A 288358-nucleotide genomic window follows, 5' to 3' on the forward strand; every position below is an offset into this window, starting at 1 on the left:
GGTCCAAGGTGTAAAAGGTCCAAAGGCGTGACCTAGGCTTTAGATGACCTCGACTACACACACCAAGTAAGGGACAAGACGTACAAACAATACTCAAGCCAATATACATAGGTACAAAACAAGATGAAAACCTTGCTTTAGGCAAAACAAGTCAAAACCACAAGTGCAAGCTTAACAAAACAAAACATGCAGATGCACATGAACATGACTAAGACGAGGATGAGGGTCACTACATTAATTGTGCCTCTTATTGCATTCATTATGTATCCAAAAGAGAGAATCCTCATTTACTTATCCTTGATCCTTGTTACTGTATAGAACTTTCATTCGTTATCTCTAAAATTGTATTATACTAATGGTTTTGATAAAGTTATTCGAAGTGGGGCGTTACAAGATCCAAATAAAATAATAGATTATATCTCAAGATATGAGATAATCTTGATATGGATAATTATCAATATATAAATATATATTAAATGATAAGTATTAATTAGATATTGTTGATATGGGATTGACATTATCTGGAATAATGGATCTATCATATAGGTCTCCTAGCTCTCCTATATAAATAAAACTTGGTTCCTGTATTTCACAGAACAAAAACTAAATAAATAAAAATAAAAATATATGTTTTGTCTTCCCAAGAACCATACCGCCTTTATACTGTGATTGGTGTGGGTAAAACTCTAGTAGTTTTACTGCATTGCTGTGGCCATTATTCAAGAGTTTTAAGCTGGATTCATTGTGTAATTTGTTTACTCACAAAATATGCTGAATCCATATAATTTTTTGTTGTGTATACTATTATATTTCCTTCGTAAAATATTTGAGGCAGTGAAAGTATATGTCAGATTAACAATCTGAATTGAACTGAGCCAAACAAATGTCGACTGGAAAAGATTAGAGAAGACAATGTGAACAGTGGATCCCACTTGTTCTGTAATCCAATTTGGACAACTCCTAGTCCTCCGACCAACCAGATTCAATAAACCAAGTAAGTAAAATGCAATTATTTTAAATTTTATTAAACAATATCTCTATTTGTTAATAAAATCCATTCATTTATTGAATATATCCTGTCTACAACACATTCACATTGGGGAGGCACTACTGTACACACCCTCAGTAGGGGCAATAGCAAAATTAAATTGATTGATAAGAAAAACAACGCAAAGTCTCGTAATAAAAATAACTTTGATTTATAATAAAACATTACAAAATCTCATAACCAATGCTACTTTAATATATAACTAAACATCACAAAATTTCATAAGTAAAATTAACTTAGATCATAACTGCAAATAGTACAAACGTTTTATAACTAACTACTATAAAATGTCATAACTAAATTACCACAAATTTAATCACAACAAAATCTATAACTAAACACTAACATAATTTAAAACAAAAACCATACTGTTTACCCCATGTCCAACAATTAATAATAAGAAATTGTTGAACACGTAGCCATTACCTTTTAAAAATATGTGAAGAAATGGTCACTCTTCCTCAAGATGGAACTTTCCAACTTCCAATTACCAATTACTTTCCATTTGATAATGTTGATATTTACAATATATATACAAAAATTAAAAACTTGTTTAATATCTATTTTATTTCCAACAAATAAAAATAATTTATAAAATTTACTAGTAAAGAAATTCTAATTTGCAAAAGAGAAAATTCATATGGACATTCAGTCCAAAAGTCCATTTTATAAAATTGTATGATCATAGATCGAAGCGCTAAAATATTTTATCCGTAAGGACATGAGTCAAAAAGACCAAAATACCTAGGGTATAAATGCATGTTTTCCCAAACCCTTCTCTCTCCAATTTTTTTTTTTTTGAACAATCTCTCTCTCTCTCTCTCTCTCTCACTAGCACATACACATCTCTCTAGAAATTTCTCTCTCTATCTCTCTCTCTTCAGCATAAAAAGTATCCAAATTTGTGTTTTTTTTAATTTTTGTTGGTGCTGTTTGGTTGGTAAGAAAACCTCATGTGGTAGATATAGATATGAGATTATTTATTTTATTTTGTAGTTGCTAATAATTGTTGTTATTGTTATTGTTGTTGATGAACAGATAAAATAAATAGATATGCTTTGAATTTTTTTTCCTTTTTTCTCTTTATTATATTATGTTCTTGTTGTTGTTGTTGTTGGACGTTCATGATTATGATGATAAGGAAACAGATTGCAACAAATAGGGAGATTGCGACTGATAGAGAGAGAGGTAAAGAGAAGAAAAGATTTGAACAAATATAAAAAAAAAAAAATTGAACAGATAGGTTGAGTTGTTGAACAGATTTTTCAGAAGATCAAATAATAATAATAATGGCGGAAGCAGCAGGTAGATGAAGAACATGGATTACAAAATCAAATATGATTAAAATTGATCAACAGAATTGGAATGCACTAATTAACCAACATCATCATTTAAATAAAACTTTAATTGAAATACACAAAATAACTTACAATTACAATTGTAGCAACTGCAAGGATCTTAATTGGGTTACAAAGGGGAAGAGGTAATTTTCACTCAGAACACTCTGGTTTTCTTTTAACAATAGAAGGAAAGAAAATTGAAGAATGCCTGAATGCCTATAATTGATTACAATATATATGAAAACAAAGCAGCAGGTGAGCATGTGACTGATGAAGGCAGCTGGCAGCACATGAGATAAAGCAGATGCTGTCGGTTGCTTTCGGTTGATTGATTGAACAGTTGAGCAGCTTTAGCAACAGTTGATTGAGTGAATAGTGATAGTGAACAGTAACTTTTACTATTTATCACTTTCGGTGGAACATGTGAATAAAGGAATCAATATAAATACAAATTGGCAGCTTTTCTCAAAAGAGTATTGACTGAAGCTAATTTGTATTTATAGGGAATCCTATGTTGATCAGGCATATGCGTCTTGAGCATCTTGGAACTCAGATCTTCCATATGAGATGGGTTGAGTAGTTGAACCTTCAGAAGATTGTGACTGGTCTGAACTGTCTTCTAAATTTTCTGAACTGGTTGACTGGGCTTCTCCTTGATCCATAATTTTTTGGACTAACTGGAGCACTTCATCTTTGGATAATTTGGATTTGCTTGTGGATTTGACTTTGGGCTGAGCAGGAGGTGAAATGGGCTTTGACTGAGCCTTGGATTTAGATTTTGATTTGGGCTTTGATTGAGTCTTGGGCTGAGCTGGTACTGCAGGAGCTTTGGACTTAGCCTTGGACTTTAATTTATAAGTTGTGGGCTGAATTTTGGACTTGGATGAATTGGGCTTGGATCCACTTGATGAGGGGCTTCCAAGGTTGATTGGAGGAAGACTGGGCTGACTTTCTTGGCTGATTGCAGCAGTTGGGTTCTGCTGGGCTTTAGCAAGTGCAAGTGCAGAAATAGGAGCACATTGATCAATAGGAAATTCTTCTTGAACTATTTCAATTATGCGAGGCACATTGAATTTAACCCACCATTTGACTGAATGTTGGCGAATGATTATTTTATCGTCAATTCCATAATGCCATTTAAATTTCCAAGGGATTTTATATTGGGATATAAAAATTAACAATGATGGAAATGATCGCTGATGAGTAGTGAATGGGTAAACAAAAGTAAAGTAATTAATTAGTTCAATAAGATCACCAGGAAGAATATCTGAAATGGCGCCATAATGAGTCCACCGTCGCAGAAACCAGAAAGGTAATTCAGACTTGAATTTTTGATCAAAAGAAATGAACCAAGAGTGATTGAAAGTTTCATTTTGGTACAAGAAGATCCTGAACCAAGCATCAATGTAATCATGGTAATTGTATTGAACAGAATGACCAGGTAAATCACGAAGCTGATAAAGAGGACCCCATTCAGCTAAGAAAACAATGTTATGAATGTAAATAGAATGATACAGAACCTTGCTAGCATAGGTTCGATCATAAATGGGTTTTATTAAAACTGATTGGTGATGAATTAGAATATCCTTGTAATAGGTGAGTGTTTTCTCTGGATGTGAGAGGATGAAATGGCATCCAGAGCCAAAATAGGATTTAGCAATTTCATGGATAACTTGGCCTTTGGGGTGACTGCGTTCTTTGTAGAACAGGTTAGTGGTGTGTGATTTGGTATAATCAGATCGAGATGACCTAACTGGCTTAGGAGGGAGTGGAGTAACTAAAACTGCTTGACTGGAAGAAGCAAAAGGATCTGAGGCCAAAACAGATGTGTAATTGGGTCGATAAATGTTAACAAGGACTTGGTAGCGGTTAACCATTTCAAAAGGGTGAAACTGGGTTATTGGCTCCGAGGAAGGAGGAACAAGGAGTTGATTAGGTTTACTAGAAGATGGGACCAAAGCCTTGGAAGGAGGCCTTGGACGAGACATCTGTTGAACAAGAAACAATGATTAGCAACCAGAAAGAAGATCTAAATAATTCTGGTAATAGTTCAAACAGTTAATGTAATCAGCAAGTAAATGGTGACGAGCTTGAATCTGGTGGTAATTAATGTATTGGGCTCTTTTAGTAGTTTTTCTGGCTGATTTGAGGTGGTGAATGCGGTAGGATAACTGGTTAATCAGGGTTTGGTAATGAGTAATTTGGGTTTTAAGGTATGGAATATGCGGAGTAGCACTCATCCCTTACCCCCTTATAAAAATTCCCGGGTAAGAAAATCAGGAAGGGAATTTTGACAACCAGGTATATAGGTAATATCAAAATCAAAAATACTTAAAATAGATTGCCAACGGGAAAAAATTTGCTTACTAGCAAGATTTTGAACATCTTTTTCTAAAACATATTTAGCAGATTTGCAATCAACATGAAGTAAAAATTTTTGATTTAAAATATCATCTTGAAATTTTTGAATACATAAAACAGTAGATAAAATTTCTTTTCTAATAGTACTATAATTTAATTGTGCTTTATTCCAGATACGAGAATGATAACGAACAATTTGTTCAGAGGATTGAGGAGTGACTTTTTGGAGAAGAATGCCATCATAACCAATATCAGAAGCATCAGTTTGAATAATTTTGAAAGAATTTTCAGTAGGAATGCCAAGACAAGGACGAGACTTAACATATTGTTTGACTTGTTGGACAACAGAAGTGTGAACAGACGACCAAGGAGGAGGATTATCCTTTAACCTATCAAATAGAGGTTGACAGACTTTCCTAAGGTCTTTGTAGAATTCAGCAATGTAATTGAGAGAACCTAAAAACCTTTGTAATTGAGTTTTATCAAGAATTTCATCAGGAAACTTAGACGCAAACTCGATAAAGCGACTAATGGGCAGAATAGTATTGTGATGAATATCATAACCTAAAAATCTAACTTTAGTTTGAAACAATTTAATTTTAGGAGCAGAAATGACTAAACCATGACTTTTAATTGTGTAAAAGAACACAGTTAAATGTTTCCAATGTTCATTAATGGATTTGGAAAAAATTAATATGTCATCAATATAAACAATAGAAAAATGACTAAATGGGTTGAATATGTCATTCATTATGTTTTGAAATTCACTAGGGGCATTCTTTAATCCAAAGGGCATGACATTCCATTCATATTGACCAAAAGGAGTATTAAAAACAGTTTTATATCTATCTTTAGGGTGAATTTGAATTTGCTAGAAACCACTTTTTAAATCAAATTTACTAAAAATAACAACTTGACTAAGTCTTTTAATCAAATCTTTTTTATTAGGAATAGGATATCGAATCCATTCTAAAACAGCATTTAATGGTTTATAATTGATAACTAAGCGAGTGACACCTCGTTCTAATTCAGCATTTTTATTAGCATAAAAGGCAGGGCAAGACCATGGTGATTTACTAGGACTAATGATCCGATTTTTCAATAATTCATTAATTTCTTTTTTACACATTTCAAGTAAATCATGATTCATTTGAATAGATCTAGATTTAGTAGGAATTTGTCGTTCATTAAAATTTTTAATATAAGGTAAAGTAACCACATGCTTTTTCCTATGCCAAAATGCAGTAGGTAAAGTTGAACAAACAATTGATTCTAATTTTAATTTAAAATCATTAAGTCGAGAAATAATAACTGGATCAGTTAATTGTTGGTCAATACGTTTATAATTAATTTCTTCTTTAAGAAAGTTCAAATGTCGAGTTAATCTGTTAATAGTATGAGAAATAGAGCAATCTTTTAATTGATTTAATTCTAACATTTCAGGTGGAGATAAAAATTTAAATGTAACAGGTTGTTCTAAAACATGAGTTATTATGCCTTCACTAGATGTAGTAAATGGATATAATAAATAAATAAATGGTGTACCTAAAATGATTTTATCAGTCATATTTTTAACTAAAACAAATGAGGTTTTAAAACATACATTATCTTGACAAACATGAACTTTAGGTAATTTATATCTAATATACATTTGACTACCATTAGCAGAAGTTAATTTCTCATGACATTTTTCATAATATTTAGTAGGAAGTAATCCTTTTTGTATGCAATTTAAATCAGCACCAGTATCAATTAAAGCAATTAAATCTAATTCAAAATCTTCAACAACGATTTTAATTCTGGAATACCATTTTTGAATATAAATTTTATTGATGAGATTTAATTATTTTTCTTCAAGATTATTAGTTGATGAGATCGATTATCAAATAAGAGTTCATCTGGATTAGTGTGATCAGAATCATGTTCAGAATTATTCTTAGATGTATGTGGATTAGGTTGGAAATTATCTAGACTTTGATTAAGTTTTAGAGTAATAATTTCATCTTCTAATTTTTTATCTTTATTCTGTAAATCTCGAATAGGTTGTTTAATTTGGTTGATTTTAGATTGTAAATCTTGAAGTGTAATTTCTTTATTTTTATTTTTAAATCTTTCTAAATCTGGGATAAACTAATAATAGGTTTATCAAACTTAGGTTTATTATCTGAATGAATTAATAAAGATTTTAATTTATCAATATATTTTTGTTTTAACTTAGGATCATCTAATTTACTATTTAAATCAATTAGAGCAGATTCTTCTTGAGTGTGTTTGGTTGGGACAGTAATTTGTTTAACCGATTTACAACAGACATCATTACATCCTAATGTAATATTATTATTATCAGAATCAGAATAAGTATTGGTTGAATGAACACTAGAGGAAGTATCTGGATTATCGGAAAAAGAATTACTAACAGATTGGTTTAATTGAAAATTTTCAAATATTTGATTCTTAGATTCATTAGTTATTTGTAATTGATTAACCTTGTCTTTTAATTTTTGTTTTTCTTTACATTTATTAGAATAATGACCTTTTTGTCCACAATTATAACATGTAATATCCTTATTAGATTTAGATTTCGAATGTGATTTTTTGTAATATTTCTTTTTGGGCTTAGTATAAAATTTATCATTGGATTTGGAAGGTGAATAATTCTTTTTGTATTTATTAGAATATTTGGATTTATATTTGTGCTTAGAATATTTATGTGATTTCCTACGAGAGGGTGCTACAAGAGGTAAACCATATTGTTCACAGAAATTTCCTAATTCATATTTAACTTTATGTTTATCTTTAGTGGCTTTTTGACTAAGTATAAGATCAATGCACATTTTTAATCCTTCTTTTTGAATAGTGCTAATTATATCACCATAGGTTAAATTATCGTATTCAATAACACCAGTAGGTTGACTAATAACATCTCTAATTTTGTGAGCAAATAAACTAGGTAATCCATTAATAAATTTTTCTTTTCAGAATGATTTAGTACAGTCTTCTCTTAACATAACTCATGAGGTAAATACACATTTATACCATCTAAAATCACTTAAGGTTGGACAGGTAAGATTACTAAGTTGATCATGTATACGAGAATAGATATTAGTAGGAGTTCTAATAAAATGTCTAACAATAGTGTAAATTAATGCATTAATACCATCAGGGTGGCAACATCCAATGGTTTCATCAAAGATAAGTAGTCCATTATCATCAGTTTGATTAGCATAAATTATGGGTTCTCTTTGATCTTCAGTTAAATATTTTTCTCACCAAGATTTGAGCATACCAGTGAAACCAGAGGTAATTAAAGTAACAATTTTAGGTTGAGAATATTGGGAAAAATTGGAGAGATAACTATTGGAAACCATAGATAAATGGTTTAATTTTTGGAGAATTTGATCTTCACTAAGACCGTCGATATTCCATTCGTACAATCTTTTAGCAGAAACAGAAAATTGATTATTAAAATTAGTTTCTTCGAATTGGAGATCAGGAGGAGTGGGTCGAGAATACCAATTTTTGGTAGTTTGTGGATTAACTTTGGGATAATGGATTTTATTTAGCTGAGTAGAAGATTGAAATTGTTGAGCTAGTTGATTTATTTCATTATCTGTAGTATCAGTGTCAGATTGAGTAGAAACAATTTCAGTATTAGGTTGTTGATTTAAAACAGTAAGACCTTTATCTTTAAAGGGTGAAGCATTATCAGAGGTAAATAATATAGTAAACAATTTTTCAATAACTTTGACAGTGGATTGATCATTGGTTACTAGGCTGGTTCGTTTGGAACAATTACTAGGTAGATTAAGTAAAGGTGGATCTAAAGATTATTTAGTGGATGTAACTTGAACAGACTCTAAATTGGTTTCTATCTTGTCTAATTGTTTACCAATGGTGTTTAAACATTGATTAGTATAATTATTTTGTTCAATAACCTTTTTAATTTCAGTATCATTACCAGGTAGTTTGAAAGGTGAAGCAGGGATTTCAGAACCTTGTTGAGTAAGAAGTATTTTCTCTAAAGGAGGATGACTAGAACTAACAGAAGTAGTGTTAGAAGTTTTCCATTTATGTTTGGTGATTGTATTAATCTTTTTGTAATATTTGTCAACATATTCTAATAGAGGTATTTCAAAACCATATTCAATCATAAAATCATATCATTGTTTAGTAATGTTGGACATTTGAGCAGAATTATATTTGGCATAATAAGCATGTCGTTGCGTTTTATTTGCCTTAGATTTGAAGTCAATAAGTAATTTATCTAGATCAGGTTTAAAATCTTTTTTGATGGTCATTAATTGAGGATTGACTGGAGGGATAAATTCTTCAAAATCAGTTTGAGTTGGAGAATTATTAGAAGCAATTTCTTCTTCAGGTAAATGTGTGTGCATAGAATAAACAGGTTTATTAATTTGGGAGGAAGTAGTATTATCAATACCTTTTAATTTATTAATAGAAGGTTGACCAGTTTGACCAAGATGGATTTGACTATTTTTTCGAAATAATGGAGTATTAAATATTTCATCTTCAGTTTCAATTTCAGTCGGAACACTAGATGCACTATGTCGAGAGGATTGATTGCGATTAAATTTAATTCGGCCAGTACCATCATTGTATTGTTGAATATCTGGAATATCTTGAATTGAAGATTGTTGTTGATTAAGTTTGTAATTTTCATTTATAGTAACCCATTGATCAGGTAAATCAATATTTTTCCATTCAATCATTTGAGGAACATTGATATTGGATTCATGATTACTACTGCTTTAGATTAATAGAGTTTTCTCTTTGGGACTCTTGTGTAAAGCATGAACATTTAAATTAGTTTGCATACATTTATAATGAACACGATATATTAATGCAATAGTATGAACTTTTTCTTTCATGTTAGTAAATGAACCATGTAATTGAATGTTTAGTGTTATGGCATCTAAAATATGTGGATCACGTAAACTAAGTGTAAAATCAGGAAAACAATTAAAATGTACTGAACCTTTATGAAGACCAGTTTCTATCATACCCATTATTATTATTATTATTATTATTATTATTATTATTATTATTATTATTATTATTATTATTATTGTTGTTGTTATTATTATTGTTATTTGGTAATTTTGGTTGTTTGTTGTTGAATTTGAATTTTATTTGTATATCTGTGAGTGTGTGAGTGTGTGTATGTATGTATATCTTGAGTGTATATATATATATATTTGGTGAGTGTATGTATGTATATTTGTGAGTGTGTATATGTATGAGACAGATCTGGAAAAAAATTGATGTTGATGATAATGATTGCAACAGATAAACAAAAAAATTGACATAGATTTTCAACATATAGAAGGAAAAAATTGAACAAATAGATAAAATTTAGGAAAACATTGAACAAATGATCAAAAATTTTGAACAAATATATAGAATTTCGAGGAAAAAAATTGAACAGATAATAGAACTGAGAGAAAAATTGAACAGATGAATAGAATTTATGAGAAAAATTGAACAGATAGGAAAAAAAATTGAACAAGTAGTTAAAAAATTTGAACAGATAGATATAAATTTGAATATGTAGACAAAATTTAAACAAATAGATATAAATTTGAACAGATAATCAATAAAAAGTCAAAACATATCAAAGAAAAAAAATGAAGTCGAGGTAAAATTGAAAACAAAATGTCTTCCAAGACTGGTCACCAAATTATTTCACAAGCGTAAATTTCTCACTAACAAAAAATATTCATTAGACTTAATATCTTACACCCTCCTTAAATTAGATTTATCACCAATTTTCTCAGTTCATATTTGCTGGTAAATTATTTTATTTATAATTTATAATCTTTACTAGTAAATTTTTATAAACTATTTTGTCATATCCAATAAAGATAATTTACTATTATAATTGCTTTACTAGTAAATGTGAATTTCTTATGCTTTAGACATCAATAAAAATAAATAAAAAACCAAGTGTTTAAATTTTTTTGGATAGAAAATGTTTAAATCAAATACGAGTATTGAATACATATTTTAGATTATTACCCTTATCATATACAGTAAACAAGAATTCTTCATGAAAAATAAAAATTCCATATAAAACACTTGAGCAACAAATCCACTCCGGTTTCGTCTCGGGAAATGCAAGACGTCTAAATCATACAATGTAAAGAGATGCAGTCAATGCCAGGCATAATGACTAATAAGGACCTCAAAATCATTCGACTCTCATTCTCTATTATACTTAAATTACTTAGTAGATGAACCGTTAGTGTCGGTTAAAAGAGACAGACAGATTGAGATGGGAAAAAAATTGAATGAGAAAGAAGCAATAAAAAAACATGGGCAGTGAAATCACCAAACTGTTCATGAAGCAGGCCGAAGGGTGGCAGCTTCAACTAACCTCTTAAGATTTTCTCACAATTCACTAAAGAAACATTTGCCTAGTTTCATTGAATTGTTCTGTATTTTCATCAGCAGCTGAACAGACACTTATGTTTATGTACTTTAAGTACTTGTGAATTTACATTACAATGTTCCATTTAAGCATATAATCATTTCATATGCATTACACATCATGCTTGGACTCACAGAAAAGCACATTAGACCAAGTCATCAAACACTAAGTTTGGGGCGGAAATCTGAGTTGACAAATCGTGTGGTAAATTCATCAGTACAAGCCATCCGAATCCGTTCAGGCGTTGCAGGATTATCAAAGAGGAAACCAGTCGTCGTAACCTGCTTCTGCTCTTGCGGCTATAATGGCATCTTTGATGGCAAAGAAGACGGATGAAGCAAGAAAGAGGGGAGGCTCACCCACAGCTTTCGATGAATGGACGGCCGTTACATTTGGAGCATCCTGTCAGATCGCCAAAAAAAAAATATAAGCAATAGAACTTCCAGTTTGACTTCAGAAATAGGCAAAGCAAAGAACGAGGTCAATGAAATAATCCCAGATGTACTCAAACAAAACTCAACACCCTCCTCCCTTCCCAATAAGAAAAGAAAGAAAAACAAACGAAACCCAAAAAAAAAAAAAAAAAAAAAATCATTTATTTGCAAAAATCAAGCCCACGAGATGGATTGGGAGGCCAAAATCCTTTTGCAAAATCCAAAAGCACAGTCTGTCATTGGATATTTCGTTTCTATACATCTTCTCCTTGTTTCCCAAGCCTCTAGTGAGTCACAAATTGAGTTTGGAAAGGTGATGACGCCATTATCAATGATTGATATATCAATCTCAGATCTCTCAATTTCTCTCTCTAGAATTTTGGCTCTCTTAATTTATTTAGCGAACTTTTCTCTCTCCACAATAAAAATTCACTTTACTCCCAACATATTTTTGGTATTAGAGTCAAACCACAGTTGTTTCTACTCTTTATTCTAAACTGTCCATGGCAACAATTTCTAACACCACCACTTTCAAACTATACTCCAAATCTAATACCCATATTTGATGGAGAAATTTATGATTATTGGTGCATTCAAATGAAGACCATCGTTATTTCTCCAGATCTATCAAAGATAGTGGAGGTTGGTTTCCTCGTTCATGGCGATCACGAAACATTAGCATCATTGATACAAGGCAAATAAAAGAAGTACAACGAGAGGAGGGGGAGGGGGGAAAGGCTTCACTCAACGTATAACAAGGGTAAGCGAATCATTTTTCCTAGAATAGTAGGTGCAAAATATTCTAGAGATGCTTGGGAAATCTTGAAATAAAAATTTTAAGAATCTAAAAAAGTCATCTCTAGAAAACTTTAGTCTTTATGGCATAATTTTGATAATCTGACCATGAAAGAAAAAGAGACCATTCAATATTTTTCCATAAGAATTGCATAAATTATAAATCAAATAAGAAGTTATGGCTGCTCAAAAAAATAAAAAAAAATAAGAAGTTATGGAGGCATTATCCAAGAGAGAAATTGTTGAAAAAGTATAACCACATTTTTTTTTATCAGCAAAAGAATCTTTATTGATGGAATCATATAAAAAGATACAGTACATCAATAAAGAGGAGTTCGGAGCTACATTAAGCTCGGAGTTCCAGTTGGAGAGAATCCAACACAAAGAAAAACCAAAGAAAACAAAAAGTATAACCACATAACAGAGAACCAAAAATGTTTTGTCCAAATGGACAATTTCAATCTCGTCCCAAGTCAAATTGGGAAATGGAAAGCGACAACCTATGAAAGGCGAAGGGACTATTGTTGATGCAACATCTATTGCATGGTTAAACAAGTATGATAGGCTGTGGAAGCCCAACACAAAGTCCAGTGGTCCTATAGAAGTGTCCATGGTAGTTTAGTAGTTAAGGATATTATGATAATTTCAGTTCTGTTGGACATGGGTTGTAGGGTTGCCCAGGGATTTTATTTTGGGTCAAGTAATTAAATGGGTCATTTTATATGTGTTTTATTGTATCTAGAATAATCTTAGTAGTCAAAAGTCCAAGTTTTCTATTTTGATACTGAAGTAGAATTAGAAAGTCATTAAAGTTCTCTATAATGATTGATGTAGAATTGGAAATCATAATTAGTCTAGAATATTAGCAATTGCTAAATATTTCTGAGGTTTTGAGTCATGATTTTGATGATTACAAAGAATTCTTCATTTCACCTATATCCATCCGTGTGCACTAATGTAAAACACAAAAGAAACAATTTCTTTTCTATGGCACATCGGAAACACTTTTAGGGGACTATTGTGTTTACCTTTAGAAGTGAAACGCTGAATTTGAAAGGAACATCATTCAAGGAAGGAATTTTGTAACTTCTAGGCCCACACGTATATAAAGAGCCAAGTCGAATCCACCTATGCGCAGTATCACCCCATTTTAGCTCTTCCAAGGCTACCCATCCCAAGCCTTGTATAAATGCTCCTTCAATTTGTGCCAAAATTACCATATTAACAGAAGATACAACTTCCCTATTTAAACAATAACGCAACAGCACAGTTTTGGGGTCATCCAAAGTTTGCTTAACAAATCATTCTATGTCATTTGCACATGCAAAGAAAACAACCTATAACATGTCAACACAATTTCAGGTGCAAATTCCAAATTGTAATGAAAAGCCCTCATCGGAATGACTACTTTGTTTAATACAAAGATACTTAATAGATAATAATAATTAATACTAATTATCCGGTCATGTCAGGCAGAAGAACAAATATACATTCTTGAAGTTTACGAGACGAGACACTAAATCAGGTGGGATTGTCATTCACCCAAAATATCAGGTCCTGATATAGCTTATTTATTGGATTTGAACATTGAATAACACCAGCATACATTAAATAAATGTGAACTAAATAGATTGCAAATTTCTTTAATTTATCCAAAATGCAACAATAGCATGTTTGACCAAGCCAACCATGTGTTTGTTATGTATATGCTAGGAGGGTAGTTTTGTAATCACCTATATAAGTATAAATATAAGGGATTAAGGGAGGGAACCCTATTCTCTATTTTCTTATAACTTTTTTTTGGTACTGAAATATGCAATTTGGTTTGTCGACAGAGACGCTGACATGGCCAAAGCCTGTTTGTTTTGATGATTGGAAATGGAAGGATGCAAGGTTGACAGGTGTTTCGATGCAAGGATTGCATTTAGAGCATGTGACCAGATAAAGCAAAGCATGTGAAGGAAGAGCAGTTACAGACGGTTGAAGCAAGTGGGCAGTTATTCTAGGCAGTGGAAGGAGAACATTTGCAGAGATCAAGGGGGACACGTGGCTGCAGCAGTTGTGGCCAAAGCAAATGATCAAAAGTAGGGATTTCGAAGAAGAAAGCATCATTCAATCCCATTCACAATACTTGAGAAATTTAGGAGTAGAGTCGGTTAGTCATTAGGAGTAGTTTTCTTGCAACTTAGTGTAGCGGTTAGATCGTAGATTGTAACCTGTAACTTTGTTCTTGTTTCTGGTTCTTGTAATTCAGTGACAGGTTCAATTTTATCTTTAATTCCAGTTCTAGTTTGTGTTTGTTTCCTTCCATCAATTGCGTCCAAAGAAGTCCTTGAATTTTGTCAAGGCATAGGACTCAACCGCATTGCTTGATTATACATTTCAGTTTTGTTGAATACCTGTCAATCTCAGCCAAACCATAATTTCACTAAGGCGTTCTCACCTCTCTCTTCTTTCCCTCTTCTCTATTCCATTCTTATTTTATTTTTCTTATTGTTCTTCAAGTCGACTGTATTAAAATATGATGCTAGCGAATACCAAATGCTTACATCACATACACGCCAGATTTGAGCACAAATACTCATGCGTATCAAGTTTGTTAGTATTTCTCTACTCATTAAATTTGATTGGAAAAATTTTGATTGCGCATCCCAGTTTCTATGGGTATCAACCTCAATAAACTCAGCATGAATTTTTACTATGGACCACATAAACAGTTCCACACTATGCCAGTGGGAATGATGCCTACAAACAACTATGAACCAAACTTTGTAAGTTTAGAGACTTGAACTACACAACCAGTCTGACACCACAATCTTTCCACCATTGGGGCAAAGAAAGTCCATGCCAAGCACAAAAACTACACCCTTGTTAAGTTGGTTCAGCATCCCAGAAAAAAATTCGCAGAATATAAAATTTCACCCCCAAAAAAGATGAAATAACTCTGATCTATAAATCAAAAATTCTTAATGGATAAATCAAGGCTGAAAGTTAACAATAGTGGCATTAATTCCTTGACAAAACTCTTTTCACGGATATTTGGGAGTTTTCATTGATATCCAGCCACTACAAGAATTTACACATTTTGCGACCACTTTTGCCGACCAAAAAAATTTTAGTCGCAAAAAAATGACCTTTGGCGACCAAATATTAATTAGTCGCGAATGATCATTATTTTTGGCGACCAAATATTATTGGTCGCAGAAAGTTATATTTTGGCGACCAAAAAATGAGTTGGTCGCAGAAAGTGGTATACTTTTGCCGACCAACTACAAATTTGGTCGCGGAATGTCACATATTTTTTGGCGACCAAAAATTTGGTCGCCAAAAACTTATTTTCAGCAACCAAAAAAAATTAGTCGCCAAATTAGTACTTTTAGCGACTAATATTTTAGCCGACGTTGATTGAGATTTGGCGACTAAAAAGTTTGTCGGCGAAGGTACCTTTTTTTGCGACTAATCTAGTCATTTGGTCGCGAAAAATTTGGGAGGGAAATTTGAAACATGGAGGGGGGAAATAAATACCAATTCGTAAGAAATGAGATTATCCATTAAAGTAACATGCTTTAGCACTATCCTTAGCCTTCACTTTTTTGTTAATTATCATTTTCAAACTTGGCTTATGTTTTAGCAACACAATGAGCGTTGCTATTAGTGTGCATACTTTTGGCGATGACAAGTTGGCGTGGACAAAGAGTTAACCATTTAGCAATGATAACACTATTTATCGGTAAAAGTTTTGCTAGTGGAATTATGTAATTTAGTGATTTGTATTTTTTATTACAAGTTTTCAAAGAGTTTTAAATATTCTAATTACTGAATTGTAAAATTAAAATGATCATTGAATTAGATCACAAAATGGACCCATTAACACTACAACAAAACTGAGTTTTTACGGTTTCACATCAACGACATACCGTAAATGCAAGCCGTGGTTTCTCATTTTTACGACTTGCTTTTTTGCATGTCGTAAATAATTTTCCAACCACGACATGTCTATTGCGTAGGTCGTGAATGTTAATAATGATGATTTTTTTATGACTTGCAATGTTAGTCGTAAATAATAAAGTTTTTTATGACATGCATATACCATGCCGTTAATATATTAACTATACACGACACACGTATGCTAGCCGTTAAATATATTTCACTTTTTACGGTGCACAAATAGTATGAAAAAAAAATAGACGCCAAAGTAAAAAAAAAAAAATTAGGCGCCAAACACTAAAACATATATTAAAAAAAAATTTCAAATACATTTAACTCTTGAGCTTTTTATAATCAAAAGAACTAGGGTTCGTCAAAAGGCACATAAGAGAGAGAGAGAGAGAGAGAGAGAGAGAGAGAGAGAGGGGTGGAGGGGAGAGGGAGAGTGACTGACCATAACCCTTGCTCCACCATTATTGCTCTTTCTGTAGTAAGAAACAAAGGCAAAGGCAAAATCAAAAGCCCCATCACTATTTTGAACCATTGAATTGCCTTCCTCTAAATCCCTCAAATGCGTCCATCAATCACTTACTCTGCAATTTTTCCAGTCGACAAGACGACCGAATTGACATGTCGAAGTACCGAGAAGCTTTCGCGAAGAGGATAGCCACGGCTGGTCTCAAACCTCATCCCCGTATCGGTCTCTTTCACCATACTCTCCTCTATTCGTTTGAGTCTTTTTTTTTTCCACAAATATTTGGATTTGTTGAGTTTATTTGTTTTCATTTTCATGGATGAATTGGATTCTGGACTGTTAAATTTCACCAATCGTTGGGCTTAGGGCTACGGCTACAGTTTCTCTGTTGTTGTATCTATGTTGTCTAGGCTGTCTCCGCATTGTGCTGCCTCTGTGTTTGTTGAATTGGCCTTTTGTGGCTTGTTTCTCTCATTTGCTGGTTGCAGTTTTCTTTTTGTTGTTGGCTTTTTTGTGTAAGACCCCTATCCTCTACTGGACATGGTTCTTGAACAATATTTTGTTCGGTTTGCTCTGTGTGGTGCCTATGCTCAATGAAGATGGTTGAAGGCAGGTTTTGTTAGTTAGTTTGTTAATTTTTTTTCCTTCTTTTAGATGTTTTTTTTGTTGGCTGTTGTTGTGTGGCTTTGCTTCAGTGGTTTCATTACATGTGGCTTCTTAGCTGTTGTGTTGTGTGGGTAGGGCCTAGGGCATGTCCCCTATAAACTTGTAAATTTTTTTGTTCTATTTTATGTCTTATTCACCCAAAAAAAAAAAATTCACCAACCGAAGCCAATTAGTTGTTCGCATTAAGCAATACCAGTGAGATTTTACTTCATTCTTTCCAAATGACCTAAATTTGAGCAAATATCAAAATGAGGAATCATTAAAAATTGAGTATTTTCCTCAGCTACTTTATTTGGTAATTGGGAAACAGAGGATAGTCTATAAAAACCAAATCTTGAATCTTTTTTTTCTTCTATATTTTCTGAAATAATTTTTAGCTTTCACTGTGAATATTTCTTCTCCTCCTACGTAGTTGCAACCTGCAAGGCAGTTCTATTATATTGAACAATTCTTAACCAAGATGAAATCATATTTTCAAATTCTAACTGCTCTAAATTTTTCTTGTTAGGTGAATATGAGCATTGCAATGCTTCCATTTTCACAAGAGTTTAACTGGAACGGTGCAACAGCTGGTCTCATTCAGTCTTCCTTTTTCTGGGGCTATCTCCCCACTCAGCTTGACTCAAACATTGGCAGTTTTACTGCAATACTTCCAATGTCACAAGAGTTTAACTAGAACAGTGCAACAGTTGGTCTCATTCACTTTTCCTTTTTCTGGGGCTATCTCCTCACTCAGGTTGACTCGAACATTGGCAGTTTTTGCATTTTAGAAAAGGCAATTTTAGAATTTATGTAAAACTCCATAAAAGTGCTTTTTCTAACTTCCACCACCCACATATATGGTTCTAAGGGGTTTAAAATTGTTTTTTTTTTTTCACTAACTCAGAACTAGCAATTGGTTCTAATCTTCAAATGTCATTTATATGTTGTATCAACCCTGATACTTGGACTTTTAGAATTGTAATGCAGATATATCTAGCGTGCACACACATACTCACACAACCCTTCTTGTTTATCACCTATAGTGGGTCTTGGTCCTTTTATCTGGAAACAATTAATAGTCACGATTTTGAATCTGTATGTCTCTGGCTATCATCATCTAAGCCAGTGGTTGAAATTGTAATCCACATACTTTGGTGATTGTACATTTGAAATAGTGATCAACTCTTCATTGCTCTTGATGAGATATTGTCCTTCCATGTAATTTATTTATTTTTATTGAATAATTCTTGCCATCCTTCTTTACTAACTAGATTTTTTTTATATTTCTTTGGCAAATAGATTCTTGGAGGTATCTGGGCAAATAAAATTAGTGGGAAACTAGTATTGGGTTTTGGAGTGATCTGGTCGTCAGCTACAACAATTTTGACACCTATTGCTGCTAGAGTTGGGCTTCCTTTCTTGATTATCATGTGTGCCTTTATGGGGATTGGTGAGGTTAGCCTATTCTTATGCTCCTTTGAGGTGCTTTTATGGTTTACTGAACTAGATGGATTTACCTTCTGAAATTATTTGATGATTCATTTTTTTCTTTATTTTTTGAAATTCAGAAATAATATTGCCCATATCCAATTTGAATCTAGTCTACCTTTAGAGGGTGTTAATTGTTGTAGTTTGTCTTCTAAAATGAATAATGAAAACTACACTTGGTTTCCCTATGAAATGGGGCATCCAAATGATGAAACACCAGCGAGGTATACATAAAAGGTTTGCGCATATTATATTGAGGACTATTAAGTTTGATTGTGTTAAGTAGCACATTGTTTTCAGTGGTCACACCAATCCCTTGAACCTAGACAAGAAACAAAGAAAATTAAAATTTTGATAAAATGAAAACCAATTTAAAATAAATAAATAAATAACAATCATAAAATGCACCTTTTATTAATTGAGAATCAAATTATAGAATTTGATGCGGAGGATCCCAATATGTAAGCTTTATTTAGTTCACCATCTACCAAGAGCTGCTCAAGAATTGAACCCTTTGCTGAAAGTAGACATGTATAATTTCCTACTCTGAATTTGAGAATAGCTTCGTAAATACATTACTTCCAATTAAGTCTTAAGTACAATAGAAAGATGCATTAATGCATTCATATGGAGATCTAATTTCTAGTTAAATTACTTGCAACCAACTTCAAATACTTGTGTGATTTCTAGAAGTAGATATGACCTACTTCTTCAAATGATTTAGGATGTCCAACTAAGAAAATGAAAAAAAAAGTGTGTTTCATTAAAGTAACATGCTTTAGCACTATCCTTAGCCTTCACTTTTTTGTTCCCTAATTCTAACTAAGAGACAACATAAACAAATAACCAAAAAGCATCATGCTTTATATGTTAATTGATTCCTCATTCTAAGGCAACTTCCAAACACCACTTTAGAACATTATAATTACATAAAGCAATGTAAAACGCCTTCACTCACTAGGGAATGATAATTGTAACTCCTTGTTGAATGGGAAACTTATCCATTTTGGGCCAGTGGAATAGAAAATTGTCGCTTCACAATCAAGCTAAAGTACCCACCTGAAAAAGAAACTGAGATATTGGAATAACCATCCCTAGAAAAAATTTTGATAGAAAATAGTAATTACGGTACCAACATTTATACCATGAAACAACAGCACGAACTGTACCATCATTAGTTGCCTTTATGTGCAACTTGGCTTTACCTTGGCTTTCTGGCCTTTTCCAAAAGTTAAATTCAAAAATTTTGAAAGGTTCTAACAGCTGGATGAATGCTAAACTAAGTACGAATAGAAAACTAACCTCGATTTTCATAGTAAGTTTTTCAAAAGATGAATTTCATCCGACACTTTTGCTCCATTATTGTGAAATCATGGAGCTTCCACAAATATTTGCTTTCAACCAACTGTGATGAAAAATTGAGAGGGAGACAAATTATTTTAATGTCAGCACTAAGAGCACTAAGTGATTATAGAAATCCTTTGTCAACCTTATGATGATAATGAATTAAATGATCGAAGGATTGATTTTGATCAGTTATAGTTTGAGCAACCTGGAAACCTGCTTGGATTATAGCCTATTCTTATTCTTCCCTTTTATGTATATTAGGAGAGTGAGGAAGAAGTCACTAACACTGAGCAAGCTGAAAACTGGTTTTCATTGACGTATGCCCAACGCATATGTGGTGGGTACTTTGAATTTATCAAGTTTTGATACATGTTGAGTTCCTGGTATCTTTTTTCTTATTCTCATATTGTTCTTTAAATTGATCTTATTCTGCACCTGATAACTTTGTGATACACTACTAGTATTGAAGTGCGACACCCATACTTTATGGTTTGTATCATATGCTAGAGCATGTGAGTAATACTGTTGAAATGTGAAAAGGGATTTGAAATTGACTATCTGACACCACGTGATATAAAAATTAATTGGCGAGTAAGGTACAAATGTGTAGATTGGAAGGGCCAAATGGTTATCACCTCTAATTGTTGATATTTGTAGATGAAATGATTTAATTTGTCATGTTTGCACTTTTCAGGCCAAATGGTTTCCACAACAGCTGATATTCACACACTTTTCACGTAAAATTTCTTTGTTCAGCTTTCCATTTTTTTAATTGGGGAGAACTTTTTTTTCTTCAATTATTCTTTTGTGCTTAGTTTGGTTGCTGAGAATGTATGTTAGAATTTTGGAATTCTCTTTTTCTCTTCGGAAACTAAATAGAGTGAAATCCTAGCATGGAAGAAAAGGGAGAGAAGCATCACCAAGTTGAGATGTTTCTTGATTCAATCTTCCTACATACTGCATATAGGAACCATAGTCGAAAGTCAATATGGTTACTCTGTCTTGCCTTGAACCTATTGGTGGAATACTTAAATAATGGTATCATTAAAATCAAATGGTTCTTGTTGTCATCCCAAGAGTTGGACTCAACTCAAGTAGGCATGGTATCGTTTGCCTATTCAGAATTTCATTATTGGTTTTCTCTTTCTCTCTCACACACGGGCGTGCGTGTGCAAAAATAGAATAAAATAAAAATAAAGCTGCACATGCACATAAGTAGACAAAACTGTGTTAAGACTCTTATTAGGGCATGAATCCAAATATGAAATGAGATGTTTATTAATTAATTCATATTTGGGGAAGGTGGTGTGGTCGTGATGTTCATTCATTAACAATGAGATGTTTTGGCAATATTTTGTCCTGTACGATAAATGGATAGATGTTGATTAAAATGTATTTGTATTCATGGGCTCCAATATATTTTTGCCCTCTAGCCCTTCTTGACAGAGGTTGGAGAAGATTTGGCTGTTTCCTTTACAAACCTGAGATGGAAAGCATATGCTGCCCTTCTTATACTATCCGTCTGAAGCCGAGTGATCTGGCTGTTTTCACCCTTGATTTCTCAGGGTCTGGACCATCTGGAGGAGAGCATGTCACATTAGGGTGGAATGAAGTAAATGGCTGAGCAAACTTAGAATAGTTAGAATGAAGTAAATGGCTGAGCATGTAACAAGTTATGTTTCAAATTGTTATGCTAGATGGATGTGACTTGTGAATGAAAATTTAGAATAGTTGTATTGTGTCGAATATTAATGAATTATGTATTGTGTCGAATGTTAATGATTCAGTTAATTTGAATGATGCTTTAAAATTATAGGTTTATTATGGATTGAATGAATTATTAGGAATTACAGGTGTATTGTTTTCTTGCTTTGGCGACCAATTTAGTAGTCGTGACAAATAAATTATATTTTTTTTTGCAAAAATTAACAATTGCCGACCAAGAGTTTTGGTCGCAAAAAATACATCTATTGCCGACCAAAACAGCTCTTGGTCGTGGAAACTCACTTTGGCCGACCAAAAGTTTTGGTCGCGAAAATTAACAAATGGCGACCAAAACCTTTTTTGGTCGCGGAATGTCACGATTGGCGACCAAAATTTTTTGGTCGCGGAATGTCACGATTGGCGACCAAAAATTTTGGTGGCGGAATGTCACCATTAGCGACCAAACTTTTTGGTCGTTGAATGTGATAATTGGCAACCAAACTTTTTGGTCGGGAAAATTTCACTTTTTGCGACCAAAGTGTTTTGGCGACAAAATAAATTAGTCGCGGTAATTAAATATTTAGCGACCAAAAATTTAGTCGCGAAATCCAACTTTTGCCGACCAAGCACAATTTTGGTCGCGAATTACTTTTGCCGACCCTCAATTGGCGACCAAAGTAGCGACCAAAAAAATTGGTCGCGGATAACTTTTGCTGACCAGAAATTGACTTTTAGCGACCAATTTTTTTGTTGCCAAAAGTGGTAATTCTTGTAGTGAGCCCAATTTTAATCAGTCGTGTATAACTAGATAGGTAGTAAGTTCTATTGGCTTATTTTTCCTACGAAGGAAAATATCATAAATGCGAGCGTGCCAGCAATGATTGAAAAATCATTACAGATTAATTTCAAGCCAATTATCAAGCGATTGTGTTGACGGTTCTTTTGCCTCAATAAAGAGGACTTCAAAATTGCCAAGTGTAGAGAAAAGAAAAATTAAAAGAAGAAATAGGGAGACGAAAAAAGATAATTGAGTGAACAATCAATAGTGAAAATTACTTACTTCTACTCCTATGCTTCGAAAAAGAAGTGCATAAAATGCTTTGAATATGAAATGCTGAAAATAAATGCTTCGAAATATAAATATATGTTAAACTACTCCTAAGATAAGGAAAATGACAAGAAATATTCAAATCAATTATCTTTGATTATGAATTCTGGATCCTTTACAATGTAACCATGAATGGCTATTTATAGAAAAATATTTGTAGGAAAAAACTTCTAGCAATAACTACCCAATAACCACCTAAAACTACCCACTCTTCCATCTTCATTCCCATGATGCCACATAACCCTCCATGCCTTCATAACTTCTCATAACCTCCAAATGAGTAGGAGGATGCCACATGTCCTGCAATTATATAAATAATAAATAATAACAAAAATTGCAGATTTATGGTGCTAACATTTCCCCCTGCGGCCCTTAAAAATGATGTTTATTTGAATTTTTGAAGGGCCGAATCAAGCACATGACTAATCTAAGCAATAAAGTACTTCGAATAATATCAACAAAGTGCTTCGAATGAGCATGAAATTATGACTAGATGTTGCGAATTATATATATACGCATTGAAGGGATATTATTGCAGAAAAGTTTTGAAGGATAACCACATATTTTCAAGACAAAGCCAATGATTCACCTTAGCAAACTGTTACACATGCTAAATAACCAGCTTCGAAGGTGGTATAGAGGACTACAATTATCATTCGAAGGTCGAAAACGCCAACAAAGGACGAATTACATCCTTGGAAATACTCGGCAAAGCTTCGAAGGTTCACAACTATCACTATTTTTTCTTCAAAGCTGTTGTTGATGCAAGATAGAGTGCTTCGAACCTTACAAAATTATGGCAAAATGGCTTTCGAAGCAACTTTTGGCCAACATTGTGGTTATTCAAATTTTGTATGTTTTGGTTCACACATAATTAATGAAAATATTAATTTTATGCTTTAAACCAATTATTAATTCTCCGAAGACACCAAAACCGTTGTTCTTCGAACCAACTTTTATAGAATACTAGTTACATTTTCATGTAACAAATGGCTACAAAAATGGTTATCAGTAAAGCCACTAATTATCATGCCAAAAATAGGCATTATTCGATAATTAATTAATTGCCAATTTACATATATTTGAAGGGAGGTACACATTTCGAAAGCTTTCTTGTCCCATGTTACATTTCGAAGGTGTTTATTGATGACAAAACCACCCTTCGAAAGTCACATATGTTACTAAAGGATTAAAGTCATCCTTCGAAAGTGCTCACGACATCTCTTCGAACTAAATCTAAAGAGTTGGATTATTATGAAATTAGTTTGGCATTTTAACTAGCCATTAATGGCTATAAAATGATATTTCAATGAATAATCTACTTCGAAGTGTCTTGAGACATGCTTCGAAAGTAACCACAAAACAAAATGGTGATGGTTTTATGGATCAACTAATAACAACTTTTTTTGCTCAATATATTGCAATAACGAAATATTATTGGTTAGTCATTCCATCAAAGTCAACGTTTGATGTGATCCACAAATCCAAAATGGATTTCGAACAACAAAAGTCGTGGTATAGTGTGACCATGAAAATTCATACTTTTTGACATTTTGAAAAATGTCAAAAAAATTGAATACATGAACAGTGGCTTGTTCATTATTTTTGACCATGTTTGTTTTAAAAACATGACTTTTGCCGAATAGATTTTCATAATTATTTGGCAAAGTGGGTTGTTTTTCCATGTTAGCCATTAATGGCTTATGAAAATCACTCATAGATATGTTATTTTCATGACTTGACTCTCTAAAAATTGGTTTTGAGACCTCCCAACCCATGCATGGAACATCATTCTTGGCCAAATTTGGCTCAAGAACTTGCTCTTTCGTTATGTTAATCTCATAATTTGGCTCTTTAAAAACGGACTCTTGAACCCCCTGAGCCATTGATGAAATCAACTCTTTGTTTTTGCTATTTTTAACCATGGAAAAAATCTGAAAAAATTCACCAATTCTGGCCATTAAGGCCTCAGTTAAAGACTTGGTAGTGAGAGTTGATAACTCATCATTCCATTGGCGAATTTCCATATCAAGTTGATGAATTTCTCCAATTAAATGGTGTCTTTTTTCTTCCACCAAATAATATTGCAAGGGATGAAATTTTATTTCATCAAAAAAATGGATCTCTTCTTGAAGATCCAAAATTTCTTGTTTACGCCAATAAATTTCATCTAGGCTATTTGAAATGGACAAATCCAATTCATTTTCCAATTATTACACTTGACGTCCCACTGGGCGTGCCAAAAATTGTTGGCTTATTTTTCCTACGAAGGAAAATATCATAAATGTGAGCGTGCCGGCAAGGATTGAAAAATCCTTACAAATTAATTTCAAGCCAATTATCAACCGATTGCGTTGACAGTTCTTTTGCCTCAATAAAAAGGACTTCAAAATTGCCAAGTGTAGAGAAAAGAAAAATTAAAAGAAGAAATAGGGAGACGAAAAAAGATAATTGAGTGAACAATCAATAGTAAAAATTACTTACTTCTACTCCTATGCTTCGAAAAGGAAGTGCATAAAATGTTTTGAAAATGAAATGCTTAAAATAAATGTTTCGAAATATAAATCTATGTGAAACTACTCCTAAGATAAGGAAAATGACAAGAAATATTAAAATCAATTGTCTTTGATTATGAATTCTGGATCCTTTACAATGTAGCCATGAATGGCTATTTATAGACAAATATTTGTAAGTAAAAACTTCCAGCAATAACTACCCAATAACTACCTAAAACTACCCACTCTTCCATCTTCATTCCCATAATGCCACATAACCCTCCATGCCTTCATAACTTCTCATAACCTCGAAATGAGTAGGAGGATGCCACATGTCCTGCAATTATATAAATAATAAATAATAATAAAAATTGCTGATTTATGGTGCTAACAAGTTCATTCATAATTCTTGGAAAATTATAACAAAAAAGACCACCACTGACTTCCCAGTTGAATCTAATTGACAATATATTAGAAGACAGCAAATGACTAACAGTCATATATTATGCCAGTATGGAGAAAACAAGCCCTTTGTCAAAGTAATAGGAAAAGGTTCGTTGGCAAATTAGATTCTCTCATAGATAGCCCTTTATCTGTTTGTATGATTAATTACATGATCTATTTTTTCTAATAATTTTTCTATCCTTGGGAATTGAGGGTTTCTACTGGGACAAACAAGAGTGTGCACTGAAAACACTTTGCAGTTCTCTGAACCCAAAAATAATAAGCATAATCAATATTCTTTATACTCCATAATCTTCCAACATGAAAGTTCGTAGATATAAAGGAATAAAGGGTGTGTTTGATTAGACGGACTAAATAAGGGAGGATTAGAATCCATCGGACTTAAACCCTGAGACTGTGAATCCCCGGATTATTTGGTTGGATTGGATGTGTATCCCGTGTTTGTTTTCTCATGGGATTAGGTGTAGATGTTTAGAAATGACTATTTTTAGTGAATTCAATGTTTAGTTGGACGGACTAGATAAAGATAAATGTTTAAAATACTATTTTACCATTGTAATTTATAATTTATATTTTTTATTTAATATATAATTTTAAATTAACAACACCAAAAAAAATAATTTTATTTAATATATAAATTTAATTTTTTCACAACACTAAAAAAATTTAATTTATAAGGCCATAATTTTTAATTTAATTTAATTTATATTTTTTATTTTTTATTTAATATATAATTTTAAATTAACAATACTAAAAAAATAATTTATAAATGTTCAAAAGACTGTTTTACCTTTTTTCAATTGTTTACTAAGTAATAGCATGAGAGTAAAATGGACATTTCGTACATTAGTCCCGTGAGATACTAATCCCATGGAAAAAATCCACCCCCTCCCCCCTCCCAAAAAAAAAAAAAAAAAAAAGCGGATTGTTTAGTCCCTCATATGAGGGATATGGAGTCCGGCCGGACTCCATGTTCGACAGACTAAAAATCCAATCCTCACAGTAAATAATCCCCCTCCCCCCCCCCCCCAATCAAACACACTTTGCAGATGGGATTAGAAGGGATTGGATTTGGATGTCTAGAGACTAATAGTCCTAGGACCATTTTAGACTTTAACACAACAATTATTTGGTGTTTTGGGGTGGGATAGGATAACATATTTACACATTTATCAGTGTTGGATTTCATGCCAAGCCTTATCCCACCATTCACCTAATCCTAGGACAAACTTATGTGGGACATTGTCTTATCCCACATACATGCGACAACTTATCCAAACCAAATAACTTATCTGCCCCCTTTTTGGTGACACAAAGATGAAATAAATGGTCCACGAGGAATATAGCCAATCTCGCCCGTTTAGTCCCACAAACCAATGAAGCCTTGGTCACCAATTATGTTACATGGACTCGTCAAAATAAATCAAGTATGTCGGACACTTGACACTTAGATAAAGATATAGGGTATGTGTCCAATACTTCCCATCAGATATGCACTTAGCAAACCTGTTGATCAGTTGTTTTGTTACATATTTGTATTTGACACTGTCATTGCATTTATTTTTTGTTGTACAATTGCTATATAGTTAGTTTTTGACATGTTACAAGAAACATTTTTGTATCCCACAAAATAGATTAAAGATATAAAAAAAGAATCTTAATTTGAAAAAAAAGACGACCCTTTTTTTTGTTAAGTCCACATATACTTCAACTAGAGGTTTGACGGGTTCAACCCCTAGGTACACACTTGCACCTGACACTCATACCTGAGTCTACATCTCATTCCCAATTGATTCCACATGTGTAGAAACGAAGCGGCATCCATGTATCACCATCTCATTGTGTGGTGATTCATGATGTATGGAACTTTCTTTTTTCTACATCCAGTGTACAATGGATCATGCATAGGTCAATCCTTGGGTTAGTTACTACTGCATAGTTTTTATTTTCAAATTAGAGAATTTTTTTTCCTTTTTTTTTTTCAATATTCCTTATAGATTCTATAGCAGAGCTTAACTTTGTTAGTACTTTATACTGACCTTGTATACTCATGTATAGAGGTTGCACCCCTTTTGGTGTTTTTGATGATTTTTTTTCTTTACCAACAGAAAAAAGAACTTAATGAAAAATCTTATGTGAAAATTGTTCCAGTCCAACTTTTCCAGCATAAAGAAAGCATATGCCTCACTGCAATAATTACTACTTGAGCCTATTTACATGTAATTTGTTGCCAGTAAAATGGTCTAGACTTCTCCATACATGCTGTTCTTTGTAATCCAAAGCAAAATTTTATATATAACAAAATTGAGAAGTTGGATCCACCGCTTCTATTTTGCATGAAGAGGAAAACAGGCATTGAAAACAGTGCTTGTCATTTCTATCCAAAAAAAAAATAATCCCCATCATGATGAATAAACGCTCAATTTGCAACACTAACATTTTCACAAAAAAAGAACAAGATAAAAGCAAGAGAAGGGGGAAAGCTGTCCAACATCAATTGCTGGATTGATAGAATATCCAAGATCAAGGAAAATGTTTGTTGTCCTTGTGTGGAAATCCCCAGTCAATGTGTCAATTTCGACCTTTGCAAATGCAGCCCCATAGGTGAAGTACCTGAAGGGATTTCCTTTACCAGTTTTCCAGTCAAATCCAATATCAGGTGTAATGTAAAATCCATGAGCAGAGAGATCAATTCGCTCCATATAACATGCAGTTGCCAACTGAAAATAATTGAAACACAAGCCAGTTTCTCAGTGATAAAAAATTAGTATATCCCTGATCATTAACTGAACAACCTTAAAATGAACATGTGAACTAGTCCATTGAGAAAAGGAGCATGTTAAGAAATGTATGTACATCATATTGTGATGCTTTTGTGCTCGCTTTTCTTTATTGATGTATTTTATCTTGTACTTTGTACTATACTTTCATCAATAAAGCTTCTTTGTTTTGCCGATCAAAAAAAAAAAAACAATAAGCACCCAGTCTTTCAGAGTGATGTCAACCTATTTTCTTCCCAAAATAAGGTTATTTGGTTGTCAAATTACTTTCAACTTTTCCTCAAGTAATTATGGATACCAAAATACTGGCTTGTCAACCTGACGTAGGATTTTGATCCTTGTGTCACCAAATTACTTTCATTAAAAAATTACCAGCTTGGTTAACATGGATGCACTCCTTCCATTCCATCCACCATCCACAGGATCTAGAGGAGAGTCTATCATGAGCTCTCGTAGGAGTTGAAGTCCAATCCGTCTATACTGTTACAATGGGAGCCTACAAGTGACTATTACAATAGCATATAGATGCAACAAATTTTAATATCAAATAATCACACAAAAAAGGAGTAATCACGGTTGCTTGAATCATACGATTCAATACGATTTTTGTATATAACGATTCGAATCGCACACTAGAATTGTAAATTCAAAAGAATTGTCTAATTCCAAGTCAGAATCATTGGAATCATTTTTATTTTTTTGAAAAAAATTTTATTGATTAATAAAAAAAAAATAAAAACAAAAACAAAAACAAAAACAAGAGAGAGAGAGAGAGAGAGAGAGAGAGAGAGAGAGAGAGAGACGAGGATGAGGCATCCTCAATAGAATGGAAAGAAAGTGTTTAGCTTACCTATGAATGAGGTAGAGGCCATGTATATATAATACATTCATGATGCAATTTAGGAAACAATATAAACAAGGCACTAAATTCGTGATTTATAAAATCACGGATTTTATACAATATACTAAAAATAAAAATATTCTAATTTATATATTCAACACCCTCAACAAAAGAGAAACAAAGAAAAGAAAAGAAAATACGTAGACATCACAAAGACTTTATCTATAAAAAAACTCCTACATGGAACACACCGACATTCAATCTCTCGCTAACAAAAATATCGGAACTTCCTTCAAATCATCAAAGCCTAAAAGGAAGCTAAGTGACAAACTTTATCCAGCTGAAAATTCACATCTTGAGATTTATCTTCAAAAACCTATGCATTCCTCTCTAACCATAACACCAAAAGATTGCAAAGACGGCAGAAGACCATAACACCTCTGTCCTCTTCAATCTTCCCAAATCATGAAAATCAATTAGTAGCATTTGTGCACTGCCTCTTGGTGCCACCCACAAAACATCCTTCAAAAGAAACGGCCTGCATCATAAGCTCAAAGCAACTGGATAATGCAAAAATAAATGATCCATAGATTCACTGTCCTTACAACACATAATGCACCATTGAGGACTTAGACAACGATTAGGTCTCCTTTTTGCAATGTATCACTTTTCAAAATGCCTCCATGAACCAAGGACCACATGAACACCTTCACCTTAAGAGGCACACAAGCTTTCCAAATTCTTTTACGAAAAGGAAAGTGATGGACATGAGGAATATCAATGATTTTGTTGAAAAAGGACTTGCAAGAAAAAATAACCGATGAACGAAGAGCCTAAACTCTCTTATCTACCACAAGAGGAGACAACGAAAAGTGGTCAAGTCTTGAGAACAAAGATGTCAACTGTGCAGTCTCTCTGTCATTGAGATTTCTAGAAAAATTAAAATTCCAAGAGATAGGAACCAAAAAAGTGCAAGCGATGGAAGCGACAGAACAATTATGAGACCAAGCCACCCTATATAGATGTGGAAAATCTGAAGTAAAAGAGGAAGAGCCCACCCAAACATCCTTCCAAAAATGAACAAGTTCCTCATTCCCCACCCTTACAGAAACAAAATGAGACCAAAGTGAATAGATTTGAGAAATTGACTTCCAAGGAGGCCAAGAATTGCCCCTCAAAACCACTTGTGAACCCTTCCATTATCCTGAGTCCCATACTTGCTTCTAATTACAAAATGCCAGAGTGAATCACTCTCAACTAGAAATCTCCATAACCATTTTCCAAGTAGAGCCATGTTCCTAACCATAATGTTACCAATGGCCAAACCTCCTTTGTCCTTTGGGAATGAAACTATCTCCAAATTCACCAAGTAATCCTTCTTCCCCTCATCCTTACCTTCCCATAGAAAATCCCTCATCATCTTTTCTAATGGCCTCACTACCTTCACAGGAATTTTGAACAAGGATAAAAAAATAATAAAATAATAAAAAAAAATGGAAACATCACTTAAAACTGTCTTAACTGAAGTATATCTTCCCCCGTGCGTGAGCAAAGCCTTACTCCACTCTTCCAACCTTTTGGCAATCTTTTCCAAAACTGGACTCCAAAATGATTCACTTCTAGGATTACCCCCTAGTGGAAGTCCCAAGTATTTGAAAGGAAATGCCTCAATCCTACATTCAAGAAGTGTAGCCTTCCTCTGAAGCTGATTATGTTGCATATTAATACCCACCACACTATTTTTTCCAAATTAACCTTAAGCTTTGAGAGTACCTGTAGACACCCCATTTTTGACCGCCCTTAAGACTTGGGCACTACTAATGGTTTGCTCGGTGTTGAGAGATGTGCAGGGCAAAGAATCAGTTTCTTCGGCAAGAAGAGAGGCAAATCTTTCAAAACACTTTGTTTAGGGTTTTGGAGTTGAAGAAAAGAGGAAAGGAGAGGAGAAAACTAGCTTGGGAGAAGTTCGGCATGAATCCGGATAGAAGCGAGTCGAGCAGTCCTCGCTGAATCGGGCTTATCTGTCTGTACACTTGGAGTTTAGCTATGGGGCCACCACCGTCGGAAAGCTTACTTCCGGGGCTTCATTTTGCACTCAAGAATCTCCTAGGGCCAAGTCCGGGTGGGGGAGATATGATTGGTTGAAGTTGGGTATCATCCCGGTTGGATCGAATCTGCGCGGCTTCACGGAAAAGGGCATAACTTTTTGCACAGAAGGAATTTTAATGCAAGGTTTGCGCCATTGGAAAGCTAACTTCCGGGGCTTCAATCTGGACATCCACCGGCACTTTTTTGACCTCACCGGCCACCCATCGGCACTCTGTTTGTGCCGGCCGGCAATTTATTGTGCCGACCGGCCATTTATTGTGCCGACCGGCAGGTTAAAGTAGCCGACCGGCCTTTTTTGCTAGCCGATGACCTTCCGGAGTATTCTACAGATTGAATGGATGCCAGCTGTGGCAGCTGGAATGCACAGACCCTGCTCCCCATGCAAGTGTGTGGCTGTTTTGCACCATTTGCACACCTTTTGACCCTTTTTTTGCACCCTTTGCTCAAAGCTTCTTGAGGAAGCTTTGACCCCTTGTCTTGGCTTCCTCAAGAAGCTTGCACCTTTGCATTAGCTTCTCTTAGAAGCTTGGTCCCTTTGACCCTTTTGTATAGCTTCTTTGAGAAGCTTTATGTCATTTTCCTTGCCTATATAAAGAAGCCATCCTCCTCCATTGTTTTGGTTCAGCAAAACCAGACCTAATACATACATATAACATATATATCACCCTCTCTCTCTATATCTCCCTCTCTCTCTACATTTGGGAGTGTTATAGTGATCAAACACCCTTGTTCTTGGGCCATTTCTTCATCAACTCATAGCACAAGGCATCCAACGCCCATTCCAGCAGCTTGAGGCTGTCCTCCAGAGGTTAAAGGCTCCCAAACTCAGTCCAAAGGTTGCTAAAGTTTGGTTCTACAAGGGTGAGTCTCATTTTCCCTCTTTTGCGCATTTTTTTGGCCTATATCTAAGCCATAGTTGCTTGCACTTTTGGGCTCCGACCTAAACTTAAAATCATCATATTTTGAGGTCCTCTTTACGTTTGATTGAGGACCTCTTGCTGTTTGAGGATAGTAGCTAGCACTTCCTTCTTTATCTCTCATTTAGGCCCTAATCTTGCATGTTATTTTTGGCCTATGTGTAATCTGGTTTTGAGCCTGATGTAAACTGAAGATAGGCTTATTTTGAGCCCTTCTTCAACATTGAAGAAGGGCTCAACACTGTTTGGGACTTCCATGTTGTACTCCCCTTTATATCCTCTTTTTGGTCCCATTTTTGCATGTCTTGGCAGCCCCTGATGTTGCTGTTTTTGGACCTTGGTCCGAACTAAAAGTGGCTTTATTTTGACCTCCTGAACATGTTTTATTTAGGGTCTTTGGCTGTTTGATGAATATTTTGTGTACTTCATGTTATAGCCCTCTTGTGGCCTTAATCTTGCATAAATTGTTTGCCATGCTTGTTTCTGTTTTTGAGCCTTGCCATGAACTGTAAATGTGCATATTTTGGGCCCCTATTCAATGTTGTTGAAGGGCCCTAACATGTTTGGGGACAGCAGCTGTGAGTTGCTTCATAATCGCATGTTTAGGGCCGTTTTTGTATGCCATTTTAGCCCCATCTTTGCTTGCTGATTGGCCATGTCATAAACTGTAAAAATTCTTGTCTCAGAGCTGTCTTGCTTCTGTCTTCATGCTCCATGTCCATATTATGCATGCTTTGTATAGCTGTAAGCCATTTCGGGTGCCTAATTTCGCATTTCGGGAGGAATTCCATGCATCGGGCATACTTTCGCCTCATTTCGGGGCTGTTTTGCCCCTCATTTTGCTGCTGAAATCCCATTGGCATGTTTTCATATCATTTCCATGCCATTGCATTGCGTATGCCATTGCCTCGGTTTGCGTGCCCGTGCGCACGCATTTCGAGGCACTTCATTTTCATTCATCGGCCTCTTATGTGAGTGTGGCTGAGGCTCTCTCATGTTAGTATAAGTCCATGTTGCATTCTATATGCCATTTTAGCCATTGCATTGCATATGCCTTTGCCTCGGTTTGCGTGCCCGTGCGCATGCATTTCGAGGCACTTCATTTTCTTCCATTGGCCACTGTTTTGGGCCTAACTAGAGCTGCCTAATTCATGTATAAGTCCATCTTTCATCTATTTGCATTGCCATATGTATGCTTGTATGCTTGCATAAGTGCCTTGCCATGCCATGTTGCATTCTTAGCTTGTATGCCTAGGTTGCATTGCATCTTGCATGCATTCCTTGTCCCTTGACTTGGGTGATAGGGATTGGGAGTTTTGTTTGATTGGTTTGCATACATTTGAAATCAAAGTTGCATACTTGGTTCTTTGGGCCATCATGCATGGAAATGCGTGATTGGTGGCCCGGGAACCGAGGCACATGTCCCTTTGAGTCGTTACAATGATAAGGGATATGGTCGATGCATACATGCCTTGAATTGCGCTGCCATGCCTCGTTTTGCCCTCTGTAGCTGTGAATTGCAGGTCCAGCAGACTTTCTTTGCCGACCGGCAGTGTAAGGTGCCGGCCGGCAACCTTTTCTCTGCCGACAGATTCAATTTTGTGCCGATGGACATATACCAGTGCCGGTGGTGATTCCACTCAGCCGGTGGTACTCCCCAGTGCCTAAGGAAGCAGTCCTGAAATTTTGGCAGCCTCCAGAGGAGCACAGGAAAGAAAACAGAGGCAGTCTACGCATGGTGGCGCGCTTCCCGAGGCGGTTTACTGTTTTCTTAGAATAATTAAATTAGTTAATTTGTAATATTAATTAGCTTGCGTAGTTAGTTAATTTGTAATATTTATTTGGTCCCTCCGAGCGAGGGCAAACTTGTAATAAGTGTGGGTGTGTGTGTGCATGTCTTCCAACCCCCACTTCTTTCTCCCTTTTATTTACCTGCTTATGATGGTAGATTAGGGCACATTTATTTTAGCATACCTTATGCTATGCATGCGTGCATTCATGCATTTGTTGACATGCATCAGGCTCGGAACATCACGCTAACTGCATTTATATTTCAAATTCTAAACCGAATATGTGATAATTGTGCATTTTCACATGCCATGTTTAGGGTTAGCCGAGCCCGCCTAGATTGCATTTTTGCATGTGATGCATTAGCCATTTTTAACATGAACTAGGGCATGCATGTTTGCTAACTAGTTTTCTGTTTTGGCTCGGAGTACAATGTAAGTGTTTTCGCTTTAGCATCTCGCATGCGTGTGAATGTTAACATGACAGTATGCTTGCCATGCGGCTAAATGCTTATGTGATATAACTGCTTGAATGCCTGTGGATGGAGGTTGAATTACCTAAATTGGAAGAATGCATTAAAACTGCGATTTTTAAGCCCACTAGATAGTGGCAAAACCATCTTTTCCAAAAGCCCACTTGAAGGTGGCAAAACCTGCATTTTAGCCTACTTACGAGTAGCAAACCATTTTCAAAACAAACATGAAATGTTTTGTTCCAATTTGGGCGATTTGGTCTATACTTGTTTGCTGCGCGCATAACATAGTAATTCTAGGCTAATAACCGGTTTAAGAACACATAAAGTTTTCAAAAACGGATATCACGGTTAGTAGAGGCCGGTCTTCGGACCGGGCGAAAGGGGGTGCTCATAGCTGACCTTCCCCGATCGTACCCAAGCTCCCGAGCCGAGACAACTCCGGTGATGACGGACATGTGGCCTTCGGCACCGAGTCAGGGTTTCCTAAATTTCCCCATTTTAAAAATATTTAGGTGGCGACTCTGTATCTGGCAAAGCAGTCCATGTTTGGCACTACTTTCTCAAAAATCTGTTTCTCAAAACGATTTGCCAGATTTGGACTCTTTGGTTCAGATTAAGAACCGTGACACAAATCGAGTCCGAACTGTAGCACGAGGCCCACGCGGGCGCTGTTACAGTACCCCAAAAAGTCTCAATACCGCAAAAAGATTACCTATCTGACTCTCATCCCCCAAAGAAAAAAAAGGTTATATCATTAGCACATACTGCAAGTGAGTCACCCTAACTCTATCCCTTCCAACCTCTAACCCCTCAAAAAGACCTACCTCTTTAGCTCTATCAACCATCCTTCGTAACACATCAACCACCAAAATAAATATAAAAAAAATTAAAAAAAAAGGATAATGGATCCCCCTGATGTAGTCCTCTCGAAGCCTTGAAACTTTCCCCTTGTTTACCATTGACTAAAACTGACATATTACACGTCAACAAACATCCCCTAATCCAAGATCTCCATCGTTCACCATAACCTTTCCTATCCATTACAAAATCCAAAAACTGCCAATCCACGTGATCATATGCTTTATCAAAATCAACCTTGAAAATAAGACCCTCCTTCCTAAGACTTCTACATTTTCCCCCCACCTCATTTGCCACCAAAGCCACATCTAGAATCTATCTACCCTTTACAAAAGCTCCTTGTGCCACGGACATCGTATCCCCCAGAAATGGCCTAAGCCTTTTCGATAAAACTGTGATAACCCCATCACGTATTATACTTATTTTTGTTTAATTTTGAATGTCAATTATATGTTTGATGTGTAATTTGTATACATATTTGTTCATTGATGAATTATCTGTCGTGATTTCTGCTTTAAATTTAAAATTGAAAGCCTTAATGATTTTAGAAACTGAAATTTACGAGTTTAATTAGGATGGCATAATTTTTGGGACCCATTGAGAAGTTTGATTAAAATTTGATTCAGTTCAGAAAAATTAAGTTTAATTAATTAAACTTTAGCCTTGATTAGTTAACTTAATCCTTAATTAGTGAACTAATCTAATATCACCTATATATATAATAATAGAAGAGAGTTAACTTATTCTTGAGCTCAAATTCTGCTAAGAAAGAATTCTAGAGAGAGACTTCATTTTAGAGAGAGAGGAAACTTAATCTTGGAGATTTTGCAACGAGATTGAAGAACTAAGGAGAGGAACTCAAGTTTTGCTAAAGCAAGTGTAATTCAAGGCTCTAGGTATGAAATTCAACCTCAATTCTTGATGATAACTCACCTAACATATGAATTCAAGAAGTTTATAAGATTAAACACAAGAATTGAGCTAAAGATGATGAATTTGAAAGCTAGGCATACATGCATGCATGATTTTGAGTAGTTCCATAATGTTTTAGCATGATTTTGTTATCTATGTTTGAATTGAGAGTTGAACCATACATGCATCCATGATTTAAAGAGCTTTGAAGTTCAATTTCATGTTTTGAAAGTTGTAAAAGAAGAATTGGAAACAAGTTCATACATGCATGAAGATTAAAATTCCATTTATGAAGAATTTTTGAAGTTCAAGCTTCAATTTGATGAAATCATGGAGTTTTGAGCTAAGGGTTTGAATTGGTTACATATTCATGATTTTCTAAGTGTTTGCAAGATTATGTACAAGCCATGCAAGTTTTTGACTTAAAGACTCAAGTTTTGAAACGTAAAATTATGTTTTGGAAACCCCAAATTCTGCCTCATCGCTCAAGTGATGAAGTCACTGCTTGAATGCACAATGAGAGTTACCAGTATTTTTGCAGAGTATTGCACTCAAGTGACCACTCGTAGAGTATTGCACTCAAGAGACTGCTCGAGCGACCTCAACTTTCTTCACACCTTAGCTTGAGCGACCATCAGTACTATTGTAGACTAAAGGACCGCTTGAGCAAACTATCTTGTTTTAGCACATTTTGAAAAGTTGTATTCTGTTTATATCTTCATTCTCATTTCTTTCAGAATGTCCGTAGGCATGAATTAAGCCTCATAAATAAAGTAATAAGTAATAATTGGACTTTAAGGAATTCGATAAGTTAAGAATGATCAAGCAATGTGTTCCACTGTGTGTATGTGTTTACGTATTGTGTAGGTTCATCCACGAAGCCATGCCAACAAACAAATTGTTGTGAGTAATATCTAGTAAAGATATTTTCTTATGTTCTATTTTCTATTTTCTGAAGTTGTAATTTGGAAAGTATGAATGTGCCTTCTATCTATCCGATCAACATAATATCTAAATATGTGAATGACGAAGTATGAATGTATATGGTGAACCTAAGGTCGTTCTATATATCTGATAAGATGCACCTAAGGTTATTTTGATTATCTAACAAATTTGAAATATCTGTTATGTGTTGACAAAATGGTCATTCTACAACTATATTCAATTGGACCCAAGGGCATTCTGCCAAGTTATGATCTCTTATGTTCTTTATTTTTGCTATATGTTGAACCAGATGTCATTATGTCAATTTTTGGAAGCGAGGTCGTTCTACTATGTCAAGAATTTTAATATGAGAATAATTATATTAAATAATAAAAGCTCATTCATGTAACATCTTTACTTTGATATTATTCACTAGGTTTTAGCTCACTCCGTTATACATATGTATATAGGTGAGTAGCAAGATGTCCAGCCTTAGTGAACCTATAGGAGATTATCGTGTTTTGTGAAATCAGCCAAGGATGCCTCTAGGATGAGGCTTTTGTCATTCGTTTTGTTTTTATTGGTCATGTTTGACCATTTTTTGTTTTTAAGAAGTTTAAGTTTTGTAAGTTTGTGAATAATACTCTTATGTATAAGTCTTTGTACATGTAGTCTAAAATGAATGTATAATTAGTGTGTGTTTGTATGATTGTAAGTTATTAACGTATAAGATGTTTTTGTTATGTCATATATACATAGCTCATTGGAGAATTTTATTATTTTGCTTCCGCTTCTGGCCCCATATATTTAATTATGTTCTGAATTTCTGTCTGAGGCCATAGGTAAGCTCATAATTACTGGCCAGTTATGACCCAAACCTCTAGCGGTGGGTTCGGGTCATGACAAAAATCTTCCCCAAAATCTTGTAAAGTGGTGTAACCAAACGAATGGGACTAAAATCTCCAATTCTAACTGCATTCACTTTCTTAGAAATTAAACAGATAAATGTGGCATTTGAACTCAGATTAACCATCCTCGACTCGTAAAATTCTGCAAAAACTCTCAGCACTTTCTCTTTTTCATCTAATAGTGCATCCGCTTATGTAAAAACTGGATCAATGTTGATGAAAAAGAGAAATCAATTGTTTTGATCTCTTGTGTTGCGTACTGTGTGGATCTAATTCTGACTGATATAAGGATACTACGTAAAAGGTAAGAAAGATTGCAGTTTACATCTATAGGTAACTTATTTCCATATTTGTAATTGTTTATTTTATTATATGAGTTATTTAAGTTTGTTTTATAGTTTCACTTTACTAACAAAATTATTTTTAATTTTAGACATGCCTGGGTCTTGAACTTGATGAGGACGTACACAAAAAAAGAGTTGACAAGACTTGTTGTCACTAGATTTACCGTCCTATTTAACTTTGAGGCGTCTACATGAGTCGAAGATTGAATTGAGGGCAATGTTTGCTTCTGAAGAATGGCGAAGAAGTCCTTATTCAAAGAAAGCTGATGGGTTAATACTAAGAGATGTCCTTTTAGCTAACAAGAATTTTTGGTCCTCGATCCAATATTGTCTTAAGTGTACACTCCCATTAGTAAAGGTTTTGAGACTTGTTGACGGGGATGCCAAGCCTGCAATGCGATACATCTACGAAGCAATGGATAAGGCAAAGGAGCAAATAGCAAACAATTTTGGAGTACAAATAAGGTATAAACTGATTTGGGATATCATCGATTTGATATGGGGCATGCAGCTGCAGAGGCCTCTTCATGCAGCTGCATATTATCTGCATAATCCAAGGTAATAACTAATATTTATTTATTTGTATATTATTTTACTAGTTAATTATTAGTGAATTACAATTCTTTTACTTAAATCCCAATAAAGGTTTCATTATGCTCTTGCTTTTAATGTGGATTATGAGATAAAGAAGGGACTTTATGAGACAATTGAAAGGATGTGGCCCACTTGTCAATTGCGAGAAAAGGTGAACATGCAAATAGATTAGTTTCACCATGCGGAAAACATGTTTAGGATGGAGATGGCCATTCAAATGCGAAGCAAGAAACAACTTGGAATAACATTAACTTTACATTTATTTAAGATTCCCATTTGTTTTACTAAAGTTGTGATTAATTTTTGTTAATACTTGATAGCCTTGTGGTGGGCCTCTTTTGGAGGAGGCTGTAAAGAACTTCAAACTCTTGTCATTCATGTTCTTAGCTTGACTTGTAATGCAACTGGTTGTGAAAGAAACTGGAGTACATTTGATCGGGTATAAAAAAAATATAAATTAATTTCAATAAATATTTTAGTTTTCAAATAAATAATAAATCCTAATTCAACCCTTCTCCTTTAATAGGTACGTACTAAGAGAAGGAATCGATTGGAACAATAAAGGCTTAATGCACTAGTGTTCACAAAGTATAATCTCCGATTAGAAGCAAGACACTAAAAAAGGGTAGAACAAGGGGATGCCTATGATCCTATTTCTCTATTGGATGTGGAATCCGATGATGAGTGGAAAATTGAAAAATAAGATCCTACCTCACCTGAGGACACCACCTGGCTAGATATTGATGAATGTTTTCAAGTTCAAGCGGGATCAAGTAGCAAAAAGAGGAAGAGAGGTAAAATACTTTTATGCATTCAAAGTTCATGGGTCTACTTCCTTAATGTTTAAAATGATGACACAAAACTTCTTACTCTTATTTGTAGGGCCTAGAAATCTCAACAAGACAAGTAAATGGAAACAATTGGTTGAAGTAGATGATGATGATAATGATGATGAGTTAGAAAATATTGAGCAAGTAGACGTTGGAAATGAAGATGATGAATTGATCGATGTTCTTGATGATGACATGACTGAAATTTAGAAATTAGAAGTTCAATAGTCTGTTGTGTTGTATGCCACTATGCCTAAGCCTAATGATGTCATTTTGGATTTTGAATTTTGTCAAGAGCTAGTTTTTGAAGTTTGAACATTGATCTATAAACTTTTGGAGCTTCCTCTTAAATCAATGAAACAATGATGCAAGAAATTTATATTTGATTGTTATTTTTTTTCATTTTAAGCACTATATTTGCGATTTTATATGTATATAAATATGTATATTTTTATGAAATTATATGTATATATATATATATGATTCGACTTGATTCACGATTCAGTTTTTTAGAAATTCAATTCATGATTCAATTTGAGATTTGACAATCATGGGGGTAATGCATGCCAATAAATTTATATATGTTGTCAAGTCAAAAATTGTCCCAAAAGCTTAAGCTATTAGGAAATGGCCCAACAATGCATGTCAAACTATCTGACAAACACACACCCCCCAACCTAAAAAAAACAAACAAAAAAACAAAAACAAAAAAAAAAAAAATTGAATTTGGAAAATGAAACTAAATTGTTTTGAATATGACAACTACTTTCTTCAACCTTGCATCAATTAATTTCAAGAGACTAAAAAATGAATATCTTCTCCAACATGGGAGAAAAATGGCATCTTGTAAGAGTGGTTTACAGGTATCATAAGAAGAGTACCTCCGCAAAAGAATTAAATTTCTGCTGTGAGGTGACAAGCTCTATCCGTGCTTTTATTTGCTCACAAGCATCTAATACTGCAGCATCGTACATATTAGAGCTAGCAGAAGCTGCTGTTGGTGATGCATTTGGAACCTAATTTGACAGCAAATACAAACCAAAACAGAAACGAGGAATTGGCATCAGGAATCCAATTATGAAAGTATAAACAGTATACAAGTATACGCAAATGTAACATATTGGAAGATAATAAAAAGGGGAAATTGCAAATCAGTGGAGCAGTAAAAAAGTAATTGCACTATAGACGGAATTGCACCATGCACAAGAATGATTTGCACCATGCACATAGAAAACTTGCACCACCATGAAAATGAAAATATTTTTTCACTGCACCACTTAAATGCAATTTCCCTAATGAAAACAGGTGGATAATCTCAATCAACTTATAACGGTTGCTTTAGATATTGACTTTGTGGTATTTATTAAATTTCATGCACAACATTAAGACCTATGATGCACGAACACTCTGATACGCAAATTTTTAAAAAATGGGGGACACGATACGCTAGGGACACGTTTAATATATATAATTTTATTTGTTTATTATATATCTAAAATTTATAAACAAAAAAAAATCATTAGTTCCTATAAAATTATATTAATAATAAAATTATTAAACACATTACCTAAATTTTTTAATAAAAATTGATTTTTTTTCAAATAAAAATAATTTGTTTTATAAATTTTAATAAAAACATGGATATAAATAAATAAATAAATAAAAAAGAAATTAAAGGAAGGAAAAGACACAGAAAATGGGGGAGAGAGACACAAAATAAACAAAATCAGAGAAAAGAAGAAGAAGAAGACAAAAGATGAAAAGAAGAAGACAAAGAGAAGAAGAAGAAGACCGAGAAGAAGAACACAGAAGACCAAGTCAAAATAGGTTAGGATTTTTTCTCTCTTTCCTCGGTCTATCTCTCTCTTTCCCTCGATCTCTTCCCTTGATCCCTCGATCTATCTCCCTCTCTCTCTCATCGATCTGTCTCAGGCTCTCTCTCTCTTTCTCCTCTCCAACAGGTCATGGGCTTCTTTGATCCACACCTGCGTGTCTAAAACGTGTCACTGCGTGTCTGACTGGAAAATTTTCGAAAAAAAAAAAAAAATGAAACACGTAAGGGAGAGTGTTGGAAAAGTGTCCACAACGTGTCCAACACTCGTACGCAGGCCTAAGGGACGTGTCCGTGCTACATAGATTAAGACATTAGTTGAAAAGTTCATTTTTCTCTTTATATCAACTAATAATTTGATTCCCTTCCGTTGATATAACATGATACTCTACATAAGGTTATCTCTAATTGCATGATACCAACCAAGAACCCCCAAAACAAATAAAATACTCTTCGGCAGGAATATCATGATGCTGAGAGCTTAAAGTCCATTGGAACAACAACAATGACTTCTTTCAAGCATTTCAAGAAAGCGATGATGTAGCCAAAGTCCTCAGTTATGATAAAAGCCAACTCAATTATTAAAGACGATGCTGGCACACGTGTGATGGTTGCTATAATGTTTTTGGAAAGAAACAATCTTTAGTTCTTTATGGTCTAACTTTCTAAAGTTCTATTGGTAAAAATCAATCTCAGTCATCTTTGATGCATGTTGCAATATCCCTTTTTTGTCGAGTTGAGAATTTTGATCCCTCCCTAGGAGCAACATATCTTTCACCCACCCCACCCATTTCACTTCTCCACCCTTATTGAAAAAGAGTCCATAATAAAAGTTAACCTCTATAACGAGTTGAAACCAAAAAAACTTCAAGTATATAAAATTAAAACAACATAAAGACCAGTAATCTAAACCAAGTTCATTACCTTATCAGTACTTGTCTCTGATATAAACACAGAACTGAGAGGAATATTGAATGAAGAAGCAGCAACCTGAGCAACTTTTGTATGTAAACCTTGCCCCATCTCAACACCCCCATGTGTAACTAACATTGTTCCACCAGTGTAAACTTGTACAAGAGTGCCTGCCTACAGTCAACAAGATGCAGTAATAAGAATATGAAAAATAAAAACCAATAACCATCAAGAAACATGGAGTTTTCTTTTCTTGTAAGACAACTTCTAGAAGATTATAAAAATAAAATTAAAAAAAAAAAGAAAAGAGAAAAAAGAAAAAAGAAGAAAAAGAAAAAAAAAGAAAAGAAAAAAAAGAGGGCACATGCTTCTGGGATATCTCCATAAAGGCCAGTAACATCAAGTTCCATATGTAAGACAGTCTTACAAGAAGATACTTCATTCTCATCACTTAGTATATAACTACATCAGCTAAGCAATGAACTACCCTATCAACGTCCCTAACAGAGACCTGAGCCCTAACGAAGTATCAACCACTAAAAGGTAAGCAAAGTAATTGCAAAATCCACATGTACATAATCAGTAAAGATATATATATATATATATATATATATGATAGCCTATATTACATGAATTCAAGAACACATCAGACTTCAAACTGTTGGTAAGTTTCAAGCTACGTTACACGGACTCGAGTGTGGGTGCGTATCTAGGGGATAGACACTTCAAAACTAAAAAATTAAGGATACGTGGATATGGATCCAAATTTGGATATGGATACGGCGATACGTTAAATAGTTATTTCCTAAATATATTTATTACATGAAGATGAGTTTAAAATAGTTAAGAAGTAAAAGATTTTGTTAAAAAAATAACAAATAAAAATTATATTAGGCATAAAAATTATATTATTCATGATATATTATATATGATAAATTATATTATATATGATATAATTTATATTATATATGATAAAAATTATAAATTATAAATTATATTATATATTATTTATGATAAATTATTATCACAGAGACTAGGGAGATTGAATCAGATGTGGTCCATAAAATTAAGGCAAGGAAGCTTAAGTGGAGGAGTGCATCTGGGATACTGTGTGATGAACGAGTAACTACTAAACTAAAAGAGAAATTCTATAGAATGGCTATTAGACCAGCAATTTTGTATGGGACGGAATGTTGGGCAACTAAGAAACAACATGTGATAAGATGAGTGTCGCTAAGATGAGGATGCTAAGGTAGATGTGTGGCAAGACTAGAAAAGACAGAGTTAGGAATAAATATATTCGAGAGTGGATAGGAGCAGTACCGATAGAAGATAAGTTCAGAAAGAATAGATTGAGATGATGTGGTCATATACAATGGAGATCAATAGAGGCAATAGAGAAAAGATTCAATACAGTGATGGTAGATGATAGTGTTAGGAGAAATAACATATCTAGATTAACGTGGACTAGTGTAGTAAATAGAGATATGACTCTCCTTAATTTGACTAACAAAAGTCAAATGGAGAATAATGATTCATGCAGCCGACCCCATTTCATGGGACTTAAGGCTTGATTTCATTTGGTTTGGTTTGGTTATTATTTATGATAAATTATACTATATATTTTTTATGATAAATTATTTAATTAGGGTGAGAAAAGAGGAGATTGAGAGTGAGAGGTGAGAGACAAAAATATATTGAAGAGAGAGAGAGAGAGAGAGAGAGAGGAGAGAGAGACAAAAGAGATCGAGAGTGAGAGAAGAGTGAAGACGATTGAGAGACAAAGACGCTCGAGAGTGAGAGAAGAGAGAAGACAATCGAGACACAAAGATGATTGCAGCCTGAGATGAAGATCGAAGCCCCAATCATAGGTATGTGTAGACACCCCATTTTTGACCGACCTTAAGACTCAGACGTCACCGATTGAGCGGTCGGTGATGGTGCATATTGTGCTCGTTCAGAAGTTTTAGAGTCTCGGCTACGAGCCTTGCCTCCGGACTTCCGGGTTCTTTCGTGTCTTGCTTCGGTTTGCGAACCAGGCTCCGTTTTCTCTGTTTTCTCTTCCTGAAGGAAGGGAGAGGTCTCGTAGATCATCTCTCAGTGGCCGTAGGCTACGTTTCTTGGTCGTAAGCCATTTTTCCCGTTTGGAGCCTGGCTTCCGATTTTTCGGAGCCGACGGCCGTGTGCCTCGGTTCAGGACTGCTTAACCACCTCCGTTTGCCCCGGTTTTTGGTATACGCCCCACCACCATCCATTCCAACAAATTGGAGCTATTTTTCAGAGCTTAGGAGCACCATTTCTCAGACCAAGAGCTGCTGGTCCATTGGTCTTCAAGGGTAAGTCTTCTTTTCCTCTTTTCTTGCTTTATTTTGATCTATATTCTAGCCCCTTGTGCTCACATATTTGGGCTCCGACCCTAACTGAAAATAGTCTTATTTTAAGCTCTATTTCATGTTTGATTAAGGGATTCTCCCTGTTTGAGACTTCTTTTTTACACTTTGTGTTAAAAGCCTCTTTTAGGCCTCTTTCTTGCATAGTATTTTAGGCCTATTTGTAAACTGTTTCGAGCTTTGCTATAAACTGTGAGTTGACTTCTTTTGAGCTCCTCTTCAACTTTGTTGAAGGGCTCTTCAGTTTTTGGGACTTCCTTCTATCACTTGCCTCTTTAATTCTCTTTTAGGCCTATTTTTGCATGGTATTTTAGGCTTATTTGTGAGCTGTTTCGGACTTGGTCATAAACTGTAAAATGTCTTGTTTTGAGCCCCTCTTCAACTTTGTTGAGGGCTCTCTTCAGTTTGAGGCCGGCAGCTACCACTTGCCTCTTTATCTCTCTTTTAGGCCTATTTTTTGGGGGAAATTTGAATTTCATTTCCCCCCCTTTTCCTCCACTCCTTTGCCTATATAACCAGCACCCCCAGCTGTGTTTTCAGGGGTTACAAAATTTTCTTTAAGGCTCTTGCATTATATATATATCTCTCTCTCTCTATTCCAAGCTCCAAAACCCCAAGTTTCCTACACCATTTCTACACTACCTCATAGCACAAAGCCTCCATACTCCATTCCAAACCTTTGAAGCTGATTTCCATAGGTGAAGAGCTTCTAAACTTGGTCCAAAAGTCATTGAAGCTTGGTTTTACAAGGGTGAGTCCCATTTTCCCTTTTTCTTGCCTTGTTTTGTTCCATATCTAAGCCATACTTGCTTACACTTTTGGGCTCCGACCCTAACTGTAAATAGTCATAATTTGAGCCTCTTTTCAAGTCTTATTAAGGACCTCCTACTGTTTGAGGTCTCCTACTACCACTTTCTTCTTTATCTCTCTCTTAGGGCCTAATCTTGCATGATATATTAGCCTTGTTTTTGATTATTTCTGGGCTCCAAACCAAACTGTAAATAGTCTTATTTTGAGCCCGTCTTCAATATTGTTGAAGGACTCTTCTTTGTTTGAGGTCCCCTACTACCACTTGCCTCTTTATCTCTCTTTTGGGCCAATTTTTGCATGGTAGTTTAGGCTCATTTGTAAGCTGTTTTGGACTCTTCCATAAACTGTGAAATATCTTTTTTTGAGCCCCTCTTCAACTTTTTTTAAGGGCTCTCCTCTTTTTGAGAACAGAAGCTGCTACTTGTCTCTTTACCCCTCTTTTAGGCCTTTTCTTGCATGATAGTTTGGCCTTATTTTTGATTATTTTCATGGCTTAATGTAAACTGTAAAATACCTTGTTTCGAGCCCCTCTTCAACTTCGTTGAAGGGCTCTTTGCCATTTGGGGCCAGCTGCTGTCCCTTTGTGTTTAATCTCTATTTTGGGGCCATTTTTGCATGATAGATTAGCCCTATTTGTGTTCATATTTGAGACTTGTTATAAACTGGAAATATGCATATTTTGGGACTCTCTTTCTTCTGTATTCATACTTCATGATCAAATAATGCATGTTTTGTATAGCTATAGGCCAATGCATATGCCTAGTTTTGTGTTTCGGGTTCATTCCATGCATCGGGTGCCATGTTTCCATGTTTCGGGGCTGTTTTGCATCATATTTCAGCACTAAAATTTGCATGTTTGCATACCATGTTTCATGCCTTGCCATGCCTTGTTAGTGTTGCATGCTATGCCATGGGTTCGGTCCTCGGTTTGCGTGCATGCGTGCACGCATCTCGAGTGTCTCATTTTCATCTAATGGCTACTGATGTGAGTGTGGCTGAGGTCCACTCATGTTGGTGTAAGTCCATTGTGCATTGTGTATGCCATTTCATTTCATAGCATTGTGTATGTTAGGTTGTATGTTAGCGCATTGTGTATGCCATGTTACCTCGTGCATAGTGTATGCCATTTCATAGCATCATGCATGCTAGGTTGTATATTAGCTACATTCATGCATGTCATGCATATTGCATTGTGTTTGGGATAGGAGTTAGCCCAAGCACGGGAAACGAGGGATGTTTCGTACTCCGAGTGATGAAACGTGTCTCAATTCCAGGTTGCCAACACTCTAGATTATCCATGATGGAGTTTAGGTCTTGTCGTGTTTTCATGTGCATTCCTTTCATATTGAGTCGTGCAATTCGACTCCTCGGCCATCATGCATCGAGATGTGTGATTGGTGGCACGAGGATCGAGGACTACACTCCTTGAAGAGTAGTCATGCATACATATGTGAAAATAGTTTGCCATGCCCCTTTGTTGCTCTCTGTTGCAGCAAATCAGAAATTAGCAGCCTTCCGAAGCTTGGCACTGTAGACACCCCATTTTTGACCGTCCTCAAGACTTGGACGTCACCGTTGGAACACTCGATGATCCTCCTTGTTGGTGTTTCGTCTTGAGTTCTCGAAAGTCTTGGTTGTGCGCCTTCCCTCAGGATCTCTCGACCTGATGGTTCCGTGTTTGGCTTTGGCACCAAACACTTGTGTTTTTGCCTTGAAGGGAGAGGAATGGCTTGTTGGCCATCCCCACATTCCACCGGCCTTCCCCTAGCATCACCGGCTGTTTAGGGGTGCCACCGGCCATGGTTTCTCAAAATCAATGGCCGGTCGGCACTATATTTGGCCGGCCGGCACTTTATTTTGCCGGTGACCTCTTTTGCTGGCTGGTGTGACTCCTTTGCACCCTTGAGGCATGGTGCATGCCAGCTGTGCCAGCTGGAATGCACCATCACTCCTCCCCGTGCAGTTTTTGGCTGGTGTGAGCCTTTGACCCCCCTTTCTTTCTAGAAGCTTGAACCCTTTGGCCAAGCTTCTTGGGGAAGCTTGGCCAGCTGTTTTAGCTTTTCCAAGAAGCCAAGACTCCTTTGCACCCTTTGCCCCTTTCATTTAGCTTCCCTGAGAAGCTTAAGACTTAGCCCTTTGCCTATTTAAGCAATCATCCTCTCCCTTTGTTAGAGGTTAGAGCTTTTGAACCAAAAAAACCATAGTTTTTATATCTATATATCTGATATATTATCCTCTCTCTCTATATCTCCCTCTCTCTCATCCTTAAGGTGTGTTTGGAAGCCTAAAAGTGCATTTTGACCTTACTTTTGCACTAAAACACACACCATTACACCTTGCTCCGAGATTGAGAGGCATTGAGGGTTGTTTGTTGAGGTTTTGGACTGATTTTGATCAGTAGAGAGTGGCTAGATCATTTGTTCTTCAAGGTTTCTTCAAGGGTGAGACACTTGCTTTAGTTTTCCCAATTTTGCACTAGTTTTCTACCTGTCTTGCATGCTGATTTAGGCTTTGTGTTTAACATGAACAATTCTTGTATTTTTGTGCTTAACATCTTTCATTAAGGGTGTTTTGGCATTAGGGGTCGAACTCCTCCCCTTAGGCCTCTTTTGGCCTATTTTGGTGCCCTTTTCTTTAAGCTTTGTTTGCTTTGTTGTGTTGGTCTTCTCACCACTGAAATCCAGTGGATTTTCAGTGGTGATGGAGTGATTTTGAAGTCTTGTGTAGGGGAGGGACACCCCTCTCCCCTTTGTCATTCTTTTACCTTTGTTTTGGCTTAAAAGGGCAACATGTATGCTTGATCATTTTTGGTCCCATTTCAGAAGTTTTTTGGGTGTTTTGGGTCATATTATATCTCTATCCAATGGTGGTTTGTTGGCCCTTAGCATGCATTTTATACTTGCTTTGTAATTCTCCATCTTGCCTAGAAGTGTTCTATGTGTTTAGCCTAGCATATCCTCTTGTTTTGACTTAACCTTGTGAAGTATTTGGCCATGTTTTGTCATGCTTAAAGTCTGTTGGCCACTGATTTTGTCATGTTTGGCATGCTTGATATAGTTGCTTTGCATTTCGGCTTGTAAGCCTTGGTTGTATGGGTCATCAACATGCTTAGCATAAGCTTGTTATCATCATTCGGCATCATTTAATATCATGTTTCAGTCCATGTAATGTGATCTTACATTATCATTTGCGTCTCATTCATTGCCTTGAAGTGTTGTAGTCTTGCGCCTAAAGGGTTGGTCATTGTGTATGCTACCATGCTTAAGCATTTAGGCTGCCATATCAGTGGGTTTTGAGGGCCCTTTTGCATTCTAGAACTCTGTTTTGCATTGAAAATTTGTACCATGATTGCTTGGGATGGGTATTGAGTGATTCTCCCTTTTGGTGGCCTTGAATGCCCTTGTTTTGGACTCATTCCTTGGCATGTTTGTCCATGTTTGCATTACATTTGCATCTCATATGATTAGTACCTTGCATACTTAACATGATAGGTTGCATCACGTTTGGTATGTTTTGCATCTTAGCCTAATGTTGCATAACTTGGATCACAAGTGCATACATGCATTACATTGTTTGGTTTGGGGTGTCAAACCAAACTTGAAGGATGAGGGGTGTTTGTACTCCGAGTGACAAAACACACCTCAACCCTCGGTCACCGAGGCCCTTGACTTTGGCATGATAGGCTCTTGGTCCTCATTTGTGTGTTGCATGCATTTTTACATTGAATTGCAACCTTGGCTCCTTAGGCTATCATGCATCAAATGCACGATTGATAGCCCGAGGGTTAAGGGCCGTACTCCCTTGAGTCCGTTACATGATTGGGAGAGTAGCCATGCATACACTTGCTTGAAATTCCATGCCATACACTGTCTGTCCTTGTTGCTGTCAAAAACCAGATTCGGCAGGAACTTTCTGCCGACCGGCAGTGTTCAGTGCCGATCGGCAATCCTTCCTGGGCCGATAGCTTCATCAACAGCCGATGGATATTTTCAATGGCCGGTGGACATTTCCTTCAGCCGATGGTGTTCCACGGTGTTCAGGGGACCTGCCCCAGAACTTTGGCAATTTTCAGAGAAGCAGGGCAGTGTAAACCGAGGCGGCAGTGGTATGGTGCGGACTTTCCGGGGGAGACGGGTTCGAGCATGCATCATTCACGCATCCCGAGGCGGGGGCCGTGGCCACCTTTCTTTTTGCATTCATTCTGTTAATTAATTAGAAATTCTGTAATAATTTATTTGTTTATTATTCGAATTGTATTATTCTTTTGGTCCCTCCGAGCGAGGGCGAATCTGTAATAAGTGTGGGTGAGTGTGTGCATGTCTTCCAACCCCCACTTCTTTCTCCCTTTTACTTACCTGCTTTGATGGTTAGTAATAGGTCATGTTTAAATTAGCATACCTTACGCTATGCATGCGTGCATCCATACATTTGTCTCGCATGCACCAGGCTTGGTGCATCATGCTAACTGCATTTGTACTTCAATTCCAAATTGAATACGTGCATCAATTGATCGTATTTCACATGCCATGTTTAGGTTAGCCGAGCCTACCCTAATTGCATCATGTATGTGTTGCATTAGTCAATTTGACATGAACTAGGACCATGCATGTTGGCTAACTAGTTTATTGTTTTGGCTCGGAGTACTCGGTAAGCATTTATGCTTTAGCATATCGCATGCGTGTGAATGCTATCATGACAGCATGCTTACCATGTGGCTAGATGCTTATGTGATAAACTGTTTGGATGCCTGTGGGTGAAGGTTGGATTGTCTGAGTTGGAAAAACTCGTTGAAATCCGTATTTTAGCCTACTTGCGAGTAGCAAATTCCAAAGTGTTTTTCAAGACAAACGGATATGCAATGCTTATTTCCAAATTAGGCAATCTAGTCTATACTTGTATGATGTGCGCATAACATAGTAATTCTAGGCTAATAAATGGAATAAGAACACATAACGTTTTCAAAAACGGATATCATGGTTAGTAGAGTCCGATCTTCGGATTGGACGAGAGGGGGTGCTCATAGCTGACCTTCCCCGATCGTACCCAAGTTCCCGAGCCGAGGTAACTTTGGTGATGACGGACACGTGGCCTGTGGCACCGAGTCAGGGTTTCCTAAATTCCCCCAAAATATAATATTTAGGTGGCGACTCTGTATCTGGCAAAGCAGTCCGTGTTTGGTACTTCTTTTCAAAAATCTGTTTCTCAAAACGATTTGTCGAATTTGGACTCTTTGGTTCAGATTAAGAACCGTGACACAAATCGAGTCTGAACTGTAGCGGGGCCCCACGCGGGGGCGTCTACAGTTTCTGGCGACTCTGCTGGGGATTTTAGAGAGCTTGACTCGAACTCGTGATATCCTGTTTTGATTTCATTTATGTGTCTCTTTGCATTGCATGTGTATTGGTGCGCCTAGGACACCGTGTTTGCCATCTGCCATTCCTGAACGGTTTGTCGGAGGCTTGTCTTGTCAAGGCATGACCATAAGGCTGACCGGTTATGGGCTCTGACAGCATGGGAACACAAACCCCGGTTTTACCGGGGCACCCTTTTCGACCATTCGACCTAGTGCATATTCGGATCCATAGTGACCATTCCAAGTTATGACAGGCTGCTTACCCGATTATAGGTTGTTTGAAACTGCTGCGTGCATAGTGGAACCCTAGCTCCTGACAAAATAGGACAGGGAAACCCTACCCCAACATAAAGGTGTTTTGGCTCTTTTTACTTGCTATGTGCTTTTAGAGTGTATCTCTATAGGAACGTACATGACAGTTTGCAAGATTGAGTATTAGACCTGAGGGCATCAGTATCAGTTTATGAGAATCAGTTATCTGCGGGTATCAGGTTCAGTTTTGGGAACAGTGATTCTGGGGAACAGTGATCAGTATCGAGGAACAGTGTGTTTGGCTTACCAACTGTGTATTATGAATACCCAACTGTGCGTTGTATGTGTTTATTTTACGCCGTTGTGCTGTCCGATTGTTTGTTTATTTACCGCTTTATTTATCTTTTTGCTAGGTAGTTTAGCACCATTGCTTCCAACCCGGTAGATATTCCCCAAGCACTCTGGATTAGAGGTCGTCGGCTCCATCGATCTGAGCATCTGGTAGACGGACAACCAGTGTACCACTCTCTACCCCCAGTTACTAGACGGAGGACAGCTAGGCAGAGGGCATCAGTTCGACAGTCAGTACAGAGGGCTTTACCTACCCCACCTGTGTACAGTAGGGATCAGGGTTCTGTTTCACCCACAGAGAGGGAACATATACCGATAATTTAGTTAGAACAAAACAGTATGGCTAGTTTAGAGGAGATGGTGCGCCAACTCCAAGAGAGCATGAAAATAATGCAGCAGGATGCTGTCCGGCAGGCAGAGTTCGCCAAGCAGCAGGCCACGGTTATGAATGAACAAGCAGAGTTAATCGTAAGGTTACAACAGCAAAACGGAGCATCTGCTTCGCAACAAGTTCCTCCCCCGCCAGGAATTCCTACCCTCGGGGAGACAGCTAATGTTCAGAATGACACGGACATTCCCATTGGACCACCTCCACCCCCGACCCTACCTCAAATCCAACCCCAGTTATCCAAAACACCCACCAACCCACCGGACTCTCCTTTCGAGTTCGAGACAGATCCCACAGCATTAAAGCTAAGCAAGCTCGAAAGCTATTCAAAAGATCCCAGGGAGTCAAGACCATCCCTGACATCGAAGATGGGTATACCGACGCAGCCATGACGTTGCCTGACAGATTCAAGATGCCGCACATCAATCGATTTGATGAGTCTGGAGACCCCATGGTGCACCTAAGATTGTTTTCAGACATCCTAAGGCCAATGGGCCTCACTAGACTGCAGAAGCTGTCTCTATTTGGTCAGACCATGTCGGGTGTAGCGGCCATATGGTATGCCAAATTGGAGGATGACGTCAAGAGAAGTTCGGATGAGATGGCTGAGGCCTTCATCTTGCAGTACTCATACAATACACAAATCTAGATTACGACCCGGGATCTCGAGACAACGAGGCAAGAACCCAAAGAGGGCTTCTCAGAATTCGTAACCTGATGGCGGGCTAAGGCTTCGATGATGACCTTAAGGCCCACAGACAAAGACCAGATTCGGATGATTGTGTGCAATCTTCAGCTGAAGTTGATGCAAAAGATGATTGTACTCCCCTTCCCTACCTTTTCTGATCTACATGAAATGGGGGTGCAGATTGAGGATGCCTTAAAGCAAGGATTGATTGATAATAACCGGGAGCAACCCCGCAGAACTTTCAATCGTAACACTAATGCAAGCCCGAGTGGCGCTACAACCACCAGGACCTCTGAAGTGAGTATGGTCACCACCAACCCTCCCTTAAGAACTATGGCAGCCGCACCATTCTCCGGTGCGTCCGGAAGCAACCCACAAACAGTCAAATACCCATGCAAAAACACCAGAACCTTCGCTCCACTTTATATGCCCCTGTCCAAAGCTTTGGGGGTCTTAATCAGAAAGGGGCATCTGAAGCCCCTAGAGCCGCGACCCTTACCAGAAAGACTCCCCGCTGCCCACAACCCAGCCAAATATTGTACATTTCACCAACAGCACGGTCATGACACCAACCTGTGCTTCCGATTGCGTCATGAGATTCAAGATCTCATCGATAACGGGGTGATTTTGCCTCCCAAGAAACCCAACGTTACTACAAACCCCCTCCCCACACATAACCAAACTCCACCACCCAAAAGAGTCAACTTCATCCAAGCTGGGGTCGTGCCTTACGACCCTAGCATCTATATCACTCCTTCCCACCTGCCTAAGCCGGAAGTGTTCCTTCCCGATTGCACCGATTTGTGCATGATGGACATCTCCATAACCCAACCTAAAACAACGGTGGTGACTATCGAGAACAGGAGAGAGAAGACTCCAAAGGAGAAGGGGGTTGTTGAGCCAGAGTCTGTGGAATCTGTGAGTGGTGTTGGGAATGTTTATAGTCCGAGTGACTACATTTTGTCAATAGGCCAGGACAGGCCAGATATCGAACTACCAACAGAGGGGGAGCTGTGTGTGATCCAAGGGGACAGTCTGGGACAGGGAACGGATGATGTAACGGCTGTGGAAGAGGACCTTGCCAAGCTCCAGTTTTACAGTAACCAAGATCCAGGGGACTTAGCCGTCAACTGGTTCCATTATGAGGAACCAACAGAGGCTACGGGATGGTTGGATGATCAACCAGATGTGGTGGAAGAGTCTCAGCCACAACAAGGCCAGACAGGGGCAAGAATATCAGTGACAGTCGGAAGGGTTGAAGAACAGAGTGCATCGCCAGAGAGCACCGGTGTCAAGAATCTCGCTCGGGATTGGAGCATTTCGAGTACGGGGATTATTGAACAGTCGGCTACATTGACACAGTCGGGACAGGAAAGATTCGAAGATTCCGAGAGAATCAGGAAGGCAAAAGCCCATGTGGGGACTGAGACTGCTATAAACACAGAAATGGAAAATGCTGCAAGCATAGGGATAGAAGGTACTGCGAGTATGAGAACAGTCATGCCAGAACCGGACAGGTGCCTGTCAGCAGCAGATGGAATGTGGTGGGAGGAAGATGATCTATGTCTTGCCCACACAAACGAAGATTGGGGGAGTAACCAACCAGATGATACCTGGTATATCGGCGAAGTCGATCACATGACTAGGAGTGGACGGTATTTCAAGCCTCCACACCTAGATCAACTAGAGGCGTCCAGAAAAGATAGGGAGGCAGAGAAGCAAAAAGAAAAGCAACTCGAGGATGAGGCCATATTGAGACAATTGAAAAAGATACAAGCAGACATCTCCATCTGGGGGCTACTTATGGCTTCTCGAGTACATAGACAGGCTGTCCTTTCAGCCATGGACAAAGCCAAGCTTTCTATAGACACCACGCCCGAACAGCTGGTGGGCCTAGTCTTTTCGCGAGGAGCTACCCTGATATTGACCTTTTCTGACAAAGAACTACCACCTGAGGGTGCGAACCATAACAAGCCACTCTACATCTCCGTGGAGTGCAGAGATAAATGAATACCCGTGGTGCTTGTCGACCCAGGGTCCGCCATCAATGTCTGTCCGGCGAGGACAGCCTACGCGATCGGTTTGAAAATCGCGGACTTTGTGCCAACGGCCCAGGTGATTCGGGCGTATGATAACACGAGCCGGGAAGTAATGGGAACAGTTAAGATTCAAACAAAGGTCGGGCCAGGACAGCATGAGATAGATTTCCATGTCTTGGAGGTTCCTGCAACTTTCAACCTGCTTTTGGGGCGGCCGTGGCTGCATCAGGTAAAGGCGGTCTCCTCCACCCTACATCAAGTGGTGAAATACCCCTATGGGAAGGGAGTAGCCATTGTTTTCGAAAATTCATCAATTCATCCGCCGCCGGAGGTATCTACGCCTGTTCTAGAAATCGAGCACGGTATGGAAGATGTGTTCATATCAGGTTTTACCTTGGCTGAGGTTCGGGTTGTACAGGACATCATGGCAGCTAATGAAGGGGTATATGTCAGCGCTCAAGCAGTCTACCTCATGAACAAGCTCCAACACATCCCCAGGATGGGATTGGGAAAGAGCGGCCGGAAGGGCGTCGCAGCATTGGCTGAAGTGCCACACAACCCTCATACCTTTGGATTGGGTTATCTACCCACCAAAGAGGACTGGATAAGGAAAGGAAAGGAAATGGCCGGAAGAGCCAAAGCGAAACAGATGGGGAAGCCTTTTGACTTAATGCACCGACCCATTCAGGGTACCCTAAACGGATGCTTCGTCCGGGAGGGGGAGGACTTTCCGTTCTGTGGCTTCCCAGAGCCGTGGCTAAACGCGGAGAGGAAGCGCGTGCCGGGGTTTGAGATTTTCTTTGATCTACAGTTACCTGGGGATGACATTGCCGAAGAGCAGACATACCCATTAGCTGAGGATGAGCAAAGTAAGGAAGTGCAGTCTGAGGACGCTGAAAATGAAATGGGGGTAGCACTGGCATGTCTACTTTCAGATCCTCCGATCGAACAGAAGTGCTTGGGGGACAACTTCTCGGTATGCATGATCGGGAATGAAACGGCTGCGGGCCTACCATCAACTATTTTGGATGCATCCATCGCACCCTCTCTCGTCTGGCAATATGAAGAGGGATTTTTATCAAGCAGCACCGAGTCAGGTAGTGAGCCAGAATCTGATTCCACCGAGTCTTGTCAGTCGGAATCAGGTTCCAGCTCAACTGAGTCTGAGTCCGGTATTCCTGGGGGTGATAACCTGGATGCCACAGTCCTGTCTAGGTCGTCATTTTCTTTCTCTTTTGAGTCTGTTGTAACAGAAGAATCGGACGGCTTGGAAGTATTTAATGAGAATGATGTGGATGTGGTTTCTGAGTATTTTTCTGTGCCTTTGATTTATTGCTTAAATCAAGATTTTCAAAATTTTGATGAAAACGACGAGGAAGAAATTCCTCCAGTCTTGCAATGATTACTTGATCAAGAACAGGAAAGATTTGTTAAACCCTTAATGGATGAAATCACTACTGTGAATGTTGGTACTGAGAAGGACCCGCAGCTGGTCCAGATCGGGTCCACGTTGTCTTCGGAGGAACGCGAGTGCTTAGTCGCTTTATTAAAAGATTTCAAAGACGTTTTCGCGTGGTCCTACGAAGACATGCCTGGAATCGATCTTGAGATTGTACAGCACCGGATCCCTCTCGACCCCGAGGCCCGACCCATCAAACAGAAGCTCAGAAGGATTCGTCCAGACTGGGCCATCAAAATTAGGAAAGAGGTCACCAAGCAAATCGATCCAGGCTTCCTGTTGGCATCCATATACCCGACTTGGTTGGCCAACATTGTTCCAGTGCCGAAGAAGGATGGCAAGATCCGAGTATGCGTGGATTTCAGGGATTTGAATAGAGCTAGTCCGAAGGACGACTTTCCCTTGCCACATATTGATGAGTTGGTGGATTTTACAGCGGGGCATGCTTTGCTCTCGTTTATGGATGGTTTCTCAGGCTACAATCAGATAGTAATGGCACTCGAAGACCGGGAGAAGACTGCTTTCACCACCCCGTGGGGGACGTACTGTTACAGAGTGATGCCGTTTGGGTTGAAGAATGTTGGGGCCACATATCAACGGGCTGCAACCACAATATTGCATGATATGATCCACAAAGAGGTTGTGGTGTACGTGGATGACATGATTGTCAAATCCAAAGAAAGAGAAGGCCACTACACCGCCTTACAAAAGTTCTTCCAAAGGATCAGAGAATTTCGGTTACGGCTAAATCCTCAGAAGTGTACATTCGGTGTTACATCAAGAAAAATGCTGGGATTTCTGATTACACAAAGGGGCATCGAAGTCGACCCTTCCAAAATCAAGGCCATCTTAGAAATGCCACCACCAAGGACTGAAAAGGAGGTGCGAGGCTTTCTAGGTAAAGTACAATTCATAAGACGGTTTATTTCAAAACTAACCTTGACTTGTGAACCACTTTTTGGTCTCCTGAAGAAAGGAAATAAATTCCAATGGGACGGCCGATGTCAAGCAGCTTTTGAACAGATCAAAGAATATTTACAGAACCCACCCGTGTTGTCACCACCAGAGCCGGGAAAATCGTTGATATTGTACCTTTCAGTAACTGAGACTACCATGGGCTGCATGCTCGCACAAGAGTCAGAGAACAAAGTGGAAAGGGCCGTCTACTATCTGAGCAAGAAGATGCTGGATTACGAGACCCGCTACACTCCGCTGGAGAAGGGTTGTTTGGCCTTGGTATGGGCTACCAGGAAACTGCGGCACTACCTGTTAGCTCACTCTGTAATGTTGGTTTCACGCTTGGATCCCATCAAATATCTTTTCGAGAAACCGGCACTTACGGGTAGGCTAGCTCGTTGGCTGCTGTTGCTTTTTGAATTTGATCTGAAGTATGTGACACGCAAGTCAGTAAAAGGAAGAGCGGTAGCGGAGTTCCTTGCTGACCACCCGGTTGAAGGGGATGAGGCGGTTAAGTACCTATTCCCAGATGAAGCCATTCTGCACATCGAAGATGAAACTTGGACGATGTACTTTGACGGAGCGTCAAACCAGTACGGGTATGGGATAGGAGTGTTGTTGATAGCGCCTGACGATTCCTGTATCCCTTTAGCATTCAAGCTCCGGTTCAAAGTCTCGAACAATGAAGCAGAATATGAGGCATGTATTGCCGGCCTAGAAGCAGCCCTAGAACTAGGGGCAAGGCGGTTGGACGTCATTGAGGACTCGAACCTTGTTGTGTCTCAAGCAAAAGGAGACTGGAAAGTCAAAGAGGAGAAGATGATAATTTACCACTAGACCTTGGATTTGTTAATTCCTCGGTTTGAGAAGCTAAATTTCACCCACCTAGTGAGAGAGAACAACAGGTTCGCAGATTCACTAGCAACTCTATCTTCCATGATAGACATCCCGTCCGGAGTCCGGATGCGTCCAGTCATTATTGACCAGAAGTTTGCGCCAGCATATGAGTCAATTTCCGCCATAGATGAGGCTTAGGACGACAACCCCTAGTATTACGACATTTGGAACTTCTTGGAGAAAGAGATGTATCCACCAGGGGCAAATGCCAAGGATAAAAGGGCGATCAGAATAATGGTCGTTCAGTTCATCATCTGTGGGGGTAAGCTGTATAAGAGAGGTCATCTGGGAATGCACAACCTCTGCGTCGAAGCCAAAGAATCGAAGCACCTGATGAAGGCCATCCATGGAGGAGAGTGCGGTGCACACATGAACGGAGTAATGCTAGCACGGAAGATCCTTCGACAGGGTTACTACTGGTCCACCATGGAGGAGGATTGTATCAGCTTTGTTCGGCGATGCCACAAGTGTCAGATCCATGCGAACCGCATGAACATCCCGCCGTCAAAACTATATAACATGACTTCGCCATGGCCATTTTCAGTTTAGGGAATTGATGTGATCGGGGCTGTCACTCCGAAGGGATCGAATGGGCATGAGTTCATCCTAGTCGCGATAGATTACTTTACAAAGTGGGTCGAGGCCCAATCATATGCCGTGTTGAAGGCGTCGCACATTGCGAAGTTTATCAGAAACAACATCATTTGTCGCTACGGGGTCCCAAACGAGATTATTTCGGATAATGGTTCCCACTTTAAGAAGGAAGTAATTGACTCGTTGGAGAAATATAACGTGGCTTTTCATAAGTCATCCACATACCGCCCACAAACCAACGGAGCAGTCGAGGCCGCCAACAAGAACATCAAGCATATACTGCGGAAGATGGTGGAAACCTACCGGGATTGGCCAGATAAGCTGCCGTTTGCTCTGTGGGGCTACAGGACTTCAATTAGAACTTCTACCAGAGCGACTCCGTATTCATTGGTTTATGGGATGGAGGCCGTTCTACCTATCGAAATTGAGGTTCCGTCATTACGAGTATTGGCTAAGTGTCAAATAACCAAAGCAGATTGGCAGCAGAGCAGGTTTGAGGAACTCATGCTCTTTGATGAGAGAAGACTGAAAGCACTGTACCATGTTCAAAGTTATCAGCGCAGAATTGCCCGGGCTTTCAACAAGAAAGTTAAGTCCAGGAATCTAAAGGAAGGAGATTTGGAGCTCAAAGATAACCGAGCTCCTATCCACGACCCAATGGGCAAGTTCAGACCTAATTAGACTGGTCCCTACATCATCAAAGCTATCTGGTCAGGTGGAGCTGTGGTTCTGATGGACCTAGATGGCCTGGAATTTTCCCAACCGATCAACATGGACAAGTTGAAGAAATATTACCCTTGAGAGGCTCGCTAGGCCAAAAACCCGAAAGGGCGACCTAGGCAAAAGTTAGAGCATAGAAAATTGGAAAATATAAAAACTGAGCTCGCAAGGTTGAAAACCCGCAAAGGGCGACCTTGGCAAAAGTTAGAGCGTAAAAGGGGAGTGAAAATACTCGAGTGAACCTAAGCCTAAACTACGTAAGGCTTTATTCCCATCTTTGGGATACGTAGGCAACTTCATCCTGGAGTTCAGCCATAACCCTTTTCCCCGATCAACTTTGTCCATTTGATCATCTCGGTCATCTTTGTCTATTCAGCATTCAAGGGTTCGGTTATGATCTCCGGTGCAGTGCTCTTCAGACTAGGGGCAACTTTCCGTTGCTGCGCAGTGCTGCAGTGCTCTTCAGACTAGGGGCCACTTTCCAGTTGCAGGGATCCGGGGCTGTGCATCTCGGTGACAGATCTCAGGCGTGTCCAGTTCTGATCCACATCGAAAATGATTTTGAGAAGTTTTAATAAAAGCTGACTTTGTTCAAAATAATCTTTTTACAACTTTGACCATTTTTGGACCAAAGCGGAAAATTTTCAGTACCACAACCTTCAATTTCATTGATTTCAAAACAGAGTCCTCCTGCTCTTGCATACAATCGAAGTGGCTTTTTATTACATTCATAAAGAAAACTTGAAAGTACTAATAAAGCAATAAATTTGGGGCATAGTCAAGTCAGGTGCTCCTGGGCCCCCTCCCAGAGCTGGTCGAAGCCTTTGATGCCAAGATGGGCCCGACCTGTGCCTCCTCATTAAGCCAATCCAAGCACTCATCAGACAAAGTGTAACTGAAAGTAGGAGCGGGGGCCAGGAGTTCTCTCGTCCTCCACGTAGTGGCCTGCCAAGCAAGCTGTGCGCCTCGGGCCGGGAATGCAGCAGGATACTCTATCACCTCTGGCGGGCAGGTCTGATCATGGCCAAATTGGCGTCGAATCCGGAATGGGAAGTAGAATGCACAGTGAGTGAGACCAACCAATTGAATCCCAGTCTGCCGGGGCATATTGTAACTCATTGCCGGAAGGCTCAGCCAAGGGCACCACCAAGCAATACGGTCTGCGGACAAGTGGCACATCCAAGCGAACCAGCATCCCTCATCTAGGGCATTGACTAGACGGTGTCGGAAAAAGTAGCTGCGAGCTGAATATGCTGGGCAAGAGTCCACAACCTGCAGTTTGTCCATCAACCATACCTGGGAAGGGATGAAAAATGAGAGAATAAAGAATAAAGAGATGTACGAGGAGAGAAAAGTGAGAATAGGGTTTTGTGCGATAAGACCGAGCTTGAGGGCCGAGTGATGTGAGCAATGCATACGTGAGATTGGGTGGGAAACATTACCTGTAGTAATATTGGACTCCCTGCTAATCTGGTCGTCTCATGACGATAAAAGGCGTCTAAGCCCATCAACGTCTCAGCCAGAGTCATGACAATACAGCCCTTGCCCTCCTTCAAGCCTTGGGCAATCTCGATCAGCCGGACACTAGACCCTCCGGAGCCTGAGACAAATAGAAAATGAGATAGCAGGCACAAACAGAGGGCGTGTCGCCGGAAGCCTTGCCAACGATGGTTGTTGCGATCACCGGCATTTGAAAACCGATCGATCAAACTCGGAATATCCAGCATCCCGTCACAAATCAGAGACCGAGCGTCACGCATACTGAGTCCACACATTTTCCCTAAGCATTGGGCATGGCCAAAACTAAGTTGGGGCAGGAGCTCCTCGTAGCGCTCGGACTCCATTAAGGCTCGAAAATCTTCGAAGGTAGGACATATCTCTTGCCCAGCGAAGCTAAAGACATGCGTCACCGGATTCCAAAACCTCGTCGCGGCATGAAGAAACGGAAGGTGCAACGGGGTACGACCCAGAGTGAATAGTGCATTTATGCCAAAACCCCGGAAATTCAACTTTTCCGAGCCATCCAAGCTAGCAATCCAAGCAGTGAGATTTTGAGCAAGAAACTCTTCCATTAGAGCAAATCAGTGTGGAATTGAGAAAAACTACGAAGCTAGGGTCTTTTGTAGGAGATAAGGTTGGGTGGAGGACAGGTGTCAACATTCTAGTGATTCCCTCATTCATAGCCGGCCGACCAAATATTCTGCCGACCGGCCATTTCCTTTTGCCGGTGGCCATTCCTTGCGGCCGATGGCCTCTACCCCTGGCCGATGGGCTTCCTCCTGGTTCCCTGAGCTGTTTATGCTAGGGATTGGGGAACTCCACCACCTCCGATCCCTTCCCCGGTGATCGATTCTTGCAAAGTCACACCTGTCTGCTTATCAAGTTGTTGTACATTTGCTTATCGGGTTGTAATTCACTCTCTTTGAGCTTTTGATTTGCTTATAGAGTTGTACTCGCACTTGTTGGGTTATATCATGCCTTTGTTTTGCTTATTGAGTTGTAAGTCGGTTCACTACCTGATTATTACGATGCAAATACTCAGTGTTCAAAATAGGTCCAATTTCGTTCACATTGTGGTGTGATACCTTGCGATGCGATGCATAGAAAGTTTACAAATGCAACATCTTTTGAACAAAATGGTTGTTTCATTCCCATCACGTGTTTTGCAAAATGTGTAATTTTGAGAAAGAGTAAAACCTGCCCGAGGCAGTGCAATGTGCTTAAACTACCAGTAAAAAGGAAAGTAAAACATAGAATGGCAGGGTAGCAAAGTGTCGGAATTGATACCAATAAAACTCCCCTTGCGATCAACGCGCCTTCCGCACCTTTGTTCGGGTCAACTACATGGTTTGGTACCTTCGTCACTCGAGACAATGCGGGAAAGCACACTTTTGAAACACGGACCTTCGAGTTGACCTCAGGCCACAACTTCTGCGGGCGATGCTCGATACATACGAAGAACGTCCCGTCCCGTATCCTTTTCATATCTTGTGAATTCCACAAAATCGTTTCAATTATGCTGTGTTACAGCACTTTACATTCCAGCATCGTGAATAACATGTTTCTACTTTTATGTGTATATTCAACTCTTCTTATACACACTACTTGCGTAGACCGCATGTTTTGCTTGCGTAGACCGCATGTTTGTTCAAATTCATTACTTGCGTAGACAACATGTTTTGCCTGCGTAGACCGCATGGTTGTTCAAATTCATTACTTGCGTAGACCGCATGTTTTGCCTGCGTAGACCGCATGGTTGTTCAAATTCATTACTTGGGTAGACTGCATGTTTTGCCTGCGTAGACCGCATGATTGTTCAATTTCATTACTTGCGTAGACCGCATGTTTTGCTTACGTAGACCGCATGTTTGTTCAATTTCATTACTTGCGTAGACCGCATGTCTTGCTTGCGTAGACCGCATGTTTTACTTGTGTAGACCGCATGTTTTACTGGCGTAGACCGCATGTTTTCCTTGCGTAGACCGCATGTTTTGCCTGCGTAGACCTCATGATTGTTCAATTTCATTACTTGCGTAGACCGCATGTTTTGCTTGCGTAGACCGCATGTTTGTTCAATTTCATTACTTGCGTAGACTGCATGTCTTGCTTGCGTAGACCGCATGTTTTACTTGCGTAGACCGCATGTTTTACTGGCGTAGACCGCATGTTTTCCTTGCGTAGACTGCATGTTTTACTTGCGTAGACCGTATGTTTGTAATCAATTTCATTACTCGCGTAGACCGCATGTCTTGCTTGCGTAGACCGCATGTTTTCCTTGCGTAGACCGCATGTCTTGCTTGCGTAGACCACATGCTTATGTTCAATTTCATTACCTGCGTAGACCGCATGTTGTACTTGCGTAGACCGTATTCTTATGCTCAATTTCAATACTTGCGTAGACCGCATGCTCATGATCAATTTCGTTGCCTGCGTAGACCGCGTGCTGCACTTACATATCTGTGCCTTCACAGCATTGTTATGCTTCCCACTTGCTTTGTGTTGTCACGCATTTTGAGTACACTATTATGCATATTGCTAACGATGTTGTACCTGTTAAGTTTGTTTTCTTTGCAGGCACGATATTGTATGTACGGTTCATTTGAGGTTGGTGCAACCAGACGAGCCGCGCAGGTATTTGTATCCTCCGAGTGAGACGTATCGAGAATTGCATAATTCTCTTACATCCTTTCTGCATTGTAGTGTAGTTTGGTGTATGCTAGCTTAAAACTGTCGCATGTATGCTTCGTTACAGCTTTCTTTGCATGGTCATAAGCTATGTCCGGCTTTGTGCATTGTCTTGTATTTTGCCCCTGCCTTCGGGCGCATATCTTGCTTGTCTTGCATGTTTGTCTAAGTCTTCGGCCTTGTCAAAAATGGGTCGCCTCTGGACTTTGACATTCACTCCCGTCATTGTTATGACTTTCGAGTTCTGTCAAAGAGGGGCAACTGTAGACACCCCATTTTTGACCGTCCTCAAGACTTGGACGTCACCATTGGAACACTCGGTGATCCTCCTTGTTGGTGTTTCGTCTTGAGTTCCCGAAAGTCTTGGCTGCGCGGCTTGCCTCAGGATCTCACGACCTGACGGTTCCGTGTTTGGCTTTGGCACCAAACACTTGTGTTTTTGCCTTGAAGGGAGGGGAATGGCTTGTTGGCCATCCCCACATTCCACCGGCCTTCCCCTAGCATCATCGGCTGTTTAGGGGTGCCACCGGCCATGGTTTCTCAAAATCAATGGCCGGTCGGCACTATATTTGGCCGGCCGACACTTTATTTTGCCGGTGACCTCTTTTGCTGGCCGGTGTGACTCCTTTGCACCCTTGAGGCATGGTGCATGCCAGCTGTGCCAGCTGGAATGCACCATCACTCCTCCCTGTGCAGTTTTTGGCTGGTGTGAGCCTTTGACCCCCCTTTCTTTCTAGAAGCTTGAACCCTTTGGCCAAGCTTCTTGGGGAAGCTTGGCCAGCTGTTTTAGCTTCTCCGAGAAGCCAAGACTCCTCTGCACCCTTTGCCCATTTCATTTAGCTTCCTTGAGAAGCTTAAGACTTAGCCCTTTGCCTATTTAAGCAATCATCCTCTCCCTTTGTTAGAGGTTAGAGCTTTTGAACCAAAAAAACCAGAGTTTTTATATCTATATATATGATATATTATCCTCTCTCTCTCTATATCTCCCTCTCTCTCATCCTTAGGGTGTGTTTAGAAGCCTAAAAGTGCATTTTGACCTTACTTTTGCACTAAAAGACACACCATTACACCTTGCTCCGAGATTGAGAGCCATTGAGGGTTGTTTGTTGAGGTTTTGGACTGATTTTGATCAGTAGAGAGTGGCTGGATCATCTGTTCTTCAAGGCTTCTTCAAGGGTGAGACACTTGCTTTAGTTTTCCCAATTTTGCACTAGTTTTCTACCTATCTTGCACGCTGATTTAGACTTTGTGTTTAACATGAAAAATTCTTTTATTTTTGTGCTTAACATCTTTCATTAATGGTGTTTTGGCATTAGGGGTCGAACTCCTCCCCTTAGGCCTCTTTTGGCCTATTTTGGTGCCCTTTTCTTTAAGCTTTGTTTGCTTTGTTGTGTTGGTCTTCTCACCACTGAAATCTAGTGGATTTTCAGTGGTGATGGAGTGATTTTGAAGTCTTGTGTAGGGGAGGGACACCCCTCTCCCCTTTGTCCTTCTTTTACCTTTGTTTTGGCATAAAAGGGCAACATGCATGCTTGATAATTTTTGGTCCCATTTCAGAAGTTTTTTGGGTGTTTTGGGTCATATTATATCTTTGTCCAATGGTGGTTTGTTGGCCCTTAGCATGCATTTTATACTTGCTTTGTAATTCTCCATCTTGCCTAGAAGTGTGCTATGTGTTTAGCCTAGCATATCCTCTTGTTTTGACTTAACCTTGTGAAGTATTTGGCCATGTTTTGTCATGCTTAAAGTCTGTTGGCCACTGATTTTGTCATGTTTGGCATGCTTGATATAGTTGCTTTGCATTTCGGCTTGTAAGCCTTAGTTGTATGGGTCATCAACATGCTTAGCATAAGCTTGTTATCATCATTCGGCATCATTTAATATCATGTTTCAGTCCATGTAATGTGATCTTACATTATCATTTGCGTCTCATTCATTGCCTTGAAGTGTTGTAGTCTTGCGCCTAAAGGGTTGGTCATTGTGTATGCTACCATGCTTAAGCATTTAGGCTGCCATATCAATGGGTTTTGAGGGCCCTTTTGCATTCTAGAACTCTGTTTTGCATTGAAAATTTGTGCCATGATTGCTTGGGATGGGTATTGAGTGATGCTCCCTTTTGGTGGCCTTGAATGCCCTTGTTTTGGACTCATTCCTTGGCATGTTTGTCCATGTTTGCATTACATTTGCATCACATATGATTAGTACCTTGCATACTTAACATGATAGGTTGCATCACGTTTGGCATGTTTTGCATCTTAGCCTCATGTTGCATAACTTGGATCACAAGTGCATAGATGCATTACATTGTTTGGTTTGGGGTGTCAAACCAAACTTGAAGGGTGAGGGGTGTTTGTACTCCGAGTGACAAAACACACCTCAACCCTCGGTCACCGAGGCCCTTGACTTTGGCATGATAGGCTCTTGGTCCTCATTTGTGTGTTGCATGCATTTTTACATTGAATTGCAACCTTGGCTCCTTAGGCTATCATGCATCAAATGCACGATTGATAGCCCGAGGGTTAAGGGCCGTACTCCCTTGAGTCCGTTACATGATTGGGAGAGTAGCCATGCATACACTTGCTTGAAATTCCATGCCATGCACTATCTGTCCTTATTGCTGTCAAAAACCAGATTCTGCAGGAACTTTCTGCCGACCGGTAGTGTTCAGTGCCGATCGACAATCCTTCCTAGGCCGATAGCTTCATCAACAGCCGATGGATATTTTTAATGGCCGGTGGACATTTCCTTCAGTCGATGGTGTTCCACGGTGTTCAGGGGACCTGTCCCAGAACTTTGGCAATTTTCAGAGAAGCAGGGCAGTGTAAACCGAGGCGGCAGTGGTATGGTACGGACTTTCCGGGCGAGACGGGTTCAAGCATGCATCATTCGCGCATCCCAAGGCGGGGGCCGTGGCCACCTTTCTTTTTGCATTCATTCTGTTAATTAATTAGAAATTCTATAATAATTTATTTGTTTATTATTCGAATTGTATTATTCTTTTGGTCCCTCCGAGCGAGGGCGAATCTGTAATAAGTGTGGGTGAGTGTGTGCATGTCTTCCAACCCCCACTTCTTTCTCCCTTTTACTTACCTGCTTTGATGGTTAGTAATAGGTCATGTTTAAATTAGCATACCTTACGCTATGCATGCGTGCATCCATACATTTGTCTCGCATGCACCAGGCTTGGTGCATCATGCTAACTGCATTTGCACTTCAATTCCAAATTGAATACGTGCATTAATTGATCGCATTTCACATGCCATGTTTAGGTTAGCCGAGCCTACCCTAATTGCATCCTGTATGTGTTGCATTAGTCAATTTGACATGAACTAGGACCATGCATGTTGGCTAACTAGTTTATTGTTTTGGCTCGGAGTACTCGGTAAGCATTTATGCTTTAGCATATCGCATGCGTGTGAATGCTATCATGACAGCATGCTTACCATGTGGCTAGATGCTTATGTGATAAACTGTTTGGATGCCTGTGGGTGAAGGTTGGATTGTCTGAGTTGGAAAAACTCGTTGAAATCCGTATTTTAGCCTACTTGCGAGTAGCAAATTCCAAAGTGTATTTCAAGACAAACGGATATGCAATGCTTATTTCCAAATTAGGCAATCTAGTCTATACTTGTGTGCTGTGCGCATAACATAGTAATTCTAGGCTAATAGATGGAATAAGAACACATAACGTTTTCAAAAACGGATATCATGGTTAGTAGAGGCCGATCTTCGGATCGGGCAAGAGGGGTGCTCATAGCTGACCTTCCCCGATCGTACCCAAGTTCCCGAGCCGAGGCAACTTTGGTGATGATGGACATGTAGCCTCTGGCACCGAGTCAGGGTTTCCTAAATTCCCCCAAAATAAAATATTTAGGTGGCGACTCTGTATCTGGCAAAGCAGTCCATGTTTGGCACTTATTTTCAAAAATCAGTTTCTCAAAACAATTTGCCAGATTTGGACTCTTTGGTTCAGATTAAGAACCGTGACACAAATCGAGTCCGAACTGTAGCGGGGCCCCACGCGGGCGCGTCTATAGGCACGCATCCCGAGAATAATTGCAAACAGAGGCTAATTGGGGCATCGCAGTGGATTTCCGCACAAGGCAACTCAAGCATGCATCATCCATCATCTAGAGCAGAATTGAGGCAGTCCCTGGCTTGCATGCCAATTTATTGCTTTCCTAATTTAATTTGTTAATTAATTAGGGTTTTGTACATATTTGGATTGTAATATTCATTCGGGACTGTATATTCTTTATTCGGACCCTTCGCGCGAGGGCAATATTGTAATAAGTGTGCGTGTGTGTGATGTATGTCTTCCAACCCCACGTCTTTCTCCCTTTTATTTACCAGCTTATGATGGTTAGATTAGGGCATATTTCAATTAGCATATAGTATGATAGCATGTTTGCATTCATTCATCTGTTTTGCATGCACTGGGCTCGGCGCATCATACTAACTGCATTGTATTTTCAATTTCAAGTTGAATACATGTTAGTTGTAGCATTTCATATGCCATGTTTAGAATAGCCGAGCCTGCTATAGTTGCATTTTTGCATGTGTTGCATTCGACATTTCTGTATAGTTAGGATCATGCATGGATTTCTAACCTAGCTTTTGTTTTGGCTTGGAGTACTCGGTAAGTTTTACACTTTAGCATCCTTGCATGCGTGTGAGTGAATACCATGATAGCATGCTTACCATGAGGCTATGTGCTTATGTGATATAAACTGCCTAAATGCCTGTGGGTGAAGGTTAGGTTATTTGAATTGGAACAATTCATTAATTGTGAGTTTTAAGCCCACTAGATAGTGGCAAAATCATGTTTTCTAAAGCCCACCTGAGGGTGGCAAATCCACGTCTTAGCCTACTTGCGGGTAGCACCATCAAACCATTTTCAAATAAACAAACATGAGATGTTTTGCTCCAATTCAGGCGACCCAGTCTATACTTGTATGCTGTGCGCATCACATAGTAAATCTAGGCTAATAATCGGAATAAGAACGCATAATGTTTTCAAAAATAGATATCATGGTTAGTAGAGGCCGATCTTTGATCGGGCGAGCGGGGGTGCTCACGAAGTGACCTTCCCCAATCGTACCCAAGTTCCCGAGCCGAGGCAGCTTTGGTGATGACGGACACGTGGCCTTAGGCAACGAGTCAGGGTTTCCTAAATTCCCCCAAAATAAAATATTTAGGTGGCGACTCTGTATCTGGTAAAGCAGTCCATGTTTGGCACTTCTTTCAAAAATCTGTTTTCTCAAAACGATTTGCCGAATTTGGACTCTTTGGTTCAGACTTAGAACCGTGACAATTTGAGAGTCCGAACTGTAGTGAGCCCAATATCGAACGGAACGGGAGGGACTCGTCCTCCCGGGGCGTTCAGGGACGTCTACAGTTTCTGGCGACTCTGCTGGGGACTTAGAGAACTTGACTCGAACTCATGATATCTGTTTTTTACTACACTTATGTGTTTTTTGCATTGCATTTGCATTGGTGCGCCTAGGACACTGTGTTTGCCATCTGCTATTATTGAACGGCTTGCCGGAGGCTTGTCTTGTCAAGGCATGACCATAAGGCTGACCGGTTATGGGCTCTGCCAGTATGGGAACACAAACCCCAGTTTTACCGGGGCACCCTTTTTGACCATTCGACCTAGTGCATATTCGGAATCTATAATGACCATTCCAAACTAGGACAGGTTGCTTACCCGATTGTAGGTTGTTTGAAACCGCTGCGTGCGTAATGAAACCCTAGCTCCTGACAAAATAGGACAGGGAAACCCTACCCCAACATAGGGGTGTTTTGGCTCTCACTTGTCTGCTATGTGCTTTTAGAGTGCGTCTCTATAGGAATGCATGTATCAGTCTACAAGTTTGGGTATCAGGCCTGCGAGGACTAGTTTAGTAGTTTGGGCATCAGGCCTGCGGGCATCAGTATCTGGGAATCAGTTTTACCTGAGGGTATCAGTTCACCGGTAGAATTTTGGGCAGAATTCAGTAGAGAGCACACTCATTCAACTATGGTCATATCTGTTCAGGTGAAATCAGGCTGAGATGCTGCATGTTTTCTCTTTTGCTAGGGGGTAGTCTTGGAACCATAGCTTCAGAAGGCTCCGATATCCCCCGAGGTTCATCGGACTTCTACTGATAGACTTTGTCAGGTCAGAGATTCAGTTCAAGGACAAATCAGTGTTCTTCCGCCAGAGGCAGGGTAAAAAGGGTCAGTTAGGCACAGATCACCGGTTCAGCAGTTACCAGATCGGTGGCCCTTATCCACCCTACCAGTGAATAGTTAGGCTAAGGCCTCAGTTTTTATTAGTTTTTAGTCACCTCACCAGTCAGTCAGCCGGAACAGCAGAACATGGCAGGGATGGAGGAAATGATGCGTCAACTCCAAGAAAGTATGAAACTCAAGCAGCAAGACGCTACCCGGTAGACGGAATTTGCCAAACAGCAGGCTGCGATCATGGCCCAGCAGGCTGAGCTAATCACCAGGCTACAACAGCAAAATGGAGCATCTGCTTCGCACCAAGCCCCTCCCCCACTAGGAGTTCTAGCACCCAAGGAGGCACCAAATGTCCAGGGAGATACGAACATTCCGACAGGACCGGCTCCGCCCCCAATCTTACCCCGGCTGTCTAAAGCACCGATCAACCTACCGGATTCACCCTTTGAGCTCAAGTTAGACCCTACAGAGCTGAAGGTGAGCAAGCTGGAAAAGATGTTCAAGAAATCTCGGGGAGTAAATCCATTCCGGACATTGAGGACGGGTATACCGACGCAGCTGTGACGCTGTCAGACAGATTTAAGATGCCACACATCGACCGATTTGATGGATCTGGCGATCCCATAGTGCACCTCCGGCTGTTTTCGAACATACTAAGGCCGATGGGCCTCACCAGGCTGCAGAAACTTTCATTATTCGGTCGGACCCTGTCAGGTGTGGCCGCTATCTGGTATGCAAAATTAGAAGACGATGTCAAACGGAACTGGAATGAGATGGTCGAGGCCTTCGTTGCGCAGTACTCCTATAACACGCAAATCGAGATCACAACCCGTGATCTTGAGACAACAAGGCAAGAGCCTAAGGAGAGTTTTTCTGATTTCGTAGCCCACTGGAGGGCCAAGGCCTCGATGATGACCCTTAGGCCCACTGACAAAGATCAAATTCGGATGATTGTGGGCAATCTCCTGCCCAAGCTTATGCAAAAAATGATCGTTCTCCCCTTCCCCACCTTTTCAGACTTACATGAGATGGGAGTACAGATCGAGGACGCTATGAAGCAGGGCCTTCTTGACCAGGAGAAGGAGCAGCCCAGGAGGGCGTTTTCCCGCAGTTCGAATGCGACCACCAGTGGTGATACAGCTGCAAGATCTTCTGAAGTGGGCATGGTTACCACCACTATATCAAAAGCAGCTACCCCATTCATCGGTGCGTCCGGAAGTAGCTCACAAAAAACCAAATATCCGCCTCGAGTCAAGAGGGTTTTTACCCCACTTTATATGCCTTTGTCAAAGGCTCTAGAGGCCTTACTTCGAAAGGGATATCTGAAACCATTGGAACAATGGCCTCTACCCGATCCTCTCCCTCTAAAGCATGACCAGACTAAATATTGTGCGTACCATCAACAAACCGATCATGACACTGACAGTTGCTTTCGTCTTCGCCACGATGTACAAGATCTGTTTGACAACAAGGTCATCGCCGCACCAGCTCAGCAAAGTCTATCGGCACTTGATTAGTGAACTTGTGGGGGATAATGTGATGTGATCAAGGGATGAACCACCTGCGGGCGGCACTCAGTTTACTCCAGATGTGGCGTGTGGCACGCACTGTTTTGAGCATTTGTGAATACTAGTTTTTGTAGCTTCTGACTTGGGTGTTGAGTCAGTTCTGTGGTTTTGTTTTGAGTCTGTCTCTTTGTTTTGAGTCGGTCTTTTTGATTAAGGGTCTGTCTTGTTATATCGAGTTAGTCCTGTTTTGTTAGAGTCGGGTGATTCCGGGGGTGTTACTTCGGATATTACTATTTTGTTTTGTGTTTGTCCTTTTGTTTTCCTTTGAGTCTGTTTCTGTCGGGGAGCCAGTTGTGCCAACAGATTTGAATGAAACAGTAGTGATTTTCACACTCTTGTGTTTGTTTCTGCCTTGCGCCAGTTGTGCTAGAAAGTTTGAACGAAACAGCAGTACCTTTTGCCTGCTCTTCTGTGCCTTGAATCGTTGTATTGACCTAAGCTTTTCAAAACTTTTTCTAACACTGTGGTGAAAACAAAGAGGAAGGAATTCCTCGGGATTTGCAAAAATTTGATCAACTAAGAGAAAGAGAGACGTGCTAAGCCCTTAATGAATGAGATCATGCTTGTTAATGTGAGTACTGAGAAGGATCCTGGCTTGATCCGGATTGGTTCTACATTGTCTTCAGCGCAAGCGACTAGTCGCTTTCTTAAAAGATTTCAAAAAATGTTTTGCGCGGTCCTGCGAAGACCTGTATGGAATCGCTCTTGAGATTGTGCAGCCTAGGATCGCTCTCAACCTCGAGACTCGACCCCTTGCTTTCAAACCTCGAACTCGGACTCAGAAAGTTCAAAGGTCAACCATAATGTGAGGCCTGCGTGGCCTGATTCGAAGCAGCCCTCGAACTAGGGGCAAGAAAAGTCAGATCAAGGAGATCAATTGTTTTCAAAGAAAGCTTGCGAAGCTAGATCAAAAGCCCTCAAACTAGGGGCAAAACTGTCAGATGTGCTCGAAGAGTAAAAAAAATTGGGATGTTTCTCAAGCTAACGAAGATCGGCAAGAATGCCAAACCCCAGAAGGGAGGAAAGAAGAAGACATTGCTGAAGGACAACCGAGTTCCTATCCACAACACTAGGGGCAAATTCACCTTCCATTGGGTGGACTTCTACATCGTCAGTGAACAACAACCATTCTCCTGGATTCATATGACTTCAGGATCTTGAAACCATTTGACATGGACAAAGCTGCACTTTTACCCCTTGAGAGGCTCGCTGGGCCGAAAACCTGGAAGGGCGACCCGGACAAAAGTTAGAGCAAGAAAAAGAACAAAAAAAAAAAGAAGAAAAGAAGAAAAATGCAAAGAACAAAAAAAGAAATGAAGAAAAAGAAATGAAAAATTCTGAAAAAGAATGAACAAAGTAGAAAAGAAATGAAAAGAATTGAAAAGGAAAGAAGAACGTAGCTCGCAAGGTTGAAAACCCGGAAGGGCGGCCTTGGCAAAAGTTAGAGCGCAAAAGGAGAGGTTAAATACCCGAGTGTACCTTAACCCTGAACTACGTATGGCTTGATTCCCATGTTTGGGATACGTAGGCAACTTCATCTTGAAGTCCAGCCACATACACTTCCAATTCGATTATGTCCATGTGATGGTTCTGGTCATCTTTGTCTTCTCTGTATCCGAGAATTTGGTTGTAGTCGTCACTCTGAGGACTGACTACAATGTGCTGCGGTGCCATTCGAACAAGGGGAAACTTTTCGTTTCCATTCAATACGCTGCGGTGCTATTCAAACAAGGGGTAACTTTCCGTTGCCATGCAGTGTCCTTCAGACAAGGGGCAATTTTCCATTGCCTCTGATCCAAGGTCGTGCACCTCAAGAGTAGGTTCTGCGCTCGTTGAGCAGTGGCCGTTTGCAAAAACAATTTTTGAGAATTTTTATTGAGGTTGACTGATCCCTCGAAAATTATTCCATCTTTTCCAAAACTGGACCATTTCTTGGACCCAAAAAGGGAAAATTTTCAGTGCTCATCACCTAACTTGCATGATTTTCAAATAAAAAATCGAACAAGTATGTTAATCTAACTCTCATATTGGTCAAAATTGTTTTAGTAGAAAACAAAAAAACAAAAAATGGTTAAAATATTGAACTAGGGGCACAGTTGAGTCAGGCTTCCTGTCTTTCCCCCGTTGTCAATGCATCTGCCAGAAAGGGCACTCTACCTGCCAGAAAAGGGCACCACTGAAGCTGGCCGCAAAAGGGCAGAAAGCTCTCTCATCCTCCAAGCAACGAGGTATCAAGCCAAGTGCGAAGCACAAACTGGAATGGATCAAGATATCCCACTCCCTCATCTGGACAGATCTAACCACGTCCAAACTCCCCGGCAGAGCATCGACAGCCGATGTCAGCTGCAGATTCGCTACACGCCTAGCTGCAGCACAACCCCTCTGTGGGAGGAACTCACTAGCTGCGCGCAAAAAATGAAGAATCTAGCTGAGTGCTAGGAGCAAGAGCCCATAACTTTTTGTTCATCCATCAACCACCCTGGGGGGGGGGATAAAAATGAGAGAATAAAGAATAAAGAGATGTACGATGAGAGAAAGTGAGAAAAGGGTTTTGTGAGAAAAACCGAGCTTGAAGGCCGAGTGATTTGAGAATCACAAATGAGAAAGGGCGGGAAACAATACCTAGAGAAACAGGCTCCCTGTGTACGTTTGTATGTCGTGTCTTTTGTTTCGTTTGTCTCAAATCTTGTTTTGAGTCGTTCCGAGCGTGTCTCGTTGTGTTTAGGTCATTTTACATTTGTTTTCTTTTTTTTTTTGAGTCGTTTTGGTTGTGGTCAGTTGTAGGCTCAATGCCCGGTCGAGAACTCATTCTCAAATTCAAAAATAAATCGTTTTGTGCTCAGAGTGCCGTGCCGTTCTCCACATCTATGCAAAACAAGATTTGTTCTTTCATAAAAACCACAGGGTTCAACCCAGGTCATGTGGGAACAATAAAACCAGGACCTATTTGAAGCTATATGGGTTCCAGACTGCAAAGCAAAAGAAAAGAGGAAATGTCGGGTATCTGAGTTTGTTTCAACTTCAGCAAGTTCCGAGAGTACATTCCGTGTGTACCTCTTCAAGTCTTGCCAAAGCTCCGAAGTATGAGTGTGCCTCTACCTCAAGCTCAAGATCAAGTCTGCTTCAAGCCAAAATGGCAATCAGAAGTGCTCTTCTCGAGTACCATTCCCTGCCAGAGGCATCGTGGCCATGTTTGCAATGAGTTCCTAGGAGACCAACTGCGACGGTGCAAACTAGAGTTCGAATGGATGTTGCCTAGAATGCAAAGGTTCGGGATTTTCGAGACTAAAGTCTGGTTTAAATACCCAGAGGCGTGTCCTCGGCTTGAAATCTGTATGGAAGCCCCATAGGTTGAGATAGCGTGTATGCACCTCAATTCTGGATACCGAACCAACCTAGTCTGTCACCCCGTTGGAGAATAGGGAAAGTTGTGAATATGATCAGGAAGAAAGGCAACGTCCAAAGTGTTCTACATGAAGAACCCTTGTCAGTATTTCGGAGCCTTTGTACTGTAAGTTGAAGGTAAGTGTTCGACGAGCACAATGGGAGATCCCCGTCGGAGAAGAGCGGTTCACCGCCACTCACCTCATGAGGTGCTTTCTAAAGCGCCGCTACGCTTGTTTATTGCGTTCCTTAAACATCATGCATTGTATTGCATTGTACCTATCTAGTTTCTTTCTCATTCATGCACGATATTGTATGTACGGTTCATTCAAAGAAGTTCTGTTTAAGATCATTTATTTAGTGTATCAATCACACCTCATTTTGTGTATCTATCACACACATCCTCATTTTGTGTATCTATCACACACATTCTCATTTTCTGTATCTATCACATACATTCTCATTTTCTGTATCTATCACATACATTCTCATTTTCTGTATCTATCACACACATCCACTTTTAGTGTATCCATCACGCTCGTTCACTAAGTGCATCTATCACACTTCGTGTTCACATTTAGTATATCAATCATACTCTGTTCACTAAGTGCATCTATCACACTTCATGTTCACATTTAGTATATCAATCATACTCTGCTCACATTGTGCATCTATCACACTTTGTGTTCAGTTTCAGTATATCAATCATACTCTGCTCACATTGTGCATCTATCACACTTTGTGTTCATTTTTAGTATATCTATCATACTTTATTCACTAAGTGCATCTGTCACACTTCGTGTTCACATTTAGTGTATCAATCACACTTCATTCATTTAGTATATCAATCATACTCTATTCACATAGTGCATCTATCACACTTTGTGTTCACCTTTAGTGTATCCATCACACTCGTTCGCATAGTGCATCTATCACACTTTGTGTTAACCTTTTGTGTATCCATCACACTTGTTCACATAGTGCATCTATCACACTTTGTGTTCACCTTTAGTGTATCCATCACACTCGTTCGCATAGTGCATCTATCACACTTTGTGTTAACCTTTTGTGTATCCATCACACTTGTTCACTAAGTGCATCTATCACACTTCATGTTCACCTTTTGTGTATCCATCACACTTTGTTCACTAAGTGCATCTATCACACTTTGTGTTCACCTTTTGTGTATCCATCACACTTGTTCATTAAGTGCATCTATCACACTTCGTGTTCACATTTAGTATATCAATCATACTCTGCTCACATTGTGCATCTATCACACTTTGTGTTCGCTTTTAATGTATCTATCATACTCTGTTCACATAGTGCATCTATCACACTTTGTGTTCACTTTTAGTGTATCAATCACACTTTGTTCACATAGTGCATCTATCACACTTTGTGTTCACCTTCATTGTATCAATCACACTCTGTTCACTTAGTGCATCTATCACACTTTGCGTATATCCATCATGCTTTGCTTCACATAGTGCATCTATCACACTTTGTATTCACTTTGTGTATCTATCACACTTTGCTTCACTTAGTGTATCAATCACACTTTATTGATATAGTGTATTCAGCACACTCTCTTCACTTTTGTGTATCTATCACACATGCTCGCTAAGATTGCATCATAACTGCATGAAATGTAGTTTGATTTGCCTTCCCGCTTAAAACTGTCGCATTTATTATGAATATTTGCTTCGTTACAGCTTTATTTACATTATCCTTACTGCATGAAATGTAGTTAGATTTGTATATGCTTGCTGCTTTGCATAATCATGAGTTACGTCCGGCTCTGTGCATATCATTTTGCATCTTGCCCCTTGCCTGCGAGCATGCCTGCGGGCACATCTTTGTTATCTTGCCTGTTTGTCTAAGTCTTCGGCCTTGTCAAAAATGGGTCGTCTCTAGGTTTTGACATTCACTCCCGTCACGTGTGACTTTCGAGTTCTGTCAAAGAGGGGCAACTGTAGATACCCCATTTTTGACCGACCTTAAGACTCAGACGTCACCGATTGAGCACTCGGTAATGGTGCATATTGTGCTCGTTCAGAAGTTTCAGAGTCTCGGCTGCGAGCCTTGCCTCCGGACTTCCGGTCTCTTTCGTGTCTTGCCTCGATTTGCGAACCAGGCTCCATTTTTTCTGTTTTCTCTTCCCGAAGAAAGGGAGGGGTCTCGTAGATCATCTCTCAATGGCCGTAGGCTACGTTTTGTGGCCGTAGGCCATTTTTCCCGTTTCGAGCCCGGTTTCCAATTTTTCAGAGCCGACAGCCGTGTGCCTCGGTTCGGGACCGCTTAACCACCTCCGTTTGCCCCGGTTTTTGGTATACACCCCACCACCATCCATTCCAACAACTTGGAGCTGTTTTTCAGAGCTTAGGAGCACCATTTCTCAGACCAAGAGCTGCTGGTCCATTGGTCTTCAAGAGTAAGTCTTCTTTTCCTCTTTTCTTGCTTTATTTTGATCTATATTCTAGCCCCTTGTGCTCGCATATTTGGGCTCCGACCCTAACTAAAAATTGTCTTATTTTAAGCTCTATTTCATGTTTGATTAGGGACTTCTCCCTGTTTGAGGCTTCTTTTTTACACTATGTGTTAAAAGCTTCTTTTAGGCCTCTTTCTTGCATAGTATTTTAGGCTTATTTGTAAATTGTTTCAAGCTTTGCTATAAACTGTGAGTTTCCATATTTTGAGTCCGTCTTCAACTTTGTTGAAGGGCTCTTCACTTTTTGGGACTTCCTTCTATCACTTGCCTCTATAATTCTCTTTTAGGCCTATTTTTGCATGGTATTTTAGGCTTATTTTTGAGTTGTTTCGGACTTGGTCATAAACTGTAAAATGTCTTGTTTTGAGCCCCTCTTCAACTTTTTTGAATGACTCTCTTCAGTTTGAGGCCGGAAGCTACCACTTGCCTCTCTATCTCTCTTTTAGGCCTATTTTTGAGGGGAAATTTGAATTTCATTTCCCCCCTTTTTCCTTCACTCCTTTGCCTATATAACCAGCACCCCCAGCTGTGTTTTCAGGGGTTACAAAATTTGCTTTAAGGCTCTTGCATTATATATATATATATATATATATATCTCTCTCTCTCTCTCTCTCTCTCTCTCTCTCTATTCCAAGCTCCAAAACCCCAAGTTTCCTACACCATTTCTACACTACCTCATAGCACAAAGCCTCCATACTCCATTCCAGACCTTTGAAGCTGATTTCCAGAGGTGAAAAGCTTCTAAACTTGGTCCAAAAGTCGTTGAAGCTTGGTTCTACAAGGGTGAGTCCCATTTTCCCTCTTTCTTGCCTTGTTTTGTTTCATATCTAAGCGATACTTGCTTACACTTTTGGGCTCCGACCCTAACTGTAAATAGTCATATTTTGAGCTTCTTTTCATGTCTTATTAAGGACCTCCTACTGTTTGAGGTCTCCTACTACCACTTGCTTCTTTATCTCTCTCTTAGGGCCTAATCTTACATGATATATTAGCCTTGTTTTTTATCATTTCTGGGCTCCAAGACAAACCGTAAATAGTCTTATTTTGAACTCCTCTTCAACATTTTTGAAGGGCTCTTCTCTGTTTGAGGTCCCCTACTGCCACTTGCCTCTTTATCTCTCTTTTGGGCCAATTTTTGCATGGTAGTTTAGGCTCATTTGTAAGCTGTTTTGGACTCTTCTATAAACTGTGAAATGTCTTGTTTTAAGTCCCTCTTCAACTTTGTTGAAGGGCTCTCCTCTGTTTGAGAACAGAAGCTGCTACTTGTCTCTTTACCCCTCTTTTAGGCCTTTTCTTGCATGATAGTTTGGCCTTACTTGTGATTATTTTCGTGGCTTGATGTAATCTGTAAAATACCTCATTTTGAGCCCCTCTTCAACTTCGTTGAAGGGCTCTTTTCCATTTGGGGCCAGCTGCTATCCCTTTGTGTTTAATCTCTATTTTGGGGCCATTTTTGCATGATAGATTAGTCCTATTTGTGTTCATATTTGAGACTTGTTATAAACTAGAAATATTCATGTTTTGGGACTTTCTTTCTTCTGTATTCATACTTCATGATCAAATAATGCATGTTTTGTATAGCTATAGGCCAATGCATATGCCTAGTTTTGTGTTTCGGGTTCATTCCATGCATCGGGTGCCATGTTTCCATGTTTCGGGGCTGTTTTGTATCACATTTCAGCACTGAAATTTTCATGTTTGCATACCATGTTTCATGCCTTGCCATGCCTTGTTAGTGTTGCATGCTATGCCTTGGGTTCGGTCCTCGGTTTGCGTGCATGCGTGCACGCATTTCGAGTGTCTCATTTTCATCTAATGGCTACTGATGTGAGTGTGGCTGAGGTCCACTCATGTTGGTGTAAGTCTATTTTGCATTGTGTATGCCATTTCATTTCATAGCATTGTGTATGTTAGGTTGTATGTTAGCGCATTGTGTATGCCATGTGTACCTCGTGCATCGTGTATGCCATTTCATAGCATCATGCATGCTAGGTTGTATATTAGCTGCATTCATGCATGTCATGCATATTGCATTGTGTTTGGGATAGGAGTTAGCCCAAGCATGGGAAACGAGGGACGTTTCGTACTCCGAGTGACGAAACGTGTCTCAATTCCCAGTTGCCGACACTCCGGATTATCCATGATGGAGTTTAGGTCTTGTCGTGTTTTCATGTGCATTCATTTCATATTGAGTCGTGCAATTCGACTCCTCAGCCATCATGCATCGAGATACATGATTGGTGGCACGAGGATCGAGGACTACACTCCCTGAAGAGTAGTCATGCATACATATGTGAAAATACTTTGCCATGTCCCTTTGTTGCTCTCTGTTGCAGCAAATCAGAAATTAGCCGCCTTCCGAAGCTTGGCACGCATCCCGAGAATAATTGCAAACAGAGGCTAATTGGGGCATCGCAGTGGATTTCCGCACAAGGCAACTCAAGTATGCATCATCCATCATCCGGAGCAGAGTTGAGGCAGTCCCTGGCTTGCATGCCAATTTATTGCTTTCCTAATTTAATTTGTTAATTAATTAGGGTTTTGTACATATTTGCACTGTAATATTCATTCGGGACTGTATATTATTTATTCGGACCCTCCGTGCGAGGGCAATATTGTAATAAGTGTGCGTGTGTGTGATGTATGTCTTCCAACCCCACGTCTTTCTCCCTTTTATTTACCAGCTTATGATGGTTAGATTAGGGCATATTTCAATTAGTATACAGTATGATAGCATGTTTGCATTCATTCATCTGTTTTGCATGCACCGGGCTCGGTGCATCATACTAACTGCATTGTATTTTCAATTTCAAGTTGAATACATGTTAGCTGTAGCATTTCATATGCCATGTTTAGAATAGCCGAGCTTGCTATAGTTGCATTTTTGCATGTGTTGCATTCGACATTTCTGTATAGTTAGGATCATGCATGGATTTCTAACCTAGCTTCTGTTTTGGCTTGGAGTATTCGGTAAGTTTTACGCTTTAGCATCCTTGCATACGTGTGAGTGAATGCCATGATAGCATGCTTATCATGAGGCTATGTGCTTATGTGACATAAACTGCCTGAATGCCTGTGGGTGAAGGTTGGGTTATTTGAATTGGAACAATTCATTAATTGTGAGTTTTAAGCCCACTAGATAGTGGCAAAATCATGTTTTCTAAAGCCCACCTGAGGGTGGCAAATCCACATCTTAGCCTACTTGCGGGTAGCACCATCAAACCATTTTCAAATAAACAAACATGAGATGTTTTGCTCCAATTCAGGCGACCCAGTCTATACTTGTATGTTGTGCGCATCACATAGTAAATCTAGGCTAATAATCGGAAAAAGAACGCATAATGTTTTCAAAAATAGATATCATGGTTAGTAGAGGCCGATCTTTGATCGGGCGAGCGGGGGTGCTCACAAAGTGACCTTCCCCAATCGTACCCAAGTTCCCGAGCCGAGGCAACTTTGGTGATGACGGACACGTGGCCTTAGGCAACGAGTCAGGGTTTCCTAAATTCCCCCAAAATAAAATATTTAGGTGGCGACTCTGTATCTGGCAAAACAGTCCATGTTTGGCACTTCTTTCAAAAATCTGTTTTCTCAAAACGATTTGCCGGATTTGGACTCTTTGGTTCAAACTTAGAACCGTGACAATTTGAGAGTCTAAACTGTAGTGAGCCCAATATCGAACGAAACGGGGGGGACTCGTCCTCCCGGGGCGTTCGGGAACGTCTACAGTATGACACTGTATCCATCTTCTCCATGCCCTATCCCCTCTGGATTCCATACTCATACACATACCCGTGTCGTGTCGTGTCAACACAGGTACTTCACCAAAACTAATGAGTCTGTGTAACGTAGGTTTCAAGGTCATGCATTCATCGGCTCCACAAATTTTAAGGCAAATGACACAATCAAATTCATAAGGTTTCAGCTTCATAGCATAAAGAGTCTACTATTATATATGGACTTTAGTTTTTATTTTATAATAGATAATTGAATAGATGAAAGCTTGCTGTAAAACTTCCAGAATATGAGGAACATCGTTCTCCAGCTTTATTAAGTAATAAAACTCATCTCCCAAGAAGAAACCTAGAGGAGAATCAATTTGTCTCTTATTGTTGTTCCCTAGGGAATCCATAACTTGGTATCTAGGTCTATTTAGTGAGCACAAAGTAAGGGTTGTTTGCGATGATCTAAATACGTGTACTTTTTATCTTTTTATAAAAAGATGTGCAGAAAAGTAGAGAGGTGATGTAATGAAAAAAAGATAAAAAGATTGATTATATAGGGGATGCCAAACCACCCCTTAGTATTAATATTTCTTGAGGCCAACTACGTGATGTTTTTCTATCAAAGCTAGGATCCGTGCTCTTTAGAAGTGATTAAGACAAGAAATTTGGGTTGGTTTGTCTTACATCTTCCATGTTGACAAGGTAACTATAGTGGAGGCTTGCCTAAATGCTCGATAGCCACTGAGCCACTCAAAGGATAACTAGTCACCTCACGACAAGCAGAACAAGAACCAGCCAAATTGATCAAAGAAAACTTGGGCTCTTTTTGATTGACTTCTCAGAATTTGTTTTTTGAATTTTTTTTGTTTTTTTTATTGTTATTTTTTTGTTCTGGAAAAATAAAAATTAGAAATTAGTTTGACAAAAATAAACACTAAAAAGGATACTTTTTGAATTTTTAAAAATTATTTCACCCCCCCTCAAAAAAAAAAAGACAGAAAACCATATATAAATAATGACTTCCGATTTTTGCATATTTTTTGGCTTTTTTCTTTTTTTTCTTTCTTTTTTCTTTTTTTTTAGGGGGGGGGGGGGGGCTTATTTTCATCCTCAGTGACCTTTTTTAAGAATTTTTCAAAAAACTTTAAGCTTCTAGATTTAGCTCGACAAGACGAACCGAAAAATTATAATTTTTTTTAAAAATTCCAAAAAAAAAATATCTAGAAAAGATAAAACTAAGCAAAAAATATGTTTTTTTTTTTTTTGGCTTATTTTGGGTTTTTCAATTTTTTTTGGAATTTTTCCAAAAAAACTATACTTTTTATATTCATCTCGACAAAATGGATTAGAAAAGTAAAAATGTTTGACATAATTTTTTTTAAAAAGTCACTAAAGACCAAAAAAATTGGAAAAAGATGTGGCTTTTTTCTATGTTCCCAAACCTAGTTACATTTTTTTTTACCAACCTAGTTTGAAACTTTTTAAAAAAACAGATTCTGAAAAATGAACCAAACAAAGCCTTGAATTTGGAGGAGTTTCGATAGTGTTTGAACGCCTTTGTTAGTTGGTACTTAATATTTACTTTCTTGATTGAGGGGCACACTTCTGTGGTCATCAGCAGAATTAGTTTGGAGAGCTTGGATTCTTGGAAGCAGGGAAATCTTATGAAAGATGTATTATAGATTTTTTATCTGTCAAGTGGGGTGGGAATATTGGTGGATAACAAGATCAGACGAGGGAGAGGCAAATGAGAACATTTGTATCCACCATGAACTTTGAGATACAAAATTTATGGGATTTTCAGTCTTAAGATTATTATTTATGGTTTCTTGATCGAGCAGAAGGAAGAACCATTCTTCAAGTAATTAGTTTCAATTAGTTGAAGCTAGGCCTTGGTAACAGATGTTCCATCCTCTGTATTTCAAGTCCCCTTTCATAAAATAATTGATAGATTATCAGTAAGAGTTCATTCAAGGTATCAAATTTGAAATCAATCAGGAAAAATAATAGTGCAACCAAGCAGTTAAGATAATTCTGTTAAAGTCAAAACATCCTAGACTTTTCAGCTCACAGGGTTCCCACATGATGCAAAGGGAAAACTTCAGAAATCCTAGACCTTTTCTGTTGTCCATTAGCAACACAAATAATCAGTACATCCAAACCTTTTATACTGTCCATTAGCAACACAAATAATCAGTACATATAATGGAGTATTAGGCTAATCAGTTGAAACTTAAATGATGTGCGAGTATGCTGTTAGCACATCTTTTGTTCTTTTCCCTATCAAATTATTTGCAATGATTTTAAACTCCTTTAATGCTACCACCAGCCATGGACAGATGGTAATTGTTCTTTTTAAGCTCCTTTTCATTGTTTTTCTTCTTCTGAGATTTGATCAAAGTTGGAACATTGACGTTGTATTTAGTTGGGGGATTTGAGAAGAGAAAGGCAAAAGATAGGTGAAATGTGAATAAAACATACCTACATTTCACCTAGTTTCATACACCTTTTTCTTTTTATTTTCCAAATCGCTTCCCAAATCTCCCAACCAAACACGGCGTAAAGTTTGCAAAGTGCAAATGTGATGAATTTCATAGAGAGATCCTTGATTGTGATGAATTGGATAATTGAGTGAATTCAACAGACACATTTGAAATACTACTCTAACCAGTGATGTTTCAGTTCAGACATCACAAGAAGAATACTTGGCTCCACCCCCAAACCCAGAAAAGGAAGCATCAAATATTCATAGCCTCGTCAATTTAAAAGCATTGATATACAGTCATTAAAACACCACCCTACTTGAGAAACCAAATATACTAATATAATTTCAAAGGTTACCTGGTTCATGAATTTGGTTGTAAACGAAATGCCAAATTTTGTTGGTACCATAGCAACCCCACGCTTCTTCCATCGATTATGAAAATTAAACTTTTCAACTTCTTTTCGAGCCTTCAGAAAGTCACATGATGACTTCAGTTCATTCCAAAGCCGCTGCAGGGTACAGTGTTGAATTTGTTGACCAAAATGTAATACCCATCCTTCATTCAAAAAATTTATTTCCTGATTGGAAAGCCATTTTATGAAAGTTATTAACATATGCAAACAACGGCTACAAATCTGATCTATTACGTAAAACACAATGACAACAAAATGTCATCAAGAGCAATGACTTACCCTAATCTCTTCGGGACTTTTCTTGAGTTCCAGGGCTATTCTTTGAATCCAATTTTCAGTAATAAGCATACCTTGAGGACCACCGAATCCTCGGAAAGCAGTATTGCTAGGAAAATTAGTGAAGCAAACCCTTCCATTTATCTTGGCATTTGGGATCTCATAGACATTATCAGAATGAAACAGAGCACGTTCAAGTATAGCAAGAGACAAATCAAGTGAATTTCCAGCATTATTGTATATTTCAAGATCAAGAGCAAGAACCTTTCCATCATTTTTAAATCCAACCTGCATCAAAAAATTTACCTTTATTATTGACATGCTCCATCATATTTAAAATTTAGAGTTAACAAGAAGCACAAGAAAGTGCAATAACAAGCTTAAGGAGGTCTCATTAAAAAAGTTGCAAGAGAAAATTTCCTCCTTTCTCCCTCACTACTTTTACCTTAAATGCAGAATCTATTTTGTAGGAAACAGCTAACCATGCGTTAAAAAAAAAAAAAAAAAGGAAACAGACAAAGTATTGCAGCATATGGGACAGCTCCATAATTCCATATCTTCAGTTGGTCTCCGGTTATATATACTGCTTACATGCCAAAGTATTGCAGTATATGGGACAGCTCCATAAGTCAGTAAGATTATTTTGTTTTGACAAGTATTGTCCAACAAGACAAATAAAAATAGTACCTTGTACTTTCCAAGAAAGCTATGTCTCTGCCCAGTTGTCTTCATATCTATATCCCTGTCTAAAGTTTGTTTGACAGGTCAGTTGTAATTTATCTTCAGTTGTCATCATATCTATATCCCTGTCTAAAATTGGTGAAAAAAAAAAAGGAAACAGAAGCCACAGCAGTCAGAAAAGCTGATCTTGCCACTTTTGACATGGGAAGGCCAAGGACATGGGAAACATACTTTTGGTGTTTCTGAGGGGTCTACACAAAAAGAATGGAAATGTTAACTGACAATAGAAGTTAAACCGCCAGAAAAGAAAATAAAAAAGGAAAATACTAGAGGTCCCAAATTTTCTACCAAATAAATGACCAAATGTCTCACATGGGTGTGGGGCCCACAAAATTGCGGACCCCACACCCATGTGAGACATTTGGTCATTTGTTTGGTAGAAAATTTGGTGTCCCTAGCATTACTCAATAAAAAATGAGGCCAAAGACAAGCATCACACACACTGAACTGAACTCAGTAATTCATGAAACTTGCAACGATGGTGGAGGAAACAATCATGCATTATTATCCATATAAATTAGGGGTGTGCAACAAACCGATTCACCCAATGTACCCAACCAACCCGACTCGAAAAATGATGCTGCAGACAGTTTTGTCCGACCAAACTAATTAAATACATTAAATTTTATACGTGGCATGCTCGTTTGTTAGCTATTGCATCTTTTTCTCTTCTAAAAAATTTGTGTACAAGCTGTGTCCGTAAAGTTGTTGGAAACATCAGAAGTCATTAATACAACATCAAAAAGCCTGCAAGTCTTTGAAAAGAAAAGAAGTCATTATTATATTTTATAGGAAAACAGCTACCTAATGCCTATCCCAAAGCCTAAAATTCTTCTTTTAATTGATGAAGATTACTGTAAGGGAGATTTCATAATCTGGCTTTGGGTCGTGGTAATGATCGGGCTAAAAACAGGTCCGAGCGTGTTTGGGCCGAGCTAATGTTGGCTGATCCAAAGTGGTTTGCTCAGTTGAGGTCTAGGGCCCATTCGGTCAAGATGATCGTCTGTCAACCCAGGCTTATTGTTTGCGCATGTAGTTCGGCAGAAAGGTCTTTCACGGACCGGCCTAACCTGTCTGGAGTTCGGCCGTACTGGAATGCTACCAAGCTCGGTTGTGATAGAGCTCAGCGAGTGGAGCACTCAGACTCATTACATAGCACGGTCGTGGAAGGCCGAGGAGGATCCCGCCGGGCTGCCGAGTTCCCGCTAATGTTGTCTGGCGGTTTGGTTAGGTGGTGTTCTCTAGATTTGTGCTGACAGATGGGAGAACAGTTCCACGTGTCAAGAGAGTAATGGGTACAGAGTTGAGCGCTGAAAGTATATATAACCATGACTGCCCCCCCATGCGGAGGATGGAGCATCATTTGGTAAGAAACACCCATTGTGCTATATCTCTCTCCTCCTCTCTCTCCCTGAGGATGTGCTAACTTGACCGTCGGAGGGATTTTCTGGCAACACACCGCCGGGCAGCTCACCGCCATTGTATTCTCAGGTTGATCAGATAGACAAGGAGCTTGGAAGAAAGGAGTACGGACGGGGACGAACATTTCCTCCCCGTACAATTACAATATCCTTATTCTTTATTTTGTTATTTGGAAACAAGCTTCTCTCACCTCTTAGCATTCCCTTTAATTCTCATACTCTCTCTCTCTCTCTCTCTCTCTCTGTCACACCCCAAATCCGAGCATGATCGGCCGTGGCCCACAGGGACTTAGCCCAAGGCACACGTAAGCCTAAACATGAACCCAAAACCATAAAGAATAAATGTGATGATAGCCCAGAAATAAATAAATCAACACGCAATCCAGTGACATACCACAAGTGAAAAACAAGTCATAACCAACTTCCTAAAAATATATATATACTAAATGGGACACAAACCACCCACAAAAATAAAATAATTCTAAATAAAACCCAACCACAATGTATGCACAAAACTCGACAAAGCAACCAAAAATAAATTAAATAAATGCCCTAGAGGTCCATGCAATTGAGTCCCCGCTACGCCATGAGTCCACTCTAAGTCCTTCTAACACCTGAAAATTGTAAACAACTAAGTCAGCTGATAGCTCAGTGAGTAGCAACATGGATAGTAATTACAGTTTTGAAAACAGGGTTCAATTCCAAAATAAGATATATATCACATAAACTAGATTGGCATACAGTTTGGTAAAGAGAATCTGTTTCAAAAAGAAGGTTCTACAGTTCGACACTTAAAATACTCATGTCTCCCAAGAACATGATAAACGACATTTTCCACTTAAAACAGATTATAACATGAACACCAATAATTTTCTAGGTACCAAGAAAAACAAATAATATGCCACACAGTTCTCAAGGCTATAAGCCCCGTTGGATCTAATACCAAACTAAGAGTCATCCTCAGGGTGGCACTTGGGCCTTTTCTCAAAGACGATCCAATTGAAGGTCACCTAGTTGTTTTTAAACATCTTTTCCTCACAATCGTTGAGCGCTAGTGTCACACCCCAAATCCAGGAATGACCGGCCGTGGCCCACAGGGACTTAGCCCAAGGCACACGTAAGCCTAAACATGAACCCAAAATCATAAAGAATAAATGTGATGATAGCCCAGAAATAAATAAATCAACACTCAATCTAGTGACATACCACAAGTGAAAATCAAGTCATAACCAACTTCCTAAAAACATATATATACTAAATGGAACACAAACCGTCCACAAAATAAAATAATTCTAAATAAAACCCAACCACAATGTATGCACAAAACTCGACAAAGCAACCTAAAACAAATTAAATAAATGCCCCAGAGGTTCATGCAATTGAGTCCCCGCTACGCCATGAGTCCACTCTAAGTCCTTCTAACACCTGGAAATGGTAAACAACTAAGTCAGGTGATAGCTCAGTGAGTAGCAACATGGATAGTAAATACAGTTTTGAAAACACGGTTCAATTTCAAAATAAGATATATATATCACAGAAACTAGATTGGCATACAGTTTGGTAAAGAGAATCTGTTTCAAAAAGAAGGTTCCACAATTCAACGCTTAAAATACCCATGTCTCGCAAGAACATGATAAATGACATTTTCCACTTAAAACAGATTATAACATGAACACCAATAATTTTCTGGGTACCAAGAAAACAAATAATATGCTACACAGTTCTCAAGGCTATAAGCCCCATTGAATCCAATAACGAACTAAGAGTCATCCTCAGGGTGGCACCTGGGACTTTTCTCAAAGACGATCCGATTGAAGGTCACCTAGTTGTTTTTAAAGGTCTGTTTCTTACAATCGTTGAGCACTAGAGTCATCACGGCCCAACCCGAATTTGTTCCCTAGTGGCCAAAGTCACCACACACAGTGGAATAATTTCCCTAGACTAAATACACACATGGTCCCAATAATCAATACACATCAGTTTTGCAAAACATGGTAGTTCATCATTATAAACATGAGACCAAAACAAATAGTTTACAGTATGCCAAGCTCACACATGTTTCAGAAATAATTTGATTCCATTAATAATATAATAATTTATCAAAACAGTTTAATCATGAAACAACAATTTAATTTTCCAACAGTTCAGGGTAGGGGAACATTTACAAAAATATGTAGCATGAAACTACTCTCCTGGAAACGAAATAATATAATCCTCGAATAGAGTGTAAAAGTCCAACTAGTGCCCTGAACCAAGTATAAAAACTACACGTCACTACTAATATAAAAATATTAAAGAATACGAACTAAGTAACCCCAAACTAAAGCGCACTAACACGGCTCAACCCAACTCACCGTTACTCTTAAATATTATCTAAGTTCATGTTCTTCAAGGTCTAAAATCACCCAAGACATAGGTTCCGATCGAAACTTAACTAAAAATAACTTTAAGATAAAACAGTGTTTTAAACAAATTTTCCCAATCTATTCGCCAACTTTGAAAATTACAAAACTCACTCCACGCTATTCGAAAAATTCTAAAACCCTCCAGATATCAACTAATATATCCTAAGTTTCAAACCCAATTGGTTTCACTTGATTTTCTTATCAAAATAATTATCTACAATTTATTATATCCAAACAGGTTGTTTTCTGCAGCACTTTAAAGAAATTGACGGTTCTCTTAATATACATGAGAAATCAATGCAAGGCCAAAACCGTACAAAACTAGACTCGTAACCGGTTCTAATGACACTAATTTGATAATTTTTGGATTTATACCCAAAGAGAACAACACTCCCGAATTTACTGTTTCGGACCGGTTTCCTGGACAGATTTGAATACCTCAATTTATATGGATTTTGACTCCCAAAAATTATGAAAAAAATCAAATGAAATCGATTGTAAGGGCGCATCTGAACTGTAGATTGAAATATTGTTACTAGTAAAATAATTTCTTCTTATTACAAATATTGGTTACAAATTATTTTACAGTTGCCTCCGTTGTACATTTGCTTTCTGGGCTGATGTAGATCCTTCCACTGCGGCTTTTACAGCTTCTCCTAATAATTTGGACACCTCGTCCATAGTGAGTCTTGATGATTCTGAGTTATTGGATCCGGCCTCGCTTACTGATGGACCTATGTCAACTGGGCCGCTAGGCTGATTATTTGGGCCAGTGTTGATTAATGATGGGCCGTGGGTCGGCAAAATTATGTCCCGCCGACTGAATGATTGAGGCCCATCCCGAATTGAACTTGTTGACATTCGTGCCGCCATTATGCTTTGGGCCGATGAACCGTAACGGCCCATCGGTGCTGACAATGTCATTGTGGATCGAAAATGTGATTCGGAATTGCTGCGTGTTAGTCTTGCCTTCGTCACTTTGCGCTCCATGTGCCAAATATCCATGTGGCTGTTGTTGAATACTTTGGACACAACAGTCATTAATGGCGGCCAATATGTAATTTCATCTGGAAACGACGATGTTTGGAAAGCCAATGTTGCTTTCAGCTTGCAGTATTTGACACCGTCGTTGATGTTTGTCTGTAGCAATTTGTATGACCCTGTCCATGGGCATCCTTTCTTATCTGCGGCAGCATAGGCGTTTCCAAAATATGTTATGTCTACTGGGCATGTAACTGGAAACGTAAAGCGGGCCTGTAATTGATCATCCGCTCGTAGCCGTGTGTCTCGTATTTCGACATCGACGCGGCCGGTGGAATTAAACGGACACTGTGGCTTGTAACTTAGCTTGCATTTGTCAATCATCATAGACTTAAACGTGAGTTTTTGCCACATTGTATCGCCTATCTTTGGATTGTAGATTGGTATATTGGATACCGGTACGTTTGATGTGGCATCTATGATTTGGGTTTCCAAATCGCCCTCATCATTTTCTTGGAGATTATCTGTAAGATCGGCCTGTTGGATTTCTTCCGACATTATGATAGCGTAGCGATCTGTTAGAATTGTCAGGCACACAATTCTCGTATGGGACATCAATGGCTAATGCATGTTCTTATATATCCTATTTCATGGAGTTGGGAGAATAATTAATTTAAAATGCGTTCTCTAAAACGACGTCGCATTGATGCCATAACTCACTCTCAAATGACATCACTTACTCTCTTGGATGACGCAAGTCACTCTCTGGAAAATTATAATGGTGGAAGAGAGTTAGGGAGTCAGTTATATAGGTGCCCCGGAGCGTCCCACTAATATTACCTGGGACGCTCCCCCCACGCCACGTGTCGTCCCCCGATTGGTGCTCCCTTCCGCAATTCGCGGCGTGTTGTCGTCTAGGGCTTCCTCTCCGTGCCCAGATCTATGGTCAGGATTAAATATCTAAAAAGGCAAGCGCAAGCGGGAAATTTGAATTTAAAGGCAAGCGCAAGCTGATTGTGTAAACAGTTAACCTACGTATGGCCCACGCTTTGATTTTTCTGCATCGTGGGTGATCTGTTATTATTCTGTGCCATACGTTATACAGGAACCTGATTTAAATATGGTTAACTGTTCATGTTGACCCATGCCACGGTCAACATATTACGCCTATAAAATATAAGCGATGCGATGCATTTAATGCTGGGTTCCTGACCATCGATTATGGCGACTACTTTCCGATTTTCGCAACGGCGTCCATATACCCCCAGAACTAAATTAAATTTTAGTCGCCGTTGGACAACCTCCAGCAGATCTGGTGTTTCCGGTCGAAGTTATTTTAAACTACGGAAGCATAGTTATTACAAAAAAAAAGCGATTCACGTCTAAATCGTTGTGTGATTCCATCTGGAGGATTGACGATTTCCTTCCGTATGATGAGCCTCATTTTTTCCATTTCGATTTGCCGGAGGTTGGTACTGAAAGGGATGAACGGCTATCCCGAAAATTGAAACTGTTAGGACTCTACATCCAGGGTGTAGTTTTGCGTCAAACTGGTGGACTCTCCGAAACTGCTGCTGATACGCCTGGCCTCGAAAGCAATATGCGTGACACCCTTACTCAGGCTGCGGAACAAACTGTGGTCATTGATCCATCTGGTATACTCGACAATGGCCAATGTGAATTTGTCGTTGTGTTAGACCGGTTTCCTAATCCTGCATATACGCCAAAGTTTGAAGATGTTTTCCTGTGGTCCAATGGTGACCCACGAACTGGTTGTATGGTCAGGGACACGGAAATAGACCGTTTTGTTGTATTGCGGCGTGTCCCCGTTCTAATGCCTCCGTAATCAAATGATGAATATCCAGTTGTTAGCCGTCAAGGCGTTAAAACATTTATCAGCATCGGAAAAAATGTTGTATCCGAATTCCACGATAGTTTAGGTCAATTTAGTGGCGCCTACAATAATATTGTAAAAAACGCAATTATTTGTTATTTTGTGTGGGAATGTCGCACAAAATCGATTGTAAGGGCGCATCTGAACTATAGATTGAAATATTGTTACTAGTAAAATAATTTCTTCTTATTACAAATATTGGTTACAAATTATTTTACAGTTGCCTTCGTTGTACATTTGCTTTCTGGGCTGATATGGATCCTTCCACTGCGGCTTTTACAGCTTCTCCAAATAATTTGGACACCTCGTCCGTAGTGAGTCTTGATGATTCTGAGTTATTGGATCCTAAGTTTAAAACCCAATTGGTTTCACTTGATTTTCTTATCAAAATAATTATCTACAATTTATTATATCCAAACAGGTTGTTTTCTGCAGCACTTTAAATAAATTGACGGTTCTCTTAATATACACAAGAAATCAATGCAAGGCAAAAAACGTACGAAACTAGACTCGTAACTGGTTCTAATGACACTAACTTGATAATTTTTGGATTTATACCCAAAGAGAACAACACTCCTGAATTTACTGTTTCGGACTGGTTTCCTAGACAGATTTGAATACCTCAATTTATATGGATTTTGACTCCCAAAAATTATGAAAACAATGAGATATGCAATTCAATATATAATTAATCTACTGTAAAAATTTCAGTTGGAAATTCATCCGTTTGATATGGTTTCTTGATTTTTAAAGTTTGCGATTCTATGCAGAATTTTTGAACTAAGAATTACACTCATTCTTTATACATCAATTTAACTCCTCAGATTTCTTAACAGCATATATATATATACACAAAATACATACACCTACAATCTCTCCATCAATGAATTAAATAACAATATTATTAGGATAAAGAACAAAGAAAGAAGAGAAGAAAACCTAGGAGGCCACACAACACAACACACCCAAAGCTCTCCTTCTTGGCTACGACAATAATCTTGATGATTGAAAAACCCCTCTCTTTCCTTCATAAACCCACGACTGCTAGGGCTGCTAGGGCTGTGGAAAACAATTATAACAAGAGTTAGGGTTTGTGTTTATTTTATTTTATACTAGTTGTGGGCATACTTAGGTCAAATAGATTGATAAATATACAAAATACATATATATGTTACATACAATCCAAATGGTAAGAGCCTAACTTATTAATTTTGTGGTCTAGAGTTCAAGTCACACCCTCTTCTCCAATTTTTTTTTTTAATAATAAATCTTGCTTCTAAATCAATGACTTTCACCATAAATTTATTTTATGTTTAAAATTAATTAAAAGATCCTCAAATAATATTTAATTTGCACTTAAAGATTCATAATAAAATATTTGAGATTTGTAAAATTATTATTATCTAATTATTTACTTAATTTTTATATTCGGGTTCTCACATTCTCCCCCCCTAAAAGAAAAGTTTCGTCCTCGAAACTAACCCGAGTAAATCATGAGAATAGATGTGGGTACTTCTTGCGTATCTCATCCTCGCGTTCCCAAGTCGCCTTTTCAACTAGATGATTACGCCATAGTACCTTAACCAATTTAATGACCTTTGTATGCTACCTTTTCTCTTTCGAATCCAAAATCTGAATAGGTATCTCCTCATACGAAAAATCCTCTCTAATCTGAAGCGGCTCATAATCTATCACATGCAACGGACTGTGCACATATTTCCTCAACATAGACACGTGAAACACATTATGCACTCCTGCCAACCTAGGGGGTAGAGCAACACGGTACGCAACCTCACCAACCTTTTCCAATACCTCAAATGGACCAATGTATCTAGGACTCAACTTTCCTTTCCTTCCAAACCTGATGACTCCTTTCCATAGTGATACTTTCAAGAATACCATATCCCCCACATGAAACTCTAAGTCTCTCCTACGATGATCAGCATAACTTTTTTGTCTACTCTAAGCAGTCAATAATCTCTCTCTGATGGTGATAATTTTCCGTGTAGCATCCTCCACCAAATCAGGTCCCAACATTTGCCTTTCACCAACCTCATACCAACACAAAGGAGACCTACACATCCTCCCATACAAAGCCTCATAAGGAGCTACTCCCAAACTAGAATGATAACTATTATTATAGGCAAACTCCATGAGTAGCAAATAATCATCCCAATTACCTCTCCACACCAAAGCACAAGCCCTTAACATATCCTCAAGGGTTTGAATAGTCCTCTCTGATTGCCCATCTGTCTGAGGGTGATAAGCTGAACTAAAATTTAACCGAGCACCCATAGCTGACTATAATGCACCCCAAAACTTAGACACAAAATGAGGGCCCCAATCTGACACTATTGACGCTGGTGCACCATGCAATCTAATAATCTCCTTCACATACAACTGTGCAAATCAAGCTAGAGAATAGGTCATCTGTACTGCAATAAAATGTGCTGACTTGGTTAATCTATCAACATCTACCCAAACTGCATCGTGATTACTACTAGTACGAGGTAATCTGCACACGAAGTTCATGGTAACATGATCCCACTTCCCCTCTGGTATAGGTAAGGGTTGTAGTTTCCCCGCGGGTTTCTGATGTTCTACCTTAACCTGTTGACACACTAAACACTGAGCCACAAATTCTGCAATATCTCCCTTCATACCATTCCACCAAAAATGTTCATGAAGATCCCCATACATCTTAGTGCTTCCAGGATAAATGCTGTAACTAGAACTATGTGCCTCCGTCATAATCTCCTTCCTCAAATCACCACTAGTAGGAACACAAATTCGGCTACGAAATCTAAGCAACCCATCATCACTAACCACAAAGTCTATGTGCTTACCCTCTGCCATCTCTCCTTTAATACGCTCACACTGGGGGTCAATCTCCTGTGCTAAACGAATCCGTTCTCTCAAGGTCGGCTGAACTGTCAATTGACTACAATAAGCCCTATTACCAGGTGTAATAACCTCAAGCCTCAAACATCTCATGTCTTCCACCAAACAACTCTCAATAGACAAAGCAGCTATATCTCCAACTGCGACCTTCCTACTCAAGGCATCTGCAACCACATTTGCCTTCCCCCGGATGATATAAAATATTCACATCATAATCTTTTAGTAACTCAAGCCATCTTCTTTGCCTCAAATTTAGTTCCTTCTGTGTGAAAATATACTTCAAACTCTTATGATCAGTGAAAATCTTACATGACTCTCCATACAAATAATGCCGCCAGATGGAGCGAAAATCACTGCTGCTAACTCTAAGTCGTGCGTAGGATAGTTTCTCTCATATACTTTCAACTGTCATGACGCATAAGCAATCACCTTCCCATGCTGCATGAGCACACATCCTAAACCCTGTCGTGAAGCATTACTATAAATCACAAAACCACCTCCATCTGTGGGTAAGGCAAGGATTGGAGCTGATGTCAATCTCTATTTAAACTTTTGCAAACTACGCTCACAATCATCATTCCACTCTTTACTAGTGAGATTTATAAATGGCAAAGCAATACGGGAGAATCCTTCCACAAACTGTCTATAATATCCAGCAAGCCCTAGAAAGCTACGTACCTCTGTCACAGAAGTAGGTCGCGGCCAATCAATAATTTTCTACCACCTTTGTGCTATCCACAGATACCCTATCTTTACTCACCACATGACCCAAAAAGAACACACTACGCAACCAGAATTCACACTTCTTAAATTTTGCATACAGTCTCCTCTCCCTAAGGATCTAAAATACTACCCTCAAATACTGCTCATGCTCCTCTTTACTCCTCGAATAAATTAGGATGTTGTAGACACCCCATTTTTGACCGACCTTAAGACTCAGAAATCACCGATTGAGCGCTCGGTGACGTTGCATATCGTGCTCGTTCAGAAGTTTCAGAGTCGCGGCCGTGAGCCCTGCCTCCGGACATCCGAACCCTCTTCTGTGCCTTGCCTCGGTTTGCGAACCAGACTCAATTTTCTCTGTTTCTTTTCCCGAGGGGAGGGAGAGGTCCCGTAGACCATCTCTCAGTGCCCGTAGGCTACATTGTGTGGCCGTAGGCCATTTTGCCCATTTCGGAGTCCGGTTTCTGATTTTTCGGGACCGTTGGCCGTGTGCCTCGGTTCGGGACCGCCTAACCATCTCCGTTTGTTCTGATTTTTGGCATACTTCCTTTTTACTCCCTTTTGAGAGACACTGGGGTCTAAGAAACCCACTTCGTGGCCGAACGCCACTTTCGATGCTTAGCAACCCATTTTCGGGATCTCGAACTGCGTGTTTTGGCCCCAGAGCATTCGTTTTGCATCGGTTTTCGTTCATTTTTGGCAGGTGCCTCTGTTTCATTACCAGGAAGGTCACTGGAGGGTGGGAGGCCAGCAATTATCTAAGCAACCAATTATATTCCATTTTCGCCCTCCGGCACCCGTTTTTCTCACTTCCGAGCCAATGTTGAACACCTTGGGGGCACTTTCTTCAACCCCAAACCACATATTTGTGTTGTACACACATGGGAGGACCCTAAAAGTTTATGGCCGGCCAGAAATTCCATTTGACCCTTTTGAACCCTTCTTAAAAATGGCTTGTTCTCTCTCCTGTTTTAGAGTTTCCAAATTCGAACCACAGGGTTGTGATGAGGGGACCTGGAAGGCCACCTTTTTGTGGTGGCCGGCCACTAAATGAACTTGACCCTTTTGACCCCTAGCATGCCGGCTAGGGGGGGTGGCCGGCCAGCCACCTGCAACACCAAAAGGTGGCCGGCCATGTTCCTTGCGAGTGGCACTTTACAGCTGTATAGTTGTTTCCCCCAGAAAATATCTCAATCCGGGGGATATTTTGTGGGGGAAAGCCTTGGTCCTTTTCCCCCCACCCTTTCTCTCCATACTCCCCCTCCTTTTGGTCCTTATAACCAGCTGCCAACCTTTGTTTTAGGGGTTAGAAGAATTGCTTCAAGGATATACATACATATCTCCATCCATCTCTCTCATTTTCCTTAAAAAAACCCCTAAGTTCTACCTCATTTCTTCATCACCACCAAGCACCACCACCATCACTCCATTCCAGCAGCAAGGGGAGGAATTCCAGCAGCTTAGAGTCATCAAAGTTGGTCCAAAAAGCAACAAAAGCATTGGTCTTCAAGGGTAAGTCCACTTTCCCTCTTTTCTAGCTCATTTTTGCACCATTTCTTAGCCATGTATGCTTTTTGATTTGAGCTCCGGCCATGACTGAAAGTGGCCTTATTTTGAGCTCTTTTTCACTTTTTCTTAAGGGCTCAACCCTGTTTGAGCTCCCCATCTTGCACTTGCTTCAATATCTTCCTTGAATGCTATTTTCTTGCATGCTTTGGCAGCCTATTATGCTTCGGTTTTTGGTCATTTTACAGAACTAAAAATAGTCTTATTTTGGCCCATTGTTCATGTTTCATTAAGGGTCTTTGGCTGTTTGATGAATATTTTGTATACTTTGTGTTATAGCCACTTTTGAGCCTCATTTTGCATCGCATTTCTAGCATGTTTGTATACTGTTTTGGGGTTTTTACAGTTCTGTAAATATGTATATTTTTGGTCCCTCTTCAATGTTGTAGAAGGGAATTTTTCAGTTTGGGATTTTCATATACCACTTGCCTCTTTGGCCACCTTTTGGCCCTTTTTCTTGCATAAGAGCTTAGCTATATCTATGTTTGTTTTTAGGGTTTTTACAGTTCCGTAAAGTGGCTTATTTTTGGCCCCTCTTCAATGTTGTTGAAGGGCCCTAACCTATTTGGAGTTAGCAGCTGTGAGTTGCTTCATAATCTCATGTTTTGGGCCATTTTTGCATGCCATTGTTGCCCTATCTTTGCTTGCTGTTTGGCCATGATTTGTACAGTAAAAATGCTTATTTTGAGGCTGCCTTGCTTCTGTATTTTCATCTCGTGTACCAATTATGCATGCTTTGTATAGCTGTAGTTCATTCTATGCGCCTATTTTGCATTTCGGGAGAGATTCCACGCATCGGGTGTGTTTTCGCCTCATTTCGGGGCTGTTTTCCCCCACATTTCATTGCCGAAAGTCCATTAGCATGTTTGCATATCATTTTCCATGCCATTGCATTGCGTATGCCATTGCCTCGGTTTGCGTGCCCGTGTGCACGCATTTCGAGGCACTTCATTTTCACTCATCGGCCTCTTATGTGAGTGTGGCTGAGGCTATCTCATGTTAGTATAAGTCCATGTTGCATTCTATATGCCATTTCCATGCCATTGCATTGCGTATGCCATTGCCTCGGTTTGCGTGCCCGTGTGCACGCATTTCGAGGCACTTCATTTTCATTCATCGGCCTCTTATGTGAGTGTGGCTGAGGCTCTCTCATGTTAGTATAAGTCCATGTTGCATTCTATATTTCATTTCCATGCCATTGCATTGCGTATGCCAGTGCCTCGGTTTGCGTGCCCGTGTGCATGCATTTCGAGGCACTTCATTTTCATTCATCAGCCTCTTATGTGAGTGTGGCTGAGGCTCTCTCATGTTAGTATAAGTCCATGTTGCATTCTATATGCCATTTCTATGCCATTGCATTGCGTATGCCATTGCCTCGGTTTGCGTGCCCGTATGCACGTATTTCGAGGCACTTCATTTTCATTCATCGGCCTCTTATGTGAGTGTGGCTAAGGCTCTCTCATGTTGGTATAAGCCCATTATTGCATTGCGTATGCCATTGCCTCGGTTTGCGTGCCCGTGTGCACGCATTTCGAGGCACTTCATTTTCATTCATCGACCTCTTATGTGACCGTGGCTGAGGCTCTCTCATGTTAGTGTAAGCCCATATCACATTTCCATGTCATTTACATTGCGTATGTCATTGCCTCGGTTTGCGTGCCCGTGTGCACGCATTTTGAGGCACTTCATTTTCATTCATCGGCCTCTTATGTGAGCGTGGCTGAGGCTCTCTCATGTTAGTGTAAGCCTATATCACATTTTCATGTCATTTACATTGCGTATGTCATTGCCTCGGTTTGCGTGCCCGTGTGCACGCATTTCGAGGCACCTCTTTTTTACAGCATAGTGCATACTAGGTTGTATCTTAGATTGCATTCTGTCATTGTCTCGGTTTGTGTGCCCATGTGCACGTATTTCGAGGCACCTTTTTTTTACAGCATAGCGCATACTAGGCTGTATCATATTTGCATTCATGCATATCATGCATATTGCATCGTGTTTGGGATAGGAGTTAGCCCGGACGCAAGAAACGAGGTGCATTTCGTACTCCGAGTGACGGAATGTGTCTCAATTCCCCAGTCACCGACAATCCGGATCATCCATGATGGAGTTAGGTCTTGTTGTGTTTTCATGTGCATTCATCCCATATTAAATTGTGCAATTCGACTCCTCGGCCATCATGCCTCGGTATGCGTAATTGGTGGCACGAGGATCGAGGCATGCATATATTTGTGAAAATACATTGCCATGCCCCTTTCCTGCTCTCTGTTGCAACAAAATCAGGAATCAGCAGTCTTCCGGGGCTCGGTGAGCTTTCCAAGAATAAACTGCTAAACAGAGGCTAATTGGGGCATCCCGGTGGATTTCCGCGCAAGACAACCCGGACATGCATCATCCATCAGAAGCAAGGCAGTCCCTGGCTTGCATGCCAGTTTTATTTATTTTCTTAGTTGATTTGTTAATTAATTAGGAATTTGTATATTATTTGGACTGTAATATTCGTTTATTCGGAACTGTATTATTTATTCGGACCCTCTGCGCGAGGGCACAAACTGTAATAAGTGTGCGTGTGTGTGTTGTATGTCTTCCAACCCCACGTCTTTCTCCCTTTTATTTACCTGCTTATGATGGTTAGATTAGGGCATATTTCAATTAGCATACAGTATGATAGCATGTTTGCATCATTCATCTGTTTTGCATGCACCGGGCTCGGCGCATCATACTAACTGCATTTGTATTTCAATTCCAAATTGAATACATGTTAGTTGTAGCATTCCATATGCCATGTTTAGAATAGCCGAGCCTGCTATAGTTGCATTTTGCATGTGTTACATTAGGCATTTTTGTATACTTAGGATTCATGCATAGATTTCTAATGAATGTCTGTTTTGGCTTGGATTACTCGGTAAGTTTTATGCTTCAGCATCCTTGCATGCGTGTGAGTGAATGCCATGAATAGCATGCTTACCATGAGGCTAATTGCTTATGTGATATAACTGCCTGAATGCCTGTGGGTGAAGGTTGGGTTATTTGGATTGGAACAAATCATCAAATGTTTGTTTTAAGCCCACTAGATAGTGGCAAAACCATCTTTTCTAAGCCCACCTAAGGGTGGCAAAATCTGCATTTTAAGCCTACTTGCGAGTAGCAAACCATCTTTCAAAAATAAACATTAAATGTTTTGTTCCAATTCGGGCGACCCAGTCTATACTTATATGCTGTGTGCATCACATAGTAACCTAGGCTAATAACCGGAATAAGAACACACAAAGTTTTCAAAAATAGATATCACAGTTAGTAGAGGCCGATCTTTGATCGGGCGAGCGGGGGTGCTCACGAAGTGACCTTCCCCAATCGTATCCAAGTTCCCGAGCCGAGGCAACTTTGGTGATGACGGACACGTGGCCTTTGGCACCGAGTCAGGGTTTCCTAAATTTCCCATTAAAAAACATTTAGGTGGCGACTCTGTATCTGGCAAAGCAGTCCATGTTTGGCACTTCTTTCAAAAATCTGTTTTTCTCAAACGATTTGTCGGATTTGGGCTCTTTGGTTCAGACTTAGAACCGTGACAAATTTGAGAGTCCTGAGCTGTAGTGACCCCAATATGAACAGAATGGGAGCTCGTTCCTCCCAGTGGCGTTCGGGGACGTCTACAGTTTCTGGCGACTCTGCTGGGGACTTAGAGAACTTGACTCAAACTCGTGATATCTGTTTTTGACTACACTTGTGTGTTTCTTTGCATTGCATTTGCATTGGTGCACCTAGGACACCGTGTTTGCCGTCTGCTATTCCTGAACGGTTTGCCGAAGGCTTGTCTTGTCAAGGCATGACCATAAGGCTGACCGGTTGTGGGCTCTGCCAGTATGGGAACACGAACCCCGGTTTTTCCGGGGCACCCTCTTTGACCATTCGACCTAGTGCATATTCGGATTCATAGTGACCATTCCAAACTAGGACAGGTTGCTTACCCGTTTATAGGTTGTTTGAAACCGCTGCGTGCGTAGTGAAACCCTAGCTCCTGACAGAATAGGACAGGGAAACCCTACCCCACCATAGGGGTGTTTTAGCTCTCACTTGCTTGCTATGTGCTTTTAGGGTGAGTTCCTACTGGAATGCATGTATCAGTTTGCAAGTCTGGGCATCAGGCCTGCGGGCATTACTATCAGTATTCGGGAGTCAGCTTTACCTGTGGGTATCAGACTCAGATTTTGAGGCCGAATTTTGGGGCAGAATTCAGTAGAGGCCACACTCATTCAACTATGCTCGTATCTGTTCAGATGGAATCAGGCTAAGATGCTGTCTGTTTTCTCTTTTGCAAGGTAGTCTGGGAACCATAGCTTCAGAAGGCTCCGATATCCCCCGAGGTTCATCAAACTTGTGCGGATAGACTTTGCTAGGTCAGAGATTCAGTTCAAGGGCAATCAGTGTTCCTTTACTAGAGGCAGGGTAAAAAGGGCTAGTCGGGCACAAATCACCGGTTCAGCAGTTACCAGATCAGTGGCCCTTATCCACCCCACCAGTGAACAGTCAGGCTGAGGTCTCAGTTTCTACTGTAGGGATAGATACCAATCAGTCAGATGGAACAGCAGAACATGTCAGGGATGGAGGCAATGATGCGCCAGATGCAAGAAAGTATGAGACTCATGCAGCAGGATGCTGCCCGTCAGGAGGAATTTGCCAAACAGCAGGCTGTGATCATGGCTCAGCAGGCCGAGCTCATCACCAACCTACAACAGCAAAGCGGTGCGTCCGCTTCACAACAAGTTCCTCCCCCAGCAGGAGCTCCAGCACTTGGGGAGACGCCAAACGTCCAGGATGATACGGACATTCCAGGCGGGCCGGCTCCGCCCCCAATTTTACCTCAACTATCCAAAACACCTACCAATCTACCGGACTCTCCCTCCGAGTTCGAGGTCGACCCCACAGCGTTGAAGTTGAGAAAGCTCGAAAAGCTGTTCAAGAAATCCCAAGGGGTAAAGTCCATCCCAGGCATTGAGGACGGGTACACCGACGCAGCTGTAACTCTGCCGGACAGGTTCAAGATGCCTCACATCGACCGTTTTGACGGGTCAGGGGATCCCATTGTCCACTTGAGCTTGTTTTCAGATGTTTTGCGCCCGATGGGCTTGACAAGATTACAGAAGCTCTCCCTTTTTGGCAGGACCCTATCGGGTATTGCAGTCACCTGCTATGCCAAAATGGAGGATTCAGTGAAACAAAGCTGGGAGGAGATGGCCGAGGCCTTCGTCACACAATATTCACACAATACCCAAATCGAGATTACGACCCGTGATCTTGAGACGATGAGGCAGGAGCCGAAGGAGAGCTTCTCAGAATTCGTGACCCGCTGGAGAGCCAAAGCCTCAATGATGACCATTAGGCCAACGGATAAGGATCAAATACGGATGATTGTGCGCAATCTCCAGCCCAAGCTAATGCAGAAATGATTGTGATCCCCTTCCCTACCTTTTCAGATTTGCATGAGATAGGAGTACAGATCGAGGACGCTATGAAGCAGGGCCTTTTTTACCAGGAGAAGGAGCAGCCCAGGAGGGCGTTTACCCGCAGTTCGAATGCGACCACCAGCGGTGACGCAGCTGCAAGATCTTCCGAAGTGGGCATGGTCACCGCCACCGCACCAAAAACAACCACCCCATTCACTGGTGCATCCGGAAGTTGCCCACAAGGAACCAAATATCCACCCCAAGCCAAGAAGGTTTTCACCCCACTTTATATGCCTTTGTCAAAGGCTCTAGGGGCTTTGATCAAGAAAGGGCATCTGAAGCCCCTGGAGCCGTAGCCATTACCAAAGAACCTCCCTCTCACGCACAACCCAGCCGACTACTGTGCCTTCCATCAGCGAGCTGGTCATGACATTGACATGTGCTTTCGCCTCCGCCACGAAATACAAGATCTGATCGACAACGGGGTCATTCCCGCGCCAGTCCAGCAAAGTCTATCGGCACTCGATCAGTGAATTTATGGGGGGATAATGTGATCTGATCAGAGATTGAACCGGCTACGGGTGGCACTCGATTTACTCCAGATGGGGGAAGGACAGACACTGTTTTGAGCATTTGCGAATGCCAGTTTCTGACTTGGGTATTGGGTAAGTCTTGTTGTTTTATTTTGAGTCTGTCTTTTTACTTTGAGTCTGTTTCTGCCAGGGAACCAGTCGTGCCAACAGATTTGAATAAAACAGCAGTGATCTTCATGCTCTCGCATTTGCCTCGGCCGTGTGCCAATTGTGCCAGAAAGTTTGAATGAAACGGCAGTACTTTTCGCCTACTCTTCTGCATCCCAAAATCATTGCATTGACCTAAGTTTTTCAAAACTTTTTTAAACACTACGGTGAAAACGAAGAGGAAGGAATTCCTCGGGATTTGCAAAACTTTGATCAATTGAGAGAAAGAGAGGCGTGCTAAGCCCTTAATGAATGGAATCATGCTTGTTAGCGTGAGTACTGAGAAGGATCCTGGCTCGATCCAGATTGGTTCTACACTGTCTTCAGCGCGAACGACTGGTCGCTTTCTTAAAAGATTTCAAAAAATGTTTTGCGCGGTCCTGCAAGGACCTGTGTGGAATTGCTCCTGAGATTGTGCAGCCTAGGATCGCTCTCAGCCTCGAGACTCAACCCCTTTGCTTCCAAACCTTGAAACTTGAATTCAGAAGGTTCAACGGTCAACTATGATGTGAGGCCCGTGTGGCCGGATTTGAAGCAGCCCTCGAACAAGAGGCAAGAAAGTCAGATCAAGAAGATCAGATATCATCAAAAGAAGCTTGCAAAGCAAAACAGCAGGCATTCTCCTGGATTCAGATGACTTCAGGATCACAAAACCATTTGGCATGGACAAAGCTACACTTTTACGCTTGAGAGGCTCGCTGGGCCGAAAACCCGGAAGGGCGACCCAGGCAAAAGTTAGAGCAAGAGAAAAATACAAAAAAGAAGCAATACAAAAAATGCAAAAAGAACAAAAAAAGAAAATCAAAAAAAGGAAAAAGAAATGAAAAGAATTGAAAAGAAAAGAAGAACAAAGCTCGCAAGGTCGAAAACCCGCAACGGGCGCCTTGGCAAAAGTTAGAGCCTAAAAAGGAGAGGTTAATACCCGAGTGTACCTTAACCCCGAACTACGTGAGGCTTGATTCCCATCTTTCGGATACGTAGGCAACTTCATTCTGAAGTCCAGCCGTAAAACAATTCGATTGTGTCCATGTAATGGTTTTGATCATCTTTGCCTTCTCTGTATCTGAGGATTTGGTTGCGTTCGTCGCTCTGAGGACTGCCCACAAAGCGCTGCGGTGCCATCCAAACAAGGGGCAACTTTCCGTTGCCATTCAATGCGCCACAGTGCCGTTCAAACAAGGGGCAACTTTCCGTTGCCATGCAGTTCCCCTCAAGCAAGGGGCAATCTTCCTTCAAATTCGAGGTTGCGCATCTCAAGAGTAGGTTCCGTGCTCGTTGAGCACTGGTCGTTTGCAAAAATAGTTTTTGAGAATTTTTAATGAAGTTGATTAATCTTCTCGAAAAGTATTCCATTTTCAAAACTGGACCATTTCTTGGACCCAAAAGAGGAAAATTTTCAGTGCTCATAGCCTGACTTGCATGATTTTAAATCAGAAATTTGAACAAGCATGTTAATCTAACTCTCATTTTGGTCAAATTTTTTTTGGGAGAAAACTAAAACAAAAAATGGTCAAAATGATGAACTAGGGGCACAGTTGAGTCAGGCTTCCTGTCTTTCCCATTGCCAACATACTTGCCAAGAAGGGCACTCTACCTGCCAGAATAGGGCACAACTGAAGTTAACAGCAAAATGGCTGAAAGCTCTCACATCCTCCAACCAACGAGGTATCAAGCCAAGTGCGAAGCACGAACTAGAATGGGGCAAGATATTCCACTCCATCATCTGGACAGATCTTATCATGTCCAAACTCCCCAGCAAAGCATCATCAACTGATGTTAGCTGCAGACTTGCTACACACCCAGTTGTAGCGCAACCTTTCCGTGGGAGGAATTCACTAGCTGTGAGTGGAAGAAATAGAATCTAGCAGAATGCTAGGGGCACGAGCCCACAATTTGCTGTTTATCCATCAACCACCCAGGGGAGCGATGAAAAATGAGAGATTGAAGAATAGAGAGATGTGCAATGAGAGGAAAAGTGAGAAGAGGGCTTTTTCAGAAAAATAGAGCTTGAGGGCCGAGTGATGTGAGAACCACACATAAAAGAGGGGTGGGAAACACTACCCGGTGAAACAGGCTCCCTGTGCACGTCTGAGTGTCGTGTCTTTTTGTTTTATCTCGATTCTTGTTTTGAGTCGTTTCGAGTGTTACTCGATGTGTCTAGGTTGTGTGCCTTTTATTTCCTTGTTTAGTCGTTTTTCTGTGTTCAGTCATAGGCTCAATACTTGGTCAAAAGCTCATCTCTGAATTTCAAAAATAAAATCGTTTTGCGCTCCGAGTGCCGTGCCGTTCTCCACATTTGTACAAAACAAAATTTGTTCTTTCATAAAATCGCAGGATTCAACCCAGGTCATGAGAGAACAGTAGAACTAGGACCTATCTGAAGCTATATATGGTTTCGGACTGCAAAGCAAAAGCAAAAGAGGAAAATGTCGGGTATCTGAGTTTGTTTCAACTTCAGTAAGTTCCGAGACTACATTCTGTGTGTACCTCTTCAAGTCTTGCCAAAGCTCCGAAGTATGAGTGTGCCTCTACCTCAAGCTCAAGATCAAGTCTGCTTCAAGCCAAAATGGCAATCGAAGTGCTCCCTCAGAAAACCAGCCCCTGCCAGATGCATCTTGGCTGTGTTTGCAATGAGTTCCTAGGAGACCAACTGCGACGGTGGAAACTAGAGTTCGGACGGCTATTGCCTAGAATGCAAAGGTTCGGAATTTCCAAGACTAAAGTCTGGTTTAAATACCCAGGGGTCTATCCTCGGCTTGAAATCTGTATGGCAGCCCCATAGATTGAGATAGCATGTGAATGCGCCTCAATTCTGGATACTGAATCAACCTAGTCTGTCACCCCGTTGGAGAATAGGGAAAGTTGTGAACATGGCCAGGAAGGAAAGGTAGTAACTGCGGTTTGGAAGTACAATCAAGAAAGTGCAAGGAGAACCCACTCTTTTCAGCTCAAAATGTTTCTGCGGAATTTTCAACTCATGTCTTCAATGTGTAGCTCATCGTCAGTTGGCATGCACGAGGTGTATCCTTTTTGGAATGTATGGTGACCCCTTCGAGAGGTAAATCGGAGGTTGCGTTTGGAATTTGGTCTACTTAAGGCTTGCATGCCCTTATTCGGTATTTTTGTTTCAAACGGGTGTTGTCATGCGCGTTCCACTAGCATTGTTATGCTCATTCGTTGCATTGTTATGCACATCTATCTTGCATTGTTATGCTCATTCGTTGCATTGTTATGCACATCTATCTAGCATTGTTATGCTCATTGCTTGCATTGTTACGCACATCTATCTAGCATTGTTATGCTCATTACTTGCATTGTTATGTACACTTCACCTGCATCGTTATGCACCTTTTCATTTGCAATTGTCATCTTTTCTCCTCTCGCATGCGATGCGTTAGGGCATCTTTGGTTTCGAACATTCGGATGAGTTCCGACGTTCATCCACCCCTTTTCTCTCTTGCATGTGATATGCTGAGAGATTTTCTCTTACGTGTGATACGCTAAGAAATTTCCCTTCTCTCTCTCTTGCATGTGATATGCTGAGAGGTTTTCTCTTGCGCGTGATACGTTGAGAAATTTATCTTTTCTCTCTTGCATGTGATATGCTGAGAGATTTTCTCTTGCGTGTGATACGCTGAGAAATTTCCCTTCTCTCTCTTGCATGTGATATGCTGAGAGGTTTTCTCTTGCGTGTGATACGTTGAGAAATTTATCTTTTCTCTCTTGCATGTGATATGCTGAGAGATTTTCTCTTGCGTGTGATACGCTGAGAAATTCCTCTTTTCTCTCTTGCATATGATATGCTGAGAGATTTTCTCTTGCGTGTGATACGCTGAGAAATTCCCCTTTTCTCTCTTGCATGTGATATGCTGAGAGATTTTCTCTTGCGTGTGATACGGTGAGAAATTCCCCTTTTCTCTCTTGCATGTGATATGCTGAGAGATTTTCTCTTGCGTGTGATACGCTGAGAAATTCCTCTTTTCTCTCTTGCATGTGATATGCTAAGAGGTTTTCTCTTGCGTGTGATACGCTGAGAAATTTCCCTTCTCTCTCTTGCGTGTGATACGCTGAGAAATTTCCCTTTTCTCTCTTGCGTGTGATACGCTGAGAAATTTCCCTTTTCTCTCTTGCATGTGATATGCTGAGAGGTTTTCTCTTGCGTGTGATACGTTGAGAAATTTATCTTTTCTCTCTTGCATGTGATATGCTAAGAGGTTTTCTCTTGCGTGTGATACGTTGAGAAATTTATCTTTCCTCCCTTGCATGTGATATGCTGAGAGGTTTTCTCTTGCATGTGATACGCTGAGAAATTTGCCTTTCCTCTTTTGCGTGTGATACGCTGAGAGGTTTACCTTCTTCCTCTCCTATGTGTGATACGCAGAGAGATGTTGTGTGTAAGACTCCGGGTATTCTCGGTAGTCAATTTTAGCCTTCTCCGCGTGAGACGCAGTGAGAATTGCACGATTTTCTTACATCCTTCTGCATGAAATGTAGTTAGATTTGTATTCACTTGCTTAAAACTGTTGCATGGTATGCTTCATTACAGTTTTCTTTGCATGATCATAAGTTATGATCAGCTGCTTGCATTGTCGGTTGCATTTTGCCCCTGCCTGCGGGCATGCCTGCGGGCACATTTCTTCGCTATTTTGTATGTTAGTCTAAGTCTTCGGCCTTGTCAAAAATGGGTCGTCTCTGGGCTTTGACATTCACTCCCGTCACTTGTGACTTCCGAGTTCTGTCAAAAAGAGGCAACTATAGACACCCCATTTTTGACCGACCTTAAGACTCAGACATCACCGATTGAGCGCTCGGTGACGTTGCATATCGTGCTCGTTCAGAAGTTTCAGAGTCGCGGCCGTGAGCCCTGCCTCCGGACTTCCGAACCCTCTTCTGTGCCTTGCCTCGGTTTGCGAACCAGACTCGGTTTTCTCTGTTTCTTTTCCCGAGGGGAGGGAGAGGTCCCGTAGACCATCTCTCAGTGGCCGTAGGCTACATTTTGTGGCCGCAGGCCATTTTGCCCATTTCGGAGTCCGGTTTCCTGTTTTTCGGGACCGTTGGCCGTGTGCCTCGGCTCGGGACCGCCTAACCATCTCCGTTTGTTCTGATTTTTGGCATACTTTCTTTTTACTCCCTTTTGAGGGAAACTGGGGTCTGAGAAACCCACTTCGTGGCCGAACGCCACTTTCGATGCTTAGCAGCCCATTTTCGGGATCCCGAACTGCGTGTTTTGGCCCCCGAGCATTCGTTTTGCATCGGTTTTCGTTCATTTTTGGCAGGTGCCTCTGTTTCATCACCAGGAAGGTCACTGGAGGGTGGGAGGCCAGCAATTATCTTAGCAACCAGTTATATTCCATTTTTGCCCTCCGACACCCGTTTTTCTCACTTCCGAGCCAATGTTGAACACCTTGGGGGCACTTTCTTCAACCCCAAACCACGTATTTGTGTTGTACACACATGGGAGGACCCTAAAAGTTTATGGCCGGCCAGAAATTTCATTTGACCCTTTTGAACCCCTCCTAAAAATGGCTTGTTCTCTCTCCTATTTTAGAGTTTCCAAATTCGAACCACAGGGTTGTGATGAGGGGACCTGGGAGGCCACCTTTTTGTGGTGGCCGGCCACTAAATGAACTTGACCCTTTTGACCCCTAGCCGGCCGGCTAGGGGGGGTGGCCGGCCGGCCACCTGCAACACCAAAAGGTGGCCGGCCATGTTCCTTGCGAGTGGCACTTTACAGCTGTATAGCTGTTTCCCCCAGAAAATATCTCAATCCGGAGAATATTTTGTGAGGGAAAGCCTTGGTCCTTTTTCCCCCACCTTTTCTCTCCATACTCCCCCTCCTTTTGGTCCTTTTAACCAGCTGCCAACCTTTGTTTTAGGGGTTAGAAGAATTGCTTCAAGGATATACATACATATCTCCATCCATCTCTCTCATTTTCCTTAAAAAAACCCCTAAGTTCTACCTCATTTCTTCATCACCACCAAGCACCACCAGCATCACTCCATTACAGAAGCAAGGGGAGGAATTCCAGCAGCTTAGAGTCATCAAAGTTGGTCCAAGAAGCAACAAAAGCATTGGTCTTCAAGGGTAAGTCCACTTTCCCTCTTTTCTAGCTCATTTTTGCACCATTTCTTAGCCATGTATGCTTTTTGATTTGAGCTCCGGCCATAACTGAAAGTGGCCTTATTTTGAGCTCTTTTTCACTTTTTCTTAAGGGCTCAACCCTGTTTGAGCCCCCCATCTTGCACTTGCTTCAATATCTTCCTTGAATGCTATTTTCTTGCATGCTTTGGCAGCCTATTATGCTTCGGTTTTTGGTCAATTTACAGAACTAAAAATAGTCTTATTTTGGCCCATTATTCCTGTTTCATTAAGGGTCTTTGGCTGTTTGATGAATATTTTGTATACTTTGTGTTATAGCCACTTTTGAGCCTCATTTTGCATCGCATTTCTAGCAAGTTTGTATACTGTTTTGGGGTTTTTATAGTTCTGTAAATATGTATATTTTTGGTCCCTCTTCAATGTTGTAGAATGGAATTTTTCAGTTTGGGCTTTGCATATACCACTTGCCTCTTTGGCCACCTTTTGGCCCTTTTTCTTGCATAAGAGCTTAGCTACATCTATGTTTGTTTTTAGGGTTTTTACAGTTCTGTAAAGTGGCTTATTTTTGGCCCCTCTTCAATGTTGTTGAAGGGCCCTAACCTATTTGGAGTTACCAGCTGTGAGTTACTTCATAATCTCATGTTTAGGGCCATTTTTGCATGCCATTGTTGCCCTATCTTTGTTTGCTGTTTGGCCATGATTTGTACTGTAAAAATGCTTATTTTCAGGCTGCCTTGCTTCTGTCTTTTCATCTCGTGTACCAATTATGCCTGCTTTGTATAGCTGTAGTTCATTCTATGCGCCTAATTTGCATTTCGGGAGAGATTCCACGCATCGAGTGTGTTTTCGCCTCATTTCGGGGCTGTTTTCCCCCACATTTCAATGCTGAAAATCCATTAGCATGTTTGCATATCATTTTCCATGCCATTGCATTGCGTATGCCATTGCCTCGGTTTGCGTGCCCGTGTGCACGCATTTCGAGGCACTTCATTTTCATTCATCGGCCTCTTATGTGAGTGTGGCTGAGGCTCTCTCATGTTAGTATAAGTCCATGTTGCATTCTATATGCCATTTCCATGCCATTGCATTGCGTATGCCATTGCCTCGGTTTGCGTGCCCGTGTGCACGCATTTCGAGGCACTTCATTTTCATTCATCGGCCTCTTATGTGAGTGTGGCTGAGGCTCTCTCATGTTAGTATAAGTCCATGTTGCATTCTATATGCCATTTCCATGCCATTGCATTGCGTATGCCATTGCCTCGGTTTGCGTGCCCGTGTGCACGCATTTCGAGGCACTTCATTTTCATTCATCGGCCTCTTATGTGAGTGTGGCTGAGGCTCTCTCATGTTAGTATAAGTCCATGTTGCATTCTATATGCCATTTCCATGCCATTGCATTTCGAGGCACTTAATTTTCATTCATCGGCCTCTTATGTGAGTGTGGCTGAGGCTCTCTCATGTTAGTGTAAGTCCATGTTGCATTCTATATGCCATTTCCATGCCATTGCATTGCGTATGCTAGTGCCTCGGTTTGCGTGCCCGTGTGCACGCATTTCTAGGCACTTCATTTTCATTCATCGGCCTCTTATGTGAGTGTGGCTGAGGCTCTCTCATGTTAGTATAAGTCCATGTTGCATTCTATATGCCATTTCCATGCCATTGCATTGCGTATGCCATTGCCTCGGTTTGCGTGCCCGTGTGTACGCATTTCCAAGCACTTCATTTTCATTCATCGGCCTCTTATGTGAGTGTGGCTGAGGCTCTCTCATGTTGGTATAAGCCCATTATTGCATTGCGTATGCCATTGCCTCGATTTGCGTGCCCGTGTGCACGCATTTCGAGGCACTTCATTTTCATTCATCAGCCTCTTATGTGAGCGTGGCTGAGGCTCTCTCATGTTAGTGTAAGCCCATATCACATTTCCATGTCATTTACATTGCGTATGTCATTGTCTCGGTTTGCGTGCCCGTGTGCACGCATTTCGAGGCACTTCATTTTCATTCATCGGCCTCTTATGTGAGCGTGGCTGAGGCTCTCTCATGTTAGTGTAAGCCCATATCACATTTCCATGTCATTTACATTGCGTATATCATTGCCTCGGTTTGCGTGCCCGTGTGCACGCATTTCGAGGCACCTCTTTTTTACAGCATAGTGCATACTAGGTTGTATCTTAGATCGCGTTCTGTCATTGTCTCGGTTTGCGTGCCCGTGTGCATGCATTTCGAGGCACCTTTTTTTTTACATCATAGCGCATACTAGGCTGTATCTTATTTGCATTCATGCATATCATGCATATTGCATCGTGTTCGGGATTGGAGTTAGCCCGGGCGCAGGAAACGAGGTGCATTTCGTACTCCGAGTGACGGAATGTGTCTCAATTCCCCAGTCACCGACACTCCGGATCACCCATGATGGAGTTAGGTCTTGTTGTGTTTTCATGTGCATTCATCCCATATTAAATTGTGCAATTCGACTCCTCGGCCATCATGCCTCGGTATGCGTAATTGGTGGCACGAGGATCGAGGCATGCATATATTTGTGAAAATACATTGTCATGCCCCTTTCCTGCTCTCTGTTGCAGCAAAATCAGGAATCAGCAGTCTTCCGGGGCTCGGCGCGCTTTCCAAGAATAAACTGCTAAACAGAGGCTAATTGGGGCATCCCGGTGGATTTCCGCGTAAGACAACCCGAACATACATCATCCATCAGAAGCAAGGCAGTCCCTGGCTTGCATGCCAGTTTTATTTATTTTCTTAGTTGATTTGTTAATTAATTAGGAATTTGTATATTATTTGGACTGTAATATTCGTTTATTCGGAACTGTACTATTTATTCAGACCCTCTGCGCGAGGGCACAAACTGTAATAAGTGTGCGTGTGTGTGTTGTATGTCTTCCAACCCCACGTCTTTCTCCCTTTTATTTACCTGCTTATGATGGTTAGATTAGGGCATATTTCAATTAGCATACAGTATGACAGCATGTTTGCATCATTCATCTGTTTTGCATGCACCGGGCTCGGCGCATCATACTAACTGCATTTGTATTTCAATTCCAAATTGAATACATGTTAGTTGTAGCATTCCATATGCCATGTTTAGAATAGCCGAGCCTGCTATAGTTGCATTTTGCATGTGTTGCATTAGGCATTTCTGTATACTTAGGATTCATGCATAGATTTCTAATGAATGTCTGTTTTGGCTTGGAGTACTCGGTAAGTTTTATGCTTCAGTATCCTTGCATGCGTGTGAGTGAATGCCATGAATAGCATGCTTACCATGAGGCTAATTGCTTATGTGATATAACTGCCTGAATGCCTGTGGGTGAAGGTTGGGTTATTTGGATTGGAACAAATCATCAAATGTTTGTTTTAAGCCCACTAGATAGTGGCAAAACCATCTTTTCTAAGCCCACCTAAGGGTGGCAAAATCTGCATTTTAAGCCTACTTGCGAGTAGCAAACCATCTTTCAAAAATTAACATTAAATGTTTTGTTCCAATTCGGGCGACCCAGTCTATACTTATATGCTGTGTGCATCACATAGTAACCTAGGCTAATAACCGGAATAAGAACACACAAAGTTTTCAAAAATAGATATCACGGTTAGTAGAGGCCGATCTTTGATCGGGCGAGCGGGGGTGCTCACGAAGTGACCTTCCCCAATCGTACCCAAGTTCCCGAGCCGAGGCAACTTTGGTGATGACGGACACGTGGCCTTTGGCACCGAGTCAGGGTTTCCTAAATTTCCCATTAAAAAACATTTAGGTGGCGACTCTGTATCTGGCAAAGCAGTCCATGTTTGGCACTTCTTTCAAAAATCTGTTTTTCTCAAAACGATTTGCCGGATTTGGACTCTTTGGTTCAGACTTAGAACCGTGACAAATTTGAGAGTCCTGAGCTGTAGTGACCCCAATATGAACAGAACGGGAGCTCGTTCCTCCCAGGGGCGTTCGGGGACGTCTACAGATGTCATCAATAAACACTACCACAAATTTATCCAGTTGGGGCTTAAATACTCTGTTCATTAAATCCATGAATGCGGCTGGTGCATTTGTGAGACCAAAAGGCATCACCAAAAACTCATAATGCCCATAGCGGGTTCTAAAAGCAGTCTTAGGAACATCCTCATCCCTTACCTTCAACTGGTGATAGCCTGACCTCAAGTCAATTTTAGAGAATACTTGAGCTCCCTGCAACTGGTCAAATAGATCATCAATGCATGGCAAAGGACACCTATTCTTCACTGTTACTTTGTTCAGTTCTCTATAATCAATACACAATCTCATAGACCCATCCTTCTTCTTCACAAACAACACAGGTGCTCCCCAAGGTGAAACACTAGGCCTAATAAAACCTTTGTCTAGCAACTCCTGTAACTGAGTTTGTAACTCCCTTAACTCCAACGGTGCCATTCTATAGGGTGCTTTAGAGATAGGTGTTGCATTAGGGATTAAGTCAACGGAAAATTTGACCTCACGGTCTGGAGGAAGACCAGGTAGATCCTTTGGAAAAACATCAACAAATTCCCTCACTACAGGCAACTCCTCTAACCTCTGCTCTGGTTGTTCAGTACTCACCACACAAGCTAAATAACCATGACACTCTTTACTTAACATTCGATTAGCCTAAAAGGAAGAAGTAAAACAGATAGAAGACCCTTTCCTATCCCCCTGAAAGAAAAACTCAAGTTGTCCAAGCATAGCAAAAACTACCCCCATTCTAAAACAATCAATAGAAGCATGATGCTTCGTCAACAATTCCATCTCTAAAATCACATCAAAATCCTTCATCTCTAAAGAAATCAAATCCACTAGAAAAATCCTACCATCCATCTTTATCTGACAAGATCTACAGACATCTCTCAACACTCCTGTTTCTCCTAATGGATTACACACGGTAATACAAACATCAAAGGCTCACAAAGAATCGAAAATCTGTGTAAATATCTGTGTACCAACTCTTAACCTTCAAAATGAAATCAAGAAAGATTCAACATAAGCTTAAAAAAAACTAACTTAACCATACAATACTAAGGACTATAGGGACTCGGACATCGTCTAAATGATGAAATGCAAGGTATGTAACTTGATAAATCTACAACTTTGATACCACAATTGTCACACCCCAAATCCAGGCATGACCGGCCGTGGCCCACAGGGACTTAGCCCACGGCACACGTAAGCCTAAACATGAACCCAAAACCATAAAGAATAAATGTGATGATAGCCTAGAAATAAATAAATCAACACTCAATCCAATGACATACCACAAGTGAAAATCAAGTCATACCCAACTTCCTAAAAACATATATATACTAAATGGAACACAAACCGTCCACAAAATAAAATAATTCTAAATAAAACCCGACCACAATGTATGCACGAAACTCGACAAAGCAACCTAAAACAAATTAAATAAATGCCCTAGAGGTCCATGCAATTGAGTCCCCGCTACGCCATGAGTCCACTCTAAGTCCTTCTAACACCTAGAAATGGTAAACAACTAAGTCAGCTGATAGCTTAGTGAGTAGCAACATGGATAGTAAATACAGTTTAGAAAATAGGGTTCAATTCCAAAATAAGATATATATCGCAGAAACTAGATTGGCATACAATTTGGTAAAGAGAATCTGTTTTAAAAAGAAGGTTCCACAATTCAACGCTTAAAATACTCATGTCTCGCAAGAACATGATAAATGACATTTTCCACTTAAAACAGATTATAACATGAACACCAATAATTTTCTGGGTACCAAGAAAACAAATAATATGCCACACAGTTCTCAAGGCTATAAGCCCCGTTGGATCCAATACCGAACTAAGAGTCATCCTCAGGATGGCACCTGGGCCTTTTCTCAAAGACGATCCGATTGAAGGTCACCTAGTTGTTTTTAAAGGTCTGTTTCTTATAATCGTTGAGCACTAGAGTCATCACGGCCCAACCCGGATCTGTTCCCTAGTGGCCAGAGTCACCACACACAGTGGAATAATTTTCCTGGACTAAATACACACAGGGTCCCAATAATCAATACACATCAGTTTCGCAAAACATGGTAGTTCATCATTATAAGCATGAGACCAAAACAATTAGTTTACAGTATGCCAAGCTCACACATGTTTCAGAAATAATTTGATTCCATTAATAATATAATAATTTATCAAAACAGTTTAATCATGGAACAACAATTTAATTTTCCAACAGTTCAGGGTAGGGGAACATTTATAAAAATATGTAGCATGAAACCACTCACCTGGAAATGAAATAATATAATCCTCGAATAGAGTGTAAAAGTCCAACTTGTGCCCTGAACCAAGTATAAAAACTACACGTCACTACTAATTTAAAAATACTAAAGAATGCGAACTAAGTAACCCCAAACTAAACCGCACTAACATGGCTCAACCCAACTCACCGTTACTCTTAAATATTATCTAAGTTCATGTTCTTCAAGGTCTAAAATCACCCAAGACATAGGTTCCGATCGAAACTTAACTAAAAATAACTTTAAGATAAAACAGTGTTTTAAACAAGTTTTCCCAATCTATTCGCCAACTTTGAAAATTACAAAACCCACTCCACGCTATTCGAAAAATTCTAAAACCCTCCAGATATCAACTAATATATCCTAAGTTTCAAGCCCAGTTGGTTTCACTTGATTTTCTTATCAAAATAATTATCTACAATTTATTATATCCAAAAGGCTGTTTTCTGCAGCACTTTAAAGAAATTGACAGTTCTCTTAATATACATGAGAAATCAATGCAACGCCAAAAAACGTACGAAACTAGACTCGTAACCGGTTCTAATGACACTAATTTGATAATTTTTGGATTTATACCCAAAGAGAACCACACTCCCGAATTTACTATTTCGGACTGGTTTCCTGGACAGATTTGAATACCTCAACTTATATGGATTTTGACTCCCAAAAATTATGAAAAAAATCAGATATGCAATTCAATATGTAATTGATCTATTTTAAAAAATTTAGTTCGAAATTCATCCGTTTGATATGGTTTCTTGATTTTTAAAGTTTGCAATTCTGTGCAGAATTTTTGAACTAAGAATTACACTCATTCTTTATACATCAATTTAACTCCTCAGATTTCTTAACAGCATATATATATACACAAAATACATACACCTACAATCTCTCCATCAATGAATTAAATAACACTATTATTAGGATAAAGAACAAAGTAAGAAGAGAAGAAAACCTAGGAGGCCATACAGCACAACACACCCAAAGCTCTCCTTCTTGGCTACAACAATAATCTTGATGATTGAAAAACCCCTCTCTTTCCTTCATAAACCCACGGCTGCTTGGGCTGCTAGTGTTGTGGAAAACAATTACAACAAGAGTTAGGGTTTGTGTTTATTTTATTTTATACTAGTGGTGGGCACACTTAGGTCAAATAGATAGATAAATATACAAAATACATATATAAGTTACATGCAATTCAAATGGTAAGAGCCTAACTTATTAATTTTGTGGTCTAGAGTTCAAGTCACACCCTCTTCTCCATTTTTTTTTTTTAATAATAAATCTTGCTTCTAAATCAATGACTTTCACCATAAATTTATTTTAGGTTTAAAATTAATTAAAAGATCCTCAAATAATATTTAATTTGCACTTAAAGATTCATAATAAAATATTTGAGATTTGTAAAATTATTATTATCTAATTATTTACTTAATTTTTATATTCAGGTTCTCACAACTAGAGTCATCACGGCCCAACCCGGATCTGTTCCCTAGTGGCCAGAGTCAGCACACACAGTGGAATAATTTCCCTGGACTAAATACACTCATGGTCCCAATAATCAATACACATAAGTTTCGCAAAACATGGTAGTTCATCATTATAAACATGAGACCAAAACAAATAGTTTACAGTATGCCAAGTTCACACATGTTTCAGAAATAATTTGATTCAATTGATAATATAATAATTTATCAAAACAGTTTAATTATGAAACAACAATTTAATTTTCCAACAGTTCAGGGTAGGAGAACATTTATAAAAATATGTAGCATGAAACTACTCACCTAAAATCGAAATAATATAATCCTCGAATAGAGTGGAAAAGTCCAACTAGTGCCCTGAACCAAGTATAAAAACTACACGTCACTACTAATTTAAAAATACTAAAGAATACGAACTAAGTAACCCCAAACTAAAGCGCACTAACATGGCTCAACCCAACTCACCGTTACTCTTAAATATTATCTAAGTTCATGTTCTTCAAGGTCTAAAATCACCCAAGACATGGGTTCCGGTCGAAACTTAACTATAAGTAACTTTAAGATAAAACAGAGTTTTAAACAAGTTTTCCTAATCTATTCGCTAACTTTGAAAATTACAAAACTAACTCCACGCTGTTCGAAAAATTCCAAAAACCTCCAGATATCAACTAATATATCCTAAGTTTCAAACCCAATTGGTTTCACTTGATTTTCTTATCAAAATAATTATCTACAATTTATTATATCCAAACAGGTTGTTTTCTGCAGCACTTTAAATAAATTGGTGGTTCTCTTAATATACACGAGAAATCAGTGCAAGGCCAAAAACGCACGAAACTAGACTCGTAACCGGTTCTAATGACACTAATTTGATAATTTTTGGATTTATACCCAAAGAGAACAACACTTCCAAATTTACTGTTTCGGACTGGTTTCCTGGACAGATTTGAATACCTCAATTTATATGGATTTTGACTCCCAAAAATTATGGAAAAATTGAGATATGCAATTAAATATGTAATTGATCTACTGTAAAAATTTCAGTTCAAAATTTATCCGTTTGATATGGTTTCTTGATTTTTAAAGTTTGCAATTCTGTGCAGAATTTTTAAACTAAGAATTACACTCATTCTTTATACATCAATTTAACTCCCCAGATTTCTTAACAGCATATATATATATACCCAAAATACATACACCTACAATCTCTCCATCAATGAACTAAATAATCATAGAGTAAGGATAAAGAACAAAACCTTAAGAAAGAAGAAAGATAAAGACCTACTACACACCCAAAAATCTATCCTTCTTTGCTACCCCTTTTTTTTCTTCTTCTTTTCTCTCAATCTCTCTTTCTCCTCGTGGCTGCCTCCTGCTGCTGCTATAGAATGTATTAGGCAACCTAGGGTTATGTATCTAAACAAAAGGCTCTAGTTTATTATCTCTTTATATTATTTTATTTTCTAACCCATTAATTTAAATAAAATATAACTATTAATATAACAAAATATACTTACAAACTTACCCTTTATTTTTTTTAAATAATAAATCTTGCCTCTAAATTAAATACTTTCACCATAAATTTATTTTAGGTTTAAAAATTAATTAAAAGACCTTACAAATATTTAATTTGCACTTTAGAATTTACCACCAAAATATTTGGGATTGTAATATTATTATTATTTAATTATTTACTTGATTTGTATATTCGGGTTCACACTCTCTCTCTCTCTCTCTCTCTCTCTCTCTCTCTCTCTCTCACACACATTGAACTTCTTTCAAATCTTTCTTAAACTTTCACCTCTGAGGCCTCATATCTCTCCTTCTATTTCTCATATCCATCTCTTAGTATTCCTCAACACCTCACCTCTAAAACTCCCTCCTCTCCCTCTTACCCTCTCCCATAACCAGAGGGTTATTGTACTAGTTATTTTGCAGTGGATGACAACTAAGGCTGCTTTGGTCGGAAATCAGTGGCCAACAAATAAACCCAATAAATCTCTCTTCCATTTTTTTTTTCTTTTTCTTCAGTCTCAGATTTGTACATATGGATTAGGAATTGAAGAGAAAAGTGTAACTCATTGGCTTTGTTTCTTCCCAATTGAAATCCGACTGCCAAAGTTGGTTTCGAAGTGAGTGGTTTCAAACAATAGCACGGTTGGAATCGGACCAAGAAAAGTGTAACCCGATAGGGTCTATTCAAGTAATGCGTCAATTTCAAACTCGAACCGACTCGACCCATGCACACCCCTAATATAAATCAACTACATATGGCACTTTTTGGAATCAAGAAAGCATGACACACATAGAAAAGAAAATGCAGGTCAGGTATATGGAGTTAAGCAATTAAAAAAAGCCAAAAACAGTGCACTTCTGAGAATATATATATATTTTTTTTGATCGGCAAAAGAAATCTATATTGATGAACCACATATAAATTACATATGATAGGCAAAACATCAATAAAGAGGAGTGAGGAGCTTGGAGCTAGAGAAAGCTCCAACCTACAAGTTGGTGAGAAACCAACAACACAAAACAAAGCAAGAGCAACACCTAAATGACAGATAGACAAACAGCTGCGACAGATTGACAAACATATGCAAAATCAGCAACAGATAGAGGAGCTTCGATCAATTTCCACACTTCATAATTGATTTCAAAAATCAGCAGCAGGTAGACATGCTCCAACCTCCTAGCTACTAAAAAAGACCAACCGGATGCAAATCAGCCACTAATGGCAATCCACGAGACAAACCAGATACAAATCTAGAATGAACCAGAACAAAACAGATGCAAATCCAGGACAAACTAGCAACAAAACCAGCAAGAACCCAGAGCAAGCGAACTAGTAAGAGCCTAGGGCAGACCAGAAGCAAAAGCCAGAGCAAAAACCATGCAAAAACCGTAGCAAACAATAGCAGCAATAACAGTCCAGAAAAAGAAATTGTGCAGCCTCAGCCTTTGCTATTCCAACCCAGAACAGATTAGTAGTCCAAATTGCAATTGAAAGATGATAAAGCTTTGGAGACAAAATGGCACACAACCAGCCCATCTAATGATTTGTAAACCCAGCTTTCACTACAACAAAAATAGTCTTTAGAGACGAAAACTAATGACGAAATTTTTTTTTGTCACGAAATATGTATCTTTTAATGACGAAAATCATATTTCGTCTCCAAATGTATCATTTTTAGAGACAAAAATAAAATTTCGTCACTAATCTAAATCATAATAAAAAAAATAGGTGTCGAAATTATATTTTGTCATTATTTATATTTTTTTTTCACCAAATATTTTCCCGCTAATATTTTCGGAGTGCGCCAAAATTAATAAACCTTTGGTGACGAAAAAATTTGTCACCAATTATAAAATTATTAATGACAAATATATTTTTGTCACCAATAATTTGATGATATTTTAATATCATTTAGTGACAAAACTATTTTTGTGGCCAATATTTTTATCTTTGGTGAAGAAATAATTTTGTCACCAAAATATAATTTAGTCACTAAATATTTTAGGGGGGAATAAAAATGTTTTGTTACAATCGGTTCCTCTTCTCAATCACGCACAATCATTTCTCGGCTCAAACCTATTTCTCACACACACACACACAGACGTTATACTACACAGGGCCATCACCGCCGCTGCTCACATTGGATCAACCCACTACCGCTCTACCATTTCCGACAGCCCTCACCACCGCCGCCGTTAGCCTCTCCTTTCCTCACCGCCGCTGTTGTGCCGATCGGAGAACACCGCTATTAGTCTCTCTCTCTCTCTCGATGCTTAAAGGCTGTGGGTGATTTTGGTTGTTGATTACTTTTTAATTTACTTAAAATGGAAATTTTATGAGTGTTTTGATTAATTTGATGTAAAAAGAAAATGAAATTTTGGTTGATTTTTTGTGTTAGTTTTGATTTGATCCCTTCTGGCATTAGGGTTTAGTTGGAATGTCATCAATTTTTTGCAAATTTATTTACTTTAGAGGTTATCTCTACTGATATCTGAGGCTGTGGGTGATTTTGGTTCTTAATTACAATTTAATTTACAGGAAATTGGGGTTATGATTATGGGTGCTTCGATGGATTTGACGGGACTGATCAGTGTAAAAGAAAATGAAAAATTGGTTTAATTATGTGTTAGTTTTGATTTTATCCCCCTTCTGGCATTAGGGTTTAATTGGAATGTACTCAGATTTTTGCAAATTTATTTACTTGAGATTTTGTTATATTGATGGGACTTTAGTTTTGATTTAATCGTTTATCTCTTTATTTAGAGTTTGTAAGTTTTAGAACTTTATAGGATATAAATCATAAAATGAAAAGAATGTTGTTACGGATCTATAGTCCTGCCCTATATATTATAGGTTGTTTGTCGCACTCCATTTTTGACTTAAAATGATGTTCTTTTGCCCTAGAAGTCTCATCTCGGCAGACCTTGGGGCTAACTTTTCCTTCTCTCATCATATAACTCAAATCGCCTTAGTTTGCATACATTCTTACATATATACATGCCCTTAGTGGTTGCATTGTAGCTTCAAAAGTTTGATACTGATAGACATATCTCATGTCCGAGCTCTATAGGACTTGAATGGAAAATTTAATACCCAGAATAGAGGGAAAATAATGCAGCTGTTATGATCTACTGTTCTATTCCAAGAATCAAAATGTTATGCTGTCATCTGTTGAGCAAAGTAATGACAGTTTAATGTTTGCTTTTGCGCAAGTATGACTATTCTGGGTATGGACAGTCTTTTGGAAAGGTGTGTGGCAATCGAAAACTTTTCTAGATGAAAGTGAATTGTTAAGTTATGTTTGCTTTTGCGCAAGTATGACTATTCTGGGTATGGCACATAGCTTCCGTGTTTTGTAGCCAAGTGAGCATAATACATACGCAGATATTGAAGCTGTGTATAAGTGTCTTGAGGAGAGCTATGGTGCTAAGCAGGAGAATATTATCCTTTACGACCAATCTGTTGGCAGTGGCCCCACGTTGGATCTTGCAGCTCGTCTTCCTCATTTGAGAGCTGTGGTTCTGCATAGTCCTATACTTTCAGGCTTAAGAGTCATGTATCCTGTGAAGCGTACATGTTGGTTCAACATCTATAAGGTAACATTGATCTTCTTCAGGTCATCTGTTTATCTATACTATTATTTTGATTGAAAGATTATGCATTTTTTTTTTGGGTCTAATTAAATGGTGTTTGTGTTGACTGTGTGCAGAACATTAATGAAATCCCATATGTTAATTGTCCTGTGCTGATTATTCATGTAAGTATGCAATTTTCAACATTTTACCGCTTAGAATTACTTATGGTAATTGAAGAACCATTCTAATACAGTTTTTAGACAATTAAGCCATTGTATAAGCTAGCATGAAACTCTTACCTTCTTTATCTGCCTTGCTTCTTTGTTTCTGTGTTTTTGTGGGTACATGTATATGATCATAACCACGAACTTGGATGACTAAGATCTTATGACTTGATGGCTATAGTTGAGAGTTTTCCATGGTATTTGTCACATCCTCTCTAAGATACTTAATTGGTTTAAGAGAGAGATCCTCAGAAGAAGACAAATCCAAACTATAATCAAGACACATGATGGCCAAATTAGTTCTTAGTATTGTGACTCTTATTTAATTGCTGGTTTCTGAACTTCGGCTTAGGTTAGGACACTTTTAAACTTCACTATTTCATCATAAAATGTTTGCCGATTATAAATAGAACCTTGACTGTACTATCATCTATTATCAGTTTCCATACTTGCTTTCGCACTAGTAAATATTTTCTAGTTGTACTGGATGTGGCATTGATAATAAATACCTGGCAATGCCTTACAGTTAGCATTACTGGTGGTACACTGGATGTTCCTTAGTGTGTGGGAGGCAATATTTCTGTGGTGGGTTTCCTTTTAAGTTTGGGTTGTATCATATCTTCCAATGCAAGGAGTACTTGTTAGTGGACCTTCCTGTGGGCCAGTCTTTATACCCAGTCTAATAACCAAGAGTTGCATTCAATTAGTAGGTTTGAAGAGATTTTATTTTCCCATGATAAGTGGATTTTTTCCTTTAGCAGGAATCACTTATATAGTGGATATGTTTGATTTCTTATTGTAGGCTTTTTTTATATTGAGTTAAAGTTATTTGCTATTTTTTTTTTTGGTATGATGCTTCAGGTTGAATCCTCCAAATATTATTACAATAAGTAGGTTTACAATTCATTGATTTAAAAGTTCATATATAAGGTATATATATTGAATTTACCCTCCTCTACTTTTATATTGTGTTTTCATGTTTCAGTATAATTTGAAAATCAAACCAAATATGAAATTTGAAAATCAAATTTGAACACTAGAGGTAAGTAGTGTTTTGTTCTTTCTAACACTTAAGCTTGAAAATATGCCATCGGGCTCCAAAATCGTGAAACAGCCATGAGAAGGCTCGGGAACACCTCGAAAGGGACCGATGTAAGTTGTGTAAACTCACGGAACTAGCACGGGATTCTTTGTTTGAAAACTATTTAGAAAAATGTACTTTTCCAACACTTAGGCTTGAAAATAGGCCATCGGGGGCCAAAATCGTGTAACAACCACGAGCTGGCCTAGGAAACACCTCAAACACCTCGGGAGGGATCAAAGTAGGTTGTGAAAACTTACGGAACTAGCACGGGACTCCCGGTTTGACAACTAAGTCAAAAAATGCACTTTTTTACACTTAAGCTTGAAAACAGGCCTTCGGGGGCCAAAATCGTGCAACAGCCATGAGACGGCTCGGGAAACACCTCAAACACCTCGGGATGGACCAATGTGATTTGTGGAAACTTACGGAACTAGCACGGGACTCCCAGTTTGAAAAATAAGTCCAAAAATGCACTTTTCCACACTTAAGCTTGAAAATAGGCCTTCGGGGGCCAAAATCGTGCAACAGCCACAAGACAGCCCGGGAAACACCTCAAACACCTCAGGACGGACCAATGTGAGTTGTGAAAACTTACGGAACTAACACGGGACTTCCAGTTTGAAAACTAAGTCCAAAAATGTGCTTTTCCACACTTAAGCTTGAAAATAGGCCTTCGGGGGCCAAAATCGTCCAACAGCCACGAGACGGCCCAGGAAACACCTCGGGATGGACCAATGTGAGTTGTGGAAACTTACAGAACTAGCACGGGACTCCCGGTTTGAAAACTAAGTCCAAAAATGTACTTTTCCACACTTAAGCTTGAAAATAATCTTCAGGGGCCAAAATCATGCAACAATCACGAGACGGCCCGAGAAACATCTCAAACACCTCGGGATGGACAAATGTGAGTCGTGGAAACTTACGGAACTAGCACGGGACTCTCGGTTTGAAAACTAAGTCCAAAAATGCACTTTTTCACAGTTAACTTGAAAATAGGCTTTCGGGGGCCAAAATCGTACAACAGCCACGAGACGGCCTGGGAAATACCTCAAACACCTCGGGATGGACCAATGTGAGTTGTGGAAACTTGTGGAACTAGCACGGGACTCCCGGTTTGAAAACTAAGTCCAAAAATGCACTTTTTCATACTTAAGCTTGAAAATAGGCCTTCGGGAGCCAAAATCGTGCAACAACCATGAGATGGCCCGGGAAACACCTCAAACACCTCGGGATGGACCAATGTGAGTTACGGAAACTTACGGAACTAGCACGGGACTCCTGGTTTGAAAACTAAGTCCAAAAATGCATTTTTTCACACTTCAGCTTGAAAATAGGCCTTCGGGCCCAAAATCGTGCAACAGCCATGAGACAGCTTGGGAAACACCTCAAACACCTCGGGACGGACCAATGTGAGTTGTGAAAACTTACGGAACAAGCACGAGACTCCTGGTTTGAAAACTAAGTCCAAAAATGCGCTTTTCCATACTTAAGCTTGAAAATAGGCCTTTGGGAGCCAAAATCGTGCAACAGCCATGAGATGGCCCGGGAAACACCTCCAACACCTCTGGCCAGACCAATGTGAGTTATGGAAACTTACGGAACTAGCACGGGACTCCTGGTTTGAAAACTAAGTCCAAAAATGCACTTTTTCACACTTTAGCTTGAAAATAGGCCTTCGGGGGCCAAAATCATGCAACAGCCACGAGACGGCCTAGGAAACACCTCAAACACCTCGGGACGGACCAATGTGAGTTGTGAAAACTTACGGAACTAGCACGGGACTTCCGGTTTGAAAACTAAGTCCAAAAATGCACTTTTCCACACTTAAGCTTGAAAATAAGCCTTCGGGGGCCAAAATCGTGCAACGGCCACGAAATGGCCCAGGGAACACCGCAAACACCTCGAGAGGGACCAATGTGAGTTATGAAAACTAACGGAACTAGCACGTGACTCCCAGTTTGAAAACTAAGTCCAAAAATGTACTTTTTTACTCTTAAGCTTGAAAATAGTCCTTCGGGGGCCAAAATCGTGCAACAGCCACGAGACGGCCTGGGAAACACCTCAAACAGCTCGGGATGGACCAATGTGAGTTGTGGAAACTTACGGAACTAGCACGTGACTCCCGGTTTGAAAACTAAGTCCAAAATTGCACTTTTTTCACACTTAAGCTTGAAAATAGACCTTCGGGGCCAAAATCGTGCAACAGCCACGGGACAGCTCGGGAAACACCTCAAACACCTCGGGATGGACCAATGCGAGTTGTGGAAACTTACAGAACTAGCACAGGACTCCCGATTTGAAAACTAAGTCCAAAAATGCATGTTAAATTGTATATGTTATGGATAAGATAATAATTGTCTAACTGACATTGTTTTTTTTTTTTTGTGTTTCATTTTTTTGCAGATTCGAGATTTGATATGGACGTGTTTGGTAATTTGGATGGCCGATGGTAGCTCATTTTATGTTTTTGTTCATATTACCTTACATGTATTTTGGTTGTGTTGTAAATTTTATATTTTTGTTAGTATTACGGGGCATGTTTGGTAATCCGCCCATGATGTTTTATTCTTGTTGATATTAGTAGACATGTTTTTTGTTGGATATTAGCAGATGTGTTTGGTAATCTGCATACGGTTGATATTATATATTTGTGGATATTAGTAGACATTTTTTGTGGATATTAGGAGACATGTTTATAATCCGCATGCAGTTCATATTGTATTTTTGTAGATAGTACTAAAATTCGATTGTGATGTTTATGAAAATGAACAGATTTTTGTATTGATTTGTAATAGATATTTTATTGAACATGTTATTGAAATGCACAGGGAATTGTTATTGAAAAGAAAAAATTTCAGAAGAAAATAGTATTCCCATTTTCAAAATTTTTAATTTTTATTAGTGACGAAATAAAAAATGTCGCTATTAGTTTTCAAAAACATGGCGAGTAATTTTGTCACTAATGATATAGTACGAAACAAATAATTTCGTCACATTTGCTGAATATTTGTAGACACCCCATTTTTGACCGTCCTCAAGACTTGGACGTCACCGTTTGAACACTCGGTGATTATCGATGTTTGTGTTCGTTTGGAGTTCCCGGAAGCCTCGGCTCGCGTGCCTTGCCTCAGGATCTCCGAACTCGACCGTTTAGTGTCTGGTTTTGCACCAAACACTTGTGTTTTGCCTTGGAAAGGCAGGGTGAGGCTTGTAGACCATCCCCACCCACCACCGGCATTGGCTAGATGCCACCGGCTGGTTTTTGCTGCCACCGGCAATATAGTTTGCTGGCCGGCACTCTTTGTTGCCGGTCAGCACTATTTTTTGCCGACTGGCACTCTTTTTGGCCAAGATGGCATTTTTTGCAGGCCGATTGCTGTTCAGCTGCTTTTGCAGATATTTTTGGACAACTGTATTGCTTTTGCTCCCCTCCATACACGTGTATGGAGGGATCTCCCTCTTGCAAAGCTTGTCTTGTAAGCTTTACAAGAGGCATATAGGGAGAAGCCCTCTCTAAGGCAAGGAGAAGACGCTTTAGACATTTTTGAGGAGTGAAGACAGAGGAGAGCTCTGGTTTTCTAGGGTTAGGGTTAGACATACACAACCTATCTCTCTTTCCCTCTCATTTTGCACACTAGGTGTTTTGTGTCTCACTATTGCACACAAACACCTAGTGTTTCACCTTCCTCTTGGAGCTGAGGTTCTAAAGAGTGTGTTTTGAAGTTTTGGTGTTGGATTCAAGCTCGAGGAGGCCATTGGAGCACCATTGTTGAAGAGGACTACAAGGGTAAGAAACTAGTCCCTTTTTCCCCCATTTTTGCATCAATTTTCTACTAGTCTTAGAGCTGTTTTTGTGATTATTGTATAACATAAAAAAGTTCTATTTTTAAGCCCTCTTTATTGTTTATTAAGAGTGTTTTGTTGTTTGAGGGTTGTTGACCACCCTTAGGCCTCAAAAGGCCTCATTTTGAGCCATTTTGTGCTAGCTCCGGGATTTTGGTGTTGAGGTCTCTTCACCACTGAAATCTTGAGGGATTTCAGTGGTGAAGACGATGCTTTGAAGTCCCAAGAAGGAGAGGGCCACCCCTCTCCTTGTTGTCCTTGAAAAGGACATATTTTGGCCTCTTAAGGAAGCCTATGTTTGAGTGTGTGTTGAGCATGTTTGGTTTGTTTTTCATGCTTATATATCCATGATATAACATGATTTCAAGTTGGTTTTGGAACTTCATGCATGTTTAGCATAGTTGCCATGTAATGCCTTATTTGTGCCTTAACATGTTCTTGGTTGTTAACCTTTGTTGGAGCATGTTTTAGGCTTGCATTTGTGAAGTTTATGTGCTTATTTTGCCATGTTTTAGCTCTGTCCATAGTCGTTTGGGTTTCTTTTGGCATGCTTGATATAGCTCCTTTGTATTTGGGCTTGTTGGCCTTGAGTATATGCATGTGTAGCATGCCATCTTTGCATTGTTTTGAGGATTTGGAATCATCCTACATGCTATTTCAGTCCCATTTCCATGCTCGTTGGATTGCCTTGCATGTCTCTTTAATGCTTTGAAAGCATGTGTTGCAATGCTCCATGTTTTGGCCATGGTGTATGCCTTTGTTTTTTGGGTCATTTAGATGCCATCTAAGTGGTCCTTAGGCCTTGTATTGATGCCCCAAAACTCTGTTTTTGGTTGATGATTGCATGCCTTGTTTGGTCTTGTAAAAGTATAGCTCAATGCCTCATTGATTTGCTTTGAACATTTAGGCCTTTTGGTGCATGCTTGGTTTGATTTGTTGCTTGGTTTGGCACCATGTGTTAGCATGATTTTAGAGCTTATAATGCATGCTAATTTGTCCATGTTTCCTTCTTTCAAGTGTGCTTGAATGTTGTTTGATTTATGCTTAAGTGTTGGTCCTTATGTGCATGTGTGTGTGCATGCCATTTAGCCCTCACCTTTTAGTACAATGGCTACTGTTTTAGGCCTATTTTAGAGTCGCCTAATTCATGTTTAAGTCCATCTTTGCCATCCATTTGCATTGCCATATGTATGCTTGCATGATTGCATAAGGGCTTTGCCATGCCATGTTGCATCCTTAGCTTTTATGCCTAGGTTGCATTGCATCTTGCATGCATTCCTTGTCCCTTGACTTGGGTGATAGGGATTGGGAGTTTTGTTTGATTGGTTTGCATTGCATTTGAAACCAAAGTTGCATACTTGGTTCTTTGGGCCATCATGCATAGAAATGCGTGATTGGTGGTCCGAGAACCGAGGCACATGTCCCTTTGAGTTATCACAATGATAAGAGACATGGTTGATGCATACATGCCTTGAAATATGCTGCCATGCCTTGTTTTGCCCTCTGTTGCTGTGAGTTGCAGGTTCTGCAGGAATACTCTGCCGACCGGCAGTGTAATGTGCCGACCGGCACAATTTTCTCTGCCGACAGACCCTATTTTGTGCCGATGGCCATACAACACTGCCGGTGGAAATTTCATCTAGCCGGTGATGATCCCCTCTGTCCAAGGATGTAGTCCTGAGGTTTTGACAACCTCCAGAGGAGGAAAGGGAGGAAAACAGAGGCAGCCTACGCATGGCGGCGCGCTTCCCGAGGCGGTTTACTGTTTTCTTAGAATAATTAATTTGTTAATTAATTTGTAATATTTAATTAGCTTGCGTAGTTAATTAATTTGTAATATTTATTTGGTCCCTCCAAGTGAGGGCATATTTGTAATAAGTGTGCGTGCGTGTGGTGTATGTCTTCCAACCCCCACTTCTTTCTCCCTTTTATTTACCTGCTTATGATGGTAGATTAGGGCATATTTATTTTAGCATACCTTATGCTATGCATGTGTCATCCGTGCATTTGTATTGCATGCATTGGGCTCGGTACATCACGCTAACTGCATTTGTACTTCAATTCAAAAATTGACTATGTGATAGTTGATTGCATTTCACATGCCATGTTTAAGATTAGCCAAGCCCATCTAATTGCATCCTGTATGTGTTGCATTAGACAATTTAGCATGAACTAGGACACGCATGTTTTGCTAACTAGTTTACTGTTTTGGCACGAAGTACGATGTAAGTATTTATGCTTTAGCATCTCGCATGCGTGTGAGTGTTGCCATGACAGTATGCTTGCCATGAGGCTAGCTGCTTATGTGATATAACTGCTTGAATGCCTGTGGATGGAGGTTGAATTACCTAAATTGGAATAATGCATTAAAACTGTGAGTTTTAAGCCCACTAGATAGTGGCAAAATCATCTTCTCTAAAAGCCCACTTGAAGGTGGCAAAACCTGCATTTTAGCCTACTTACGAGTAGCAAACCATTTTCAAAACGAACATAAAATGTTTTATTTCCAATTTGGGCGATTCGGTCTATACTTGTTTGCCGCGCGCATAACATAGTAATTCTAGGCTAACAATTGGTTTAAGAACACATAAAGTTTTCAAAAACGGATATCACGGTTAGTAGAGGCCGGTCTTCGGACCGGGCGAAAGGGGGTGCTCATAGCTGACCTTCCCCGATCGTACCCAAGCTCCCGAGCCGAGACAACTCCGGTGATGACGGACATGTGGCCTTCGGCACCGAGTCAGGGTTTCCTAAATTCTCCCATAAAAAATATTTAGGTGGCGACTCTGTATCTGGCAAAGCAGTCCATGTTTGGCACTACTTTTTCAAAAATCTGTTTCTCAAAACGATTTGCCAGATTTGGACTCTTTGGTTCAGATTAAGAACCGTGACACAAATTGAGTCCGAACTGTAGCATGAGGCCTCCACGGCGCGTCTACAATATTTCGTCACTAAATTGAAATATTTGGTGACAAAATGTTTTTTGTCATTGAATAATTTTCTTTTTTGCTCATTTTAGTGACGAATTTTTTTGTCACCTTAATCCATATCATTGGTGAGAAAAACTTTCGTCACTAAAATATATTTGGTGAAGAAATATTTCGTCGCAAAAAATAATTAAAATAAAATATTATTTAGTTTTGGTGACGAAATTGGCGTTTTAGAGGACGAAAAATTCGACATTTGGAGACGAAACATTTCGTCGCCAAAAATGAAAAATAGGTGACGAAACTGTTTTTCGTTACCAGGTACTTTTTGTGACGACGTATAGGCCACAAACGTGGTGACAAATTTTTTTCGTCACAGATCACTTTAGTGATGACATTTTGATGTTTGGAGACAAAATCAATCTGTCACCAAAGGCCTTTTCTGTTGTAGTGTCTGATTTGTCTCCAATTGAAGGTTAAATCATCAACTGTGAAGGGAAGGTCCTTAATGGTTGCTTTTAGCCATAGTGTTGCTCTGATTTTGATAGGTTGACTCATATCTGAAAAGTTTGGTTGAGCCTTTTCGAAAATACATTCGTTCCTACATTTCCACAGCAACCAAAGAACAATGAGTGGGATAGCTCTCCAAATTAATCTATCAAAGTGCATGAAGTTTATAGCGACCCCGGTCTTTTCCCATTTGATTATTGTATCCGGACTTAGGTTCCGTTTATTCTGTCATTGTATAATTGTTGTTGTCGTCCTTTATTTTCTCATTTGGAGTTATAGGATGTGTTGGGCAGGTTTGTTTCAGGTTGGTTGGGTTCGTAAACCAAGTGTTGCTGTCCAGTTTTTGGGTTGGTCGCTCGAGCCAGGGCTTGGTCGCTCGAGCGAGGGTTGTATTTTGTGTCTTCTGGCTCGATCCAGCTTTGCATCGCTCGAGCGAGCGATTGCGTCTAGTATAGACCTGAGGGCAGTGCTTATTCGCTCGAGCGAGATTTTCTTCGCTCGAGCGAGCGAGGTGTATGCTTTCGAGTTCCTCGCTCGAGCGAGCATTCTGTCGCTCGAGCGTGATGCTGGGTTGCAGACCTGAAGCATTGCATATTTGGCTCGAGCGAGCTTTTCTTTGCTTGAGCGAGGTTTTCGTGTGTCTGGTCGCTCGAGCGACCAAGTCTTCGCTCGAGCGAGCCTGACGGGTTTAAATACGCAGCAGCGGTTTTTAAAACGTTTTTTCACATTCTTTTTGATTCCAAAACCCTAGGTCCGACTTTTCTCTCCCTCTACTCACCTTCTCTCTTAGGTTTGATCTATTTAGAGTGTGTTTCTACCCTAGTTGCTTTATTAAAAAGATAGAGTGAGTCGAGGGCTTCCATTTAATCTGAACGTTTGGTGATTTGGAGCACATTGGAATTTAGGTCTTCGTCTCTGTCTTCTCCATTCGGGTTATTTTCTTCGAGGTAGGGATTTCCTACTCCAATGTATACGTTTTGTTCTAAGTTCTGGCATTTTAATAGGTTGGGGGTATTTTGGTAATTTTGGGAAAAACCCTAGTTGTTTAAATAAATTGAATTGTATATTTAATTTATGGAACATTGGGGAAACTAGTTAAATTCATGAGGTTGAGCAATTTATTGATTAAATGGGGTAGTTGGTTAATTTAAATCACCCGTCCATTTAATTGTTGAGTTATTTATTTCCAAGTCTAGAAATAACTGTTTTGGGCTATCGGTGGAGGATAGTCGTGATTGTTGTAGACACTGCATGTGGATTAGGGATAACTGAAACTAATCATTGATTAAGTCATCAATTTTGACTGTTGAATTAATACAGACATTATGTGTGTTGATTGTGTGTTGTATATGTTATGTGTTTACATACATTGTTTTGTGTGGCAGGAGATAGGGGATGCACTCCACGATTTAGGGGAAGATAGGGGAGGGACCTCTAAATCGGATTTTGTTTGGGAGGAGATAGGGGATGGACTCCATTAGCATCACTTTTATGTGTGCTTATTTATATTGAACTGTTTTTATTGATACAACACTAAAATGTGTATCAAACTGGAAGTATGAAGTGCTTTGATTTGAGCCTGAGTCTCATTTGTTTGTTGACATTGGAAGAATGTGAATATGATATATATAGTTCACTGTTGTAAGTTTGGCCAGGTTCTGAGCCATATTGATAATGTTGGAAAGTAAAACGTGTCTTAGACATTAGTGTCATGAGACAGTTTAATGATGTAATTGATTATCTAGGTTAATCATCTATTGAATGCTATCGCTTTATTCATTGCTTCTATTTGGTTTAGTATATTTCTACTGGGCTGTGGCTCACCCTATATGGGAACATCATTTTCAGGTTCAGGTGATAAGCTACCTCCAAGGACTTAGCTTGGAAGGACTTGGACTTTGAAGACTATTTTCAGTTATTTATTTTTATTTGTTAGTACATGTAAACACTCAAGCCTAGGGCTTTATTTGTATTTGAGTTAGAACTCATACTTTTGTGTCCAAGTGTTGGCTTGGAAAGATGTAAGCCTGTAGGGCATTTAATTTGATGTTACATGCAATGCATTTATTTAGTAAGACTCTGATGAATGTTATAATGAATTGTTTCCTTTTTAACATTGCATGTTGATGTTATATATATTTAATGGGTTTATTTTTGAGGGCGTTACAACTTGGTATCAGAGCGTACCGGGTTTGAATACTTTGGGTACGTGGGAAGTGATTAGTATCACAATGGGTTTGTCTCGTTTGATAGAGACTTAGTGTAATGTTATATGCTTACATGATAACATGTTTACGTGACTATGTGGGTATGGAATGTAGTTCCTAGGATGTTGATTGGACCCTTGAGTTTCTAGTAGTCTTGTTGGAAAGGCACTTGATCAATGCTGCTTCCAACCGGAACTATAGTAACGCTTCGGGACCATCATCATCCAGGAATGAAATTCGTAGGTGCTTATGTGATTATGTGCTTACGTGGAATGAATTATTGTTGTCCAATGCATTAGGACGCGAGTGTTTAGCTTCGGCTAATTTATTAATGTGCTAACGTCTTTGTTTCCTTTATTAGGATGTCAGGACGAGGACGAGGACGCGGTAGGCGTGGTAGGCCGGGTAGGCAGGAGGTGCCTGTGCCAGAGGAGATTCCGGCAGTTCAGGAGGGAATTGGCCAGGCCAATGTGGCCGAGCCAGTAGGCCAGCAGGCTACGGGCGCTCTAGCCCGAGAGATAGCAGGGGCATTCAGGGAGTCAGTAGGCATTCTCAGAGCTAAGAATCAAGCTCGGGTTATTGTTGCGGATGCAGGACCTTCTTTTCTGAAGAGGGAGTTCTTTCGGTCTAATCCGGATGAATTTGTTGGTGATCCTAAAGAGCCGCTTAAGGCAGATGAATGGCTCGAACAGACAACGAAGACGTTTGAGATGCTTGGCATCGAAGACGAGGGGTTGAAAGTGACCTTGGCATCTTTCCAGCTGAAGGGGGATGCAGGTCAGTGGTGGAAGTTCATTAAGGGTGGTATAGGAGGTACATGGGAGGCTTTTGTGAATGCTTTCCAGGAGAGGTTCTTATCTCCAGCAATTACGGAGAAGCTGAGAGACCAGTTCTGCCAGCTTAAGCAGTCGAGTTCTTCTGTGGCCGAGTTTGAGGCTGCATTTACTAGCTTGTCCAGGTTTGCACCTGAGTTGGTGGCGTCTGAGGAACGCCGTTGTATCGAGTTTGAGAAGAAGTTGAGGCGTGGCCTCAAGCTGAGAGTTGGGGGAACTATGATTCGGGATTATGGGCGTATGGTTGATGCTGCAGCCCACATGGAAATCATGATACAAGAGGAGGAGGAAGGACAGAAGGGCTCCATGAGGAGTCAGGATGGTCAGAGTGATGATAGGAGACAGAAGGGTTTTAATTCTCAGCAGTCTCAGGGTAGCTTTTCTAGATCGACTTTTCCTGTGCCGAGTGCTAGTTCGGGGAAAGGCAGTCAGGGAGACATCACCTGTTTCAAGTGTGGCCAGCTGGGCCACAAGTCTCCAGTTTGTCCTCAGAGGGGAGGAGTGCAGAGAGCAGCATCATCTTCGGCTTGATCTCTGAGCCAGAGTCAGGGTAGAGGCCAGCCACTCTCGTGTTATCAGTGTGGTCAGCCAGGGCATATGAAGAGGTATTGCCCGCAGTTGGGTGGCACACCTGGTGCATCTGGTTTGAGGCAGATTCAGGGTCAGCAGCCAGCTCAGTCGGGTCAGGCCTCGAGGGCCAATCAGGGGGCTTCATCGTCCCAGTCGGTGCAACAATCTTATGCTCCTAGGGGTGAGCAGGTTGATCAGAGGTCGTCTGGGCGCGTGTACGCTGTTACCGCGCAGGATCTTGTGCCGGCACCATCAGTTATGAGAGGTACCTTCTTGTTTTGCAACTCGGTTGCTAGTGTTTTTATTGATACGGGTGCATCTCATTCCTTTGTGTTTGCTGCAGTTGCATCTATTTTAGAGTTGGAGTTAGCACAGTTAGCATCTCCTATTTGTGTAGTGTCACCTCTTGGGGGTGAATTGATCTTGAAACAAGGTGTTAGGGGTTGTGATATAGAGGTCGACTATCATAGACTTCCGTTTCCTTTTGTAGTTATGCCCATGAAGGGCTTCGATGTTATTTTGGGTATGGACTGGTTATCGTCATACCGGGCAGTTATTGATTGCTACCGCCAGAGGGTCACTTGTTGTACCGTGAGCGGGGAGTGTTTCCATTTTCTGGGCGACCGGGTTGGTAGTGTTTTACCACCGGGGTATGATTCGCGAGGGCGGAGTGAGCTTAGTGGTCTACTTGCTAGCTTTTTGAGTAGTGAGTGTGATGAGACCCAGATTGTGTTGCCACGGGTGGTTTGTGAGTACTCGGACGTCTTTCCCGAGGATCTTGTTGGTTTGCCACTGCATCGGGAGATTGAGTTCTCTATTGACCTAGTGCCCGGCACGGCGCCGAATTCTATGGCACCTTATCGTTTTGCCCCAGCTGAGTTAGTTGAGTTGAAGATTCAGCTCCAGGAGTTACTAGACAAGGGTTTTATACGTCCTAGTGTTTCGCCGTGGGGAGCACCGACCCTCTTTGTTAAAAAGAAAGGTGGTGCTTTGAGACTTTGTATAGATTACCGGAAATTGAATCGGGCTACGGTTAAGAATAAGTACCCTATGCCTCGTATAGATGATTTGTTCGATCAGTTGAAGGGTTCCCGTTGTTTCTCAAAGATAGACTTGAGATCAGGTTATCATCAGTTGAGAGTCAGAGAGGAGGATATTCCGAAGACGGCATTCCGTACACGGTATGGCCACTATGAGTTTCTGGTGATGCCATTTGGGCTCACCAATGCACCAGCAGTGTTTATGGATTTGATGAACCGAATTTTCCGGGAATTTTTAGATCGTTTTGTAGTCGTATTCATGGACGACATCCTTATCTATTCACCTTCTGAGGAGAAGCACAAGGAACATTTGAGAGTGGTGCTTGAGTTACTTAGAGCCCATAAGCTTTATGCTAAGTTTGGGAAGTGTGAGTTCTGGCTAGAAGAGGTCAAGTTCATAGGCCATGTAGTTTCTGGCGAAGGAGTGTCTGTTGATACATCCAAGATTGAGGCAGTGCAAGATTGGGCACAGCCTAAGAGTGTGTTTGAGATCCGCAGTTTTCTGGGGTTAGCTGGGTATTATCGCCGGTTTGTGAAAGATTTCTCCAGATTAGCTTCGCTTTTGACTAGATTGACTCGGAAGGGAGTCAAATTTGTATGGAGTGAGACTTGTGAAAAGTCGTTCTAGGAGTTGAAAGTTAGACTGACCACCGCTCCAGTATTGATTATTCCAGAGAGAGGGTTGGGTTATGCAGTCTATTGTGACGCCTCACGAGAGGGTCTGGGTTGTGTGTTGATGCATGAGGGGAAAGTGATTGCCTATGGCTCACGTCAGTTGAAAACTCACGAGCAGAATTACCCTACGCATGATCTAGAGTTAGCAGCTGTGATATTTGCCTTGAAGATTTGGAGGCATTATCTTTATGGTGAGAGATTTGAGGTATTCTCGGATCATAAGAGTCTGAAATATTTGTTTACACAGAAAGACTTGAACTTGAGGCAGAGGAAGTGGATGGAGTTCATAGAGGATTATGACTTTGAGTTGCATTATCATCCGGGAAAGGCCAATGTGGTGGCCGATGCCCTTAGCAGGAAACCTGTTGGTGACAAAGCTAGTGTAGCCATCCGAGAATGGGAGATGTTGGGTGCACTTGGGGAGTTTGATTTACTTCTGGGCGAATCCGTTGAGGCTGCGACCTTGTTTTCTATTGTTGCACAGCCAACACTTGTGACTCGAGTGTTAGAGGCTCAGAGGGGTGACCTTGAGGTAGAATCACTCCGTGAGAAGATTTCCGGTGGGAAGGTTGAAAAGGGTTTGACGGTGTATTCCGACCTGAGTGTGAGATACCGAGACCGTCTGTTTGTGCCGGAGTCTTGCCGAGAGGAGGTACTCCGAGAGTTTCATCATTCACGCCTTGCGGTGCATCCGGGAGGCACTAAGATGTATCGGGATTTGGGTCGCCAGTTCTGGTGGCGGGGTATGAAGAGAGATGTGGCAGCTTTCGTATCTAAGTGCCTTATTTGTCAGCAAGTGAAGGCCGAACATCAGAGGCCAGCGGGTTTGTTGCAACCCTTGCCTATTGCCGAGTGGAAGTGGGAACACGTCACTATGGACTTCGTTGTAGGTCTTCCGAGGACTCTGCGGGGTAGTGATGCTGTTTGGGTGGTTGTAGATCGATTGACTAAGTCGGCGCACTTTATTCCTATGCGTGTTAGAGATTCAGTAGATCATCTGGCCGACTTATATATTTGGGACATAGTGAGGTTGCACGGGGTTCCAGTGACGATCATCTCAGATAGAGATCCTTATTTTACTGCCAGGTTGTGGCAGAGTTTGCAGAGTGCCTTAGGCACTAAGTTGACCTTTAGCACGGCTTATCATCCTCAGACTGACGGCCAGTCCGAGCGTACTATTCAGATCCTTGAGGATATGCTTCGAGGTTGTGTTCTAGACTTTAGTGGGTCGTGGGAGAGGCAATTACTGCTGGTGGAGTTTGCCTATAACAACAGTTTCCAGTCTAGTATCGGTATGGCACCGTTTGAGGCCTTGTATGGCCGACCGTGTAAATCTCCTGTTTGTTGGGCCGAGGTTGGTGATGCACCTCTGTTGGGCCCGGAGTTGGTGAGGGAAACGACGGAGAAAGTTAAGCTGATCCGTAAGAGGCTTGTTACAACACAGAGTCGTCAGAAATCTTATGCCAACCGTAGGAGGAGACCTTTGGTGTTTGACATGGGAGATCATGTCTTTCTGAAGATAACACCTAGACGGGGATTGATGAGGTTTGAGAAGAGCGGGAAGTTGTCCCCTCGATTCATTGGTCCTTTTGAGAACCTTGAGAGGATTGGCGAGGCTGCCTATCGTTTAGCTTTGCCACCGCAGTTGTCCGGAGTACATGATGTGTTTCATGTGAGTATGCTTCGGAAGTATGAGCCGGATCCATCACATGTGTTGGATTGGACTGATTTAGTGGTTGACAAGGATGTCTCGTACGAGGAGAGACCGGTTCGGGTCTTGGATAGGTGGGATCAAGTTTTGCGAGGCAAGACCATCCCCTTGGTAAAAGTTTTGTGGAAACATCACGGAGTGGAGGAGGCCACTTGGGAACGTGAATTGGAAGTCCGCGAAAAATACCCGGACATGTTTGTCGATTTGTAATCTTGTATTTAGATTTTGTAATATTGTTGAACTTAAGAGCTTTACATATGTCTTAAGCTGTAAAACATTGAGTATGTTTTGGTAAATGGGTGTATCTTGAAACTTGCTTCATTATAGAAGTTTAGTGTAACATTGCATATGTTGATTACATTGTTGAATGTGTTGTATATATCATGCAATTGAATATGACATGGGAATTGCTAACATTGAAAGGAATAATGCATAATAGTGATGCAGGTTGAAATATATGTTGTTTTATATATATATATTGTGAGATGCCTCTTGATAAAGAGATGAAATGACCAGTATTGGGTCAAGTTGTGTACTATTGGATTGATATATATAAAAAAAAAAAAAAACTTATGCTTAATTTCGGGGACGAAATTCTTTTAAGGGGGGGAGGTTATAGCGACCCCGGTCTTTTTCCATTTGATTATTGTATCCGGACTTAGGTTCCGTTTATTCTGTCATTGTATAATTGTTGTTGTCGTCCTTTATTTTCTCATTTGGAGTTATAGGATGTGTTGGGCAGGTTTGTTTCAGGTTGGTTGGGTTCGTAAACCAAGTGTTGCTGTCCAGTTTTTGGGTTGGTCGCTCGAGCCAAGGCTTGGTCGCTCGAGCGAGGGTTGTATTTTGTGTCTTCTGGCTCGATCCAGCTTTGCATCGCTCGAGCGAGCGATTGCGTCTAGTATAGACCTGAGGGCAGTGCTTATTCGCTCGAGCGAGATTTTCTTCGCTCGAGCGAGCGAGGTGTATGTTTTCGAGTTCCTCGCTCGAGCGAGCATTCTATCGCTCGAGCGTGATGCTGGGTTGCAAACCTGAAGCATTGCATTTTTGGCTCGAGCGAGCTTTTCTTTGCTCGAGCGAGGTTTTCGTGTGTCTGGTCGCTCGAGCGACCAAGTCTTCGCTCGAGCGAGCCTGACGGGTTTAAATACGCAGCAGCGGTTTTTAAAACGTTTTTTCACATTCTTTTTTATTCCAAAACCCTAGGTCCGACTTTTCTCTCCCTCTACTCACCTTCTCTCTTAGGTTTGATCTATTTAGAGTGTGTTTCTACCCTAGTTGCTTTATTAAAAAGATAGAGTGAGTCGAGGGCTTCCATTTAATCTGAACGTTTGGTGATTTGGAGCACATTGGAATTTGGGACTTCATCTCTGTCTTCTCCATTCGGGTTATTTTCTTCGAGGTAGGGATTTCCTACTCCAATGTATACGTTTTGTTCTAAGTTCTGGCATTTTAATAGGTTGGGGGTATTTTGGTAATTTTGGGAAAAACCCTAGTTGTTTAAATAAATTGAATTGTATATTTAATTTATGGAACATTGGGGAAACTAGTTAAATTCATGAGGTTGAGCAATTTATTGATTAAATGGGGTAGTTGGTTAATTTAAATCACCCGTCCATTTAATTGTTGAGTTATTTATTTTCAAGTCTAGAAATAACTGTTTTGGGCTATCAGTGGAGGATAGTCGTGATTGTTGTAGACACTGCATGTGGATTAGGGATAACTGAAACTAATCATTGATTAAGTCATCAATTTTGACTGTTGAATTAATACAGACATTATGTGTGTTGATTGTGTGTTGTATATGTTATGTGTTTACATACATCGTTTTGTGTGGGAGGAGATAGGGGATGCACTCCACGATTTAGGGGAAGATAGGGGAGGGACCTCTAAACCGGATTTTGTTTGGGAGGAGATAGGGGATGGACTCCATTAGCATCACTTTTATGTGTGCTTATTTATATTGAACTGTTTTTATTGATACAGCACTAAAATGTGTATCAAACTGGAAGTATGAAGTGTTTTGATTTGAGCCTGAGTCTCATTTGTTTGTTGACATTGGAAGAATGTGAATATGATATATATAGTTCACTGTTGTAAGTTTGGCCAGGTTCTGAGCCATATTGATAATGTTGGAAAGTAAAACGTGTCTTAGACATTAGTGTCATGAGACAGTTTAATGATGTAATTGATTATCTAGGTTAATCATCTATTGAATGCTATCGCTTTATTCATTGCTTATATTTGGTTTAGTATATTTCTACTGGGCTGTGGCTCACCCTATATGGGAACATCATTTTCAGGTTCAGGTGATAAGCTACCTCCAAGGACTTAGCTTGGAAGGACTTGGACTTTGAAGACTATTTTCAGTTATTTGTTTTTATTTGTTAGTACATGTAAACACTCAAGCCTAGGGCTTTATTTGTATTTGAGTTAGAACTCATACTTTTGTGTCCAAGTGTTGGCTTGGAAAGATGTAAGCCTGTAGGGCATTTAATTTGATGTTATATGCAATGCATTTATTTAGTAAGACTCTGATGAATGTTATAATGAATTGTTTCCTTTTTAACATTGCATGTTGATGTTATATATATTTAATGGGTTTATTTTTGAGGGCGTTACAACTTGGTATCAGAGCGTACCGGGTTTGAATACTTTGGGTACGTGGGAAGTGATTAGTATCACAATGGGTTTGTCTCGTTTGATAAAGACTTAGTGTAATGTTATATGCTTACATGATAACATGTTTACGTGACTATGTGGGTATGGAATGTAGTTCCTAGGATGTTGATTGGACCCTTGAGTTTCTAGTAGTCTTGTTGGAAAGGCACTTGATCAATGCTGCTTCCAACCGGAACTATAGTAACGCTTCAGGACCATCATCATCCAGGAATGAAATTCGTAGGTGCTTATGTGATTATGTGCTTACGTGGAATGAATTATTGTTGTCCAATGCATTAGGACGCGAGTGTTTAGATTCGACACATTTATTAATGTGCTAACGTCTTTGTTTCCTTTATTAGGATGTCAGGACGAGGACGAGGACGCGGTAGGCGTGGTAGGCCGGGTAGGCAGGAGGTGCCTGTGCCAGAGGAGATTCCGGCAGTTCAGGAGGGAATTGGCCAGGCCAATGTGGCCGAGCCAGTAGGCCAGCAGGCTATGGGCGCTCTAGCCCGAGAGATAGCAGGGGCATTCAGGGAGTCAGTAGGCATTCTCAGAGCTAAGAATCAAGCTCGGGTTATTGTTGCGGATGCAGGACCTTCTTTTCTGAAGAGGGAGTTCTTTCGGTCTAATCCGGATGAATTTGTTGGTGATCCTAAAGAGCCGCTTAAGGCAGATGAATGGCTCGAACAGACAACGAAGACGTTTGAGATGCTTGGCATCGAAGACGAGGGGTTGAAAGTGACCTTGGCATCTTTCCAGCTGAAGGGGGATGCAGGTCAGTGGTGGAAGTTCATTAAGGGTCGTATAGGAGGTACATGGGAGGCTTTTGTGAATGCTTTCCAGGAGAGGTTCTTATCTCCAGCAGTTAGGGAGAAGCTGAGAGACCAGTTCTGCCAGCTTAAGCAGTCGAGTTCTTCTGTGGCCGAGTTTGAGGCTGCATTTACTAGCTTGTCCAGGTTTGCACCTGAGTTGGTGGTGTCTGAGGAACGCCGTTGTATCGAGTTTGAGAAGAAGTTGAGGCGTGGCCTCAAGCTGAGAGTTGGGGGAACTATGATTCGGAATTATGGGCGTATGGTTGATGCTGCAGCCCACATGGAAATCATGATGCAAGAGGAGGAGGAAGGACAGAAGGGCTCCATGAGGAGTCAGGATGGTCAGAGTGATGGTAGGAGACAGAAGGGTTTTAATTCTCAGCAGTCTCAGGGTAGCTTTTCTAGATCGACTTTTCCTGTGCCGAGTGCTAGTTCGGGGAAAGGCAGTCAGGGAGACATCACCTGTTTCAAGTGTGGCCAGCTGGGCCACAAGTCTCCAGTTTGTCCTCAGAGGGGAGGAGTGCAGAGAGCAGCATCATCTTCGGCTTGATCTCTGAGCCAGAGTCAGGGTAGAGGCCAGCCACTCTCGTGTTATCAGTGTGGTCAGCCAGGGCATATGAAGAGGTATTGCCCGCAGTTGGGTGGCACACCTGGTGCATCTGGTTTGAGGCAGATTCAGGGTCAGCAGCCAGCTCAGTCGGGTCAGGCCTCGAGGGCCAATCAGGGGGCTTCATCGTCCCAGTCGGTGCAGCAATCTTATGCTCCTAGGGGTGAGCAGGTTGATCAGAGGTCGTCTGGGCGCGTGTACGCTGTTACCGCGCAGGATCTTGTGCCGGCACCATCAGTTGTGAGAGGTACCTTCTTGTTTTGCAACTCGGTTGCTAGTGTTTTGATTGATACGGGTGCATCTCATTCCTTTGTGTCTGCTGCATTTGCATCTGTTTTAGAGTTGGAGTTAGCACAATTAGCATCTCCTATTTGTGTAGTGTCACCTCTTGGGGGTGAATTGATCTTGAAACAATTATCCACATAAAAATTGAAAACATTACTGCTATGATTCCCAATAGATAAGATGTCTTTCCAAAATCTAGAATGTTTGTAAGAGAATCTTATTGGTGGATTCCAACAAGCTTCATCTATCTTGTATTTGCTACATATAGCCCTCCTCCAAAAAGAGTTAATTTTAGTTCCAAATTTCCACCACCATTTAAGCAATAGACATGCATTGACATCTCTGATTCTTCTAATGCCCAGACCCCCTTGATTAATGCTTTTTACGGCCTTCCCTCATTTCACTAAATGAACTTTTCTTTTCAGGTCATTACCACCCCATAAAAAAGCTGATTCAATCCTCTTGATTTCTTTGGCTACACCTTCTGGAATCTTAAATAAAGAGAGAAAATAACTTGGTAAACTAGATAAGGTGGACTTGATTAGAATTAATCTACCTGCAAAAGACAACAGTTTTCTCTTCCACCCCGAGAGTTTGGATCAGGTTTTGTCAAGCACAGGTTTCCATGTAGATTTTCTGCCGGGGTTGGCTCCAAGAGGTAGACCCAGAAATCTCAGAGGTAGGTTATGAACTTGACAGTTGAGGAGCTTGGCAAGGGAGAGCAAGAGAGCATCATCCACACCAATACCATACACCACACTTTTGTGATAATTTATTCTAAGACCAGATAAAACTTCAAAGCATCTTAGAATTCTTTTAATAAGCACCATCTGATCCCAATCTGCTTTAGAAAAGATAATTGAATCATCCGCAAATTGTAGATGAGACAAAATGACATCCTTAGACCCAACGGGCACTCCTCTAAGAATGCCAAGATTAATTGCTCTAACCAAAAGAATGTTAAGACCTTCAAACATAGTATCGAACAGAAAATGTGAGAATAGGTTGCCCTGTCTAAGACCTCTTTGTGGTGAGAATTCGCTAGTTGGTGAACCGTTCACAAGAATGGAGATTCTAACTGAAGAAACATAGTTTTCATCCAAGAAATCCATTTATTCCCAAACCCAAAATTGGACAGCATAGAGAATAGGAATTCCCAGTTCATAGAATCAAAGGCTTTCTCGAAGTCTAGCTTTAAGATCAAACCAAGCTACTTTGACTTTTCCCACCCTTCCACCACTTTGTAGACGTCCCTGAACACCCTGGGAGGGAAATCCCGTTCTGTTCATTTGGGTTCACTACAGTTCGGACTCAAATTGTCACGGTTCTTAATCTGATCTTGCAAAGTGCAATGCAAGACTGATAAATCACCAAAGAGTCCAAATCCGGCAAATCGTTTTTGGAAAACAGATTTTTTAGAAAGAAGTGCCAAACATGGACTGCTTTGCCAGATAAAGAGTCACCACCAAAATATTTATTTTGGGAGAATTTAGGAAATCCTGACTCGTTTGCCTAAGGCCACGTGTCCGTCATCACCAAAGTTGCCTCGGCTCGGGAACTTGGGTACGATTGGGTAAGGTCACTTCGTGAGCACCCCCGCTCGCCCGATCAAAGATCGGCCTCTACTAACCATGATATCTAGTTTTGAAAACGTTATGTGCTCTTATTCTGGTTATTAGCCTAGATTTACTATGTGATACGCACAGCATACAAAAATAGACCGGATCGCCTGAATTGGAACAACACATCTCATGTTTGTTTTGAAAATGGTTTGCTACTCGCAAGTAGGCTTAAAATGCTGATTTTGCCACCCTCGGGTGGGCTTAAAAAACAAGATGATTTGCCACTCTCAAGTGGGCTTAAAACTCACAATTGATGAATTGTTCCAATCCAAATAACCCAACCTTCACCCACAGGCATTCAGGCAGGTATACCACGTAAGCATGTAGCCTCATGGTAAGCATGCTATCATGGCAGTCACTCACACACATGCAAGGATGCTAAAGCATAAACGCTTACCGAGTACTCCAAGTCAAAACAGAAGCTATGTTAGAAATCCATGCATGATCCTAACTATACAGAAATGCCTAATGCAACACATCCAGGAATGCAATTACAATAGGCTCAGCTATTCTAAAGATGGCATGTGATGATGCTATAACTAACACGTATTCAATTTGGAATTGAAATACAAATGCAGTTAGTATGATGCGCCGAGCCCGGTGCAAGCAAGACAGATGAATGATGCAAACATGCAAACATAAGTATGCTAATTGAAACATGCCCTAATCTAACCATCATAAGCTGGTAAATAAAAGAAAGAAAGACGTGGGGTTGGAAGACATACATCACATGCACGCACACTTATTACAATTGTGCCCTCGCTCGGAGGGTCCAAATAAATAATACAGTCCGAATAATAATTATAGTCCAAATAAGTACAAAACCCTAATTAATTGACAATTTAACTAGGAAGGCAAGTAAATTAGCATGCAAATCCATGGACCGCCTCAGCTCTGTTTCGAATGATGAAAGATGCATGCTCAAGTTGCGTTGCGCGGAAATCCATTGCTATGCCCCGATTTGACTCTGTTTGCAATTAATGTCGGAATGCTGTGCAAGGCTTTAGAAATCTGTTGATTTCTGATTTGCTACAACAGAGAGCAAGAAAGGGGCACAGCAAAGTATTTTCACATATGTATGCATGACTACTCTTTAGGGAGTGTAGTCCTCGATCCTTTTGCCACCAATCACGTATCTCGATGCATGATGGCCGAGGAGTCGAATTGCACGACTCGATTTGAAATGAATGCATATATAAACACAACAAGACCTAAACTCCATCATGGGTAATCCGGAGTGTCGGCGACCGAGAATTGAGACACGTTCCGTCACTCAGAGTACGAAACGTCCCTCGTTTCCCGTGCTTAGGCTAACTCCTATCCCAAACACAATGCAAATGAGATGGCATACACAATGCGACTAACATACAACCTAGCATACACAATGCTATGAAATGGCATACACAACGCTCGATGTGACATGGCATACACAATGCTCTAACATCCAACTCAGCATACACAATGCTATGGACCGAAATGGCATACACAATGCACGATGGACTTACACCAACATGAGTGGACCTCAGCCACACTCACATCAGTGGCCATTAGATGAAAATGAGACAACCGAAATGCGTGCACACATGCACAAATACCACGGACCAAACCTAAGGCATCAAATGCCACTCCACCAAAGCATGGCAAGGGATGAAAGATGGCATGGAATAGCATAAATTACAGCTCTGAAACAGCATGAAATATGGTCCCGAAGCATGCAAATATGGCACACAATGCAAGCTAGGGGGCCCGGGTACCGAAACTAGTGAAGTGCGTTACACTAGAGGTACCCAAAGCAATGCACCAAAGGCAAAACCAACCCCAAAAAGACCCTAGGCAGGTCTGAAATAGTGGGAAATTGACCTAAAATGATGACTCGGAATGCAACGAAATGGAGCTCATTCAATGGTCGGTAAATGGGATATACAAGCCCGACTCTCAAACGCATTTAAAGAGATGAAAACATGGCAACATGGCATTCAAACAAGCTCTGAAATGTGATGAATAATAGGCTCAAAACATGAACACACCTCAGTATATGCATGGAATGGATCTCAAAACTCAAAGCTAAGCATGGACCTTGAACTACAAGCATGCAAAACTAACATCATTCGACCACAAGACCCAAAAACAGAGCTAGGGCGGTCCAAAATAAGCACATTATCAGTTTAAGGCATAGCCAAAATATGCTAGAATCAATGGCCTATAAAGCATGCAAAGAAAGCTAGTGAACCATGAGTTGTTCTACAACTATATGAAGCATACGAGGGCTCACCCAACCAGCCAAAAACAGAAGTATTTCATACCAAAATATGCCCAAATAACCACTGAAACTCAGTCAACACATGCAAGAATGATGAGCCCCTTTGGAAAGCCATGCAAGGGGTTGTTCTACACATACATGATAGACAAACAAAAGTGCGAAACCACCTCTGGAAATAAGTTATGACAGCCCTAAAACTCACCAAAAAGGCACAAAAATTAGTCTAGGAAGCATGCAATGAAAGGCCCCTTTGAAAGGCCTTGAATGAGATTATTCTACACATGCATCATAGACATAAAATATGGCCAAAGGGGCTCCGGACAAAGCTAAGGAAGACCTCAGAGCTAAGGCCTGAAACAAGACTTCAAAACATGCAAGATGGGGCCCCTTTGGAAGGCCAAAAGGACCAACAAACAAGACAAGGAGAGAGGGGGTCACCCCCCTCTGATTTTAGTGCTCAAAGACACATCTATGCCACTGAAAATCCACTAGATTTCAGTGGCTAAAAGGGCAAACCAAGGCCAACACAAATGCTCTAATGCATAGCCTTAAACATGAGGGAATAAAGCATGCAAAGGGGAAGGTGACCCCAAACAGAAAAGTGACCTGAATCAAACATCAAGAGGGGCTCAAAATAAGACTCTTTTCAGTTTATGACCAATCTCGAAAATGCTCACAAGCAAGGCTAAGATATGATGCAAAATAAGCCTACAAAGAGGGATAGAGCATACAAGGAGGTAGATGGCCTCAAACAGAAAAGTGCCCTGAATCAAACTTCAAGAGGAGCTCAAAACAAGATACTTTTCAGTTTATGGAAAAGTCCATAAAAGCTTGAAAATAAGGCTAATCAATGGAGCAAAATAATGCAAGAAAAGGGAAAATAGAGACTCACCCTTGAAGAGCAGATTTCTAGCAACTTCTGGACCAAGATGGGAGTTCTTTAACCTCTGAAAATCAGCTCCAAGATGCTTGAATGGATGGTGGAGGTGGTACGTTATGAGGTGTAGTGCAAATGGTGCAAGAATATTAGGGTTTGGAGCTTGGAATAGTGGGCTATGGAAGGAAGTGTGTGTATGCCTTAAACAAAATTGTTGAACCCTTGCAAATGAAGACAAGCCTCTCCTTTATAGAGGAGAGGCTCTAAAGATTCTCTTGGAAGCTTCAAATATCCTCCATACACGTGTATGGAGGATGGTCCAAATGCCTCCCAGCTGGCACAGCTGTGATGCATTCAGAGAGAGCAAAAAGCAAGAAGCAGGCCGACCAGTTCAAGTGGTCGGCCAGCCACTCCCCCTGGTCGGCCGACCAGGGGTCCAAAGGTTCAAGGAGAAATGCTGGCTGGCCACCCCAGAAAGGTGGCCTCCCATATGAGTACAACACAGTTGTATGGTGGAAAACTAGAAAATGTGACCCAGGAGGGAGAAAAACTAGCTTTTTAGAAAGGTTCAAAAGGGTCAAGAAGAATTACTGGTTGGCGTACCCATATTGGTGGCCTCCCAGATGAGCACAACACAATGGTGCTATGAAAAACCAGAAATTGTGGCTCACAAGTGACAAAAACCAGCTTTCTGTTAGAAAAATCGGCTGGAGGAGAGAGAAAAAGAGAAAGCTGGTTTCCAAGAGGAAAAGGTGGCCTCCCACCATATTACCACCTCCCTGGCAATGAAAATAGGGTCCCTACCAAAAATGGACCAAGACGGATGCAAAACGAAGGTTCGGGGGCCAAAACACGCAGTTGGGACCCCGAAAATAGGCTGTTATGCACCGAAAGTGGCATATGACCACGAAGGTGGTCTCCCAGGCTACAGTGTCCCTCCAAAGGGAGGAAATAAGGTGTGTGCCAAAAATCGGAGCAAACGGAGGTAGATAAGCAGTCCCGAACCGAGGCACACGACCGACAGCTCTGAAAATCGAAAATTGGGCTCCAAACGGGAAAACTGGCCTATGACCACGAAACATAGCCTACGGCCATTGAGAGATGGTCTACGAGACTTCTCCCGAGAAAACAGAGAAAACAAGACCTAATTCGCAAACCGAGGCAAAGCACAAAAGAGCCCCGAAGTCCGGGGGCAAGGCTCGCAGTCGAGACTTCGCAACCTCAGAATGAGCACAATATGCAACATCACCGAGCGCTCAGTTGGTGACGTCTGAGTCTTAAGGTCGGTCAAAAATGGGGTGTCTACAGTTGCCCCTCTTTGACAGAACTCGAAAGTCGTAATTGACGGGAGTGAATGTCAAAGCCCAGAGACGACCCATTTTTGACAAGGCTGAAGACTTAGACAAACAGGCAAGATAACAAAGATGTGCCCGCAGGCATGCCCGCAGGCAGGGGGCAAGAGGCAAAATGATATGCACAAAGCCAGATGTAACTCATGATCATGCAAAGCAGCAAGCTGTAATGAAGTGCACACGCAACAGTTTTAAGCAAGAATGCAAAGCAACAACTACATTTCATGCAGTTTAAGAATGCGGAGAATTTTTCAATTCCCGCCACGTTTCAAACGGAGAAGATACAATACCTGCGCGATTCGTCTGGTTGCACCAGCTTCAAATGAACCATACATACAATATCATGCCTGCAAAAGAGAGAAACTTAACAAGCACGACATAGTTAGCAACACATGTTCAACGCTATATCGAACGTAGACAAACAGGGTGCCGATGGGAAAGTGCATCGCAATGCGAGAGACACGCGCGTGTCAACGCAAGTTAAGCATGAGGGTATGACAATACCCATGAAACGTGCACAACAATGCAAGTGGTATGCATGAGAATGCAAGTGACGTGCATAACAATGCAAGATAAGTGCAAACTCGAATGCATGTTTGACACGAAACAACGAACAAAGAAATGTAAGTTTTGACGAGTGCGACTCAATCGCGACCTCTGGTTTACCTCCCGGAAGGGTCACAACGTGCTAAAAAGGATACATTTTGCTCTTGATGAGTGACGATGAAACGCGCATTGAAAGTTGGAGTTGAAGTTCCCGCGGAGGGATTTCACGACGAAAAGTGCACTTTTTCTTGTACTTTCTCGGGTGCCGGGGACTCCGATCACTACCAAAATTTGTAGAGACCTTGGAGACCATCTTGGGAACACCACCGACTAGGTTTGGAGTTCACTGGAGGCCACCGACCAGGTTTGAGTGCAGGGGGTGGTCGGCCTACCAGAAAAGGTGGCCGGCCGACCACCTAGCCCAAATCCGGGGCAATTTTGTCCTTTCACACTCATTTCTTTAAATATACAAGGCCAAACACTTTTTGCTCACAAATCTAAGTCTGAAATCAGTCCCTCTCCCTTCCTAGAGCATTTTTCCTCTCAGATCTGTGCTCTATATGCATTTTCCAATGCCCCACGCAAAGTTGTTTCGCGAAAACTTTCAGTTCTCTTCACTTTGAACCGATTAAATTTTGATTTCGGAGCTTCTTTTCTCATTTTCACCACTTAAGGTAAGTTTGTCTCAACATTTGGAAGATTTTCTCGGGAGTTGACTTTTGTTGACTTTTTCATTTCCCAAGAGTTGACTTTTGTTGACTTTTTTTCAATTTTGGCTCATTTTGCTCATTTTTGCAGATTTCTTGAGATGGCGGGTCATTTCCCCATGACAAAGGTTCTCCAGGTGCCGGAGGTGAGCTTGACATCATGTCTTTACCTCCGAGGGTTCGGCCATTCATTCCTGAGAGGTATGACCCTTTGACACACATCCTCCCTCGGGCGATTTTTTATCATTTTACCGACTTTGATGCTCGAGCACCTGTGGACCTGCTATTGCGGGAGCCGGAGTCCCATCTCTCTCATCAAGCACGAGAGGTATGTACTTCACTTTTTTCCATTTCCTGCGTTAATTCTGCATTTTTCGTGCATTTTATGCTACGCATGCTTATTTGCTCGCTCTGAACACATTCGCATGCCATACTTCTGCTCATTCTAGCACACATCTTGTTCTGAATGCTTAGTCTACAACACGGTACTCTGTTTGCATCTTGAACATACAGCTCAATCACTTGAATTTCTGAACACGCAGCTCATATTTGATGGTGAACACGCAGCACACACTATCTCTGAAATCTAAACACACAGCTCATATTTGTTTGTGAACACGCAGCACACATTTCAATTCTGAACACACAACCCATATTTGATTGTGAACACGCAACACACATTTGTTGAAAGTTGAACACGCAGCCCAAACTTTGAATTTCTGAACACGCAACCCATATCTTGATTGTGAACACGCAACACACACTTGTTAAGAGTTGAACTCGCTGCCCAAACTTTGAATTTCTGAACACGCAACCCATATTTGTTGAAAGTTGAACACTCAGCCCAAACTTTGAATTTCTGAACACGCAGCCCATATTTGTTGAAAGTTAAACACTCAGCCCAAACTTTGTTTGTGAATACGCAGCACACATTTGTTGAAAGTTGAACACGCAGCCCAAACTTTGAATTTTTGAACACGCAGCTCATATTTTGAAGGTGAACACGCAGCACACACTTGTTGAGAGTTGAACACGCAGCCCAAACTGTTGAATTTCTGAACACGCAGCCCAAATTTGTTGAAAGTTGAACACTCAGCCCAAACTTTGAATTTCTGAACACGCAGCCCATATTTGATTGCGAACACGCAGCACATACTTGTTGAGAGTTGAACACGCAGCCCATATTTGATTGTGAACACGCAGCACACACTTCAATTCTGAACGCAAAGCTCATATTGAACATGTAGTTCACAGCATTGTATGTGATTTGATTTGCACATAACTCATACATTTCATTTGCACGCAGCTTATTCATTTCATTCTGAAACTGAATACATGTGTTCATTGTGAATGCAGGTGCCCTCCCGTGTTACACGGGGATATGGCTCTATTGCTATGAGGGAGTGGTATGCAGAGCTCCCAGAGGTCGTCCGTGATTGGGTTGATCAGGTAGGGTTCGGGCCCTTCTGTACTGGGATATCTCGCTATCCCGCTAGCAGGACGTTGATGGGCGCCCTTGTGGAGAGGTGGTGGGACACCACCAATTCCTTTCATTTCTCAGCTGTCGGGGACATGACTATGACCCCATTCCACTTTGCTATGTTGACAAGCCTTGACGTGGGAGGCTGGGCGATCCCTTATGATGAGGACATGGGTGAGTGGGAGGCCGCCTGGATTTATCTATTGGGAGCTCGCCCACCGGTCGACCGATCCTCGGGCCGAGTCCAGTACACCTGGTTTTCTTCATATTTCAGACAGAGGGAGCCTGAGACTCCCGAGGAGATAGCACAGTACACCCGAGGGTTTTTGATGTTCCTCTTCAGGACCACTCTGTTCGCTAATAGGGGGAACACCGTTGGGCTATATCTACTGAGTGCCCTGGTAGACCTCTCGCAGGTCAGTCAGTATGACTGGGGTGGCACCGGCTTGGCTACCCTCTATTGCTACATGGGCGCGACCGCCCGCGGACAGGGGAACATAGTTGGCGGCTACTGGAGAGCCTAGGAGGTACCTTCTGCCCTCTTGATTTACATTTCTGCTTTTCATTATCTGTACATTGCATGCATGGCACACTTTACATTCTGTACTCACATTCTGCACTCAGCATTCTGTATTCAGATTCTGCACTCACCATTCTGTATTCTGATGGCTTTTGCCCTGTTTTCCACAGTTATGGGTTTTTACGTACTTCCCGACACTAGCCCCAGAGCTCGAGGTGGAGGCGCCCCTCATGATCGCCTACTCGCTCGTTTTCGAGGGCCAGTACCGGCCGTGGGCCCGGGAGACTCTCCCCTACCTACAGCAGTTTTTCGACACAGTGCGGCCGACAGAGGTAATTTAGAACTCTCAGTCCTCTATGTTTTCATCTTTGAATTATTTTGCACATCTACGATTTCTAATCGGCTCATGCATTGGTCATCTGCAGATCACATGGCAGCCTTGGGTGCCTTTGGGTGGGGACCTCTGATTTCAGCTTGCCGGAGGATGGGCTGCCTATCGGTACAGGATCCTGTTTGAGGGGCCGGTTGGTAGGGCCTGGTTTTTGGGGGAACACTTCCTTCGCCAGACTATGGGCTTTCCTGAGCAGAGTGTCCCTTCAATACCCCCGGACGATATGCGGTCCGCTGATAGGCTCACTTCCCAGGGTGTCATTGACGCCGGGTTAGGCACCGATGTATTACTACACTTGGAGGACGGGGAGTACGCGACCTACCATCATACATACTTGATGCCTCCATTGGCAGGTGTCCGTACTCCCACGAGGAGGTCTACTAGCATGCCATCCTCGAGTCGCACCCGAGCTGGAGACATTCCTTCGACCAGTAGGGCTGGTACATCTAGAGGTGGGACTGGACTAGTCCCCCCAATTCCCCCGACTTATCATCACGCTGGATGGCCAGATATCCCGATTGAGTTGACGGGATGGCGATATGGGACTTCCTACCCGATTTTGATAGTGCCTCCTATGTCAGATCACCCATACATCAGGGACCCTGACTCACCACCGGTATGCTTTACAGCTTTGATTTATCACTCAGATACTTGGACATTCATTCATTCACTGATGACTTGCACTTGCATCTGCAGCCTACCACGGAGTATACTGAGGGGTTGCTTGGGTTAGTGGCCTCGCTCGAGGGCATGGTCTTGCGGAGAGAGGCGTAGCTGTCCATCATGGGTGTCTCGGTACTCATTAGTTTTCTTGCATTTATTATACTTCGGATGACATACTGAACTTGAACATTTCACTGCATTGATTGACCGACTGTATGCGTAGAGCACATCTGACATACGCCACATTGTAAACACCCCATTTTTGACTGACCTTAAGACTCAGACGTCACTGATTGAGCGCTCGGTGATGTTGCATATCGTGCTCGTTCGGAAGTCGCAGAGTCTTGGCTGCGAGCCTTGCCTTCGGACTTTCGGACTCTTTCATACCTTGCCTTGGTTTGCGAACCAGGCTCGATTTTCTCTGTTTCTCTTCTTGAAGGGAGGGAGAGGTCTCGTAGATCATCTTTCAGTGGCCGTAGGCTACGTTTTGTGGTCATAGGCCATTTTGCCCGTTTGGAGTCCGGTTTCCGGTTTTTCAGAGCCGACGGTCGTGTGCCTCGGTTCGGGACCACTTAACCACCTCCGTTTGCTCCGGTATTTGGCACACACCTTATTTCCTCCCTTTTGAGGGACACTGTGGTCCGAGAGACCAACTTCGTGGTCGGACACCACTTCCGGTGCCTAACAGCCCACTTTCGGGGCCCCGAACTGCGTGTTTTGGCTCCCGAACCTTCATTCTGCATTTTTGGGCTCCGACCCGAACTTGAGATAGTCATATTTTGAGGTCCTTTTCATGTTTGATTAAGGACCTTTTGCTATTTGAGATCTCCTCCTATCACTTGCTTCTTTAACGCTCTTTTAGGCCTATTTTTGCACGGTATTTTAGGCTTACTTGTGAGCTGTTTCGGACTTGGTCATAAACTACAAAGTGTCTTTTCTTGAGCCTCTCTTCAACTTTGTTGCAGGGCTCTCGGCCATTTGGGTCCAGCAGCTACCACTGGCCTTTATATCCCACTTTTTGGCCTTTTTGGGGGGAAACTTGAATTCTTTCCCCCCCCCATTTTTCCCCCTCTTTTCCATCTCTTTTGCTTATAAAACCAGCAGCTCCCAGCTGTGTTGGGGGGTTAGAAAATTTTGGTTTAGAGCTCTCACATAAAATCTCTCTCTCTCTCTACTCTAAGCCTTAAAAAAACCCTTTGATTCTTACACCATTTCCTCACCATCACCTAGCACCACACCACCACTCCATTCCAGCCGCTTGGAGGGTCTTCTCAGAGCTTAGGAGGTAGCATTTCTTGGTCCAAAAGTCATCAAAGGCATAGTCTTCAAGGGTGAGCTTCCTTTTTCCCTTTTTCTAGCCTTTTCTTGATTTATTTATAAGCCATACTTGCTTACATTTCTGGGATCCGACCCTAATTGGAGCTAGGCTTATTTTGATCTATTTTTCATGTTTGTTTAAGGGCCTCTCACTGTTTGAGGCCTCCTTGTTGCACTTGCTTCATTACCTCCCTTGTATGCCATTTTCTTGTGTAGTATTTTTGGCCTATGTATAAATTGTTTTGAGGCATGTCATAAACTGTGAAGTGGCTTATTTTGAGCCCTTCTTCAATATTTTTGAAGGGTTCATCGCTATTTGAGGCTTCTATCTTCCACTTGCCTTTGTATCCCTCTTTTGGCCTCATATTTGTATGTTTTGTTAGCCCTTTGTGCTTATATTTTTGGGCTCAGGTACGAACTTTAAATAGCCTTATTTTGACCCCCTCTTCATGTTTGATCAAGGGTATTTTTCTGTTTGAGGTTCCCTTCTTGCTCTTTCTGTTTAGACCTCTTTTTAGGCCTTATTTTGTATAGTATTTTGAGCATGCTTGTGTACTGTTTTTGGCTCGTCCACCAACTGTAGAATACCATATTTTGGGCCCCTCTTTAACATTGTAGAAGGACCCTCTTTTTTTTTAGGCCAGCAACCATGACTTGCTTCTTTATCTCACATTTAGGGCCATTTTTGCATATTGATTTAGCCCTATTTATGTTCATTGTTTGGCCTTGCTCAAAACTTTAAATATGCTTGTTTTGGGACTTCCTTGAATCTTTATTCACACTTCATATTCAAATAATGCATGCTTTGTATAGCTATAGGTCATTGCGTATGCCTAATTTTGCATTTCGGGTACCATTTCATGCATCGGGTGCCATGTTTCCATGATTCGGGGCTGTTTTGCATCATATTTCGCTTCTGAAATTTGCATGTTTGCATATCATATTCCATGCCTTGCCATGTCTTGTTATAGTGGCATTTGGTGCCTTAGGGTCGGTCCTCGGTTTGCGTGCATGCGTGCACACATCTCGAGTTGTCTCATTTTCATCTAATGGCCTCTTATGTGAGTGTGGCTGAGGTCCACTTGTGTTAGTGTAAGTCCATTTATGCATTGTGTATGCCATTTCATTTCATAGCATTGCGTATGCTAGGTTGTATGTTAGCGCATTGTGTATGCCATGTTATCTCGTGCATTGTGTATGCCATTTCATAGCATTGTGCATGCTAGGTTATATATTAGTTGCATTCATGCATGTCATGCATATTGCATTGTGTTCGGGATAGGAGTTAGCCTGAGCACGGGAAACGAGGGACGTTTCGTACTCCGAGTGACGGAACGTGTCTCAATTCCCCAGTCACCGACACTCCGGATTATCCATGATGGAGTTAAGTTTTAGTTGAGTTTTCATGTGCATTCATTCTATAGTGAGTAATGCAATTCGACTCCTCGGCCATCATGCATCGGGATGCGTAATTGGTGGCACGAGGATCGAGGCATGCATACATCTGTGAAAATACATTGCTATGCCCCTCTCCTGCTCTCTGTTACAGCAAATCAAGAATCAGCAGTCTTCCGGAGCTTGGCGCGCTTTCCAAGAATAATTACAAAACAGAGGCTAATTGGGACATCCCAGTGGATTTCTGTGCAAGGCAGCCCAAACATACATCATTCATCAGAGTCGAGGCAGTCCCTGGCTTGCATGCCAGTTTATAGCTTTCTTAGATTAATTTGTAAATTAATTAGGATTTTTGTATTTATTCGGGACTGTATTATTCATTCATTTGGGACTGTATATTATTTATTCGGACCCTCTGTGCGAGGGCATAATTGTAATAAGTGTGCGTGTGTGTGATGCATGTCTTCCAACCCCACGTCTTTCTCCCTTTTATTTACCAGCTTATGATGGTTAGATTAGGGCATGTTTCAATTAGCATACAGTATGATAGCATGTTTGCATTCATTTATCTGTTTTGCCTGCACCGGGCTCGGCGCATCATACTAACTGCATCGTATTTTCAATTCCAAGTTGAATACATGTTAGCTGTAGCATTTCATATGCCATGTCTAGAATAGTTGAGCCTGCTATAGTTGCATTTTTGCATGTGTTGCATTAGGCATTTCTGTATAGTTAGGATCATGCATGGATTTCTAACTTAGTTTCTGTTTTGGCTTGGAGTACTCGGTAAGTTTTATGCTTTAGCATCCTTGCATGCGTGTGAGTGACTGCCATGATAGCATGCTTACCATGAGGCTAATTGCTTATGTGATATAACTGCCTGAATGCCTGTGGGTGAAGGTTGGGTTATTTGGATTGGAACAATTCATTAAATGCGAGTTTTAAGCCCACTAGATAGTGGCAAAATCATGTTTTCTAAGCCCACCTGAGGGTGGCAAATCCACGTCTTAGCCTACTTGCGGGTAGCACCATCAAACCGTTTTCAAATAAACAAACATGAAATGTTTTGTTCCAATTCAGGCGACCCAGTCTATACTTGTATGCTGTGCGCATCACATAGTAAATCTAGGATAATAACCGGAATAAGAACACATAATGTTTTCAAAAATAGATATCATGGTTAGTAGAGGCCGATCTTTGATTGGGCGAGCGGGGGTGCTCACGAAGTGACCTTTCCCAATCGTACCCAAGTTCCCGAGTCGAGGAAACTTTGGTGATGACGGACACATGGCCTTAGGCAAACGAGTCAGGGTTTCCTAAATTTCTCAAAAATAAAATATTTAGGTGGCGACTCTATATCTGGCAAAGCAGTCCATGTTTGGCACTTCTTTCAAAAATCTGTTTTCTCAAAACGATTTGCCGGATTTGGACTCTTTGGTTCAGACTTAGAACCGTGACATTTGAGTCCTGAACTGTAGTGAGCCCAATATCAAACGGAACGGGGGAGCTCGTTCCTCCCCGGGGGCGTTCGGGGACGTCTACACACATCCATGTACTATATTTGCATATATCCACTCCATGTAGCTTTTTTATCTGTCCATCTGATATACTTATTTTGCCTGATGCATTCAAATTGCACTCTTTCTTTTCAGATGCCTCCGATATATACCGGGCCACAGGCCGGGCCATCTGGGCCTTCCCGAGGAACTGGGCCATATAGGCCTTCTCGAGGAGCTGGGAGAGGGGAGTCGTCTCGCAGACAAGGTGGGCGCATAGCACATATCATAGAGGAGGAGTCCAGCGAGGAGGAGGAGTCCGCGCATCCTCAGTCAGAGACATCTGCCGGTAGAGAGGATGACTCTGAGTCCGGTTCCGAGGGCGGAGCTGATGCCGAGGTGGGTTCCGAGGACAGCAGCTCTGATTTAGATAGTGGTGCTAATGGTGATGACGCAGGGGCTGTTCCGCAGAAGAGGACGAAGAGGGCCTGTTTTTCTTGCGCTTGAAAGCACAGATGTTCCTGCTTTATTTGCCTTTTTTACTAGTAGTTGTAGCACATTATACATTATTAGGTAGTTTTATTTTCTGTAAAACTTGTACCCTTGTTGTAAAATGTTGTAACAAAGGAAGCATGATGGAATGAAACAAATTTTGTTCAAAAAGTGTTGCATTTTATGTTCTTGCACCGCATCGCATCATTTTGCACAAAATGAGATTGAATGGAATTGCGCATTTGAAAATTGCCAAGTCAGGTAGTGAATCGACGCAACAAACAAAGCAACTTAACTTACTAAGAAAGAACAGAACCTTAGCAAGTTTACAACTCGATAAGCAAGACACAACAATGTTGATTAAACAAAGGGTAACAACTCGATATACACAACTCGTCAACTCGACAAAACTTAATAACTCGATAAACTAAACAACTCGATAAACAAAACAACAACTCAATAAGCAAAATAACAACTTGATAAGTAGGATTTAACAACAACTCGATAAACAAATGCATTTCGGATGATCTAGATGACGGAACACATCCGAAACAGAGGAAAACTCGCACCTTCAACACCCTCAATGCATGGAAATGCTAGGAACTTTCTTCTAGAAGCTAGAACAAGACCAAAGCCACCTTCCTCTCTTTGGCTGACCACCTAAGGGAGCTGGCCGACCAGAGCTGGCCGACCAGCTTTTTGCATTGGAGGGGAGAGGGGTGGTTGGCCTGCTAGAAAAGGTGGCCGGCCGACCACCTAGCCTGGCAGCAACCAAATTTTCGACACGTGTCTCCCGAACAGTGCCTTATCCTCTTTAAAAGCTCCAACCTTGTGGCTCTTTCATTTCATCTTAGTTTTGCATCAAAATGGAGGCGTTCCTCACCCAAAATCTCATAGCTTAGATTGCTTCTCCAGATGGCTCGAAAAAGTTGAACTTCCCGGGCTTCGGCTCGAGTGCACTATTCACGCTAGGCCGTACTCCGCTGCATCTTCCTTTCCTCTATGCCGCGGCAAGGTTTTGGAATCCAGTAACAAATGTCTTTAGCTTTAGCGGGCAAGAGACGTGTCCTACTTTCGAGGATTTCCAAGTTTTGATGGAGTCCGAGTGCAACGAGGAAATCTTGCCTCAACTCTGATTCGGCCACGTCCAAGCCTTAGGACAAATGTGCGGCCTCACTTTGCATGATGCTCGATCATTGATTCATGATGGGGAGCTGGACATCCCAAGCTTGGTTTGCCGATTTTCTGATGCTGGTGACCGTGGCGACCATCATTGGCAGGGCTATCGGCAACACGCGCTTTGCCTATGCTTGCTATCTCATTTCTTACTTGCCTCAGGTTCTGGAGGATCCAGTGTCCGGTTGATCGATTTTGCCCATGGTTTGAAAGAGGGCAAGAGTTGCATTGCTATGACATTGTTTGAGACATTGATGGGCTTAGACGCTTTTCATCGCCGGGAGACAGCTAGGCTTTGCAGGGAGCCCACTACTATTGCAGGTAATGTTTCCCACCCAATCTCACATATGTATTGCTCACATCACTCGGCCCTCAGGCTCGGTTTTTCTCGCAAAGACCTTTTCTTACTTTTCTCTCATCGTACATCTCTCTATTCTTTATTCTCTCATTTTTCAATCCCTCCCCAGGTATGGTTGATGGACAAGTTACAGATTGTGGAGTCTTGCCCCGCATACTCAGCTCGCTGCTACTTTTTCCGACAACGCCTGGTCAATGCCCTTGATGAGCGGTGGTGGTACAACTGGATGTGCAATTTGTCTGCAAACCGCATCGCTTGGCGTTGCCCTTGGCTCAATCTGCCAGCGATAAGTTACAACATGACCCGTCAACCTGGGATTCAATTGATTGGCATGACACACTGTGTCTTCTATTTTCCGTTCCGGTTCTAGCGCCAATTCGGACATGATCAGACTTGCTCGCCAGAGGGGATAGAGTATCCTGCTGCATTCCCGGTTCGAGGCGCACAGCTTGCCCAGTATGCCACAGCATGGAGGACTAGAGAGCTCCTGACCCCTGCTCCCACTTTCAGTTGCACTTTGTCTGATCAGTGCTTGGATTGGCTCAATGAAGAGGCACAGGAAGGGCCCACTTTGGTATTAGAGGTTTCGACCAGCTCTAGGAGGGGGCGCAGGAACACCTAACTTAGCTATGCCCCGGATTTATTACTTTATTCGTACTTTCAAGTTTTCTTTATGATTGTAATAAAAAGCAACTTCAATTTGTATGCAAGAGCAGGAGAACTCTGTATTGAAATCAATGAAATTGAAGGTTGTGGGTATTGAAAATTTTCCGCTTTGGTCCAAAAATGGTCTAAGTTGTAAAAAGATTAATTTTGAACAAAGTCAACTTCTATTAAAACTTTTCAAAACCATTTTCGATATGGATCAAAATTGGGCACGCCTGAAATTTGTCACTGAGATGCACAACCCCGGATCCCAGCAACTGGAAAGTTGCCCCTAGTCTGAATAGTACCGCAGCATTGCGCAGCAACGGAAAGTTGCCCCTAGTCTGAAGAGCACTGCACCGGAGATCATAACCGAACTCTTGAATGCTGAATAAACAAAGATGGCCGAGATGATCAAATGGACAAAGTTGATCGGGGAAAAGTTTATGGCTGAATTCAGGATGAAGTTGCCTACGTATCCCAAAGATGATAATCAAGCCTTACGTAGTTCAGGCTGGGGTTCACTCGAGTATTTTCACTCTCCTTTTATGCTCTAACTTTTTCCAAGGCCGCCCTTTGCGGGTTTTCAACCTTGCGAGCTTAATTTTTATAGTTTCAAATTTTTCACGCTCTAACTTTTGCCTAGGTCGCCCTTTCGGGTTTTCGGCCTAGCGAGCTTCTTAGGGGTAATATTTCTTCAACTTGTCCATATTGATCAGTTGGGAGAACTCTAGGCCACCTAGGTCCATCAGAACCACAGCTCCACCTGACCAAATAGACTTAATGATGTAGGGACCAGTCCAATTGGGTCTGAACTTGCCCTTTGGGTCGTGGATGGGAGCTCGGTTGTCCTTGAGCACCAAATCCCCTTCTTTTAGATTCCTGGGCTTAACTTTCTTGTTAAATGCCCTGGCAATTCTGCGCTGATAGCCTTCAACATGGTCCAGTGCTTTCAGTCTGCACTCGTCAAAAAGCATGAGTTCTTCAAATCTGCTCTGTTGCCAATCTGCTTTGGCTATCTGATACTCAGCCAGCACTCGCAAAGACGGAACCTCAATTTTAATAGGTAGAACGGCCTCCATCCCATAAACTAATGAATACGGAGTCGCCCCAGTAGAAGTTCTAATTGAAGTCCGGTACCCCCACAGAGCAAACGGCAGCTTGTTTGGCCAATCCCGGTAGGTTTCCACCATCTTCTGCAATATGGGTTTGATATTCTTGTTGGCGGCCTCGACCGCTCCATTGGTTTGCGGCCGGTATGTAGACGGCTTATGAAAAGCCACATTGTATTTTTTCCACAAATCAATTACTTCCTTTTTGAAGTGGGAACCATTATCTGATATGACCTCGTTTGGGACCCCATAACGATAGATGATGTTGTTTCTGATGAATTTTACAACATGTGACGCCTTCAACACCGCATAAGATTGGCCCTTAACCCACTTCGTGAAATAATCTATCGCGACCAGGATGAACTCATGCCCATTAGACCCCTTTGGGGTAACAGCCCCCGATCACATCGATTCCCCAAACTGAAAATGGCCATGGTGAAGTCATATTGTACAGCTTCGATGGCGGGATGTTCATGCGGTTTGCATGGATCTGACATTTGTGGCACTGCCGAACAAAGCCGATACAATCCTCCTCCATGGTGGACCAGTAGTAACCCTGTCTGAGGATTTTTCGTGCCAGCATTACCCCGTTCATATGCGCACCGCATTCCCCTCCATGGATGGCCTCCATCAGGCGTTTTGATTCTTCAGCTTCAACGCACAGCTTATGCATTCCCAGATGACCTCTCTTATACAATTTACCTCCACAGATGATGAACTAAATGGCCATTCTTCTGATTGCCCTTTTATCCTTGGCATTTGCCCCTGGTGGATACACCTCTTTCTCTAAGAAATTCCAAATAATGTAATACCAGGGGTTCTCATCTTGAACCTCATCTATGGCAACAATTGACTCGTAAGCCGGCACAAATTTCTGGTCGATAATGACTGGACGCATCCAGACTCCAAACGGGATGTCTATCATGGAAGATAGAGTTGCTAGTGAATCTGCGAACCTGTTGTTTTCTCTTAACAGATGAGCGAAGTTTAACTTCTCAAATCGAGGAATTAACAAATCCAAGATCTGGTGATACATAATCATCTTTTCTTCTTTGACTTTCCAATCTCCTTTCGCTTGAGATACAACAAGGTTCGAGTCCCCGATGACGTCCAACTGTTTTGCTCCTAGTTCCAAGGTTGCTTCTAGACCGGCAATGCATGCCTCATATTCTGCTTCGTTGTTCGAGACTTTGAACCGAAGTTTGAAGGCTAGAGGGATATGGGAATTGTCGGGTGCTATCAGCAACACTCCTATCCCATACCCGTACTGGTTGGACGCTCCGTCAAAATACATCGTCCAAAACTCGTCATCGATATGAAAAATGGCCTCATCTGGGAATAAGTACTCAACTGCTTCACCTCCTTCCACTGGATGATCGGTTAAGAACTCTACTACTGCTCTTCCCTTGACTGACTTGCGCGTCACATATTTTAGATCGAATTCGAAAAGCAACAGTAACCAACAAGCTAGCCTACCCGTAAGTGCCGGTTTCTTGAAGAGATATTTGATGGGATCTAATCTCGAAACCAACATTACAGAGTGAGCTAACAGGTAGTGCCTCAGCTTCTTGGTAGCCCATACCAAGGCTAAACAAGCCTTCTCCAATGGTGTGTAGCGAGTCTCATACTCTAGCATCTTCTTGCTTAGATAGTAGATGGCCCTCTCCACTTTGTCCTCTGATTCCTGCGTGAGCATGCAGCCCATTGTGGTCTCGTTACTGAAAGGTACAATATCAACGGTCTCCCCGGCTCTGGCGGTGACAACACGGGTGGGTTCTGTAAATATTCCTTGATCTGTTCAAAAACAGCTTGGCATCGGCCGTCCCACTGGAATTTCTTTCCTTTCTTCAGGAGACCAAAAAGTGGTTCACAAGTCAAGGTTAATTTTGAGATAAACCATCTTATGAATTGCACTTTACCCAGAAAGCCTCGCACCTCCTTTTCAGTCCTTGGTGGTGGCATTTCTAAGATGGCCTTGATTTTGGAAGGGTCGACTTCGATACCTCTCTGTGTAATTAGAAACCCCAGCATTTTCCCTGCTGTAACACCGAACGTACACTTCTGAGGATTCAACCGCAACCGAAATTCTCTGATCCTTTGAAAGAATTTTTGCAAGGTGGTGTAGTGGCCATCTCTTTCTTTGGACTTGACAATCATGTCGTCCACATACACCTCAACCTCTTTGTGGATCATGTCGTGCAATATTGTGGTTGCGGCCCGTTGATATGTAGCTCCAGCGTTCTTTAGCCCAAATGGCATCACTCTGTAGCAGTAGGTCCCCCACGGGGTGGTGAATGCAGTCTTTTCCCGGTCTTCAGGTGCCATCACTATCTGATTATAGCCTGAGAAGCCATCCATGAATGAAAGCAAAGCATGCCCCACTGTGAAGTCCACCAACTTATCAATATGGGGCAAAGGAAAGTTGTCCTTCAGACTGGCTCTGTTCAAGTCCCTGAAATCCACGCATACCCGGATCTTGCCATCCTTCTTCGGCACTGGAACAATGTTAGCCAACCAAGTTGGGTATTCGGATACCAGTAGGAAACCTGCGTCAATTTTCTTGGTGACTTCTTCCTTAATCTTGAGGGCCCAGTCTGGGCGGATCCTTCTGAGTTTTTGTTTAACGGGTCGGGCCTCGGGGTCAAGAGGGATCCGGTGCTGTACGATCTCAGGATCGATTCCAGGCATGTCTTCGTAGGACCACGCGAAAACGTCTTTGAAATCTTTTAATAAAGCGACTAAGCGCTCGCGTTCCTCCGAAGACAATGTGGACCCGATCTGGACCAGCCGCGGGTCCTCCTCAGTACCAATATTCACAGTAGTGATTTCATCCATTAAGGGTTTAACGAATCTTTCCTGCTCTTGTTCAATTAAGCGTTGCAAAACCGGAGGAATTTCTTCCTCGTCGTTTTCATCAAAATTTTAAAAGTCTGAGTTAATGCAATAAATCAAGGGCACAGAAAAGTACTCAGAAACCACAGCCACATCATTCTCATTAAGCACATCCAAATCGTCCGATTCTTCGGTTACAACAGACTCAAAAGAGAAAGAAAAAGACGACTTGGACAGGACTGTGGTATCTGGGTTATCATCCCCAGGAATACCGGACTCAGGCTCAGTCGAGCTGGAACCTGATTCCGACTCAACAGATTTGGAGGAATCAGATTCCGGCTCACTACCTGACTCGGTGCTGCTTGACAAAAATCCCTCTTTATACTGCCAAATGAGAGAGGGTGCGATAAATGCATCCAAAATGTTTGCTGGTAGGCCCGCAGCCGTTCCATTCTGATCACGTATACCGAGAAGTTATCCCCCAAGCATTTCTGTTCGATCGAAGGATCTAAAAGTAGACACGCCAGCGCTACCCCCATTTCACTTTCGGCGTCCTCAGACTCCACTTTCTTGCTCTGCTCAACCTTAGCTAATGGGTCTATCTACTCTTCGGCAACATCATCCCCGGATAACTGTAGGTCAAAGAAAATCTCAAAACCTGGCACGCGCTTCCTCTCCGCGTTCAGCCACGGCTCTGGGAAGCCACAAAATAGAAAGTCCTCCCCCTCCCGGACGAAGCGTCCGTTTAAGGTACCCTGAATGGGCTGGTGCATTAAGTCAAAAGGCTTCCCCGCCTTCTTCGCTCTCGCTCTCCCAGCCATCTCCTTACCCTTCCTTATCCAATCCTCTTTGGTGGGCAGATATCCCAAGCCAAAAGTATGTGGGTTGTGTGGCACCTCGGCCAATGCTGCGACGCCCTTCCGGCCGCTCTTTCCCAATCCCATCCCGGGGATGTATTGAAGCTTGTTCATGAGGTATACTGATTGAGCACTGACATACACCCCTTCATTAACAGCTAAGATGTTCTGCACGACCCGGGCCTCAGCTAGGGTAAAACTGGATAGGAACACATCCTCCATACCGTGCTCAATTTCCAAAACTGGCGTAGATACTTCCGGCGGTGGATGGATCGATGAATTCCCAAAAACGATGGCTACCCCCGTCCCATGGGGGTATTTCACCATCTGATGCAAAGTGGACAAAACTGCCTTCAGCTGGTGCAGCCACGGTCGGCCCAAGAGCATATTGAAAGTTGCAGGAACTTCTAAGACATAGAAGTCTACCTCGTGCTGTCCCGGCCCAACCTTGGTCTGAATTCTCACTGTCCCCATTACTTCTCTGCTGGTGTTGTCATATGCCTGAATCACCTGGGCTGTTGGCACAAAATCTGTGGTCTTTAAACCAATTGCATATGCAGTCCTTGCTGGGCACACATTGATGGCGGACCCTGTGTCGACAAGCACCACGGGTATCCATTTGTTTCTGCACTCTACAGAAATGTAGAGTGGCTTGTTATGATTTGCACCCTCAAGTGGCAATTCTTTGTCGGAGAAAGTCAACATCGGGGTAGCCCCTCCCGGAAAAACTAAGCCCACCAGCTGCTCGGGCATGGTGTCTATTGAGAGCTTGGCCTTGTCCATGGCCGATAAGACAACTTGTCGATGCACTTGCGATGCCATAAGCAGTCCCCAGATGGAGATGTCTGCCTGTATCTTTTTCAACTGCTTCAGTATAGCCTCTTCTTCGAGTCGCTTCTCTTTCTACTTCTCCGCCTCCTTATCTTTCCCAGATGCCTCTGGCTAGTCTAGGTGCGGGGGCTTGAAATACCGCCCTCTCCTGGTCATATGATCGACTTGGCCGATATACCAGGTATCATCTGGCTGATTGCTCCCCCAATCCACATCCATGTGGGCAAGACATAAATCATCGTCCTCCCACCACATTCTGTCGGCAGCCAACAGACACCTGTCTGGCTCTGGTATAATTGCACCCGCAGTACTCTCCGTCCACATGCTCGCAGCATTCTCTATCCTCGTGCACATAGCACTTTTAGTCCCCTCAGGGCCCTTAGCTTTCCTAATTCTCTCAGAATCCTCAAACCTTTCTTGTTCCAACTGCGTCAGTACAGCTGGCTATTCAACAATTCCCGCATTCACAATGCCCAAGTCTTGAGCGAAATTCTTAACACCGGCGCTCTCCGACGATTCATTCTGATTTTCGGCCCTTCCGGCCACAACTGATATTCTTGCCCCTGCCGGGCCCCGTTCCAACTGAGCTTCGTTGACAACGTCTGGCAGGTCATCAAGCCACCCGGTGACCTCTACTGACTCCTCAAAATTTGACCAGTTGACTACCATGCCCTCTGGCTCTTGTTCATTGAAAAATTGGAGGTTAGCAAAGTCCTCTTCCATAGCTACTAGGTCATCTATCCTCTGACTAGATTCATCCCCCTGTATCATACAAAGCTCTGCCCCTGCCAGTAATTCAAAGTTCGGCCCAACCTGGCCCACTGATAGAATGTAGTCACTCGGACTGTATACTTCCTCAGCAAAACTCCTAGTTTCCTCAGATCCTGGCTCGACAATCCCATTCTCCCCTAGAATCTCCCATGTTTTGTCTTCGACGGTCACCACCAATGGTTCGGGTTGGGCTCTGGAGATGTCCAACATGCACAAGTCAGTGCAGTCAGGAAGGAGCACCTCCAGCTTGGGTAGGTGGGTTGGGGTAATATATATGCTGGGATAGTAAGACATGACCCCAGTCTAGATAAAGTTGATTCTTTTGGGAGGTGGAGCTTGGTTGTGCGGTGGGAGAGGGTTTGTTGTGACATTGGGTTTTTCTGGAGGCACAATCACCTGCTTGTCAACGAGATCTTGAATCTCATGACGCAATCTAAAACATTGGTCAGTGTCGTGACCATCTTGTTGGTGATATGCGCAGTATTTTGTTGGGTTGTGAGAGGGAGGGAGTGGATTTGGCAATGGCCTCGGCTCCAGGGGCTTTCAGTGCCCTTTCCTGATTAATACCCCTAGAGCCTTGGACAGGGGCATATACAGTGGGGTGACGGCTCTCTGGCCTCGAGGTTGGAATTTGGTGGTTTGTGTGTTGCTTCCGGACGCGCCGGAGAAAGGTGTAGATGCCATGGGTCTTGGAGGGGGGATGGTGGTGACCATGCTTACCTCCAACGCTCTAGCATTTGCGGCATTACTGGTGCCTGTGTTGTTTTTGCGGTTGAAGGTTCTTCGGGGTTGCTCTCTATCTTGGTCAATCAGACCTTGTTTCATAGCATCCTCTATTTGTACCCCCATATCGTTCAAATCTGAAAAGGTAGGGAAGGGGAGCACAATCATTTTCTGCATCAGTTTTGGTTGGAGATTGCGCACAATCATCTGGATTTGATCTTTATCTGTAGGCCTTAGGGTCATCATTGAGGCCTTCGCCCTCCACCGGGCCACAAAATTCGAAAAGCTCTCTTTAGGCTCCTGCCTTGTTGTCTCAAGATCACGGGTTGTAATCTCGATTTGAGTGTTATAGGAGTACTGTGCAATGAAAGCCTCGGCCATCTCGTCTCAGTTCCGCTTAACATCATCTTCTAATTTTGCATACCAGATAGCGGCCACACCTGACAAGGTCCGGCCGAATAGTGAAAGCTTCTGTGGTCTGGTGAGGCCCATCGGTCGCAGTATATCTGAGAACAACCGAAGATGGACCATGGGATCCCCGGATTCGTCAAAGCGGTCGATTTGTGGCATCTTGAACCTATCTGGCAGCATCACAGCCACATCGATATATCTGTCCTCGATGTCTGGGATGGACTTCACCCCCTGGTATTTCTTGAACAACTTCTCGGGCTTGCTCAATTTCAAAGCTGTATGGTCTACCTCGAACTCAAAGGGAGAGTCCGGTTGATTGACAGGCGTAGGTGCCTTGGATAACTGTGGTAGAATCGGGGGCAGAGCCAGCCCCATCGGGATGTCCGTATCTCCCTGGACATTTGGTGCCTCCTCGGGTGCTGGAACTCCTGGTGAGGGAGGAGCTGGGTGTGAAGCAGATGCCCCAATTTGTTATTGTAACCTGGCAATTAACTCTGCCTGCTGGGCCATGATCTCGGCTTGTTGTTTGGCAAACTCATCCCGACGAACAGCGTCCTATTGCATGGCTCTCATGGTCTCCTACATCTGGCGCATCATTTCTTCAACTCTTGTCGGTCTTGCCATACTGCCTTGATCTGTCTGAACTACTGGCAGGTCTATCTCTATAGCAACAATTGAGATCTCAGTCCGACTGTCCACTGATGGGGTAATCCACTGCTCTGGCAACCTCTGCTCGGATACACTGTGTCTTCTCGACCTCCGTCTGATAACTGGGGGTAGGGAATGATACACTAGTTGTCCGTCGACCAGATCCTCAGATCGATGGAGTCGGCGACCTCTTGTCCAGAGTGCTTGGGGAATATCTGCTTGGTCCGAAGCAATTGTGCTAAACTACCCCAGCAAAAAGATAAATAAAGCAATAATAAGGAAATAAACGAGCAGACAAACGGACAGCATAGCAGCGTAAATAAACACAACACACAGTCGGGTATAATTAACACGCAATTGATACACTGTTCTCAAAGACTGATCGTTATTCCCAAATCACTGTCCCCGAAGCTGAATCTGATACCTGCAGATAACTGATTCTGAAAATACTGAACTGGTGCTTGCAGGCCTAATACCCAAAATACTGAACTGGCGCTCTCAAGCCCGATGCCCGAACTTGTAAACTGATACATGAATTCGTATAGAGACGCACTCTAAAAGCACATAACAAACAAGTGAGAGCCAAAAAAAAACACCCCTATGTTGGGGTAAGGTTTCCCTGTCCTATTTTGTCAGGAACTAGGGTTTCACTACGCACGCAGCAGTTTCAAACAACCTATAATCGGGTAAGCAACCTGTCCTAGCTTTGGAATGGTCACTATGGATTCCGATTATGCACTAGGTCGAATGGTCAAAAAGGGTGCCCCGGTAAAATCGGGGTTTGTGTTCCCATCGTGGCAGAGCCCGTAATCGGTCAACCTTATGGCACGCTTCTCGAAGCGAGCCTCTGGCAAACCGTTCAGGAATAGCATACGGTAAACACGGTGTCCTAGGCGTACCAATGCAAATGCAATGCAAAGAAACACACAAGTGTAGTCAAAACCAGATATCATGAGTTCGAGTCAAGTTCTCTAAATCCCCAACTGAGTCGCCAGAAACTGTTGACGTCCCCGAACGCCCCGGGAGGGAAATCTCGTTCTGTTCATTTGGGTTCACTACAGTTCGGAGTCAAATTGTCACGGTTCTTAATCTGACCTTGCAAAGTGCAATGCAAGATTGATAAATCACCAAAGAGTCCAAATTCGGCAAATAGTTTTTGGAAAATCGATTTTTTAGAAAGAAGTGCCAAACACGGACTGTTTTGCCAGATACAGAGTCGCCACCAAAATATTTATTTTGGGAGAATTTAGGAAACCCTGACTCGTTTTCCTAAGGCCATGTGTCCGTCATCACCAAAGTTGCCTCGGCTTGGGAACTTGGGTACGATTGGGGAAGGTCACTTCGTGAGCACCCCCGCTCGGCAGATCAAAGATCGGCTTCTACTAACCATGATATCTAGTTTTGAAAACGTTATGTGCTCTTATTCCGGTTATTAGCCTAGATTTACTATGTGATGCGCACATCATACAAAAATAGACCGGATCCCCTGAATCGGAACAACACATCTCATGTTTGTTTTGAAAATGGTTTGCTACTCGCAAGTAGGCTTAAAATACAGATTTTGCCACCCTCGGGTGGGCTTAGAAAACAAGATGATTTGTCACTCTCAAGTGGGCTTAAAACTCACAATTGATGAATTGTTCCAATCCAAATAACCCAACCTTCACCCACAAGCATTCAGGCAGGTATACCACGTAAGCACGTAGCCTCATGGTAAGCATGCTATCATGGCAGTCACTCACACACATGCAAGGATGCTTAAGCATAAACGCTTACCGAGTACTCCAAGCCAAAACAGAAGCTATGTTAGAAATCCATGCATGATCCTAACTATACAGAAATGCCTAATGCAACACATGCAGGAATGCAATTACAATAGGCTTGGCTATTCTAAAGATGGCATGTGATGATGCTACAACTAACACGTATTCAATTTGGAATTGAAATACAAATGCAGTTAGTATGATGCGCCGAGCCCGTGCATGCAAGACAGATGAATGATGCAAACATGCAAGCATAAGTATGCTAATTGAAACATGCCCTAATCTAACCATCATAAGCTGGTAAATAAAAGGGAAAAAGATGTGGGGTTGGAAGACATACATCACACGCATGCACACTTATTACAATTGTGCCCTCGCTCGAACGGTCCGAATAAATAATACAGTCCGAATAATAATTATAGTCCGAATAAGTACAAAACCCTAATTAATTAACAATTTAACTAGGAAGGCAAGTAAATTAGCATGCAAATCCATGGACCGCCTCAGCTCTGTTCCGAAAGATGAAAGATGCATGCTCGAGTTGCCTTGTGCGGAAATCCATTGCGATGCCCCGATTTGCCTCTGTTTGCAATTAATGTCGGAATGCTGTGCAAGGCTTTAGAAAGCTGCTGATTTCTGATTTGCTGCAACAGAGAGCAAGAAAGGGGCACATCAAAGTATTTTCACATATGTATGCATGACTACTCTTCAGGGAGTGTAGTCCTTGATCCTTGTGCAACCAATCACGTATCTCGATGCATGATGGCCAAGGAGTCGAATTGCACGACTCGATGTGAAATGAATGCACATATAAACACAACAAGACCTAAACTCCATCATGGGTAATCCGGAGTGTCAGCGACCGGGAATTGAGACACGTTCCGTCACTCAGAGTACGAAACTTCCCTCGTTTCCCGTGCTTGGGCTAACTCCTATCCTAAACACAATGCAAATGAGATGGCATACACAATGCGACTAACATACAACCTAGCATACGCAATGCTATGAAATGGCATACACAATGCTCGATGTAACATGGCATACACAATGCTCTAACATGCAACTCAACATACACAATGCTATGGACCGAAATGGCATACACAGTGCACGATGGACTTACACCAACATGAGTGGACCTCAGCCACACTCACATCAGTGGCCATTAGATGAAAATGAGACAACCGAAATGCGTGCACACATGCACAAATACCAAGGATCGAACCTAAGGCATCAAATGCCACTCTACCAAAGCATGGCAAGGTATGAAGGATGGCATGGAATAGCATAAATTACAGCTCTGAAACAGCATGAAATACGGTTCCGAAGCATGCAAATATGGTACACAATGCAAGCTAGGGGGCCCGGGTACCGAAACTAGTGAAGTGCGTTACACTAGAGGTACCCAAAGCAATGCACCAAAGGCAAAACCAACCCCAAAAAGACCCTAGGCAGGTCTGAAATAGTGGGAAATTGATCTAAAATGATGACTCGGAATGCAACGAAATGAAGCTCATTCAATGGTCGGTAAATGGGGTATACAAACCCGACTCTCAAATGCATTTAAAGAGATGAAAACATGGCAACATGCCATTCAAACAAGCTCTGAAATGTGATGAATAATAGGCTCAAAACATGAACACACCTCAGTATATGCGTGGAATGGATCTCAAAACTCAAAGCTAAGCATGGACCTTGAACTACAAGCATGCAAAACTAACATCATTCGACCACAAGACCCAAAAACAGAGCTAGGGCAGTCCAAAATAAGCACATTATCAGTTTAAGGCATAGCCAAAATATGCTAGAATCAATGGCCTATAAAGCATGCAAAGAAAGCTAGCGAACCATGAGTTGTTCTACAACTATATGAAGCATATGAGGGCTCACCCAACCAGCAAAAAACAGAAGTGTTTCATGCGAAAATATGTCCAAATAACCACTGAAACTCAGTTAACACAAGCAAGAATGATGAGCCCCTTTGGAAAGCCATGCGAGAGGTTGTTCTACATATACATGACAGACAGACAAAAGGGCAAAACCACCTCTGGAAATAAGTTATGACAGCCCTAAAACTCACCAAAAAGGCCCTGAAATTAGTCTAGGAAGCATGCAATGAAAGGCCCCTTTGAAAGGCCTTGAATGGGATTGTTCTACACATGCATCATAGACATAAAATATGGCCAAAGGGGCTCTGGACAGAGCTAAGGCAAACCTCAGAGCTAAGGCCTGAAACAAGACTTCAAAGCATGCAAGATGGGGCCCCTTTGGAAGGCCAAAAGGACCAACAAACAAGACAAGGAGAGACGGGGTCACCCCCCTCTGATTTTAGGGATCAAAGACACATCTAAGCCACTAAAAATCCACTAGATTTTAGTGGCTAAAAGGGAAAACCAAGGCCAACACAAATGCTCTAATGCATAGCCTTAAACATGAGGGAATGAAGCATACAAAGGGGAAGGTGACCCCAAACAGAAAAGTGACCTTAATAAAACATCAAGAGGGGCTCAAAATAAGACTCTTTTCATTTTATGACCAATCTTGAAAATGCTCACAAGCAAGGCTAAGACATGATGCAAAATAAGCCTACAAAGACGGATAGAGCATACAAGGAGGTAGATGGCCTCAAACAGAAAAGTGTCCTCAATCAAACTTCAAGAGGAGCTCAAAACAAGACACTTTTAAGTTTATGGAAAAGTCCAAAAAAGCTTGAAAATAAGGCTATTCAATGGAGCAAAATAATGCAAGAAAAGGGAAAATAGAGACTCACCCTTGAAGAGCAGATTTCTAGCAACTTCTGGACCAAGGTGGGAGTTCTTTAACCTCTGAAAATCAGCTCCAAGATGCTTGGATGGATGGTGGAGGTGGTAGGCTATGAGGTGTAGTGCTAACGGTGCAAGAATATTAGGGTTTGGAGCTTGGAATAGTGGGCTATGGAGGGAAGTGTGTGTATGCCTTAAACAAAATTGTTGAACCCTTGAAAATGAAGACAAGAGGCTCTAAAGCTTCTCTTGGAAGCTTCAAATATCCTCTATACATGTGTATGGAGGATGGTCCAAATGCCTCCCAGCTGGCACAGCTGTGATGCATTCAGAGAGAGCAAAAAGCAAGAAGCAGGCCAACCAGTTCAAGTGGTCGGCCGGCCACTCCCCCTGGTCGGCCGACCAGGGGTCAAAAGGTTCAAGGAAAAATGCTGGCCGGCCACCCCAGAAAGGTGGCCTCCTAGATGAGTGCAACACAGCTATATGGTGGAAAACCAGAAAATGTGACCTAGAAGAGAGAAAAACCAGCTTTTTAGCAAAGTTCAAAAGGGTCCAGAAGAATTAATGGTTGGCATACCCATATTGGTGGCCTCCCACATGAGCACAACGCAATGGTGGTATGAAAAACCAGAAATTATGGCTCAAAAGTGAGAAAAACTAGCTTTCTGTTAGAAAAACTGGCTAGAGGAGAGAGAAAAAGAGAAAGCTGGTTTCCAAGGGGAAAAGGTGGCCTCCTACCATACTACCACCTCCCTAGCAATGAAAATAGGGTCCCTACCAAAAATGGACTAAGACGGATGCAAAACGAAGGTTCGGGGGCCAAAACGCGCAGTCTGGGGCGCCGAAAACAGGCTGTTAGGCACCGAAAGTGGTGTATAACCATGAAGGTGGTCTCCCGGGCCATAGTGTCCCTCCAAAGGAAGGAAACAAGCTGTGTGCCAAAAACCAAAGAAAACAGAGGTAGTTAAGCAGTCTCGAACCGAGGCACACGGCCGACAGCTCCGAAAGTCGGAAACTGGGCTCCAAAAGGGAAAAATGGCCTACGACCACAAAACGTAGCCTATGGCCACTAAGAGATGGTCTACGAGACTTCTCCCTCCCTTCGGGAAGAGAAAATAGAAAAAATAGGACCTGGTTCGCAAACCGAGGCAAAGCACCAAGGAGCCCCGAAGTTCGGGGGCAAGGCTCGTAGCCGAGACTCCGCAACCTTAGAATGAGCACAATATGCAACATCACCGAGCGCTCAGTTGGTGACATCTGAGTCTTAAGGTCGGTCAAAATGGGGTGTCTACACACTTCGTTGGCAATGAACACCCCATCTAGGATGTTCCTCCCACCTATGAATGCAGTTTGTGTTTCACCAATGATGGAGGGTAGAACTGGCTTCAATCTATGTGTTAATACTTTAGCCAGAATTTTGGAAAGAGAACTTACAAGACTGATGGGTCTGAATTCAGACAGGCCAATGGGATTGTCCACTTTGGGAATTAGACTAATAAAAGAGCTATTGATGCCATAGGTTAGTTTGCTATTCGAATGGAAGTCTACAAAAAATTGCATAATCCCAGGCTTCATGACCTTCCAAAATTTCTGGTAGCACAGCAAGTTAAAACCATCAGGGCCTGGACCTTTGTTGTTATTGCAATCCTTAATTGCAGGCAATACCTCAGCTTCACTAAACTCTAAGACAAGGTGATGAGAAACATAGTCTGCCCCAATGGTCTTGAATACCCCTCCCAAGACAGGTCTTTTAGCCTAATCCTCCGCAAACTGTTTCTTGAAGTGTTGATTGACCACAAATTTAACCCTGTTAGGATCCTCATAAGACACCCCATTAACTTCAATAGAGTTAATCATGTTCCTACTCTGTCTGGCATTGGCAAAAAGATGGAAAAACCTAGTATTCTTATCCCCATTTAGAGTCCACTAGTTCAATTTGGATTTTTGGTGCCAAATCCACTCCACCATTCTGTGCAGCTTCCACATCTCTCCTCTGACCACTCTTCTTCTTGCCATTTCAGCTTCAAGCAGAGGTCTTTCTTCTGCCAAGATATCAAATACATGTAATTCCTCCTCTAAAATTTTGAGCTTGGATGAGACATTACCAAATACCTCAACATTCTATTTTTTTAATTCTAGCTTTAGATGCTTTAGTTTTTGAACAAGTATGAAGCCAGCCCATCCAGTGACAGAAGTGCTGCTCCAGATATCGACAAAGAATTTGGAAAAGCTTGGATGAAGAGTCCAGGCATTTAGAAACCTGAAAGGTCTGGGTCCCAAATCTTTTTTATCTCCCATCATTAATAGAGGATAGTGGTTTGAAATTAATCTAGGCAGTCCCCATAGCTTCATTCTGAAATTAATCAGCCACTCAGGACCAAGCAGAACTCTATCTATACGGCTCCATTTCTTAGATTCTTGAGCATTACACCAAGTGTGTTTCCTTCCATGAAGAGGTAAATCATTGAGCTCACACTTCCCAATTAACTCATTAAGATGATGCATCCTCATTTCCCTCCTGGAGCAGCCTACCCTTTTCTCCTATGTGCCTAATTTCATTAAAGTCCCCACCCATACACCAAGGAGCATGGAAATGGTCTTTAAGCTTGAGGATATCAGTCCATGGAGTTGATCTAGCACTGATATCATTTGGTGCATATATGTTGACCAAAACACAATCAAAAGAGTTGTACAGGGAGCCAGATGTACCTCCTATTACAACTGCAACCAGAGAGTTGGAAGACACCAGGGTCCCAGATACATAGAAGCCCACCAGCAGAGCCTTCAGGATCCACAGACATGTATTCCATATTTCTGCATCCCCAAAGCCTTCTAACAGCATTATTAGAAACCACTGCTTTCTTAATCTCTTGAAGGAAAACAATATCAACATGCTTGTCTTTTATAAGACTTTTGATTCTGCCATTCTTTTCAGGTTTACCCAAACCCTTAATATTCCAAGATAATAGCTTCATAAGTAAACATAATAATACACTCAAGTCACCCATCTGCAGTGTTTTATTTCTGAGCCTTCCCCTCTTTAGTGATTCTGGCTTTATCCTTCAGCTCTAGGTAAATTATCTTGTTTAAAACCACATCCTTCTCACCGTTGTGGTTAACACCTAATGATTTCCCCAATTGTATAGTAGCTTTGGCTTCTTCAAGAAGATAGTTGTTCGAAGATAAGCCACTTTCAGATAGATCAGACTAAGCAAAGGTAGAAGCTGCCGGTCTAAAAATGACAGACTTGGAGGAATGCTTATGAGCTGCTACAGTTCTGAAGCCATGGAATCTAGCAAAGCTAGTGAATCCCTCTATATGAGCCTTCTTCTTCCATTTTTTCCTCTCAGTTTGCAGTGGTTCTGGATAAGGAATAATAGATTTAACTTGGGCTGTTTGATTGAGATTTACTAAACTTATTCCATTTGGCCCTAACTTGTTTGAATGCCCAGCAGATTGCAAAAGGGCCATATGACCAGATTCAACGGGCCTATTAAAGAGCCACTGGCTAGGGACCTGTTCGGTACATGGGCCAAATAAACCTCCATGTTGATACCAGGCCCAATGCGAAGCCCAAGGCCTTCAATAAGTTCGTTGGCTAAAATAACGTCCAAATTTATACCAGGCCCAAATCCATCTCTAGATTTGCCAGATGAAGGAGCTTGCTGAACACACCTCAATTTGCTATCATTATTTTTTAAAATTTTTCTTTGACCCTTCCATCAAAGTCCCCTCAACACATTCTCCCTTTGTCCTGATGAAGCCTCCATCACAGAGAGTTTCTTCAACCACAGTTCCTATTTCCTCCCCTATGTGACTGCAACTAGGCTCTTTCCTTTGTTCAATCTCTCTTGTGCAAACCAGGTCAGTACCTAACGAAGCTCTCATTTGTGCCACCTCATCACCATCGTTTTTGTCTTTGACAGCTGCCTCTGGAGTGTTTCTACCCTCCTCACTGTAACTGGTTTCTGTGAAGTTGGAGTCTTCCATTCCTGATAGCTTCAATCCACCAGAATTTGCTAAATGATCTTCGCATACAAGAATGGAATAAGAAATGCCCTTACACTTCAAAAAAATGGTTTTGTTGATAAGTTCCATGCACTCAGTAGCCACTCTGATTCTAGTGTGAGAAAAAGATTTCGGATGACAAATATCACCATCTAGGCTGAGAATGGTACCCCATACCTTACCAATGTTGTTAAGTGTATTCCTATTCCAGAGATGCAGGGTTATACCATAGCACCTCAACCAAACGCACCATTCCTGCTGCAGATGAAGATTTGGCTTCCAAACCATCACAAATTGGCTACAGCCCTTGAACCACTCTCTAATCTTGCCAATGTTTGACTATAGCTCATTGCTAGATTTAAAAGATAGTATTATATCTCGACCTCCCCATTTCTTGACTTCTACTTTCTCCAACCCTTTCTCTTTCAGAGCTTTCAAAATGCTGTGTGTGATATACTCTGTGTTAAATCTAACTATTGCACTATCATAGAGCCAACCATTGCCCTCTTCATTAACTTTTATAGTTATACTTGAGTTCCCAATCAAAACAGAGGTATCTCTTTTTAGTACTTCAGCAAAAGATCTGTGGCCCACATATGCAGCATTGCCCCTGATATTAGTTGTATCCAAGCTCCTTTTGGTATCCTGAGACTTTCTCTTGCTCTGTTCAGATCTGTTATTCCTATCATAGGTAGCCATTTTAACCATAAGCATCATATCATCCACGAAAGGTCATTCGCTTTTTGGATGGCAACAGATGCTGCTATACGACAGTCATAACGGACAAACCCGAACCTTGAGTTTGTCACTTTCCTTCTTTTGAATGGGATGAAAGCATCTTTTACGATCCCGAACTTGGTAAAAAGTTTTTACAGAGCTTTAGCGTCCATTACTGAAGGGATGTTATCTACAAATACAGTGAAGAAACCATTTTTTCCTTCCTTACTCTGAGCGCCACCGCCTCTCCACTGTCTCACCACCGGAATCCAACCACCGTTTCTGAGTTGCACCATTTCTTCTTTTGTATACATCTATGCAATCAGCTTGTGGAAAAAAAATGCCACGAGCAAAAAATCCATCACCATTGACAGTTGAAAGTCATAGTAATTTTTTATTTTTAATTTAAAATTGTCAAATTTTTCTTAAACTGCCAAAACAATTAGAAATTAAGAAGTTAAACAAAATTACTTTTCAATGAAGTACTGAAATAACATTCTAGTCAATGTTTGAACCATCAGGTAAAATTTTCTTAATCAAATTCTTTTAATTAAGCATATAATTTTGGCAACTTCATGACAAAACCTAGAATGATTAAAAGTTCAAGCAGAGAAAACTTACATGGGTGGATGAAATCATATGAACCTCATTGCCACCATCTATAGTCCATACTAAATTGCTCTGTGGCTCCAAGTAAAAATGTTCCTGACCTCCTATTTGAACCTCACCCTCAATGATTCTGTCACATTGACCTTATTGAAAACAAAGGTCTACGTCTCCTTTTTCTAAACACCTCTCTGTATTAGGATGGAAATTGTTACATTTCATGGCCTCCTCTATTGAAAGGATTGCTGGGAGCTCTTCATATTGAACATGAACCTTTCTCGCTGCTAGTTTTGCATGTTGATAGGTATCAGTAACCACCACTCCGATAGCCTTTATAACACAACTCACACCACTATCCCTTGGTTAGAACCAATATATATATATATATATATGTGTGTGTGTGTGTGTGTGTGATTTTAAATGCTATCAAGCTAAAATCATCCGAGATAGGTTGAATAGCATTTAATGTGAGACCATTTATTTTCTTCCACAATGAACTGTTAAAAAAAATGGTAATGATGCCTCCATTTGTAAAAATTATGTTTTAGAAAATGGGTCTGTGACTTCAAGCACTGTGTAAAATGCAGTAGAATGGCATCCTTTCCATTCTTCACTGAAAATCTATGTAGATGAAAATATTTTAACAGAAAGGCCATTACCTATCCCACACAAGTGACAAATTCTGTAGCAAAAAGTTCCTCATCAAAAATAACTGGCCCAATCATATTATCACCTGGGACATCTTTGGCAAAAAAAATTCCTGGAAATCCAGGTGAGGACTTGGCTCCTGAATCATTAATAGAAAGTATACGAGCATGAGGTTTTTGGCTCAATATTAGAGCACCATGTAAGCTTGCGGGAGGCATTGGTGTGTTATCAGTGTATTCTGCCTCACCAGTAACCTGGAACGAGAGATGATATCAGAAATAATACTCAAAAAATTATTTAACTAAAAATAAATAAAATAAAACAGATTCAAAAAACCTAGTAGTATTAGTGTACAATTTGGGAAGAACACCAAAACACCCCTCAAAAGGATTTTTAACTAAGACACATTAAATCATTTATCCATCGCAAAAACCCCATAAAAATTAATATCCCACAACCATTAGACTCAGCTGAATTTCCTTTTGGCTGTAAGGGAGCATGAATAGTCAAAGCATCTATCTCACAAAATGGAAACACTGTTCTTCTAAGTGATCAAGGTTCGGCACCACTTTATGACCCCAAGAGTCATTGTGTGAATAATTACTACAAAAAGGAGTCGTCAACCATTTGTTTTGCATACAACATAAAGAAATTAACCAAAAGTGAAAATCTACAATCAAGGGGATTTACGATCTGGTCTCTGCATATAATCTTCTTACAGCATGTTAGGAGTCTATCCTATATATACATCTTCAATCATATAGATAAGAGTATACTTTTTCTGAAGGAAAAATGCTGGTGCTTGGGAGATTTTTATTAAGTTCTTATTTTATCAACTTCCAATAATTATAATTGTCCAATTTTAAAATTGAAATTTGAGGAGTGTTTTGTAATTATTTGTCACAAGCAATTTACCCTGGTTAACCAATTCCATCCCTGCAAGAAGTTTAATATGGAAGGCCACTAATATACCGGTATTGGGAACTTCTAAGAAACATGGGAGGGAAGAGCTGTGTTGGAATTTAGCTTAAGTGTATGTTAAAAGTGTAATTAAGGACAAATTACATATTTCATAAATAGTTCTCCTTCAGATCTCATGTACAATGTTTAAATTTAATTTGAATCAAATATGTGTGTTGTTGGTCTGACTAATTTAATATTATTAGGTTTTCGAGGAATATTTGTTGGGCTTAGGAAGTAGTATATGTCCATGGACTGTTTTATAGGCCATGTTATTGTATGTACTATAAAGTCTAGACTACGTATAAAATGTTCCCAGTAGCCAAAGGGTCAGTGTTCCCTGTTTAGCAGTCCTAACCCTAGTATTAATAGTAAAGGAGGAGTTGCAAATCATTGGAAACAAGTGAAAGTAATTGCAAAAATATGGAGATGCAAGTGGGGTCTGTGCTTTGGTGCAAGTAAGACCACATTTTGCAGTTGCAACAGAGCACAGACCCACTTACACATGTCTTTGTAATTACTTTCAATCTCCCCACTTATTTGCAATTCCCACAGTATTAAAAGACAAGCAAAGCTATAATTAACTTGTGGTGTTTCAATTCCATAATGTTGAGACAAAGAATCTGAAAATATGTTTGTTAAATACAGCCTTATCCTAGTCAAGCCAAGGATCAAATTTTCGTTTTGGTATGTTGTATCGGTTAGCTTGGAAACAAAAATGTTTTGGAAGTTTTTTGAAAACATAAGAGAAATGAGGAAAAAACCAAAACAAAACAAAAAACAATTGAATGCATTTGAAAATGTTGACAACAAAAACTAAAATCTATATAAATGTTAATACACTTTATGAATATTGGAAGGTCATTAAAAAAAGGTTAAAAACTAGTTAGGGAAGAGGTTTGCCATTGTAAGAAAAGAACATTTTAAAAATGCAAAATTCTAGTAGTAGTGATCCAGAGTATAAGAAGCTCAAGGAAGATTAAATTCAAAGAAATGATGATATTTGGACATAAGCATGATTTCAAAGAGAAACCGTTAGGAACAATACATAACTATGTTTCTTGTGACAACCCCATAACGTGTTAAACTTACATCTATTTAATTATGAATGTGATCTATGTGTTTAATGTGTATTTAAATGCCTATCTATTCGTTGTAGGAATATATGTAACGATTTATGTTCAAAATTTGGAATTAGAAGCCTTAGCGACTTCAAAAACCAAAATTGATTAGTTTAATAAGAATGGCATAATTTTTAGTGCCTAATGGGATATTTGATTAAAATTTGATTCGAATTAAATTAATTAGATCGAATCAATTAGAATTAAGTGAGATTAGTTAACCTGACGCTTACTTAATTAGTCTAAGTTAATTACAAGAATATATATGTTGAGAAATGTGATTAGGCTTTATGTTATACACTCAAAATTCGGCTGAGATTGATTTTATAGAGAGAGGGAGCCAATTTAGAGAGAGAGGAGGAGGAGAACTTGAAGATTTGGCTAGGAGATTGGTGAATTGGGTACAAGAGCTCAAAATTCTTGCTAATTCAAGTTTAATTGAATACCTTTGGTGAGTATTTAACTCTTAATTTATGAATTGACACCAACAAATATGTGAATTCAAGAGATTATGCAATAACATGAGAGAATTGAGCTAAGAGTAGTGAATTTGAAGTTAATCATACATACACGCATATTTCATCATTTGTAAGTTTGATTTTCCAAGAATTCTTACATGCATGAAACTCATACTTGTTGATTCCAAGATCTCTTTAAGAATTTATACTCAAAATTGCATATGCAAACATCTTGGAAGGAAAAGGATTGAAATCCTTACATGCATGATTGAATTGTGAAGAAGTGAGTTTGATTTGAGAATTGACAATGGTTTTGAACATAAGGTTTGGAATTAGTTTTGTAATAATGTTTTTGAAGGTGTACTTGTGGTCTAGAACATGTCAAGCAAGAGTTTGTAACATTGAATATGTGTTTTGAAGCTCAAAGTATGTTCTAGAAATTCCAGAATTCGACTGCACCACTCGAGCGAACAAGTTGTCGCTCGAGCGCACATCTCATGCATTCAGCATTTTTGCAGAGACATTACATTTGGCTCGAGCAACCAAAATGACCGTTCAAGCGAACTCAGTTTGTATTGCACCATTGGCTCAAGCGACCATCGAGACTAGATTCAAACAAACCAGTACTTTTGCAGACCATAATGTCATGTTTCAATATATTTTGAAAAGCCATGTTTTGTTCATATTTGCATTCTCTTTTCTTTCTAAAGCATTGTTAGGCATGAATTGAGCCTCCCAAATGAATTAATGAGTAAGAACTTGGCATCAGAGAATTGGATTAAATAAGAATAATTTGATTAAGCAACGAGCCTCAATATGTGTATATATTTATGAATTGTGTAGGTTCATCCACGAGGCAGTATCAGTAATCAAATCACTGTAAGCAATATCTTAGTAAAGATATTTCCATGTACATTATTATCTAAGTGTTACCAATTTAGTAAGTTTTTTTTTCCAAACCTATGATTTTGTGCTATGAATGAGCTTTCTATCTGTTTGCTAAATATGATCTGTGTAAATGTGATTGACAAGTACAAATGAATATGATGGACCTAAGGTCATTCCGAATATCTGATAAATCTGAATATCTATTATGAGTTGACCAAATGGTCATTATACAACTGTAAATGATTGGACCCAAGGTCATTCCGTTAAGTTATGATCAGTTATGTTCTGCACATCTGTTATACGTTGGACCCGAGGTCATTCCGCTATCTATTGGACCAATGGTCGTTCCGTTATGAATTGTATATGATATGGATATGTTTATGTTTATTCTATTGAAGTCATTCATATAACCACTTTACTTTGATGTTATTCACTAGGCATTAGCTCACTCCGTTATATATATGTATGTAGGTGAGCAAAGAGATGTCTAGCCTTGGAGAACTGGTCAAAGTTTACCTAACAAGTGAGGCTTTTGTTTTCTTTAATCTTTTGTTTTCTTTCGTTGTTCCTACTTGACCATGGTTGTACTTAAGTTTTTGGGTTTTCGTATGATAATGATCTTGTGAATGGTCTTGGACGTGTATTATCTGTTTGTTTATTTATGGATGTGAGTTCTTAACATAAGTAAGATGTTTTTGTTATGCCATATATGTGCAGCTCATTTGACAAAATTTATTATTCTGCTTCCGCTTCTAACCCAACATAACTAAAATGTTTTGAATTTTGTCTAAAGCCATAGGTAATCTTATGATTACTAGCCGGTTATGACCCAAACCTCTAGGGGAGAGTTCGGGTCATGACATTTCTAGTGTTATTAGTGTCTTATTTTATAGTTATTTCATGTGTTCTAGAGTTTTTAGGTCAGGGGCATTTTGGTAATTTTTAGATTTGTTTACTTGGACTATAAGGGTCACCCATGGGTTGTCTTCTGAATCAAGTTATTTAATTGGTGTTTTTATACTTCTTATTTGGTCTTAGATTGGTTTTCGAAGCCAAAATTTTAGTAGTTTCTTACTTTGAAATCCTAGTTAATAAAGGAATTCTCTAAAGTCTATATAAAGTCATGTAATGCTTTTAATTTATTAAAGTTGATATTTTAGAGATTTTCAAAAGCTTTGAAACTTTTTTATGTATAGTATGATGCAATCAAACCCAAGGTGTGATACCTAAAGGATTCTAGGAGCGATTCCTATAATTATCTTCTTCTTCTCTTTTTCCTTCTTTGCGCACATCTCAGGTAACTACCCACAGCCCTCTAAAAGTGCACTTTTCAATCTCAAACCCCTATCCAATCACCTCTAAATCAACCCTAATTCCTTCTCTTATCTATTAACCTTCAATTTAACCATTGAAAACCTAAATTACTCACTATTTATATCGTCAAATAACCTCTATTCTAAAAATCCAGCAAGCTGTCCTGCATCAAGTAGTAGGGATCAAAACAAATGACTTAATTTATGCCTATTTTTTCTTCTCCTCACTATCTCTCCTCTTCTCCAATCTAGTTTCTTGAATTTTCTAATAAATTCAAAAAATTTCTATATTCTCAAACTTTTGTTTTGACAAAAAGAGCCATATAGAAATGAGCATTATTAAATATTCTTAAAATGTATTGAAACAATTCATTCTTTCAGTATGGTTTGTAGAGTTTTAGTGTGTTTCTGTGCATTTCAGTATGTTTTGATGAAAACATTGGAATTTCAGTATGCAATAACGTTTAGTTTCGTTTTCTTAATAAATGGAAATGTTTCAATTCTTTCAATTGAAAATAAACAAAATTTTGTTCCTTGGGAGAAGTCTAAGGAATTTTAACACAGGTTCCCAAATTCTTCTTCCTCTTCTCTTCTTATTCTTCAAATTTTCCTTTCCAAAACAACTATTCATAGGGTACCAGTACCATTCAAAGCCCAGAAATAGCTCCTATTTCATCACCACAACCCCATCTCATCTATCTGCTAAAAATATGAAATTTCAACAACCCAACACTAACCTACCCATTCCTGTACCTTACAAATCCCACAAAGCCTACAACTTGTCCTCTAAAGATTAAAACCCTAAAAAATTAACAACTTTCCAGAAATAAAACTCTCCTTCAAACAATTTGTAGGCTCCACTACTCAAGATTTCTCTTGTATACCTCCACACTAAATTAAAAACTAAAAACAAAACAAAACACAGAGAGAGAGAGAGAGAGAGAGAGAGAGAGAGAGAGAGAGAGACAGAGAGGGCTGAAAAAAATAGAATATAGGAAAATAGTTAATCATTCAACAGATCAAACTTCAAAGGGTATATGAGATAGAAATAATATTTAGACCTAAGGAAGGAATATCATCAGCACTTTAATAATGATAATAACACTAACTCCTTTTTTTCCCTTTTTTTGGGTAAATAATCAGATTTTATTAGAAAACATCAAGGCGATACGAAGAATAAAAAAAAAGAGCCCAAGCCAGGCTAAAAAAACTAACTAATCAAATCATTCACAAAATCTACAAAGGCCAACACATCAAGATCCACTGAAACTGTAGCCCAACTATGCAACACCATAAGGAACCTATTCTCCAACGACGAAACCGAATGAACCATTCCCTAGAAAGTTCATCTATTACACTCCAACCAAATCAACCACATCAAACAATAAGCAGCAACTGGCCACGCCTTCCAACGCCGTATCCCAACTCTCGGCCCACCCCAATTTGTAAGCACCTCCACAACTGTACCCTACTGAACCCAAACCAACCCAACAACCCAACAATAAACATCCATAGCCGAGATGCAACTGGGCAATGGATGAACAAATGATCCGCCAAGTCTGCATCTCTACAACACATACAACATCAATTAACCATAATATGACAACGGCAAATCAAATTGTCAATAGTCAAAATATGCCTTGAAGCCGCCGTACACACAAAAAAAGCAACTTTGGATAGTATTTTCGTCACCCAAACACTCTTCCAAGGAAACAAAACCGCTGCCCCTCCCACGAGCTCGTGAGACCCCTTTAGATTTTGGACAAGCCCACGCTACAGTATCCTCCCCAACTTCCCCACACCACACCCTATACAAAAACCCCAAAAGATTATGATGAATGAGTAAAATTTTTCATTAAGATGATGATGACAAAAACGAAGATGGTGGAACAAGTTCAAGTGTAAGCACAACCACAGCCTTCATTTTTCAATTATCCCAGATGCTTTAGATTATTTCAAAAGAGAGTTGAAGTGTAAAGTTCAATGGAATTACGACCAAGGTTCTTGAGGAAAGAAAGAAGAAAAAAGAACATATAATGTAGGGAATACGTTATTGGGTCACAATGAAAACCCCTCACCAAACACATATTTATATTAAAACATTAATGTTGCAATAACAATAATAACCCTAATATAAAATAAAATAACATAACAAATATAACACGGCCCCTCAAGCTAGAGAATAGAGGTTGAACATGCCTAGCTTGGCAAACAACCGTTGAAATGAAGGACGAGGTTAAGACTTGGTGAGGATGTCACCCAATTGGTCTTCACAGCGAACACAGGGAGTCGTCAACTGTTTTCGTAGTAGCAAATTGCGAATGAAGTGACAATTAACCTCAATGTGTTTGGTAAGTTCATCGAACAAAGGATTGTTGGCAATGAAAAGAGAACAACACTCCCAAACTTACTGTTCAAAATCAATTTTTTGGACAAATTTGAACGCATCAGTTTATATGGATTTTGACTCCCAAAAATTATGAGAAATTTCAAATATGCAATTCAACATGTAATTAATCTATTGTAAAAATTTCAATTCAAAATTCATTCGTTTGATATGATTTCTTGATTTTTGAAGTTTGTGGTTCCATACAGAATTTCATACTCATAGATTGTACCCTCAACTATATGTACCCATTTAATTCCTCAAACTACATAAAAGAAACATGATATTCACAAATATTTGTGGCCAAGTACTCCTAGCTAACCCACGTTTCACTCACAAGATCCACCATTACAAGCAAAAACACCTATTGAATATAACACATGCCATATACTTGTTCTTCAAACATCCACTATACCCATTACACTATTTCACCACAACTATTAATCTGATAGATATTCAAGCCACCTAATCAGTTAAGCTTTCATTCCTTCTTCTTCCAATGAATGCACAGAAACATATATACAAAATAACTATATTCACAGAATATTGGTTTCTACCTTGGAGATGGAGTTATTCAAGCACCAAACTAGTTCTTCAATTTTCACCAAAGGCTACTCGTATCTCCTCTTCACGGCGGCTAGTTGAATAATATGAGAGTTTAGGGTTTTTGTTAGGAAAACTAGTGTTGCTTTATATATATCTAAACTTAAAAGATTCTAAATTAATATCCTGTTTTTCTTTTATTATATTTCCTTTCATCATTAATTTAAATAAAATACAACTATTATTAGATCAAAATATACTTACTAACTTGCCTCTTTTTTTTTTCTTTTTTAAATAATAAATCTTACCTCTAAATTAGAGATTTACACCATAAATTTTTTAGGTTTAAAATTAATTAAATGACCCTCCAACAATATTTAATTTGTACTTTAGGATTCACCAACAAAATATTTGAGATTGTAAAATTATTATTATTTAATTATTTACTTAATTTGTATATTCAGGTTCTCACACATTCTAACTTGCTTCTTTTTCTTTTTTCCTCTAAGTTCTTCATTCCTAATCCATTTTCATCCTAACTTTTTCATGATTCAAGATGTTAAGGACGTCTACTACAAGTGTTGGGATAGAAATCTCACCTTAGAACACTTTTAGAATGAGTTCTTGGTTGATTCTCTTGAGCTCTCCCTTTTCTCATTCCTTTCTCTCTTTTCTCTTCTTCTTTCTCATTGTTTCTCTCAACTTCCAGTAGATTTCTCTTTTTGTTTGATTTGGATACTCAAGATTTTATTTGGTGTGGCTTGGGAAAAGGTGCAACATTATTAGCTAACTCGTTTTCCTTGCTTAGGCTTAGTTAATCAAGTTCAATGCTAAATAACCCAATCTTATCCTAATCGTATTTAATCTAATTAATTCTTTCCTGAGCATACTTAATTATTTCTAATCCTAATTAGCAAAATAGCAAATAGCATGAAATGGTCAAGGTCATTAGACTAAGATCTTTAAGCTCCTCATTTAAGGCATAGGCTCATCCTAAGGTTTTTAAATCAAGTTTCAAACTATTCCCTAACTCAGACACAAAACATACAAGTCCTATACAAAACTTTCACTCCCTACTCCTTCTCAATACTATCAAGCCTAATATCAAACAAGTATAGAATACATGACTTAAATGCATAGACAATAAAGTATGAATGATGCATGAATGGGTTTGGTTGTCACAAAGAGAGTCCCAAATCTGCTTTGAGGTTTGACAAAACTCAACGGTAGTGGCAATATGGGGTTCCAAACTATGCCAAAACCATCCCATCACAACTGAATCCTCACTTAACCAATCATCATTAGCCTTGTTCTCAGCAGAAGGAGGAAGATCCGAGAGAAATTTATGTTTCTTTTTGCCACGGAGAAATACTTTCATGTGCCCAACCAAATAATTGAGACCATTCAGTTTCTTTGTAGTAATTGATTTAGGCAAATCATCATCCTTTAAGGACTATGGGAGGTTTTTCTTCAACCATAAGAACAAACAATAAGAACTTAAAGCAAAAACAGCAACAGCCACCAATGGCAAACTTCAAACAAAGCCTCAAAGGATCACAAAACCTCAAAACAACTTCAAGCAAGGACTTATGAGGTTCATTTGGCACCCATAGAAGCAAACACAAGCAAAAAAAAAAAAAAAAAAACAAATGGGTTAACCACCCACAACAAAGCCGAAGTTGCGATGAACAAAAAACACACCCTGGAGCCACAAATTATCAAACAAATCTCAAAGAAAGCCTTAAATAGCCCAATTGGCCCCCATAAAGTAGATTACAATGAAGAAAAATCACAAGTAAAGCTTCCAGAAGCATATCGCAAAATATCAAATATATATTTCGAAAATACTTCAAAAAACAAAAACAACCATCAAACAGCCTCAAAAAATTTCAGAAAAATCACCAAAATTACCAAGAGGGTGAGACGAATCAGGCCATGTGTTCGCCTATTCCTGACGTCCATGCAGATGCTGACATCATGCTGACATCATCGTACAGAAAATGATGTCAGCACATCTAGGTCATTGTGTGAAAATTTTCAAACTTTAACAAGGCATGTTATTTTAAGATCGAAGTGCTCTAATACCAAGTTAAAGTGTAAAGTTGAAAGGAATAAGGATTAAGGTTCTCGAGGAAAGAAAGAAGAGAAGAGGAAAGCAGATAATGTAGAGAACAGGTTATTAGGTCACAATTAAAAACCCTCACCCAGCACATATTTATATTAAAACATTAATATTGCAATGACATTAATAACCTCAATATGATATAAAATAACAAAACAAATCTAACGAAAAGGAAAATGAACAAGCAGACAGGAGTCAACAAAAATCAGCTGCTAGTTAAAAACTAAAATTAATACTTTAGAAGTGCTATAGGAAATGTAAGAGAGAGAGAGAGAGAGAGAGAGAGAGAGAGAGAGAGAGAGAGAGAGTGAATACTTGATTACATTAAACCTTCCTCAAAACAAATGCATGTATGTTCACCATACAAGTATGCATGGCCCATTACAACCAACTTTTATCACTAAGCTAAAACATTCAAAGACACATTAAGTCAAACACAATAAAACCTTGCTCTGCATGTCACAGAGGTTCGCAATTCAGGCATGCATGACCAGTGCAGCACTTCCACTTAAAAATAATAATTCCACTAAAAGAAGAAGAAAGAAAAATAAATTAGAGGACATCACCAATAGGAAAAAAAAACTATTTCTTTTCATTAAACTCCTATTATATATATATTAAAAAAGCATATCAATACACACACACACACACACAGAGAGAGAGAGAGAGAGAGAGAGAGAGAGATTACTTTTCAAAACTCCATACCTGAAGTCTCGCAGACAGATGAACCTCAGGAGATCCCACATCTATCCCTTGTTTTATAATGTCATAGTTCTGGCTTCCAATGACAGATGGTCGATGAAATGATTGCACAACAGATATACGAGATAATGATACACTCTCGGTGAAGGATGACTTCCCTTCCATTTGATGAGAAACCTAAAGGAAAAATTTGAAGAAGAAACTTAGAGTTAACGATCTCCAAAACTCCACCATCCCACCAAGTGCATCTTCCTTGATCAAAATGTCCCTTTCCAGGACTTTCAAAACACCCTGTAACAGCTCATTGTTCCAAGTCTTCACAATAAGATAATCTTTTGTTTTTTGTTGCAGAAAGAGAAAGAGGAGCAACCCCACCATACTCAATTGGGGCATTTGAAACTACCCGTTTTTCATTCTTTTCTTCAAGACAAACATGAATTCCAGCATTTACAATGGCAATATCATCATCCCTTCGATGAGCTTGCTCAAATTCTTTCACAAATTTAAATGGCCTAGTCCAAGCCAAGGTAAAAAAATTAAGAGTAAAATTTTAGTACCTGCCAGATTAACCTTACGATAACCAAGGAAGAAATTTTCTGCTGCAATCGTTCTAATGTTTCCCTGGCAATCAATAATTTGAAATTTTGTTCTTGTAGCCATCCAGAGAGGATTCAAGTCTGATATTGGACTGGTTGTACAGATGTTCCCACCAACAGATGCAACATTTTTTTTCTGTGTACCAGCAAACCATTTTATTTTTTCAATGAAGGCTTTGCAGGATGAAGTCTCATGATCAGCTCGCTCTTTATTTTCCTTTCTAAAATTTTTCAAAAGTTCAGACAATCTTACTTTAGCACCTATCTTCAGACCATCATCCTTAACGCTCAATTTATTTAGTTCAGGTACACATGCAACACAGACCAAAACTTGATACTGAATTCCTTTTAACCTCATTTCAATGCCTATCTCAGTGTTACCTATCACTAATTTTGCATCTAGGTATCTTGATTTCAAATCTAAAACGTGTTGAAGTCGTAAGGGTCGCTACCACTTAAGCCTACCAGACCCATTCAAACTTAGATACGTGAGTTTCCTCAATAACAGCTCAGAAGGAAAAATGAGCTCTTTGTTGGTATACGTCTTTCCATCGATCTCACTGTATGAGATAGGCTCATACCTTTCACCACAAGTTGTTTTTTGTTCATTGGTATCATCTTTGCAAACAGTTTTCGATCCACATGAGTATGGTTTTCCAGTTGACGGGTAAACAAACTCACCCCTTGGAGTGCTACTTAGAGATGCATCAGTGTATAGCATATCATTAGCTTTTGCAAAGACTCGAAATGCATCAACAATTGGTCTGTAACCAGTGCATCGGCACAAATTTCCTGCAAGGCTTTCTTCAATCTGCTCTTCAGCAGGTGGTGTTTGACTTGACCTTAATAATGCATAGATTGACATAATAAAACCAGGAGTACAAAATCCACACTTGTTGGGATATATCTCCTTATTGGAGTTTGAGACCCAATTGGTTTGTTAAAGAACTTTAATTTGGTTTGGTTTAGATATAATATATTTTTATATATTATATCTAATTTGTGGAGACCTAATTCAATTTGGTACTTCCATATTCTATCACCAAATTTGTTGTTGAAGCCTTCATCATCTATCTTTCCAGTAGAGATCAAATTGAGGCGAATGTCGGGAACATGCCTCACATCTTTAAACAACAACTTGCAGCCTAAATTTGTTTCCAAGAAAACATCACCCATGCCAATAATCTTGGATAAACCTTCATTACCCATTTGAACAGAACCATAATCTCCTTTGGTGTAGGTAGTGAAGAAATCCACTCGAGAAGTCACATGAAAAGAAGCACCGGAATCAATCACCCCATTGCTCTCTTGGCCCACAAAATTGATACAATCATCTTCACAAACGACCATGAGATCATCGGTAGTAACTGCCGTTGTATCTTCTTGCTTCTTATCCACACTTTTGTCACACTTTTTCTCCTTGTTCTCGAGCTTTCGACATTCTCGCTTCATGTGCCCTTTCTCATGACAATAATAGCACTCAATGTCTTTCTTTGAAAAAGAACTATCTCTTGATTTGTCACAGCTTTGATCACGACCATGAGGAGTCTTACTCCTCCCCCTTGTTTTGCTTCGGCCTCTCACAACAAATGCTTCTGAATGAGAGGAACCCGCTGATTTTCTTCTAGTTTCTTCATTCAACAGGCTACTAATGACTTGGCCCATTGTGACAACTCCATCGGGCGCCAAATTACTAACGGTCACAACCAAGGTCTCCCAACTTTCAGGCAAAGAACTAAGTAGCTTCAAAGCCTGTAACTCATCATCAAAAACAATTTTCATAGAAGCAAGTTGGTTAACAATACACTTTATTCGATACAAGGAAAAATTTGTAAAGGTGTTGTCAATGCACTTGAAGATGATACTTCTACTGAATTGTGGCACAAGCGACTTGGGCACATGAGTGAAAAGGGGCTACAAGTTTTGTTCAAGAAAGAGCTTCAACCCGGTTTGAAAGGTATACATTTTAAAACTTGTGTTCATTGTTTGGCGGGTAAACAACATAGAGTTTATTTTCAGAAAAATGTTGCTTCTAGAAAAGAAAATATTTTGGAGTTGATTCATTCAGATGTTTGTGGTCCTTTGAAAGTTAGAACACATAGTTGTAACGCCCTCAAAATAATAACATTAAACCCATCAATATAAACATACATTTATATACAAAAGATCCACATTCTTCAATTCATCAGAGTACTTCATTACAAAAGTATTACATGTTAACAACAAAAGCAAATGCCCTACGGGGTTACAGCTTTCCAAGTTAACACTTGGTTACAAAAGAGAGTACTAACTCAATTACACATTAAGCCCTTGGCTTGAATTTACATGTAATACATCAAAAGGAAATAAGACAACAAAAGTGTGTCCACCTCTAGCCTCCCAAGCTATGTCCTTGGAGGTGGCATGCTACCTGTACCTGAAAATGATGTTCCCATATAGGGTGAGCCACAGCCCAGCAGAGATATACTAAACCAACTATGAACAATGACTAAAAGATTAGCAATTGATAGATGGCCAACACTGATACATCCACATATATCACATCACAATTTCATAACATACGAGTCTATGTCACTTTTCATTCTCCATCTTTATTTAATAGATAAGCATATTAGCTATACCAACACATCAACAGATAAGCATATTACACATCAACAGATAAGCATATTAGCTGTATCCACACTTCACTAGACAAGCATATGAGCTGTATCTACACTTCTCAAAGATAAGCTTATGAGTTGTATCTTCACTTCTCTAGACAAGCATATGAGCTGTATCTACGGAGTTCATCCCCCATCTCCTCCCAACACTATCCGGTTTAGAGGTTCATCCCCCATCTTCCCCTAAACCGCGGAGTACATCCCCCATCTCCTCCTCTACACACAATGCATATAAACACAAAGGTTCTATACACAATTAATCAATACATAAAAATTAATGTGTTCTATCCACCGTCATACTCTATGACACGTTCAATCGATTAGTTTTAGTTTGCCTAATCGTCATGCATTGTCTACAACAATCAAGACTATCCTCCACCGATAGCCCAAAGCAGTTATTTCTAAACAGAAAATAAATGCACAAAATGGATATTAAATCAACATTTCAACTTGGTGAGCGATAAATGATCCAACTACACCTTCTAATCCCTTCTCTTTCCAATTTCCTCATTCTCAATTCAATCCCTCATTTCCAACAATAATTGTCTACAAATTAGTCAATCAATGTAATTAGGGCATTTTCCATAATTAACATTTCAACCCCCATGGTTTCACTTTCATCAATGTTTCAACGTTAATATCATTCCTACATGCCAAACATGCATTTAGGTTTTATATAATTAAAAACCTCAACTTTTGTAAAATTACACAAAGGCCCAAACTCTCTCAAAATCACCCAACAACCCCCAACATATCGAAATGCTAAAATTTAAAGACAAAGCTCATAAAGAGGAGTAGGATATCCCTACCTCGAAGTTAGAGCTCGGATGGAGAAGAGACCAAAACCAAAGTGCTCCAAAAGCCAAGATTTTCGGATCAAAACGACGCCCTCGACGATCAACACAACTTTTGTGAAGACCAAAGGTGAGGAAAACACCCTAGCTAGATCAAACCCTAGAGAGAAGGGAGTTTCTAGAGAGAGGGGCTCTCAAAAATGGGTTTTAGAAAAAGTAGGAGAGAGAAAGGAAAGTAAAAAGTGATTTAAAATCACCCAGCGGATAACTCATATACGCATGACCCGCTCGAGCGTAGAATAGAGCGCTCGAGCGTAAAACACAAACGTCTGGTCCCGCTCGAGCGCATAGATAACCGCTCGAGCGCCAAGAAACAAAAGCAAATCACATCCGCTCAAGCGTGAAAACCAGTCCGCTCGAGTGCAGATTTTCATCTCCCAGAACTTTACAAGAAAAAAACTACCCGCTCGAGCGCCAACAATCCCGCTCGAGCGCGACCCGCTCGAGCGCAAGAAACCCGCTCGAGCGTAGAAAACACACCTGCAGAAGTTTTGCAGGGCCACGAAATACTGGAAGTGTGCAATATCCGCTCGAGCGCAACAAGACCCGCTCGAGCGGAACGACCAAAAACCTGGCAACAAGATTTCAAACCAAGGTTCAACCCACCTATTCGAAACAAGCCCAACACATCCTATAACTCAAACAAAAGGAATTAAAGGACGACAACAAGATGGATACAACTACCAACTTCATGGAACTGAGTCTGGAATACAACAGAACAGTAAAGGGACAACCGGGATCGCTATATAGTGGTGCACTTTATTTTGTTACTTTCATTGATGATTATTCAAGGAAAGTTTGTGTTTTTCTAAAACCACTTCGGACCATTGTGTGTTTGTGAAAAATTTCTTGGATGGTAAATTTATTATTCTTTTGGTTTATGTTAATGACATGTTAATTGGGTCAAGATTCTACCATGATTAACAAGTTGAAGTTAGAGTTGAGTAAATCTTTTACTATGAAAGATTTGGGACCAGCAAAGCAAATTCTTGGTATGAAAATTGTTCGTGATAGCAAAGAGTGGCTGATTTGGTTGTCTCAAAAAAGCTACGTTGAGAAAGTTTTTGAGAGGTTTGACATGAATAAAGCAAAGCCGGTTGGTTGTCCACTTGCAGGTCGCTTCAAGCTTAGTTCGAATCAATGTCTTACACGTGAGAAAGACAAGGTAGAGATGTTGAAAGTTCCGTATACTTTAGCAGTTGGTTCTTTGATGTACACCATGGTTTATACAAGGCCGGATATTGCTCACGCCGTTGGTGTGGTGAGTCGGTTTCTCTCTAATCCAGGTAAAGAACATTGGGCAGCGGTAAAATGGATTCCAAGGTATCTTCGAGGGACTTCGAAGGTGTGTTTGTGTTTTGGGGATGGTAAGCCGATGCTTAATGGGTTCATAGATTCTGACATTGCCGGTGATTTTGATTTTAGGAAATCTACTTCGGGGTATTTGATGACATTTGCAAGGGGAGCTGTGGCATGGCAATCTAAATTACAAAAATGTTGTTGCTCTCTCAACTACCGAACTTGAATTTATTGCCATTACGGAAGCCTGCAAAGAAGAGTTATGGTTGAAGAAATTTTTACAAGAGTTGGGTTTGAAGCAAGAAAACTATGTGCTTTATTGTGATAGTCAAAGTGCTATTCACTTGAGTAAAAATTCTACTTTTCATTCGAGATCAAAGTACATTGATGTGATATGCCATTGGATTCGTGATGTGTTAGATTCGAAGTTGTTGCAACTCGAAAAAGTTTACATAGATGATAATATTTCAGATATGTTGACAAAGATTTCGTCGAGAAACAAACAATTGAAGTATCGAACTTTGGGGGGTATGGTTGATGTCTCCACCTAAGTCGATAGGGGGAGAATTGTTGGGATATATCTCCTTATTGGAGTTTGAGACCCAATTGGTTTGTTAAAGGACTTTAAATTGGTTTGGTTTAGGTATAATATATTTTTATATATTATATTTAATTTGTGGAGACCTAATTCAATTTGGTATCAATTAGGGTTTGATTACAAAACCCAATACTCAACAATATATATATATATATATATATATTTGGTATTGGTTTTTCCTATGAAGAAAAATAGGTGTTGTACGGCTAATACAAATTGTCTTCGGTGGGTTTTGTTATCAATCACAAGTTTGTGTGTGATTGGGTTTTTGGGTGCATATTCAAGGTGTGGTGGCAGTGTATTGCTTGGGCAAACAAGCAATAATGCTCCTTGTTCGTCTTGTTCTGATTTGGTTCATTATTTTGGATCTTCTACAACTCTAGTTCTGAAGATTTTTGTTCATCTATTTGGTGAGGTCTTTCCCCTTGTTTATTTGTGAGTATTTGGAATTCACCTAAGGGTGGTTTTGTGAGACCATTCGTGTCTCATTTGTAATTGTTTGGAAAATTTTTGGTTGATAGTGGAATCGGATTTTGATCCCGTGGACGTACCTCACATTGAGGGAACCACGTAAAAATTCTTGTGTTGCTTTTGATTTAATTTTTCCGCATTAGTTTTTATTCCCATTGATTGATTTACTTGTGGGGAATCACATATTTTCCCTAACAACAACACTGTGAGCCATGAGACACTGCTAATGATTCCTGCACAACATTCAAAAAAATTCAGATATAGTTGAAAACATTATAACTAAAGAAAATATGTGACAAGCTATGATACCTGAACCTGATGCAGGCCATATTTACGGTTCCCAACTCCTTCCACTGTAATTACATGCATCCCTTCCACAGAATACAAAGGAGCCAAGCATGCATTGATAGCATAATGCCTACAAAAATAATTAAATTAAAATAATTTAGGTTGTTGGATTTGAACTCATAGTGACGAGCAACATGAAAAAAAAGAAGCCAAGACAAATTGAATACTAAATTTTGAATTTTTTTTTTTAAAGTTAATATGCAAAACACATCAATTTTATGCAAGTTTTTTCCATTATGCAATACACATCATCATATGACAGAATGGGGAACAAACTTACTAGGGTAGAATGCTAATAACCTTCAACAAAAATTTAAAATTTACTGCATATTGGAAGTGGGAAGATGTTCAGAATATGAACACAAAACCGAAGATAATCTAATGCAAAGCATGACAACAAGAGGGTATGATAACAAGAGGCCAAATTCTGATACAAATGTGAACACAAAAACCAAAGATAATCTAATGCAAAGCATGATAACAAGAGGGCATGATAACAATGTGAGAATAATATTAGTATAGTATATATTATGTGAATATTGTTTCCTATTTATGATTAGTTTAGGTTTATTCTTGTTTCCTATTTAAGATTAGGTCTAGAATTGCTATATATATATCAGATGTACACATTGTATTGATACACAATTCAAATATATAGAAAAACATTCATAAATCTTATATGGTATCAGAGCCACGTCCGAAACCCTAGGTCAAACAAAGAAAAAACAAGCACCTACAAGCGAGAAGCTACCGGATAGTGAATAAGTAAATGATCCATTGTCTCTGCATCTGCACAACACAGGCAACACTAATTCACCAAAATATGATCCCGACAGATCAGATTATCAATAGTCAATATTCTACCAAATCCGTCCACGCAAAGAAAGCCACATTCGACGGAACACCAGTAACCCACATGCGACGCGAAGTGAAAGACCTCCCACCACCGCCACACAAAGTCCCATAAAATGACGAGACGAAAAAAACACCTTTCGCACAAGGAGTCCCCTAAACCAAAACATCCTCCCCCTTCCGGCCGACCCTAACCTCATACAAAAAGGCCAACAAATCCACCAACTGCCCAAACTCCCAATCTTGAGTCTATTGACGAATCAATATATCCCAAACCAACTCCTCCACCCAAATATGAAGCCACCATCACATCAGGATCCACCACCAATTGAAAGATCAAAGGAAAACGCTCCTGTAAAGTAATCTCCCCACACCACCGATCCTTCTAAAACTGCACACGCATTCCATTACACACTCGATACAAGATTTGATCCCAAAACCGAACCCTACCCAACCAAATTCCTTTCCACAAACCACACCCACGAGAACCCCCCACCTTCCTGGTACACCAATCACCCTTTCCTAACCTATACTTGGATGCCACCACCCTTCGCCATAACTGATCTCGTCCATTGGAAAACCTTCACAACCACTTCCCCAACAAAGCCAAATTAAACTTACACAACCTCCTCACCCACAGCCCCCATCCTCCTTAGGACAACAAATCTGCTCCCAACTAATGAGATGATACCGAGCTTCCCCAACATCACTTTCCCACAAAAAATCTTGCTGCAACTTCTCCAAACGACAAGCCAAGGACACAAGAATGACATGGACTGACATAAAATAAGTCGGAATACTACTCAAAGCGCTCTTCACCAAAGTCAGCCTTCCATCCGTAGACAAATATTGTCTCTTCCACCCTACCAATCGACGTTGCACCCTCTCTAACACCCCATCCCACTATAAGTTTTCTGAAGAGAATTAACTCATATATTCAATTGTTATTATTTACGAAGAGTCAGTTTATATAGCCCTAATGTACGACTGAAAAAGGAAATACACAGATTCATTCCTATTACACCACCACAATTTTGCCTAATTTGCCTAATTCCTAATAAACACAAGTATGCCATATATACATATTTCTCACACCCCTACTCAAACTCAAGGTGTTTTAGCAAAAAATACTGAGAGTTTGCTAAGAAAAAACTAAAACCGAGCGATAGTGTGAGTCATGGTGAAGAAGTCAACAAGTTACAAAGCTGAGAAGATGAAAGGCAGCAAAATAGTGCCATACTGCAGATATTGTCGCACAAAGTGACAATCAATCTCAATGTGTTTTGTTCGTTCATGGAAGATAGTGTTGTTGGCAATCTGAATAGCACTACGATTGTCACAATAGAGAGCAGTTGGAGAAGACCGAGGTACACCCAAATCAGAGAGAAGACAACGAAGCTAAACAAGTTCAGCAGTAGCATGAGCCATAGCACGGTACTCAGCTTCGGCAGTAGAGCGAGCAACAACAGTTTGTTTTTTGCTTTTCCAATAGATTAAGGAATCGCCAAGAAACATACACAACCTAGAGGTGGACTTGCGATCATTAACATCACCAGCCTAATCAGAATCAACATAAGCCACTAAGTCTAAAGAGGAAGTAAAGAACAACAGTAAGTCCTGAAAGATGGTACCTCGAAGATAGCGAAGAATTCGAACCAAAGGAGGCCAATAGGTAGAGCGAGGAGCAAAAACAAACTGACTAACCACATGAACAGCATAAGCAAGTTCATGGCGAGTGACATTCAAATAAACTAAACAACCCCCAAGCTCGCGATAAAACATGGGATCATCTAGAGGGACACCATCAGTAGAGTTGAGCTTCACATTAAGCTCAATAGGTGTATCAAAAACCTTAGTATCAATAAAAACTGGCACAGTGAATAACCTCATTAGCATACTTGGCCTAAGATAGAAAATAGCCTTTTGGGGAAGAGAAAACCTCAATACCAAGAAAACACCGCAAATGACCCAGATCCTTCATTTCGAATGTGCGGAAAAGATGTTGCTTGACCTCAAAGATAACAGAAGAGTTAGAGCCAGTGATGATCATATCATCCACATAGAGGAGGAGAACAACAAAACCAGCCGAGGTATGTCTCAGAAACAAAGCAAAGTCGAAAGTAGAAAGATGAAACCCAAGCTCGGTAACAACAGTCTAAAAGCGATCATACCAAGTACGAGGAGACTACTTCAAACCATACAGAGCACATCGAAGATGAAAACCTTCCCAGAGGAGTGGAGAAGACTAGGAGAATGACGCATGTAGACCTCCTCAGTGAGATGACCATTAAGAAAAGCATTCTTAACATCCATCTAATAGAGAGGCCAATGGCGAACAACAACAATAGAAATCAAGTTACGGACAATAGTCATCTTGGCAACAGAGGCAAATGTCTCCTCATAATCAATACCATACTCCTTCGAGAAACCTTTGGCAACTAAGCAAGCTTTGTAGTGCTCAAGAGAACCATCAGAATGAGTCTTGACTTAGTTCTCAATGCCTTTTGAAGGCTTTGCCATAATCGGACAGTGAAACGAGGATCTCTATTCTAGGTAATGGTCACAGGTACCGCATGAAGTCGAACTGTCTCTCTAATGTACAACTTTGTCAAATAATCAACTGAGTTGTCGGTGCACAGCAAAATGATGTGCATAGACTTAGTTAACCTATCAACAATCACTCAAATGTCATCATTACCCCGTTATGTTCTAGGAAGCCCAACTACAAAATCCATGGTAACATGCTTCCATTTCCACTCGAATATAGGTAAGGGTTGTAGCATACCCACTGGCTTTTGGTGCTCGGCTTTCACTTGTTGACAAGTAAGGCATTTCAAAACAAATAAGGTGACATCTTATTTCATACCCCTCCACAAAAACTGATTACTAAGATCATGATACATTTTAGTGCCTCCCAGATGTACCACAAGGCGTGAGTGATGAAATTCTTAGAGTACCTCCTCTCTACAAGATTCCAGCACAAACAAACGGTCTAGATACTTCATACTAAAATATGAGTGGATGTTCAAACCCTTCTCTTCCTTCCCGTTGGAGATTTGGTCACAGATTGCCTCCACCTCAAAGTCACCCTGTTGTGTCTCTGTGACTCTAGGAATCAAGGTAGGTTAAGCAATTAAAGTAAATAAGGTAGTACCCTTGCTAGACTCGCAGCTACAAAGCAAACTCGCTGATATCACGTAGCATATCCCATTCTCGATTGGCCACACTTGTGACACTACTCACAGATTTTTGACTCAAGGCATCGGCCACAACATTGGTCTTCCCTAGACGATAATGCAACTAAGAGTCATAATCCTCCATAAATTCCATCCATCTTGAAAAATCTAAAATTCCCCGAGATGTTTATTTGTAATTATGTATCAATATTGACCAGCAAATAACAATCCCAATCAAACAATCAAAGATGAATCGACATAACGATTTAACGTGGAAAAAACATAATTGGAGCGCCTCCAATTGTGATAAAACAAAATCACAGGACAAAACCACAAAACAAATCCACTAAGAAGACAAAAAAGAATTACACAAGTGTACTCTCAATTACCTAGCAAATCCACGCCCAAATTGAATCGACCCTAATGTGCCTCTTCCACCACTGTCTTCATCTCGAAATTGTCTTGCCCAACGTTGAATCCACAATGATGATGTCGAATCCACAATGATGAGCCACTCCGGAATCCACCAAAGCTTCAGGCCCAAATTCCACAGAATCCACTGAAGAACAACTCTCTCTTTTTTGAATAAAACAAAATAAACAAACCCTTTGATATGATCTACTCAATTCATGATATAAACTCTCACATATATCAAAGGAAACAAGAAAAGAAGCTTCAGATGAAAATCCTAATACCCAAGAAGAAGATTTTGAAGCCATACCCTAGAAATTGATTTAATCGCAGCTTTCTAGCAGGCCGAATCGCGATCTCTGCTCGAGCGCAAGAATGGCCACTCAAGCAATGTGACTTAAATGCTTGTTTCTGAACAAGTGCCTTCACTAGAGCAATGGAAAGTTAGCTCAAGCATAAAATCTCAAGTCCCGATACTTTTCCAAGCGAGTGAAACTTTTGAGTGGATTGCATCTTCGCTCGAGTGCAAAATCGACCGCTCAAGCGGTCAAACAACTTTGACTGATTGAGCAGCTCAATTTCTGACATAGTCAGCGAAGTGGCAAACATGATAGGATTAAGATCACAAACTCCTCTGCATAGGCACAATTCGGGTTGGATTCCCATCTAAATACTCATAACCTCACTGAAATAAAAGATCGAATAAAATTACAATTGAAATGAGTTTTGTCAAACGGGATTGCTAATTACAAAAATCTAATACATCTCCGTTGGTGTAAATTCAAATCTTTTTGGGAAAACAAGTATTTTAGACTCTTGTGATCAGAAAAAACATCAAACTTCTTACCAGACAAATAATGCCTCCAAATCTTCAAAGCAAATATTACCACCGCTAACTCTAAATCATGGGTGGGGTAATTTTTTTCCTGAGTTTTCAATTGTCGTGAACCATAGGCCACAACCTTCCCTTCTTGCATCAATACACAACCAAGACCATTTCGGGTTGCATCACAATAAACGGTATAACCAAAGCCTCTTTCTGGAATTATCAAAACCAGTGTAGTGGTCAACCTAGTCTTAAGTTCTTTGAATGTCTTCTCACAAGTCTTGTTCCTGTAGACACCACATTTTTGACCGTCCTCAAGACTTGGACGTCACCGTTTGAACACTCGGTGATCATCCTTGTTTGTGTTCGTCTTGAGTTCCCGGAGGTCTCGGCTATGCGCCTTGCCTCAAGATCTCTCGACTCGATTGTTTTGTGTTTGGTTTTGCACCAAACACTTGTGTTTTTGCTTTGGAGGGCAAGGAATGGCTTGTTGGCCATCCCTACACTCCACCGGCCATGGCTTGAGGCCACCGGTTGTGTTTTGTTGCCATCAGCCAAATGTTTAGCCGACCGACACTCTAGATGGTCGACCGACCATCTATTTTGGTCAAATTGAATTTTTGACAGGCCGACCACTGTTCATCTGCTTTTGTAGATATTTTTGTGCCAGCTAGCTGGCACCCACCTTTGCTCCCCTCCATACACGTGTATGGAGGGATTTCAACCTTGTTAGCTTGCCTTGGAAGCTTTACAAGGTTGAATCTTCTATAAGAGGAGGCCTCCTCTCCCTCTTTCAGGTGAGACAACATTTTTCTAGAGCTTTGAGTTCTAGGGTTAGGGTTTGCATATCCTCCATTTCTATATATCTCTCTCTCTTGTGTATTAGTGTGTGTTTTGTCTTACTTTTGCACAAAAACACCTAGTCTTGCACCTTTTCTTGGTTGCTGAGGGGCCAGAGGTCTGTTCTTTGTGTTCTTGGGTGGTTTTGTGCTCAAAGAAGCAGTTGGTCCACCATTTGTGAAGAGGATCTTCAAGGGTAACATTCTTGCTTTTTTTACCCCATTTTTGCATAGCTCTTTAGACTACCTTGCAACTATTTTTAGACTTGGTGTATAACATATAAAAGTGTTGTTTTGGTCTACTCTAAATAGTTGTTTAAGAGTGTTTTGAGCTTTGAGGTTGTTTCACCCCTCTTAAGCCTTGTTAGGCTCCATTTTTGTGCATTTTTTGTGAGCTCCAGGACCATTGTGTTTGGGCCTCCTCACCACTAAAATCTTGAGGGATTTCAGTGGTAAGGATGATGCCTTGAGGTCCTAAGAAGGAGAGGGCCACCCCCTCTCCTTGTTGTCCTTGAAAAGGGTCATTTTAGCCTCTTGTGTGAGCATCTAATTTAGGTTCATGTTGGCCATGTCCTAACTGATTTTTGTGCTTATTATGTCATAATATAGCTCTGTTTTTACTTGGTTTAGACACATCTTGCATGCCTTGCATACATGTCTTGTAATGCCATGTTTTGGCCTTAACATGCTTTAGGTGTTGACCCTTGTTCTAGCATGATTTTGGCCAAGCTTTGTGGAGCTTTTGTATATGTTTCAGTGTGCTTTAGCTTTGTTTTCAGTTGCTTTGGTCATGCTTAACATATTTTGCATAGTTTCTTTGCATTTTGGCTTGTTAGCCTTAGGCATGTGAGTATGTGGCATGCTTTACTTGCCTTGTTCCAGTGGTTTGGCACCACTTCGAGCATCATTTCAGTCCTCATAGCATGCTTGTATGCTCGCATTTGATGCCCCTTTAATGCTTTATAAGGTTGTTGTCTTATGCCCCTTGCTTAGGTCCTTGTGTACACTTGCATGTTTAGGCCACTTAGATGCCATCTAGGTGCACCCTTAGCATTGTTTAGGTCTGCCTTGGACCTGTTTTAAGCCCTCTTAGCCTTGTGAAGCTTGGCTGACTTAGCCATGGTTTAAGCCTCCTTGGCTTGCCTTAAGTGCTTGGACCGTTATTGCATGCTTTGCTTGTTTTGATTATTTGGTTTGCCACCTCTCTTTCATGATTTTCAGAGCTTACATTGCATGATAATTGTCCATGATCATCCTTTTAAGTGTGCTTAAAAGTTGCCTTTTGATGCTTAGGAAGTGGATCATGTATGCATGCATGCTTGTATGTGCATTTGGCCCCATCTCCATAGTTTATGGCCACTGTTTTAGGCTTGTTTGAGGGCTGCCTAAATTAGTTTAAGTCCATCCTTCATGTGTTATAGCATACTTGCCTCGTGCATTGTTGCATACTTGGCCTATTACATATTGTTGCTTGCTTGAAATCATGATGCATTTAGCATGTATTTCATTGGTCAAGTTGCTTTGCGTTGTTCCTATGCTTAGTCCACTTTACATGTTGTTGCATGTTTGCCACTAGCATAGTTGTCACATGTCTTGCATGCTCATTTTGCATACTTAGCCTCCACGTCTAGGTTGCATTCCATTTGCGTGCATGCTTCACCTCTTGAGTTGAGTATGATAGAGGTTGAGCCCCTTTGTTTGATTATGTGCATTGCATTCCATATCAAAATGCATACTTGGTTTCTCAGGCCATCACGCATTGAAATGCGAGATTGATGGTCCGAGAATCGAAACCCATCCTCCTTTGAGTCATGAGTATGATAAGGAGTGTGGTTGGTGCATACATTGCTTGAAATGCATTGCCATGCTATGTTTTGCCCTCAGTTGCTGTCAAAAACAGATTCTACAGGAAGCTTTGGCTGGCCGGCCATCTCCAGTGCCGACCGGCCATTCATCAATGGCCGATAGCTTGAACAAGTGGCCGGTGACCAATTACATTAGTCGATGGTGTTCCACAGCACTCAGAGAAGCTACCCTGGCACTTTTACAGTTTTCAGAGGAGGATAATAGTCAAAGCAGAGGCAACTTGTGCATGGCAGTGGTTTTCCAAGCGGAGCCGAACACGCATTGCATTGGGCCCTCTTCCCGAGAATGTTTACAGTTTTATTAGATTAATTAATTTGATAACTAGTTTAATTGGTCTGTAATATTCAATTAGCTTGTAGGTTAGTTAATTGTATTATTCTTTCGGTCCCTCCGAGCGAGGGCGAATTTGTAATAAGTGTGGGTGCGTGTGTGCATGCCTTCCAACCCCCACTTCTTTCTCCCTTTTACTTACCTGCTTTTGATGGTTAGTATTAGGTCATATTTAAGTTAGCATACCTTATGCTATGCATGTGTGCATCCATACATTTGTCTTGCATGCACCGGGCTCGGCGCATCATGCTAACTGCATTGTATTTCAATTTCAAGTTGAATACGTGTTAGTTGTAGCATCATCATATACATCCATAGATTAGCCGAGCCTATTGTAGCTGCATCTTGCATGTGTTGCATTAGCCATCTTAACATGCACTAGGATCACGCATATGATTACTAACTAGTTCACTGTGTAGGCTCAGAGTACACTGTAAGTATTTATGCTTTAGCATCTCGCATGAGTGTGAATGTTAACATGGCAGCATGCTTACCATGTGGCTAAATGCTTATGTGATATAAACTGCCTGAATGCTTGTGGGTGAAGGTTGGATTGTTTGAGTTGGAACAACTCGCTGAAATACGTGTTTTAGCCTACTCGAGAGTAGCAAACCTCAAACCATTTCCAAAACGAACGGATATGCAATGCTTTGTTCCAAATTAGACGATCTAGTCTATACTTGTTTTGCTGTGCGGATCACATAGTAATTCTAGACCAATTAACTGGAATAAGAACGCATGTGTTTTAAAAAACGAGATATCATGGTTAGTAGAGGCCAATCTTCAGATCGGGCGAGAGGGGGTGCTCATAGCTGACCTTCCCTAATCGTACCCAAGTTCCTTAGCCGAGGTAACTTTGGTGATGACGGACACGTGGCCTTTGGCACCGAGTCAGGGTTTTCTAAATTTCTCAAAAAGAAAAAATAAAATATTTAGGTGGCGACTCTGTATCTGGCAAAGCAGTCCATGTTTGGCACTTCTTTTCTAAAAATCTGTTTTCTCAAAACGATTTGCCGGATTTGGACTCTTTGGTTCAGATTAAGAACCGTGACAATTCGAGTCCAAACTGTAGCACGAAGGCCTCACGCGGGCACGTCTACAGTTCCATACAAATTTGACAACCTTCCTTGTCAACCTAGTCAATGGTGCAGCTAGTTTAGAGAAGTCTCTTATGAAACGAAGATAATACCTGGCTAACCCTAGGAAACTTCAAATTTCAAAAACATTTTTAAGTTGCTCCCAATCTTGCACGACAACTATCTGAGAAGAATCTATAGTTACTCCTTCTCCCAACGCAACATGTTCCAAAACTTCACTTCAGTCAGCCAAAACTTGCATTTCACAAATTTAGCATACAATTGGTGCACCCTAAGCAAGTCAAGCACTATCCGCAAGTGTTCCTTGTGTTCCTCCTCGGAGGTTGAATAGATCAAGATATTGTCTACAAAGACGACCATGAAACAGTCTAAAAATTCTCAGAAGACTCCATTCATCAAGTCCATAAAGGAGGCAAGTGCATTGGTTAAATCGAAAGGCATTACTAGGAATTCACAGTGACCATAACGCGTGTGAAAAACTGTTTCTGGATATCCTCCTCCTTAACTCTCAATTAATGGTACCCCAATCTCAAGTCTATCTTCGAAAAGCAACGAGACCCTCTAAGTTGGTCAAATAAGTCCTCTATTCTAGGTAGAGGATACTTGTTCTTAATAGTAACTCGATTCAATTTGTGGTAATCAATACACAACCGCAACGACGAATCCTTTTTCTTCGCAAAGAGAGCTGGCACTCCCCAAGGTGATGTACTAGGGTAAATGAAGCCCTTGTCTAAAAGTTCTTGGAGTTGAATCTTCAACTTATGTAACTTTGCAAGTGCGAATCTATATGATGCCATGGAAATCGATGTCGTGCCAGGCACTAAGTCAATGGAGAACTCAATCTCCTGGTGGGGTGGCAAACTAGTAAGATTGTCCAGAAAGACATCTGGGTGTTCACAAACTACCTTTGACAATTCAACTCGGAGCCCGTCATTCTCACTAGCCAAGAATGTTGCAAGAAGACAACTAAGCTCACCCCTGCCACGAGGGTCATAAACTGGCAATAAGACTCTATCAGCTTGGTCTCCTAGAAAATAAAAATAGTTACCACTCAAGATACACACCATAACCCTCTAACGGTAACAATCAATAACAGCACGATATGAAGACAACTAGTTGATGCCTAAAATGACATCAAAACCCGATATGTCTAACAACACAAATGCAAAAGGAAGTCGGTGCCCGACAACCTCTATCTCACAACCACAACATCCCCGGTCCAAGTCAAACTTACCCCCAACTGGTGACTCTACCCTGAGCAGAGACGCTAACTGGGCCACCTCTAACCCCAATATAGAAGTAAAAGCAGAAGACATAAATGAATGCGAATCACCTGTATCAATTTACACATTAGCCAAAGAATTGAACACAATAAAAATACCTCTCACAATAAAGCATCCTGGTGACTGCTAAAGCGCTGTAACAACATACATGTGCCCCTATGGCCATTAATCAACCTGCTCATCTCTTAAAGCATAGGCCTACTGTCACGACCCAAGCCCGCCCCTATAGATTTAGCATCGTAACCGGCCAATAATCCTAAGATTACCGAAGGCCTTTGAGATGGATTAGCAAAATAAGGGGCTAGCGGAAGAAAATATCAAAAAACAATGTCCATAGAGCTGTGCAGACTTATATGAGATAGAAAATTGATATTTATATTTACATATATTATGACATCAGCCTTACATCTTCACAAAATAGATAAGTCCGAAGCCATTTTGCCCTACTTGTAAAAGAAACGTAAACTTGTCCAAAGAAAAGAAAATAAAATAAAACTTAGACTTGTTCACAAAAACTTGATCACAAAATACTTTCATAACCTCCTTGGGAGGCGCACTGGTTCGCTGACAAAACAGATCCAGATTGGAAGTCTCAAGTCTAGTCACGCTTCTAATCACCTACATACATAATATAAACAATGAGTTGGAGCCTAGTGAATAACAACATAGTAAAGGTTTTATGATTGTCCGTCGTCTTGGTTTAAAGAACTAGTATCTAAATATGTGTTAATCTTGTTGGATTGAAGAGAATGTAAGGGTTTGGGTGTATTTTAGAGATAAGAGGGAGAGAAATGGGTTTAGAGAGAGAAAGTATGGAAAAGTGAGGAAAAATGAAGGTTAAATCAGATTTAGAGTGTTTCAACACAAAAATAGAGATAAAAACACATAATGCCGCACGTGTGGGAAACCCTGCCGCATATGCGATTTGTTGTAGCATGATTTGGCTTGAAGTTCAACTATGCCGTATGTGCGAGCCCACACACTGCACGTGCGGAACCTAACCCAAAATCCCAATTTTTTCTTTGCACAAAACCACACATGTGAGCTCCCCCTTCTATACATGCGGGAATGCTTGATGGTCCAAAATTTTCCCCAAGGCATTTCAACACTTCTTCGTTTTGTCCTTATGCTTGAAACTCAAAATTTCTAACTCGAGAAACTGTCAAGAAGGTTAAATAAGGTTAAATTCGCAAACATCGACATGTCGTAACTCTAGGCACAGAAAGTAAAGTGATGAGTCTGAATATACAAGTTCAAGTCAAGTCCGAGACCTTGGACATCACAGTGATCCTCTCCATTGCATATTTGTAATAGAGAGATTCCATTACATCATCCAATTGTAAGTATAATAATCTTTTAAATTTAAAATAATTATAAATTTTCATTCTTATTTAATAGTCATTAGATATGTCATGAAAATCCTCCATTACATACATGGAATGGAATGAGGATCAAAGTCCTCTCTTACATAAGCTATATATAGCTAAACATGACAATTTAAAAACATTAAATGCAAATACAACAAGCCAATTTCCATTTAAATTTTTTAGCCTCCATTCCAGCCATTCCTAAACCCATATTTATAGCATTCCTGCTCATACTCCTAGCTAGGCTAGTGCAATGAGGCTTATTCACAATGGTATTCACTACTCGAATGAATACTTCATTACTCGAGCGTTGAGCACTTTGTCAATTTTTTATGTTAAATCCTTGTACAATTTATTTTTCATTTCCTCTGGAAGTCCTTTTCAAGTGGTTACAAGGCTGTGGAGTAGAATTGCTCCATTAAAAGTTAATGTATTTGGGTAGTTAGCTTTGGCACAATATAACCTCTACTACTTGTGATGTGTTGTCTTTCATAGAGGCTGAATTGTATAGCATTGAGGCCAATAATTAGGATCCCTTAACCTTACTTGCCAGTCATGTCACGACCCATAACTGCCCCTAAAAGTTTTGGGCATGACCACTTCAGAAACAGACATAAAACCAATATACTTAACGTATGGGGCCTGAACGGAAGCACCTGATAACCAAAAATCTATTCCATTGAGCTATCACTATTATGCCAGGATCACACACATTACGTAAGGTAGATGAACATACAGTAAATATAGACCTGAACATCAGTAATAGACATACACATATACAGACCCGACCCCATGATTGGGCGTATAACAAAAGCATTAGCGAGGAAGAGGTTATACACCTCTCAATATACAAAGCCCAAAAGTTGGGCAAAACCACACAACACACACGAGCTTCACTTAAGTGCCTGGACATACTGAGGTTGATAGAGCAGAGACGAGCATCAGGGTCAAGATTGACTCCAGGTTGAATACCTACAGAAGCAAACAAAATATAGAGTGAGCTAGGCTCAGTGAATAGTTGTACTTCAACAATTTCATGTTCAACTTAAATTATAATACATATCAATGCGTATGTGAACGTAGAAATCATGTGGTTAATCTAATTCTGTACAAATTTTCAGAATGGTCTTGTTGGTTCACAAATTCACAAATTGGCCCTTGGCTTGGTGGGTTCACATATCCACAAATTAGCCTTTGGCTTTATAGATTCATAATTGAGATTCATAACTTCACAACTTGGCCCTTGGCCTTTTGCATTCATAGTTTCACACGTTGGCCCTCGACCTCATGGATTCATATTTTCACAAGTTGGCCCTCAGCCTCATAAGTTTATAAGTTCACAAGTTGGCCCTCGGCCTCATGGATTCATATTTTCACAAGTTGGCCCTCGGCCTCATAAGTTCATAAGTTCACAAGTTGGCCCTCGGCCTCATAAGTTCATAAGTTCACAAGTTCACAAGGGTATGGACTCAAGAGGTGGCTTGTATGGATTCTAGAGGTGACTCGCACTGCAGCACTTAGTTCTGTACAGCACTTTGTTCCATACTAGAAATCATCATAACAGATTAACTTCAGAATCATACAGAAAATACATACATTCTTCCCATTATTCACATGAATTAACATAGATAATATAAGTTTAACAGAACGTTATTGATAATTGTTAGCAAAAGGTAAACACATTTCACAGATTGAACGCTTCCAGAGATACATAGATACCATAGTTCCATAATGCATATACATCCCATTTGCTTAACATATTTTAGTACCACTAGTTAGCAGATAACAAAATGGTAACATTAATTATCAATAGGAAACAAAACATATGGTACAATGATGCGCTTAGATTTCTTCATGGTTCTTTGTAAGTCGACATACTTGTCTCGTAATTAGCAGAACCTTAACATTAACAATAATCCGAAGGTAAGGGTACCATTACATCAATAGGTCAGAACCATTCATATCATAACATGAGTCACATAACAATGTCGTTGATACACAATTCCTTCCTATTAACCGACTTCACAGTGTTAATAGTTTGTATGCAATTTTTGTATGAAATCACAAGTAATTCTTAGGATGGTTACATTAACATTAATCTTTAGCCATAACCAAAACACGGGGTAGGTTCAGAGTCATACCGATGTACACCAAATCTTTTCAATGTTCCCACTGATTTCCAATCAACATAATATCAACATAGCTACTTGTGAAGAGCAGAGCGTTAACAAACAGAATTATTAACGGAATTCAAATGTGTGATTACAGTAGTATTACTCACAGTGCTATAACGGAGCGCTTGTCCTTCTCGGGTTATGCCCTACACACGTACACAACTTATACATTAATTCCTTTTTCTTTTTTAATTCATTCCCTGCTTCATTTTATTTCGAATCAATTTACAGGCATCTTAAGGGCATCAAACACAAATTCTAAAAATACCAGAGGGTTAAGCACGTAAAACAAAGCAAACAACATTTTGCAACACGAGCCGCACCAAGGACTACACATGAAGTTTTCAAACCTATTCCTTCAACTCAATATATATATATAAGATTACCAATCTTGCAAAACACATTATGGAGTTTATACTTAATCACTTCGATTTTAAGATAGAAAGGAATTGTATGGACATCTTTCACATTTTTTCAAAAATCCCTGAATGTCTAGGGTTTTCACCATAAACCAAACATTTCCAATACCCATAAAGAAACCTCATTAAATCATTCTCTTGATTTAATAACTAAGCAAGCCCACAAGTATTTAGTAAAATGATTTGGGATTAAACCCATTTTTGAAAACTCCACATTTTAGGTCACAAAAATCAAAATCAACATAGTCAATACCATCCCACATAATCACCACAATTCAACATAAGTAACATGATTCAACTCAACATCATTAAATAAAATTCGACATAATTCAAAAGGGATTCTTAAATCCCATTTCAACATTCCATAACCGAGTTTATGCCATCTATATCATTAACAAATCATTTCCCCCAATTTCCTTTCTCATTACAACATGATTTACAATTCACTTAACAAAGTTCATTCGCAAATTTTAAACATAATTTTCAAACATAACCAAATTCCAATTAAACTTGTACATATATAATTCAACCTACCAATTTCATGATTCAACTTTCAATTTGGGCCAAAACATTGATTATCATCAAAAATCAACCTAGGGTTTCAAGAAAAAATCTAGAAAGAAAAATCCAAATTTCTTAACCCATTACTTTGCTTCAAATCTTCCCATTTATTATGCACCCTAGGTCCATAATCCATAAACCATAATCTAAATCCCATAATAGAACCCCAACATTTCAAACCCTAACCCCAAAATTTCATGATTTACACTATATGCTCAAAATGTAGATTTTGCATTTATGTACTCCCAAAATACCACAAATCTAACTATCAATGTAAGCATTGAAGGGGAACTAGGACTCCTACCTCAAGATTCAAGCAAGAAAAACAAGCTTTGATGAGATTCCTCCAAAATTTTGAAATTCCAATCGGTTGAAAAAAAAGTTGATCTTCTCTTGTTCTCCATCCTTGATGCAAGATTCATGGTGGGTTTGTTGATAAAAGTGGAGGAAATCAAGGTTTGGGGAGCTAGGGTTTCGGACATGGAGGAGGGGAGAAGAAGAGAGGAAAAGAAAATGTAAGAAATGGTCCAAAAATCACGTTTTTGAGCTGCTGTCCCGCACAGTCCCGCACGTGCACCGCTATTCCCCGCACGTGCGGATCTGCTTCCAGCACAGATGTGAAAACTTCAAACGGGTATAACTCTCTCGTCGGGACTCCGTTCTAGGTCATTCTTGTGTCCAAATTGAAGCCCCGAAAACAAGATTTCCAATGGTTCTAACCTCACATTCAAATTCTAAGTATGGAAGGAGAAAAGGGCAAAAGAGTGACGGCTGGTCAAAAACTCAAACTCAAACTTGGGACTTTTTATCTAATCTTATCTATATATCTTGTTAAGGCTTCAATCAAGGTTCCAAACATCATCCAAGGGTCCTCAATTATAATATTTAAAGTTCACTTGCCAACCCATCAATATCAAGAGTCCGACAACCATACAAGTTTTAAGGTGACAGGCAGCACTATACATCAATCCGATGTGAATTTAAAATCCGAGTTGTTATAAGTCAAATTGTATATTTTATGTCTGTTTAATGCCGATCAGGTTGGATATAGTTGGAGCACCAAATGAGCAAAACACAAAGCCTTTTTGTCACACCCCAACTCCAGGCATGACCGGCCGTGGCCCACAAGGACTTAGCCCAAGGCACATGTAAGCCTAAACATGAACCCAAATTCACAAAGAATAAATGTGACGATAGCCCAAAAATAAATAAATCAAAATCCTAACCAGTGACAAGTCACAAGTATAAATGGTAAAACCAACCATTACCAACTTCCAAGAATATATACTAAATGGAATACAAACTGCCCCCAAAATAAAATAATTCTAAGTAAAATCTAACCACAATGTATGCACAAAATTGACATAACAAGCTAAACAAAATAATGAATGTCCTAGAGGTCCATGCAATTGAGTCCTTGCTACGCCATGAGCCCACTCTAAGTCCTTCTAACACCTGGAAGTGATAAAAAATACTAAGTCAACTGATAGCACAATGAGTAGCAACATGGATAGTAAATACAATTTTGAAAACAGGGTTTAATTCCAAAATAAAATATATATCACAGAAACTAAATTGGCAAATAGTTTTGATAAAGATAATCTGTTTAAAAAAGAAGGTTCCACAGTTCAACAGTTAAAATATTCATGTCTCTCAAGACCATTACAAATGACATTCTCCACTTAAAATAGATTACAACATGATCATCAATAATTTTCTGGATACCAAGAATAACAAGTAACATGCCACACAGTTCTCAAGGCAATAAGCCCGTTGGATCCAATATCGAACCAAGAGTCATCCACGGGGTGGCAACCTGGGCCTTTTCTCTAAGACGATCGGATTGAAGGTCACCTAGCCTAGCCTAGGTATTTTCCTTACAATCATTGAGCACTAGAGTCATCATAGCCCAACCTGCATCTGTTCCTTAGTGGCCAGAGTCACCACACACAGTGGAATAATTTCCCTGGACTTTTATATACAGATGGTCCCAATAATCAATACAATTCAGTTTCAAAAAACATAGTAGTTCACCATTATAAACATGAGACCATAACAAATAGTTTATAGTATGCCAAGTTTACACATGTTTTAGAAATAATTTAATTCCATTGATGATATAATAATTTATCAAAACAGTCTAGTCTTGAAACAACAATTTAATTTTCCAACAGTTCAGGGTAGAGGAACATTTATAAAAATATGTAGCATGCAACTACTCACCTGAAAATAAAATAATGTAATCCTCGAATAGAGTATAAAAGTCCAACTAGTGTCCTGAAGCAAGTATGAAAACTACATGTCACAACTAATTTAAAAATACTAAAGAATAAGAAACTAAGTAACCCCAAACTAAAGAGCACTACCCAACTCACCGTTACTCTTAAATATTACCTAAGTTCATGTTCTTCAAGGTCTAAAATTATCCAAGACATAGGTTCAGATCGAAACTTAATTAAAAGTAACTTTAAGATAAAACAGAATTTTAAACAAGTTTTCCCAATCTATTCGCTAACTTTGAAAATTACAAAACCCACTCCACACTGTTCGAAAAATTCCAAAACCCTCCAGATATCAACTAATATATCCTAAGTTTCAACCCAATTGGTTTTACTCGATTTGCTTATCAAGACAGTTATTTACAATCAATTACACCCAAAGAGATTCTTTTTTGCAACACTTTAAAGAAATAAATGGTTCTCTTAGTATACACAAGCAATTAATGCAAGGCCAAACATTTAAGAAACTAGACTCATAATCGGTTCTAATGACACTGATTTGAAAATTTTTGGATTTATAACCAAAGAGAACAAAACTTTCGAAGTTACTATTTTACACCAGTTTTTTGGAAAGATTTGTACGCACCATTTAATATAGTTTTGACTTCCAAAAATTATGAGAAAATTCTGATAAGTTCAGTTCACAATTCATCCGTTTGGTATGATTCCTCAATTTTTTAAGTTTATGGTTCTGTGCAGAATTTTTGAACTAAGAATTACATCCGTTCTTTATACATGAATTTAACTCCTTAGATTTTTTAATAGTATATATATAGACAAAATATGTACACCTACAACCTCTCCATCAATGAATTAAATCATAAAATAGAATAAGGATAAAGAACAAAAATAAAAGATAGAAGAAAGTTAGAAACCTACCACACACCCAAAAGTTCTTCTTTGATTGCAACTTCTTCTTTTCTTTTTTCTTTTTTTCTTCTCTCTCAATCTCTCTCCCGTGGTAGTGTGGTTGTTGCTGCTATATGTGGTAATCAAATAAGTGAGTAGGGTTTGTGTTTATTTTATTTTATACTAGTGGTGGGCACACATAATGCGTGTGCAGGTCAAATAAATAGATAAATATACCAAATATATATATAAGTTATATGCAACTCAATTGGTAAGAGCCTTATTTATTAATTTTGTGGTCTAGAGTTTAAGTCACACCCTCTTCTCTATTTTTTTTTAAAAATAAATCTTGCCCTAAACTAAAGACTTTCATCATAAATTTATTTCAGGTTTAAAATTAATTAAAAGACCCTCTAAAGATTTAATTTTCACTTTAGGATTCACCCTCGAAATATTTGAGATTGTAAAATTATTATTATTTAATTATTTACTTTAATTTATATTCGGCTTCTCACAATTTTAGCCAGAAAAGGACTTGCCGCACGCATGGAGTACCATTCTCGCACGTACGGCCCAACCAAATAACTCAAACAGCTACTGCAAAATTGCACGTGCAGAGGGTTTTTTCCGCACATGCAAAACCCACTCTACACATGCGGTGGTATTTCCTGCACATTCGGCCGTGCCTTGAAAAGTGTGCCCGATGTTCTAAAGCTACTTGGAAAGGCTAGAGATATAAAAGGCAGGATTAGGGTTTTGAAAAATTCCAAAAAGACATGAGGGGCTAGGGTTTGGAAAATAGGGATTCTCAAGCTTGAAGATCAATTTTCATAGGGGTTTCTGCTTCTTCTATTTCTTCCCAGTCCTCCATGAGTGCCTAGGCTCCTATTTCTGGGGTTTTGATGAAACCATAGCCATGTAAATAGGGTTTTCTTTATGGTTTTTTTTTTTATGTAATGGTTTGAACAATTGTATGGTTCTCAAGAAGGTTTCAAATATAATTTTCTATTATTTCTTCAAGTAGTATTCTTTCTGTGATTATTGAATGCTTCCCATGCAATGGTTTTCTGTGCTTTCATATTCAATGTATGAGACGAATCATACTATGAGGGACGAGTCATTTTGCTACCATAGTTTAGAGCGAACGCCTCGTACTACTTGAGATGGTTTGTGCCCATATATTGAATGTGATAATTCTCTTGATCAATGCTTTGAACTTGTAGTAGCGAAGTATTATTTAGTTCGAACCATAACATAATTAGTTTTCAAATTGAAATCTTATTTATGTAAGTAGTGGTGAATTCATTACCCTAGATTTTTCCCAAAATTAGTAACTTCATATTTAATTATAATTGCTAGTTTATTCGCTTTATTTAATTCAATTATCATTAGGTTATGAACAACCATCTCTTTTATCAAAATTAATTTAGGAATTTAATAATTAAATTAGTTTAATTTCCTATTTGTCCCTATGGATCGATACCTAGACTTACCATTATTCTAAGGAATTTGGTACAGTTTAGTGTTTATTTTTGGTGCATAAAACAACCCATCAAATTGTGGCATCATTGCTAGGGACTTCTGGCAAAATTAATTAATTTAAAGTCACATTCTTATTTTTATTTTTAGTTCAGGATTTTATATTTTCGTGTTACTAAGTGTGTAGAGTTTTTGCAAGAGAAGCTATCATTGAAGTGCAAGCGGAGCGCAACCGAGTTTTAAAAACAAACCGCAGCACTAAAGTGCTAAAAAAAAGAAAAAAAAAAGAAAATACTCGCAAGCAAAGCGCCAAAGTGCCAAAAATAGAGAGCTCCAGTAGAGATTGGAGACAACGGTCTACATGTCAAGCATCCGCAAAACGAGTAAAGCGTTTTCGTTAAACCACTGTGAGTATTTTTCCCTTTAGTATTTTGCTTTCATAACTTAGTGCACAAGAGTCGGAACTTACTGTCTCCGTGTGTGTGTGTGTGTGTGTGTGTGTGAGTGGTGCATGCACGGGTACCGTTCTTGTTGCCATGAATTGTGGAGTTTGGACCTTGAACTAGAAAGGACTCTTAGGAACCTTAGAGCCTCTTCCCATGTTCCTAGGCTTGAATATCCGTATCCATACTTCGAACCATTAGAGATGGCGAACCCGAATGTCCCAAATGGGCCCAACCGGACCCTTAAGGATTACTTCATACCCACTACATATACATCACCATCATGCATTCAGTTACACGACACCATCGAAGCTCATTATGAGATTAAGTCCAGCACCATCCAAATGCTCCCATCATTCCATGGACTAGCTCATGATGACCCTTACAAACATCTGCATGAATTTCTAGAAATTTGCTCTATAGTGAGGATCCAGAATTTCACTAATGAGGCCTTAATGTTGCGACTGTTCCCATTTTCACTGAAGGACAAAGCCAAACATTGGCTGAACTCCTTACCTACTAATTCTGTCACAACTTGGGACCAGTTACATTAAAATTTTTTGGAGAAGTACTTTCCCATTGGTAAGACCAACCAACTCAGACGAGCCATCACCAATTTTGCTCAAATTTCATAAAACATAGGAAAGACTTCGGGACCTTCTCCAACAGTGCCCCCACCACAAAGTACCTGATTGGCAACTTGTTCAGACCTTTTACTATGGCTTAACTGAGCCTCACCGCCAAATGGTGGATTCTTCTTGTAGTGGGACATTCATGTTGAAAAATAATGCCAAGGCATGGCAATTATTGAGAACCTAAGTGAAAATTCCCTTCACCATGCCTCTGCAACCTGGCAAGTCCGACAACCTGTAGTTGGAGCCCCGAAAAGAGGGGGCATTTATGAGGTAGGGAAAAACCTAGAGTTAGCCCAACAAGTAGAGGCATTGTCCCGCAAAATGAACCAATTATTAGCTTCGGGACATGCCCCTACACAGCAAGTTCAGCCTTAATTTCACGAGGCATGTGCTATTTGTGTGAGCCATGTTCATGACTTGAGTGAGTGCCCTTCGACATCACAATTTTCAAAATTAGTCCAAGAGCATATGAATATGGCTTAAGGATTTTGCAAACTAGGTAATGACCTATATTCCAACACATATAACCTGGGATGGAGAAATCACCTTAATTTTTCATGGAGACCTCCTTCACAAGGCACTTCTTACAATCCTCCACCACCAAGGCAGAATTTTAATAATTTTGCTAACCAATCTTCCTACTGACCACCACAACTTTGCATGTTCATCAAGGAAACTCGGCCTTTGAGACTCAGGTGTTGAAAGTTCTTTTAGAGCTTAAGGGGTTAGCACCAGTAGTTCACTCCCATACTCACTCCATTGCCAAGCAAGAGGCCCAATTAGGTCAAGTGGCTAACAACATGAATAGGAAGGAGGAGCAAAATTATCGAGTCAGACTATGGCCAACCCAAAGGGTCAATATGGGGCAGATGGGTCGAGTGGGAATGGAAAGCACTATGAACAGGTGCAAGCGGTGATCACTTTGAGAAGTGAGAAGGAGTTAGAGTAACCAGTTGCATGTAATACAACTAGGGCTAAGAAGGGTGACCACGGTGGTAAACCCAATGAGAGCAAGGGTGAGAGAGAAACACATTAGGGGGATGACTTAGTCCTTAGTGTTTCACATGAGTCTAAGGCACAATATGTGCCTAAGGAACCATTTTCCCAATGTCGTGATACACTATCCCCTTTTAATAAGAAGGTAGCATCCATGGAAGCAATGATGGAGGTTTTTAAACAAGTTAAAATCAACATCCCCCTGTTGAAGGTGATTAAGCAAGTACTCTCCCATGAAAAAATTTGTTAAGCACCTTTGTACACAAAAGTGTAAATCTAGGACACACATGTCCGAAAAGCTTATACTCACGGAGCAAGTAAGCTCCATCTTATTGAGTGACACCCCCCCTAAGCTTAAAGACCCGGGTGCCCCAACCATTGCATGCATTATAGGAGATCATTTCATTGATAGGGCCTTGTTAGATTTAGAAGCTAGTGTCAATTTGTTGTCATACTCGATGTACGAGGAATTTAGGCTTGGTGAGTTGAAGCCCACTAATGTTACACTCCAATTAGCTAACCAGCCCCTCACAGTGCCACATGGCAAGATCGAGGATGTGCTAGAAAAGGTTGATAGATTTTATTTTCCTGTTGACTTTGTGGTTTTAGATATGGAACTAGTAGCCAGCTCTAGGAAACAAATCCTGATGATCTTAGGTCGACCTTTCTTGCTACGGCTAATGCATGTATCAATTGTCGTACTGGGGTTATGGATGTTTCATTTGGGAATATGCAAGTAAAACTCAATGTTTTCCAAGCATCCCAATAACCCCATGAAAAAAAGGAGTGCTTATTTGTGGATGTTATGGGCAAGATAGAAGAGAAGCCTTTACCCTTTATTCTTGTAGAGGACCCTTTAGAGGCTTGTTTAGCTCATTTTAGGTTTAAGGATTTTAATATTGACAGGTCAGTTGAGGAAGTGAATGCTTTACTTGATTATTCTCCTATACCAGTTTTTCCTTCGTGGAAAGCTCGGTTTGTGCCCCTTCCTCCTCTGTCTAGGGAGCCTGCCACACCATCTCTAGTCACACCACTTATGCTTAAGTAGAAGTCACTCCTGGCCACACTCAAGTATGCATTTTTAGGGTTTCGGGATACTTTACCAGTCATAATTGCATTTGACTTAACTACAGAGCAGAAAAATCAATTAATGAGTGTTCTCATGGCATATCGGAGTGTTGTAGAGTGGTCTGTGGCTGATTTAAGATGGATAGATCCCTCCGTGTGCATGCTTCATATGCATCTAGAAGAGGACACCAAACCTTCTCGTGAAATGCAACAAAGGCTTAATCCCAATATGAAAGAGCTAGTGAAAAAAGAGGTGTTGAAGTTGTTGGATGCAGGTATTATATACCTCATCTCAGATAGCAAGTGGGTGAGTCCCACACAAGTGGTGCCCAAGAAAGCGGGTATCATCGTTGTTGAGAATGAACAAGGAGAGTTAGTCCCCACATGAACCACCACTGGGCGTCAAGTGTGCATTGATTATAGGAGACTAAATTCCATGGTTAGAAAGGACCCTTTTCTATTGCCATTTATTGATCAAATTCTTGAAAGGTTAGCGGGGCAAGGTTTTTATTGTTTTCTTGATGGTTACTCGGGGTATAATCAAGTTCTGGTGTACCTTGCTGACTAAGAAAATACCACGTTCATTTGCCCTTTTGGCACTTTTGCTTATAGGCGCATTCCCTTTGGGCTGTGCAATGAACTGATAACTTTTCAACGGTGTATGATGGCCATTCTCTCTGATATGGTGGAGAAATTTTTAGAGGTTTTCATGGATGATTTCTTGGTACTTGGACCATCTTTTGATGAATGCCTTAGAAATTTGACTAGAGTCTTAGAGCGATGTACTACGGAAAACTTGATCTTGAGTTGGGAGAAGAGCCATTCTACGGTTCATGACGGTATAGAGTTGGGACACATTGTGTCCCCTCGAGTTATAGAGATAGGCAAAGCTAAGGTTGACCTTATTTCTAGCCTTCCTCCACTCACTTCTGTGCGTCAAGTTTGATCTTTCCTAGGGTATGCAGGTTTTCACCGTCGGTTCATCAAAGACTTTATCAAAATATCCTGTCATTTGTATAGTTTACTTGCTAAGGATGCACCTTTTATCTTTGTCAGTTCATCAAACACTTCAAGCAGCCCTTACTACCGCCCCAATCATGAAATCACCAGATTGGTCGCTCCCATTTGAAATCATATGTGATGCCTTGGACTATGTTGTCGGGGCTGTGTTAGGCCAAAGGGTGAATAGAGCACCCTATGCTATTTATTATGCTAGTTGCACTCTCTCAGATGCGCAATTGAATTACACTAAGACCGAGTAAGAGTTGCTAGCCGTGGTGTTTGCCTTAGATAAATTCCAATCCTATCTCCTTGGTTCCAAGGTCATAGTCTTCACTAATCATGCCGCTTTGCGGTATTTACTATCAAAGAAATAGACCAAACCTAGGTGTCTCGGCGTGATATGATACAAATGTCCCCTATTCTTATGGTATAAATTTTTTATGTTTGGGGTATTGATTTTATGGGCCCTTTCTCGCCATCATTCGGGTTTGAGTACATTCTTTTAGCAGTAGATTATGTCTCTAATAGGTGGTGGCGATAGCTACTCGAACAAACGACCATAAAGTAGTGATAAAGTTTTCGCATGAAAACATCTTTAGTCATTTTGGGTTTCCTAGAGCCATAATAAGTTATCAGGGTACACAATTGAGACTCTTTCTGGGTAAGCTTAGATCAAGATGGGATGGCCCCTTTGTGGTCGTCAAGGCATTCATTCATGGCGCCCGTTGAGGTGCAAGATCCACGAAATGACCACACCTTTAAAGTAGATGGCCAAATATTGAAACCGTATATTGAGGGGATTGGAAATGGTGATATGATTGAGTTCATTGCTTTAATGGACCCATTTTATTCTGATTGATACTTGGATTTCTTATTCTCTTTTCTTTCTTTGCTATTCTGATTTTTATGCTTGCTATTCTGTACTTGATGTCTAGGAGACTTTAAATCCTCTAAAGTTGTAATTCCTTAGTGTTAGCCATGCCCAAACGACATCTGACGGTCTAGTATAGCCACCTAACTATGTTTGTAGTAAGTTCCTAGGATACCAACTGAGACGGTGGAAACTAGAGTTCGAATGGCAAAGCCTAAAATGCAAAGGTTTGGAATTTTCGAGACTAAATTCCGGTTTAAATACCCAGGGGTATGGAGATTGCTTCAAAACCACCTTGGCTTGAACTCTGTATGGCAGCCCATAGGTCAAGTTAGCTTTATGCGCCTCGATTCTGGATACCAAATCAACCTAGTCAGTCACCTTATTGGAGAATAGGGAAAGTTACAAACATTGTTAGAGAGAAAAGTAGTACATGTGGTTTTTACGTGAAGATTATATCTTTGTTGAGCATTTAGATGTTTTCAAAGTGCTATTTTTATTTCAGATGTGCAATGAAGGTAGAAATGATTTGGAATGTCTTTGGGTTGTACTTGGGTTAAGAAAACAAAAAAAAAATATAAAAAAATAAAATAAAATAATCCTACACGTGCGGCACAACCCACGACACGTGCAGCAAAATTCCAGTCCACAAGTTCGCTATTGTTTTAAATGAAAATGCGCCAGGTGGTGCGGCATAATCGCCGCACGTGCGAGATAATTCCTAACACAAAATCTATCTCCTGCTTCATATGCACGAGCGGGGACTAGTGCGAGGGTGCTGCTGCACGTGCGGCGTGCACTCCTGCACGTGTGGCGCGTCGAAATTAAAAAAAAAAATTCTTTATTACAATTTTTTTCTTTTTTATGTATTTTATTTATTTATTTATTTTCCTTATAAAAAAATTGATTTCATTATCCAACCCTAGCCCACTCCCATCACTCTCACAGATTCTCTCTCTCTCTCTCTCTCTCTCTCTCTCTCTCTCTCTCTTTTTCTCTCTCTCTCTCTACCTTATCATCTTCCTCCCTTTCTCTTCCACTCAAACCACACCACCACCAACTTTCTTCATTCTTCTTTCCACCATCAGCAACCTTCAACCAACCTCTTCTCACCACCACTCTACCACTTGAGCCTTACCGCCGGCACCCTACCTTGTAGTTGAGTTTATTTTAGTTTAGTGGAGCTTTTCTGTTTGTTGTCCCTACCATTGTTCAAGGTTCATCTTTATATTAAATAAATAAATAAATAAAAACTGGAAAACAATTCTGGGCAGAGCACCAGCTGTACGTGAGGTCCCCATCGGCACACGTGAGGCAATTCAAAAAAAAAATTGTTTAGCATATCTAATTCTTTTTTATTATTATTATTTAATAGGTTGTGTCTTTTATTCTTTTTATTATTTTGATTGCTTAAAAAAGTTTAGTTTAGTTAGTTTTAATAATTTGGTCATTAGTTACTTAAATAAAATAATATTGTGTCTAACTACACCATTGTTAAGTAGTTAGTTTAATGTACATGCCTATGACTAGTTGTGGTATACTAATTTAGTTCTATACTTATTAGAGTTGTTTCTTTTACTTTTATTTTTATTTTATTTTATTTATTTATTTGTTCAAAAAAATCGTTATTGCAATTTTTTTAATCTATGTTATTCATTTTATTTCTTTTACTATTGCTCTTCCTAAAAATAAAAAATAAAAAAAATAATGATGTGAATCGCATGTGGTGAAACAAGTGAGCAGCCATGTGGTTTGATATTCTTATTCTCATGCTGGTTCCATGAATATGAGTATATTTGCTTTTAGTGTGTGCCGGACATGAGTAGATGGCTATCCACCCGAGCCACCAAAAAGGCCAAAGGTTCATCCTCTTCGGCACCACCGTCACCACCATTCTCGCCACCACCACTAGTTGAGTTGCCATGACCAGAGTGGGCTTCTCGCCCATTTCACAAGCTCACTCAGTTCAACATCCCATATTTTCAGAATGACTTGGTCACTTCTTGGGCCATTGAACAACTTCAACTCCAGTAACAGTTAGGCATTGGCATTGTTACAGCGCCAACTTATTCTCGTCTAGTCCGACTCTTCTACCAGAACACGTACGAGGAGCCCATGGTGTCCTCTCCCGCCCTCCTATCCACCATTGATGGCCACAACATTAATTAGCATCACGTAACCCATGATTGCCCGGGTGTTAGGTTCCTATGATGAACGTGACGATCAGCCATTCCTTAAAGTTGAGGGTCATCAACCCATACCCCGCATCATCCAAGAATTTTTCCCTGAGGCCCATGGTGATCCTAACTTCATGTGCCTGCATCAGAGCAAACTGCCTAGCCGCTTATTATTCCTTGACATGGTGTTGTATAAGAATTTCCTTCCACTTGGGCACAAAGCTGAGTGCCGAAAAAAGTTTGTGCGGGTCCTATATTGCTACCACTATGGTTACCGGGTACACCTTCAGCATGTGATCTGGGTGCACATACGAAAATTTATGCGGGAGGCCGTTTAGCCTCAACCTATGCAGAACACGACCTGGCCCCTACCCTTTGCCATCCTACTCACGCTAATCTTCCAACTGAACGACCTTCCGATTGATCTGGCTAAAGAGATCGACACTGCCTACCCTATTTTCGGCCAACGAGAATGGCAGCATAGCTTATCCCAGATACCACTACAGGGTGGTGTCTTGGTTGCTCAGGCTGATGATCCCATACATGGCCAACATCCTCTTGTCCCTCCCGTGCCTCTCCTAGGGGAGCCCATGTACATGACTCAAGAGGAGTACATGCAACTTCAACACTCTATGGACCAGGTCCACATTACTCTTCAGGATCACCACCCGCTTCTCATGGGATTGCACACAGGCTTTCAGACGCATAGGGATTATTCTCAGGCTACATTTGACCACCTTAATGCCCGCCAGCTCGACTATCAGCAGTCAGTTGCATCCTTGCAAATTAAGTTGTATACATATCAAGAGTCGAGCCAGTGTCGTTTTAACCAGCTCGACGCTTGGGTTCATGACAAAGCGTTCGAGATGCAGTCATTGATGCACACCTTGTTTGACCAGCATTTCCCACCATCGCCACCGTCGGATTCTCAGTAGTCACTTACTATCTTTTGCTTTATTTTCTTCATTTATTTATTTATTTATTTATTTATTTATTTATTTTAAAAAAACAATTTGTTCATGTCTGCCTAGCTGGAAAGGTGCACCTACGTTGTTTGGTGATATTCTTTCTCTTTCTAATTTACTTCGCGTTTGTTTCCATTGTGGACAATGTCATGTACAAGTTGGAGGACAAGGGTATTTTCTTCTATGTACTTCTACTTGGCTCCTAACTCATAATTCATGTTTATACCTACTTCACATAATTACACTACTTCACTTGATGTTGACTTGTTGCTAATAACGTCGTTTATAAGCATATGTTAAGTGGGGAACATTTATTGGATAAATACTCAGATGTGATGTTTACACTAGGATAGTTGCTTGTGGTTATGCTATTAAGTACACTTATCATGAGTATGCCTTGATTCATATGAACGCAGTATCTTAGCGGTGACCTCTCTATTATAATCCCTATTCTACATCATTGATAACTACTAGGGTTGCTGTAGACACCCCTTTTTTGACCGACCTTAAGACTCAGACGTCATCGATTGAGCGCTCGATGATCGCGCATGTTTCTGCTTGTTTCGAGTTTCCGGAGTTTTCGACTGAGTGCCTTGCCTCTAGGCCTCTGAACTCTTTGTATTTTGGCTCGGTTTGTGGACGAAGCCATGTTGACCTTTCCTGGAGGGAGAGAGAGGGCTGTAGACCACTTTTTGTGGTCGTCGACTACTTTTCCCTCTTGTAGGCTAGTTTCCGATTTCTGGAGCCTTCGGCCGAGTGCCTTGTCTTACTTCCCTTTTGGTTTGATTTTGAACCAAACCTTGCTTTCCGTTTCATGGAGGGAGAGAGGGGTCTTGTAGACCACTTTTTTGTGGTCGTAGACCACTTTTCCTTCTTGGAGACTAGTTTCTAGTTTTCGAAGCCTTCGGCCGCGCGCCTTGTCTCGGGACTGCTTACCGTTCTCCTTTGGCCTGGTTTTCGAACCTTGCCTTGTTGCCTTGCTCTAGAGGGACACAGAGGTCTTGGAGACCACTTTTGTGGTCGTAGACCACTTTTGTGGTCGTAGACCACTTTTCCCTCACAGACCACTTTTGGTGCCTGTAGACTAGTTTTCGAGGCTTCCGGCTGCGCGCCTCGACCCCCGGACTCTTGTCTTGCATCCTTTTCGGTTTGTTTTTAGCAAAAACCTTGTTTTCCATGCTTGGAGGGTGGAATGAGGGTTGGAGACTAGTTTCTCTCCCTGAAAACCACTTTTCTTCCCTGCCAGCCAGCTTTCTAGTCGGCCAACTGGTCTTGGGGGCCTTTGGACCACCAAAAGTGGTCGGCAGCCATGCCACCACTTTACTTTCTTCGTGCAGACCACCTCTCCCCCCCTGCTGACCACTTGGTCTTCTTGCAAACCACTTTAAGTCGTCGGCCGACCAGTGTAAGTAGCTGGCTGACCACTTCAACTTGTCGGCAGCTTTCCTACATCTTTTTGAAGATATTTTCTTGATAGCTGTGACAGCTGGTGAGCCTAGAAACCATTCTCCATACACGTGTATGGAGGGATTGCGTCTAGCTTCAAGCTTGTTCAACAAGCTTGAGGCTTGTTTTTCTATAAAAGGGAGGCCCTCTCTTCCTTCTCCAGGTGTAGAAAAAAGTGCTTTGAGCTATGCATATCATCTATCTATATTTCTTCCTTTCTCTCTTGTTTTGTGCTTAAAAGTCCCTTTTCTTCTTACTTTTGCACATAAACACATAGTGAAACACCATACTCTTGGAGCTGAGGCACTTAGAAGCTGGTGTTGGTGTTTTTGGATTGATTTTAGCTCAAAAAGGTTGTCGGAGTTGCAGCCTTGAAGTTGTTCTACAAGGGTAAGTTTCTAACCCCTTAAACCTTGGTTTTTATTTAAGCTTTTGGCCCTATTTGCATGCTGATTTAGGCCTAACTTTGAACTACAAAAAGTTCTGATTTCAAGTGTTTGAAATGTTTGTTTAAGGCTTTGTTGGTGTTGGGGGTAGTCTACCCCCCTCTTGTGCCTTGTTTGGCCCTGTTTTGTGCTATCCTTTTAAGCTATTGGGACCACCTCTTTTGGGCCTTCTCACTACTGAAACTCAGAGGAATTTCAGTGGTGCAAAGTGTGTTTTGAGGTCCTAAATAGGAGGGGGTCATCCCCTCTCGTTGTATCTTGAATGCTTGTCTTATTAGCCTCATGTTTGAGCATGGTTTTCTAGCATGTGTTGGCTTTCTCTCAACTTGTTTTTGGTGTTATTTTGACATGGCATACCTCTGTTTTAGCTTGGTTGAGTCGCCACTTGCATGCATTCTACACTTTTAGTGTAATCTTGCATGCTAGCCTAACATGCATCATGCTTTTGGACCATCATTCTAGCATGTTTTGGCTCAACTCCAAGAAGATTTTGTTCTTGTTTTTCCATGCTTAAGCTCTGATTTAAGTGCTTTGGGCCATGCATGCCTTGCTTTGTATAGCTATAGTTCATTCATGCTCACTAGCTTTGAGTTTCCAAGCCACTAGCATGCATTGCTTGAGCTATTCACATGATTTAGCATCATTTGATATGTGATTTCAGTGCATATAGTGTGGTCATTCCCTCACATATTTCACTCATTCAATGCATTGGAGGGTTTATGCTTTATGCCTTAAATATGAGCCCATGTGCATGCCATTTTGCCTAGGCTTTTGGGCCACCATTCCAGTGTGTATTTGGTCCTATTTTGCCATGATACAACTTTGATTTTTGTTGGTTAAGTCATCTCATGCTTGGTCTTGGTAGGTGTAGTGTAATACTCCTTGTTGGCCTTGCATGTTTGTTGTTTTGGCTACACTCCGTGCATGTTTTAGCCTTGATTTGACATGCTCTAGGACTGTTTTGGGTTGCATTGGTCATATGCTTCATGTATTGCATAGCTATAGTGCAAGTGCTTATGTTAGTTTCAAGCTTTGAGTCTCCTAGCATGCTTCATTTGTGACATGTACATGATTTGGCATCATTTACCATGTTATTTCAGAGCATATAGTATTGCCATGCTCCCACTTCTTTCACTCTTTGAGTGCCTTTAAGGGTTGTGCATTGTTGCCTTGTTTGTGGCCTAACTCGTATGCATGCATGCCTAGACTTTTGAGCTCCCATCTTAGCATGTCTTAGTCTTTGTCTTGACCTATTTGAGCTCTTTTTGTGGCTAGTTAATTCATTTGTGCCATGCATTGCATGCCTCTTGCGTAGTCCCTTTTGGTAGCCTTGTGTTTAAGGGCTCTTGCATGCCATAATTATGTTGTTTGAGTGGTTTGGCACCATTTCATACATGATTTCAGAGCTTATAGTGTTGTCACACTTTCATGTTTTTCACTCTTTAAGTGCTCTTGAGAGTCACGTCTTAATGCCTTAATTCTTGAGCCAATTGGCATGCATGCTTGTATATGCTTTTGGACTTCATTTTCAGCATGTTTTGGCCATTGTCTTGGCATGCATGAAACTTGTTTGAGATTGGTTTGGTCCATTGAGTGTTGCATTACATAGCCCTTTCCATGTCCATTATGTTTGCATGCTCGTTGCATTGCATTATGTTTGCATACATTGCATTGAGTTTACATGCCATTAGATTTGATAAGTTGATCATGCATGCATTGCATTGTGTTTGGATAGGGTGTTAGTCCAAACACGAGAAACCAGAGACGTTTCATACTTGAAGTGATGAAACGTGCCTCATTTCTCGTTCGCTGACGTTCTTGATCATACAGATAGAGTTTAAGGCCCTTATGTGTTATTTGTGCATTCATTTACATTGATTCGTGCAATCTTGGCTTCTCGGCCATCGTGCATTGTGATGCTCGATTGATGGCCCGAGAGTTGAGAATCGCACTCCCTTGAGCTTAAGAAATGATAGGGAGAGTGGTTGTGTACACATATCTTGCAAATACACTACTGTGCCCCTTCTTGTTCTCTGTTGCAGCAAACTGGAGAAATGCAGAATTTTCTGGTCGGCAGACCAGTAAAAGTGGCTGGTCGACCACTTTTTCTGGTCTGTAGCAAAGGTAAGTGGTCGGCAGGTGGTTGGCAACAACAATAAGTGGTCGACAATGCTCCTGGGGGTCTCCATGATGAAGCAGAAGCTATTTGGAGGTTTATGCAGCGTTCTAAAAACAAATGCAAACAGAGGCAAGTTAGGGCATCACGATGGATTTCCGAACGATGTGACCGAGCATGCATGCACTTCACGCTTCGAGCCCCCTTCCATTTGCTTTACTTAGTTGCTTTTCTTAAGCTAGCTAATGCATTGGTTTTTGTACTTAAGTAGTTAATGCGATTAGCTATTCATTTGTATTTAATTAGCTAGTGTAGTTAGCTAATTAGCTTGTTTTGTAATAATTAGTTAACTTGTTAGTTAATTAGGTTTATTTTGTAAGAATTAGTTTAATTAGCTTAGATTAGCTAGTTAGCTTATTATTCGGACCCTCCGTCGAGGGGGCGCAACTGTTGTAATAAGTGTGTGTGTGTGCGATGCATGTCTTCCAACCCCCATTTCTTTTTCCTTTTTCCTTATCTGCTTTCAGTGGTTAGTTTTAGGGCATATTTCAATTAGCATACTTATGCTTGCATGCATACATCCATTCATCTATCTTGCATGCACTGGGCTCGACGCATCATACAAACTGCATTGTATTTCAATTCCAATTTGAATACATGTATCAATTGTTGCATTTCACATGACATCTTAGAATAGCCGAGCCTATCTTAGTTGCATTTTGCATGCATTGCATTAGACATCTTGACATAGCTAGGATCATGCATTGATTACTCACTAGCTTTTGTTTTGGCTCGGAGTACTAGGTAAGCTTTTACGATTTAGCATACTACATGAGATGTGTATGTTGCCATGATAGCATGCTTGCCATGAGGCTAACTGCTTAAGTGTTTAATTGCATGAATGCCTGTGGATGAAGGCTTCATTGCTTGAATTGGAACAATTCATCAAAATGTGAGTTTTAAGCCCACTTTGCGGAGTGGCAAAACCATGTTTTCTAAACCCACTTGAGGGTGGCAAAATCCGCGTCTTAGCCTACTTGCGAGTAGCAACTTCAAACCATTTTCAAACAAACAAACATGAGATGCTTTGTTCCAACTCAAACGACCTAGTCTATACTTGTATGCTGTGTGCATCACATAGTAAGCTAGCTAATAAACCAGAATAAGAACGCATGTGTTCTGAAAAACAACGTATCATGTTAGTAAAGGCCGATCTTTGATCGGGCGAGCGGGGGTGCTCATTGCATGACCTTTCCCTCTCGTACCCAAGTTCCTGAGCCGAGGCAACTTTGGTGATGACGGACACGTGGCCTGAGGCACGAGTCAGGGTTTCCTAAATTTCCAAAAACAAAATATTTAGGTGGCGACTCTGAAATCTGGCAAAGCAGTCCATGTTTGGCGCTTTTTGATTAAAATCGATTTTTCAAAACGATTTCCCGAATTTGGACTCTTTGGTGATTTATCAGTCTTACATTGCACTTTGTGAGATTAGATTCAGAACCGTGACATGAGTCCGAACTATAGTAGCTAAGAACAACGATTCGCACCCTCACGCGAGAAGCGGAGTTCAGGGTGGTCTACAGTTGTAGAAAAGAATAAATGAGTAGCCTTGATTCTCCCCTTCCCCCAACCCAAAAAAAAAATAATAATAATAATTTGACGTGTTTGGGTTCGTAGCCTCTTTAACTCGAGTTATTAAGCTCGTAGGAGTGTCTCTACCCCTAGTGCCCTAAAACCATCTAGTTTCAGAGTCATTAGCTCAATGCTTGCTACATGGGTTAATTAGAAAGCTTAAGGGACCTAAACATTGCATAGTTAAGAAAAAAATATGGAAAATGACTTGTTCGAATTCATAGCCTTTTCAGCTTGAGTTATTAAGCCTGTAGGGGTGTCTTCACACCTAATGTCCTAAAACCGTCTGGTTTGGGAGTCATTGGCCCAATGCTTGTCATATGGGTTGATTAGAAAGCTTAATAGATCAGGACCTTGCAGAGTCTTTCTCGAAAAAAAAAAAAATTATTTGACAATCTTGGTTGCAAAAGTTTAGTTTTTCTGTATATGTTGGATGTTATTGTAAGTTATACTGGGCTATTATAGTGGACAGATAACTAGTTATGAGGATTGCACTTTACACCGAGGGTACTGATGATGTGTCTACTAGCATTCACAAGTACATGGAACTTAATTTTTGTAATACAGAATTGCAATCTTTGCTCGATAGATTCCTTCATGATTGTCTACCATGCCTTCAATGACTCATCATGTCTTAATATTGCACTATAGTAGCACAAAAATTAATTCTTAAGTTAGGCAAATGTGAATATGTTAATGTTTATGAGTATCATTGCTGAAAACCCTCACGAGACTATACTCGTCCACTTGGGATAACTTTGTGGTTTAAAGGATTGTTGCATATGCTAAATGCAATTGTTCTTCCCACGAAAGAGGAGGTAGCTAGATTTTGTTTCATTTTTTTTATTTATTTATTGTTTCTTTAGTACTAGCAAGTTGTAAGATGGGGGATGTGATCAAGGTCGAATTGTGCAACATTGAGGCTGGTAATTAGGATCCCTTAACCTTACTTTCCAGTCACATTTTATATTTTATGTCTATTTAATGCCAATTAGGTTGGATGTGGTTCGAGCACAAAATGAGCAAAAACACAGCATTTTAGCCAGAAAAGGACTTGCCGCAAGTGCGAAGGACCATTCTCGCACGTGCGACCCAACCAAATAAGCCAAATGGCTACTGCAAAAATTGCACGTGCGGAGGGCTTCTTCTGCACGTGTGAAACCCCTTTCCGTACATGTGGTGGTATTTCCCACATGTGCGGCCATGCCTTGAAAAGTGTGCCCAATGTTTTGAACTTGTTAAGAAAGGCTGAAGATATAAAAGGCAGAAGAAAAGGCTAGATTAGGGTTCAGAAAAATTTCAAAAAGGAGGAAGGGGCTAGGGTTTGGAAAAAGGGATTCTCAAGCTTGAAGATCAATTTTCATGGAGGTTTTTGCTTCTTCTATCTCTTCCTACTCCTCCTTGAGTGTCTAGACTCCTATTTCTAAGGTTTTGATGAAACCCTAGCCAAGTAAATTGGATTTTCTTTTTGGTTTTCTTTTATGTAATGGTTTGAATAGTTGCACGGTTCTTAAGACGTTTTCAAATATAATTTTCCATTATTTATTCAAGTATTCTTTTTTTTGTGATTGTTGAATGCTTCCCATGCAATAGTTTTCTGTTCTTTCATATTCAATGTATGAGACGAGTCATACTACGAAGGACGAGTCGTTTTGCTACCGTAGTTTAGAGCGAACGCCTTGTACTACTTAAGATAGTTCTTGCCCATACATTGAACGTGATAATTTTCTTGATCAATGCTTTGAACTTGTAGTTGCGAAATATTATTTAGTTCGAACCGTAACATAATTGATTTTCAAATTGAAACCTTATTTATGTAACTAGTGGTGAATTCATTACCCTAGGTTTTTCCTAAAATTAGTAACTTCATCTTTAATTATAATTGCTAGTTTATCTGCTTTGTTTAATTTAATTATTAGTAGGTTATGAAAAATCATCTCTTTCATCAAAATTAATCTATGGATTGATACCTGGACTTACCATTATTTTGAGGAATTTAGTACAGTTTAGTGTTTTTTTTTTTTGGTGTATAAAATGACCCATCAGTCTTCAATGAATACTCTCGCCTTTAGATGTCTCTGGTTTGTTGAAACAATTGATCATTAAATATTATTGTGTTGAAAAGCTTGGGAAGTATGGCCTGGGCAGTGCAGGATTTGTTTGAATGGTGGTTTGGGTTTAATTTTTACCTATTGTAGTAGGTGGGTGGACTCTGTGAGTTCCAACTTGTCTTTATACTCTGTGTATGATTTTCCTTTTAATTTGGAATGAGGTCAATAGATTGAAATATTGAGATTCAAATTTTTGGAACTCGTGATCGTTGTTATTGTTGCTTTGAGTACCAATTGACGTGCAAATTGTTCTTCTGAGCTCTAATGATTTTGAAGGATATGTCTTCAACTTTGAGGTACTCTAAAGATGAGATTTTGACAGTTGTAGAAGGGATCTTGCATGTAAAAGAGTTACTATACTTGCTTTCTTAGCACCAATTTTGAAGATTTGCAGTGACTTCTAAGGCCTTTCAAAGTTTGTTAATTATGGAATTTTCTCCTTTCACAGAAAGGGAGATTTTGCATGTTGTTTGTTTTAATTACCATGTTGCAATATTGAAAGGTTGTTCATTTTTTCTTTGTGATTCCTAACGTTGAATCTTCAAGGCTTATGCGTTTATCAAACAATAGATTATCTTACTCCTATGGACACTACAAGAGAACATACTTTTTGAGTCGGCAGGTTGCTGTCGCAACAAACATAATTGCCATCGCAAAAAGTTTTTGGGACGGCCTTTCGACGGCAAGGTGAGGGACGAGAGTACGGGGGTCGCTAAAACTTTTTGAGTCGGCAATTGTGCCGTCACAGCATATTTGCGACGGCAAAGAGTATTAATTGAGATGGTGTCCTGCCGTCACAAAAAAAGACCAAAAATCACTTAGGTTAGTGTCTGCAACACATGCTGTCTCTAATACTATTATTTATGTCGGTACATTACCGTCGCTATAGATTTTTTTGCATCTGTGATGTGCCGACTCTAACAAAATTCACCTGTACATTGCATAGGTTTTTTGAGACTGTTAGTTGTCGTCACAAAAAATATATATATATATATATATATATTTCATAAAAAAGTTATTTCTTTTTTGTAATTAATACCTGTATTATGTTAGTTGAAATCTAATAAAAAAAATGCATTCAATCAATAGACATTCATTCATTCATTCATTCATTCAAAAACCAAAAATGTTTATACAAATTAAGGCATCATCTTAGCTTCGTTGACATCAAAATATTAAGAAAAACTTTGTTACATCAATACAAATAGTATGGTGGCAATATGTTATAAATATTAAGTACAAAAAGCTTGATATCTCAAACCATAATATAATATGTCCAAAAATAAAATTAGCTTCCATGCCACCATTAATTCATCCATTCATCAGTCAGTAATTAGTTAGTCTTCATGCAAAACTTGAAAACAAAAACCAAAACAAAAACAAATTAAATAAAATATTAGGTTATCTAATATATATATAGCATCACCAAGTCATAAACTCAATTTTAGCAGAACACTCCCTAGCTAGTACTATTAGGCCTCACTGAATATAATCAAATTGTCTAGATTATAATCAAATTGTCTAGCTCAGTGCTGGAAAACTAGGTGTGCTCTTGAACCATACTAGAAATTCTCAAAATAAAATAGGCCCAGATTTGTGACCTTTACAAATGCTCCTTTTTAGGTTGGTTCCACTAGTGGTAAGTTCACTACTGCTGCTAACTATAAACTTATTGCTAATCAGGACATGAGCAGTGGGGATTGGAACTAGATCTAGAATTTCATCTGGCTTATTCTTAAGGGAAGGTTGCTCATATGAGACTCATAAGAAATATGGCCTCAATTGACTTGTGCTCCAGATGTGGATTAGCTAGTGAAGACATGAATCATCTCCTCAGAGAGTGCAACTCCTTCAAATACATTTGGGTTCAAACAAAGGACACTAAATGGTGGGAGGATGGTTGTGGTAAGCCACTTTTTGAATGGGTTGCTGAGAATTTGAAAAATAAAATTGAGTTTTTTGGTAAAAAAATGATATACTATTTTCATTGTTGCCCTTTGGCAGTTATGGAAAGATTGAAACAAATTTGTTTTTGAAATCCAAATTGCCCCTATTCAAATCAGTCTTAAGAACATAAGAAATTATGTCCATGAGATTGATGAGGCCTTCCAATCTATCCTCCACCCGAATCCCTCTCATCCTAGACTAATCAAATGGTTTTGTCCACCTGTAGGAAAGCTGAAATTAAATGTTGATGGCTGCTCAAAAAGAATGCAAAATAGGTTCAACACTATTAAGAAATGCAAAATAGGTTCAACACTAATCAGTCATACTTTAGGTTCAACATCAGGAAAATAGGTTCAACAGTAACAATAACACTAAATCGGGTTTTCGGTAGGCTAACCCTTAACCTCAACTGCGTGTGATTGTGAATATTACATTATGTAATAGAGATACCTGCACAGGAGAACCCAACAACTCATCATCTTGACTATCATGATCTCCTACAGACTTCCTGACTTGTTGACGTCCACTAGAGGCATTTGGAAGCTATATAACCAACACCAATACCATTTTATTAAACATGATACATAGAAATAAAAGAAAAGAAAACAAAAGAAAAGAAAAGAAAAACAAACAAATTGCCCAAGTTATTCAGTTAGTCATTTTTACTCCACCTGTATACCACTTGGGCCACCTTGGGACCTTATGAAGTCCATCCAAGCTCTAATTTGCTCGAACTCTACCTTCAACTTCTCAGTGACCCCTTGCTCAATCTCAACTGTCAGCCTTTGCTCGATCTCTTGAGTAACTGTTTGGCGTACTTGTTGAGTGATCTCCTCAACAGTCGATGATGAGGATGCTTGTGATGGACTGACATCTTTTTTGTACACTGCACTTCGAGGCACACCTATCCCATAAGTCTTGCAATATTCGTGTCCATCATTTCCTACTAGGTTATAGAAAATCTTATCTTGTGCCTCTTCTGTCCTGAGGGGCTCGTCTATCATTGAGAGTTGCTCATTATACTCATCCTAAAATTTAAAGATATTAGTATACAAATAGCACAGTTAAAAAAAATATTAAACCAATATGCAAAGGCCCATACCAAAAATAATTTCACATCTGGATCAGTTATCATGTGTGTCTTCATGAAGACACTCATTTTGTTAATGCTATCTCCATCAGTCATCATCTAAAATTGCCAAACAGATAAGAGTTAGCATTTAGTTAATTTTTATATAATTGTTAATACAAATCATTACCTTATGTTGTACATCGGCAAAGGGTGTTCTCCCGGTCCTATGCACTGGACCACGCAGCTCTCGATTTTTAGAATTACGGTTAGCAATCTTCTGTAAAAGTAAAGCATTCACATTTTACAAAAACTATTAATTAAATGTCATACAAGAGATACATGAATATATTTGTATACCATTGCATCTTTACTACTCCAATACTCCACCATCACCCTCCATTGTTCTGGCAAAATGTCCAAAGGCACTTTTTCACTGATATTTGGATCATCTTTAAAAGGCTTGTAGTGATTGGTCTTAGTCTTATGTTTGTGATCCTTCCATAATTTGTTACATGAGTCTATGACCACTTGCTTCAACCCTTCTGGAGCATATAACAAGTTATCCTACACAACACAAGGTAATGGAAATAAGATTAGCAAACATTATAATTAATATAGTGGAAATAAAGTAGCAAACATTATAAATGTATAAGACATTTGAAATAAAATTATTAAGCATTATAAACAAGACAAATGGAATGTACAAACAAATAAATTTATACCTGAACCTCCTTCCAAATGCCTTCCACAATATCTTCAGGTACTGAGCCCCAACTAAGATAAGTTAGAGGAACTCGGTGTGGATTGCGCACAATCTGACCCAACTGCCCCTTAAACGACCATCCTAGTTTATTAAGTGGCTGAAACATGGCATTGAACTCTACATTTAGCTTTGCTCCTATACCCCATTCCTTGATTCCCTTAGCTCGACCACGACCATGCCTCCACGAAGAAGGACCTGAAATAAAAAATTTATTTAAAAAAAAAAAATTTAATACTGAACATATCATAAGACAAAAAATATATACCGGAGTCATGTGACTCTAATACAACAGTGGGTACTAGTGATGGTTGACTTCCTTGCAATTGTAGCACCAATGATGGTGTCACATCTCTTGGTCGACACATAGACGTATGTGATGATCGAGAGGCTTCAATGCCATCTGAATCATATTCATGCATCTGTAATAATGCCTCACCCATAGTAGCAGCAACATATTTTCTTTTTTCCATAATTACCTGAAATTATATATTTTTGTCCGGTAAGTAAGTTATAAAATGAGACAAGAAAATATACAGATGTACAAAAGGCATACCTCAGGAAACCTAACAAACTAGAAAACAAATAAAAGCAAAACAGCACCTGTAATGGCAAAACAACACAGCAAAACCAGCAGAGCTATAGTAGTCCACCTAGCGAACCAGAACTCATATATTGATAATACAATATACAAGTAGATATAAAGAAACATAAACTAATAGATTCTCAAGTTGTAATGCATTACTAATTGGATTGATGATAGAAATAATTAATACAACTTTTATCCATCCAACTTTAGGAATGTATCAATCCCATCCAAGTATTCCCTTGACATCCTAGTTCCTAAATCAATCCAACTTTTATCCATCGTCCCACTTTTCGTAACTTTGCCTGTGAAAATCACATCACATTAATTACTAAAGGTTTACAATTTAAAACAATGAGCTACAAACTACAATATGTATTTACGCATTCCTAAATTGTTTGAAATTGAACAATTCAAAAACGATGTCATCATAGCCAAATACATTAAGTCTGTTGAGTAATAACCATAGTGTCTTTTTTCTATTGCAAAACAATTTCTATAGTATTTAGAAAGCAAATATGTTTCTAAAAAAAACAATACTAGTGAAATAAATTTTCTCTATATATATTAACAGAATATAATTTCTGTTGTTTCTATTTAAAAAACAATATGGTGTGTAAAAAACATATAAAACATAAACATATTTATTTTAAAAATTAAATATGTTTTTTGAAAAAAAAAATGAAACAGTTTATATTCAAATAAGACAATTTTTTACTTTATTATATATTAACAAAAAACACTTTATGTTGTCCTTGTTAAATAAAAAAATAAAAAATAAATACAATAATAAAAAAAAAACAAACAAACAAACTGTTTCATTGTTTTGTTTTTTCAAAAATAAACATTAAAACAGTTTATAACTTATGACACTATATAAAACAGATTTTTATTTGAATCAGTTTTGATGTTTATTAAGGACAACATAAAGTGCTTTTTTTTAATATATAATAAAGTACAAAATTGTTTTTGTTTATGTTTATGTTTATTTTTTTGGGCGAATAAGTTTATGTTTATTTGAATCTGTTCTGTTTGAAAAAAAAAAAAAAAAAAAAAAAACATAAAGTGTTTTCACACTATTAAAAAAAAAACACTATAGGAATGTATGAATCTCATCTAAGTACTAATGTGGTTTGACACTATAATCTGTTCTGTTTCAAAGTGTTTTGACACTATAATCTGTTTTGTTTTAAAGTGTTTAACTTATGACACTATACAAAAAACAAAAACAAAAACAGATTTTTATTTGAATCTGTTTTGATGTTTATTACTAATGTGGTTAAATTTTCTTAAGAACCACTATACAAACCCATTTTCTGGGAGAACATGGTATTTCTTTAATATGAATAATGCCCCACCACATTAACCCACCACATAGGCAACAGTAACAACAAACTTGCATAAGCTTCACATGGTGCATTAATAAAAAACAAACAGAAGGAATATGTGCTTTCACTATAAAGGATTATAAGCCAAGGCATTTAAGCATTAAAGAAAGGGCAAGGACAGAATTTTAAAAACAAAGAAAATAGAGCAGAAACCCAACATTCCTAGAACACTTATAGTCCAAGAGAAGCGAAGGATAGGTACTGATCCGAAATACCCCAATGAAATGCCTATAAATGAGCACCCAACACCAAAACTAAATATCAAAACAATATCCTAAACTAAAAAACTAGATCTAGCGAGAAGAGGGTAGGACAGCCTATAGGGATTCAAGTTTATTTAAAAGAAAAAGGAACTCACGCACGCAGAAAAGAGCTAAGCCAGCCAAGAGAGCTTTTTTAGAGAGAGTACAGCACACATTTAAATGTTCAAAAAATGTTGGCGTCTAACATGTGTCTAACATGGACATGGATAGGATCTTCCACAATAGTGTCTATTCTCCTTTATTTTTTTCCTTTTTTCTTTTTTTGATGACAGTGTCCATCCAATTTGAATAGAAGTGTATACAATAAGTAAAAGTCTTACAACTAATTATTGTAAACTTAAGCATTTCTTCAACTATTTTCTTTTCTTTTTTTTTCGACAATAGGAATTTTCTCGTAGATATCATCCTATTTCTCACCATTTCCATTAGTAATAGCTGCACATACCTCATCAACAATGGACTTTGCAATGCGTTGGCATAAATGGCTTTCAGTATTTAATTTACATTCACTTATTTAATTTTTACTTACATCTAGAGCCACAAGGGCACTGACTAGTTTTATTCCCTTCTATCAAGCCTGCTAGGAGTGGTGGCTAGGTACCAACCTAACCTCTGGCTTTATTCTCATGAAGTGGCTGCTTTCAAAACATAACTTTATTAGATTCGTAGCCTATTTTTTACAATTCACTAAGCAATACTGTGAATTGCATCTGCAAATTAGGGAATGACATGAATTTGAAGAATGGATTGATCGGAATTATATTAAGAAGAAACTAGCATCAACATGTTTTTCATCGCCACATAGTCCATCAAAAGAGCACATAGTGATCTCCTTAATAGTTTCATAACGGAACTTCACCCCATAGTTCTTATAAATATTTTTGAGAGAAACATCATCAAAAGAATATGAGCAATGAGAACATAGCAAATAATTAAACAAACTCTAGTTGACTTCATAACTACAAGAGTTTACAACTCTTATGAGGCAACAAGCTATTATAAGCTTAAATATAAGGGCCACAAACTCAAAAAAGTCTTTATCTATTCCAACTTTAGACATATTTTCCATGTAAACTTATCCCATCAACTAAATAAAACTAAATCACAGTTGGGCCACAATTAAACATTCTCAAACTGAGACATGCTTGTATATGTCTGGGTATATACAGTTGGTTGAGGTGATGTTTTGCTGGGTATATAAATTTTGAATTCTACCTTGAAATTCTCTCCAATGGAAAAGGAACAACCCTTTCTTAGTGAGGACAACACAATACTGCCCAATTAAAATTCTGCTAGTAGATTACAAAAGTATACACCATTAATCCCTCACATATAGAAAGCTCAAAAACAGAGAACATTTTTTGGGTACATATCAAGCCATGCCCATGTGGTGAAAGAACAGGGCCGAAAGATTACAAATGCATACACCATTTTTCCCTAGTTTGATTCCAGAGAAAGCTTAGAATTAATGAGGGGTGAAAGAAAACAAATTGAAAACTCAAATCATCTACTATTTCAATTCTTAGAGAGACTGATATATATATATATATATAGAGAGAGAGAGAGAGAGCACTTACCCGCAAGAGGATAGTCGGCGGTGTTGGTGGAGGGAGGAGAGTCGGTGGTGCTGGTGGAGATGGAGAATCGGCGGTGCCGGTAGAGATGGAGAATCAGTGGTGTCAATGAAGAGTTCGGTTTTTGTGATGAACCAAGATTGAATTTAGGGAAAAAAGAGAAAAGAAAAAAAAATAAAGAGGAAGGGTATATATATCAGGTTCTAAAAACTATGTCGTTTTAATTTCTTTCAATTACTTTTTGTGACGGCACATAATACAGACGCAAAAGTAATCTAAAATGGCGCGAAAAAAGGCGCGCGATGCAATTCTTGGAGCCAAAAAAGTGAAAAAAAAAATTAAATAATTTTTGTTTGAGACGATAAAAAGTTGACCAACGTAAATAATATTTTTTTGAGACGACATAGTCTGCAAACTCAAATAATAATAGTAAGTAATTTTTTTTTGAGACAGTCTTACTTTGCCGACGCTAATAATACATTTTTGAGTTAGCAAATGTTTCTGTCACAAATAATGGGACTCAAATAGCTCATTTTCTTGTAGTGGGATTTTTTATAGCGATTCCAATATTCCCTTTTCTGTTCAGTTGCATTCCGGACTCGGTTCCGTGGAGTTGGTAGTTGTGTCTACCTTGTTGTCGTCCTCTAATTCCAATTGATTGAGTTTTAGGATGTGTTCGGCATGTTTCAAGCAGGTGGGTTGAGCCTTGGTCTAATTTGTTGTTGCCAGGTTTTTGGTCGTTCCGTTGGAGCGGGTCGTCTAGCGCTTGAGCGGATATTGCACACTCCCAGTATTTTCGTGCTCTGCAAAACTTCTGCAGGTGTGATTTCTACGCTCGAGTGGATTTCCTGCGCTCGAGCGGGTCGCGCTCGAGCGGGCTTGTTGGCGCTCGAGTGGGAAGTACTTTTTTTGGTGTAAGTTATGGGAGGGGAAAACCTATGCTCGAGCGGATTGGTTTTCACGCTCGAGCGGATGTACTTTATTCTTGTGTCTTGGAGCTCGAGCGGGACTTCTTGCGCTCGAGCGAACTCAGTACTTTGTTTTTGACGCTCGAGCGTTGTGTTTTCCGCTCGAGCGGACTTGTCGTATATCAGAAGGCTGTTGGGCATTTTCAAGTCACTTTTTACATCCTCACTCTCTTTCTTACTTTTCAAAAACACCATTTGAGAGCTTCTCTCTCTAAAACTTTCACTTCTCTCTAAGTATTGATCTAGTAGGAGTTGTTTCCTCACCTTTGGCCTTTACAAAAAGGTTGTTGATCGTCGAGGGCTATCTTTTGATTTGAAAATTTTGTGAATTGGAGCATCTTCATTTTTGTCATCTCCTTCGTTGGGTTTCATCTTTTGAGGTAGGGATTCCTACTCACTCTTATGGGTTTTGACCTAGATTTTTGGGCACTTTGTTAAATGGTTTGATTTTGAGATCTAGGGTTTCAAAATGTATAAAATGGGGGTTTGTTGTTTTGATTCTAAAATGTGTATTTTGGGTTTCAAAATAATGATATTGTTGTTGGTTGTTGATATTTGGACTCTTGGGTCTATATTGGGAAATGGGGTAGAAAACCCTAATCTGTTATATAAATTAATTGGTATAATTAATTTGGAAAAATTGTTGTTATTTGGAATTGAGTTGGAAATAATGAAATTGGCTCATTATATTGTAGAATGGTAGAGTTGTATTTATTAATCACTCACTCCTGAAAACATTGATATTTTATCTGTTGGTGCTTTTATTATCTGTTTAGAAATAATTGCTTTGGGCTTTCGGTGGAGGGTAGTTTTGATTGTTGTAGACAATGCATGATGATTAGGCAAACTAAAACAAATCAAGTGAACGTGTCATAGAGTATGACGGTTGATAGAATACATTAACGTTATGTATTGATTGATTGTGTATATGACCATTGTGTATATACGTTGTGTGTATGAGAGGAGATAGGAGATGTACTCCACGGTTTAGAGGAAGGTAGGGGATGGACCTCTAAACCGGATGTTGTTTGGGAGGAGATAGGGGATGGACTCCATTGATACAGCTCATATGCTTGTCAGTTAGTGTGTTGATATAGCTCATATGCTTATCTATGGAAGTGTTGATATAGCTCATATGCTTATCTGTGGAGGTGTTGATACAACTTGTATGCTTATCTATTGCGAACTGGGAAACGTTTAATATGAATTATTATTTCGTTTACAGTGTGTGGCCAGGTTCTGAGCCATGGGTATGAATTGGGAATTGGATAAGAAATGGAAAATGAAATGAAACATAGACATAGTGGTCATGTAATGGAAATGGTTTTATGAATTGATTTATGGGAGTTAAACATTTATCAATTGCTAATGTCTTAGTTACTGCTTATATTGTGTTTAGCATATCTCTACTGGGCGTTGGCTCACCCAATATGGAACATTATTTTTTAGGTACAGGTAGCATGCCACCTCTAAGGACATAGCTTGGATAGTTATGGGAGTTGAAGACGTTTTTTTTTATTAATTTTGTTTGTGTTACATGTTTATCAAGCCAAGGGCTTATCTTGTATAGAGTTAGTACTCTTCTTTTGTGTAACCAAGTGTTGACTTGGAAAGCTGTAAGCCTGTAGGGCACTTGCTTTTGTTGTTAACATGTAATACTGTTGTAAGAACTACTCTGATGAATGGAAAGGCGTTGATTTTCTTATATTACTGCATGTCTGAATGATGGGTATTATGTATATTTTTTAAGGCGTTACAACTTGGTATCAGAGCGTACCGGGTTCGAATACTTTGGGTACGTGGGAAGTGATTAGTATCACAATGGGTTTGTCTCGCTTGATAGGGACTTAGATGTAGTGTCACATGCTATGTGATTAATTGATAACATGCTTATGTGACTATGTGGGTATGGAATGTAGTTTCTAGGATGTTGATTGGATCCTTGGGTTTCTGGGAGTCTTGTTGGAAAGGCACTTGATCAATGCTGTTTCTAACCGGAACTCTAGTAACGCCTCGGGACTGTCATTATCCGGAAATGAAATTCGTAGTTGCTTACGTGATTATATGCTTACGTGGAGTGAATTACAGTTGTCCATACATTAGGACATGAGTGTTATAGCTTCGGCACATTTGTGAATGTGCTAATAGTCTTGGTTACCTTTATTAGGATGTCAGGACGAGGACGTGGTAGGTGTGGCAGGCGTGGTAGGCAGGAGATGCCCTTACCGGATGATATTGCGGCACAGTAGGAGGGAGTTGGTCAGGCCCATGTGGCCGAGCCAGCGAGTCAGCAGGCTACGAGTGCCTTGGCCGGAGAAATAGCAGGAGCTTTGGGTATTCTCAGAGCTGGGAATCAGGAGCAAGCCCACGCAGTTGAGGCAGGGCCTTCCTTCTTGAAGAGGGAATTCTTTCGGTCCAATCCGGACGAGTTTGTTGGGGATCCGAATGAGCCACTTAAGGCTGACGAGTGGTTGGAACAGATGGAGAAGACGTTCGAAATTCTTGACATCGAGGACGAGGCTTTAAAGGTGACCTTGGCATCCTTCCAACTGAAGGGAGATGCGGGTCAATGGTGGAAGTACGAGAAGGGCAGTGTTGGTGGTGCATGGGAGGCGTTTGTGAATGCTTTCCAGGAGAAGTTTTTATCTTCAGCTGCAAGGGAGAAGCTGAGGGAACAGTTTTGCCAGCTTAAACAGCAGGGTTTGTCAGTGGCCGAGTTTGAGGCTACTTTTACTAGCTTGTCCAGGTTTGCACCTGAACTTGTGGCGTCTGAGGAACGCCGTTGCTTAGAGTTTGAGCGGAAGTTGAGGCGGGGACTCAAGTTGAGGGTTGGAGGGTCCTTTATTCGAGAGTATAGACGTTTGGTGGATGCTGCAGCTCATATGGAGATTATCATGCAGGAAGAGGAGGAAGGGCAGAGAGGCTCCAAGAGGAGCCAAGACGGTCAGGGTGATGGTAGGTGTAGACACCCCATTTTTGACCGACCTTAAGACTCAGACGTCACCAGTTGAGCGCTCGGTGATGTTGCATATTGTGCTCGTTCTGAGGTTTCAGAGTCTCGGCTGCGAGCATTACCTCCGGACTTCGGAGTTCTTTTGTGCTTTGCCTCGGTTTGCGAACCAGGTCTTGTTTTCTTTGTTTTCTCTTCCTGAAGGGAGGGAGAGGTCCCGTAGATCATCTCTCAGTGGCCGTAGGCTACGTTTCATGGTTGTAGGCCATTTTTCCAATTTGGAGCCCGGTTTCCGATTTTCGGAACCGTCGACCGAGTGCCTCGGTTCGGGACCGCTTAACTACCTCCGTTTGCTCTGGTTTTTTCCACACACCTTATTTCCTCCCTTTAGAGGGACACTGTGGCCTGGGAGACCACCTTCTTGGTCATACGCCACTTCCGGTGCCTAACAGCCTGTTTTCGGGGCCCCGAACCGCGCATTTTGGCCCCTGAACCTTCGTTTTGCATCCGTTTTGGTCCGTTTTTGACAGAGACCCTATTTTCACTGTTAGGGAGGTGGTAGGATGCTGGCCGGCCACCTATTCCCCTGAAAAGCCAGTTTTCTCATTTTCTCTCTCCAAAAGCCGATTTCCTGACAGAAAACTGGTTTTTTCCACTTTTGAGCCACAATTTCTGGCTTTTCTTACCATCATTATGTTGTGCTCATCTGGGAGGCCACCAATATGGGTAGGCCGACCAGTAATTCCTCTTGACCCTTTTAAAACCCCTCTAAAAAGCCAGCTTTTCTCTCTCCTGGGTCACATTTTCTGGTTTTTCTCCACAGGGTTGTGTTCTACTCATCAGAGAGGCCACCTTTCTGGGTAGGCCACCTTTCTGGGTAGGCCGACCAGCAATTGTTCTTGAACCTTTTGACCCCTGGTCGGCCAACCAGGGGGAGTGGCCGGCCCTTGAATTGGCCGGCCTGCTTATTGCTTTTGTCCCTTTTGAGTGTAATCCAGCTGTGCCAGCTGGGGACCATTTGGTGCATCTTCCATAAACGTGTATGGAGGATCTTTGAAGCTTCCAAGAGAAGCTTTGGCCTCTCTTCTCTATAAGAGAGGCCCTCCTCTTCATTTGTAGAGGTTAGACACTTTTGCTTAAGGCTCACCACCTCCCACCTCCGTTGCTACTATTCCAAGCTCCAAAACCCTAACTTCCTTGGTCCATTTACACTACAACCCATAGCACCACACCACCATCATCCATTCCAGCCCCTTGGAAGTCATTTGCAGAGGTTGAAAGCTCATTTCCATGGACCAAAGGCTGCTGGAAAGTTAGGCTACAAGGGTAAGCTCCTATTCTCCCCATTTTTACATTATTTTGTTCTATATCTTAGCCCATTTTGCTTACATTTTTGGGCTTTGTCCTGAACTAAAAAAAGGATTATTTTGAGCTCATATTCATGTTTGATTCAGGACTTTTCTCTGTTTGAAGTCTTCTACTGCCCCTTTCCCTTTATCTCTCTTTTATGGCTATTTTTGCATCATATTTTAGCCTTACTTGTGAGCATATTCGAGATTTTCCATAAACTGTAAAGTATCTTGTTTTGAGCCCCTATTCAACTTTGTTGAAGGGCTCTTTGCTGTTTGAGGCCTTTTTCTACCCTGTTTGCTCAATCTCTCTTTTAGGGCTGTTTTTGCATGATACATTAGCCTTGTTTGTGAGCCATTTTAGACCTCGACCTAAACTAAAAAAAATCTTTTTTTGATATCATCTTTATGTTTGATTAAGGTCTATTCTCTTTTTGGGGTCATCTTCCCCTATGCATGCTTCATTCCTTTATGATTAAGGCTATGCATTAGAGCACTTGCATTGGCCATGGTTTGGCCTCTTAGCCACTGAAATCTAGTGGATTTTCAGTGGCTTTAACGCATTTTTGAGGGCCAAAATTAGAGGGGGGTGACCCCCTCTCTCCTTGTCTTGTTTGGGGATCTTTCAGGCCTTCCAAAGGGACCCTATTTTGCATGCATCGAAGTCACTTTCCAGGCCTCATTCTGAGGGTTTTGAGGCCTACCTTGGCTCTATTTGAGGCCCATTTCGCCATATTTTAGGTCTATGTTGCATGTGTAGACCAATCCCATTCAAGGCCCTTCAAAGAGGCCTTTCTTTTCATGTTCCCTAGACCAATTTCAGGGTCAATTTGGTGAGTTTTAGGGCTTTCATATTTGATTTCCTGAGTTCGTTGTGCCATGCTAAGTGTCCTTGATGCATGTGCTTAATTACCCCTTGTATCCCTTTCCAAAGAAGCCCCTCATTTTTGCACATGTTGGCTGCATTTCAGTGATTATTTGGACATATTTTGGCATGTTTTATTCACTGATTTTTTCTGGTTTGGTGAGATTTCATATGCTTCATATGCATGCCATGTAAACCATGTTTGCCAGTCAAAGTTGCATGCTATTTTAGTCCATCACACTAGCATCTTTTGGTCATGCTTTGAACTAGAAATGTTTATGTTTTGGGACTGCCTTGGCTCTATCTTTGTGCTTCATGGTCAAATAATGCATGCTTTGTATAGCTACAAGTCAATACATGTGCCTAGTTTTGAATTTTCGGGGCTCATCTCATGCATCGGGTGCCATATATCCATGATTCGGGATCGTTTTGCATCATATTTCAGTGTTGAAATTTACATGTTTGAATGCCATGTTGCATGCCTTGCCATGCCTTGTTAGAGTTGCACGTTGTGCCTTAGGTTTGGTCCTCGGTTTGCGTGCATGTGTGCACGCATGTTGGTGGTCTCATTTTCATCTTATGGCCACTGATGTGAGTGTGGCTGAGGTCCACTCATGTTGGTGTAAGTCCATTATGCATTGTGTATGCCATTTCATAGCATTGCGTATGCTAGATTGTATTTTAGAGCATTGTGTATGTCATCCTGCGTCGTGCATTGTGTATGCCATTTCATAGCATTGCGTATGCTAGGTTGTATGTTAGTCGCATTGTGTATGCCATCTCATTTGCATTGTGTTTGGGATAGGAGTTAGCCCAAGCACGGGAAACGAGGGACGTTTCGTACTCCGAGTGACGGAACGTGTCTCAATTCCCGGTCGCCGACACTCCGGATTACCCATGATGGAGTTTAGGTCTTGTTGTGTTTTCATGTGCATTCATCTCATATTGAGTCGTGCAATTCGGCTCCTCGGCCATGATGCATCAAGATGCGTGATTGGTGGCACGAGGATCAAGGACTACACTCCCCGAAGAGTAGTCATGCATACATATGTGAAAATACTTTTGCCATGCCCCTTTGTTGCTCTCCATTGCAGTAAATCAGAAATCAGCGGCCTTCCGGAGCGTTGCACAGCATACTGGTATTAATTGCAAATAGAGGCGAATCGAGGCATCGGAAGGAATTTCCCGACAAAGGCAACTCAAGCATACATCATTCATCATTCGGAATCAGAGCTGAGGCGGTCCATGGATTTGCATGTCATTTACTGCTTTCCTAGATTAACTTGTTAATTAATTAAGATTTTGTACTTATTCGGACTGTTGTATTTATTCGGACTGTATATTATTTATTCGGACCCTCCGAGTGAGGGCACAACTGTAATAAGTGTGCATGCGTATGATGTATGTCTTCCAACCCCACGTCTTTCTCCCTTTTATTTACCAGCTTATGATGGCTAGATTAGGGCATGTTTCAATTAGCATACAGTATGATAGCATGTTTGCATTCATTCATCTGTCTTGCATGCACCGGGCTCGGCGCATCATACTAACTGCATTTGTATTTCAATTCCGAGTTGAATACTTGTTAGTTGTAGCATTCTACATCTCATTTTAGAATAGCTGAGCCTATTGTAGTTGCATTTTGCATGTGTTGAATTAGGCATTTCTGTATAGTTAGGATCATGCATGGATTTCTAACATAGCTTCTGTTTTAGCTTGTAGTACTTGGTAAGTTTTATGCTTTAGCATCCTTGCAGGCGTGTGAGTGACTGCCATGATAGCATGCTTACCATGAGGCTATGTGCTTACGTGATATAACTGCCTGAATGCCTGTAGGTGAAGGTTGGGTTATTTGAATTGGAACAATTCATCAATTGTGAGTTTTAAGCCCACTAGATAGTGGCAAAATCATGTTTTCTAAGCCCACCCGAGGGTGGCAAATCCACGTCTTAGCCTACTTGCGAGTAGCACCATCAAACCATTTTCAAATAAACAAACATGAAATGTTTTGTTCCAATTCTGGCGATCCAATCTATACTTGTATGCTGTGCGCATCACATAGTAAATCTAGGCTAATAACCGGAAAAAGAACGCATAATGTTTTCAAAACTAGATATCATGGTTAGTAGAGGCCGATCTTTGATCGGGCGAGCGGCGGTGCTCACGAAGTGACCTTCCCCAATCGTACTCAAGTTCCCGAGCCGAGGCAACTTTGATGATGACGGACACATGGCCTTAGGCAACGAGTCAGGATTTCCTAAATTTCCAAAAATAAAATATTTTGGTGGCGACTCTGTATCTGGCAAAGCAGTCCATGTTTGACACTTCTTTCAAAAAAATCTGTTTTCAAAAACGATTTGCCGGATTTGGACTCTTTGATGATTCATCGGTCTTGCATTGCACTCCGCGAGATTAGATACAGGACCGTGGCACCAACTGAGTCCGAACTGTAGAGAGGCCCGAGGGTGCGTCTACAGTTTCTGGCGACTCTGTTGGGGATTTAGAGAACTTGACTCGAACTCATGATATCTTGTTTTGATTACACTTATGTGTTTCTTTGCATTGCATGTGCATTGGTGCGCCTAGGACACTGTTGTAGACGCGCCCGTGGGCCTCATGCTACAGTTCGGACTCAATTTGTGTCACGGTTCTTAATCTGAACCAAAGAGTCCAAATCTGGCAAATCGTTTTGAGAAACAGATTTTTGAAAAAGTAGTGCCAAACATGGACTGCTTTGCCAGATACAGAGTCGCCACCTAAATATTTTTTATGGGAGAATTTAGGAAACCCTGACTCGGTGCCGAAGGCCACATGTCCGTCATCACCGGAGTTGTCTCGGCTCGGGAGCTTGGGTACGATCGGGGAAGGTCAGCTATGAGCACCCCCTTTCGCCCGGTCCGAAGACCGGCCTCTACTAACCGTGATATCCGTTTTTGAAAACTTTGTGTTCTTAAACCAATTGTTAGCCTAGAATTACTATGTTATGCGCGCAGCAAACAAGTATAGACCAAATCGCCCAAATTGGAACAAAACATTTCATGTTTGTTTTGAAAATGATTTGCTACTCGCAAGTAGGCTAAAATGCGGATTTTGCCACCCTCAAGTGGGCTTTTAGAAAAGATGATTTTGCCACTATCTAGTGGGCTTAAAACTCACAGTTTTAATGTATTATTCCAATTTAGGTAATTCAACCTCCATCCACAGGCATTCAAGCAGTTATATCACATAAGCAGTTAGCCTCATGGTAATCATGCTATCATGGCAACATTCACACGCATGTGATATGCTAAAGCATAAAAGCTTACCTAGTACTCCGTGCCAAAACAGTAAACTAGTTAGCAAAATGTGCGTGTCCTAGTTCATGTTAAATTGCCTAATGCAACACATACAAGATGCAATTTAGATAGGCTCGGTTAACCTAAGCATGGCATATGTAACGCGATCAATTATCACATATTCGATTTGTAAATTGAAGTACAAATGCAGTTAGCGTGATGTACCAAGCCCAATACATGTAGTACAAATGCATGAATGCACGCATGCATGGCATAAGGTATGCTGAATTTAAACATGTCCTAATCTACCATCGTAAGCAGGTAAATAAAAGGGAAGAAAGAAGTGGGGTTGGAAGACATACACACCACCCACACACACTTATTACAGATTTGCCCTCACTCGGAGGGACCGAATAAATATTACAAATTAATTAACTACGCAGGCTAATTAAATGTTACAAATTGCCTAATTTAATTAACAAATTAAAATAGACTAAGAAAAGCAGTAAACGCCTCGGGAAACGCGCCGCCATGCATAGGCTGCCTCTGTTTTCCTTCCTTCACTCCTCTGGAGGCTGTCAAAACCTCAGGACTGCATCCTTAGACAGAGGGGATCACCACCGGCTGGGTGAAATTGCCACCGGCACTGAGATGTTGCCACCGGCACAACATTGAAGCTGTCGGCAGAGAAAAGATTGCCGGCCGGCACCTTACACTGCCGGTCGGCAGAGTATTCCTGCAGAACCTGCAACCCACAGCAACAGAGGACAAGGCAAAGCATGGCAGCACATTCCAAGGCATATATGCACCAATCATGTCTCTTATCATTGTAATGACTCAAAGGGACATGTGCCTCGATTCTCGGACCACCAATCACGCATTTCCATGCATGATGGCCCAAAGAACCAAGTATGCAACTTTGATTTCAAATGCAATGCAAACCAAATAAACACACAAGGAGGCCTAACCTCTATCATACTCATCTCAAGAGGCAAGGTGATTCATGCAAGATGCAATGCAACTTAGGCATACGAGCTAAGGATGCAACATGCCGATACAAGCAAACATGCAAGATGAGCATGCCAATAAGCAAAGGATGGTCTTATACATGAATTAGGCAGCTCTAATAAGGCCTAAAACAGTGGCCATAATGCTAAGTGCATGGAGGCAAATGACATGCAAACATGCATAGATACATGGTCCAAGACTTAAGCGTAATGAAGCAACTTTTCGACGCATTTGAAAGGAACAAACATGGACAATTTTCATGCAAATTTCAGAGGCGATAGGTGATGCAAAACAGCCCCGAAACATAACGAAACAACACTCAACGCATGGAATGAATCCCGAAATGCAAAATTAGGCACATGAAATGGCTTACAGCTATACAAAGCATGCATAATATGGACATGGAGCATGAAGACAGAAGCAAGGCAGCCCTGAGATAAACCCTTTTACAGTTTATGGCATGGCCAAACAGCAAGCAAAGATGGGGCTAAAATGGCATACAAAAACGGCCCTAAACATGCGATTATGAAGCAACTCACAGCTGCTAACTCCAAATAGGTTAGGGCCCTTCAACAACATTGAAGAGGGACCCAAAATATCCACATTTACAGAACTGTAAAAGCCCCAAAAACAAACATGGGTAGGGCTAAGCTCTTATGCAAGAGATGGGCCAAAAGGTGGCCAAAGAAGCAAGTATGAAAAACATTCATCAAACAGCCAAAGACCCTTAATAAAACATGACAAGGGGGTCAAAATATGGCTGTTTTTAGTTCGGACCAAAGTCCAAAAACAGCAAAATCAGGGGCTGCCAAGGCATGCAAAAATGGGACCAAAAAGAGAATATAAAGGCAAGTATAACATGGAGGTCCGAAACAGTGTTGAGCCCTTCTTCAATGTTGAAGAAGGGCTCAAAATAAGCCTATATACAGTTTACTACATGCCCAAAAACAGATTACACATAGGCCAAAAATAACATGCAAGATTAGGGCCTAAAGGAGAGATAAAGAAGGAAGTGCTAGCTACTATCCTCAAACAGCAAGAGGTCCTCAATCAAACATGAAGAGGACCTCAAAATATGATGATTTGAAGTTTGGGTCGGAGCCCAAAGATGTAACCACAAGGAGCTAAGATATAGGCTAAAAAAATGCGCAAAAGAGGGAAAGTAGGACTCACCCTTGTAGAACCAATCTTTAGCAACCTTTGGACTGAGTTTGGGAGCTTTTAACCTCTGGAGGACAGCCTCAAGCTGCTGGAATAGGCGTTGGATGCCTTGTGCTATGAGTTGATGAAGAAATGGCCCAAGAACAAAGGTGTTTGATGGTTGAATGAGAGAGATATGGAGAGAGATGGAGGTTGTGTGTATGTATATCAGATATATCTATATATCTCTGGTTTTTTGTTCCAAAAAATCCAACCCTAAACAAAGGAGGAGGAGAGGTGCTTATATAAGGCAAGGAAAACACTTAACTTACAAGCTAAGTCAAGGGAAAGGGGTCAAAGGGGTTCAAGGCTTATTGGAGAAGCTTGGACAGCTAGTAGGCTTCTTGAGGAAGCCAAGACAAGGGGTCAAGGCTTCCTCAAGAAGCCTTGAGCAAAGGGTGCAAGAAAAGGGGCCAAAGGGTGTGCAAAGGGTGCAAAATGGCCACATATATGCACGTGGAGTAGGGTCTGTGCATCCCAGCTGGCACAGCTGGCATGCACCATGCTTGGAGGGTGCAAATGGTGCAAACCGGCCAGAAAATTTGGTCGTCGGCCAAAATAAAGTGCCGGTCGGCATAACATTTTGCCGGTCGGAAAAATATATTGCCGATAGATGATTCCAATGTCAAAAAATGTCTGGTGGGTTTCCAAATTGAAGCCCCGGAAGTTAGCTTTCCAATGGCGCAAACCTTGCATTAAAATTCGTTCTGTGGAAAAGGTTATGCCCTTTTCCGTGAAGCCGCGCAGATTCGATCCAACCGGGATGATGCCCGACTTTAACTGATCATATCTCCCCCACCCGGACTTGGCTCTAGGAGATTCTTGAGTGCAAAATGAAGCCGCGGAAGTAAGCTTTCCGACGGTGGTGGCCCCATAGCTAAACTCCAAGTGCACAGATAGATAAGCCCGATTCAGCGAGGTCTGCTCGACTCGCTTCTACCCGGATTCATGCCGAACTTCTCCTAAACTAGTTTTCTCCTCTCCTTTCCTCTTTTCTTCAACTCCAAAACCCTAAACAAAGTGTTTTGAAAGATTTGCCTCTCTTCTAGCCGAAGAAACTGATTCTTTGCCCTGCACATCTCTCAACACCGAGCAAACCATCAGTAGTGCCCAAGTCTTAAGGGCGGTCAAAAATGGGGTGTCTACAACTGTGTTTGCCATCTACTATTCCTAAACGGTTTGCCGGAGGCTTGCTTCGAGAAGCATGCCATAAGGCTGACTGGTTACAAGCTCTGCCAGTATAGGAGCACAAACCCCGGTTTTACCGGGGCACCCTTTTTGACCATTCGACCTAGTGCATATTCGGAATCCATAGTGACCACTCCAAACTAGGACAGGTTGCTTACCCGTTTATAGGTTGTTTGAAACCGCTGCGTGCGTAGTGAAACCCTAGTTCCTGACAAAATAGGACAGGGAAACCCTACCCCAACATAAGGGTGTTTTGGCTCTCACTTATTTGTTATGTGCTTTTAGAGTGCGTCTCTATACGAATGCATGTATCAGTTTGCAAGTTTGGGCATCAGGCCTGCGGGCACTAGTTCAGTGTTTCTGGGTATCAGGCCTGTGGGCACCGATCCAGTATTTCTGAGTATCAGGGGCCTGCGGGCACCAGTTCAGCATTTTCGGAATCAGTTATCTGCGGGTATCAAATTCAACTTCAGGGACAGTGATTTGGGAATAGTAATTTGGGAATAATGATCGGTCTTTGAGAACAGTGTATCAATTGCGTGTTAATTATACCCGACTATGTGTTGTGTTTATTTACGCCGTTATGCTGTCCATTTGTCTGCTCGTTTATTTCCTTATTATTGCTTTATTTATCTTTTTGTGAGGTAGTTTAGCACAATTGCGCCAGACCAAGCAGATATTCCCCAAGCACCCTGGACAAGAAGTCGCCGACTCAATCGATCTGAGGATCTGGCCGACGGACAACCAGTGTTTCACTCTCTACCCTTGGTTATCAAACAGAGGTCAAAAAGGCGCAGTATATCTGAGCAGAGGATACCAGAGCAGCGGATTACCCCATCAGTGGACAGTCGGATTGAGATCCCAATTGTTGCTATAGAGATAGACCTGCCAGTAGTTCAGACAGATCAGGGCAGTATGGCGGGACCAACAGGAGTTAAGGAAATGATGCGTCAGATGCAGGACACCATGAGAGCCATGCAGCAGGATGCTGTTCGCCGAGATGAATTTGCCAAACAACAGGCCGAGATCATGGCCCAACAGGCAGAGTTAATTGCCAGATTGCAACAACAAGCCGGAGCATCTGCTTCACACCCAGTTCCTCCCCCACCAGGAATCTCTGCACCCGAAGAGGCACCAAATGTCGAGGCAGATACGGACATACCAACGGGGCCAGCTCCGCCCCTTATTCTGCCCCAGTTATCTAAGGCACCTACGCCTGTCAATCAACCGGACTCTCCCTTCGAGTTTGAGGTAGACCATACAACACTAAAATTGAGCAAGCTTGAGAAGTTGTTCAAGAAATCCCAAGGGGTAAAGGCTATCCCGGATATCGAGGATGGATATACCGACGTGGCTGTTACGCTGCCGGATAGGTTTATAATGCCGCAAATTGATCGCTTCGACGGATCTGGGGACCCCATGGTGCATCTCCGGCTATTTTCAGATATACTACGGCCAATGGGCCTCACCAGACCACAAAAGCTTTCACTATTCGGCCGGACCCTGTCGGGTGTGGCCGCTATCTGGTATGCGAAGTTAGAGGATGATGTCAAGCGGAGTTGGGATGAAATGGTCGAGGCCTTTGTTGCGTAATACTCTTATAATACCCAAACCGAGATTACGACCCGAGATCTGGAAACAACAAGGCAGGAGCCTAAGGAGAGTTTCTCAGATTTCGTAACTCGGTGGAGGGCGAAGGCTTCGATGATGACCCTGAGGCCTACCGACAAAGACCAAATCAGGATGATTATGCGCAATCTCCAGCCAAAACTGATGCAAAAAATGATTGTGCTCCCCTTTCCCACTTTTTCAGATCTACATGAAATGGGGGTACAAATCGAAGATGCAATGAAACAGGGTCTGATTGACCAAGATAGAGAGCAACCCAAAAGAACCTTTAACCGCAACAACAATACAGGCCCGAGTGGCGCTGCAACTGCAAGAGCTTCGGAGGTGAGCGTGGTCACCACCATTCCCCCTCCCCTTCCAAGGCCCATGGCAGCTACACCTTTCTTCGGCGCGTCCGGAAGCAACACACAAACCACTCGATTCCAACCCAGAGGCCAAAGAACCTTCACCCCACTGTATATGCCCCTGTCTAAGGCTCTGGGGGTATTAATCAGGAAAGGGCATCTAAAACCCCTAGAGCCGAGGCCATTGCCAAATCTACTCCCTTCATCCCATAACCCAGCAAAATACTGCGCATATCACCAACAACATGGTCACGACACTGACCAATGTTTCAGATTGCGTCATGAGATTCAAGACCTCGTTGACAAGCAGGTGATTGTACCTCCAGAAAAACCCAATGTCACAACAAACCCTCTCCCACCACACAACCAAGCTCCACCTCCCAAAAGAATCAACTTCATCCGAACTGGGGTCGTGTCTTACGATCCCAGCATATATATCACTCCTTCCCACCTACCTAAGCCGGAGGTGCTCCTTCCTGGCTACACTGACTCTTTGTGCATGTTGGACATCTCCAGAACCCAACCCGAGCCAATGGTGGTGACTGGCAAAGATAGAACAGAGGAGATTTCAGAGGATGATGGAATTGTTCAATCAGGGTTTGAGCAGTCTGGGAGTGTCGCTTGGGAAGCCTATGATCCGAGTGATTACATTCTGCCAGCAGGCTAGTTTGAGCCTAATATTGAATTGCCAGAGAGGGTAGAGCTATGTGTGATCCGAGGAGATGGATTTGAGCAAGGGACAGATGGTTTGACGGTTGTGGAAGAGGACTTGGCTAACCTCCAATTTTTCAATGACCAAGATCTAGGAGACACGGTAGTTAACTGGTTTGATTATGAGGAATCGGCAGAGGCTACTGGGTGGCTTGATGACTTACTAGACGTTGTTGACAAAGCTCAGTTAGAACAGGGCCCGGCAGGGGCAAGTATATCAGTGATGGCCGGAAGGGCCAGAAATCAGAATGGATCGCCGGAGAGCGCCGGTGCTAAGAATTTCGCCCGAGACTTGGGCATTATGAATGCGGGAATTGTTGAACAACCAGCAGTACTGCCGCAGTTGGAACAAGAAAGGTTTCAAGATGTCGAGAGAATTAAGAAAGATAAGGGCCCTGAGGGGACTGAGAGTGCTGTGTGCACGAAGATAGAGAATGCTGCAAGCATGTGGACAGAGAGTACTGCGGGTACAATTGAACCGGAGCCAGACAGGTGTCTGTTGGCTGCCGACAAAATGTGGTGGGAAGACGATGATATATGTCTTGCCCACACGGATGAGGATTGGGGTTGTAATCAGCCAGATGATACCTGGTATATCGGTGAGGTCGATCATATGACGAGAAGCGGACGGTATTTCAAGCCCCCACACCTAGACCAGCTAGAGGCATCTGGGAAGGATAAGGAAGCTGAGAGACAGAAAGAGAAGCAAGTCGAAGAAGGGGTTGTACTAAAGCAGTTAAAGAAGATACAAGCAGACATCTCCATCTGGGGACTGCTTATGGCATTGCGAGTGCATCAACAAGCTGTCTTATCGGCCATGGACAAGGCCAAGCTCTCTATAGACACCTTGCCCGAACAGCTGGTGGGCTTAGTTTTTCCGAGAGGAGCTACCCCGATGTTGACCTTTTCTGACAAAGAACTGCCACCTGAGGGTGCAGACCATAACAAGCCATTCTACATCTCCGTGGAGTGCAGAAATAAATAGATACCCGTGGTGCTTGTCGACACAGGGTCCGCCATCAATGTATGTCCAGCGAGGACTGCCTATGCAATTGGCTTGAAGACCGCGGACTTTGTGCCAACAGCCCAGGTGATTCGGGCATACGACAACACAAGCAGAGAAGTCATGGGGACAGTGAAAATTCAGACCAAGGTTGGGCCGGGGCAGCATGAAATTGATTTTCACATCCTAGAGGTTCCCGCCACTTTCAATCTGCTCTTGGGGCGGCCGTGGCTGCATCAAGTGAAGGCAGTTTCTTCTACCTTGCATCAAATAGTGAAATACCCCCATAGAAGGGAGTAGCCATCGTTTTTTGGAATTCATCGATCCATCCACCGCCGGAAGTATCTACGCCAGTTTTGGAAATTGAGCACGGTATGGAGGATGTGTTCTTATTCGGTTTTACCCTAGCTGAGGCCCGGGTCGTGCAGAACATCTTAGTTGTTAATGAGGGGGTGTACGTCAGTGCTCAATCGGTATACCTCATGAACAAGCTTCAACATATCCCCGGGATAGGATTGCGAAAGAGCGGCCGGAAGGGCGTCGCAACATTGGCCGAGGTGCCACATAACCCACATACCTTTGGCTTGGGTTATCTGCTCACCAAAGAGGACTGGTAAGGAAGGTTAAGGAGATGGCTGGGAGAGCTAGAGCGAAAAAGGCGGGGAAGCCTTTTGACTTAATGCCCCGGCCCATTCAGGGTACCCTGAACGGACGCTTCGTCCGGGAGGGGGAGGACTTTCCGTTCTGTGGCTTCCCAGAGCTATGGCTGAACGCGGAGAGGAAGCGCGTGCCGGGGTTTGAGATTTTCTTTGACCTGCAGTTACCCGGGGATGACATTGCCGAAGAGCAGACAGACTCATTAGCTGAGGCTAAGCAAAGTAAGGAAGTACAATCTGAGGACGCTGAAAATGAAATGGGGGTAGCACTGGCATGTCTACTTTCAGATCCTCCGATCGAACAGAAGTGCTTGGGGGATAACTTCTCGGTATGCGTGATCGGGAATGGAACGGCTGCGGGCCTACCAGCAACTATTTTGGATGCATCTATCGCACCCTCTCTCATTTGGCAGTATGAAGAGGGATTTTTGTCCAGCAGCACCGGGTCAGGTAGTGAGCCGGAATCTGATTCCACCGAATCTTGTTAGTCGGAATCAGGTTCCGGCTCAACTGAGTCTAAGTTCGGTATTCCTGGGGGTGATAACCCGGATGCCACAGTCTTGTCCAGGTCGTCTTTTTCTTTCTCTTTTGAGTCTATTGTAACCGAGGAATCGGACGATTTGGATGTGCTTAATGAGAATCAAGTAGCTGTAGTTTCTGAGTACTTTTCTGTGCCCTTGATTTATTGCATTAATTCAGACTTTCAAAATTTTGATGAAAACGACGAGGGAGAAATTCCTCCGATTTTGCAACACTTAATTGAACAAGAGCAGGAAAGATTTGTTAAACCCTTAATGGATGAAATCACTACTGTGAATGTCGGTACTGAGGAGGACCCGCGGCTGGTCCAGATCGGCTCCACGTTGTCTTCGGAGGAACGCGAGCGCTTAGTCGCTTTATTAAAAGATTTCAAAGATGTTTTCACGTGGTCCTATGAAGACATGCCTAGGATCGATCCTGAGATTGTACAGCACCGGATCCCTCTTGACCCCGAGGCCCGACCCGTCAAGCAAAAACTCAGAAGAATCCGCCCTGACTGGGCCATCAAGATTAAGGAAGAGGTAACCAAGCAAATCGACGCAGGCTTCCTGCTGGTATCCGAATACCCGACTTGGTTGGCTAACATCGTTCCAGTGTCGAAGAAGGATGGCAGGATCAGGGTATGCATGGATTTCAGGGACTTAAACAGAGCCAGTCCAAAGGACGACTTTCCCTTGCCGCACATTGATGAGTTAGTGGACTTCACAGCGGGGCATGCTTTGCTTTCGTTTATGGATGGCTTCTCAGGCTACAACCAGATAGTGATGGCACCTGAAGATTGAGAAAAGACTGCCTTCACCACCCCGTGGGGGACATACTGTTACAGAGTGATGTTGTTTGGGTTGAAGAATGCTGGAGCTACATATCAACGGGTCGCGACCACAATATTGGATGATATGATCCACAAGGTGGTTGAGGTGTACGTGGACGACATGATTGTCAAGTCCAAAGAAAGGGAGGGCCACTACACCGCTTTGCAAAAGTTCTTTCAAAGGATCAGAGAATTTGTTGCGGTTGAATCCTCATAAATGTACGTTCGGTGTCACAGCAGGGAAAATGCTGGGGTTTCTGATTACACAGAGAGGTATCGAAGTCGACCCTTCCAAAATCAAGGCCATCCTAGAAATGCCACCACTAAGGACTGAAAAGGAGGTGCGAGGCTTTCTGGGTAAAGTGCAATTCATAAGACGGTTTATCTCAAAATTAACCTTGACTTGTGAACCACTTTTCGGTCTCCTGAAGAAAGAAATGAAATTTCAATGGGACGGCCGATGCCAAGCTGCTTTTGAAAAGATCAAGGAATATTTACAGAACCCACCCGTGTTGTCACCGCCGGAGCCGGGGAGACCATTGATATTGTATCTTTCAGTAACTGAGACTACAATGGGCTGCATGCTCGCGCAGGAATCAGAGGACAAAGTGGAAAGGGCCATCTACAATCTGAGCAAGAAGATGCTAGAGTATGAGACTCGCTACACACCGTTGGAAAAGGCTTGCTTAGCTTTGGTATGGGCTACCAGGAAGCTGCGGCACTACCTGTTAGCTCACTCTGTAATGTTGGTTTCACGACTCGATCCCATCAAATATCTTTTCGAGAAACCAGCACTTACGGGTAGGCTAGCTCGTTGGTTGCTGTTGCTTTCTGAATTCGATCTGAAATATGTGGCACGCAAGTCGGTCAAGGGAAGAGCAGTAGCAGAATTCTTAGCCAATCATCCAGTGGAAGGAGGTGAAGCAGTTGAGTACTTATTCCCAGATGAGGCCATTTTTCATATCAACGACGAGTTTTGGACGATATACTTTGACGGAGCGTCAAACTAGTATGGGTATGGGATAGGGGTGTTACTAATAGCACCTGACAACTCCCGTATCCCTCTAGCATTCAAACTCCGATTCAAAGTCTCGAACAACGAAGCAGAATATGAGGCATGCATTGCCAGTCTAGAAGCAGCCTTGGAACTAAGAGCAAAACGGTTGGACGTCATCGGGGACTCGAACCTTGTTGTATCTCAAGCGAAAGGAGATTGGAAAGTCAAAGAAGAAGAGATGATGATGTATCATCAGGCCTTGGATTTGTTGATTCCTCGGTTTGAGAAGTTAAACTTTGCCCATTTACTAAGAGAGAACAACAGGTTCGCAGATTCTTTAGCAACTCTATCTTCCATGATAGACATCCCGTTTGGAGTCCAGATGTGTCCAGTCATCATTGATCAGAAGTTTGCGCCGGCTTACGAGTCAATTGTTGCTGTAGACGAGGTTCAAGATGAGAACCCCTGGTATTACGATATTTGGAATTTCTTGGAGAAAAAGGCGTATCCACCAGGGGCGAATGCCAAGGATAAAAGGGCAATCAGAAGAATGGCCGTTCAATTCATCATCTGCGAAGGTAAATTATACAAGAGAGGTCATCTGGGAATGCATAAGCTATGCGTTGAAGCTGAAGAATCAAAACGTCTGATGGAGGCCATCCATGGAGGAGAATGCGAAGCACATATGAACGGGGTAATGCTGGCATGAAAAATCCTCAGACAGGGTTACTACTGGTTCACCATGGAGGAGGATTGTATCGGTTTTGTTCGGCGATGCCACAAATATCAGATCCATGCAAACCGCATGAACATCCCGCCATCAAAGTTATACAATATGACTTCGCCATGGCCATTTTCAGTTTGGGGAATCGACGTGATCGGGGCTGTCACTCCGAAGGGGTCTAACGGGCATGAGTTCATCCTGGTCGCAATAGATTATTTCACGAAGTGGGTTGAGGCCCAATCCTATGCGGTGTTGAAGGCGTCACATGTTGCAAAATTCATTAGAAACAACATCATCTGTTTTTATGGGGTCCCAAACGAGGTCATTTCAGATAATGGTTCCCACTTCAAGAAAGAAGTGATTGACTTGTTGGAGAAATACAACGTGGCTTTTCATAAGTCATCTACATATCGCCCGCAAACCAATGGAGTAGTCGAGGCCTCCAACAAGAATGTCAAACACATATTGTAGAAGATGGTGGAAACCTATCAGGATTGGCCAGACAAGCTGCCGTTTGCTCTGTGGGGGTACCGGACTTCAATTAGAGCTTCTACTGGGGCGACTCCGTATTCATTAGTTTATGGGATGGAGGTCGTTCTGCCTATTGAAATTGAGGTTCCGTCTTTGCGAGTGCTGGCTGAGTGTTAGATAGCCGAAGCAGATTGGCAACAGAACAGATTTGAAGAACTCATGTTTTTTGACGAACGCAGACTGAAAGCACTGTACCATGTTCAAAGATATCAGCGCAGAATTGCCAGGGCTTTTAACAAGAAAGTTAAGTCCAGAAATCTAAAGGAAGGAGATTTGGTGCTCAAGGACAACCGAGCTCCCATCCACGACCCAAGGGGCAAGTTCAGACCCAATTGGACTGGTCCCTACATCATCAAAGCTATCTGGTCAGGTGGAGCTGTGGTTCTAATGGACCTAGATGGTTTAGAGTTCTCGCAACCGATCAACATGGACAAGTTGAAGAAATATTAGCCCTGAGAGGCTCGCTAGGCCGAAAACCCGAAAGGACGACCTAGGCAAAAGTTAGAGCATTCTGAGCTCGCAAGGTTGAAAACCCGCAAAGGGTGGCCTTGGCAAAAGTTAGAGCGTAAAAGGAGAGTGAAAATACTCGAGTGAACCTAAGCCTGAACTACGTAAGGCTTGATTTCCATCTTTGGGATACGTAGGCAACTTCATCCTGAAGTTCAGCCATAAACTTTTCCCCGATCAACTTTGTCCATTTGATCATCTCGGTCATCTTTGTCTATTCAGCATTCAAGAATTCGGTTATGATCTCCGGTGCAGTGCTCTTCAGACAAGGGGCAACTTTCCGTTGCTGTGCAGTGTCGCGGTACTCTTCAGACTAGGGGCAACTTTCCAGTTGCAGGGATCCGAGGTTGTGCATCTCAGTGACAGATTTCAGGCAGGTCTAGTTATGATCCATATCGAAAATGGTTTTGATAAGTTTTAATAAAAGTTGACTTTGTTCAAATTAATCTTTTTACAACTTAGACCATTTTCGGACCCAAGCGGAAAATTTTCAGTACCCATAACCTTCAATTTCATTGATTTCAATACAGAGTTCTCCTGCTCTTGCATACAAATTGAAGTTGCTTTTTATTACAATCATAAAGAAAACTTGAAAGTTCTAATAAAGCAATAAATCCAGGGCATAGCTAAGTCAGGTGTTCCTGCGCCCCCTCCCAGAGCTGGTCGAAGCCTCTGATACCAAAGTGGGCCCTTCATGTGCCTCTTCATTGAGCCAATCCAAGCACTCATCAGACAAGGTGCAACTGAAAGTGGGAGCGGGGGCCAGGAGCTCTCTAGTCCTCCATGCTGTGGCATACCGAGCATGCAGCAAGATACTCTATCCCCTCCGGCAGACAAGTCTGATCATGACCGAACTGGCGCCGGAACCGGAACGGAAGTAGTAGAACACACAGTGAGTCAGACCAATCAACTGGATCCCAGTCTGCCGGAACATGCTATAGCTCATTGCCGAAAGATTGAGCCAAGGACAGCACCAAGCAATGCGATCCGCAGACAAATTGCACAGCCAGTCGAACCACCATCCCTCATCAAGGGCATCGACTAGTCGTTGTCGAAAAAAGTAGCCGCGAGCTGAGTAGGCTCGGCAAGAGTCCACAACCTGCAATTTATCCATCAGCCATACCTGGGGAGAGACGAAAAATGAGAGAATAAAGAATAGAGAAATGTACGATGAGAGAAAATTAAGAAAAGGGTTTTGTGAGAAAAATCGAGCCTGAGGGGCGAGTGATGTGAGCAATATATATGTGAGAAATGGTGGGAAACATTACCTACAGCAGTAGTGGACTCCCCGTGAATCTAGTCATCTCTGGGTGATAGAAAGCATCCAAGCCCATCAGCGTCTCGGCCAATGTCATGGCAATGCAACTCTTTCCTTCATTCAAGCCTTAAGCAACTTCAATCAGACGGATGCTAGATCCGCTAAAGCCCGAGGCAAGCAAAAAGTGAGATAGCATGCACAAGCAAAGGGCGTGTTGCCGAAAACCTTGCCAATGATGGTCGCCGCGATTACCGGCATCAGAAAAGCGATGAATCAAGCCAAGGATATCCAGTTCCCCATTGCAAATCAGAAACCGAGCATCGTGCATGGTGAGCCCACACATCTGTCCTAAACCTTGGGTGTGACCGAAGCGAAGCTGAGACAAAATCTCTTCATGGCGCTCAGATTCCATCAAAACTTAAAAATCTTCGAAGGTCGCACATATCTCTTGCCCGCCGAAGCGAAAGACGTGTGTTACCGAATTCCAAAACCTCGCCGCGGCATGAAGGAACGGAATGTGCAGCAAAGTACGGTTCAGCGTGAATAGTGCATTCAAGCCAAAACCCCGAAAGTTCAACTTTTCTGAGCCATCTAAAGAAGCAATCCAAGCTGTGAGATTTTGGGTGAGAAATGCTTCCATTTTGGTGCAAAACTAAGATGAAATGAGAGAACCACGAGGCTGGAGTTTTTAAAGAGGATAAGGCACTGTTCGGAGGACACGTGTCAAAAATTTGGTGGTTGCCAAGCTAGGTGGCCGGCCGGCCACCTTTTCTGGCATGCCGACCACCCCTCTCCTCTCCAATGCAAAAAGCTGGTCGGCCAGCTCCTTTAGGTGGTCGGCCATCAAGAGGAGGGTGGCTTTGGTCTTGTTCTAGCCTCTAGAAGAAAGTTCCAAGCATTTCCATGCATTGGGGGCCTTAAAGGTGCGAGTTTTCCTCCGTTTCGGATGCATTCCGTCACCCAGATCGTCCGAAGTGTATTTGTTTATCGAGTTGTTGTTAAATCCGGCTTATTGAGTTGTTGTTTTTTCTTATCGAGTTGTTGCTTTGCTTACCGAGTTGTTAAGCTTACCAAGTTGTTGAATTTTGTCGAGTTGACGAGTTTTGTGTATTAAGTTGTTACTCTTTGTTTATCAACATTGTTGTGTCTTGCTTATCGAGTTGTAAGTTTAATCAACATTGTTGTGCCTTGCTTATCGAGTTGTAAACTTGCTAAGGTTCTGTCCTTTCTTAGTAAGTTAAGATTGCTTTGTTTGTTGCGTCGGTTCACTACCTGACTTGGCAATTTTCAATGCACGATTTCCATTCAATCTCATTTTTGTGCAAAATAATGCGATGCGATGCAAGAACATAAAATACAACAATTTTTCAAAAGCTGTTTCATTCCATCACGTTTCCTTTGTTACAACATTTTACAACAAGGGTACAAGTTTTACAGAAAATAAAACTACCTAATATTGTACAATGTGCTACAACTACTAGTAAAAAAGGCGAATAAAGCAGGAATATATGTGCTCTTAAGCATAAGAAAAAGAGGCCCTCTTCGTCCTCTTCTGCGGAACAGCCTCAGCGCCATCATCACCATCTGAATCGGAGCCACTGCCTTCGGAATCCTCCTCGGCATCACCTCCGCCCTTAGAGCCTGACTCAGAGTCATCCTCTCTGCCAGCAGATGTCTCTGACTGACGATGCGCAGACTCCTCCTCCTTACTGGACTCCTCCTCAATAATATGTGCTCTGTGCCCGCCTCGTCTGCGAGACGACTCCCCTCTCCCGGCCCCTCGAGAAGGCCTAGATGGCCCAGCTCCTCAGGAAGGCCCAGATGGCCCGGCCTGTGGTCCGGTATATATCGGAGGAATCTGAAAAGAAATAGTGCAGTTTGAATGCATCAGCCAAAATATGTATACCAGATGTACAGATAAACAACTACATGGAGTGGATGCATGCCAATATAGTACATAGATGTTGTGTGTGTCAGATGTGCTCTCCGCATACAATCGGTCAATCAATGTATTGAAATGTTCAAATTCAGCATGTCATCAGAAATGTGATAAATACAAGAAAGCTAAGCAGTACCGAGACGCCCATGATGGACAGCTGCGCCTCTCTCCGCAAGACCATGCCTTCGAGCGAGGCCACTAACTCGAGTAACCCCTCAGCATACTCCGTGGTAGGCTATAGATGCAAGTGCAAATCATCAGTGAATGAATGAATGTCCAAGTATCTGAGTGATAAAGCAAAGCTGTAAAACATACCGGTGGTGAGTCAGGGTCTCTAGTGTATGGATGATCTGGCATAGAAGGCTCTAGCAGAATTGGGTAAGAAGCCCCGTATCTCCATCCCGTCAACTCAGTCAGGATACCTGGCCATCCGGCATCATGATAAGTCGGGGGAATCGGAGGAACCAGCCCAGCCCCACCTCTGGATGTGCTAGCCCTACTGGCCGAAGGAATGTCTCTGGCTCGGGTGCGACTCGAAAACGGCATGCCTGTAGGCCTCCTCGAGGGAGTACGAACACCTGTCAATGGAGGCATCAAGTAAGTGTGACGGTAAGTTGCATAGTCCCCGTCCTCCAAATGCAGCAGTGCATCAATGCCCAGCCTGGCATCAATGACACCCTGGGGAGTAAGCCTATCAGCGAGCCGCATACCGTCTGGGGGTGCTGAAGGGACACTCGGCTCAGGGAAGCCCATAGTCTAACGAAGAAAGCGTTCCTCCAGGAACCAGGCCCTACCAACTGGCCCCTCGAACAAGATCCTATATCGGGAGGAGGCCCATCCTCCGGCAAACTGGAATCGGAGATCCCCACCCAGAGGCGCCCAGGGCTGCCATAAGATCTGCGGATAGCCAATGCATAAGCCGATTAGAAATTGCAAATGTCCAAGCATGAATCAAAGATTTACACGAGAAGAATTGAGAGTTCTGACATACCTCGGTCGCCCGCACAGTGTCAAAATACTGCCGTAGGTAAGGGAGAGTCTCCTGGGACCGCGGCCGGCACTGGCCCTCGAAGACAAGCGAATAAGGGGTCATGAGAGAGGCTTCCACCTCGAGCTCTGGGGCTAGCGTCGAAAAATACGTGAAGACCCATAACTATGGAAAACAGGGCAAAAGCCATCAGAATATAGAATGCTGAGTGCAGAATCTGAATACAGAATACTGAGGGTAGAATGTAAGTACAGAATGTAAAGTGTGCCGTGTGTGCAATATACAGATAATGAAAAGCAGAAATGTGAATCAAGAGGGCAGAAGGTACCTCCCAGGCTCTCCAATAACCGCCGACTATGTTCCCCTGTCTGCGGGAGGTCGCACTCATATAGCAATAGAGGGTAGCCAAGCTGGCGCCACCCCAGTCATACTGACTAACCTGCGAAAGGTCCACCAGGGCACTCAGCAAATATAGCCCAGCGATGTTCCCCCTGTCGGCGAACAGAGTAGTCCCGAAGAGGAACATCAAAAACCCGCGGGCGTACTGTGTAATCTCCTCAGGAGTCTCAGGCTCAGTCCCCCTGAACTGCGTAGAAAACCAGGTATATCAGACTCGGCCCGAAGATCAGTCTACCGGTGGACGAGCTCCCAACAGATGAATCCAGGCTGCCTCCCACTCGCCCATGCCCTCGTTGTAAGGGATCGCCCAGCCTCTCACGTCAAGGCCCGTCAAAACGGCGAAGTCAAATGGGGTCATGGTCATGTCCCCGGCAGTTGAGAAATGGAAGGAGTTGGTGGTGTCCCACTATCTCTCTACCAAGGCGCCCATCAATGTCCGGCTAGCTGGATAGCGAGATATCTCGGTACAAAAGGTCCCGAATCCTGCCAGATCAACCCAATCGCGGACAGCCTCCGGGAGCTCCGTGTACCAATCTCTCACAGCAATAGAACCGTATCCCCACATAACGCAAGAGGATGTCTGCATTCATAACAAACACATGTATTCAGTTTCAGAATGGAATGAATAAACTGTATGCAAATGAAGCAAATGAGCTGTGTACAAATCAAATCAACTTTCAATCAAATGTGGGTTGCGTGTTCACAATCAAATTTGGGCTGAGTGTTCAGATTTCAGAAATTTTAAGTTTGGGTTGCGTGTTCAACTTTAAACAAATGTGGGCTGCGTGTTCAGATTTCAGAAATTTAAAGTTTGGGCTGCGTGCTCAACTTTCAGTTAAATGTGGGCTGCGTGTTCACCTTCAAATTTGGGCTGCGTGTTCCGATTCCAGAAATTTAAAGTTTGGGCTGCGTGTTCAACTTTCAGTTAAATGTGGGCTACGTGTTCACCTTCAAATTTGGCTGCGTGTTCAGATTTCAGAAATTTAAAGTTTGGGCTGCGTGTTCACCTTCAAATTTGGGCTGCGTGTTCAGATTTCAGAAATTTAAAGTTTGGGTTGCGTGTTCAACTTTCAATTAAATGTGGGCTGCGTGTTCATAATCAAATTTAGGCTGCGTGTTCAGATTTCAGAAATTTAAAGTTTGGGCTGCGTGTTCAACTTTCAACAAATATGGGCTGCATGTTCACAATCAAATTTAGGCTGCGTGTTCAGATTTCAAAAATTTAAAGTTTGGGCTGTGTGTTCAACTTTCAACAAATGTGGGCTGCGTGTTCACAATCAAATTTGGGTTGTGTGTTCAGATTTCAGAAATTTAAAGTTTGGGCTGAGTGTTCAACTTTTAACAAATGTGGGCTGCGTGTTCATAATCAAATTTGGGCTGCATGTTCAGATTTCAGAAATTTAAAGTTTGGGCTGCGTGTTCAACTTTCAACAAATGTGGGCTGCGTGTTCACAATCAAATTTGGGCTGTGTGTTCAGATTTCAGAAATTTAAAGTTTGGGCTGCGTGTTCAACTTTCAACAAATGTGGGCTGCGTGTTCACAACCAAATTTGGGCTGCGTGTTCAGATTTCAGAAATTTAAAGTTTGGGCTGTGTGTTCAACTTTCAGTTAAATGTGGGCTGCGTGTTCACCTTCAAATTTGGGCTGCATGCTCAGATTTCAGAAATTTAAAGTTTGGACTGCGTGTTCAACTTTCAGTTAAATGTGGGCTGCGTGTTCACCTTCAAATTTGGGCTGCGTGTTCAGATTTCAAAAATTTAAAGTTTGGGCTACGTGTTCAACTTTCAACAAATGTGGGCTGTGGTTCACAATCGAATTTGGGCTGCGTGTTCAGATTTCAGAAATTTAAAGTTTGGACTGCGTGTTCAACTTTCAATGAATGTGGGTTGCGTGTTCACAATTAAATTTGGGCTGCGTGTTCAGATTTCAGAGATTCAAGTGATTGAGCTGTGCGTTCAAGGAAGAGTCTTGTGTTATAAACTAAGCATACATAACAAGTTGTGTGCTAAAAATGAGCAGAAGCATGGCATGCGGATGTGTTCAGAACGAGCAATAAGCATGCATAGCATGAAATGCAGGGAAAATGCAGAATTAAGGCAGGGAATGTAAAAAGGTGAAGTACATACCTCTCGCGCCTCATGAGAGAGATGGGACTCCGGCTCCCGCAATAGCAGGTCTACAGGAGCTCGAGGGTCGAAGTCGGTAAAATGATAAAAAATTGCCTGAGGGAGGACATGAGTCGAAGGATTGTACCTCTCGGGGATAAAGGGGAGAACCCTCGGATGCAAAGACATAATGTTAGGCTAGCCTCCGGTGCCTGGAGAACCTCCGCAGTGGTGAAATTGACCCGTCATTTCAAGAAATCTACAAAAAGGAGCAAAAATGAGCAAATGAGCCAAAATTGGAAAAAGTCAACAAAAGTCAACTCTCGGGAAATGAAAAAGTCAACAAAAGTCAACTCCCGAGAAAATCTTCCAAATATTGAGACAAACTTAGCTCAAGTGGTGAAAATGAGAAAAGAAGCTCCGAAATCAAATTTTAATCGGTTCAAAGTGAAGAGAACTGAAAGTTTTCGCGAAACAACTTGGCATGGGGCGTTGGAAAACGCGTATAGAGCGCAGATCTGAGAAAGAAAATGCTCTAGGAAGGGAGAGGGACTGATTTCGGACCTGATGTTATGAGCAAAAGGTGTTTGGCTTTGTGTATTTAAAGAAATGGGAGCAAAAAGACCAAACTACCCCGGATTTGGGCTAGGTGGTCGGCCGACCACCTTTTCTGGTAGGCCGACCACCCCTTGCACTCCAACCTGGTCGGTGGCCTCCCCTGGACTCCAAACCCGGTCGGTGGTGTTCCCAAGGTGGTCTACAAGGTCTTTGCAAATTTTGGTGATGATCGGAGTCCCCGGGACCCGAGAGAGTACAAGAAAAGTGCATTTTTTGTCGCGAAATCCCTCCGCAGGAACTCCAACTCCAACTTTCGATGCGTGTCTCATCATCACTCATCAAGATCAAGATGTATCCTTTTTGAGTATGCTGTGACCCTTCCGGGAGGTAAACCGGAGGTTGCGATTGAATCGCACTCGTCGAAACTTGCATTTCTTTGCTCGTTGTCTCGCGTCAAACACGCATTCGAATTCGCACTTATCCTGCATTGTTATGCACATCACTTGCATTCTCATGCATACCACCTGCATTGTTGTGCACGTTTCATTGGTATTGTCATACCACCATGCTTAGCTCGCGTTGTTACGCGCGTGTCTCTCGCATTGCTATGCGCTTTCCCGTCAGCACCCTGTTTGTCTGCATTCGACGTAGTGTTAAACATGTGTTGCTAACTATGTTGTACTTGTTGAGTTTCTTCCTCTTTCAGGAACGATATTGTATGTACGATTCATTTGAAGCTGGCATGACCAAACGAATCACGCAGGTATTGTATCTTCTCCGTGTGAGACGTGACAAGAATCGAATAATTCTCCACATTCTTAAACTGCATGAAATGTAGTTGTTGCTTTGCATTCTTACTTAAAACTGTTGCGTGTGCGCTTCATTACAGCTTGCTGCTTTGCATGATCATGAGTTATATCCAGCTTTGTGCATACCATTTTGCATTTTGCCCCTGCCTGCGGGCATACCTGCGGGCACATCTTTGTTATCTTGCCTGTTTGTCTAAGTCTTTGGCCTCGTCAAAAATGGGTCGTCTCTGGGCTTTGACATTCACTCCCGTCACGTGTGACTTCCAAGTTCTATCAAAGAGGGGCAACTATAGACACCCTATTTTTGACCGACCTTAAGACTCAGACGTCACCAGTTGAGCGCTCGGTGATGTTGCATATTGTGCTCGTTCTGAGGTTTCAGAGTCTCGGCTGCGAGCCTTGCCTCCGGACTTCGGGGCTCTTTTGTGCTTTGCCTTGGTTTGCGAACCAGGTCCTGTTTTCTCTATTTTCTCTTCCCAAATGGAGGGAGAGGTCCCGTAGATCATCTCACAGTGCCCGTAGGCTACGTTTCATGGTCGTAGGCCATTTTTCCCATTTGGAGCCCGATTTTCGGTTTTCAGAACCGTCGGCCGTGTGCCTCGGCTCGGGACCGCTTAACTACCTCCGTTTGCTCCGGTTTTTTCCACACACCTTATTTCCTCCCTTTAGAGGGACACTGTGGCATGGGAGACCACCTTCGTGGTCATACGCCACTTCCGGTGCCTAACAGCCTGTTTTCGGAGCCCCGAACCGCGCGTTTTGTCTCCTGAACCTTCGTTTTGCATCCGTTTTGGTCCGTTTTTGGCAGAGACCCTATTTTCACTGTTAGGGAGGTGGTAGGATGGTGGCCGGCCACCTATTCCCCTAAAAACCCAGTTTTCTCATTTTCTCTCTCCAAACGCCGATTTTTCTGACAGAAAGCTGATTTTTCCCACTTTTGAGCCACAATTTCTGGCTTTTCTTACCATCATTGTGTTGTGCTCTTCTGGGAGGCCACCAATATGGGTAGGCTGACCAGTAATTCCTCTTGACCCTTTTGAACCCCTATAAAAAGCCAGCTTTTCTCTCTCTTGGGTCACATTTTCTAGTTTTTCTCCACAGGGCTGTGTTCTACTCATCTGGGAGGCCACCTTTCTGGGTAGGCCAACCAGCAATTGTTCTTGAACCTTTTGACCCCTGGTCGGCCGACCAGGAGGAGTGGCTAGCCGGCCACTTGAACTGGCCGGCCTGCTTATTGCTTTTGTCCCTTTTGAGTGTAATCTAGCTGTGCCAGCTGGGGACCATTTGGTGCGTCCTCCATACACGTGTATGGGGGATCTTTGAAGCTTCCAAGAGAAGTTTTGGCCTCTCTTCTCCATAAGAGAGGCCCTCCTCTTCATTTGTAGAGGTTAGACACTTTTGCTTAAGGCTCATCACCTCCCACCTCCATTGCTACTATTCCAAGCTCCAAAACCCTAACTTCCTTGGTCCATTTACACTACAACCCATAGCACCGCACCACCATCATCCATTCCAGCCCCTTGGAAGTCATTTGCAGAGGTTGAAAGGTCATTTCCATGGACCAAAGGCTGCTGGAAAGTTAGGCTACAAGGGTAAGCTTCTATTCTCCCCATTTTTACACTATTTTGTTCTATATCTTAGCCCCTTTTGCTTACATTTTTGGGCTTCGTCCTGAACTAAAAAAAGTCTTATTTTGAGCTCATATTCATGTTTGATTAGGTCTTTTCTCTGTTTGAAGTCTTCTACTGCCCCTTTCCCTTTATCTCTCTTTTAGGACTATTTTTGCATCATATTTTAGCCTTACTTGTGAGCATATTAGAGATTTGCCATAAACTATGAAGTATCTTGTTTTGAGCCCTTCTTCAACTTTATTGAAGGGCTCTTTGCTGCTTGAGGCCTTTTTCTGCCCTGTTTGCCCAATCTCTCTTTTAGGGCTGTTTTTACATGATACATTAGCCTTATTTGTGAGCCATTTTAGACCTCAACCTAAACTAAAAAAAATCTTGTTTTGATATCATCTTTATGTTTGATTAAAGTCTATTCTCTGTTTGGGGTCATCTTCCCCTATGCATGCTTCATTCCTTCATGATTAAGGCTATGCATTAGAGCACTTGCATTGGCCATGGTTTGGCCTCTTAGCCACTGAAATCCAGTGGATTTTCAGTGGCTTTGACGCATTTTTGAGGGCCAAAATTAGAGGGGGGTGACCCTCTCTCTCCTTGTCTTGTTTGGGAATCTTTTAGGCCTTCCAAAGGGACCCTATTTTGCATGCATCGAAGTCACTTTCCAGGCCTCATTCTGAGGGTTTTGAGGCCTGCCTTGGCTCTGTCCGAGGCCCATTTCATCATATTTTAGGTCTATGTTGCATGTGTAGACCAATCCCATTCAAGGCCCTTCAAAGAGGCCTTTCTTTGCATGTTCCCTGGACCAATTTCAGGGTCAATTTCGTGAGTTTTAGGGCTGTCATATTTGATTTCCAGAGTTGGTTGTGCCATGCTAAGTGTCCTTGATGCATGTGCTTAATTACCCATTGTATCCCCTTCCAAAGAAGCCCCTCATTTTTGCACATGTTGGCTGCATTTCAGTGATTATTTGGACATATTTTGGCATGTTTTATTCACTGATTTTTGCTGGTTTGGTGAGATTTCATATGCTTCAGATGCATTCCATGTAAACCGTGTTTGCCATTCAAAGTTGCATGCTATTTTAGTCCATCACGCTAGCATCTTTTGGTCATGCTTTGAACTAGAAATGTTCATGTTTTGGGACTGCCTTGGCTCTATCTTTGTGCTTCATGGTCAAATAATGCATGGTTTGTATAGCTACAAGTCAATACATGTGCCTAGTTTTGAAGTTTCGGGGCTCATCTCATGCATCGGGTGCCATATATCCATGATTCGGGATCGTTTTGCATCATGTTTCAGTGTTGAAATTTACATGTTTGAATGCCATGTTGCATGCCTTGCCATGCCTTGTTAGAGTTGCACGTTGTGCCTTAAGTTCGGTCCTCGGTTTGCGTGCATGTGTGCACTCATTTCGGTGGTCTCATTTTCATCTTATGGCCACTGATGTGAGTGTGGCTGAGGTCCACTCATGTTGGTGTAAGTCCATTATGCATTGTGTATGCCATTTCATAGCATTGCGTATGCTAGATTGTATTTTAGAGCATTGTGTATGTCATGTTGCGTCGTGCATTGTGTATGCCATTTCATAGCATTGCGTATGCTAGGTTGTATGTTAGTCGCATTGTGTATGCCATCTCATTTGCATTGTGTTTGGGATAGGAGTTAGCCCAAGCACGGGAAACGAGGAACGTTTCGTACTCCGAGTGACGGAACGTGTCTCAATTCCCGGTCGCCGACACTCCGGATTACCCATGATGGAGTTTAGGTCTTGTTGTGTTTTCATGTGCATTCATCTCATATTGAGTCGTGCAATTCGGCTCCTCGGCCATCATGCATCGAGATGCGTGATTGGTGGCACGAGAATCGAGGACTACACTCCCCGAAGAGTAGTCATGCATACATATGTGAAAATACTTTGCCATGCCCCTTTGTTGCTCTCTGTTGCAGTAAATCAGAAATCAGCGGCCTTCCGGAGCGTTGCACAACATTCCGGTATTAATTGCAAACAGAGGCGAATCGGGGCATCGCAAGGAATTTCCCAACAAAGGCAACTCAAGCATACATCATTCATCATTCGGAATTAGAGCTGAGGCGGTCCATGGATTTGCATGTCATTTACTGCTTTCCTAGATTAACTTGTTAATTAATTAGGATTTTGTACTTCTTCGGACTGTTGTATTTGTAGAGACCCTAAATTTTTTAATTACACTTGAAACCCTGAGCCTTAGGTTAATAGCATTTTAACCCTAGTTCCATAAAAATCTGTGTAAGGGCCCAAGTAAAGAATAATTTCTCCATGTGTTACCATAATTAAATCATAGAACACCACTTTATGATTGGAACTATCCTAAAACTTGGTTTTATTTATTTACCTCATAATTTCTAAATTAATTCACACATTTTATTCTTATTTCTAATTTTTTTATTATTGTTCTTTCATTAATTATTTATTTGAATGGAATATTATTGTGTACTTGAATATATACATAGTTTTTATATATATATATATATAATATTGGTGGAAGAGTGGGTTGATAACAACAAAGAAGTAAATAAAATAAATAAATAAATAGATAAATATCTAGATATTTAGTCCCTTAGCCATTAAGCTACCTATATTATATAAATTGAGAGTTGGTCCCAATCCACACCCACGTTTTTCATCAACTCAAGGAGAGGGTGAGAGAGGGAGAGTTTGCTCAAGGGAAGTCAAGGGGAGTAGAGAAGTGAGAAGAAGAAAAAAAAAAAAAAAGACTTCTTGAAGGTAAAAATACACCTCTCCCTTGTCTTCTCAAAATTTTTTTCTTTACCCATCTCCTCCTATTGTCTAGATGCTCCCTTGGGTTATGTATTATTGGTAAATTGAGTTTTTGGTGTGTATGCATGTGTGGGTGTGAATTGGTGACATTGTCTTACAATTTTATTCAAAATATGCACTGCTGCAATTTCTAATATTTAAAAGAAATATCAAACCTGTTTATTTCTCAAATATGAATTTATTGTAAGATAATTGGTGTGTTTAGAGCTTGTGAAAATTTTATTAGCCCCTAATTCTGTGTTTTTAGGGCTTGGATAATTTGTTGAAAAATCTGGTCCTGGATCTCTGAAAAACAGTCCACTTTTAGTAATTTTATAAAATTCTAGAAAAATCATCTCGTGTTGGTTCTTTTGTCAAAATTTAGAAATCTGAGTCCTCTTTCCAACAGATTTTATTTGAGTAAAAACCATCGGGTAGATTGAGAGAAACGCTAGTTTTCCCAATGGGTGACAAATCTGGATAGGTTTTTGAATATAGCTTGTGGATGAATTTCTGGAGGAGCTATGCACATTTTGTGAATTGGAATTGAAACTAGACAGGTTGATTATTATTTTTGTGCAATTTCAGCCCCTAATTTGACCTAGAAGTATTTTTACCAAAGCGTTCTTGTTAGCCCTGCAGAACCGACCGGTGCTGGAAATTGTGTTCTACTATGTGATTTGTCTCTAAGTGTTTCAGGCCTTTTTAATATTATTTCTTGCTTAATTATACTTATGTACTTATGTATGATGATCATGGACTATATTTCCTCTAGTATGTTTTCCCATACTCGTTTAATTGACCAAATTACCGAATGTGACTAACTCACCTAGCAAAAGATCTAATAAACGAGGGGTTGGCAATGGGTGACGTTTATCTTAGTGTTTTAGAACAATTTTATACATATGCATGACATGAATTATGATGGGGTTAATACCAAATGAGTTAAGTCTTGCGTAAGTAGTTTAAGCGAGCCCCTAGGTTGACCTGGATGTATTCAGACTCTATGCGGCGGTTTCAGGGTGTAAGCGAGCCCTTTGGTATGGTATGTGCAGGGTGTAAGCGAGCCCTTTGGTATGGTATGTGTAGGGTGTAAGCGAGTCCGAGGCATGATTTGGGTGTAAGCGAGCCCACTTGTTGGCCATCCCTTTTGAGGTCCATCAATGCCACTGACAGGTAAATAATCGGAAGGTGGGCATAGGTGGTAAGGTCTGCAAAGCAGCAAAAGGGGGAGTTCTGAATAGTCTGGTGTTCAATCCTTGTGGTTGGGTAGAAGGATCTCTTTGAGGGGGGTCCTAAATGCCTAGTCTAACTGCTGATTTATAAAACCTTAATGTAAGTATGTTATGTTACTTGATTTGTTTTGTGTATGATTGATTGATTGATAGAAGAAATAGGGGTGTGTGTGTTTTTACTGGGCATTCCAAGCTCATGGCGTGTTATGCCAGGTGAAGAAGCAGCTTACGACGGGGAAGGTTATCCCGAAGACAATCAAGATGAAGTTTTAGAGCCGTGGTTCACTTGAAAACTTAGACTAGTAGTTTGTTTTTGTGTTCTCTCTTCTTTTACCTTTTGGTTTGACAATATTTGTAAACCTCTAGTGGAACTCAAATCAGTTATCCATGTTATAACTCCGCTTGTATGTGTATATTAACGTATTGTGGTTATTTATTTTGTTTGAGTTGTACTTTATATATTTCTCTTGCGGTCTCAAATTTTGGGGCGTGACAATATTTATTCGAACTGTATATTATTTATTCGGACCCTCCGAGTGAGGGCACAACTGTAATAAGTATGCGTGCGTGTGATGTATGTCTTCCAATCCCACGTCTTTCTCCCTTTTATTTACCAGCTTATGATGGCTAGATTAGGGCATGTTTCAATTAGCATACAGTATGATAACATGTTTGCATTCATTCATCTGTCTTGCATGCACCGGGCTCGGCGCATCATACTAACTGCATTTGTATTTCAATTTCGAGTTGAATACTTGTTAGTTGTAGCATTCCATATGTCATTTTAGAATAGCTGAGCCTATTATAGTTGCATTTTGCATGTGTTGCATTAGGCATTTCTGTATAGTTAGGATCATGCATGGATTTCTAACATAGCTTCTGTTTTGGCTTGGAGTACTTAGTAAGTTTTATGCTTAAGCATCCTTGCACGCGTGTGAGTGACTGCCATGATAGAATGCTTACCATGAGGCTATGTGCTTACGTGATATAACTGCCTGAATGCCTGTGGGTGAAGATTGGGTTATTTGAATTGGAATAATTCATCAATTGTGAGTTTTAAGCCCACTAGATAGTGGCAAAATCATGTTTTCTAAGCCCACCCGAGGGTGGCAAATCCACGTCTTAGCCTACTTGCGAATAGCACCATCAAACCATTTTCAAATAAACAAACATGATATGTTTTGTTCCAATTCAGGCGATCCAGTCTATACGTGTATGCTGTGCGCATCACATAGTAAATCTAGGCTAATAACTGGAATAAGAATGCATAATGTTTTCAAAACTAGATATCATGGTTAGTAGAGGCCGATCTTTGATCGGGCGAGCGGGGGTGCTCACAAAGTGACCTTCCCCAATCGTACCCAAGTTCCCAAGCCGAGGCAACTTTGATGATGACGGACACGTGGCCTTAGGCAACGAGTCAGGGTTTCCTAAATTTCCCAAAATAAAATATTTAGGTGGCGACTCTGTATCTGGCAAAGCAGTCCATGTTTGGCACTTCTTTCAAAAAAAATCTGTTTTCAAAAACGATTTGCCGAATTTGGACTCTTTGATGATTCATCGGTCTTGCATTGCACTCCACGAGATTAGATACAGGACCGTGGCACCAATTGAGTCCGAACTGTAGAGAGGCCCGAGGGCGCGTCTACAGTAGGAGATAGAGGGGTTCTAACCCTCAGCAATCTCAGGGTGGTTTGGCTAGATCGACCTTTCCAGTGCCGAGTGCAGGCTCCGAGAGAGGTAATCAGGGAGGCTTGACTTCTTTTACTTGTGGCCAGTTGGGTCACAAGTCTTCAGTTTGCCCGCAGAAGGGAGGGAGTCAGCGAACTGCTTCTTCTTTAGCTAGACCTCAGGGCCAGAGTTAAGACAGGGGCCAACCTTTGTCTTGCTATCAGTATGGTCAGCCCGGGCACCTGAAGAGGTTTTGCCCACAGTTGAGTGCCACTTCGGGAGCGTCTAGTTCTAGGCAGACGCAGGGTTATCAGCCAGCTCAGTCTGTGCAGGCCTCAAGGGCCAATCCGCGAGCTTCGTCATCCCAGTCTGTGCAACAGTCTTTTGTTCCTAGAGGTGAGCAGGTGGATCAGGGGCCTACAGGGTGTGTGTATACTATTACCACGCAGGATCTAGTACCGACCCCATCAGTTGTGAGAGGTACCTTTCTGTTTTGCAACTCAGTTGCTAGTGTGTTGATTGATACGGGTGCATCTCATTCTTTTGGTATCTGCTGCATTCGCATCTGTGTTGGAGTTGGAGTTGGCACTTTTAGCATCTCCTATATGTGTTGTATCACCTGTTGGGGGTGAATTGATTTTGAAACACGGATGTAGAGGTTGTGATATAGAGGTCGCCGACCATAGGCTTCCTATTCCTTTTGTTGTCATGCCCATGAAGGGTTTTGATGTTGTTTTGGGTATGGACTGGCTATCATCATACCGGGCTGTTATTGATTGCTACCGCCAGAGGGTCACAGTATGTACCTTGAGCAGGGAGTGTTTCCATTTCCTGGGGGATCGGGTTGGTAGTGTGTTGCCACCGGTGTATAATCCGCGAGGGCGGAGTGAGCTTAGTGGTCTTCCTGCTAGCCTTTTGAGTAGTGAGTGTGACGAGACCCAGATTGTGTTGCCGAGGGTGGTCTGTGAGTATTCGGATGTCTCTTCCGAGGATCTCGTTAGTTTGCCACCTCACCGAGAGATAGAGTTCTCTATTGATTTAGTGCCCGGCATGGCGCCGATTTCTATGGCACCTTACCGTTTTGCCCCAACCGAGTTGAGTGAGTTGAAGATTCAACTCCAGGAATTGTTAGATAAGGGCTTCATCCGCCCTAGTGTTTTTCCATGGGGACCACCGGCCCTCTTTGCTAACAAGAAAGATGGTGCCTTGAAATTGTGCATCAATTACCGGAAGTTGAATCGGGCTACGGTCAAGAATAAGTACCCTATGCCCTGTATAGATGATTTGTTTGACCAGTTGAAGGGTTCCCATTGTTTTTCTAAGATAGACTTGAGATCGAGTTACCACCAGTTGAGGGTCAGAGAGGAGGATATTCCGAAGACGGCATTCCGTACGCGGTATGGCCATTATGAGTTTCTGGTGATGCCATTTGGGCTTACCAATGCACCGGCAGTCTTCATGGACTTGATGAACCGGATCTTTTGGGAATTCTTAGATCATTTTGTAGTTGTTTTCGTAGACGACATTCTGATTTATTCGCCTTCTGAGGAGGAGCACGAGGAACACTTGAGAGTGGTGCTTGAGCTGCTTAGAGCCCATAGACTGTATGCCAAATTTGGGAAATGTGAGTTCTGGCTAGGAGAGGTCAAGTTCTTAGGCCATGTGGTATCCGGGGAAGGAGTGTCGGTTGATACGTCCAAAGTTGAGGCAGTGCAAGATTGGGCACAGCCTAAGAGTGTCTTTGAGATCCGTAGTTTTCTGGGATTAGCTGGGTATTACCGCCGGTTTGTGAAGGATTTCTCCAGGCTAGCTTCACCTTTGACTAGATTGACGCGGAAAGGGGTCAAGTTTGTGTGGAGTGAGACTTGCGAAAAATCGTTCTAAGAGTTGAAAGTTAGATTGACCACCGCTCCAGTTTTGATAATTCCGGAGAGAGGGTTGGGTTATACGGTTTATTGTGATGCCTCACGAGAGGGTTTAGGTTGTGTGTTGATGCAAGAGGGGAAAGTGGTAGCTTATGGCTTACGTCAGTTGAAAATACACGAGAAGAATTACCCTACGCATGATCTTGAGTTAGCAGCCGTGATTTTTGCCTTAAAAATTTGGAGGCACTACCTTTATGGTGAGAGGTTCAAGGTGTTCTCGGACTATAAGAGTTTGAAGTATCTTTTTACACAGAGAGACTTGAATCTGAGGCAGAGGAGGTGGATGGAATTCATCGAGGATTATGATTTTGAGTTGCACTATCACCCGGGAAAGGCCAATGTTGTGGCCGATGCCCTTAGTAGGAAATCCATTAGTGATGTAGCTTGTATAGCCATCCGGGAATGGGAAATGTTGGGTGCACTTGGCGAGTTTGATTTGCTCCTGAGCGAATCTGTTGAGGCTGCGGCCTTGTTTTCTATTGTTGCGCATCCTACAATTGTGACTCGAGTGTTAGAGGCACAGAGAGGGGACCCTAAGGTGGAATCCCTTCAAGAGAAGATCTCGAGTGGGAAGGTTGAGAAGGGTTTGACGGTGTATCCCGACCTGAGTGTGAGATACCGAGACCGTTTGTTTGTGTCGGAGTCTTACTGAGAGGAAATACTCCGAGAGTTTCACCATTCACGTCTTGCGGTGCATCCGGGAGGCACTAAGATGTATCGGGATTTGGGTCGCCAGTTCTGGTGGCGGGGAATGAAGAGAGATGTGGCAGCTTTCGTGTCTAAGTGCCTTACTTGCCAGCAAGTGAAGGCCGAGCATCAGAGGCCAGCGGGTTTGCTGCAACCCTTGCCTATTGCCAAGTGTAAGTGGGAGCATGTCACCATGGACTTCGTTGTAGGTCTTCCGAGGACTCAGCGGTGTAGTGATGCTATTTGGGTGGTTATAGACCGGTTGACTAACTCAGCGCACTTCATTCCTATGCGCGTGAGAGATTCGGTAGATCATCTTGCCGACTTGTATATTCGGGACATAGTGAGGTTGCACGGGGTCCCAGTGACGATCGTCTCAGATAGAGACCCTCGCTTTACTGCTAGGTTGTGGCAGAGTTTGCAGAGTGCCTTGGGCACTAAGTTGACCTTTAGTACGGCTTATCATCCTCAGACTGACGGGCAGTCCGAGCGTACTATTCAGATCCTTGAGGATATGCTTCGAGGTTGTGTCCTTAACTTTAGTGGGACGTAGGAGAGGCACTTGTCCTTGGTGGAGTTTGCCTACAACAACAGTTTCCAGTCTAGCATCAGTATGGCGCCGTTTGAGGCCTTGCATGGCCGACTGTGTAGGTCTCCAATTTGTTGGACCGAGGTAGGTGTTGCACCTTTGTTGGGTCTGGAGTTGGTTAAGGAGACGATAGAGAAAGTTGAGCTTATCCGTAGGAGGCTTGTTACAGCCCAGAGTCGCGAAAAGAGTTATGCCGACCGTAAGAGGAGGCCTTTGGCGTTTGAGGTAGGTGATCATGTTTTCTTGAAAATATCACCTAGGCGAGGTTTGATGAGGTTTGGGAAGAGTGGGAAGTTATCCCCTCGGTTTATCGGTCCCTTTGAGATCCTTGAGAGGATTGGGGAAGTTGCTTATTGTTTGGTTTTGCCACCGCAGTTGTCTGGGGTGCATGATGTGTTTCATGTGAGTATGCTTCGGAAGTATAAGCTGGATCCGTCCCATGTGTTAGATTGGACCGACTTAGAGGTAGATGAGGATGCCTCGTATGAGGAGAGACCGGTTTGGGTCTTGGATAGGCGGGATCAAGTCTTGCGAGGCAAGACCATTCCCTTGGTAAAAGTTTTGTGGAAGTATCACGGAGTGAAGGAAGCCACTTGGAAACGTGAGTTGGAAGTCCGTGAAAAGTATCCAGACATGTGTGTTGTTGTGTAATCATGTAATGAAATTTTGTAATAATATTGAACTTTAAGAACATTATATATGTCTTAAGTTGTAAAACATTGTAAATGTTTTTGTAAATGGAAGCGGTGTTAACGTTGTGCATGTTGAGCGTATTGTGAAAATGCAAGCATGATATTAATGTTGCATGTATTAAGGAATTGTTGGAAAATGAGTTGAAATGGGTAAATTTCAAAGGAACGCATGTTGATAATGCAGGTTATTATGTATAATGTGAAATGCCTCTTGAAAAGAGATGGGATTGACCGGTAACGGGTTGGATTGTTTAACATTATGTTGTAATATTGTTGGGAATGGAGAAAACTTGTTTTTGAAAAACTTGTATTTAATTTCGGGGACGAAATTCTTTAAGGGGGGAAGGTTATAACGATTCCAGTATTCCCTTTTCTGTTCAGTTGCATTCCGGACTTGGTTCCATAGAGTTGGTAGTTGTGTTTACCTTGTTGTCGTCCTTTAATTCCATTTGATTGAGTTTTAGGATGTGTTGGGCATGTTTCGAGCAGGTGGGTTGAGCCTTGGTCTAATTTCTTGTTGCCAGGTTTTTGGTCGTTCCGCTCGAGCGGGTTGTCTAGCGCTCGAGCGGATATTGCACACTACCAGTATTTTCGTGCTCTGCAAAACTTCTGCAAGTGTGATTTCTACGCTCGAGCGAATTTCCTGCACTCGAGCGGGTCGCGCTCGAGCGGGCTTGTTGGCGCTCAAGCGGGTAGTACTTTTTTTGGTGTAAGTTCTGGGAGGGGAAAATCTACGCTCGAGCAGACTGGTTTTCACGCTCAAGCGGATGTACTTTATTCTTGTGTCTTGGAGCTCGAGCGGGACTTCTTGCGCTCGAGCGAACTCAGTTCTTTGTTTTTGACGCTCAAGCGTTGTGTTTTCCGCTCGAGCGAACCTGTCGTATATCAGAAGGCTGTTAGGCATTTTCAAGTCACTTTTTACATCCTCACTCTCTTTCTTACTTTTCAAAAACGCCATTTGAGAGCTTCTCTCTCTAAAACCTCCACTTCTCTCTAAGTATTGATCTAGTAGGAGTTGTTTCCTCACCTTTGGCCTTTACAAAAAGGTTGTTGATCGTCAAGGGCTATCTTTTGATCCGAAAAATTTGTGATTTGGAGCATCTTCATTTTCGTCATCTCCTTCGTTGGGTTTCATCTTTTGAGGTAGGGATTCCTACTCACTCTTATGGGTTTTGACCTAGATTTTTGGGCACTTTGTTAAATGGTTTGATTTTGAGATCTAGGGTTTCAAAATGTATAAAAGGGGGGTTTGTTATTTTGATTCTAAAATGTGTATTTTGGGTTTCAAAATAATGATATTGTTGTTAGTTGTTGATATTTGGACTCTTGGGTCTATATTGGGAAATGGGATAGAAAACCCTAATCTGTTATATAAATTAATTGGTATAATTAATTTGGAAAAATTGTTGTTATTTGGAATTGAGTTGGAAATAATGAAATTGGCTCATTATATTGTAGAATGGTAGAGTTGGATTTATTAATCACTCAATCCTGAAAACATTGATATTTTATCTGTTTGAGCTTTTATTATCTGTTTAGAAATAATTGTTTTGGGCTACCTGTGGAGGGTAGTTTTGATTGTTGTAGACAATGCATGATGATTAGGCAAACTAAAACTAATTAAGTGAATGTGTCATAGAGTATGACGGTTGATAGAATACATTAACGTTATGTATTGATTGATTGTGTATATGACTTTTGTGTATATATGTTGTATGTATGGGAGGAGATAGGAGATGTACTCCACGGTTTAGGGGAAGATAGGGGATGGATCTCTAAACCGGATGTTGTTTGGGAGGAGATAGGGGATGGACTCCACTGATACAGCTCATATGCTTGTCAGTTAGTGTGTTGATATAGCTCATATGCTTATCTATGGAAGTGTTGATATAGCTCATATGCTTATCTGTGGAGGTGTTGATACAGCTTGTATGCTTATCTATTGCGAACTGGAAAACGTTTAATATGAATTATTATTTCGTTTAGAGTGTTTGGCCAGGTTCTGAGCCATGGGTATGAATTTGGGAATTGGATAAGAAATGGAAAATGAAATGAAACATAGACATAGTGGTCATGTAATGGAAATGGTTTTATGAATTGATTTATGGGAGTTAAACATTTATCAATTACTAATGTCTTAGTTACTGCTCATATTGTGTTTAGCATATCTCTACTGGGCGTTGGCTCACCCTATATGGGACATTATTTTTCAGATACAGGTAGCATGCCACCTCTAAGGACATAGCTTGGATAGTTATGGGAGTTGAAGATGTTTTTTTTGATTAATTTTGTTTGTGTTACATGTATATCAAGCTAAGGGCTTATCTTGTATAGAGTTAGTACTCTTTTTTTGTGTAACCAAGTGTTGACTTGGAAAGCTGTAAGCCCGTAGGGCACTTGCTTTTGTTGTTAACATTTAATACTGTTGTAAGAACTACTCCGTTGAATGGAAAGGCGTTGATTTTCTTATATTACTGCATGTCTGAATGATGGGTATTATGTATAACTTTTAGGGCGTTACATTTTTCAAATTGTTTAATTATTAAGGCTGATGGGGTTCATATTCTTCTATATATATATATAGTTAATCAATGTAATGTAGTGAGATTCCAATATATTTAGTAGGCTTATGTTCATTAGATTTTATCACAATTCTCTCTTTCTCACTGGAGTGCCAACTAAACTAAACTCATTTTACAATGTATTGCTCTTCAATTGATCAATACATGATACAAAGATAGAAGATAGGGAAAAAAAATAACGAAAGTATGTGGTTTTACTTCTTTATGCATAAAGTTGGTTTTTATTATCTCAAATGTATCAACATCTAGACATACATTGATTGAACATATAAGAAAACACATAAAGTGTATCTAAATACATGATTGCAACATGAAATTTTCATAAAAGCAAAATTTGAAGCATATGGATTGTTTGAGCCCACTTTATTCTCCAGAAGCATGTCATGGCTAAGCTCAATGAACCCCAACATAGTATCCTTTTCCTTCTAATAGCAATTACATTTTCCATTAACCTATGACCTGAAAAATAAATGAACAAATAAGAAGATGATGAGAATAAGTGAATAAGAGGCATCATTACTTTTCTACTTATTAGTTACAAAACATAGACGCATTATACGTACATGAGTTGGTCACTTGTAGTGACTTGTTTAGTATGGAGGAGGTGGTGACTTATAGTAATAAGGAGGTGGCGGTGAGGGAGACGGAGGTGGAGGAGACTTATAATAGTACGGAGGTGGAGGAGATGGTGAAGGGGGAGGAGGGGATTTGTAGTAGTATGGAGGTGGTGGTGATGGAGATGGAGGAGGTGGTGACTTATAGTAATAAGGAGGTGGCGGCGAGGGAGATGGAGGTGGAGGAGACTTATAATAGTATGGAGGTGGAGGAGATGGTGAAGGGGGAGGAGGGGATTTGTAGTAGTATGGAGGTGGTGGTGATGGAGATGGAGGAGGTGGTGATTTGTAGTAGTAAGGAGGAGGTGGAGGTGGGGGCGACGGCGGTGGCGGTGACTTATAATAGTAAGGTGATGGTGGCGGTGGGGACATGTAAGGCTTGTAATCAGCTGCTACATTTGTAGCTAACAAACATATTGCCAAGGCACATAGTGCCATTGGAAAAGAAGAGGCCATTTCCATAAGCACTTTTAGGTTTTGTTTGTAATACCCACAGACTTCTACTATTTGATGTTTTCAGAAAGGGGAGGGATGCCATTTATATAGTGATATCTTCAATCAGTATGGGCATTTTTTTAATAGTTGTTGGATACTTCCTCCCTCTAACAAATCTCTTATTTTTTAAACACAAAATAATCTCCCATTTTCATTCAAATCTCTTAGTTTTATAGTTAACTGCATTCACATACATCTGACAAGGTTGGCATCTAGCGTGCGAGTGCGCCTTTATGAATAATGTAGTTAAATATCATCTGGTTATAACACAAAATGATTGGTTTTGATTTCATTTTACAGTTTTATAGGTAAGCTGTCTAATTCAATAAAAAAAGCATTCTAACTATACAAGTATTTTAAAATTTTCATAGTCATACTGAAAATTTTTTAAATATTCTTCAAATTAACTTTTTAAAAATATTTAACAACTAAACAAATTATGCATATTATATAGTAATTGCTATAAATATACAATAAATCGTATAAATAGTATAAAAAAAAAGAAACTATAAACATTTTTATACGAAACAAAAAACAACTTTGTGAGAATGAAAGTCTCATTGACATTAAAATGAGATTGGGGTTTGAAGAATTGAATGAGAAGAAAAATAAGTATCTTGTATAACCAATATACATATTAAAATTAATAAAAACATCAAATGATTCCATTCAGTTTTGTTTGGTTCTTTTGAGCCTTAATTTGTTAATTGAACCGTAATTAACAGTTTTTAATTTTTCAATACCGGAACTAAACCGTCCTCTAAATGTTGGATTGGTTCAGATTAGTATATTGATTACTTATATATATTTAACTCCCCTAGTTAAGAAACAATATGTTCAGTGATGACATCCAAAAAAAACTGAAACGAATCATTTGATGTTTTTATTAATTTTAATATGTATATTGTGTTGTAAAAGATACTTATTTTTCTTCTCATTCAATTCTTCAAACCCCAATCTCATTTTGACGTCAATGAGATTTTCATTCTCGCAAAATATTTTTTAATTCCGCTAGTTAAAATTTCTATATCTCGATATTTTCATGCAAATCAACAATTACGAGTGTTACTAAACAGCAGGACAATATGATTTGAAAAAATAATAAAAATAAAAATCCGTCGGTGGCCACATTTAGTTATAACAGGATCACCTTTTCATTTTATTTATTTATTTTTTGGTAAAATGCACACCATAGTTAGATGTACACCTTAGAATTTTTCCATATTTTAATATGATGATAAGGAATAGCAAAGAAAAATGGCATTGACCATGGCAATGAAGTCATTGTTTCTACACTCGATAATTGGTTGCATTGCATGTAAGCCACCAACACCAACCACTCCTTCAAGTTGTTTAAAATCCAATTTTAACAGCTGTTTGATTTTGTCTTGGATTTGAATATATGTGGCTCGCAACTAATAATATTGATATCAAAGTTGAATATGGTTTATTATTATTGTGATCTACAAAGCACTTTCCTCTAGTAGCTTTTTAATTACCTACTAGTTAAAATTTTAAGCTACATATGATTGGTTAGAAATCATCACTTCAATTTAGTCATCAAACACTCTTACATTGTTAATACCACTGTTGCGAGTATACATTAAGAACTAATGGTCATATTAGTTTGGTCTTACTGACATAAACACCAATATAATACATCTTAAAATTATAATTTTGTGTCGTACATATCATTGTGTCAGATTTTATCTCGGCAAATTATGATCAGTTAAAATTAAAAAAGTGGGTTAGGAGTCCCACCTTCATATATACATTATTGAGGAGATGGCTATAATAAATTGAGATTTAAAATCCCACTTTTATTTATGTAATTAACAATTAATTTAGATTAAAATTGACATGTTAGTCCGGATTCTCATTTCAGTGCTCGACAAATCCTTATTATTAATAGACAATTTCAAGAGAAGATCACACTTTAGATGACATGCAAGTTTGACGTCTTCAACTCATTTTTTAGACAATGTATGAATGAGCAACTAATAAACTAAATGCAATTTATATTTTCTTAATTAATTTGTGAAGAAGAAAAAGGTGCAATTAGCTATGAAGGATTCAAAGGTACGGTGTATATTATTCTTATTTGATTAAAAAAAAATATGTATATAATTCAAACCGCGTCACACATTTTAATATAATTAATCCAAGTTGTTAAGAACGATTCAAATGTTATAAGCTCTTAAAAAAATTATGGGAATAAGAGTGATTAAAACTAATACAATAAGAAACAAAAGTACTCAAAATATGAAGCTAATTTGTCATTGCTGTCTACAGCACAGATTCAGAGTTGAATTAGTTTTACCCCCTCTGAGTTGACTATGAATTTGATATAATAATTGAAATGATAATGTTTTGATTCATAGGAAGACATTTGTTTTTTAGCCAATTAGCATCACTCGAAGTCACTTTCCATGGCTTTAATGAAAGGGTTTGTGATGTTGAACACATGCTAGTAGTGAAGTTCTTCGACCAATTAGATGGACAAAAGTTCAAGAAAATGTGGATTTAAGTTTGGTTTGAATTATGAATTTTAGTAGGAATTTATAAATGGAAAGAAAATACATAAATGAAATGTAAATAAAATATAAATTATTATTATTATTATTATTATTATTATTATTATTATTATTATTATTATTTTCAATTTCCCTTCCCTTTTACAAATAAACATTGTCACAAGTTCTATTTCAAAATTTTTGGGGCAATCCCCCCAAATTCTATTCTTTTGGAGTCAAAAGGACAAAAACAATTTCAAAAATCATATTATCTCTATCCATCTGTTCACGTCACTAATTTGTCTACCTCTCTATTCAAGTGTCATTTATATGTTGTCAAGCCATTCCATTTTTTATTTACATGTCACCAATCTGTCCACTTAATTTAGCTATATGTCCATAATACCACCAATCACCACTATCATCAAGCCACCTCCTAACCATTTTCCCATCACAAATGACTTGACCAATGGCGTCTGGAAGCAGTGGGATAAAAATAAATAAATAAATAAAAATATATATCTTCAAAACTATAGTTTATCATTTTCATCAACAATTTTATTAATTATGTCATTATTACTAAAAGATTAATGTTATATCCCTATAGAAATGGACTTATCACTAGTAAATTCATTTTAAATTCCTATCATAACCTATAATCCAACTACTGTATTAATATTTGAAGGTAAAAGGATAATTTTGACATATGATTCAAATTTTGTAGTCTTGTTGGAAAAAGTCAGCATTGTGTTTTTATTTTTATTTTTTGGATAAGTATGTCCGCGTTGTTATTACCTCTCAATTATTATTTTTGTGATTTCTGAAATTTTTTAATTTGTTATAATTTTGTTCAAGTATATCCTTTTCTTTTCTTTTTTATGACACATTTCTTAAAACTTTTTTGTATTTAAATTTGGAGGGACTCAAATTTATTTATTTTTTTATTTCTAATAAAGATAACATACACTCATTTAAATTTTTGAAAGAATAATTATAAATTTTGACTGTAGTTCCTAAAGTATACATTTAGGTCTCGTTTGGAGACTAAATATTTTAGTTAAAAAATCAAAAAGTCACTATAATTTATCACATATTCTCTCTATTTTTATACACATTTTCATTAAAAAAAAAAAGTCAAAAAATTACTAAAATATTATATTCCCAAACGAGGTCTTAATGCCATTTTGATTTCTAAATTTCAATTGAACGATTTATTATCTTTTGTACATAAATAAATAAATAAATATTATATAACAGCCCTATAGTTTATATTGTGAATTTAGATTAATTGTATTGGCCCTAATTTTTTAGCCTACTAATACTTCTTTTATTTTTTTCAGTATACTAATACTATAAGAATTAAATAAGTTAAAGAGTCCCTAAATTTTATTAAAATTTTAGAATCCATGATAGCCTTGTCCCTTCCATGAGGGCCGGTGATGCTAGGTCGTCGAAAATTAATGACTATCTAAAGGACTCTCAGTAACTTCCATTAACGTATAAAAATTATATTAAACTAAGTAAAATATATAAAAATATGTAATAATCTACACAGAAAAAATAAGACTTATGCTAGAGACGCTAAATAATTTATCAATTTTCTTACCAAACCTCCCATATAGGTGTGGGACTCACACAAATGTGGGTTTGTGTGTGTCCCATACCCATGTAAAAAGTTTGATAGAAAATTTAGTAAATCATTTGAGATCCATAGCATTTTTCAAAAATAATAGGATAAATTACACTGACACCCTGAGGTTTATATTTATTACAGTTTCCCCCTCACCTTTTGAAATTACATCTCCCCCCTAAGGTTTAAAGTTTTATTACAGATTCTCTCCCTCAACAATTTAATTTTTTTAAATACCAATTTTGCCCTTATTGGGTAAATTACATTGACATCTCTCACATTTTAGGAATTACAATCACTTCCCTAAGGTTTGAAGTAACATTACCAATTGCTCCCTTGGTTAGTACTAGTTGGAAAAAAAATTCATTGAAAAAAAAATTATTTTTTAATCAATGATAAACAATGATAATTAGTGTAATTTACCCAAAATAATTTATCCAAAATAATAAACATAAATCTCAGGGAGTGTCAGTGTAATTTACCCAAAATAATAATAATAAAAAACATTCACCTTAAGTGGTTTTGATTACTTTTTTGAAAATTGCGTTTTTTATTTTTCGTATTATTTTTATTTTTCATGATTTTTTTAATATTTTAACTAATTTTTTTTCTTTCTAGATGCACATAACTTGAATATAACTAAAAATAAAATATTTATGAAAAATATTTAAAAAATTAAATAAGTACACAAGAATACAAAAATGTATTGAATTTTTGTATTTTTTTTTGTATACAATAAATTTTTTTAAAGATTTTTCATAAACATTATACTTTTTAAGTGTATCCTGATTACGTGCATGTAAATTTTTTTTTTAATAATAAATTATTAAAATTTTTGACTAAAAAAAACCACGAAAAATAAAAAATTTAATTTTTTGAAAAATGG

At 40.5% G+C, this 288358-nt stretch overlaps 1 long non-coding RNA gene and 1 pseudogene across 1 annotated transcript; both read right to left on the reverse strand.

Moving 5' to 3' along the window:
* Positions 1 to 11355: 11355 nt before the first annotated feature.
* LOC114280135 (xanthine dehydrogenase 1-like) lies at positions 11356 to 195834 on the reverse strand (annotated as a pseudogene).
* Positions 195835 to 282421: 86587 nt separating this feature from the next.
* Positions 282422 to 283348, reverse strand: LOC145807985 (uncharacterized). The gene is made up of 2 exons (XR_014351445.1): positions 282784 to 283348; positions 282422 to 282679 (listed from the first exon to the last, which is right to left on the reverse strand). It is a non-coding gene; the product is annotated as an uncharacterized LOC145807985 (long non-coding RNA).
* Positions 283349 to 288358: the final 5010 nt, after the last annotated feature.

This window comes from Camellia sinensis, chromosome 14 (genome assembly GCF_055761805.1).
Source record: "Camellia sinensis isolate YWXY chromosome 14, ASM5576180v1, whole genome shotgun sequence".
NCBI classification, from domain to species: Eukaryota; Viridiplantae; Streptophyta; class Magnoliopsida; order Ericales; family Theaceae; genus Camellia; species Camellia sinensis.